This window comes from Erinaceus europaeus, chromosome 8, assembly GCF_950295315.1.
Source record: "Erinaceus europaeus chromosome 8, mEriEur2.1, whole genome shotgun sequence".
Classification (NCBI taxonomy): domain Eukaryota; kingdom Metazoa; phylum Chordata; class Mammalia; order Eulipotyphla; family Erinaceidae; genus Erinaceus; species Erinaceus europaeus.
This window is the reverse complement of record NC_080169.1, coordinates 87,064,496-87,352,853: the sequence shown is the minus strand read 5'-3', so window position 1 is coordinate 87,352,853 and position 288,358 is coordinate 87,064,496. Positions and strand designations below refer to the sequence as shown.

General features: G+C 38.1%; 1 protein-coding gene and 1 pseudogene across 3 annotated transcripts; both read left to right on the top strand.

The window, feature by feature from the left end:
• The first annotated feature begins 75,813 nt into the window (after positions 1-75,813).
• Positions 75,814-261,974, top strand: CTTNBP2 (cortactin binding protein 2). Of its 3 annotated transcripts, none has more exons than XM_060196481.1 (23): positions 75,821-76,007; positions 93,115-93,222; positions 155,373-155,597; positions 175,942-177,598; positions 184,375-184,578; positions 186,302-186,401; positions 187,565-187,715; positions 191,559-191,813; positions 207,290-207,407; positions 216,802-217,077; positions 218,723-218,818; positions 220,952-221,031; positions 224,739-224,825; positions 224,908-225,007; positions 238,196-238,348; positions 238,528-238,715; positions 245,019-245,197; positions 248,157-248,362; positions 248,555-248,740; positions 252,378-252,441; positions 253,351-253,477; positions 254,509-254,610; positions 260,516-261,974. In XM_060196481.1, exons 1-23 carry the CDS (start codon positions 75,927-75,929, stop codon positions 260,735-260,737), a joined length of 4,965 nt encoding a protein of 1,654 aa, XP_060052464.1. In that variant the 5' UTR covers positions 75,821-75,926; the 3' UTR covers positions 260,738-261,974. The 3 variants fall into 3 exon arrangements, with proteins under 3 accessions (XP_060052465.1, XP_060052464.1, XP_060052463.1); XM_060196480.1 differs by having other exon boundaries at positions 75,822-76,007; positions 252,375-252,441; XM_060196482.1 differs by lacking the exons at positions 245,019-245,197; positions 248,157-248,362; positions 248,555-248,740; ... (2 more) ...; positions 254,509-254,610; positions 260,516-261,974 and adding an exon at positions 242,132-243,404 and having other exon boundaries at positions 75,814-76,007.
• Positions 261,975-269,915: 7,941 nt separating this feature from the next.
• Positions 269,916-272,764, top strand: LOC103115660 (mitochondrial-processing peptidase subunit alpha-like; annotated as a pseudogene).
• The last annotated feature ends 15,594 nt before the right edge of the window (positions 272,765-288,358 follow it).

Here is a 288,358-nt window from a genome sequence, read left to right as displayed (position 1 = left end):
TAAAGTGAAACATACCAAGGTGGTACTGGTTGCATTGATTAGGTTGGGATCAGCAGATGTCATATCAGTTGGTATGAATTGAGAGAAGAATGAAGGAAATTGAACACCACCGTAGAGGTTCCAGGACTCCCAGAAGTATGGGCATTATAGAGAAAGGGGGAGGTTCCTGCTGTCTTAGGGTTTAAGAAGGCAATAGATAGTGACTATTATAACTAAATTGTTTGGCAGTTAACATTGAAAATCTCATTGTTAAAACTTGAAATATTAATGTATTGTTCCCCTGGCATAATAATGATATATAAAACTATAAGGTAGTAAGAGTACAGGTTAACATTACTCTCACCATCCAAGGACTATTCTTCACCCCGACCCCTAAGGTGAGCCTGAAAGCCCCCCTTGTGTCAGAGTCCCTCACTTAGGTGCAATACACCAAAACTCAGTTCAAGTACTACATTGTGTTTCCCCTTTCTGTTCTTATTTCTCAGCTTCTGTGAGAATTTTCTATGAGTGAGATCAGCCCATATTCATCTTTCTCTTTCTAGCTTATCTCACTTAACATGATTCCTTCAAGCTCCAACCAAGAAGAAGCAAAGAAGTTTAATTCATTATACCTAGTAGCTAAGTAATATCCCACTGTGTATATATACCACAAATTTCTTAGCCACTTGTCTGTGGTTGGGCACCTAGATTGCTTCCAGGTTTTCACTGCCTAATAGTTTACACATACTTTCACATAAAGAAGTTTTGAAAAGAACAAGAAAGGAACTGTTCCTACTTTATAAATGAGACTCAAAGATAAAGGAGTTTATAATAAAACATATTTATAAATATTAGAGAAGGGATCACACTACTAGCATTCTTATATGGGGTCCCACTTTTTGTTATGTGTCTTTCCTGAAACAGCAGGGAGAGAGAGAAAGACAAACAGAGAGAGAGATAGAGGGAAAGAGATAGATACATAGAAAGATGATGGCTGTTGAACTAGCCCTGTACAAATGTCTTCAAGGCTCAGTATAAACATCAACGTATCACAACAAAACTTACCAGGCAGAGAAGGGTTCAAATCTTCATGCCCCAAATAATTACTGGACAACTACTATGTATTTAGTACTGGTTTGTGGATTAGGATAGAATAAAATAAGTTTGATAAGGTTCTAGTTTCTCTGGAGCTAATTTAGGTATTAAGGGAATGAGAAGCATTGAACATTTTAGCAGCTTGAGTTTAGGCTTGTTTGCATTTAACATGTATTGCTTATCCATCACTTTCTACATTAATGGGCTATTTTTTTTTTTAGATGAAAGATCTCTTCTCTGGCTATTATATCCTAGAGGGCATGGGCAGTAGGTACCACTTACCTGGTAATATGTGTACTATCATGAGTAAAGATTAGGGACCGAGTTCCAGGCCTCCTAGTTCTCCAAGACTCAGCTCAGAAGTCAGCTCACCATTCTCAGTTAGCACTCCCTCCTCTAGGTTGTCATATCCCTTTCTATATAAAACAGTTCTCATTTTTTTCTGGTGTAACAAGTATGTGCAATGATTTCTTTCCATTTCCTTGTCTTTGTACCCAGTAGACAAGGATTTTCTTAACAGAAGGGACCATGACTGGTTGATTAGTTGCTTCTTTCTATGTTATGTGCCTTGGAGATAACGGATACATGGACTCAATTACTATAATATTGTCAGCCACAACAGTAACAGCAGCAGAAGGTAGAATGTCAATGATGTGCCAGGCACTGTGCTAAATAAGTTAACTTCAAATAGTTCTTTGAGTTATACACTTTATTGTTATGTTGTTTTCTTTTTTTTTATATTTTTTTTATTTTTTTTTATTTATTTATTCCCTTTTGTTGCCCTTGTTGTCTTATTGTTGTAGTTATTATTGTTGTTGTCATCGTTGTTGGATAGGACAGAGAGAAATGGAGAGAGGAGGGGAAGACAGAGAGGAGGAGAGAAAGACACCTGCAGACCTGCTTCACCGCCTGTGAAGCGACTCCCCTGCAGGTGGGGAACCGGGGTTCGAACCGGGATCCTTATGCCAGTCCTTGTGCTTTGCGCCACCTGCGCTTAACCCGCTGCGCTACAGCCCGACTCCCCGTTATGTTGTTTTCTCAAGTAGGAAACTAAAACCTACAGAGGCTACATGGTGTACCCCAAATAAGGAAAGTAGTATGGGAACAATATCATATTAAGGATTTAACTAGTTTTCTTTGATTATAACAAACAATAGTTTACTATTATACTCCCCTTAAAACATCAAGTATTCATAAGACAAAAGAATCTGTTCAATTTTTTTCCAACTATAGGAATATTTATTATTATCATCATAGCAGCAAAATCTGGTTACGTAGTAACTGAATAATGTTTATATGTTTAAAACCAAAGGGTGTAAATGATACACATGAAGAAACTGTGATATGTATTTCCTAGAGAAACTACTGAAAGACTTATACTTTATTTTCTGTTGTACACATATTTTCTCCAGTTTCAGGGTTATTAGAAGGAAATGAGGTGAGGGATTTGGGGACAGTCAAGAGTCATAAAAATGAAAAATTTCAAGTGTTTTCATCATACAATACTACTGTCTTTCCACAGCATACTATGTCTGTGATTACACAGCTAGAAATTACTAAATCTCACATAATCATCACATACATAATAATTCATCCCCATAGTTATCAGAGAGAAGTCAAATAAAAAATCTTTACATGTGCGACTGGCAAGATATCTCACTTAAATAGTGGGCTTGTTTTGTCATTGGCACAACCAAGGGCAATGCATTAAGGGAAGCATTGGTGCTGTGCTGTCTTTCTATCTTTGTCTCTCTCTTCCTGTATGAAAAAGTTGGCCTGGAACAGTGAAGGTCCAGTGACAACTGAAAAAAATATATATATTTTGACAACTTACTCAATTTGACTGTTCTCCAAAATATATTTGTTTATTGATTTTTCACCAAAGAATAAATACTAAATCTAATATCTCAATTAGTATTGGTTTATGGTACTATGACATCATCAAATTTATCTATAAGACTTGGGTGACTTCTAGATCTTTAGTCCATACTCCCAGAGGGATAAAGAATAGGGAGCCTTCCAGTGGAGAGGATATGGATCGCTGGTGGTGGGAACTGTACCTCTCCTATCCCACAATCTTACTGATCATTATTAAATCATTAATAAAAATAAATTATAAAACAAAATAATGGGTAACTGACATACTGAAGACACCATGAAAAGATAGAACACTGCTGCTTTTCTTTTTATTATTATATTTTTCTTTATTGGGGGATTAATTTTTTACAGTCGACAGTAAATACAATACTTTGTACATGCATAACATTTCTCAGTTTTCCATACAACAGTACAACCCCCACTAGGTCCTCTGCCATCCTGTTCCAGGACCTGAACTCTTGCTTTTCTTTTTTTAACAGAATCTTCCTGGCAATACCACCCCCTCCTTTTTGCCAGTAAGCTTATCTTTCTTAATACAGAGGAAAGGAATAAAAAAGATCTTGACTGCCATCTCAAGGGTTATTTAGCCAACTGGTATTCATGATACCAATTGCATTCATTTTGAAAAGTTTATTTTTGTCACCTTACATAAATGAACTTTTAAAATCCAGTAAGTTATAAGCTTGGCTAGCTTAACAAGTTATGCTTTTGAATCTTGATATTTTTAAAAGCATTCATATTATTGAACTAGAAATTTAGCATTAATAAATAATAGTCTGGGTCTCTGTCTCTCAGCAGGTAAAAAGACTGGCAACACAAGACACAAACAAATCCACTGCTCTGTCTCTTGTCTACCTCCAAAGTAGTAAGGCAGACCTTATCAAAGCAAAGTTTAATAGAAGAGGGTTTGCTGAACCCTTTCCTCAAATCTTCATTTAAGAAACACCTCTGTCCTGTTTTCCAGTTTTTTTTTAAAGAGACATAAGAACTATATCTCAAGGACTATGACTAGTCTGATATCATAGTCTTCTGGGAATGGTTGTAAAATTTCTGTGCTGCTAACTATCCCCTGCTTGTTTACTTTTCTGAATCAGAGAAATATCCTTAAAATTGGGTGGGAAGCATAAGGCAAGTGGAGGACTATAGGTGAACCTCCAAGACATAACATATTGTAATAGCTAGTATGATGGTGTGAAAGAAATATGTAGCAATCCTTAAGGCAGGCCACCAGGAAGAATAGGGTGGAATCACTTCTTAGTGGTTGATTTCTTCTTACTCAGAGAAACCTGAGTTTTGCTCCCAGGCAACTGACTGAGTAGGGTTCTCTTAGATTTCTCCTTTAAAGTCCACTGATTATACATGTTACCCACATGTACTCTATAAAATTCTACAAATTTGCTCCTAGATTAGTATTGGGTTGAATAACAGTACTATAGCACAACCAAGTTGACATATACACTGACATTCACAGTCCATTCCCTGTCAATGTGGTAGCCATACACATCTACTTAATCTCCAAATAAAAGCAAGAGGAAAATAATACTTCCACCTAACGTGATACAATTATAACATGTACATCTAAAGTTTTGATAAGTCTCCCATGAAAGAACCCACAAAGCCCTAGAAAATATTCAGTCTTCTTGTTATACTGTAACTTAAGGACTGGGTTGTAAAATTAATATATTAATATATTTTGTGTTAAATGATAGGAGAGGAAAGAAAACTAAAATATTTACTTATCTGTAGGTGATAGATAAATGTCCTCTAAATGGTTCTGTTTCTCTGGCATTACCCTGCCTGATATAGATTTTGGTAGCAAGAGCAGAGACCTACTATAATAAATACAAATCATGGAAATGGTTCTGGAATTGGACAATGAGTTGGAAGCAGGAATAAGTTTCAAGTATGTGGCAGAAAAATCCTAGATCACCTTGAGAAGACAATAGTTGTAAAAATATTCATGTCAAATATGCTGATTGGTAAGGCATAGAAGGAAGTGTGGAGCATTATAAGGAAAGTTTCTACTGTCTGAAAGAATGCATATATCATCATGAGTATAATATTGGTAGACCTAAGAATATTAAAGCCACGCCACTGAGAGTTAGAAGAAAATCAAAGGACAAAAATCCTTATACAGTAGCATCAACTACAAATCTAATTTGTATTTTAATATTAAATACTTTGTACATACTGAACTTAGATATTAAGGCAAGAAGAGCTCTAAAACATCAAGATATTGTCTACAGTAAGTACCAATTTACACTGAGAATAGGAACATCTTAAGCAACAGTATGTTAGAAAGGCTGTAAAAGTATGTTAAAGAAAGCTGGCTTCTTTACATTATCTAGAATATTTAAGAGGACTACTAGCATCATATAGTCATGGTATTGAATGTTACTGATGCACCCCCCTCCCACCCTGTGGATTCACATAAACAACCGTTATCCTTCACATTAACTCTGCCATAGCAGCAGAGTTTCTGTTCTCTATCTTAGTCTGAAAAGATTCAAAGTTTTACTTAGATCTCAGTCAATTTTTCCAGGAAGGATTTTGCAGTGACAGTAATTGGCAACGTTCTGGAAAAAGTAGGGTCTGTTGCTCATCAGAGTTTTCTGGGATTCTGACATGTTCTCCTTCTGTAAAACAGTCACTGACTGTTTCCTAGAAAATGCTACTGTTCCATAACAGTTTATTTTTTGATTCAGATATTCCACACATTCATTACAAGTTAGGATCACAGTATTTTATTATTTAATATTCAGTTACCAAATCATTGCATTTAACCTCCTGATCATTTATTAAGCTACCAGATCAATGCATTACTCTTCCTGACTACTTTTGAGCAAAGGAACAAAAATGAAGTATGAATCAAAGGATGATTAAAGAATTGATTATTACACAAACATTATTTTTATATTCCTGACATTCTGAGATGTTTGAGTAGTTATAGAATAGGTACAAAAGTCACAAATTAAGCATTGTTTATTAAAGTATAAAGACTCATAGTACCTCTACAAATTGTCATTTTTTATTACTCCTTGGGATTGGTAGTATGTATTGATTGTTATTGGTGTCTTTGTTTTTACCTCCCAGTATATCATTTTCTCTTCTGGCTACAGTAGTTTCTTTTCCTTTTCTTTTTTTCTTCTTTTGATTTCAGTGTCACTCATTGAGAGAATTTTGAGGTACAATATTCTTGTTGTCACAAGGGTGCATCTTCCAAAAATAGGTGTTAGCACATCCCAACCTACACCAAACTATTATTCCGTCCCTTTTCTTTTGGAAAACTCTCTCTTCCCTTTATTTTATTTTTATTAGAGGGGTTAAGAGTTTATAGTAAGTACAATTGTTGGTACATGTGTAAAATCTCAGTTTTCTGTAAATCTTTCTCTTCCATAGCCTAGGTCCTCCTACAACATCATGCACCAGGATCTGAACAATCCCCCTCCCCACTAGCTACCACCTTCGCCACTTGCCCCTCAGAGCCATTTACTTTGGTGCAGTACACCAAACTGAGTCCAAGTTCTACTTTATGTTTTCCCTTTCTGTTCTTATTGTGCAACTTCTTTCCATGAGTGAGATCATTTCATATTCATCTTTCTTTTTCTGGCTTGTCTCACTTACCATGATTCCTTCAAGCTCCAACCAAGATGTGGTAAAGAGCGTGAATTCATCATTCTTAATAGCTGAGTACTATTCCATCATGTATGTATACCACAACTATCTTAGCCACTCATTGGTTGTTGGAAAACTAGGTAGTTTCCAGGTTTTAGTAATCACAAATTCTGCTTTTATGATCATAGGTAAGCACAGATCTCTTTGGATAGATGTGTTTTTTTCCTTAGGCTATATCCCAGGAGAAGAATTGTCAGGTCATAGGATAAATCTATTTCTAGTCTTCTGAGAATTCTCCAGACTACTCTCCATAGAAGTTGGACCAATTTTCCATCAAAAATAAAATTCCCTGAACAAAAGAAAGAAACATAATTTATGACATTAAAGATAGTTATAAGTTCAAAATTTATTCAATGAAACTGGGGGTTTGAAATGTATCATTTATTGCTTGCCTCTTCAGGGTGTGTTCTGTAGTGTGCCAGGAGTGTGCGTGTGTGTGTGTGTGTGTGTGTGTGTGTGTGTGTGTGTGTGTGTGTGTGTGTGTGTGTAAAAAATATTTATGAGCCTTCTGACTTCATTTCAATGAAATTTCTTTGTATGTATTTCTGCAAGATGGTGGGTCTATCTATATACACTGAGTTTTGAGTTTCATAAGACTTGGCAGGTTGGGTAAAAAATGAAAAAAAAAATCTTGCAATCTTCAACAAGTTCCTGCAAGAGGAAATAAAATATAGTCTATGTGGAACAATCTAAATGTGGACCACAAGTGGAGACCCAGAATAGTTGTATAAAAAGATATCAATTTAACTTTGGCATGCTCTGGTTCAGGAGATACCTCACTGCATAGAAATACAGGAAACACCAATTAGATAGAGAAGTCAGATACCCCAAGATTTCACAAAGTGTTTCCAGCTGACCAGATTCATTCTCTTTTCTCCAGGTTACAAAGGATACTGGGAGCACCTAGGACAGCAGCACATTCAATTCAGCCCTTTTAATGCAACCCACTCTGCAAAGAGTTAAACCAAAACAAGAGACACTAAGATGAGGCCTAGGAGGTAATACCCCTAAAGAGTTACCAACAAGTTAAAATTGTAGGAGGAAGGAGATTCATATTCAACTATCCCAGGTGGCAACATTACTAGATTTAGTTATTAGCAAGTGTCATTAATAAACAGACAATTTAAAGAGAATTCTGTTGTCACCACTACTACCTCTAATTGTACACTCAGGCTACACACATGCATAGGCACATGCACATACACACACATCTAGATAAATAAAATCCAAAAATGCTTACTGCCTAGTACAATTTCATATACTTTCTGTCATCACCCAGGGGAATGCACTGCATAGAAGTATAAGTCCTGTGATTCCAAGCTATCCATTAAGATATGCCCCCACTAGGGAAAGAGAGAGATATGCTGGGATTATGGATCGACCTGCCAATGCCCATGTTCAGTGGGGAAGCAATTACAGAAGCCAGACATTCCACCTTCTGCACCTCATAATGTTCTTGGGTCCATACTCCCAGAGGGATAAAGAATAGGAAATCTATCAAGGGAGGGCATTGGATACGGAGTTCTGGTGGTGGGAAATGTATGGAGTTGTATCCCCCTTATCCTATGGTCTTGTCATTATTTCCATTTTATATTTTAAAAAAGATATGGTTCTCTTCACCAGGGCTCCTTTACAGTGAACTGTATCTCTTGACTAAATTATTTCCACTGATGTATAAAAGAAAATGATGCCTTCCTTTTCCAATCATAGCTCTTGAAAACCTCTTATGTGCCCAAGTTCTTGCTCTTACACTTTTCTAGATTACAGACACAGAAAAGACCACTAGGACAACTTCAGAAAATGTGGTAAAGTTGGCAAAACTGGATTCTTCCTAGAATATTAAGTAAACAAGATATAAACTAGCTTAGAGTCTTCATAGGTTTATACAGTAGAAAAAAATCCTCCCAAATGTTCCTGAGATACTTCCAAATAGTATAAACCCATTTAGAACACTGAGAAAATTATATCTTTCCAATAAAGAGCTGTCAGACCAGTCAAAGTGCCTTAACTAGTAAATCACAAGTAAAGTCTCCCAACAGATGTAACCAGTTTCCCTATCCAAGGCAAGGATAATACGTTGCATGCTGCTCCCCTGCCACTTATTTCCATACAACATTTTTTTTATTTTACAACTTTGGGAGTGGTTTTTTTCATAAAGATATAGAAAGTGATAGAGGGAGAAACAGGTGCAGTGTTGTGCGGTGATTCAAACCTGGTCTGTACACATGGAAAGATGTGCATCCTACCTGGTCAACTATTTCTCTAACCTCAACAATCTTTATTAAACAAAAGCTGTCTTCTAATTGTATATTGTTTCATCTAGTTATATATTGGATATACTGAGGGTGAGTAAATTTCTCATATGGAATATAATAGTGGGCATCACAAGAAGCTATGTCAAATCAAAGTCTAACTGAGAAGGCTGAGCTTTGAGCAGGTATCATGAACTCAGATATAGCTACAGTAACTGAACATAGATGTGGGCTGTGTCCCACTGGGCAGAACTTGCAAATATGTGAAAATGTAGTTGGGGCTGTTGCTATAAATTAGAAGTTGGAATTTGGAGGATTATTTATAACTGTGGGTTAGCAAAACACTGAAGTATACAGAATCAAAGATTAGCAGCACAATTCTGTTGAAGATCTACAAGAAAATTTATATACTTTCATCATTAGGAAACTATATTGTGGAAACCATAAAAGGTGTAATCAATGTTGAAGATAAAAAATGGACCTTTTGAGGGCTAGAGTATGTTGTATTACTACTATTTATCCCACTAATTGGTAAATTAGTAACAAATAAAATAAAAGATGGATCTACACTGCTCTTCCCAAGCTAGTCTTTTCAAGGTATGAAGATATATTTGGTCAATACACTATTACTAAATATCTGAGGGACTATTGGAGGTATCAATCCCATTATGTTTATTGACATTGCTTCTCCTTTGGTTTTATATTGAAATTTTTAAGAAAAAATGAAAAATATTTATTATTACAATTTAAGAGTTTTTTTGCTGCAGAAATATCAAAGACTGTAAAAGAAAACATCCACCTTAAATAGTTATTAAGCCAGAGACTTACAAATCATGTTTTAAACATGAATTCTAATAAAAAATAAACCTTTCCAATGTTTGAAGTAAAGCCAGCAACTTTCTCTAATTTGTTTTTTAACATCAAAGGAAGTTTCCGAATATCTAATTGTACTTTTTTCAAGCTTTTAAGGTCTTGAATTCAATTACTATGATTGTTGACCCAAGAAGCTCCTCTTTTTGAAAGTATTAATCTAGATAATATTTATCTGGTCAAGTATTGCCAAGACTCCTACTGAATGAATGCTTAAGGAACCATAGGACAAGAAAGGCAATGTAGACAAAATCAATGTCAATAAAAACCTCAACTGTTAACCCATTGTTCTGTTTCCTAAACTTGTTATTCCCAGACTCTTATAGATGCAAATCTGCTTGGCCATCTTATATTCAAAATGGTAGAGGAGGAAAAGAAAACTGAATAATAACTTTCATTCTACCTCATACTTGGAACAAGTAAGCCTCTGTGAGTCTGCTGATACAGGTTCAAGTCTCCATTTCCAATTTGTAGAGAGGAAGCTTCATAAGTGGTGAAACAGTACTGTAGGTTGGTCTCTCTCTCTCTCTCTCTTTCTCTCTCTCTCTCTCTCCATTCCTCCCTACCTCTCCCCTTCCCTCCCAATTTCTCTCTGTCTCTATGTATAAATAAATAAAAAATTAAAAATAATATTCTGCTCCTTTACATATATAGTTGTTGAAAAATTGATGTGATAATATAAATTGTCTAACACAGACCTACTACTCAATAAATACCAAACTTACTAAATAGTTAACTTGTGTATACTAGTATACAGTTAATGTTTCTAGATGAATTAAAATATCAAGGTGGTGATATGTTTCCCAGCATGCTTTCTTGAATGCTAAGGAAATAAAAGAGTTTATTGAATTTGGATCCTTTGTTTGTTATTAACCAATGGTTGAATGGTGAGAAGATGCTGTAATGTAGGTCTATGCATGTCCAGTAATTTATGAGGTTGGCAATACTGCACTTGTATGAGTTTGGAATATTGCATAATAAAAATAAATTACAGAGAGTTGGGCGGTAGCTCACAGGGTTAGGAGCACACAGTACAAAACATAAAGACAGTTCAAGGATCCTGTTTTGTGCCCCCCAGCTCCCCACCTGCGGGGGGGGGGGGGGGTCGCTTCACAAGCAGTGAAGCAAGTCTGCAGGTGTCTTTCTCTTCCCCTCTTTATCTTCTCTTCCTCTCTCAATTTCTTTCTGTCTTAGCCAACAGCAACAGCAGCTACAACAATAATAGCAACAACAATAATGGAAAAAAAATTACATTGAAGTAGACTATAGATTATCACTAAAAGTGTTTTACTTCTAAACTTAGTCTTAGAATGTTTCAATAATAAATGTTTTATTATCTTCAACTTGAATTCTTTAATACCCATGTTTAAGTATACTGAACATTTCCCATGGCTATTGATGGGAAGAAAGAGTGTTCTAGCTTGTTGGTGGTGAGTGTCCATTTTCATTGCTTTCCCCTTTCTTTTTTTTTCCCCTCCAGGGTTATTGCTGGGCTCGGTGCCTGCACCATGAATCCACCGCTCCTGGAGGCCATTTTTCCCCCCTTTTGTTGCCCTTGTTGTAGCTTCGTTGTGGTTATTATTATTGCCCTTATTGACGCAATTCGTTGTTGGATAGGACAGAGAGAAATGGAGAGAGGCGGGGAAGACAGAGAGGGGGAGAGAAAGATAGACACCTGCAGACCTGCTTCACCACCTGTGCAGCGACTCCCCTGCAGGTGGGGAGCCGGGGCTCGAACCGGGATCCTTACGCCGGTCCCTGCGCTTTGCGCCACGTGCGCTTAACCCGCTGCGCCCCCGCTCGACCCCCTGCTTTCCCCTTTCAAACGTCCATTTAGTGTTAGGAGAACTTCTTCAAACTGCTAAAACCCTTTTCTGGTAAATAACACCATAAAATCACTCTCCCTGCACTTCTTCCTATGATATGTTGTAGATTTATAGGAGCGGTGCTGTAATGGGAGACAGTGGTAGCCCTGGTTACTACCAACTAAAGTGTCTTTTTGCCTTGTGACTGTCTAAGATCATAGAATCCTGGAGGCCATTTTCCCCCCTTTTGTTGCCCTTGTTGTAGCCTCGTTGTGGTTATTATTATTACCATTGTTGATGTTATTCGTTGTTGGATAGGACAGAGAGAAATGTAGAGAGGAGGGGAAGACAGAGAGGGGGAGAGAAAGATAGACACCTGCAGACCTGCTTCACCGCCTGTGAAGCGACTCCCCTGCAGGTGGGGAGCCGGGATCCTTATGAAGGTCCTTGTGCTTTGCTCTTAACCCACTGCGCCACCACCCAACCCACGCTTACTTTCTTTTATATGCAAAGTTTTGAATAAGAATTGTATTTAAGTTTTCAGAAACAATTCTGAAAGTTATTTCCTTTAAGCAAAGTGTTGCCTAATGTAATATATGATTTTTTTTTCTATAAACTAGAACTTCTATTTATCATGATGATGCCAATATATGGATGGGTATATATTTTATATTTTCAAAACAATCTTCATTATATATTAATTCTATGGATTGCCTATGAAAATGCTAAAATATTTTGGGTTTCTAGATATAATGTATATATTTACATAATAGATGAATATCCATCTTTGTCTTGTACATGGCCTGTGTCAGTGTACACATAGATAATCTCCTAAATACTCATATAAGACTATAAGTTGATAAAGATTGAAGTGTTGATTCTGGGAGCCACATTTAAATGGTAATGATTATAATGGAAATTTTTAGTATGTGGTAATTTTGTTCAGAAAAGTTTCTCTTTCTAATATTAATTTATGGGGAAGTTGACTCCTAAAGGATTATTCACCTCAAAATTACTCATTACTCTCTTGGTGAGTAAGCCAATTTTAGAACTTTAGAACATGACCTAGTCTCCAGAATAAAACAACAAGAATAGAACAGAAAGGTTGGAAACAATAGCATGCAGCCAAAACAACCTAGAAAGCATGAAGATACAGAGTAAAAATCCAAATAATTTGCTAACGTTAAAACTCCTTCAAATGATTTTCTCAGCAATGCAAAATTTACTTCCTAACCAATCAAATGGGAAAAAAGAAAAACCTGAGAGACCTTTGTGAAGTTTAATATTAAGGAAGCAAATGTGATTTGACAAAGAACCCAAAGTTCCCTGTGCACCCACTGATTGAGATGAAAAGAAGGTGTTGCTTGAGGCCAATAAGAACTGAATTGTTGGGCAAGAAGATTATGTCCCTGGAGCTAAAGTACAGAGGCAATTAGCAAACATCACATGGAAGGAGTGGGGAATTAATGTAAGACACTTTACTCTGCTCTTTTGTTAGTGCCTCCCATTGGCTGAACTCAACAGGAAATCAGATAATAGAAATGCAGAATTTGGACTGTGGAGGAGATGTTAAATTGAATAACAAGAATAGCACTTCCAAATACATCATCCTGTCACCTATATAGCTCTTTCACTACCTCCAAGTAGTGAATTTAGCTTCATTCCCCCAGCCCCTTCTCTCTCTGTACTTGTTTCTCCTTCAACACTGAATTTCTTTCCACTTTATTGTTGGGAGGGATAACTATTTACAACATAGTTGTTCACACATAGGCATAGCATCTCATCTCCCCCATGATAGGTATCCGCAAAACACTCTTGACCCTAACCTTGATCCCTTTCCAACATCATACAACAGGAGCCCAGAGTCTCACCATCCCATCTTTTGCCCTACTTCCTCACAGTCCTTTATTTTGGTGCAATATACCACATCCAGTTCAAGTTTCTCTTTGTGTTTTTCCTTACTGTCCTTACTTCTCAAGTTTTACATATGGACTGGATTGTTTGGTATTTGTCCTTTTCACTGTGGATTTTTAATTTGGGAGGCAAGCAATTGGAAACATCTACCTCCAGAACTGAGGCATAGATAAAGTAAACAAGATTCCATAAATTTCTGTTGTACCTGACCAAGTTGTGGTATATATACACAATGGAATACTACTCAGTTATTAAAAATGGTAATTTCACCATTTTCAGCCCATCTTGGATAGAGCTTGAATAAATCATGTTAAGTGAAATAAATCAGAAACAGAAGGATGGATATGGGATGATCTTCACAGGCAGAAGTTGAAAAACAAGATCAGAAGAGAAAACACTAAGCAGAACCTGGACTAGAGTTGGTGTATTGCACCAAAGTAAAAGACTCTGGGGTGGGTTGGGGGGTGGGGGGGGTAATCTTGGAAAAGGATGACAGAGGACCTAGTGGGGGTTGTATTGTTATGTAGAAAACTGAGAAACGTTATAAATGTACAAAGTATTGTACTTACTGTTGAATGTAAAGCATTAATCCCCCAATAAAGGGAAAAAAATTCTGTTGTACATCAAAATTTCTTCTTCTGAAATATTAGTCATGGGGAAAAAAAAAGAAAAAGGAAATTATAGCTTGATTTTCTCTCTCTGCTTCTACGTTTTATATACTACACAGAAGACATACCTTTTCTCTCCCCTGCCCTCCAAAAATTTCCTATGCAAATATCAAGTGCACACCATAGGCTTACTTACAAATTAATTCTTTTAGATTTGTTTATTGCCTTTTACATTTGTATTTAGCTATTCATGTGTTAGATAGAGACAAAGAGAAACTGAGATGGAAAGGGGATACACACACACACGCACAGAGAGAGAGGCATGTGCAACAGTCCTCCACCACTCATAAATTTTTAGGCCCTGCAAAAAAAAGTCACAGGTTGGGACCTATGACTTGAACCCAGGTGTATGTGTATGATAACATGTTTGCTCAGCCAAGTGTGCCATCACCAGATCCCTGTTTACTATCATGAAATAGTGATACCAGAGTACTGCTCAGTTCTGGCATACAGTGGGACCATAGATTAAATTTAAGACCTCTGGGCCCTCAGGCAGGCAAGTCTGGCATACTGCCTCTGCACTTCTCCCTGACTCCCATACAAATTATTTTTAATTATAATAAAAAATCACATTTTATTTTAAATATCAGAGAGACTAAAAGGAAAAACCAATGGGTAATTAATTATTTGAAGAAATTTGTATAGACTTTAGGACTGATGACTTGAAAAACTATCTTTCATCTTGTTTTGGGACCAGTGTTAGAAATGAACATCCAGCTTCCCTTCATATTTTGAGTGAAACTGACATAAGCACCTTGAATCAAAAGAATTCAAGAAGCAGAAGCAGCACATCATCCAAAACTTCTTTTGCCAATATTTGTTGAGGCTTGGCCCAGGTATGCCTGGGCCAAGCCTCCATCCAGCTGTACTTTATTCAGATGCCTAGGGAGGACTTGTACACTCACTGTAAAATGACAAAATGGAGCTCACAATTCAAAAACTGTTTCCACAGTTTTTGTTATGTTACTACCATGCCCCACACTCATCTGAAAATAATAGACCTTTCCATTTTTTCAAATAGAGATAAATTAAGGTGTGTGTGTGTGTGTGTGTGTGCGTGTGTGTGTGTATCTAATGTTTGCAGTGGAAAAATTGCAAGGTATCAGTTTGGACAGAGAAGCTGGCATAGCCAGCTTTGCCTGTTGGTTGCAGTGATTTATAGCACTTTTGCTTGGAATTACTATATTTGAATCTGAATCTAAATTTTCTCAGCTAAGATCACAATTTCAAATTGTATGAACATGGTTCCATAGCTGTCAAAAGCAGCTCTAATCCTTCACAGTTTGATTCCACAATTGTCAGGCAGCCTGCTTCTGAGTTTAAATAGATCACCTCCCTCTGAACTCATAAAATCTAGTTAAACTGTGGGGTTATAGAGATGTAGCACCAAAAATAATCTTAACAGAACTAAAATTCTATCCATCTCCTATAAGATATATCTACAACCTTCCAACCACCAAAATGTTTTCACAATGAAAGGAATGTATCTGGGCATTTGAATGCAGGAGTCAATAAATTATGATCCACTGCTTGTCTATGGAATACTTAGCCATTTACATAGTATATTTATTCATCAGCTTATCACCTGTGGTGGCTTTCACATTAATATAGCACAGTTGAGTCCATGCAACAGGAACTGAAAATTATCTTCAATGTCCAAAAGATTAACCATGTTGTCCTTCAAAATATCTACCTGTGCTGTATTACTGGAAAATTCCCTATTTTTCTGACTTGCATTTTACTTCTCTAGTATTTTAATTATTTTATTTTAATGAAAGAGAGAGAGAGAGGGAGAGAATGAGAACCCTGGCTTATGGTTATGCTGGGGATTGAAACTAGGATCTCAGAGCCTAGGGCATGAGAGTCTTTGCATAACCATATGCTGTGTCCCCAGCTCACATTTTATTTCTCAATAACATAATCAAAATATAGAAAATTGCCTTCCTTTTACTTACTCTGAAACCTTTAACCCCTCTGAGGCAGTTACCACAAGGTAGATTCAGCATCACTGACTATATACATTTGTCTATTTCACAAAACATAAGAAAGGTGACATAACATATAAAGGCTTTATATCTTTTTTTTTTTTTTTTTTTTTTTTTTTTTTTTTTTTAATTTTTAATTTAAGAAAGGATTAGTGAACAAAAGCATAAGGTAGGAGGGGTACAACTCCACACAATTCCCACCACCCAATCCCCATAACCCACCCTCTCCCATGATAGCCTTCCCATTCTCTAGCCCTCTGGGAGCATGGACCCAGGGTCGTTGAGGGTTGCAGAAGGTAGAGGGTCTGGCTTCTGTAATTGCTTCCCCGCTGAACATGGGCGTTGACTGGTCGGTCCATACTTTATATCTTTACACTTCTTTCAGCCACCAGGTTCCAGATGCTAACATGATGCCAACCTGATTTCCCTGGGCAGACGACCCTACCAATATGTCCTGGAACCCCGCTTCCCCAGAGCCCTGCCCCACTAGGGAAAGAGAGAGACAGGCTGAGAGTGTGGATCGACCTGCCAGCACCCGTGTTCAGTTGGGAAGCAATTTCAGAAGCCAGACCTTCTACCTTCTGTACCCCATAATGACCCTGGGTCCATGCTCCCAGAGGGATAAAGAATAGGTAAGTTATCAGGGGAGGGGATGGGATATAGAGTTCTGGTGGTGGGAATTGTGTGGAGTTGTACCCCTACTATCCTATGGTTTTTGTTAGTGTTTTTTTTTCATAAATAAAAATTTAAAAAAAGAAAGGTGACATAATTTTTGTCATGCAGTATAGGAAGTGGCACAAAAGAAGCTGAAGTTGTTGTGCACATCAAAAATTTCAGTCATGTTTTGTAGGAGGTGAACTTCAAGTGGTTACAGACAAGAATTTTTAAAATTTGATTTAATTTAATTTTAATTTCAAGGACGGCAGGAGAGGATATGTGCGTGTGTGTACATTATATATATAATTTGTTTTTATTTAAATGGCAGAGAGAAAGAGAGAGAAAGAGCCAGAGCATGAGAGTGAGAGAGCCAGACAGAGACAGACCTGGTTTTTACTACATAAATCAGGAAGTGTTCTGTCAATGAATTCTTGTTAACTTAAGTCCTTGTATTTCCTGCTATAGTAAAAGGGATTGATTTCTTCTTTTAGTTTAGAGTTTTCATAGAGGAATGCTACTGATTTTTCTATACTGGTTTTGTAGCCTGCCAGTTTACTATACTCATCAATAGTTTCTAGAGGTTTTCCGTTGTATTCCTTGGGATTTTTTATATATATATAATTTCATCACCTGCAAACAGCAACAGCTTAATATTTTTTTAAATTTCTTTATTGGGGAATTAATGTTTTACATTCTCCAGTAAATACAATAGTTTGTACATACATTAACATTTCTCAGTTTTCCATAAAACAATACAACCTCCACTAGGGCCTCTGTCATCCTTCTTGGACCTGTATTATACCCCACCCACTCACCCCAGAGTCTTTTACTTTGGTGCAATATGCCAATTCAAGCTCAGGTTCTACTTGTGTTTTCTCTTCTGATCTTGTTTTTTAACTTCTGCCTGAGAGTGAGATCGTCCCGTATTCATCCTTCTGTTTCTGACTTATTTCACTTAACATGAATTTTTCAAGGTCCATCCAGGATCAGCTGAAAATGGTGAAGTCATCATTTTTTATAGCTGAGTAGTATATATATACCACAACTTGCTCAGCCACTCATCTGTTGTTGGACACCTGGGTTGCTTCCAGGTTTTGGCTATTACAAATTGTGCTGCTAAGAATATATGTGTACACAGATCTTTTTGGATGGGTATGTTGGGTTCCTTAGGATATATCCCCAGGAGAGGAATTGCAGGATCATAGGGTAGGACCGTTTCTAGCCTTCTGAGAGTTCTCCAAATTGTTCTCCACAGAGGCTGGACCAACTGACATTCATACCAGTAGTGCAGGAGGGTTCCATTGACCCCACAACCTCTCCAGCATTTATTGCTGTTACCTTTTCTGATGTATGACGTTCTCAGAGGAGTAAAGTGATATCTCATTATTGTCTTGATTTGCATTTCTCTGACAAAGACATGAAACATTTTTTCATGTGTTTCTTGGCCTTTTGGATTTCTTCTATGGTGAGTATTCTATCCATGTCCTCCCCCCATTTTTTGGATGGGGCCCTTTGTTTTCTTGTTCTTGAATTTGGTAAGCTCTTTATATATTTTGGTTATTAGCCTCTTGTCTCATGTATGGCATGTGAAGATCGTCTCCCATTCTGTGAGAGGGCTCTTGGTTTGGGTAGTGGTTTCTTTTGCTGTGCAGAAGCTTTTTAATTTGATGTAGTCCCATCGGTTTGTGCTTGCCTTAGTCTTCTTTGTAACTGGTCTCATTTCATTGAAGATGTCTTTTAAATGTATACGGAAAAGAGTTCTGCCAATATTGTCTTATCAGTTTCTGATAGTTTCTTATCAGTTTCTGATAGTTTCTGGTCTAACATCCAAGTCCTTGATTCACTTGGAATTTACTTTTGTATTTGGTGAAATATAGTGTTTCAGTTTCATTCTTTTGCATCTTTTCACCCATTTTTTCCAACACCATTTGTTGAAGAGATTCTGCTTTCCCCATTTAAAAGTCTGATACATAGGTGTGGGAGCTTATTTCTGGGCTTTCAATTCTATTCCACTGGTCACTGTGTCTATTCATGTTCTAGTACCAAGCAATTTTGATGACAATGGCCCTATAATACAATTTGAGATCTGGGAGTGTGATGCCTCCGGTTCTGTTCTTTCTTCTCAAGATTGTTTTGGCAAATCTAGGTCATTTCTGATTCCAGATAAACATTTATCGCATTTGTTTTATTCTCCTAAAAAATGTGGCTGGGATCTTGATGTGGATAGCATTAAATATATACATGGCTCTGAGTAATATATTCATTTTGATTATGTTAATTCTTTTTTTAATATTTTATTTATCTTCCCTTTTGTTGCACTATTTTATTGTTGTAGTTATCATTGTTATTGATGTCGTCATTGTTGGATAGGACAGAGAGAAATGGAGAGAGGAGAGGAAGACAGAGAGGGAAAGAGAGAGACACCTGCAGACCTGCTTCACTGCAAGTGAAGTGACTCCCCTGCAGGTGGGGAGCTGGGGGTTCAAACCGGGATCCTTAAACAGGTCATTGTGCTTTGCACCACGTGTGCTTAACTCACTGTGCTACTGTCCGACTCCCTGATGACGTTAATTCTTCCAACCCATGAACATGGAATATCTTTCCACTTCTTTGTGACTTTTTAAATTTCCTTGATTAGTGCCTCATAATTTTCAGTATACAACTCTTTCACTTCTTTGGTTAGGTTTATTCCTAGATATTTTATTGTTTTAGTTGCTATAGTAAAAGGAATTGATTTCTGGATTTCAAATTCTAACATAGAATTTTGCATAGAGGAATGCCACTGCTTTTGAATGTTAATTTTGTAGCCTAACACCTTACTGTATTGCCTGATAATTTCCAAAAGCTTCTTGCTGGATTCCTTATGTTTTTCTATGTATACTGTCATGTCATCTGTAAATAGGAATAGTTTGACTTCTTCTCTTCCAATCTGTATGCCTTTAATTCCTTCTCCTGACTGATTGCTATGGCAAGAACTTCCAACACTATGTTGAATAATAATGGTGAGAGTGGGCAGCCCTGTCTAGCACATTATCTGAGGGGAAATGCTTCCAGTTTTTCACCAGTGAGTATGATGTTGGCTGTATGTTTGCTATATACAGACTCCACTCTCTTGAGGAATTGTCTATCTATTCCCATTTTTTGTAGTGTTTTGATCAAAAGGGATGTTGTATTTTGTCAAAGGCTTTCTCTGCATCTATTTTTATGACCATGTGGTTTTTGGTCTTGCTTGTATTGATGTGGTAGATCACATTGATTGATTTACATATATTTATGTAACCAACCTTGCATCCTTGGGATAAACCCCAGTTGGTCATGATGAACAATCTTTTTAAAAATTTTTTAAAAATATTTATTCACTTTTGTTGCCCTTGTTGTTATATTGTTGTAGTTATTGTTGTCATCGTTGTTGGATAGGAAAGAGAGAAATGGAGAGAGGAGGGGAAGATAGAGAGGGGAGAGAAAGATAGACACCTGCAGACCTGCTTCCCTGCCTGTGAATTGACTCCCCTGCAGGTGGGAAGCCAGGGGCTCGAACCAGGATACTCAAGCCTGTCCTTGCACTTTGTGCCACCTGCGCTTAACCCACTGTGCTACTGCCAGGCTCCCGATGAACAATATTTTAATGTACTGATGTATCCAGTTGGTTCGAATTTTGTTCAATATTTTAGCATCTATGTTCATCAGAGATATTGGTCTGTAGTTTTCTTTTTTGGTTGTGTCCCTGTCTGCTTTTGATACCAAAGTGATGTTGGCTTTATAGAACCTGGAAGGGAGTATTCCAGTGTCTTCAGTCTTCTGGAAGACTTTTAAAAGTAGAGGTATTAGTTCTTCTGTGAAGGTTTTGTAGAATTCATTTGTAAAACCATCTGGTCCAGGACTTTTGTTCTTGGGAAGGTTTTTGATAACTGTTTCAATTTCATTAGGTGTGACGGTCCTGTTCTTGTTATCTGGTTCCTCTTTACTTAATTTTGGGAGTTTGTAGGTATCTAGGAAATCATCCATTACTTCCAGGTATCTCTAGTTTGGTGGCATAGTTGTTCATAGAAGTTTCACATGATATGCTGAATTTCTGCAGTGTCTATTGTGATATCTTCTCTTTCACTTATGATCAATTTATTTGGGTCTTCTCCCCTTTTTGTTTTCTGAGTCTGGCTAAAGATTTGTCGATTTTGATCACTCTTTTGAAGAACCAACATTTACTTTTGTTGATCTTTTGTATGTTTTTCTTATTTTGAATGTTATATATTTCTGCTCTAACTTTAGTTATTTCTGTCCTTCTGGTTGCTTTAGGGTTCCTTGTTCTTCTTCTTCTAGGTCTTTAAGATGTGCAATCAAGCTGTTCATTTGTGCTTTTTCTTGTTTCCTAATGTGTGCTTGTATGGCTATGAGCTTCCCTCTCAGTACTGCCTTAGCTGTGTCCCAAATATTTTGATAGCTGTTTCATCCTTTTCTTTGAACTCTCGAAACATTTTGATTTCTTCCTTGATTTCCTCATTGACCCAGTAGTTGTGAAGTAGTGTACTGTTGAGCTTCCACATTTTGGGACTATTACTAATCTTTTGTTGATTGTTAAGTGCTAGTTTAATTCCAAAGTGGTCTGAGAAGATGCTTGGGATGATTTCAATGCTCTTGATTTTGCTTATGCTATCTTTGTGGCCTAACATATGGTCTATCCTTAAGAATGACCCATGTGGACTTGAGTAGAATGTGTATTCCAGTTTCTTGGGGTGAATGACTATGGAAATGTCCAATATTTCTAGTGTATCTATCTCCTCATTTAGCTTCCTTATTTCTTGATTTTCTGACAGGCAAGATTTTTGAGTATGTACCATACGCTAACTGATTGTACCACTGGAGCTTCTCAGACAAGATTTTTTAGTCCCGGCATCTGGGTTTTTAAGAAAACTCAGGTTACTAGACAGTTAACACATTTTAGTTCGGGGGCCAGATGCTGGGACAGCCTGAAGGTGCTTCTTCCCGAGCTAGTGCTCTCTGGGTTGGAGAGAACTCAACTGGAGCCGATCTAGGCTGCTGCGTGGGAGAGGGATCAGGAACTTGTGCCACACTAACTTCACAGGAGATACACTCTGGAACTCTCGGAGCCGGAAAGCAATTACCAAGTGTCTTTAATCAGAAGAGCAGCTGTATTTATACTCTCCAAGTAGGGTGGAAACAGGATGTGACATAAAGAGGGTGGAGCGAAAAGTGACTGGTGGAAGATCAGGGTGTGACAAGGAGAGGGGGTGGAACAGGTGAGAATTCTACCACTGAACCACCAATGCCCTGGAGGGAAGGTGGTGCTTTATATAAATGTAAAAGTGATTAATGTAAATAGACCGCAGCTTTGAGTGGGATCAAACTAATCTCATACAGACATACTGGTGTTTAAACCGGGGGGAGCTGGCATACTATCCAATAGTTTGGGGTACTGCTCATTTACATGCAAATATAGGTACTGTTTATTTACATGCAAATATTTTATCTTCATTTCTACTAGATAGAAATATAATCATGCTCTATCAGACTTGACATGCATCTAGAATTTAATATATGATGTGTGTCTACACAGAATAGAGATAGAAAGTTCAAGCAAACAGCAACAACAAAAAAACCTGTCACTATATAGCTTCAAAACTCTTGACTGTTTTATTAATGCACTCATTTATTCAGTCAAGACCTACTATGTTCTAGGTACTTACATGTGATACAAAACATGGATGGAAACATACAACCTTGCCTCCATTATATCCTAATGGACAGGCAAACAGTAAGGTTCAGTATGGTTATGTTGAAATAAGACCTAATTGTATTAGAAGCAGGAGTATACAGGTGGGGGAAAAGATAAGATTAACTGAATCTTGAGAAATGAACAAATAAATGTGCAAGAAAGGGAACAACATGCCTCAAATTTGCCATTTTGTAAGTATGTGGAGAAATGAAAAAATGTGGTTCAGTACACCTAGAATATAAAATACTAAGTGGAGAACAGGAAGATAGCTCAGGCAAATAGAGTTCATCATGTATGTGTGTGGAGGTATAACCCCCATACCATATTATGACAAAACTGTGCAGAGTTCTGGTTCTCTCTCTTTCTTTACCTAACTTCTCTCATTCTTCTATTTTTTTTCTCTCTCTCATGCTAAATCAGTTTTTTTAAAAAATGTAAAATACATAGGTAAGAATGGTCAAAAGTACAAGGTGAAGTGAAGGCTGGAGAGGGTCTTGCATATTTCATATTTTATCAAAGGCAATCAGAATTCACTACAGAATTTTGAACTGTAGAACACTTGTGCTGGGATAGCTTGAGGGTGCTTCTTCCCAAGCAAGTGCTCTCTGGGTTGGAGAGAACTCAACTGGAGCCAACCTAGGCTGCTATGTGGGAGAGGGATCAGGAACTCATGTAGGTCTAACTCATGTAGGTCGCAGGAGAGAGACTCTGGGACTCTCGGAGCCAGAAGGCAATCCCATGTGTGTTTAATCAGAAGAGCAGCTGTATTTATACTCGCCAAGTAGGGTGGAAATAGAATGTGACGTAGAGAGGGTGGAGCAAAAAGAGAGTACAAACTAGTGGTGGAAAACAGGGTTTGACTAGGAGAGGGGGCGGAGCAAAAAGAGAGTGTGAACCAGTGGGGATTAAACCAATGCCCTGTAGGCAGGGTGGTTCCCAGGTAACAGTGATTATGTAAATAGACCACAGTGTTAAGCAGGGGGGAGCCGGTGTACTGCCCAACACACTTGAAATACTATCTCAACAGTTTTGTGATAGTGAAGTTACACTAAAATAGCCTCTCTGAGTTGAGGAAGGAAGCAGATGTGTTCTCTCTGGAGTTTATATATACTCCTCCTGCCACACAAGATCCATCATAACCTTGTCAGTGCATGACAAACTTGCCTTTGAGAAATGGGCTGCCCTTTAATAAACTGTGTTGTTCAATGTGTGTGTGGATACTCAGATCACACAGGAGACAAGGTATTTCATGTGCAGCTAAGTGAGCCACATAACTTCTTAAAAAAAAAAAAATGCTTGGGAATCTGGTTTCTCAGATCTGTTGATGTTGTTCCAACCAGATCAGCACTGGGCTTAGTCTGGGAGCAGACATGTTAAAGTTGCAGAGTTAGGACAGAGTAATAAACAGGCAGGGCTTCTGCTGTGTCAGATATAGGAAATTTCAAGCCCCTGAATCAAGTTTGAATCAATATTGAAGGGACAGTAGCATGTTCTAGAAGGAGGACAATAGAAGGAGCAGACCTAGGGGTTATAGAGATTAGGAAGAGAACATATGCTTTAGCTGAAATCAAGGGACTGAGAGACCAACCGTCTTCACTCTTCATTCAGCAGCTACCATAAAACAATTAAACAAAGCTTTTTGCCTGGTACCAAGTAAATATAAATGCTTATGACATAGCTTCTAGCCTAAAGAATACAAACAATTTGTACAATAAAAAATTTTAAGTACCAATTTACTTATTTGCTCACCATATTATATAACAGTTTAGTTTAAATATCAAACTGATAAAAACAGATTTTTTTCATATTAAATTAACTACTACAGGTACTTTTAAATATTCTTTATCAGTTTAATGTTTCTGTTAACTCTTACCAGTATACTGGTTGATGCCTTCTACTAATCATTTTTTAAAATAATTCACATGCATAATGGAATCTGCTTTTATCTTAAATCAACATGAATATTTTCTATAAAAACCACTTAGCATGTATGTTATTTGTGGAAATTTAAAAACATAAAAGAGAATCAACAAATTGAAACCTATTTGACTACTTCAAGACAGGAACAAGAAAGTAAATTACCAAACTAAATGAAGATTGTACATTTCTTTTTAGCATTATTATTACTTTTATTTTTTATTGCCACTAGGATTAATGCTTGAGCTCAATGAAAGCTTATGAATATCTCACTCCCAGTAGCTAAAAAATATTGTATTTATTTATTTATCTGGTAGAGACAGAGAAACATGGAGGAGAAGATAGAGAGGGAAAGAGACAGAGCCCTACTTTACTACTCATGAAGTTTTCCCCCTGAAGGGGATTAGGGGCTTGAACCCAGGTCCTTGCACACTGTAATGTGTGCACTTAACCAGATGTGCCACTGCCTGGACCTTGATTTTTCATATATATTTTTTTTCATAGAACGAAGAAATTGAGAAGAGAGGGGAAGTTAGATAGATGATAATATGATAGATTGATTATAAATAGATGATAGGGAGATTCCTGTATGCCTGCTTAACCTCTCATTAAGCATCTCCCCTGCAAGTGAAGAGCATGGGCTCAAACCAGGAGGATCCTTGTGCATGGCCACTGCCTGCCCACACTCCATTTCTTTTTTAAATGTACTAAGTTAGATTTTTAAAAATTGAATTCAAAAGTAAGATGAGAAAATAAACTTCCCCAGACAATAAGACACTGTTCCAAGCAATATAAGAATCAAATGTATAGACCAGTTCTGTATTTTTTAAAGGCAGATATAATGTTTTTTTTTTCAGGGTAAGAAATGTGGAAGCAACTAAAATAGCAAGAGATTCCCTAGTGCCAAGAAATCTAATTTCCATCTATGTTTCTGAAAGCCTGGTCATGAAAACAGAAGAAAATACATAAAAGGTCTTCACTGTTTCTGACTATTTTGTACTGCTGCAATAAATCATATTATTAAGATGTGTCTCTTACTGATGCTCTGACAATTTGAGCATGTAGAGAAAATCACTCTAATTAATGGAAAAACTCAGAAACCCACAATAACACTAATGGTAAAGATGCAGGTGCATATGTCTCTGTCTTCTCGCAGTTGTATCACATTAAAAGGAAAAAGTGAAAAATAATCAATTAGAACTACGTGCAACATTTTAATTCTTATCAAAGGTCACTCAATCAATTTACAGTGACATCTTACTTGCTAGATTATCTGGGTGTGTTTCTATTGAGTCAAACAACTTTCTGTCTTTTTTTCATTCAACCAAGTGAATTGAATGAATAACTGCATTTCCCTTTTATTTTTACATATGAGTATTTTCTTTTCCTCTAAATTTTTGGGGTCTATATATACTATTTTTCTATGTATGGCATAGTATACACATATGTTAAGATATAGATATAGATCCCTAGGCTTTACCACTCCAGACTAAGGTTTTATTTCTTTACTTTATTTTTTCCACATTTTGTTGGGGAAGGGGGTTGGAAATGGCTTACAGTATAGTTGTTGACACATGGGTACAATTCTCACCTTCTGGTGACAGATGTCTGCAAAACACTATGCACTTATATTCCACTACACACCAAAACTGTTTTCCCCTCCTCCCCAGAGTCCTTTGCTTTGAAGTAATATACCACACTGAGTCCAAGTTTCACATTCTGCTTTCCCTTTTTGTATATATATAATTTTTAATTATTTTATTATAAATGAGTAGCATTGTCTTTTTTTTTAACCATTTATAGGGAGCTGGAATTAATGGTTTACGGTACAGTTGGTTTCTTACCTCTCCATGACAGAGTAAACCAAATTCTCAAATAACTTGGTTATAACAATAACCATCTATTGCATTCTTAAACTAGTAAGACAGCAGGAAACTTCCCCATTCTCTATAAAACCCATATTCTCCCAATCCTGGCTGGGGCATGGTCGTTTTTTTCATGCTTTTTTATATCCATACCATTTGATACTGCATCTGATGATTTTAACCAAATCAATGCAACCAGTACCACCTTGACATGTTTTACTTCAGACGGTGTCCAGAGACACCAGGTACAGCATATGAACCCTTCAGCTCCATTACTTTGCTACCAAGTTGCAGATGCTACCAGCACACCAACCTGAATTTCCTGGGCAGACAACCTCACCAATGTATCCTGGAATGTGTTCTAGAGCCCTACCCCACTAGAAAAGACAGAAACAGATTGGGAGTATGGATCAACCTGCCAATGCCCATGTCCAGAAGCAATTACAGGAGCCAAACTTTCCACCTTCTATACCCCATACTAATCTTGGGTCCATACTCCCAGAGGCATAAAGAATAGGAAAGCTTCCAATGGAGGGGATGGGATGTGGAACTCTGGTGGTAAGAGTTGTGTGGAATTGTACTCCTTTTATCTTATGGTCTTATCAATCATTACTAAATCAATTTAAAAAAGAAGGGAAAAAGAAGAGTGGAAATGAAAGAAAGGCAATAAGAGAAAGGCCATACCCACAGAGCAGCAATGTTAACAAAAATCAGAAGTGAACTTTAACATTAATACCCGCAGGTATCACTATACAGCACCCTACCCAGTAAACTATTTCTCCAGTCCCAACCAGTTAGTTTTTTTGTAACAATAACTATTATTTGAATTTGAACACCAATTCTTGACATGATAATCCAAATTTTCTTTGAGAAGAGGTTACTATATTTAAAAAGAAGCCCCCAAAATGAAGAATTAAGTCATCACATTAATTTTGTTTTTTCTCATGATTTATAATGACATATTACTGTTTTGTAGTCTTTCATAATTTACAAACTAATCCCTCTTGCGTGTTTTCAGTCATGCCACAAAATTCCCCCCCCCCCCAAAAAAAAAACCTTTGTTGAACCAATTTTCCTTATGTGAACATTAAGGTATGTGAGCTTCCTACAATCACAGAATTAATTGAAAAACTTAAACTCAAATCTCTTGTTTCCCAACCTCATTCCCAGGTCTTTTTCCCTCCCAGCAGAGTTGATTCCACTGAATGAGGTAGCAAGATAGTAAATCAGATTAGCCACAGATCACATAAAACTTTGAAGTCAGCTTCCACTTTAGAGATCCTCAGAGTCTAAAAATTGAGACACTATACCTATCACTGTATCTTTGAATATCACTAAATCTCGAGATTCTGCAACAAGGTCTCTTTCCACTTTCACACGTGGAGATTTACCTCACCATTGCGAAGTTTTCCTGCTCCAGTGTGCAAGCTCACCATGGAAGCTGTGAGGCAAACTTTTCCGGAGGGGACAGTTCTCACACCCTATCCACACTTGTCCAAATTGTTTGAGTCTGTTCTTTGTTGACAGTTCTGGTTTAGAAACCACTGACCAACAGCAGGCTGGAGTCTGGCCAAGAGAGACTTGAGAGGTCAAACATCACTATGCAAGTGACTGTACCTTTTTCTGCATAGAGCTTCCAAATGTGTTAAGGAATGTGGAGGAGGCAGGGATGGCAGGAATGTGTGGGAAGCACGAAGCTGCAGAGCCAGGAACTGTGACATGGATCACATTAAGGGGGACGCTTTATGAGTTCTACAATTCTGTGCAGTGAATTGTTTCTGCAAGCTCTCAAAAAATGCAGTTCTCTCCAGTATTGCTGACTCCCAGCCTGATGACAAAAGCAAAAAACAGCCACAGGGCTCCATTTTTTCTTTAATGTATATCATTTAACTTTTGCAATTTGACTACTGTAAGTAGACTGCCATAAAGGAATTTTCAAAGACATGAGTGGGAGCTGTGAATACTGGAAACTGAAGAATCAACTCACACATTTTAACAGTTCTATTCTAAACAACCAAGAAGGTGTTTGGAAAGGAACACATAGCTCCGCTTCTAAATTGCCCAATTTTCTATAAACATTTAATTTTATTAATAGTCCACATGGCTGGACTGTTCCAGCAACAATTCCAACCATACAGGGCTTGATTCTCTCCCAGTATGCACTGTACTCACTAAGCACAGGAGTCAGGGAAAATGGAGAGAATAAAAAGCTTTAGTGATTAAGAATCTCCAGAAACCTTTTATCATTTCAGGAGCTCCTCAGCAACACAAACACCTGCAAAATCATTCAAAGATTCCTTTTCTTTAGCCAGGGAGAAAGGCAAAATCTTTGAGCTAGAGAAAAATAACTAATGAATAATATATTTAAAAAACTTTCAGTAACCAGTACTTTTCTAAAGAGAGAGAGAGACAGTAGAAGAAGAAGGAAGAGGAGGAGGAGAAGGAGGAGGAGGAGGAGGAGGAGGTGGAGGAGAAGGAGAAGAAGAAGAGAGAGAACATGCAGACATGCACCAGAGAAACTTAACTATTATAGAAACCACCTTGGATGATTTTCGGTTAATACAGAATATCTTCTGATAGCCCAAACCCCGTTTTCCTGTTTTGAAAGTTCATAATAATCTGAATCTCTCACTTCCTGACAGCAAGATACATTTATAACTCTGTATTACCATTTTACAAATAGTAAATTTAAAGGATAAAATAGTTACCTGGCTTAGTTTGAGTTACTACTATGCAATCACAACCCTTAGTTTTGTTGTCACTTGGGATTTTGTAGGAGGGCGGTTATTTGGACATTTCAGCTTCTGAGTCACAACTAAGGTATGACTCAACAGGACATGGATGTTTTCTCCACATCAGTGGATCTTCTCACTCTTCTAAGGCAGAAACATCAGCTCCAGCTCAGTGCTGGCTTTTCAGATTTCAGAATGTGATGAGGTAGTGAGAGTAAAGTTCAGGAATCAGAGTCCAGGATTTGGTTTGAGCATGATAGAAGTTGTGTAACTTGACTTTTCCAAGCCATAATTCCTTTCTTCCTTGTTTGTTTATGTGATGAGAGCAGAGCATCCTTTAGTTCTGGCATGTGTGGTGCTGGGAACAAGCCTGGAACTGTACTCATGTAAATTTTGTGCTCTATTGCTGAGCTCTTAGCTCTAGCCTTGGTTCCTTAACCTGGAAAATTAGGCACATGAGAACAGCTGCATTATCTAGTCATTGTGACCACTAATGTCATTTTCCTTGTGGTCCTAACTTCATCCACCAGACCACCATAACTACCTCACCCACTTATCTGCTGCTCCTCTGATCTTTTCTTTTCATTTTTTGTTTATTAACATGAGAAAGTTATCACAGCATCACTCTAGCACATGGGATGATAAAACTTAATATAGGACCTCATGTTTTTAATCCTACCATTCAAGACAATTTGCCATCTCTGGGACTACAACCTCTTGATTTTTTTTTCTTCTTCTTTTGTACCTCTCTCACTGAACTCTAAGCAGACTGGGCTTCTTGCTAGCCCATAATCACAGAAGTCAACTCCCCTCACAAGGTTCTGGCATTTGTTCCTCTCAGAATCTAAACTTTTCTTCCCTTGGTATCTATATGTTTTCCAGCACTTCTGTTGGGGCCCATACCTCAGCATCATCTTATCAAAGAGCCCTACTATTTAAGTCAATATTAAATTACTAATAAAATTTAAAAAATAGTGATGAATTGCTATACTAGCAATAGGAAAGTAATGAACACTGTCACACTCATTGTTTATCCCTCTGTCTCAACATCCAGTAGTTCTACTCTGTTTGCTTTGCTTAATTTCTTTCAAGGGACTTGTCACTCTATCCAACATAGGATTGTCTATTTTTGTCTTGTTTTACCAGGATATAACTTTTATAGAGATAGGTCTTTGTTTTATTCACTATTTTTTATCTTGGTTTGAGAAGGGTCTAGTGTATAGTTAAGCAGTCAATAAATGTTTCTTGAATAGATTTAAAAGTCTAGCATAAAATAAACCTTCCTGGTGACAGTTGGAAATTGCTAATATGCCAATGTAGAACTTCTAAATAATGAGATACTTGTCATAGACGTTTCTGATGTCCCTGACATGGCTTTCCTGTGCTCTAGAGTTGGCAGATTAAGCAGCCATGCCTATTGATCCTAGTGTGCCATGCAAGTATTATCACATTTCAGGTGTAGCAAAATTAAAAGGAATGTTATATGCCAATTTAGAAGACATTATCAGCTATTCTGCAAAAATCAGAGTTTTGCTGTGTTTTTTTTTTTGTTTGTTTATTTTTTGTATTTTGTTAGTTTGCTATTAGGGTTATCACTGGGGCTTATTGTCTACAAGGTGAATCTACTACTTCTGGCATCCCCTGCTTCCTCTTTCTCTTTTTATTTGATGGGACAAGGGAAAATTGAGAGGGGAATTTTTCAGTTTCAACTAACACTTTAAACTAGACTATCATACCTCTGTAATCTCATCATGGAACACATACTTCTCAATTTGCAAAGCCCTCTCTTTCACCTATGTTTACAAACTCCATTTCAAAGAAGGTCCCTGTCACCAAATATGGATTTTCTTACTTGATATTTTTTTTAATTTCTTCCAGTGCCAGAAGATTATTGTTCATTAGCCATTTAATTTGTTCAAGTCTTACTACTATCACTGGAAACTCTGCATGCCAGTTAATCAGGACTGTTCATTCCTGGAATTTGCTGAGTCTATGCTGATAGTGAGTATGCTGTTGCATAAATAGGGCTCATGAGATGCAAGCCACTTAGTGTTAGCCTCGTATTTTGATTTTCTTATTCATTTATAGATCTATTAACTCAATAAATAAAAATTTATTAAGCTCCTATCACACTATGGGTCCAGGGAATAAGTAGAAAACATGATACATACCATTTATACCCCTAATGAATTACATATTCTATAAAAAAGTAAGATACTGATAAATGGATAATAAACATTGTTGACTCTACAAAGTAGAAAACCAAGATTCTAGATAAGATATGATCTATTTCACACCCAACAACTGTTTAATAAGCTATTATGTATAAAGAACATTTGTTAGGTGCTGGGAATTCAACAATGACTAAGACAGCAATGGACCTAAGCTGAGGGTGAGAGTATCTTGCAAATACCTACTATAGAGAGATGAGATATTGTACCCTTCTGTCAAAAGCTGTATTGTAAACCATTAAACCTTCAATAAAATGATAAAAAATAATGCCAGCAATGTCCTTGACATGGTAGATATTATAAAACAGTAGGAAGAAGAGAAGCAACAAATAAAGAAATAAATTATAAAAAAGAAAGGAGAATGAAGGAAATGATAAGTAGTAGTTTTTAGAAAGTCATTCTGGGAGATTATATCTGATTTGATCGCTTATAGAACCAGTCTCTCTTATCAGACATCTTGGAAAGCAACTTTAGGAGCAGGGGGAATATTTAGAGATGTGCTCAAATCTTCAAATTGGTTTGCAGTGCCATTGCCATCATTCCTTTTATGACAGGCCTGTGCAAATTGGAAATGTTATTCATGTTCCCATTAATTCCCTCCAGGAATTTGATGAGTTTTATTATTCCCACACAGTTATCCCATTATCTCATGGCAATTCACCTTCTTAAATTTTTTTAAAAAAATCAACAGCTAACAGGCAAGTTAATTCTGAGTGGAAATAAAATTTAAATCAAGTAATATGAGGAAGGGCCTTAAATGAAATCTAAAATGTTAATCTATTGGCAACCTTTTAGCCTAGCCAATTTTTTCTCATGCTCATCTGGGAATATTACTGAAAGTACAGAGTCATTGGTAAAAGAGTTTTATGTTGAGTGAGCAGTGAGTGAATTAAAGGTTGCTCAAAGAATGTATATTTAGAAGCATGTATTTTAGTGCAAGACTAGGGGCTAGATAACAAGAAACTGGAATGAGAACATTTTGCTTTCTGTAGCTTTTCTCCATCATGAATGTACTTTGTACCTTATACATCTGGATAGTAAAATTTAACCCTTAAAATTCAAGTTAGATCTTATCACTTTTATTCCCTTTTCCGAGTGGTGCCTTCCCAGCCAAATTAAGATTAATGACACCCCTTACATAATTATATTATAACCTTCTTCACACATGTATTTTTGTTCTATCTTGAGTTATAACTATTTGATTATGTGTTTCCGTGAACCCGTAATCTTCATGATATTCAACCCTATATCCAAAATGATTGCTCAGTTTTCCCCAAAGTTTTCTGCTGACAAGAATTACCAAAGAGTAGGGACTGGGAGGTGGCTCACTGGTAGAATTGATAGGGCTCACACATTGCCAGATCTAAAAACCCACCTTTCAGGCCCTGGCTACAACTTCAAAATACCTGCAGGAAGGATGCTTCCTGAGCAGTGGGGCAGTGCTGCAGTGTCTCTTCTCTATTTCTCTCTCCTTTTCTATCTCTCTGTCTCTCACCCACTGCCTAAGAAGAAAAAAAAAAAGGAGTTGTGGATCTGTGCAGACACTGAGCACCATCTATAACAGTGGTAGCAAAGGAGTGGGAGGTGAATGGGGAGGGCAGATTGGGGAGAACCAGGGAGTATGTGTTAAATTAATCTAGATGACCTGGACTCTCCCTGGAAATTCTGATTCAGTAGTTTTGGGTTAGAACCTAGGTATCTATTGTGCTAATAAACATTCCAGGTGATTCTTACCATCAAACAACAAATACTGGCCCAGCAAATAGTAACACTGAGAAAATCTAATTGAGTAAATTGAAAATCTGCTAACAGAACTTTATCTTCTCCTTTAAGATCAGATAAGCATTAAATAGGTATCTATTCCAAAAATATTTGTCAGATTTGGCTCCTGAATTTGTTGAAATTGGGAAAAGGCAAACAAGATGAATCAGTCCACTTTCTTGGAGTGAGTTAAGAAATGAATAAACTGAAAATTACTGCAGACGCTGAAGCTATCACTTGTTCAAAACTTCACACACTAAGAAGTGGTTTGAAATCTGGGCATATTTACCCCCCAGAAAACAGTTGAAAATATTTGATAGTTACAACTGGACGGCTACTTTTAGCAGCTAGAGAGAGTAGAAATCAGCTAGAGACATTGCTAAATATCCTGTAGTGCTCAGTTGAGTCTCTTCCACAAGGAGTTATCTGTTCCTAAATGGCATGAGTATTAAAATAAAAAATTCCTGGATTCATCTGGGAGCCCTAAAATACTCTAATATTTAGGTCATTATTCAGTCAATTATCTCTGGATCTTGGAGTATAGGATCCAGCCATTAGTGTTTTATTATTGTTTTTATAGTTATCTTTGGGGTTTCACCACTCCAGTCGAATTTTACAAATAAAATAGAGAGACAGGAAGAGGGAGAGATACCATAATGCAGAAGTTTCTCCCAGTACCATGGGGCATAGGATTTAAACCTGGATCACACATGAGTGATCTGCCCAGTAAGCTGTCATATTGGCCCAACATTAGCATTTTGAAACTCTTTCTGTGACCTGATATGAAAATAAGACTGAGAAACACTGTAGGGATATAGGACGATGGAAACTTAATTGGATTCAGGCATATAGGTTTAAGTCGAAAGTTTACCACCTATTTATTTGGAAAGTAAACAAAGTACGTCACAGTTTCTGTTTCTTCATTTGTAAAATAAGAATAACACCTACATCAGAAAGTTATTATAGAGATTAAAGAGATAATGCATGCAGCAGTGCCCTGTAACTAAATATACAAAAGTAAGCTGTCATTACTGCTACCTGTTTGGGCAACAATCCAAGAGGCAGAGCAGAGTAACTTACTTAACAGCACAGATACATGCTTATATGCAAATTAATTCTTGTACTTTTGCCTAAAATATGGTCCACATATGTGAAAGTAAGACAATGCATATGCTTGACTAATTTTTTTTTATAGTGAACAGTCTTCTTCCACTCTTTCTATTTGTTCTTTTTGATGTGACTGAATTTAGATAAGGTTTTTTATTTAAAGCAAACACTATGTTGTTTGAAATAATATGGCTTGACCTGCATTTCAAGAACAATCTACCAATATGAAGACACCACCAAGCTGGAATTCAGAGCAGAGAGACTACCGAAGCACTGAGACCCCATTTTTAGGTCACCCTCCTCCTTCATGTTTAAAAAGAATAAGTTACATCTCTGTTTTGAAGCATTATAATTCAACATTGAAAAAAACACTCCAGTATCATGTTACTTTGGAGTGTGGCCCATAGACCAGTAACCAAACCACCTAGGCAATTATTAGATATACCAAAATGAATTACAGAAAAATTCCTGTTGAATCAATATTTTACTAAGCTCTCAGGTGATTTGTAGGGACATTAAGGGGATAAAAGATTTACTATATTCTTGCCAGGGAAATTAGATAACTCAGTACTACCAACCATTAAGCATGCATTATTCCTTTGTGAATTCATGTCTATCTCAATCCCTTGCACATCTCAAAAGGAGTCAGACTTCCAGTGACATGTATAGGGATGCTCTAAGTTAAATTTCACATCCTCGCCATCTCTAGATTTTTAGCAACCTATATAGTTTATTAAGGAATGACTTTAGAGTTTCCAGCATAAGTTTTTCCAAAAGATGATCATTATTTATTTTGGCTATCCAGTAATTTAAAACCTATTCTTTGTTTTCATTATCCTGAGAAATAGTTTATCCAGCAACAGAGGGGTTAATTCATGTGCTGCTAAACCAGTTTCTTTTGTGCTGAGAAAGCTAGCTTAGCTGGCTTATCCTTCTTGCTGAGAGAAGCAGTTAATCAGTGTATAAAGAACTGTGATTGATGTGGCATAACATCAAAAGGTACATGGTTTATTTCTCAATTCAAGAGCCTTCTCTCTGAGTAGCAGGCCAAGAGTGGTGCTCTATGAATGTCACATCTTCTCATTCTCTCTATGGTCTGCCTGGTTCTTTTAATGTCAAATCATTTGTACCCTATTACTTACTATAGCTTCTTCTCCTTCAGATTCTCAGCATCCTCTTAAGAGCCTGTTTGTATTAAGGAGGAGCCTGTTCTAAGATGGCATTGATATCCAAAACTTATATTTAATGAGCTAAGGGTTTCTTTTTGTTAACTATTTCACACACCTCCAAATGTCCCTGTTTTGCAATCATATGGATTATTTTCATAAATTACTTATTCAAATCTATACCTAAGAAATAAGAATAAATATTATAATATGAGGTAGTTTCACAGACAGAAGCAAAGATGAAAATATGTCAGTAGGAAAACAATAAGCCCTAAAGAAGTGCAGGGAGGAAAATAAAATCTACATTGAAAACAATAAGTGCTGAAAATTAGACTAGAGCTTTTTAAAATGTCAATTTGGGGGAGGCTGGAGAAGAGTTTAAAAAGCAACTGTTCCAAGTACTTGAGTGATTTAAGGAATCATTACACAGCTTAAATCCTAGTAAGGAATCTTAAACTCATATTTTTACAAAGTATCAGTAAGATGCCCGCTAATGAATTTAGAGTCCTTACAGTTAATGTAAACAAAGCAATCAGCATCTGAATCACCTGAAAATAATTTTTATCATGTGAAAATACACTGAATTTTAAAATAATTGCCTTTATCTCACTAACAACATTAAATGTATTCAATTTATATTAAAATGTAAACTTAAAGTTACAAAAGAATGTGTTTGTCTTAAGAGCTTAGATTCATCATTGCAAAATCACAACATAATTTTTACTTAATTTTTTTACTTATAAAAAGGAAAAATTGACAAAAGCATAGGATAAGAGGGGTACAACTCCATACAGTTCCCACCACCAGATCTCCATATCCCATCCCCTCCCCTTATAGTTTTCCTATTCTTTAACCCTCTGGGAGTATGGACCCAGGGTCATTGTGGGATGCAGAAGGTGGAAGGTCTGGCTTCTGTAATTGCTTCCCCCGCTGAACATGGGCGTTGACAGGTTGATCATACTCCAGCCAACCTCTCTCTTTCCCTAGTAGGGCAGGGTTTGGGGGGAATTGGAACTCAAGGACCTATTGGTGGAGTTGTCTATCTAGGGAAGTCTGGTCAACATCATGGTAGCAACTGGAACCTGGTGGTTGAAAAGAGAGTTAACATACAAAGCCAAAAAATTGTTGAACAATCATGAACCTAAAGGCTGGAATAGTGTAGATGAAGAGTTGGGGGGTGTCTCCGTTTTGTAGAAAGTTAGTGGGCATATTTTAGTTATATTCCAAAGGACCTGTGGCTATACGAGTTTTTCTTCTTCTTCTTCTTCTTCTTCTTCTTCTTCTTCTTCTTCTTCTTCTTCTTCTTCTTCTTCTTCTTTTTTTTTTTTTTTTCCCTGAGCCTGAAATCTGATATGCTGGTGGATCCAAGTTATTGTCTGGGGAAATGATATCACAGCCAGAAAAGGAACAGAAAGCTGGATCAGGGAAAAAAGGTGCTCCCAAATATGGGAAAGGGGTATAAATATTGTTGACAGTAAACCCCATCAATTTGATTTGGTCGGGGGCACATATTCAGCTTAGGAGCCTATGTGACTTCTGCATCCCTGTAGATCTGAGCTCACATTCTGTGGTCATGAGTAGGAACATACCAAGCTGCCTCAATATCAACCCATCCTCCTGAGCTATAGCATAGAGTATGTTGTCCATCCTTCCTTCAGAGTATGGAACATTCTCTACCTTTGTTGATCCAAGTTCAGGGCAAGAGCAAGCTCCTAGGGGGGCCCACAAAGGGGCCTATTTTGTTATTCCTGTTAGAGATGACCAGTAACAATGGAGAGGGGGATTTATTCGAGGTCTAGGCCCATCATGTCTGTTTGGGAATCTCAGGACTCCCCAAACAGGGCCCCAGCTGATGTGGTGGCCTAATAGTGACTCAAGAGTCATCATAAAAGTATGCCAGTCTCTTGCCCTTATTCAGCTTTTGCAGTCTTTCCTTTGCTAAGGTTAGTTTTGTAGTGCATAAGAGAACTGTAATAGGAAGTAGGTGAGGAGGGTATCTAAGTTTAATTAGATACTATTTCATTAGGAACTTTATACTGACTCACTGCAGACTATTGTGTACTTTTGCTTTCAGGTATCTACTTTGCCCTAATTTATGGATACCATTGAACATATGCTCTATCTTGTTGTTTTCGACGGGTTATGTTGTTTTCGCCAGGCTGGCTTCACGGGCGGGTAACAGATGACCAGGGACTCATGGTTGAGCTGTAGGCAGTATCTCTTTATTCATGCAGGACGCAGCACAATCTAAGCCGAGCTAAGCTAAACTCAAGGTACAGTACTCTAAAACTCACAATGCTGTCTTTATATATACTTCCCAAGTAGGGTGGAAACAGAATGTGACATAGAGAGGGTGGAGAGAAAAGTGACTGGTGAAAATCAGAGTGTGACAAAGAGGGGGCAGATTAGGTGAGAATCCTATCACTGAACCACAAATGCCCTGGAGGGAGGGTGGAACTTGTTAACAGTGGTAATGTAAATAAAATAGTGTTAAGCAGGGGGGATTTAAACCAAATGAAACAGAAGGGGTCTCATGCATACCAACAATTCCCCCTTTCTTTTTAACTAATGGCCATTGCGGGGTGAACAGAAACGTATATCATACAGGCATTTTCAAAAGAACTGGCATAAGACATGGAAAACAAAATAGGCAAGCAGCAATAACCAGTGTGATGCTAAGGGGAGCTTTTCTTGCCTCAAAGGGCAAGGCCTAGCAGGCGAAAGGGCATTTCTTGCCTCTGGGAACACTTCATGCCTCTGGGGGCATCTCTTGCCTCAAAGGGTGTTTCCTGCCTCTGTGGGCATCTCTTGCCTCTTGGGGTTCTTCATGCCTCTGTGGGCATAACGTAATAAGGAGGGGGAGTTTTCTGCCTCTGGGGAAGAGCCTGCAGGCGAGGGGACATGGTCTATAAAGTCTCAAGGCAATTGGCTGAAGTTAGTCTTCGAGAAACACAGCAGCGTGTACCAGTAAGTCTGATGGAGGTGTCAGTCCAAAGTAGCTGACCACAGAAGAAAATGCCAAGGGATGAAACGCTGTACGTCTGTCTTGATGGGGAATGTCGGCCACCAGAATTCTGCTTTTCTGTAGAGAGTGAGCTTTGGAGTCTGTGAATCTGTTTCTTCAGGTCGTGCCAGGTCTCATCATTGGTTTCCGGGGGCGATGTCAGAGAACCGGATCCAAATGGATTTCCAGGAATTCCATTTGAGTAGATACTTTTTCATGTGAAGACTTTGACAGCTGAAATTCACTTACTTGTCAAACAAAACTTGTAGCAGATTAGAAGTTTACTATAATTGATAACTCCATTATAATTGGAAGTCCTTTCTAGTATTATTTTAAGGTTGCTTAAACAGTTTAAACTCAATAAAATGTGGAAAGGTAAACAGAAGAACCACGGTTAAAAGCCTCAGGCATGAGAATAATTAACATAATCATTGCACTATCTGCCCCACCCATAACTCATACAGTTTTCAGGATTAAATGTCAAGATTCATGTCAAGACGTAAAAGAGAAATCAAAGGAGGGAAAAAACTTTTTGGATTGTTTCTGGATATCTCTAGAAATCATGGCTGCGTCCAGCATTTTTTTTTAAGTCAATGTCAAACAAAAATTCAGTCATTCAAATCATTCTCTTATGAAACGCAACTTGAACCAGATTATCAAGATCTCACAATGTAGGATTAAGAATCCCCGGAGGACGTCCTAGTCCAAAAAGGTCCTCGAAATTCCATTTAGGGTGCTTCTGACTGTTCCTGCTGGATTGCGTCAGGCACCCATTTTTAAAAGCGTCTTCCCATTGAAGAAAGAATCCAATCAGGAGAGTAGAACTAACCACGTGTCTCCATACTTGGGAACTGCCAGGGTACTCGAGAATGTTCTTCAAATTAGAGTAGTCCTTCTCCATGGGAAACATTCGAGAAGAAGTCCAGAAAGTCCCAGGGGAAATCCCCATGCATGTCCCAAGGTCTACGATCACGGTCATAAAGAACGAAATTATGGCCTGGAGTGAAATGTAGTCCTTTTCCTCGGGAAACATGAGAGAGGGAATCCAGAAAGTCCAAGGAGAAATCTCCGTGCATCTCCCAAGCTCTATGATCCCGGTCATAAGAAACCAAAGTTCCCAGTGAGGGAACCAAAGTGTGGCCCAGAGTAAAATGTTCCAGAGACAGAGAAACTGTCTCATAATGAAACAGTAGAGGCTTTGGCAAACCTCTTTGTAAGTAAAAGAGAAGACCATAGTGCATAGGTAGGCAAAGTCTTCACTTATCTGGGAGTTGTGTGGTCTGGTCCCACGTTGTGGCGCCATATGTTGTTTTCGCTGGGCTAGGTTGTTTTTGCTGGGCTGGCTTGACGGATGGGTAACAGATGACCAGGGACTCATGGTTGAGCTGTAGGCAGTATCTCTTTATTCATGCAGGACGCAGCACAATCTAAGACGAGCTAAGTTAAACTCAAAGTACAGTACTCTAAAACTCAAAATGCTGTCTTTATATATACTTCCCAAGTAGGGTGGAAACAGGATGTGACATAGAGAGGGTGGAGAGAAAAGTGACTGGTGAAAATCAGAGTGTGACAAAGAGGGGGCAGATTAGGTGAGAATCCTATCACTGAACCACAAATGCCCTGGAGGGAGGGTGGAACTTGTTAACAGTGGTTATGTAAATAAAATAGTGTTAAGCAGGGGGGATTTAAACCAAATGAAACAGAAGGGGTCTCATGCATACCAACACTATCTCACAGGATCTAGTCTATATCTAGGTTTTGGGACTTTGTTAGGAAGTGAACTGCCTGGAATGGAATTAGAGAATACTATGAAAGGACAAGTCTTATAGGAGTAATGAGGGTGAAGGGTTGACATTCCACACCTGATGCCTCTAGACACAGTCTGAAGTGAAGCATGCTGAGGTGGTTCTCCTTGTGTTGATTAGGTTGGGATCAGCAGATGCAATATCATTTGATATGAATTGGGAGATGCATGCAGGAAAGTGAGCCCCGCCCTAGAGGTTCTAGGACTGTGGGAAATATAGGCTCTATAGAGGAAGTGGGAGGTTTCTGCTGTCTTAGGGTTAAGAGGACAATAGATATTTATTGCTATAATCACTTTATTTGGCAATTCGGTTAATTTCCTTAAAGTTACAAAAGAATGTGTTTGATTTAAGATCTTAGATTCATCACTGTAAAATCACAACAACATGATTTTTTTCTTTTTTATTTAAGAAAGGATTAATTAACAAAACCATAGGGTAGGAGGGGTACAACTCCACACAATTCCCACCACCCAATCTCCATATCCCACCCCCTCCCCTGATAGCTTTCCCATTCTCTTACCTCTGGGAGCATGGACCCAGGGTCATTGTGGGTTGCAGAAGGTAGAAGGTCTGGCTTCTGTAATTGCTTCCCCGCTGAACATGGGCATTGACTGGTTGGTCCATACTCCCAGTCTGCCTCTCTCTTTCCCTAGTAGGGTGGGTTTCTGGGGAAGCTGAGCTCCAGGACACATTGGTGGGGGTCTTCAGTGCAGGGAAGCCTGGCCGGCATCCTGATGACATCTGGAACCTGGTGACTGAAAAGAGAGTTAACATACGAAGCCAAACAAATTGTTGAGCACCCATAGGCCCAAAGGTTGGAATAGTGGAGAGAAAGTGTTAGGGGGATACTCACTGCAAACTCTAGTGTACTTCTGCTTTCAGGTATATATTTTGCAGTAGTTTACGGATACGTGTGAACATATGCTCTCTCTCACAGAAACTGGTGTATATCTAGGTTTTGGGACTTTGTTAGAAAGTGAACCACCTGAGATGAAATTAGAGTATACTATGAAAGGAAAGGTCTCACCTGAGTAATGAAGCTGAAGGGTTGTCATTCCACACGTGAAGTCTCTGGACACAGTCTGAAGTGAAGCATGTTGAGGTGGCAATCGTTGCATTGGTTAGGTTGTGATCAGCAGATGCAATATTATTTGATATGGATTGGGAGAGGCATACGGGAAAGTGGGCACTATCAAAGGGTTCCAGGAGGGGGAAGTAGAGGCTCTATAGTGGAGATGTGAGGTTGCTGGTGTCTTAGGTTTCAAAAAGACAATCAATAGTTAATGTTATCATCACATTATTTGGTAATTGGGTTAACTTTGAAAAGTCCTTTTGTTAGGGTTTTCTGTACAGTAACCAGTATCTTCTATATAGCTGTGCTATTGGTTGCTTCTGATCTACTTGGTCTAGGCTTTTGAGATAGTCTGCATATCACTTACACAGCCGATATTAAAAAGATTCATTTTGTGTTTTGAAAAACTTCTAGACATACAATTAATTTCCCCCCCTTATATTAATTAACTACTGATTTATATGACTACAATTCACTAGGAATGGATATAAACACCATTCCCACCACCAAAAGACTGTGGCCCATCCCTCCCACCCACTCCCACCTCCCACTGGCCCAGGAAGCTGCAGGTCTACCCCTCACCACAGGGTTTTTACTTTGGTGCCCTACTTACAATTTGGTCAGGTCCTGCTTTTAGTTTCCCTTTCAGATATCCTTAGTTAACTTCTGTTGATGAGTGGGATCATCCCATACTCATCTTTATCTTTCTGACTTAGCTCACTTAACATAATTCCTTCTAGCTCTGTCCGAGATGGGTCAGAGAAGGTGGGTTCATTGTTCTTGATAGCCGCATAGTATTCCATTGTGTATATATACCACAGCTTTTTCAGCCACTCATCTGGTGTTGGGCACCTGGGTTTCTTCCAGGTTTTAGCTATTATGAATTGTGCTGCTATGAACATAGGAGTACACACCTCTTTTTGGTTGGGTGTTATGGAGTCCTTTGGGTATAAGCCCAGGAGAGGAATTACTGGATCATATGGAAGGTCCATGTCTAGCCTTGTGAGAGTTTTCCAGACTGCTCTCCACAGAGGCTGTACCAATTTACATTCCCACCAGCAATGTAAAAGGGTTCCTCTGTCCCCACAACCTCTCCAGCATTTGTTGCTGCTGTCCTTTTTGATGTATGCCATTCTTACAGGAGTGAGGTGGTATCTTAGTGTTGTCTTGGATCGACCTTCTCGTGGTGCATCCCGTGAGTACCCATTTATTGGGGAAACTGACGATCCTTCCTAGCTGACTGAATCCACATGGATCCCAGTCACTTTCAAAGCCATCAACAAGCAGCTCCTGAAAGCTTTCAACCTGACGCTGTTGACTGGCTCCGGAAGAAGGGCAAACGCTAGTAGAAGAAGTGTTGTCTTAAGTTGCATTTCTCTGACAATCAGTGACCTAGAGAAGTTTTTCATATGTTTGTTAGCCTTTTGGATCTCCTCAGAGGTGAATGTTTTGTTCATATCCTCTGCCCATTTTTGGATGGGGTCATTTGCTTTTTTGTTGCTAAGTTTGCTGAGCTCTTTATATATTTTGGTGATTAGTTTCTTGTCTGATGTCTGGCATGTGAAGATCTTCTCCCATTCTGTGAGGGGTCTCTTTGTTTGTTTAATAGTTTCTTTGGATGTGCAGAAGCTTTTCAATTTGATGTAGTCCCATTGGTTTGTTTCTGCTTTAGTCTTCCTTGCAATTGGGTTTGATTCATCAAAGATGTCCTTGAGGTGTAGGTGGGAAAGTGTTTTACCAACGTTTTCCTCTAAGTATTTGATTGTTTCTGATCTAACATCCAGGTCTTTGATCCATTTGGAGTTGATTTTTGTTTCTGGTGAGATAAAGTGGTTCAATTTCATTCTTCTGCATGTTATAACCCAGTTTTCCCAGCATCATTTATTGAAGAGAGCCTCCTTTTTCCATTTAATCCTTTGGGCCCCCTTATCAAAGATTAGATGTCCATAGGTGTGGGGATTTATTTCTGGGCTTTCAATTCTGTTCCACTGGTCTGTGTGCCTATTTTTGTTCCAGTACCATGCTATTTTGATGATGATGGCTTTATAATATAGTTTAAGGTCTGGAAGTGTGATGCCTCCTTTTCTGTTTCTTTTCCTCAAGATGGTTTTGGCAGTTCTAGGTGTTTTCAGGTTCCAGACTTTAGTGTTTGTTCTATTCTCTTAAAGAAGCTTGGTGGAACTTTGATGGGTATTGCATTAAATTTGTATATGGCTCTGGGGAGAATATTCATTTTGATGATATTTATTCTTCCAATCCATGAGCATGGGATATCTTTCCATTTCTTGGTATCAGTTTCCATTTCCTTGAGTAGCGACTCATAGTTTTAGCATACAAGTCTTTCACTTCTTTAGTCAACTTTATTCCTAGGTATTTGATTGATTTTGCTGAAACAGTAAATGGGAGTGATTTCTGGATGTCTTCTTCTTCAGATTTAGTGTTTGCATAAAGAAATGCCACTGATTTTTGTACATTGATTTTGTAGCCTGATACCTTGCTATATTGCCTAGTAACTTCCAGTAGTTTTCTGCTGGATTCTTTGGGTTTTTCTATGTATACTATCATATCATCTGCAAATAGTGAGAGCTTGACTTCTTCCCTTCCAATCTGTATTCCTTTGATTTCTTTCTTTTGCCTGATTGCTATGGCAAGAACTTCCAATACTATGTTGAAGAGTAATGGTGACAGTGGACAGCCCTGTCTAGTCCCTGATCTGAGGGGGAATGCTTTCAGCTTCTGTCCATTGAGTATGATGTTGGCTGTAGGTTTGCTATATATATAGACTCCACTATCTTGAGGAATTTCCTATCTATTCCCATTTTTTTGTAGAGTTTTGAGCACGAATGGGTGTTGGATTTTGTCAAAGGCTTTCTCTGCATCTATTGAGATAATTATTTGGTTTTTGGCTCTGCTTTTATTGATGTGGTGAATGACATTGATTGACTTACAGATGTTGAACCAGCCTTGCAATCACAACAACATGATTTTTTAAAAACAATCATTAACAACCTTTTTAAGGTCATCTGAAACATATTTACTAAATAATTGAATAAAAACTGTATTTTTTTCTCTAGGCTACCTATATTTTAGCTAAAAGAGTCCTTTTTTGTGGGAGATACTAAAAGATAATGTTGATTCCATCATGAACTTTAAGTATCTTATGAGGAAAGTAGCAAGTGATGTAGAGCAGTTTAGTTTCTTTAAGAAACAAGATATTGGGGGTGGCAGATGGCTCACCTGGCATCACACACACACACACACACACACACACACATTGCCATGTGCAGACTGCAAGTGGAGTCCCAGTTCACCACATGGGAGTGTCTCCATTTCAGGAGTGTTATGGCATTCTTGCTTGTCTATTCCCCTCCGCCTTCTCTCCCCCCCCCCCATCCCCTCCTTCTGGTTGCTGGAGCTCAGTGCCAGCACTAGAAATCCACTGCTCCTCATGGCCATTTTTACTTTTTTTTTCTTTCCATTTTTTTGTAGGATAGGACAGAATGAAATTGAGAGGGAGGGGGAGACCGAGAGGGACAAGGAAAGACAGACACCTGCAGACCTGCTTCATTGCTTGTGAAACATCCCCCCCCCGAAGATGGAGAGTGGGGGCTCAAACTCTGGTCCTTGCATGGTTCCTTGCATTTAGTACAATGTATGCTTAACTGAGTGTGCCACTGCCCATCTCCTCTCTGTCTGTCTATCCCTCTCTATCTCTCTGTCTCACCCACTGTAAAAGAAAGGAAGAAAGAAAGAAGGGAGGGAGGAAGAGAGGGAAGAAGAAAAAAAGGAAGGAAGGAAGGAAGGAAGAAGGAAGGAGGGAAGAAGGAAGGAAGTAGGGGAGGTGTTGTTTTCGAAGGGTTATGTTGTTTTCGCCAGGCTGGCTTCACGGGCGGGTAACAGACGACCAGGGACTCATGGTTGGGTTGTATGCAGTATCTCTTTATTCATGCAGGACGCAGCACAATCTAAGACGAGCTAAGCTAAACTCAAGGTAAAGTACTCTAAAACTCACAATGCTGTCTTTATATATACTTGCCAAGTAGGGTGGAAACAGGATGTGACATAGAGAGGGTGGAGAGAAAAGTGACTGGTAAAAATCAGAGTGTGACAAGGAGGGGGCAGATTAGGCAGGAATCCTATCACTGAACTACAAATGCCCTGGAGGGAGGGTGGAACTTGTTAACAGTAAATAGAATGAAGTGGTTATGTAAATAGAATAGTGTTAAGCAGGGGGGATTTAAACCAAATGAAACAGAAGGGGTCTCATGCATACCAACAGGGAGGAAGGAAGGAAAGAAGGAAGGAAGGAGAAAGGAAGGACGAAAAGAAAGAGGAAAGGTAGGAAGGAAAGAAATGTGTTTGTGTTTGTGAAAACTTATGTTCAGAGAAAGGAAAGATCACTGCGATTTGGAGTTTCAAAATATGCCTTTAAAATAGTGAAGGAGATAGGTTTTAAAACTGAAATAAAAAGGGCCAGATGGTAGAACACTCAGTTGATCATTATCATGCACAAGGACCTGTTCAAGCCCCCAAACCCCACCTGTAGGAAGGAAGCTTTACTAGTGATGAAGCAGTGCCTTAGTTTGAGCTGCTGTATCAAATTACAAATGACTGGGTGTTCTTTAAGATTATTTTTCACAGTTCTGGAGACTGGAAGTCAACTGTGAGGTTGTCAATTGTGAGGTTCATCTTCCTGGTTTTCAGAGGTCTATCTTGTGTCTTTGCATGGTAAAAGAGAATTAACTCTTTGACCTTTTCTTGTATAGACATCAATTCTATTGATGAGGGTTCTACTACAAATACAAGTATCTTCACATTGGGAATAAGTTTTCAGGACAAGAAGGACACAAACATGGAATTCATGGAAACATATGGTATAAATTTGAAAGTCATAGTATTCAGATGAAAATTACATAGATTAGGGTTGGGCAGTTCACACTTGGTTGAATGCACGAATTACCATGTAGAGGGAATCAGGTTCAAGCCCATGGTCTCTCTCTCTATTACCTCCCCCACCTCAATTTTTTCTCTATCATATCAAAATTAAACAAAGGTAGGTAGAAAGAAAGAAAGAAAGAAAGAAAGAAAGAAAGAAAGAAGGAAAGAAAGAGAGAGAGAGAAATAAAGGAATAAAGAAAGAAAGAAGAGGACAAAGGGAAAAAAATGCTGCCAGGATTATTCACTGTGCAGGCACTGAGCCTTAGAGATGATCCTAGTGATAATAAAAATTAAAAAAAAAAAACCTGAAGAAAATTACATAGGTTAAAAATGCAATGAAGCATTCCTTAGGATTCAAAAGCCAAAAATATTTTGAGTTGCTTTTTACATTTTTGCTATGGTCTCCATTCCCCTGGTATAGTAGTCAGCATTCAGGTAACTTTTTTCTATAAAGATCCAGAGAATAGATTTTTCAGCTCTGCAAGCTATACAACTTTTCTTTCGGCTGCTCAGTTCAGATATTATAGAGCAAAAGCAATCATACATAGTCCCTAAATTAATGGAATGTAGCTGTGTTCCAATAATAATCTATTTACAGAAAGATGTGGCAGGCTAGATTTAGGCTGAAAGCTGTAGTTTGACATTCCCTGACTTAGATCATTGGAAAGTGATCTTTAATGTGGAAAGGGGCCATGAAGTAAATGAAATTAGTTTGATTATTTACATAATATAAATGCACATGAATATCAACTCTACTGTTTATAGTATAAATAGGCTATGTATTTTCTTTGATTTTTGGACATTAATGGATAGATAAAATAAATTCTATTTAGAAACAGTATTTTTTTTCAACAAGTGATCTTAAACCTTAAGGGTTCATTCAACTTACTTTTTACTGGCGATTTAATAGTGATTTCCAAAATTATAAGATAATAGGTGTATAATGCCATGCCATTCCCACCGTCATAGTTCTGGAGCTATATCCCCTCCAGTAGGAACTGCCATAGTTCTCCCAGGCCATAGATATGGGTTGAATAGATATAGACATAGATATGATAAGAATATAGATATAGATATAAACTTTCCTTATTTTTATTTACTTCTATGGCCCTACCTTCACTTCATTTATAAGTCACACCTACTACTACTTCCAGGTGTCCTTTCTTTATCCTCTTCCCTCTCAGATCAGAGAAACAACATCTGACTTCCTCAGGTGTTTCCCAAATTTTTTTCCCTCTCAGGAATGATACAAAAATAAAGATTCTCGGTCAAAAACAGTATGGGTGCCAGTGGAATTGGGATTCATATCCCTCTGGTCATTTTCACCTGACATTTCTTCCACGCTGGAAGTATAGACCAAAATTATTTTATGGGTGCAAAAGGAAAGAGTTTCTCACTTCTGCAATTGCTTCTCCATTGGACATGGGCATCGGCTGGTTGAACCGTACCCGAAACCTGTCTTTATCTACCCCGAATAAGGTAGAGATTTGGAGAGGTAAGATCCTGTGACAAGATGGTAAGGTCATTTGCCTATGGAGGTCAAGATAGAATTGTAAGTAGCATCTGCAACTTGGTGGCTCAAAAGCAATAAGACATAAAGTAGGACAAAATGTTTAATAAACAGGAACCAAAGAGTAGGCATAGATCAAATGAGAATCATGATCTTTGAGTGGAAAGATGTTCATTTTAGATATGTTCCTAAGTGCACATGACATTAGTAATTTTTGCATGAGCTTGTTATGGAGGTACATTAGCTAATATGGAGGTGCACTAAAAATATTGTCTGAGATGATGATGTCAGAGTACAGAATAGAACTTGAAAACTGGGTTAGGGCAGAGAGTGACTCCCAAATCTGAAAAAAAAAATGTATAAATACAATTACATGTTTACCACATCAATCTGACAAATATATATTCATATTTACTCATTTATTTTTTATATTTTTATTTATAAAAAGAAAACACTGACAAAACCATAGGATGAGAGGAATACAATACCACAATATTTCTACCATCAGAACTCCATATCTCTTCCCCTCCCCTATTCTTTATCCCTCTGGGAGTATGGACCCAGGGTCATTATGGGGTGCAGAAGGTGGAAGGTCTGGCTTCTGTAATTGCTTCCCCGCTGAACGTGGGTGATGACAGGTCAATGCATACTCCCAGCCTGTCTCTCTCTTTCCCTAGTGGGGCAGGTCTCTGGGGAAGTGGGGCTCCAGGACACATTGGTGGGGTTGTCTGTCCAAGGAAGTCTGGTTGGCATCATGTTAACATCTAGAACCTGGTGGCTGAAAAAAGAGTTAACATATAAAGCCAAACAAGTTATTGAATAATAGTGAACCTAAAGGCTGGAAAAATTCATATGAAGAGTTGGGGGTGGTCTCCATTTTCTAGATAGTAGTCCTATTTTAGTTCTATTCCAAAGAGCCCATGACTACACTAGATTTTTTTGTTGTTGATGTTGATTGTTTGTTTGTTTGTTTGTTTCCTGATCCTGACATCTGTTTCCAGGTGGATCTAAATTATTTTCTGGGGAGATGGTGTCATGGCTGTAAAATGACTAGAAAGTTGGATCAGGGAGGAGAGTAGCTCCCAAATAAAAGAAAGGTGTAACATATTATCAAGTGCAAACCCTGTCGATTTGATGTCATTTGGGGCCCATATTCAGCTTAGGAGTCTATGTGGCCTCTGCATCCCTGTAGATCTGAGCTCACATTCTGTGGTCATGAGTAGGAACATTCCAAGCTGCCCCAATTTCAGGACCCATCTTCCTCAGGTGGAACATAGTGTATGTTGTCCAGCCTCCCATCAGAATATGGAACATTCTCTACCATTGTTGATCCACATTGAGGGCAAGGTCCTATGGGGGCCCAGAAAGGGGTCTGTTGTATTGTTCCTGATAGAGATGACCAGTAGCAATGGAGAAAAGGATCTATTTGAGATCTAGGCCCATCATGTCTGTTTGGGAACCTCAACTCCCCGACTAGGGCCCCAGCTGATGGGGTGGCCTGATAGTGACTAAAGAGTCATTGTTAAAGTATGCCAGTCTCTTGCCCTTATTCAACTTTTGTAGTCCTTACTTTGATAAGGTTAGCTTGGAGTGAGTGAGGGAAGTATAATAAGAAGTAGGTAAGGAGAGTATCTAAGTCTAAGTAGACACTTCCATTATGAACTCTATGGTGTCCTTTTAGGTCTTTCTACTTGCTTGCTGCATATACTGACTCACTGCAGGCTACTGTGCACTTTTGCTTTCAAGTATGTATTTTGCCCTAATTTATGGATACATATGAACATATGCCCTATCTCATGGGACCTGGTCTATATCTAGGTTTTTCGACTTTCTTAGGAAGTGAGCCACCTGGAATGGAATTAGAGAATCCTATGAAAGGAAAGGTCTCACCCGAGTAATGAGGCTAAAGGGTTACATTCCACACCTAAAGTCTCCAGATACAGTATGAAGTGAAACATGCTGAGGTGGTACTCCTTGCATTGATTAGGTTGGGATCAGCAGATGCAATATCATTTGGTATGAATTGAGAGAGGCATGCAGGAAAGTGAGCCCTAGAGGTTACAGGACTGGGGGAAATATAGGCTCTATAGAGGAAGTGGGAGGTTTCTGCTGTCTTCGGGTTTAAGAAGGCAATAGATAGTTATTGCTGCAATAAATTATTTGGCAATTGGGTTAAATTTGAAAATCCCTTTGCGAGGATTTGCTGTACCATACATATATACATATTTAATACAGGACCCTTTATAACCTCTGAGTCCCTGACAGTCTGAGCTCATAGTCCATGGACACAGCTGGGGGCATTCTAGGCTGTACTCATTATAAGCCCAATCTTCCTTGAGTGGCAGAGTAGGATAACTCAACCTCCCTTCAGAGTTTGGGGCGGTCCTCATCAGTGCTATTTATAGCAAGGGTAGGGTTCTTGAGAGGACCGACCACAAAAGAGATAATGATGATATTCCTAATGGAAGTAACCAGTGATTGTAAAGAGAGAGACTCTTAGAGGTTGAGGCCTGTAGTATACATGGGAGAATCCAAGGAGTCCTGACTAAGACCCTAGGTGATAAGGTGGCCTTGTATTGGCCAAAATAACCATTATTATGTGAGCCAGTCTCTTGCCCTTTTTCAATTTTTATAGTCCCTTCTTTGTCTGACAAGATTATACTTTTCTCCTAGTTTCAACTTACTTTCAACTTCTAAAATTGTATTATTTGTGAAATTTTTGTGCAATCTAAGACTGTGGTTTTCCCATTCAGTCAGCTCATTATCCTTGGGTAACGAATATCTCAAAATATCATAAACTGCATTTATTATTAATAAAAGCCTTTAATTCAAATTTTAATTATACCTTATTTAAAAAATTCTACTATTTAAATATGGAATTAGTTTATTCCTTTTTAGTATTTAATTCTTTTTAATATTTTATTTATTTATATTAATGAGCAAGAGCTAGATACCAGAACACTGTTCGGCACTAGTTTATGATGGTGCTGGGGACTGAACCTCAGTGCCTCAGGCATGGAATTCCTTTTTTAAAAATTTCTTTTAGTTATCTTTATTTATTTATTGGCTAAATACAGCCAGAAATTGAGAGGGAAGGGGTAAAACAGAGGGATAGAAACACCTGCAACACTGCTTCGCCACTTGTGAAGCTTTCCCCCTACAGGTGGGGACAGCGGGGCTTGAACAGGGTCCTTACACATTGTAATATGTGTGCTCAACCAGGTGTGCCACCGCCGAGCCATGGAATTCCTTTGCATAACCATTATGCTATTTCCTAGCCCATTAGTGTCTGTTTATGTATTGTTAGGATAAGGTTAGGTGATGTTGTCCACATTTCACTAGCTTCATCTGTCTTAACACAATGAGGTTTTAATCTCACTTTGATCAACTCGTGGAGGCATTCCTCAACCAGACAGTGATTCAAGGATCCACTTTGTAGCCATGTGGATTTGTTGACCTCTAATCCTTTTAGTAAGAGATGGGAGTGATACAGTCATTTTCTATATAATAACCTGGAAGTTATATTTTTGTTTACATCCAAATAGACAGAACTGCTCACTTGACTATAAATTCAACTATATGATAGGTTGGAAAATGTCATCTCCCTGTGTAATCAAATGAGTATACAGTATACATAACAATGTCTTTGTAACACTCTATTTTATTATTATTATTAACCAGAGCCCTGATCTGATGAGGTTTATTGTGGCACAGGGGATTGAACCTGGGGCTTTGGAGCCTCAGGCATGAGAGTCTGTTTGTATAACCATTATGCTATCTACTCCCACTGAACACTAAATTTTTTGTAAAATTGAAAAGCCAGTATATAGTCACTTGGTTGAGGTTTGTGAGAGATGGTTAGGTCTTCTCTTCAAAAGAACATGAATAGAACAACCATTCAGTAAAAAATTCTTTAAATAAATTATATCTATGACCAACTGTGGCCAGTAGTTTTGTATTCTTTAGGTCAGTTCCTTGTAGTGCTTGCTAATCCTCCAGCAGAGACCCTCAGACTCTCTTCCTCCTTTCCTTATTTAGGCAACAGGGAGATTGTGAGCTCTGAAGCCCAGCCCAGGGGTGGAGGAGACAGTTCTGCATCAGGTATAAAAGATGGAAAAAGGCTGAGGAGGGCATGCTGCTGCCTGACAGCCACTGTTGGCAGCACACCCTTTTGCAAAAGAATAAATGCCTTGCTTCAACTCCTTATGTTTTGCCTTGACAAGTAATTTTAATTGGACATCATTTACACCATGTTTAAGATTTACGTAGGCCATAAATAACCAACATAACCGCACATAACCTTATTAAGTGTCAAGGATATTACCTACATTTGTTCCCAAATTTAGATAGTTGTGCTATAATACCTTAATGAATCAACAACAAATTTAGTTGAGAATTAAGGAACCTACACTGTAGAAAAACAACAAGTCTGTTCAGCTATCATATTACTGTCAACCTCAAATGCAATATGATGGAGTAATGGTATTTATCCTAGTTCATTCCCTAAAATGGACATGGTGATAATACTTAGAATAGCCTTTATTCTGGGTTATTGTTTTATTTCTTTGTTTCTTTATTCTTTTCTCTTTTTTTTTTTTTTTTTACCAGAGCCCTACTCAGCTCTAGCTTATGGTGCTATGGGGGATTGAACCTGGGGTTTCAGAGCCAGAGTCTCTTTGCATAACCATTATACTATCTACCCCTGCCTGCTACTACTTTCTTTTAACCATCCATTTCATTTAATCCAGTGGGAAGTCTCACACCGTTAATGTTGCCACTAATCTACATTGTGGTGATGTTTCCTGAGATGAGAGCCTATACTGACTGCTATGTGATGGATAGCTTTGGTTTTGAACATCTGAGATCACTTTAAATATGGAATCTTTGTCAGCAGGGGTGCTAAGAATGCTTTCCTCTAATGAACTCTGTAAAATTGGCTGCCTGCAATGTGTATGACTCCAGAAGTAGCAGAACGTTACCATAATCTGTTCTTTCTCATCTGAGCCTTGTCACTCTGTAAATTTACCTTGGGTTTTCTGCCAGGATTGGAGCTATATTCAGCTACATAAGCACAGTGATTTTCACCGAGGTGGCATGGTTTTCTGTTTGAGGCAGTGAAAATTAGAGTCTGGTACTCTGGAAAATACGCAGGAGGTATTTGGAGAATGGGGAAAAAACACACACAATTAGCATAATCATGCAATTTTAAATCTTAAAAAATGATTTTATGATTAAAGCTATTGAAAGTACATCTCAAACACTTGACTCCAGAATATATGCAAAATTTTGTTGAATTTTAGCAGGGTTGAGAAGATGCATTTCTGAATCAACAGGGAACTGGATTTAACATATGTGAAAACATTTGTTAAAAGATGCATTGGGGGAGGTGGGGCTAGGGAGCAACAGCCTCTCTGTTTCTCTCCTCTCCTTTTCTGGGGCAACTAGGAATACCAAAGGAGACCACCTGGAACCACAACAAGACAGGACTAGAACGACTTCAGGAACCCACTAAATCACTGGTGAGTACAAATACTTGTGGCTTATGGACAGAGAGGAGCCTAGGGAGAGATTAAGTGGCTGGTAACAGTCCAGCAGTTTACGAGTTGAGACACCACAACAAGAAGACACTGAAGGGGTGAGAGGACTCCCCTAAGACTCACCAAATGCAACTGTGAGTATCCATTGCTTCTGCCCTCAGAATCTGCAGCAGCAGGGAGGGAGGCCCAGTGCTGACAACAGGGGACAGAGAACTAACCAGGAAACTCAGGAGAAGATCTATACCTCCTTGGCCTAGTGGTGGGGCTGTGAGAGTCTTTTTGCATAACCACTGGATTATCTCTGCCCCACCCTGTTTTGGTCAGGAGTGAGAGATTCAGCTAAGAAGCCTCCTTATAGTTTAAAAGCCCTCAGGCTCCCACAGACTACAGGGAAAAAAAGAACAAAAGAGGCTTTTAAGACACTGAGCTCCAACTCAGGGATCAAAATACTATTGAAACAACTGTAAACTTCCACAACTCTGAACCCTTTAATTATCTTACTTAAACACAAATCAATCCAGGCAAGAGTGATCAGTAATTTGAAAAGTACTGAGAGAGGGACCTCATAACATAGTACATAAAATTGTTAAACCAACTAGAAGAAATATTGGAGAAATGAACCAGGACAAGAGTCCAGTTAAAAGCCCCTCAAAGGTTGAAGCACAAAATAATGAAGTCAACACCCAAACACTAGTTAAGGAGATAATCAAAGGAGTGAGTAAAGAGTTTGTAAGAATTGTCATCAGAAATGCAGAAACAACAGATGAGGTTCTGGAAGAAAACACTAATTATCTCAAGGTTATTAGAGAGCTGAAAGCTGAAATAGCTGAGCTAAGACCACAACTAGCTGAACAAGCTAAAACAGTATCAGAACAGGATAACAAAATAGATGAACTCCAGAAAAAAGTAGAGGGGAGAGAATAGAATAAATGAGGCTGAAGACACAATTTGCAAGATTGAGGATGAATTAAAGACAGTTGAAAAAGAAGTAAGAGATCTCAAGAAGAGATTAAAAGAGTCTGAAAACAACAGAGACCTATGGGATGACTTCAAAAGAAATATTAAATGTATTATTGGCTTACCAGAGGAAGAAAGAGAGGGAGGACATTCATCAGGACATAATAGCTGAAAACTTCTCTAGTCTAGACAACATCAGAGACATAAAGGTTCAAGAAGCCCAGAGGGTCCCAAACAGAATTAACCCAGACTTAAAGACACCAAGACACATCATATTTAGAATGGAAAGGAAGAAGAATAAAGAAAGTATGCTGAAGGCTGCAAGAGAAAAACAAAGAGTCACCTACAGAGGAAAACCCATAAGATTAGCAGCAGACTTCCCATACAGACAACACAGGACAGAAGAGAATGGCAAGACATCTATGGAGTGCTCAATGAGAAAGGCTTTGAACCAAGACTATTGTATCCTGCTAGACTGTCATTCAGACTAGATAGAGGCATAAAAATCTTCTCAGACAAGCAACAGTTGAAAGAATCAACTATCACCAAGCCTGCCCTGAAAGAAGTTCTGAAAGGTCTCTTATAAACAGTCAGACCACCATAAATATGACATCTATCAGAACACTTTAAAACTCTACAAGAATGGCGTTAAAATATCTTCAATTTTTGATATCAATAAATGTCAATGGCCTAAATTCACCTATTAAAAGACACAGAGTAGGAAAATGGATCAGAAAACACAATGCAACAATATGCTGTCTGCAGGAAACCCACCTAACTCAACAAGACAAACACGGACTCAAAGTAAAAAGATGGAAAGCTATCATAGAAGACAATGGCCCACAAAAAAAGGCAGGAACAACTATTCTCATATCTGATAACATAGACTTTAAATTAAATAAAATTAAAAAGATAAGGATGGACACTACTTAACGCTCAGTGGATCAGTCAGTCAAGAGGACTTAACAATTATTAACATGTATGCACCCAATGAAAAGCCATATAAATACATCAAAGAGCTACTGAATAAGGTACAGAGCAATATATTAGCAGCAACATAGTCATAGTAGGGGACTTGAACACTCCACACTCTCAACTTGACAGATCATTCAGGCAGAAAACCAATAAAGAAATGAGGGAACTAAATGACAAGATAGATAAACTAGAACTTTTGGACATTTTCAGAGTCATTCATCCCAAGAAACTGGAATACACATTCTACTCAAGTCCACCTGGGTTATTCTTAAGGACAGACCATATGTTAGGCCACAAAGACAGCATCAGCAAATTCAAGAGCATTGAAATCATCCCAAGCTTCTTCTGAGACCACAGTGAATTAAACTAACACTTAACAATCAACAAAATATTAGTAAGAGTCCCAAAATGTGGAAGCTCAATAGTATACTCGACCAGAAACTATCAGATACTTAAAGGAAAATATTGGCAGAACTCTTTTCCACACACATTTTAAAGACATCTTCAATGAAACGAATCCAATTACAAAGAAGACTAAAGCAAACATAAACCGATGGGACTACATCAAATTATAAAGCTTCTGCACTGTAAAAGAAACCACTATCCAAACCAAGAGACCCCTCACAGAATGGGAGAGCTTTACACGCCATACATCAGACAGGAGGCTAATAACCAAAATATATAAAGAGCTTGCCAAACTCAACAACAAGAAAACAAAGGACCCCATCCAAAAATGGGGGGAGGACATAGACAGAATACTCACCATAGAAGAGATCCAAATACCCAAGAAACACATGAAAAAATGCTCCAAGTCTTTGTCAGAGAAATGCAAATAAAGACAACAATGAGATACCACTTCAGTTCTGTGAGAATGCCATATGTCAGAAAAGGTAGCAGCAGAAAATGCTGGAGAGGTTGTGGGGTCAAAGGAACTCTCCTGCACTGCTGGAATGAATGTCAATTGGTCCAGCCTCTGTGGAGAACAATCTGGATAACTCTCAGAAGGCTATAAATGGACCTACCCTTTGATCCCAATTCCTCGGGATATATCCTAAGGAACCCAACATACCCATCCAAAAGGATCTGTGTACACATATGTTCTTGGCAAGCACAATTTGTAATAGCCAAAACCTGGAAGCAACCCAGGTGTCCAACAACGGATGAGTGGCTGAGCAAGTTGTGGTATGTATATACAATGTAATACTACTCAGCTATAAAAATGATGACTTCACCATATTCAGCAGATCTTGGATGGACCTTGAAAAATTCATGTTAAGTGCAATAAGTCAGAAACAGAAGGATGAATATGGGATGATCTCACTCTCAGGCAGAAGTTGAAAAACAAGATCAGAAGAGAAAACACAAGTAGAACTGGAATTAGTGTATTGCACCAAAGTAAAAGACTCTGGGTGGCTGGAGGGGAGAATACAGGTCCAAAAATGATTACAGAGGACATAGTGGGGTTGTATTGTTTTATGGAAAACTGAGAAATGTTATGCATGTACAAACTATTGTATTTACTGCTGAATGTAAAACATTAATTCCCTAATAATGAAATTAAAAAAAATAAAAATAAAAAGGCGCTGACAACGCAACGATTGCCACCTCAACATGCTTCACCTCAGACTGTGTCCAGAGACTTCACGTGTGGAATGACAACCCTTCAGCTTCATTACTCGGGTGAGACCTTTCCTTTTATAGTAAACTCTAACTTCATCTCAGGTAGTTCACTTTCTAACAAAGTCCCATAACCTAGATATACACCAGTTTCTGTGAGAGAGAGCTTATGTTCACACGTATCCATAAACTACTGCAAAATATATACCTGAAAGTAGAAGTACACTAGAGTTTGCAGTGAGTACCTCCCTAACACTTCCTCTCCACTATTCCAAGCGTGGGATCCATGATTGCTCAACAAATTGTTTGGCTTCATATGTTAACTCTCTTTTCAATCACCAGGTTCCAGATGCCACCAGGATGCTGGCCAGGCTTCCCTGGATTGAAGACCCCACCAATGTGTCCTGGAGCTCAGCTTCCCCAGAGACACACCTTACTAGGGAAAGAGAGAGGCAGACTGGGAGTATGGACTGACCAGTCAACGCCCATGTTCAGTGGGGAAGCAATTACAGAAACCAGACCTTCTACCTTCTGCAACCCTCAACGACCCTGGGTCCATGCTCCCAGAGGGATAGAGAATGGGAAAGCTATCATGGGAGGGGGTGGGTTATGGAGATTGGGTGGTGGGAATTGTGTGGAGTTGTACCCCTCCTACCTTATGTTTTTGTTCATTAATCCTTTCTTAAATAAAATTTTTTTTTAAAAAAGGCGCTGGGCGCATTTTTTTTTTTTTTATGAATCAAAAAGCTGAGAATAGATCTACCACTGTGCAGTAAAAAGAAAATTGTGACATGATTGGGAGATTTGAGGGCAAGAAGGTAAAGAGGTAAGAATTCAGAGCAGCAGGAAGGGAATAACATCAGGGATTTAAAATACCTCTAGGAAATCCTTAGATATTTAAAGAAGTGCACTTAACATACCAGATTTTATGATGTGACAGGTCTTGTTACTTTATTTGAATCTAAAAAAAGGGGGGGTTAGCACAGTTGTAATCTCTAGACTTGTATTTGTTTGAAGGGTTAACCTGTGAATTCCTCTATAGCTAAAACCACAAGCCTGTCTGGAAATTGGTTGCATCTATAAATTTAGAGGATCAACTATAGCCTAGCCAAGCTGTTTTCATTTTAAGAAGTGTATTACTTAATGAGAAATTTTCACATACAAATACAATCCAACAATTAGCTGATAGCTCATGAACAATCATCAAATATTTTTAAATTTTTGATTATTGACTTAATAATGATTAACAAGATTGTTAGATAACAGGGATACAACTCCAGACAATTACAGCCACCAGAGTTCTGTGCCCCATCTTTTTCTTTTATTATTATTTTATTTATAAAAAGGAAACATTGACAAAACCATAGGATAAGAGGGTTGCAGCTCTTCACAATTCCCACCACCAGAACTCCATATCCCATCCCCTCCCTTGATAGCTTTCCTATTCTTTATCCCTCTGGTATGGACCCAAGGTCATTGTGGGATGAAGAAGGTGGAAGGTCTGGGTTCTGTAATTGCTTCCCCACTTAACATGGGCATTGACAGGATGATCCATACTCCCAGCCTGACTCTCTCTTTCCCTAGTGGTGTGGGGTTCTAGAGAATTGGAGCTCCAGGACACATTGGTGGGGTTGTCCGTCCAGGGAAGTCTGGTCGGCATCATGCTAGCATCTGGAACCTGGTGGCTGAAAAGAGAGTTAACATATAAAGCCAAAAAAAAAAAAATGTTGAACAATCATGAACCTAAAGGCTGGAATAGTGCAGATGAATAGTTTGGGGGGGGGTCTCCATTTTATATATAGCTAGTAGGCATATTTTAGTTTTATTCCAAAGGGCCTATGGCTATACCAGTTTTTTTTTTCATTGTTTTTTTTATTCCCCCTGAGCCTGATATGCAGGTAGATCTAAATTATTGTCTGGGAAGATGATGTCATGGCTGGAAAAAGGAACAGAAAGAAGCTGGATCAGGGAAAAGAGGTGCTCCCTAATATGGGAAACGTATATAAATATTGTTGACTGTAAACCCCATCATTTTTATGTCATCTGGGGCCCATATTCAGCTTAGGAGCCTATGTGACCTCTGCATCCCTGTAGATCTGAGCTCACATTCTGTGGTCATGAGTAGGAACATTCCAAGCTGCCCCAATTTCTGGACCCATCTTCCTCAGGTGTAGCATAGAGTATGTTGTCCATCCTCCCTTTGGAGGATGGAACTTTCTCTACTGTTGTTGATCCAAGTTGAGGGCAAGGTCCTATGGGGGCCCACAAAGGGGTATATTTTATTGTTCCTGATAGAGATGACTGGTAACAATGGAGAGAGGGATTTATTTGAGGTCTAGGCCCATCATGTTTGTTTGAGACTCTCAGGAATCCCCCAATAGGGCCCCGGCTTGTAGGGAAATTGTGAGGATGTGGCAGAGCCTGGCAGGGCTTGACCTGAGGGTTGTGTCTATCCTGATAGTCTCTCTCTCTCTCTCTCTCTCTCTCTCTCTCTCTCTCTACTGAGAGACTGAGTGAGGGGGACAGGGGAACACCAAAGGGTTGCTTTGTCTTATCAGACTCCCTGCCTCACAAAGCACCCTGCATTTTTCTGCCTCCAGGTGCACGACATTCCTTAAAACATTAAGCCAACTGCCCCTGCTCCACCCTGCATTCCTTTATACTATGGCCCGCCCTTTTATTATCTATATATCAATCTTCTGCCTTGTCTTACAAATGACTAAAGGTCTCCTTCCTAATTCCCCACAGGGTATTATTAATGCTACCAGTTAAACCCCTAACAACAGTTGCTAAGGAAGTCCCTACTTTTTTCACCTTTCTCTACCCCTTTCCTAACCATGTATGGTATTGTCAAGCCAATTCCATTTCTGACCTGTCTCTTCCCTTTTCTGGCCTGGGGAAGCACGCGGGCAGACCTGGAGGCTAACTCAAGCCATTAAGATCTGCACCATGTGGCTTAACCAGGTGTGCTATGGTCCAACTCTGGGGTATTCTGATGAATAAAGATTTGAATGGCTTCACAGCCACGAGCTTGGTTCCTGGGTCATCTCTCCATATGTCACTAGCCCGACACCAGCTGATGGAGTGGCCTGATAGTGACTAAAGAGTCATCATTAAAGTTATTCCAGTCTCTTACCCTTATTCAACTTTTGCAGTCCTTGCTTTGATAAGGTTAGCTTTGGAGTGAGTTAGGGAAGTGTAATAGAAAGTAAGTGAGGAGGGTATCTAAGTCTAAGTTCTTTGGAAATGTCCCTATTCTTTATCCCTCTGGGAGTATGAACAAAAATTCTTTATGGGATGCAGAAGGTGGTAGATCTGGCTTCTGTAATTGCTTCTCCACTGGCCAGGGGCTCTGACAAGTTGATCCATACTCTCAGCCTGTTTCTATCACTCCCTATTGGGGTAGGACTATAGAAAGGTGAGGTTCCAGGACACACTGGTGAGATCTTCCCATCAATTCTTACAGTGATCAAAACATTGTAACTAAATTCTTCAAGTGTTGCAAAAACAGTATTAGTATTCCTGTTTTTTAAAGATTTTTACCATCTACCTAGCAAGACAAGAAATAATTGTTAATAATGCAAAAATACATATATCAAAAAGGTTTATAAAATAGAACTTTCAGGAAAGCATCTATAACTGCTCTCACATTACATGCAGAGTTGAGTCATTGCAAAAGAGACCCACTAGTCCTGAAATATGTACTGATTGGTACTGTATAGAAAAAGTATGCCAACATTTATAATAATCACATAATGTCACCAAGCCAAGAAAAAAAAAAGATTAGATTCCAGGAATACAGAACAAGTGCAGTTGAGATAAGATGTTCTTCAAAAGGTACAGGCAACTGAGTCCTTGAGAGAAAAGAGGGAAGCAAGGAAACCTTAGTTTCTATTGAACAAAGATGACTGGTAATAGAGAACTTTTATAATTAGTAAAAGAAGAAAACTGCTAAATGTGGCTGTATGTTGTTTATATCATACCAGTGCCATGCTAGTCATCAAAATTATTAACATAGAAGAATCTAATGCTTTCATAAACTCTTCATAATACTGTTCTAAAATTAATGTTGACTAAAAATTCAACACCACGATCTTCTGAAAAATAAAACAATAATGTTGCATACTTCTAATAAATGAAAGTCTGATTCATTCTAAGGAAAATTAGAGGTGCATTGGGAAAGCATAATGGTTATGCAAAGAAACTCACATGCCTGAGGCAGCAAAGTCCCAGTTTCATTCCTCTTCTCTCCCCATAAACCAGAGCTGAGCAGTGTTCTAGTAAAACAAATAAAGAAAGAATTACAAGGGCAACTAAGATAAACAGATTAAATTTTGAATTAAAAATGTACATACATATTTTATTTTGATTGAGATTTCTATTACTGTCTTTATCTCATTGATGTATTCTCTTAACTATCATAATTTTAACAAGTGATGATATCTGAAGATAAATGTTAATTGCTAGTATTTCAGAGCATATTTTCCATTCTGTCAAATGTTGCTACTTCAGTAAAAGTGAAGTTTATTTTAATATTTTAAAAATAATTTCCAGGGCCTCTGAGCCCCTTTAGATGCTGTGGGTTCACTTATTATAGGCTATTTACCCAAGTCTGCCTTCCTCAAACTATGATTCGTGTTCCAGAATTTTCTTCCCTCTTCTTTGTGTCCAAATTCAAGTGTATTTTCTTGAATTTGCTTAGTATCTTGTGTCTCGAGCTCCTTGACAACTAGAAAAAAAAGGGTTAGTATAACTTTTAGTAATCATTTAGTTAAAACAACTCAAATCTTATAATACAGTACTAAAATGTGGACGATTAATTTACTCCTAAATTTCTGCTCTTGGTAGCATACTAGACCTAGAAGATACAAGGATGGATGTTAGGTTGGGAGCTGACCACTTTCTTCTACAATATACTCCCAAAAGTTGGACTTGGGAAATCTTTGAATAAATTCCTGGACCTCTTTTTAAAACTGCAGTTACTTAACCTCCCCCAAAATGGCTTTTTCAGTGGGAACACATGAAGGGGCCACCTGGAAACACATGTTTAGCATGCTCCCATTTTTTTCTGTACGTTTTCTGTACTAGGGAAGATGATTCCTAATTCAAAATGTCCTACATTCAGAACACTGGCAGCCAGACCAAATTTGACTTAAAGATATATTTTAAATTTGGGAAATTTTATATAAACATTTGGCATCTTCCTCCTCCTGAAATATTGGCAACTCTGTCATTTCTGGATTGGTATTTGATTTCAGTTCAAGGAATTCCCTCCTCTTAGTTGGGTTGCAACTTGGTTCAAGTTCCCTTTTATTTCTGATTGTCTTACGTACATGGTCGCTCTTATTCATACAGCCTACATATCATCCTTGCATTTATTTAATGTAATGACCTGTGCATTAGATTCAAGTGGACAATCACCTATATTTGTAAGACTCTTTTAATGCTACCATGACTTTATCTATGTCCTCAGTAATGACAGCCTGAGACTTATGCACACCCCCTGGAAGATTTTAGGAAGTGGAAGTTTTAGGTTCTAGAGCAGAAAGTAGTCAAGCCTTTTGAGGCAGGTGGCCTCTTTCAGTCATCAGACTGGTATACATGTGACTTAGATTGTTGAACAGAAGTAGCAGGAAACGATCAAAATCACCTCAGTTCTTTCTAAATGTGGCATTTCTATAGCAATTGTCACCATGGTATCTTGATGTGTTCTGACAGGGGAAATTTTACTTATAAAAATGTGATAATGAGGGAAAGAGAGATTCTTCCCATGCTTTAAATCCAGAGGCATTTCCTTAATAAAGAACTCAGAATTACATGTATATATAGAGGGCAAATGTTCCAACATGGTCTACCCATTTCCAAGGCTGGTGATGTGTTTTAAGGATGTAGCTGAAGCTCTCTAATTGAAACACACAATGAATTCTAGAATACGAGAACTAGAAGGTGCTTCAAGGTCATAGTCTTTTTTTCAGCAGGTGAGGCACTTATACATATTAATACTATTTAATTCTTACAACAACTGTCATAGTGAAGTACTGAAATAAGCATCCCCATTTTATAGCAACAAAAGATAGTCACTGATGATCAGTCAGGTGCTTTAGATTGAACAGGGATTATACTTAAATCCATTGTATTTTAAGCTACGAGAAAAATACCTTTACATCTTATTCTGTTTTCGTGATTTTTCTGTAAAGCACAGGATTGCCATTCACATGGACCACCAGATAAGTGGGGCCCTTTATCCTCTATAACTTTACAGTGTAGAAAAACAATGAGTACATTGGTTGGAAAATGTTTAGATATCAAGTTCAATGCAGACATAGATTAAACAAGCCACAAGCTTTGCATAATCAGTCATAGACTAGTTTCAAGTTCTCTTTTTTTCTCAAGACTCATTAATATATATTCAAAATCAAGTGAATAGGATGACATATAACCCTCCCAAATCAGTATTGTTTCTATTATTACAGACAAAATGCTCATTACAAGCCTTGAGATTACATGTAACAAGCCCAAGTATTAGAACACTTGGTCTGAAAAAAAAGCACTGCACTCTGCATTGCAGATTAATCTGTTTTACCCTAGAGATGAGCTGTTTGATATGAAAGTCATCTGTGGGAGAGTAGAGGAAGAATGAGTTCACCCAGAAAAGGTGCTACATAGTTTTCTAAGGCTGACATAGCAAAGTCCCAATGAGGTGACTTATAACAAAGTATCACAGTAAAGTGATTTAAGCCAGGGAAATTTATTTTCTCACTTTTTAAAAAATATTTTTATTTACTTATTATTGAGGAGAGACAAATAGAAATTGAAAGGAGAAAAGATAGGGAGGGAAAGAGACAGAGAGACACCTGCAGCCCTGCTTCACTTCTTATGAAGATTTCCCCTTGCAGGTGGAGACTTGGCTTGAACCTGGTTCCTTGTACACTGTAATGTATGTGCTTAACCCCCTGGCCTATTTTATCACTGTTTTGGAGGGTGGGTTAGGGTGTTGAGAGGTTGGTTCTTTCTAAGATCTCTCTTCACGGTTTCTATATGGACATCTTACATAAATTGTCTTCTTTCTCTGTGTCTGTGTTCTGATTTCCTAATGAGGACATCAGCCATACTGGATTAGGGTCCACCCTAGTGATCCCATTTTACCTAAAATACCTCTGGAAAATCTATCTTTCAGTACAATCACATTGTGAGACACTGATATGGGTGTTAGAACTTGGTCATATTAATTTTGCAGTAGACACAATTCTGCCCATAGCAGATGTCTACATCGATTTTTCTCAGGATTTATGAATCATTAGCATAGATTTTGAAGGTGGATAGTAAAATATCATCAGGACTTAGACATGATCTTGAGGTTTTTTTTCCTAACTTTTTAAGTGAAATTAATTATATTACATATGCTGCAATGTTTACAAAGCAAGTAACAAGATTATGGGAATCAAAAGTACAGAGTGACATAAAATAGGGCAGGCAAACATTTCAGTCATTTGCAACAACATACTGTATCTCAAAGAGAATCAACTTGAGTCTAGTGATATCAGATCTTCTCAAATCTTAAGAGATTGGAATGCAAAATTTGTATGTAATTTCCACATTTTATTTTTTGCCATCAAGGTTATTTTGGGGGCTCATGCCTGCATCATGCTACTATTACTGGCAACCACTAACCTTTTATTTTTCCTTCTCCTTCTCCTTTTACTTTCCTTCCTTCCTTCCTTCCTTCCTTCCTTCTTTCCTTTCTACCTTCCTTTCTTTCTTTCTTTCTTTCTTTCTTTCTTTCTTTCTTTCTTTCTTTCTTTCTTTTTCTTCCTTTTTCCCATAGAATTCAGATACAGAGAGAGCAGAAGAGAAAGACATAAAGGAGGGATACCTTCAAGCACTGCTTCCAAGTGCCCCTGCAGATGGAAACCAGGGACTTAAATCCAGACCCTCATGCATGGTGACATGTGCCATCTGCCAAGGGAGACACCCTCTGGCCCCTACAATTTTCAGTTGCTGACAATTTGTTCCTTAAAAAAAAAAAAAAACATTGTTAGAGTCAAACAAAACATGTCTGCCTACTGGATTATCGTGATTTGTAATAGGTTGAGTTTGGATCTAATAAAAAAAAATAAATCAGGGTTTGTAGTCCAAGGTTGATATAAGCTCAAGTGATACTTATGAATCAATTCCATGTATTACTTAACTAAAATTTATTTCCTCATTTAATAAAGAAGAATGCCTTCAATGTAACAAAATCAGAGTTTCCAACTTATATGATCCATCCCATATTTTTTATTTTATTGGTGATTTTTAAAAATATATATTTATTTGTTTTTTTATTAGAGAGACAGAGAAAGAGATTGACCAGAGCACTGTTCAGCTCTGGTTTATGGTGGTGAGGGGGATTAAACCTGGGACTTTGGAGCCAGTACAGTCTTTTTGCATAAACATTATGCTCTCTCCCACCCATTTTGTTAGTGATTTTATGACGATTGACAAGATTGTAAGATAACAGGGGTACAATTCCATACAATTCACACCACCAGAGTTCAATATCCCCTCCTCTCCATTGGAAGATTTCCTATTCTTTAATACCTCTGGGAGTATGAACCAAAGATTTTTATGGGATACAGAAGGGGGGAGGTCTGGCATCTGTAATTGCTTCTCCACTGGACATGGGTGTTGACAGGCCAATTCATATTCCCTGTCTGTTTCTGTCTTTTTCTAGTAGGGTAGGGCTCTGGGGAGGTGGAGTTCCAGGACACATTGGGGAGGTTGCGCAGTGGAGTCAGGTTGGCGTCCTGTTAGCATCTGCACCTTGCTGGCTGAAAAGCATTAAGATATAAAGCAGAACAAATTGTTTAATAATCAGGAACCTAAAGGTAAGGATATAGCAGATGAGATTTGTACATACCATATTTTTCCATTTAGACTTTCATAAGTCACTTATAGAGACTTTTCAGTATTTAATCTTGGAATGTTGGGCACATCATTTTAAATTATGCAGAGAGACTTGATAAAACTATTGTGTAATTGTACAGCCATTTTGCTGAATAAAAATAATATTTTTTCCTGAAATTCCATGAGTATTAAAGGGGACTGGTAATTTCTTTAAAATTCATTTATTTGTGAGCGAAGAGGAACCAGAGCACCACTCTAGCACTTGAATGCTATCTGCTAGATGATTCACCTCCCATGCCACTGAGTGGTCATTCTTTAGTAGGTGTTTGCATGAAAATAGTAAAGTAATTAAACTTGTCAGAAATTTATTAGCAACCCAGGCACTGCTCTGTGTACTTTAAATATAGTAATGGATCAAATTCTCTCAACAGCCCTGTAAATCAAGAGCTGTTATGATTTCCATTTAATTGATGAAATAACTGAGAGAATCACTTGCCCAAGATCACAGAAAAATAAATTCTCAATCCAGGCAAGATCAGCAAGGTAGCTTATTTGGATAGTACCTTTACTTTACCGTGATCATGACTCAGGTTCAAGTCTGGGCCGTGCTACACTGTAGAAAGTTTCAGTGCTGTGGTATCTTTCTCTCTGTCTGTGTCTTTCTGTTTGAAATAACCTGTCCTAAAGTAGTGAACCCACAATGATGAGAGGGAGAGGGGGAGGGGGTGGGGGAGGGGGAGGGGGGGAGGGAGACGGAGAGGGAGAGGAGAGGGAGAGGGAGATTTCCATTATATAACCGGACTCTTAACCACTACTCCACAGTGCATGATAGGGGTGGGAATGCTTATGTTGTCTCCTCAATGACTAAAATTGTGTAAAAAAAAATTTCATTTTAACAAGCATGAAATTTTCAAATTATCTTTATAATGTGAGGTGATAGAAATTGGGCCAGGAGCCTTAACCCTGCAGCACATGTGGTTTCCCTGCTGTATCACCTCTTTGGCTGCTAGAAAAAGTCTTAAACTAGGGAATAGAATTTCATTGGAAGATTGTAAGAATTGTCTACACTTGTATTTTCATGTTCTTTCATTGATGTATATAATATTTACTTTAACTGTGAATTATGAATCTTAGACCACAAAAGACTTGGTAATATATGAAACTTTTTCACAATAGAAATTCCAGAAATTTTAAAATATCGATACAGTTTATAATAAGGATCATAAAATATCATTTTCATTCATGAAAATTTTAGAATCACAGTAATTATAGGTCTGCACTATGCTGTGTTAACTACTTTGCAAATCAAACACATTTATCACTACATTATAAATTTACTTTCTACGTGGAGAATTTTCATCTTGGGATTTGAGTGCCATTGGTTTCCTTTATGATCTTATATTTTATTTGATGCTTTTAAAATTATTTTATGAAAAATAATTCATAGGATTCAGCACAATGCCAGATGGGTGCAGCTATTAAGAACAATGAACCCACCTTCTCTGACCCATCTTGGACAGAGCTAGAAGGAATTATTTTAAGTAAGCTAAGTCAGAAATATAAAGATGAGTATGAGATGATCCCACTCATAAAAAGAAGTTGAGAAAGAAGAACAGAAAGGGAAACTAAAAGCAGGATTTGACTAACTCTGGAGGAGGGCAGCAAAGTAAAAACCCTGGGGTGAGGGTGAGGGTGGACATTTGGCTTCCTGGGGTGGCAGGGAGGGGGTGGGGGTTGGGATGGGACACAGTCTTTTGATGGTGAGAATGGTGTTTATGTGCACTTCTATTAATTTGTAGTCATATAAATCACTATTTAATCAATATGAGAGGGGAAAAATTTATTGTATGTCTCAAGCTTTTTAAAGCACAGAGTCTTTTTTTTTCTTATTTAAGAAAAGATAAATTAACAAAACCATAGGGTAGGAGGGGTACAACTCCACACAATTCCCACCACCCAATCTCCATATCCCACCCCCTCCCCTGATAGCTTTCCCACTCTCTATCCCTCTGGGAGCATGGACCCAGGGTCATTGTGGGTTGTAGAAGGTGGAAGGTCTGGCTTCTGTAATTGCTTCCCCACTGAACATGGGTGTTGACTGGTTGGTCCATACTCCCACAGACTGAGTCTTTTTAATACAGAGGCTGAGTCTTTGATATGTTGACTCTCTCAAAAGCCTAGACCACGGAGAACAGAAGCAACCGGTGGCATAGCTATATACAAATAATGTCAAAGGACATAAATTATGGTGACGTTGTATACAGCCAATCCTAACAAAAGGATTTTTCAAAATTAACCCAATTACCAAATAATGTGATTATAGCAATAACTCTCTATTGTCTTCTTAATCCTACAACATCAGGATCCTCCCATTTCCTCTATAGAGTCTATATTTCCCCCAGTCCTGGAAACTCTAAGGTGAAGTTCACTTTTCTGCATGCTTCTCTCTATTTATACCAAATGATATTGTATCTGCTGATCCTAACCTAATCAATGCAAGGAGTACCACCTCAGCATGCTTCACTTCAGACTGTGTCCAGAGACTTCAGGTTTGGAATGTCAACCCTTCAGCCTCATTACTCTCGTGAGACCTTTCCTTTCCTAGTATTCTCTAATTCCATTCCAGGCAGTTCACTTCCTAACAAAGTCCCAAAACCTAGATATAGACCAGGTCCTGAGATTCCCAAACAGGCATGATGGGCCCAGACTTCAAATAAATCCCTCTCTCCATTGTTTCTGGTCACCTCTATCAGAAAAAACAAAATAGACCCCTTTGTGGGCCCCCTTAGGACCTTGCCCTTGCCCTGAACTTGGATCAACAAAGGTAGAGAATGTTCTATCCTCCAAAGGGACAATGGACAACATACTCTATGATATAGCTGAGGAAGATGGGTTGATACTGGGGCAGCTTGGAATATTCCTACTCATGAGCACAGAATGTGAGCTCAGATCTATAGGGATGCAGAGGTCTAATAGGCTGAATATGTGCCCCAGACCAAATCAAATTGATGGGGTTTGCAGTCAACAATATTTATACCCCTTTCCCATATTAGGGAGCTACTCTCTTCCCTGAACCAGTTTTCTGCTCCTTTTCCGGAGGTGATATCATCTCCCAGACAGTAACTTGGATCCACCTGCATATCAGATTTCAAGCTCAGGGAAAAAAGAAAAAAATACTAGTATAGCCACAGGCCCTTTGGAATGTAACTAAAATATGCCTACTAGCTACCTACAAAATGGAAGGCCCACCAACTCTTCATCTGCACGATTCCAGCCTTTATTTAGGTCCATGATTGTTCAACAATTTCTTTGACTTTGTATGTAACTCTCTTTTCACTAGCTTCCAGATGCTACCATGATGTCAACCAGACTTCCCTGGACAGACAACCCCACCAATGTGTCCTGCAGCTCTGTTTTCCCAGAGCCCCACCCTACTAGGGAAAGAGAGAGGCAGGCTGGGAGTATGCATCGACCAGTCAATGCCCATGTTCAGTGGGGAAACAATTACAGAAGTCAGACCTTCCACCTTCTGCATCCCACAATGACCTTGGCTCCATGCTCCCAGAGGGATAAAGAATAGGAAAGCTATCAGGGGAGTGAATGGGATAAGGAGATCTGGTGGTGGGAATTGTGTGGAGTTGTACCTCTTTTATCCTATGGTTTTGTCAATGTTTCCTTTTTATAAATAAAAAAAGAAAAAGAAAGAAAAATCTATACCAGACTACTTATTTATTTATTTCAGACATTGGGCTGAATGCTAGTCTGGACATGTAAAGAATGAAACCTCAAGAAAGGCAACAGAAAACAGCAGTGGGAGGCAGGCAAGACAACTCATTCGGGAGTGACATCATTTTCCTCAAAAAATAATGGCAACACAAATGTTTTTATACCATAAATACAATTAAGTCTTTATGTCCAGTGCTGATAGTTTAATTTATAAAGTATATTTTACTTTGTACTTATTGGTTAATTGAATGCTTTCTGCATCATATTTATTTATTTATTTTACCAGAGCATTGCTCAGTTATGACTTATGGTGGTGCAGAGGGTTGAACCTGGGACTTTGGAGCCTAAGGCAGGAGGGTCTCTTTGCACAACCATTATTCTATCTACCCCTAACCCTTATTCTGCAGTATATTTATAACATTTCCCTCCTCCTCCTAATATTGTCACCCTATTTTCAGGTGACTTTTAATGAGTGCAACCAATTGAAACAAATTGAAAAATGGTTTGGACAGTGGTCTTGGAGGTGGCATAGTGGATAAAGCACTGGCCTCTTAAACAAGGGTCCTAAGTTTAATTCCCAGCAGGGCATATAACAGAGTGATGTACTGGTGCCCTCTCTTTTCTTTCTCCTCTCCTCTCCTCTCCTCTCCTCTCCTCTCCTCTTCTCTCCTCTCCTCTCTCTCTTTAACTATATAAATAAGTAAGTAAATACTATTTTTAAAATGTTATGGATAACAAACTGTCATCATCAAATGAGATGTGGGGCAGTTTCAGGTGGAAAACAAAGTTTTTGTCTAAAACATGTCAAAAGTATTTAAAACTATTAATTTGGTAGATAACTAATGATTATGACTTCCTACGAAAATTAATTGTATGTTTTTCAAAATTTACATTACAAAACTAAGCATTTCTAGTTTTACTCTTGTTTTTTATATCATAATTAAATCATCAATGAATCAATTAAATTTAAAGGCATCATCTTTACAATCATTACTTCTTCCAGTCCTACATTTCCTTTTTTCCCCCTGGAGAGTACTGCTCAGTTCTGGCTTATGGTGGTGATAGGAACTGAACCTGGGGCCTTGTAGTCTCAGGCATGAAACTCTTGCATCACCATTGTGTTGTCACCTCAGCCTCACATTTGTTTTTGAATTGATATATTCCCTAATGAAAAGAAAATCAGGATTGATTTTTAAAGCTCGTTTTGTGCAGAGAAGAGGATCTGATCTCACAGTCTATTTATAAAGTTTTTAAACTTTCTAAGAAAAATAAAGCTCACTATAATTAATGCCTAATGTTATAAACACCCCTCCTTTGGTGGTTGCCTAGTAACTACATACTGCAGACTTGTGGGGTTGCTGAATAAATGGAAATTCATATTCATTTTTAATTCAGGTGGATGAGGGTTGCAGTGGACCAAATCCCTTTGTTGAAATTTGTTTTTTCATAATGATTTTGCACTAAAACTTCCTTCCACACTAAAAGTTATCTTTATATATGACTTCTGCAGTTAAGAATCTCAATCAGTAAGTACTGGTTTAAATTAAAAAAAAAATTCAGTAAAACTGAACCAACATTGCAGCATTGTTCTGTATTAGGCTTGGTTTCTGTTCTTAGAGTGAGTAGACTGAAGAATACTTTTCTTACTGTGTCTTCAATAAAGTTTTCTATTTGAACATTGCTGTACAACTGAAGGACCATATGCAGTTTCCAACTAGAGGTGGTATTAAGAAGGGCTGGGAGTGATTATAACGATATTATTTATGTTTGGCATTGGCTCACTTCCTACCTAGAAGATTTAATTTCCTAATTATGTTTTGCTCCAGTTTAAATAAAATTAACTTGCACTCACTTGGCACATGCTAACTGCATTTGGTGGGAGAGGCCTTCCAACCTGATAGGTTGTTGACAAGAGTGGCTAACTAGATTAGGATTAAATTTACTGAGTGAATTCCACAAAGAGACAAAAAACATGTAGATAATGACATGCTGACTATGAGGGAACACAGCTAGGCCATATGAAAACTCTTTTCTGGCAACATTTCGGTTTAAAACACATGTGACAGATACAGGATACTCAAAACTCATCTGTGCTCTTTGTTAGAATTCTTGATGTCAGGACTTGAGGCTTTCTATGTTGCTCACCATAGTGTAGACAGGGATAAGTATGGTCTGGACTGTTTAAATTGTATAAGTATAACCTTGTGGATACAGTCAGAAATTATTTACTACTCAGTAATTTTGTCATTTGGCAATAGGAAGACATGATAACATATGGTTTGGTCTTTGGAGTTAACAAAAATGTTGCCATTTGAATAAAATACAAACTTCTCTTCTTCCACAGAGGGAAACTGCTTAAAGATATGTGCATGTTCCTTTACCTTTTCACTTGGAAGAAACATTCTGTTGCATCATTATACATAACTCTCTGGGATATTGGTTTAGTGGGTCAGAGAACGTGACTGGCTAGACCAAGGCCATGGTTAAATCTGACAATTACTTGGTTCCCCAGTCACTGTCAATATTCATAGCAACCCATTTCACTGGTCTTAAAGGAGAATGCAACCGGGCCTCAGGAGGACAGGGCTGTCTGAGAGGATCTTGGGGTGAGAAAGTGACCTGAGACTGATAAATTTGGTTGACTATAACTCCAATAATTACTATGTTAAAACACATAGACAGATGCAGATCATTTGGGCAAAACAATGAATAGTTGACAAAGCTGAGCCCTTTTATCCTGGCCTGACTCTTATTGGCCCTGCCCTCCAGATAAGAGTTTGTAAATCCTCTGCCTTCTTCTTTCTCTTTAAGCCATACTTATATCTATTCCTACTTCCTTAAGTATCCTTTCCTCCTCCCTTTCAGCGATAAAGGCAACAACAGAAGTTCTGAGTATCAGGCAGTCTTGGTTTAACTGAGGTTCAGTGTCCGTTGGCCCTAATCTTCCCCTCAAATTCCCCCCTCTGGAATTATGGACCAAGATTATTTCAGAGGTGAAGAAGGAAGAAGTTCTTACTTCTATAACCACTAGAGATGGACACTGTCCAAGCAACCTATACACACAGGCCTGTCTCTAATCTTTCCCTAGTAGGTCAAAGCTCTGGAGAAGTGAGGTTCCTGGACATGTTGGTTTATGGTCATCTTTCCAGGGAAGCATAATATAATATCTTTTAGAACAGCCCAGGTGGTGTAAATAGAAGGGTCTCATCTTTTTACTAGCTGAATAATATTCTTATATGCTTCTATACTGCATTGTCTTTATCCTGCTGGGAAATTATGCTGATGCAGTCACATCTGCCATATTTTCCCCTCAGGCTACTAGTTCCCTCGAGAGTTGGGACATTCTCGGAGAGCCTGTTCAGCCATGTTATGCCCGCAGGACATTGTCTATATGCAATATCTGGAGTGCTTTGGTCACTCCTCCCCCCTCCCATTCTCACGAGAGTTATTATCCTATCCTGGAGTGCTATGGTTACTCCTCCCCCTTCCCATTCTCAAGAAAGCTACTCCTATAAAAGCCTTTCTTCTTCCGCACCTCATTCTCTTGCCAGCACTTCACTCCGGTGTTCAGACGCAGGAAAGGTTACTGTGTGAGGTGGCCATTTTCGCTACCTCCACGTGGCCCAACCTGCTTCTCTAGCACCCAACTCTGAGGTGCCAGCGCAAATAAAGATTTGTGTTTCCTCTTCGCTCCGGACCCCCTCTCTCTTCTCCGCGGCCCTCGCACAACAACATCTGGCTCAACAACATTATCCAGTCATTTGTGAATATACACTCGTTGTTTCCAGGTCTTGGCTATTGTAATTAATACTGCAATAAACAGGAGGACTGAGTCTATCTCTTCCAATTAGTATTTTTGTAATCTTTGGTTAATGATCCAGATAAGGGATAATTGGATCCTTCCATTTTAATGCTGAAAGAAATTTATGGCTTAGGAATCATCATCTGGACAGAGAGGGGACTTAGAGGTGGAGCACTTGCCTTGTATGTGTGTGGTCCTGGCTTCCATCCAAAGCACTAGCACCACATCAAAACAGCAAGTGCAAAAACAAAGAGTGTCATGAATGGTGGAGTGGTGCTCTGGCCTCTTGCTATTTTTTCTTTCATAAAAAAGGAAATTATCATTCTTTTTAGTTACTGGGATATTCTTTTTCCTTCTTATTCTTCCACCTCTCTTGCTTCCATCTATCTTTCAGAAATTTTCAGTCTAGCCCTGGGATTTCTTTTTTAAATTTATTCCAGGGTTTAGTAAAGCTTCAGAAGATTTAATTTCTGGAGCCATTAAGTCACTACCCTTTCAGAGACCTATTTGGTTTGACTCTAATAGAGCCTGTCTGTGCAAAGAAAGACTTTTAGAAAGAGTTAATTTGCAATCACAACAGAGACTAATTCTCAGGAGAGAATTTAAATCAGCAAGGGTCCTCCAGGTGGGGAAGCAGCCTTGGGCTAGGCCACTAGTTAGAGTTAACTCCTAGAGTGCTGCTTCCAGGCAGAAAGGGGAATATTCTCTCATCCTTTAGCAGTGGCAGCCATAAATCAGAATACAAAATGCTGTTTATTTTCCTTCTAAAGCTCTAGATGTGGGAGTTTAGAGAATGTGGAGATGAGAGGGAAGAAACCACACAGGAATTGAGTCCTTTATGGTGCAATTTTGTTTTGATTGTATTTAGGCAAATAGAATGGGAGCTATTTCTTTCTAATAATTATTTGCTTTAATTGAGCTGTGTATATAAAATTAAGAGGACTTGCTTCCTAGAGATATTGTCCTATTCCTAGTTCTGAACTCTCAAGTGAAGCTTATTGTTTGTTCTTTTCAAGAAAAGTCAGTTAATTTTTGGTTAGCAATTCAACATCAGTGTCAAGGAAATTCATTGCCTGTGATGTGTGAAAAGCACTTTGAATAGAACAAGGAATGCTTTTGATTCCAATCTAAAGGTTTTCACTATCAGTTCAGCATCTAAGTTTACTGTCAAATGCCTTTCATCCATTTAACAAGGAGTTTAGTAAGTCTAATGTTGAGCAATGCCAAAGAGAATATTTGATAAGCAAAAGTAGTGTCATGAACAGCAGTGGAAACCACAGATGTGAGAATATCTAAGTAAAGTCCAAGAAAAAAAAAAAAAGAGCACATCTGTGTTTATTGAGAAAACTGGAGGTGATTTCTAAATCATTGACCTTAACCCCAGGGTTTCAGGTGAAAATTCTTTTTCGATGTAGACTTCATTGGGGATGGGCCTTTTAAAAACATACTAATTTATTGATCTGGTTGTGCTTTCAAAGTTTTTTCAGAAATTACTTTCTCAGCTCTGATTAATGTCACATTTAGATTCAGTTTTGAAAGTGAAGCAGTTAAATGACCAAAAATCTCTCATTATCTGTCAGCAAAGAGCAAGAGAGGGAGAGGGAGAGAGAAAGGACTTAGCATTTTGATCTCTAAACTTTCAGACTGCACATTCTACTCATTCATCCTGTAAGTTCTGGATTTGGTAGGGTTTGATTTTACATCTTCAAGGCACAGCTTGAATACTTGAATGCCACCATTTGATTCTGTGCTTTCAACATATTTTTGGGATCTGGTGATTTGGGAAGAAGGCCGATACCATATGGTCTTGACAAGGTGATAGATTTTCACATCATGGGAATTGGCAGGATAGGGTAGGAGCTGAATCAGATGTGGGAGGAGAAAAGAGTTTGGACCTCATTCATCTCATGAAATGTCTTCTGAGATCTATAATTCCCATACCATCGATGTTAAGTGTGTGTGTGTGTGTGTGTGTGTGTGTGTGTGCGCGCGCGCGCACACACACACACACACACACACGCACACACGGGTGCGCACACACATCTGTGTCTCCACGGGGATAATCCTTAACCTTTTAAATTCTCTTAAAACTAGACAGCTTCCTTTTTAAGAGCAATGGTAATTGCATTTCTTGGTCAGCACTTCAGATTGTATTTCAGACCTGGGGCCAAAGAACAAAAAAGGGCTGCTCAACTTTTCTTGAAAAAGAGAATGTATATATAGAAACATATGGGCAGAGTGGCTTAGTACAACCTAAGAAAAGGTTATGAGGACACATTTAACCTGGAGTTGATGTACCAAACAGAGGATAAATCAAAGTCAGATATAGACACCAGAAGGGTAATACGCCCTAGCAGAATTTTTGCAAAAACAGAAACAAAAGAGAAAAGGAAAAAAGGTTGGCTTATGTGATTATGGTGGGTTATAGAGGGCTGAAGTGAACTATTTTTTCCCCTAGATTTTACAAAGTCTTCAGATTCTGGAGCCTTGACATTTGATCTGTGCAGTGCACCCTCAGCTCCGTGGGGTGGCCTTGCGGAGGGAATCTCTTTTCTTCCACCTCCTGGGCACCGCTTCCTTGGCACCTCAACCTGCTCAGTCCTTGCTGCTAGTTGGACCGCTGGGCGGGGATCCGCGGCGGCGCCCCGGCGCTCTGCGGGTTAAAGCGGAGGGGGGCGGCGCAGAGGGGCGGAGGCCTGGTTGCGAGCGCGGCGTCTCCCACCAGCGCGGGTTAAGCACCGCCCGCGCCGAGAGGGCTGGACCCGAGCTGCGGCTCCGAGCTCGCATTCGGATCCGCTAGTGCAGGAAGATGGCGACAGACGGCGCGAGCTGCGAGCCCGATTTCTCGCGCTCCCCGGAGGACGCGGCGGGGGCCACGGCGGAGCCGGCGGTAACCGAGACCCCGGGTGGGCGCGGGGAGAGTGTAGACTCAGATTGGGGTCCCGGCTGCAAGAAGAAGAAAAAAAAATACCTGTGCCGCCGGGGTGTTCCGCATACCCGGGCTCCTCTGTGGTGCTTGTTCCCTTCTTGGGGTGTTCTTGCTTGGAGGACACCCTTAAGGCTGGATGCCGGATGGAGGGGGGCAAGGCTGGCGTCGGGCTGTGGAGCCCCCCTGTGTCAGCCCGGCTCAGAGGGGAGCACCCCGCGTCACCTGGTTCTTGGGGCTCTTTGCCGGCGTCCGCTGCGCTGGCTGCGCCCATTCCCTCGGGTGCAGTAGGTTTGGACCAGGGGCCAGGGCTGAGGTGCGCTTTCTGGTGAACTTGACCTCCCCCCGTCCCCTCTCGCTCCCCATTGTTCACTTCTGGCTGCGCAACGAGGTTGTGGACATTCGCAGTGGGGGGGGGGGGGTTTGCCTGCCTCTTCTCTGCGGACCCCGGGGAAGAAGCGAGGGAGGCGGGTGATTGAGGAGCAGGTGTGGAGATGCCCATTTTGTGTGTGTTCCTGCCAGAGGCTCCTTAGGAAAGGCCCAAATGCCCAGCTGTGGGCGCTACTGCTGCTGCCTCCCAGCTCTGGTGTTTTGGGTCCCCATCTGCCTGCCACCTCGTCACTCGATGAGTGATGGCTGTTGGAAGCGCCAGAGGTTGCCCTCCATTCCCGAGGCCATGCCCTGGCGAGGTGGAGGTCCCGCACCTGGTATCCACACATTGTTTTCTGTTGCGCTGGGGTCCAGGAGTGGACTAAGCTGCCTTCCATTGTCTTTGGTCTCGGCCACTTGAACTCCCTGAATATCCCGGTGCATGGAGATTTCACTGATTGTTTCCACTTGTGGGGCGATCTGGACCCACGTTTATTTCCTGGATGGAAACATTTGCACGGTTAGGGAAGCTGCCTTGCAGGAGCTGCAGCCCTCTGCAAAGAAAGGCAGCTTCTCCCACCCCTGGCGCGAGCCTACTGCTCCCTCGGGATTGCGGGAGGGATGGAGTGAAAGGAGCAGGACATCCCTCCTCCCTCACTTGACCAGGGCTGGCAGGGGCTGTGCAGGAGCAACGGAAGACAGATGCAGCCGTTAAGAGCCAGGGAAAAATGTTTTAATCTCCATTCTTCACTGTTTGGAGGCAGGGCTTTCAGGAGACAGAGCGGAGAGGGAGAGAGAGAAGATATGGAGGAAGCTACTAAAGTTGAGCTTTAGAAGAAAAACCAGGAGAGAGAAGGAAAGGAGGTAAAGGGCTGCCGATTTTTTTTTTTCTCACTGTAAAATTGACGTGTTTTTTTTTTTTCCTCCTTTAAATTAGAAACTTTTAGGAAAATACATCATTAATTCTTTGCAAGAAGAAAGATGAGCTTTCTTGAAATTTCGAATAAAACTTGCCCACCCGTCATACAGTGAACTCCCTATGAGGTATGAAGGCACTGCCTTTCAGGGAAGTTGAAATAACTGTGGTGCCTTCCTCTAAAGATTTGAAGGGAGGGGGTGAGTGAGATGAAGAAGAGCTGTGTATGTGTGTAGACTTAGAATGAGCTTCTTTCCACTGCTCTTTATTTTAATCACCTGAGAAAAACAAAAGCGAATACCTGATTTGTGGTATTTGACCTATAGTTTAATTCCCTTAGATAGTAAACAGAATATCTGACAGTAGGTAAATTTTTATGCTAAAACGAGCATTGTTTCCTTTGCACTATTTAAAATTTCCAAGAAATTTTTTTGCAAGTGGGAATTTGATCACTTCACCTTGGTTAATGGGAATCGGCTTCCATAACTCATGAAAGTGAACCTCCTTTATTTTTTCTATAGAGTCTGGCATATAAAAAGATGCAATGAGGATATTTAAGATAAATTTTAAACCTGACTTTTTAATAACAATTAGATTATTTTTATATAGTAAACTAGGCATTCTCACATAAGGTAGGCTTTTCTCATCATTTACCTAAAGGGTTTTTTTTTTTTTAAAGAAAAATTGGGTTGAGGAATTGTGACATTGTAAGTGTACTTACCTAATATTAAAAATCAAAGACATTTATATACACTTCTAGATTTTTGGCAACTGCTGGCATATACTTTTTTCCCCCTAATTTAGTTAGCAGTTTTTTTTTCATTAAAAAGATCTGCTTTCAGAATTGGTTTATGTATTATGGATATTTGGATGTACATTTGGCAGAAGTGAGCCAAATGAAGGCTCCAAAGCAGAGGGCTATTTTTGAAAGTGAGTGTTTTCACTAAGTTTTGACTATTTAGATTGTTGCTTAGAAACAAGTTTAATTTATAGTTTTCAGCTTAGTATGATGTTCAGTGAGTGTTTCAAATTTAGTTTGTGATCCTTATTCTTAGCAGTTTAAATCCTGAAAGCATTTCAAGTGTAAAGCTGGATAAGAAGAACTATAGTATTCAAAAGGATCATATTAATAGTCTTGCTGTGAACTGTGCTGAATACCTGGGTTATTTTCAATGCTTTAGCCAAATGTGTTGACTTTTATGGGCTATATTGTTGTTTCTGTTTTGAAAATAATAAGGGATGAGGCAGTATGGAAAACAATTTTTATTTGATTTGATTTGATTGTCACTGAAGGACATAGGAGGGAAGGGAAAATGGAGATCTTTTTGGAGCCATGCTTGGGAAGCCAATCAACAATCTTGTAATTCTGGACCTTCTTGGAGTAGCTAAAATGTAAAATGTAGATAGAAACTGTGATATCATGGCAACAATGACTGGAAAAACCTTGGAAAATGATTTTGTTAAAAATGGACAGCATTGGTGTTAAAAAAAAATTAACTAACGGCATCTCTTTTTTTTTTTTTTTTGTCTCCAGATGACAAAATTGAATGTACATGCAGTGAAAAAAGCCTTAGCCAACCTACCTGTCCTTTAATTAAAAAAAAAAAATCTACAAAATGGGAGTTATATGACAGTTACTGAATATTGAATGTTTTGCCTCATAATTTTAAAGTTGGAAATAATTTAGATTTAATACACATTACCACACCTCCCTAATTAAAGGCATCATGAGTAACATCTTTACAACACTGAGATAATACATTCTAATGGTAAAACCACACCAACAGGAGCAATTTTTTTTTTTCAGACACCTATCATGAGAAGTTGTTACCCATGTGTTGATAATTGTACTATAAACTATTAGCCCTCCAAATAAATGATAAAAAGAAACCACACCAACAAGTCAAGTTAGGGACTAAGAGACAGAAGAAACTTGCATTTGGACTCTGAGGAGGGATTTCATGAAGGAGATTTCTAGTGAAGGGTTTGGAAACATACCACACAGAAAGATGGCCTTTGACCTGGATCTTGAAATGCAAGAAGGGTATGGACAGGATGACTGCAGGAAACTGTGTTCAAGGAAACTGCTCTCAATTCCTTGAGAGGTAGCCTGTGACATCTCTGAGGGACTTTCAAAAGTGAAAATAAGAGATTTCACTTTCACTCTTCACAAGGTGCTTTAAAAATTAGCTTAGAACTTAAGGAAATAGATTTAAATATAATCCTAAAACTTAATATAACTGCTTTCAGTGTAATGATTTTGTTTGTTTTTTTTAAAGAAAGAACAAGTTATTTTTTTTCTGTTGGCACCCCCCCTGTTTTTTTTTTTTCTTCAAGCTATTGTTGGTATGACTGTTAAATCTGTTTCTCACAGGAACAGTTTTGTTGAGAGGAAAACATTTCTCCTGTCTCGGTGAATCCATGCCTAGGCTGGATTGTCAGCTGCTTTTATATCTTATATTCTGAGTAGCTTTTATGAAGTGAGAAAAATGTTTTGTAGACTTAGTACTTAGCCATTTGCAAATATCTGCTGTTGATCATGCAAACAACAAGGCTATGAGTGAGAGAATCTCCTTTCTTCAAAAACAGATGTTTGAGTTTTTGTTTGTGAAAAAAGCAAAGATTATTTATCACAAGGTCAAGCACATGGTACCTGTTTGACCACTATTTATTGAATGAAGAAAATGAATATTTGGGAATGGTTAGTAACATACTTGATTGAGTGCATATTACCATGTGATTGAGTGCATGTTACCGTGTTCAAGGATCCTGGTCCCCATCTGCAAGAATGGTGAAGCAGTGCTGCAGGTGTCTCTTTCTCTCTCTGTTTATTTCCTCCCTTCCTAAAGTCTCCACTCAATAAATAAATAAAATAATCTTTTAAAAATAGAAAATGAATACTCGCCAAGAATCTGTGTCTTAATACTTAATATTGATTAGCTAATTTGAAATATTAGTTTGTGTATTACCATATTGGAATGAAAATAATGGAGTGTGATTTGTAATAATTAACATAAAAAACATTTTAGATTTTATTTCAGAATATTGATCCTGATTCTTTTCATTTCCATTTTCAGAGTGCCCTTTGACAAGCTGTTTTTCTTAATGTTATTTAAGATACTTAGCAGATTAAAAAAATCTTAATTGAATTTCCAACACAGTTGTTTTTCACTTTAGATCATTTTGCTCTTCAGAAGAATGATTAAAGTTGAGAATGTGTTGGTGGAATGATAACTGCACTCCCATTTAGCCTAAAAGTTTCCAATAATAAGGTCAAGGCCAAATTACCCATTGGGATGTTGAAGGGATAATAAAAGGGGTCAAGAATAAAAGCAGGGAAGTTTAGAAACAGGGAAAGAGAATAAAAGAAAAGATTGGGCAGGAATAAAGTTAGAGAAGACTCTAGAAGAGTATACAAATGTTCAGAAATGTGGGAATAGAGGTCAACTTAATTTATGGCATAATTTTTAAGACATATTTTATATGAGAGAATATGTGTGTCAGGGGGGAGGGGAGAGGGAAAAGCCAGAGCATTGCTTTGATAATACACAGCATCAGGGATTGAACTGGCAAACGCTAGAAGAACAAGAGGGATTGAACTAGGAGCCTCAGACTTGAGTTCTGCAGCCTATCAGCTATTTCCTTTGCCATTAGAATTCAACTTTGTATGTGCTTAGGGAGAACAGACAGCCTCTCTCCCTTCCTCAAACACACACTTTGCCACCTAAACACATCTGAATATTTTAGGAGACTCTATTGGAATGATTCGGTTGTGTACATCTCTATTGGAATGCCTCTGGAAAACTTACATAAGGTGGAAAAGACAAATTGTCTTTTGTCTTTGATGACTAGTTAAAGAAGTGAACATTTATGAAAAGGATGTTATCTAATGAGTTCTAAAAAAATTAGTTCAATGTGTTATGACTAACATACAGAAATGACAAGCATATTATTAATACTCTGCATAGTAAGTCATTCATGTAGAAATTCTGATTTTAGAACAAAATTCTCACTAGGAATAAATTGTTAGTAAACAATCAACTATGTTGAGGGAAACTTTAAAAGTTATAATTTTTTAAATTTTATTGTTATAACAGTAGATAAGTATGACCAAGTTAATTATGCTGTGTGGAGTGGATAAGTTTATCCCCCCCCCCCCCCCAACCTGGGCTTCACACATTTGCAGGTTGGCCACTCTGTGCCATTTTTTTTTTCATTCAGATAGAGATAGAGGGTATAGGAAGACACCACAGCTCCAGAGCTTCCTTTGTAGACATAGCACCTCCCATGTGGTGACAGGGCTCAAATCTGGTTCATACACATGGCAATGCAGGTACCTCACTTACTGAGCCATCTCTCTGGCCTTGGGATGAATACTTTCATAAATGATTTATCTGGTTTCTCTAGTTCCTTGGAAAGGCAACAAAAATAATTCCAAAGACCTGAGTTCTTCTATAGGCAACTCTGCATCTGTAGGAAAATCATTTATTCATTCAGGTCTCAGACTCTTCACTTAAAAGTCAGCATGCTGACATTTACCACCTACAGATAATGGGGATGATATTCCTCAATGCATTATAAGTTTCTTTAAGGACAGTTACTGGATCTGGATGCCAGCTTGCATATGGAGATAATCTGTGTATAGAGCTGATGTAACATTGAAAAGCTGAGCTAGTATAGAAATAAACATTGATTTGAGATGTGGTCCTTTTTCCTTTTTTCCCACATAGGAAGTAGAAATTGAGAGGACATCTGAAGGGAGGAAAAGAGAGGTAGCTGCACTTAACTACCAGAGATAGCCACCCCTACCTGACCTCTTTCCTGATTTTCATTCCATTTCTCTCATTATTAAAAATTCATTGCATATAATAATTCCTTCCTGACACTTTGCTTGTCAGAAACTAATTTTTATCTCCTCCTAGAACACTTGGTGTTGGTTGGTTGTCTTTTATAAAAGATCCTAGGTCCTATGATTGTGTTGAAGTACATGACCATGGAAAAGTGATTCCATGATCTCAGCATTTTGCTTAATTTTTTTTCCAGAAAGATGCCTCACCTGGTAGAGAGTACATGCTACCTTGTATGGGGGTCTGGCTTGGAACCCAAGGTCAACACATGAGCGTTCCTGCAAGGGAGATGTTTCATAAACAGTTGTGCAGTGCTGTAGTTTCTCTGCCACCTAGAGCCTCTCCCTCTCCTTCCCTTTTCTTTGTCTACCCCCCCACACACACACACACACCGACACTTTTTGAGGAAAGAGAAAAAAATGCCCATTAGGAATAGTGGAGTTGTGTAGGCACAGATTCCCAGCTATAACCCTCGTGACAGATAAAGAAAAAAAAAAGCATTTATGTGCTTAGAGAGAATGAACCAAGAGCATCATTCTGGCATATGTGTTGCTTGAAACCCCTTTCATGCAAGTCCTGTATTTGTACATTGAACCAGTCCCTTGGATTGCCAGTCTATTATTTTATAGGCACACACTAAACTGTCTTGACTTAAATTACTTTAAATGGTTTTAGTGGGCTATTACATTATATCTAAGACTGGTTTATCTTCTATTTGTCATTTATACCCTTTATGTTTTCATAGTGAATGAAAAATGTTTTTTATGCCAAAAAATGGAGGGGGCAAAGATGGTAGGTAAATTGTAAACATGCCATACTTTTGCTGTACTGAAACATCTAGTAAGGGTGAGAAAATAGCAAAAATAAAAAAGCAAGACTAATATAAGACACTTAGCAATATGGCAAGGTATGATTAATTATCAAATAGAGAAACATAACAATATTTTAAGACTAATCTGAGAGGATGAGTGATTTCTGAAATTTGCAAATATGTGTGACAACAGAATTTGAGATATGTCCTGAAGATAAATTTTAGATGAATTATTGGAGAAAGACTGGAATAAGTACTGGCAAGAGTGTGGTTTAAAAAAATAAATAAAGGGGGGCCAACTGTTCCATCACTGGTAGGAATATAAATTGGTCCACCCTCTGTGAAAAACAAACTGGCAATTCCTCAAAATATTAAAACTGGACCTACCAGAGGATATGGTAATTCCTCTCAGAGATCTCTTCAAAGTACTCAAAAGCACCCATCTGAAGAGATCTATGCATGCCTATATTCATTGCAGCACTATTTATAATGTGGGTAGCATCCCAAATGTTTGACGACAGGTGAGTTGTTAAAGACATTATGGTACATAAATACACACAATAGAATAGTACTCAGATAAGTAATGACAACATATTCTTTTGTTACAATTTGGATGGAATTTGAAGACATCACATTGAGATAGAGCCAGAAGGAAACAGGAAAATAACACTTGACATGTCTCATAGGTCTTAGCAAACAACAAAATGGGAAATACTTTATTTAGCTTGATAACGTTCAGAAGCTAGAAGGACTTTAAAGGAGGGAAGCAGGAGAGAACTGAAAAAGGGTTTGGAGATTCAATCTACTGTAGTAGAAGAGGAGGTTAAGTTAGTGGAAGTTCTGACATATCATGAAATATGTGAAATTATACTATGACAACAGTGTTTAAATCAATTATTTCCCCAAATAAAGAGATCTATTAAGAAATATTTTTATACTTGAAATTTCAAGAGTAGTTTCATTACTTTTCCCAAATGTAAAGTCTTTCTTATTCATTCTTAAAGCACAAATCATTCTTACATAGACAGTGGTAGATGTATTATTAATTACTGGCACACAATGTTATGCTGGGAGGAAAATATAACTCTAACTTTTGAGCAAAGAGCTAAATTAGTTTTCCTCAAATATTACTCAAAGGCTTCAGAGAATGACCTAAATATCCTCAACTCAGTAATAAAGTTACTCTGATGGCATTTGAAATTAGGACATTTGGGGGCTAGATAAAATTTTAAAAGTCACTTACTAAACAATCTCATTTTTATTACTGACACACCAGAGATCCGAAGGAATGAAGAACACCCAGATGCCCCATTTCCAGGTGCCCCACCTCCCTCCTGTGTGATAACCTTAGTGATCAAGTATAGGCACAAGTCCAGGATTTTTAAAACTGGAGTAGATGCAGTTGGTGGTGAGCCAGGGAATGTATCTGGTCATTGAATTCATATCAGATATTTGTGAAGAACTGAAGGGGCTATCTTTGCCATTGGTGCTTACAACATCTCCTAAAAGCTTTTTGCTAATCCCAAATGTACTGACTCCATTAATTCTTAGAGGGTATTGGTAGAGGTTTTCTGCCCCATTCATTTCTAACTACATTTAAGTCCCCACAAAAATCTACATGTTTAGGGATGGGAGATAACTAACCCAATAGAACACATATTTCACCCTGCACTAGAACTCAGGTTTGAATCCTTGGCACCACATAAGGGTACTGTACATGCCAAGAGGTGTTCTGTGAGTGGTGCTCTGGTTCATCACCTCCTTTACATGTCTCTCTTACTCTTGGCCTAAAACTAAGAGGGAAAAAAAAGTCTACTAGAAGCAGTAGAATGACAAAAGATTTTAGGCATGTGGGAGGAGATTGGGGTTCATTGATGATCTATGTTCAATCCTGGAAATTTAAGATGAGTTATTTCAGCTAGTTTCTATTTTTGTCTTCTCCATGCTTCAATTAAGCCTGTTTGGTAAAATGCCTAAAAATTGCCTTCATAACTTATATTTTCCCCCTAAGTAATCTGGTACTGTTGAAGACAACTGTGTTGAACAATAAAAATTTAGGGTTGGTTTTCCTCTTTCTCACACACACACACAAACACACACACACTCTCTCCTCTCTCCCTCTCTCTCTCGAAAATATTATGTTTTTATTGATTTAATAATGATCAACAAGTCCCTTGGATAAGTGGGGTACAGTTCCACACAGTTCCCACCACCAGATTTCCATATTCCATCTCCTCCATTGGAAGTTTTCCTATTCTTTTTTAAAATATTTATTTATTTTCCCTTTTGTTGCCCTTGTTGTTTTTTATTGTTGTAGTTATTACTGTTGTTGTTGATGTTGTTGTTAGATAGGAAATAGAGAAATAGGAGGGGAAGACAGAGGGGGAGAGAAAGATAGACACCTGCAGACCTGCTTCACTGCCCATGAAGAGACTCCACTGCAAGTGGGGATTTAGGGGCTCGAACTGGGATCCTTACTCTGGCCCTTATACTTTGCACCATGTGCACCTAACCCGCTGCACTACTGCCTGACTCCTGGAAGCTTTCTTATTCTTCATCCCTCTGGGAGAGTATGGACCAAAGATCTTTATGGGGTGCAGAAGATGGAAGGTCTGACTTCTCCATTGAACATGGATACTGGCAGGTTGGTTCATTCTCCCAGCCTGCTTTTATCTTTCCCTAGTAGGGCAGGGCTCTGGAGAGATGGATTTCCAGGATGCATTGGTGAGGTCATCTACCCAGGGAAGTCAGGTTGACATCATGGTAGCATCAACAACTTGGTGGCTGAAAAGCATTAAGATATAAAGCAGAACAAATTGTTTAATAATTAGGAACCTAAAGATAAGAATATAACAGATGAAATTTAGGATCTCCATTCTGGAAAAAGCTAGGAGGTCTATGTTAGGTATATTCCAAGGGGCCTATGACTTTACTAATTTTTAACTGAGGCTGACAGCTAACATGCAGGTGGGGTAAAGATATTGTATGTGGAGATGGTGTCAGAGTTGGGAATAGGACTAGAAAGCTTAATCAGGGAAGAGAGTAGCTCCCAAATATGGGAAAAGTATATAAATACTATTAGCTGTAAGCCACATTGATCTGACCTAAGGACCATAGATGTTCATGTTGAGTATAGGACCTTGTGTAATTGTTGGTATGAGCTTACATTCCATGGTCACAGCTAGGAACATTCTAGGCTACACTCATTTCAGGACCAGTCTTCCTTGAGTGGCAGAGTAGGTTGACCCAGCCTCCCTTCGGAGAGTGGGGCAGTCCCTACCATTGTTGTTCCACATTGAGGGCAAGGTCCTGTAGAGGCCCAAAGAAGAATTTATGATGTTCTACTAATGGTTTCATGGTTGTATACTTACCTACAGTCATCAATTTGTCTACATAAAGTATGTATAATATTTTGTGTAAAATCATTTGCAGTTTGTAGAAATAAAACATTTATTTTGCTCTTAATCTAAGATACTTTTTCTGTAAGTGCCTACATATCATTATGTGGGTTAGGTCAGCAATGTCAGTTCTTATGAATCAGTGATAGTTTTACTGGGATTTTTACTTATGAATTCTTCCCTTACATGAAAAAATCAAAATATTTGATTTTATTTGTAAAATGTCTCTAGCATGTTTTCATATATTTTCCTTTATTCCGTTTTGCCAGGATAGGGGATGGAAGCACCAAGCATTGATGAATGACAAATTGAAAATATTATAGTACTTTTAAAAATATATTATAGTATTTTCAGTATCATTTTTTGAGAGAGAGAGAGTGAAAGAGACCACAACACCAGAACTTCCTTCAATTCAGTGGGGACTGACTTTGAAACTAGGTCCTGGCAAAGCAGCACACTATGCAAGTGAGCTGTAATATTTCACTAACTCAGTTTTTTTTATTATGGAAGGCCATTAAGTAGTGTTTTTAGAGAGGAAGGCTGGATCAAAGGTGTAGAGGAAAGGCAGGCAAATACGCAGTACATATTTAAAATAATGTGTTTGGGCCATGCATGTAGTTGAACACACACATTATCATGTTCAAGGACCTGGGTTAAGTCCCTGGACACCATCTGCAGGGAGAAAGCTTCACTAGTGGTGAGGCAGGGCTGCAAGTGTTTCCCATTCTGTCTTTTTCTCTCAGTTTCTCTGTCCTATCACATAGAAAGTGAAAAACAAAAACAAAAAAAAAGGTCTACCATGGGGCCTGTGCAGGCACTGAGCCCCACCCAGTGAGAACCCTATTGGCAAAATAAATGAATAGTTAATGATGATGCACTGTGAGTTCAAAAACCATCTGTATAATGCAGTTTATGGCTTAGCAAGAACTCTTGTAGCAGTATTTTTTTATCTTAATGAATTTCCTTTTTTATTGATGGTGATCTATTAAAAAAATATGTGTTGGTTATAGGTCACATGTTGTGATGTCAGTAATGATGGAACTGGGGCAAGCTCTCCTGACTCTAATGTGAATCAGATCTTGGCAATGTCGTTCATAATTTATTAGTTTTCAAAATGGAGTGCTTTGCTTATAAAGCTTCAAGGAAACAAGGGCAATAAAATATACAATTAATTTAAACCTTTAGAACAACCAGCAGCAGCATTAATAAAACACTAGCCTCTGAAGCAAATAAGAATGGAAGCTTATGCTCCCATCTCAGTGGGAAAAGCCAGGATTAAAAAGTCAATCATAATCAATAAATTGAGTTCATTGGATGTGGGCTGGTGAATTTTCAAAGAAATTGACTCTTAGCCAATATCCCAGTTTTCCCTGAATAAACATTTGGTTACTCTCAACTTTAATAATAATCACCTACCTTTACATAGTACTTATTTCATCTATATGTTCTTGTTTAATATTCACAAGAACTTCATAGGGTAGATGTTAGAATTTTTCTTATATAGATGAGAAATTGGATATTGTAAAAAGCTATCAGCATGCTTTCCTAAGTGAAGCTCTTCAATATTAGCAAGAATTTGTTAGGCCAGTTTACCACCCCACCTCAGACAATAATACATCAGCAACTCCAGGTCTGCAAGGCAGTAGTTTAGCTCAACAACTTCTCCAGGTGACTTTTATACATGTGTGAATTTGATAACAATTGGGTTATAAGATATTAAAGTGACAGCACTATAATGAAGGAGCAGAATTAGAGCCTTGATACAGTTGGCCCTTGGAGTTTGAAATGCCAATTCCAGAAGTCAAGCATCGGAGTATTACTTGAAGTGGGCATTTCACATCTGCAGCTCTACATCTGTGGACTTAGCCAACTATCATAATATTTTCTTGAATTCTTGAAACATGAATGTGGAACTCAATAGTAGGGGGGAAAAAGCATGTATCAGTGGACCCATGTGCTTCAAACCCTATTTCAAGGGCTAATTGTATATTGCAGTTTATTATTCATAGCAAACAACTAAGTTAAATTGTAAAATACAACTTTCATGAATTTTTCATCATTTTGACCTAGTATAGATATGAGGGAGAGTGGGGCTAGAACCAATTTTTCTTGCAGGGAAGGGCGATCCCTCCATATATAATAAGCAACTCTCTGGATCCTGCTTGGCTATCCTACAGTTCACTTCTGACCCTGTCTACCTAGAGGTAGCACTAGATCCCACTGGCTAAGGGTATTAAGATAGTCTTTTTACCAGACTCTTCCAGTCTCTCCACATGTTCACCAGTCTCCTGCCCTATTGGGTTTTTATGACAGCTTCATTATATAGGGCTAACTGATTGAATCATTGGGCATTGGAGGTGGAATCTATATTGAGTATGGGACTGAGAGTCCCAATTCTCTAATCACATGATTATTTCTCCTGACAGCTAGCTCCTTAGATTTGGTCCAGGAAGAAAGCCAAATATATATTTATTATAAATCATGTTATCAAAGTTTTCTGTTATCTTTTTATCTTTAGCCTCTTCTTTTCTTTCTTTTTTTATTTATAAAAAGGAAACGTTGACAAAACCATACGATAAGAGGGGTACAACTCCACACAATCCCCACCACCAGATCTCTGTATCTCATCCACTCCCCTGATAGTTTTCCTATTCTTTAACCTTCTGGGAGTATGGACCCAAGGTCATTGTGGGATACAGCAGGTGGAAGGTCTGGCTTCTGTAATTGCTTCCCCCGCTGAACATGGAGCTTGACAGGTTGATCCATGCCTCTCTCTTTCCCTAGTGGGATGGGGCTCTGGGGAAGCGGAGCTCCAGGACACATTGGTGGGGTTGTCTGTCCAGGGAAGTCTGGTTAGCATCATGGTAGCATCTGGAGCCTGGTGGCTGAAAAGATAGTTAACATAAAAAGCCAAACAAATTGTTGAACAGTCATGAACTTAAAGGCTAGAATAGTGTAGATGAAGAGTTGGGGGTTCTCCATTTTGTAGAAAGTTAGTGGGCATATTTTAGTTATATTCCAAAGGGCCTGTGGCTATACTTTTTTTTTCCCTGAGCCTGAAATCTGATATGCAGGTGGATCCAAGTTATAGTCTAGGGAGGTGATGTCATGGCTGGAAAAGGAACAGAAAGTTGGATCAGGGAAGAGAGTAGCTCCCTAATATGGGAAAGGGGTATAAACCTCTAGGGTGTGACTCAATTGCCTGCATGCTTCTCTCACTTTATACCAAATGATATTACATCCACCAATCCCAACCTAATAATCAACACAATGAGTACCACCTCAGCATGCTTCACTTCAGACAGTGTCCAGAGACATCAGGCATGGAATGTCTTCAGCCTCATTATTCGGGTGAGACCTTTCCTTTCATAGTATTCTGTAATTCCATTCCAGGCAGTTCACTTCCTAACAAAGTCCCAAAACCTAGATATAGACCAACTCCTGTGAGATAGAGCATATGTTCACATGTATCCATAAATTAGGGCAAAATAGATACCTGAAAGCAAAAGTACATAATAGTCTGCAGTGAGTCAGTATAAAGTTACTAATGAAATAGTATCTAGTTAGACTTAGATACCCTCCTCACCTACTTCCTTTTATAGTTCTCTCACTCACTCTAAAGCTAACCTTAGCAAAGGAAGGACTACAAAAGCTGAAAAAGGGCAAAAGACTGGCATACTTTAATGATGACTCTTGAGTCACTATCAGGCCACCCTATCAGCAGGGGCCCTATTCAGGGAGTCCTGAGATTCCTAAACAGACATGATGGGCCTAGACCTCGAATAAATCCCTCTCTCCATTGTTACTGGTCATCTCTATCAGGAACTACACAATAGACCCTTTTGTGGGCCCCCCTAGGAATTTGCCCTTGCCCTGGATTTGGATCAACAAAGGTAGAGAATGTACCATCCTCCAAAGGGAGGATGGACAACATACTCTATGCTATAGCTGAGGAAGATGGGATGCTATTGGGGCAGCTTGGAATGTTCCTATTCATGACCACAGAATGTGAGCTCAGATACAGGGATGCAGAGGTCACATAGGCTCCTAAACTGAATATAGGCCCCAGACCAAATTAAATCGATGAGGTTTACAGTCTTCTTTTCTTTTTAATCTATATTCTTATAAATTTGGTTTTTACATTTTATTAGTGATTTACAAGATTATGAGATAATAGGGGTATAGCTCCACACCATTTCTACCACTAATGTTCTGTGCCCTACTTCCCTAAGGAGAGCTACCATAATCTCAGAAGGTATCCCTTATTTTTCCAGATAGCTACTGTACTTAACAAATATACTGTACTTAACATAACTATAATAGTAAGATCCTCTTAAATATATATAGCTAGTTCTGGTCTCTCTCTCTTTGGACTATTGTTATTTCCTTCCAGTAAGTTTCTTTGGTACTAAAAAGTGACTGGTTCTGGTTATAGCTGTTTAAATACTCCTGGAATCATCTGTGGACTCTGCTATGTTTATTTTTGTATCATCAACAGACTAGTATGGGGTTAGATGGATAGTACTAAACTAGTTCTCATTAGCTGATTGGTAGAACGCACTATTTTCATCTTTAAAATATTATCACTGGACTGATGAAATGGTGCTAACAAGTCATCATACTCAGTTAATACTTGAACAATTTCCTGGTTGGGTAATTGGGACTCATTTATTTGACTTCTTTGAGTTGTGGTTTCTCAATTGAAAAGCAGAGATGATCCTATCTTACAGATTAGATTTGGTTCTTTGAGAATACTTGGGAAACCATTGGATGCAATGCTAATGTGAAGTAATGGTCTGGAATGTTCTGGGGAATGGTTTCTGAGGTTGGATGTTCTGGAACATTTGGGGATAAATGTGCAATTCTCTCCTCTGATGGTAACTAGATTTGTCAAATGACTGTCTCCACAGAGAACAGCAGCAAAAGGGCATATGATGCTGAGGGAGCTTAAATTATGACTCATCCATATCTACTGTGAATACATTAACAGTCTTTTAACTTTATCCGCAAGGTGATTTTTAGAAGACCTGCTTGTAAAAGTTAATGTGAAGAAAAAAAAATTCAATGTTAGACACAAAATAGAGGCAAAATAATTAGTCAGTATGGAAGTGGGTTTTATAATGTGAGCTTGGATGAAGTAACCAAGGAAGGAATGTAGGGGAGAAGATAGGGGACTGAGAGAATTATGGGTGCAAATTATGACCCCCCCAAGGTTCTAATACACATGTTTCCTGCTGTATTGGAGTCCCTAGAAGACTCACTTATTGCAATCTCACCTCCCTGCTATCATCTAAAATCACAGAAGCTGTTGAACAGAAAGAAAGCTTTTGTACAGAAAACAACCTATAAGTTAAGAAGCTAGTCTGGCCAGCACTGACTATAGAGAAAACTTAAGAAAGGGGTATCAAAGGAGAATCTGGATTTATACTGAGGAGAGATAATGCAGTAGCAGTTTATACATACTTAGGGATTTTCCAGGAGAAGCCATGCATGGCTTCATAATGTTAGGTACAAGTACTTGAGAACCATTCAGTGGCACTACATAATCCTGTTTTGTCCATATGGATAACATTCTTAGAGTCATGTTTTATGACTCCAGTGATAATATGCTAATAAAGTGATAGATCTAAATGGTTCCATTGTATATCTCTGCTGACCAGCAAGGGCTCTGGAATCTTTATCAGTACAAAGATATCTGTAAGGTCACATCATTAAAGTGATAAACCTCAGTCAATATTTTTATACCTTTATTCTAGAGTTTATCTCAGTTTTGTCAGTCAGGAAAGGGGTGTACATAGTTTTGATTCTTTGATTGAATTATCAAGGCTGATTGATAGAATGACTAACAGGGGCGTGCATAAGGAAGTAGTTGATAACTATATAGCAGAAGTTCTAGACTCTTCTGACCATCAAATTAGATGATTAAATGTGTGTGATAACCAGGACTTCTAAAAAGCCCATATGCCTGTACATTGTGCACAAGTGTGTGTGTGTGTGTGTGTGTGTGTGTGTGTGTGTGTGTGTACACACCAAGTAGAAAGCATTTTGTTCCAGAGGGGCAGCTGCTACTTGACTCAGCAAGTTACTGCTTTATGGGAATATGAATCTACAGTTACCCAGTCATCTGAATATTTGAAGGGAAGCCAATAATCTGGAATTGTTGGTGACATCTTCAGAGTTTTTAATAGCGGTTGAATTAAAATAAAATATTTTGGGTCTAAGGAACCCACATCTGCTGGCCAGATTTAACTATTGGCTGCCAGTTGGTGGCCTTTACTGCAGAGTGTTCTATAAACATGACCTGTTATTATTGGATGTCCTGGGTTTTATAACAACTTTCCAGGAGCCTTTACATTTGGGTCTCTTCTATGAAGACATTCCTGCTTTCCTTGTTACCCTTAAAACTCCTCCCCACCATACCCCGGCCTTTTTTTTTTTTTTTTTTTAACTCCAGGGACTTTAAATTTGTGTGGTGAAATATGAAGAAATTCTGAATCCAGGTGTGCAGGAAGACTGGGGAAATAAAGCTCCTCAAAAGGGAGAATTGGGAAATTGATATTAGTGGTTCTTGTCTCTCCTGAAAAATCAGGGCAGAGATTGCCTGCTATTGTATAAGACCACATTATCTCTTGGGTTTGTGGAGTAACAGGAATAAAAATGATCCATTGCATACCTTTTGAATGGATGTATTATTTCCATCTTTTTTCATTATTTTAAACTTGTTTTACAGAAAAAAGAGTTTGATGTGGACACCCTTAGTAAATCAGAACTCCGAATGCTCCTCAGTGTTATGGAAGGGGAACTGGAGGCCAGAGACCTTGTCATCGAAGCCCTGCGGGTAAGAACCTTCTAGAACCAAGTTCTATTGCTGTGCCATTTTCTTTCTTCAAAGGGAAAATGGCAGAATTTATTTTAAATTTTGGAGTTACCAAGATTTAACATCATGTTCTCCTCACCTCAAGTACCAACTTTTATTACACAGAGATAGGATAGTCACTGAAATCATGAAGCTAAACTGTTTAATATGAGAAACTCAAAATTAAACTATACTGATTCTGAAACCCTTTAATGTTTTACATGTTTATTTTTTTAGAGACAAATTTTAAAAAAATGGTAATTTGGTATTGTGTATGTATTGAATAAAGAAAAGATAAAAGGTTTACTTGTAAAAGGTATTTGCTGATAAGTTTTTTCTTCCTATATAAGTTGTAAATGACTTCTTATTTTCACAGACTCATGAGTTAGACTCTAAATGTTTATATGTACACATATATTTACATTTATTCAAATAATTTATCTGATCTTACAGTAATCTTTGAAATTTTTATAACTTGTGAATAATTACTTTCTAACATATTACTTAAATTTCTTAATAAGTAAACTGTTTTTAAGTTTAATATCTTACTAATGTACAGTTTTCTCATTGGTTTTTCTCAGTCTTGCACTTGTTTTGCTTTATGAGCCAAATTTTAGTTTTTTAAAAAGTTTTTTTTTTTTTTTAATTTTCGTACGAAAAAGAATCAGAAAAGCCAAAGTATCGGTTCTGGGTTTATTTTGGTACTTACAGTTGAACCCAAGTGTTCTGGACCTCAGTCATGCAAATCTCTTGAGCTACCCCCTACACATTTTTTTCTCTTTAATATTTTTTTTATTTCATTTTTTACTGAGTAGAGATGGCCATAAATCAAGAGGAAGGAGGAGTGATAGAGAGGGAGAGAGACAGAGAGACATCTGCAGCCCTGCTCCACCACTCGGACAGCTTTCCCCCTGCAGGTGGGGACCGGGGGCTCAAACCTAGGTCCCTGCATTATTTAATACTTTATGTGTGATCAGATGTTTTCTGGTTCTTGGTCATTTGAACATAAGGGATATATTTACTATATGGAATGCATGTAAATTTATTTTTTCTACTTTTTGAGGTAACCTTGGATTTTAAGATGTTAAATTTTTTTAGAAGTACAATTTCATCTCTTCAAAATGTTATTACACCACACTCACCCTCAAACTACCAGTAATCTCCCCACCAAATTCCACTGGACCTCTTTTACCCTTGTAGCTCAGTTCTTCCCTTAGCCCTTTCCAGTAGTTTCAGTTCCGCAGTCAATCCAAAAAGGTTTGTCTACATTCTTTTTTCATCAATATTTCCTCAGAATTTTTGTTTGAGAGTTTAATATGTGCAAATATACAGGATTTCAAAAATCACTACCCCATGGGAACTTAAAATGTTGAGGGAAGAGTAACAGGTGGCTTGTCAAATAGAAGGGATAAGGTGACTGTGCTGCGAACTTACAGTTAGTTATGTGGAGAAATGGTGAAGTTCCTGGACTTCAATACATTTTCACAAACTGAAGGTGGGGATAATGATTATTCCTCAGTGAGAAGAGATTGATTTCTCCAGAGAAATGCAAGTATAGTTATGTCATCTGTAAGCAAATATTGAATAGAAAGTGTTCGTTTTTGAATGACAACTTTACTAAAGAGATGTTTGCAGAGGGAAATGCAGATGTTTGGGTAGGAAATGCATTCATTTTAGTCCACATTTGAGACAATTGCACTTTTGGTCATTGTGTATTTTCTTTTTTTGGTTTTCAGAAAAAAAATTATTCAGGGGGTTAATGCTTTACAGTATAGTAATTGACATATGCATACAATTACATTATGTACCAGGCCCCCAAAGTTTTCTTCTTTTTCCTCCCTCCATCCTCAGAGTCTTTTGCTTTGATGCAATACACTGTGTCCTATACATGTTTCACTTTGTGCTCTCCAACATTTGTGGTTTCTGTCCTTTTATTTTTTTTCCTCCAGGGTTATTGTTGCAGCTTGGTGCTTGCACTACAAATCCACTGCTCCTGGAGGCTGTTTTTTTTCCCTTTTGTTGCCCTTGTTGTTTATTGTTGTCATTATTATTGCTGTTATTGCTGTCGTCATTGTTGGATAGGACAGAGAGAAATCAAGAGAGGACAGGAAGACAGAGGGGGAGAGAAAGACAGACACCTGCAGACCTGCTTCACCGCCCCCTCCCCCCCGGGCAGGTGAGGAGTCAGGGCTCCAACAGGGATTCTTAAGCCAGTTCTTGTGCTTTGTGCCATGTGTGCTTAACCTGTTGTGCTACTACCTGGCCCCCGTTTCTGTCCTTTTCAATGAATGACATTATCACAGGTGTCAAGTGGTATCATTTTTGTCTTTATTTGCATTTCTGTGATGATTCAGTGACTTTGAGCACCCTCTCATAGATCTGTTGGCATTCTGGATCTCTTCCACATTCTGGCCTCATTTTCTGATAGGGTTGCTTTTTTTAAATGTATTTTGGTTATTAGTCCTTTGAAGTTTGTTGTGTAAAGGTCTTCTCTATGCTGCAGGGTGTCTTTCTTTTTGGGTGATGGTAATATATTTTCTTTAATGAACTTTTCTGAAAGAAAAGCAGAGGCATTGTATCACAAGCATGTGTGATCCTCAGCCCAAGGAGGTGACAAGGGCACGGTCTTGTGTGAGGACAGTAGTATAGCCTATTGGGAGGAGATGGATATGAGGTTTCTGGTCAACCTTCTGTATTTCTATGTCCCTCTGTACTAACTTGTAGAAGGCATCAGTGCAGAAACAATTCCTAATGCTCACACGTTTTTCTTGTCAGACTGTGTATTTTTATGGAAAGTATTACTTTAGCAGCTACACTCATTGCTCTATTTCACTGCAATATTTTCAAACAGTAGAGGCAAAGACTTGTTAATCATTAGGGCTAGCCAAATTGAAGGTTTATTCACATGATCAAGGAATGTTGGAATTATACCAAGCTTGACATAGTATTATTATTCTGTGGTTTACATTCTTATCAGATCCAATGATTCATCTTCATAAAATATTTTGCCTACTCTTACTTTCCTAAAATGAAATATATGGATAAATGCATATATAAGTATATTATAATCAAAATTATTAATGCATTGGTATAATTGAGATAAAAGATAATCATAAAGTAACTATACAACCCTATATATTCCAATATGTAACTGCTCAGTTGTGAGTATAATAAAGACATAAGAGTGTACTTGACCAGGGGGGCTGGGCAGTAGCTCACTGGGTTAAGCACACATAGTACGAAGTGCAAGGACCCATGCAAGGATCCGGGTTCCAGCCCCAGGCTTGAAAATGGTGAAGCAGGTCTGCAGATGTCTTTTTCTCCCTTTCTCTATCTTCCTCGCCTCTCTCAATTACCTCTGTCCCATCCAGTAAAATGGAAAAAATGGCCTCCAGGAGCAGTGGATTCTTAGTGCAGGCAGTGAGTCCCAATGATAACCCTGGAGGAAAAAAAATAACATCAACATGAATGTAATTCTGATCCCAGAATTGTTGACTTAGAAGCATTGTGCAGATTTGTCATGGCTGAGGTGATTTTTCTGAAGTGGTGAATGAGAATGGAAGTTGGCAAAATTCCAATAAAAATGCATTTACATGGAAGTTGAATCATGGAAAATTCAGTATGATTAAAAACTTACAGGATCTTGTTTGTATGTAAAAATAAATTATTCTTTAGGCTGAAACTATATTACTAAAGTTTCCAATGAGAAAGACAGAGGGAAAGATACTTGAAATTTGTGGGGAACTTGAGATAGTTCCTGGATGTGCAACAAACCCTTAGTTCTGCCCCCAAAATGCCAATCACATTGCAGAATATAAATGTTTTACTTGCCCTCCCTCCAAAATCTGGGAGTACTAGCCCCTTGAAGAACAACTGAATATAAATACACTTCTTTGTTTATAGGTTTAAGTCCAAATAAACTAAAAGGAAGCCCAACATAGTTGTGATTTATTTCTGGTTTCAAATGTGACATCTATGGACTTGATATATTTGTAAGTTAGTAAAGACTCTCATGAGTCATTAAGTATTAAAATGAGTACTTATGTAGTTAAATTATTGTGTTTTTAAGAATAAAGGATATTGATATTTCTATATACTAACAGATGTTAAATTATCCACTATTGTTCACCAATTGATTATATCATCGGGGTCATTCGTAGAGATTAGTCAGACTAGTGATATATTTACTTAGCTTCAGATGTATCATTTACTTGCTCTTTCACTTAATAAAGTATAATTTACTGGCTAATATCCCCAAAAGAAATTGCAAAGGAGACATTTTGTAAAACTTATACTCCTAAAAAATTTATTTATTGATTTAATAATGTTTGACAAAACCATAGGATAAGAGGGGGTATGATTCCACACAATTCTCACCACCAGAGTTCTGCATCCCCTCCCTTCCATTGGAAGCTTTCCTATTCTTCATTCTCTGGGAGCATGGACCCAGGATCATTATGGGGTGCAGAAGGTGGAAGGTCTGGCTTCTGTAATTACTTCTCTGCTGGATATGGGTGTTGGCAGGCTTATCCGTACTCCCAGTCTGTTTCTCTCTTTCCCAAGTGGGGCAGGGTTCTGGAGAGGTGGGTTTCCAGGACAAATTGATGAGGTTGCCGGTCCAAAAAAGTCAGGTTGGCATCATGATAGCATCTGTAACTTGGTGGTTGAAATACATTAAGATATAAAGCAGGAAAAAATGTTTAATAATCAGGAACCTAAAGGTAAGAATATAGCAGATGGTAGTCAGGTGGTAGTGCAGCAGGTTAAGCGTACCTGGTGTGAAGTGCAAGGACCAGCATAAGGATCCCAGTTTGAGCCACTGGCTCCCACCTGTAGGGGAGTCACTTCACAGGCAGTGAAGCAGGTCTGCAGGTGTCTTTCTCTCCCCCTCTGCCTTCCCCTCCTCTCTCCATTTCTTTCTGTCCTATGTAATAATGACATCATTAACAACAACAGTAATAACTACAACAATAAAAAAAAAAAAAACAAGAGTGGGGAGTAGGGCAGTAGCGCAACGGGTTAAGCGCAAGGAGTGGCATAAGGAACCCGGTTTGAGCCCCCGGCTCCCTACCAGAGGGGAGTCACTTCACAGGCGGTGAAGCAGGTCTGCAGGTGTCTGTCTTTCTCTCCCCTTCTCTGTCTTCCCCTCCTCCATTTCTCTCTGTCCTATCCAACAATGACGGCATCAATAACAACAATAATAATGACTACAACAGTAAAACAACAAGGGCAACTGAAGGAGATAAATTTTTTTCAAAAAGGGCAACAAAAGGGAAATAAATAAATAAATAAATAAAAGAATATAGCAAATGAGATTTGAGATTTTCATTTTGGATAAAGCTAGGAAGTCTATTTTAGCTGTATTCCAATGGGCCCATGACTTTAATTTTTGCCTGAGCCTGACAGCTAACTTGCAGGTGTGCTAAAGGTATTGTCTGGAGAGATGGTGTCAGAGTTGGAAACAGGAATAGAAAGCTGAATCAGGGAAGAAAATAGCTCCCAAATATGGGTAAAGTATATAAACCGTTATCTGTAAACCCCATCAATCTGATCTGGGGCTCATATTCAGCATAGTATCCTATGTAACCTCTGCATCCCAATATGCCTGAGCTTGCTTTCCATGGTCAAAACTAGGAACATTCTAGGCTGCACTCACTTCAGGACCAGTCTTCCTTGAGTGGCAGATTATATTGACCCAGCCTCCCTTTGAAGAGTGAGGCAGTCCCTACCATTGTTGTTCCACATTAAGGGCAAGGTCCTCCAGAGGCCCACAGGAGGGTGTAGAACTTATTCTTAACTTAAAGTTAAAATCTATTCAACCAGAAGACAGTATGCTGCTATTCAACTGGGATAAAAGTATATTTTTGGTTTAAAAAAAGTCAGAATTAATATTTTTATTAATTCAGTAAACATGCCAACTTAATTATTGTGATTTTTTTTTTTTAGGTATAATGTCTTAAAGATAGGGTAGAAAGTGTTTGTTTTGTTTTGTTTTTTATAGAAAGTGTTCTTGATGTAATTTTAAGGCTGGTTTTCTTAGCGTCAGCACGTTTAATATAGAGAGCTGCATTGTTGTAGAGGTAGATAGTATAATGGTTATGCAAAGAGATTCTCATGCCTGAGGCTCCAAAGTCCCAGGTTCAATTCCCTGCAACACCAGAGCTGATCAGTGCCCTGGTTAAAAAAAAAATGCTTAGAGAGCTGAATAGTTGTTACCTTGTGCATTATATGATGCTCAGCAGCATCCCTGGCATATGTCTACTCAATAGATGCCAAAATCACCTCCCAGCTGTGACAGCCCCAGAGTTCTCTTTACAGGGTGTATAGAATTATTCCCACTTGAGAAACACTACTGTAAATACGGGTCAAGGAAATAAATGCCACTTTGAAAGTGGTATTTACTAAAGTAAAAGTGAGACTTAATAATTAAAATGCATTTCAAAATATACTGATTTGGGGGGTTGGGGAGATAACGTAGTGATTATGCAAAAGGCTTTCATGTCTCAAGCTCTAAGGTCTCATGTTCTGTCTCTAGCACCACCATAACCCCAAGCTAAGTAGTATTCTGGTGTCTTTGTCTCTTTCTGTGTATCTTTCTCTCATAAAAATGAGTGTAATTATTTACAAAACAAAATATTTAAAAAGACACAATGGTTTTTTTATGATATTTTCTCTCAAAGTTAAAGCTAAATCTGAAAATATCCATTTTAAGAAATTCCATAACTTGGGGCCGGGAGGTAGCTCAGCAGGTTAAGTGCACATGGCATGAAACGCAAGGACTGGCATAAGGATCCTGATTCGAGCCTCTGGCTCCCCATCTGTAGTGGTGAAATGGTGAAGCAGGTCTGCAGGTGTCTTTCTCTCCCCCCTCTGTCTTCCCCTCCTCTCTTGATTTCTCTCTGTTCTATCCTAATGACAATGATAATAACAACAAGGATAGGCAACAAGAAGGGAAAAAATAGCCTCCTGGAGGAGTGGATTCGTAGTGTAGGCACTGAGCCCCAGTGATAACTCTGGGTCCATGCTCCCAGAGGGTTAAAGAGTAGGAAAGCTATCAGGGGAGGGAATTGTGTGGAATTGTACCCCTCTTATCTTATGGTCTTGTCAGTGTTTCCATTTTATAAATAAAAATAAAAAAAAGAAATTCTGTGACTCTTTCAAAGCATGCCATGTGTTACCTTCTTCTTCTTCTAGCGTTTGCCATGTGTTACCTAAGATTGTATTAAAACATCTCAGGGTCTCAGGCAGGACTCAAAATGCTTTATTCTCCATGTTAAAACATTTATGGTTACATGACTCAGTCCATAAAACCAAGGTAGTCAATTTGAGTAAAATAAAGGCATTAAATAGAATAATGTATCAACTTTTGTTCTATAAATAGCTAGTGGTATACTGTAGGGTACTAATACATCTTGTCTGCTGAGTAATGAGAAAAATCTGTTTTCAGCTAAATAAAACATGCAGCTTTTTGTATTTCAAAATGCTGTGATTGCAGGCAATTGATTGACCAGTTTGTACCTTTTTGTGTGCTATTCATTTGAATTAATGAATGAATTTGCTGAGCAGAGCTGAATTCATGAAAACATGAACTATTTAACTTCCTTCCCTGTCTGCTGAAATAATGTCTTTGTTCCACGTTTAGAAAAAGGCAGAAGACAGTTGACCAGATGTATTGTTCCTGCAAACAAAATCAGTTTTCATAAAATACAAGTACCTGGTGATATATAAATAAGAATATATGCTGTGCAGTAGGACAAACACATGAATTTCGTTTCTTAAGTTCTGAGACACTTTATTTTCCCTAACGAACAAATGTTCACTTCACTTAATGGAGACTAAAAAAGTTAGAATGCTAGCAAAAGTATGCTTTTTATAAGTGAGTAAACGAAAGCCATGATGCCTTGAAACCAGTGTTTAATCATTACCATTTGCAACCCATTTGATAAGCAATTGAAGCCACTTAAGCAACATTTTCTTGCTGATTATTATCAAGTTACTAGAATATGTGTGAGGAGAAAGGCTTTTCCAGCTTAATAATAGACCATTTAATCCCCACTAGCAGTGGAATAGATTCAAGGTAACAAAGGGATAAAGCCAAGGACGTATTTTTCTTACTTTGAAGGTTATAATAATATGAGGACTCGGTTCAAGCAGCAATTCCTTTTTAGAATTAATTCCTTGTGATCTGAAAATGTAGAGTGATCAGTTGTGGTGTAGTGATAACAATTTAACCACTTCATCTTAACACTTGATAGCTTAATTAAAAGTCATGGGTTCTTCTAGGAATGTTCTTGGTAACATTTATGGTTAATTTATTTTTTATTTTATTTAATTAATTTTAATATTACAAAATTACATGTCAACAGGGGTATAATTCTACACCTTTCCTACCTCCAGGTTCTGATTCCCCAGTCTCTCCACTGCAATCCACCACAGTTCCCCTAAGGTTGTAGACATGTGCCAACCATTATCTCTACATCTATCAGTCCACATTTATACATAGTTTCCCCCCCCACCCCATTTTTTTCTGATTCAATCCTCTCTTTCCCCCCAAGCCACTTATGACAACTAACTACCTCCCTATGCCCTTCTCCTTTTTGTTCTGTCTTTCTGGGTGCTGATGGAACTGGAGTTCAGAGCCCTCTTATCTTCATCCTGTCACTTCTCCCCTACTGGGAGTATGGGAGTATAGATCAAGGTTGTTTATGGGGAGCAGAAGGTAGGAGTTCTGACTTCTGTAGCTGATTCTCTGCTGAGCATGGGCATCGACAGGTCAACCCCTAGCCTGCCTCTATCCCTAATGGACCAGAACTCTTCATCTTGATTGTAAAAGGAAAGAAAGCTCTAAAGCAGGACTTTAAAAATTCTACTTTTTCTTTAGTTATGATTATTTGGGGAGGGAAGTTAGTAGATTTTTATTTTGTACCTTTCCAACTTTTTATGTTAAATGTTAATGGTTTTTAAGAAATAAAATAAAGCCAGTTGGGATGCCAAAGAAAGAAATGAGGGCATGCATGTATGAGGCTCCAGGTTCAATGCCTTTGCAACATATGCAAAAGTTATGTTCTAGTTTGTCTGTCTCATAAAAGTAAGTAAATTAATTACTTAAAAATGATAAGAAAATACAATAAGAAAGGGAAGGTTTTACACTAAATTTGAAATGATACTTAAGTAGGGTGGAAGAAAAAAATCTGGCTGGGAAGATAGCATAATGGTAATGCAAAAGACCTTCACATCAAAGGCTTTGAGCTCCCAGGTTCAGTTCCCTGCACCACCATAAGGCAGAGTTGAGAAGTGCTTTGAGAGGACCCACACCTCCCTGTATTCAGCAGATGTTGAGGTCTTCAGGTATGTTCTGGATTTCCTGTACTTTGAGGACAGTATACAAACACATAATTTATTTGCTGTGCATTTTAGAAGCCACACCCCAAGTGCAAATTACAATTAGGGAAGAAGAGAATGAGATAGACTACTACATTGGATCAGGAAAAATTTCTCTTAAGTGATACTCCATGAGACTTCAGGGAAGGATATTATAAACCCAGTGGGAGGATGTGTTCAGTCAAATGGAGCTACATACCTAAAGGTGCTCTAAGAGGAAGGAACTTGACCCGTTATAGAACAGCAGGAAATCAGAGAGCTAGGAAGAATAACATGTCAGCAGGTACAGAGCTAGGCTAGGGCCTGAGGTGCTCTCTGAAGGGAAGGCCATTGTTTAATTTCATACTACATCAGGTGTGTATCGATTGCAGTATTATCCTTGAGAATACCTATGATTTGATTTGCTTTTCCTAAAATGTCACTCTAACGGCACATTTACATTGCATATTTTGCACTAAAAGTTTAAATTTACTAAATGTAAATACTTTAAATCTCCAGTTCCAAGAAAAGAAATTACAGAGATCACCATAACGGTTAAGGCAGACAAAAATTTGTAAGAACACCAGTGTAGAAGCAGAATGTTAGCAGTGATGGACTACAAAATGTGCATATCTCAGAAGCTTATAATTACTACCCATTAAGAAGGCATGGGGCTACTTCCTCATTATTTTTGTTTCTTTGTGGTTAATAGTGTGGTTCAAATTGCTAAGATGCACTGATTATGCTTTTTAGTTAACATATTGAGCACTTAAAACAAGGTTATTGAAAATTCTCTACTAGACAATTTTTGAAAGCAGAATTCTCCATTTTTATGATTTATTCTTTTCTAATCTTACTCATCCGTTCAGTTTTAAGTGAATTTTGCTAGTAAAAGTCTTCTTGCAGAGCTTGATTACTATAGATTTCCAAAGCATTTCTGTTAACTTTTTAAATATAGTACTGGGTATAATAGATGATTGCTCCATATAGTGTTAAAAATAACTAGAAAGGATTCAAAATACATTTTAATGGTGCCTGAATTTGTTCTGCTCTAATATGCTTGCTGGCCTATTTTAAGCAAACCATTGCAGGACTTATTTTTACAAATAGCATTCTATAAACATAAAAAGCTAGAGCTGACCAACCCTGAACTCTGATCATGAAATTCTTCTGTGGAAAAAAACCACAGGCCAGGCAGTGGTGCATCTGGTTAAGTGCTCACATTACAGTGCACAAGGACCCGTGTTCAATCCCCTGGTGCCCACCTGCAAGGGGAATGCTTTATGAGTGGTGAAGCAGGGCTACAGGCATATCTCTCTCTCCCTCTCTATCTCCCCTCCCCTCCCAGTTTTACTCTTTCTATCCCATAATAAATACTTAACAGTAAGAAAAAAATCTTGTTAAAAACCCTTAAAAAAAAAGAAAAGAAAAAGAAAAGACAGTGCGCAGAGATCTTTTATCAAATTGAGTTGGATGTCCTAAAGGAAGTAGGTTTTAATGGTTAAAATGTTACAGACAGTTAACTAACTCACAGGAAATTACCTATAAAGTCTACCAGACATGGTTTTGTGCATTCAAATCTGAGCAATATTTTTAACTGTTTAGGCTGAGCCTCATCATTCTGCTATTAATGGGATGAACTAATGTCACATATCTCTGACTTTAATAATGCAGAGCCATAGATCATGGTCAGGCTTATAGTGGGTATAACAAGTATTTACATTTGAATCAAAATCTGTTATGGTAGAAAGAGTTCCCCTTGAAAATTCAACTTGCATTTTGAAATCTCTCAGACAACTTGGTCACCTGCTTCCTGTCTCATAAAGTAGGTGTTTCCTTTTACTCTTCAGGGAAGAGCTTAACAGTTTTCAAATCTGAGATAGCAGATGAAAACTAAAACTAATTTACCCAATTTATCCTCACAAACTTAGTGGGCTAATAAGCAGTGATGTAAAACCAGATGGGCATTTTGGGTAGTCAGACACAGGCTGGAATGAGCTAATGTCAGACATTTTTGTGGGATCTGTGGTTCCATCAAGTAGTTGTGAAAGTATTAAAAAATTACCATGCTAAATGATGTCCAGACAAAATTTTTCAAAAACAATACTAGCCCCTCAGAGAGAACTTAGAGATTTTAGAGCATTTTTAGGTGCATTGAAAATAGTATATGTATTGTCAGTCATTTTAAAAAGTGACATTTTTAGCATAAATATATAATCTGAATGAAATTAGATCTATGAATTCTCTATTTTTTTTTTTTGATAAAGTGAGAAAACAGAGGAAAGATAGAAGAGATACTTGTATCACTGCTCCAACGTCTGTCCTGCTGGTGCATACCTGAGGATTGAACCCAGATCCTTGCACATAGTTACATGTAACCTCTACCTGGTGAGCCACCACCTGGCCCCAGATCTATAAATTGTAAGCATTAGCTTACCGATATGTTCTTTGTCTTTTTTTCCTACCTTCGGTAAAAATTTTATATTATGGAAAGTCTTTGCATTCTGGTTACATTATTTTTATTGTGTATGAATCTGTTTGCATCCATCTCTTTTCATATAACCTTTCAAGAGAAGAAAGTGGTGGCCCCACCCTCTTAAATGAAGACACTTGACTTCCTATAGTTTCCTCCCTTCCTCGCCCCCCTCATGATTATAGCTTAGGCAGTAAATAAATCAAAATTACAAAGGACAGTTCCTTTTGGCACATGACTTGAAGGCTTCCTGAGGTTTACTGTTATTTCCAGCAAAGTCAGATTGAAGCTAGACATGAAAATGGAGTGGGATGTAATATTACTACATGTCAGGCACCTCATATGTGTTATCTTCTGCCATCTCCAAAATCCCCTGAGATAAGTGACAGTGCCCCATTTTAGGAATGAATAATCAAGCTCAGAGAATAAATGAGCCATTTTCTGCCTGGCCTCTAAACTTGCCTCTTATCACATCTGTACCTCGAAGACAAGGCTAATGCAATTATGCGTTTCTTAGAGCTAGAGGTTGTCATTCATAAATTGTTTATTTTACTTTAGATGCTCTCAATGCCTGGAACATTTCCTACACACCTGTAATCAGTTGTAAATATCACAGGCCACATAGACATTGAAGCTATACAGTAATGACTTATTAGTATTAATCGTTTGCTGCTTTCTCCTTATTGAGATAATTAGAAACAAGTAAATCCTTCAAGACTTCTGAGATCTTATTGAATGGTGATTATGATAACGTATGAAAGCATAACTAACTTCTTAATGTTTTCTTTTTCCACTAATTATCATGCCAAGTACAGAAAAGCTCCTATTTTTCTATTAGGACATTCTCATCTTTAGGATGAGAACATGGAGCATGTGTGCATCTACTTGATCCAAGTTTATTCTTAGGAAATGATGGAGATTTGTGAAACAGACAGTAGCTAAGGAACTGTTTATTTTTAAAGTATTTTATTTTGCCAGAGCACTGCTCAATTTTCTTGTGTTAGTGAGGACTGAACCTGGGACCTCAGTGCCTCAGGCATGAAATTCATTTGCATAAGCACTATGTTATCTCCCCTGCCTGGAAGTACTGTTTCTATCTCCACAGTTTCCCCACATTTCTTTTAAAAATCTGTTTCTTGTAGGTACTGATTCCCTTGAGTTCTGTAATCCTATTAATTCAGTATTCCTAATAATTAATGTAATGAAATGCAAGTATATCATTGGCCTTACTAGAGAATTCAGGTTTCCTGTTAGAAAATCTAAAGCAACCAAATCAGTTGTAAGATTTTGCTATATGAAAAATTTTGAAGTGATATTGCATTATGTTATATAAATATTAGGGGTGCCTATCATTAGATTGTGTTTCTGTGTTTTTTTTTTTTTTTTTTTTTCCTCCAGGGTTATTGCTGGGCTTGGTGCCTGCACCATGAATCCACCGCTCCTGGAGGCCATTTTTCCCCCTTTTTGTTGCCCTAGTTGTTGCAGCCTCGTTGAGGTTATTATTGCCATTGTTGACGTTGCTTTGTTGTTGGATAGGACAGAGAGAAATGGAGAGAGGAGGGGAAGACAGAGAGAGAGGGGAGAGAAAGATAGACACCTGCAGACCTGCTTCACCGCCCGTGAAGCGACTCCCCTGCAGGTGGGGAGCCGGGGGCTTGAACCGGGATCCTTACGCCGGTCCCTGCGCTTTGCGCCACGTGCGCTTAACCCACTGCGCCACCGCCCAACTCCCAAGGGGTGCCTATCATTAGAAAACCAAATCTGTATATAATAATCTCACAAGTGAAAATCCATTTCTGTCCTTCACCTACAGTTGACCCCTTTTATTTTATTTACTCACATTCACCCCACTTGTAACCACTAATTACTGCTGTAGTCTTGGGTGGGGGGTGGTGGCATGCATGGGAGAAAGCATACATAGTCACATGCAAGGATCTGGGTTCAGGCTCCTGGCCCCCGCCTCATTTTCTCTCTCTTTTATTTTTTATCCCTTTCTGTATCTCACCATTTATAAAAGGAAAAGTAAGGAAAAACTATTGATAGTGGATAGTTGCGTGGAGTCGTCTTGCAGGCATGTCTTGCAGAGGTTGCATTGGTGGAAATAGAAAAAGCAAATAAAAAATTGCTCTAGTATAAAGGTTTATTATTTTTATTTTGGTTATTATTATTATTTTTGTTTTTATGTATACCCTTCTGTTTGCCCTTCTCACTTTGATTTATTTAATTAAATGTAAAATCCTCTAGGTCCATCTATGTTATTTAAAATGGTAGTTTCCACCATTTTTGTGTGTGTGTGAATTATATTCTGTATATGTAAATGTAAATATTTAAATATATGTAGATGGAAATAATGTATCTGCATATTCTTGATCCAGCTATATGTTGATAGGCAGTTGGGTGGTTTCCATCTCTCATCTATAATAATGTAAATAATGCTAGAGTAAAAGTGTGTGTGTTTATGGAGGTCATATATCTCTTCTAGTTAATCTGTTTGTTTATTTTTTGACTAAATATCTGAAAGTGAGATATCTGGATTATATAGCATTTCTGTTTTCATTTTTTTTTTTAGGAAACTCCATACTGCTTCCTATAATAACTATACCAATTTATAATCCCATTACAATGGTTTTCTTTGCTTCCTCTTTGACAGTTTGTTTTTATATTTTGGATAATATCCACTCTCATAGTTATGAGGTATGTCTCATTGTTTGGCTTTCATTTTCCTAGTAGTGAGTGATTATGAACATCTTTTCATGTGTTTGCTTGTGGGTTTGGTTTTCTGTATATCTTTGATTGAAAAATGTTCATTTAGACCCTCTGTTCGTTTTTAATTTTCTCTGTTGTTGAGTATATGATTTTTAAAATACAATTTTATACTAACCCCTTTTCAGATAATATGATTATTTTTATTTTACAAGAGTACTGCTCAGCTCTGGTTTATAGATACCGAACCTTGCACAACTAGTAATTAATTCTTTCATGGATATTCTGGAAAGTACAGTTGTCTTTGTTCTGGAGGACTTAACAAATTAATGAGACTTCACTAATATAATTGAGAAGAAACCTCTCATCTCTGTTTGGCTTTGTTGATGGTCCTTTGTATTTGAGGGCTATTTGGGGAATATAAGAAGTAAGTTTAGTTTGGAAGGATGATGGGCTTGAAAATTAGTGGAAGAACTTTAGAAGTTCTTTTTTATCAATTGTTTTATTGGAGTGGGGGGGTTATGGTTTACAGTATAGTTTGCACATGGGAAAATTTCCTTTTTCTTTTCTCTTCTCTTCTTTCCTTTTCTTTAATACCAGAGCATTGCTTAGCTCTTGTTCATGCATGTGCTGGGAACTGAACCTGGAATGTTGGAGTCTCAGGCTTGAGAGTCTCTTTGCATAACTATTATGCTCTCTACCGTGGCACTCATGGGTAACATTTCTCATCTTGCTATTATAGGTGTCTGTGAAACACTCTCACCTAAAACTTAGGTCCTTAGCATGATGGTGGAAAGGGAACTTTAGAAATCTACAATGGCAATTGTAATGATGTTAAATTATTAATTCGTTTGACTTTCAAATAGCTGAAAATTGAGAGCCACTCACTGTAGACTAGAGTTTGAAAGGAAGTGATAAAAAACAGTATTTAAGGGAAATAGCTAATCATGCTTGGAAATAGATTGTCAGAAAAAGGGAGAGAAGGAATCTAAGAAAGCTATTACAATTGACATTTATTAATGTATAGGTTCTAGAAAACGTATTTCTGGGTGATAGCTTAAAATATAGGTGATATGTTGTTAGGGGAGTAATGAAAGGGCTTGAATAAATGGAGAGGAGATTGTGAATAAAAATAACTCCTGCAGCATGTGTGCCTTATTGTCTGACTTGTGACAGCAACTAGTTATTTGTAAAGCAATTTCAATGTCAGGGTATAAACTTTTTTTATAAAGAAAAATGTTATTATGCCCTGTGTGAATTCATACTTAAGTAATCCAGGTTTCAGTGCTGGTTCTCCCAGTATCCTCCTTGGTGTTAGTCGTTCATCAGTCATCCAGCAAACAACCCGTGTTTTTATTTATTTTTTATTTTTTTATCATGTCAAGTGTTTTGGTCACTGGAAAGAGAACAAACCAGAGAGTCTTTGTACATATGGGATTTATTGTCTAGGAAAGGACACTAGCCATGATTCAATATTTGTGATAAGTGAAGCAAAGGAAAAGTACTGGTATTATGTAACATAACTTCTATTTTTCTAAGATCCACTATGGAAGGCTGTGTAAAAATAATCAAAATAAGAATATTAATAGTGAGGTAAAATAATATAAATTATATTTGATAAAGAGATATTCACCATGTTTCTCTACTTTGTTACCTACTTACATGAATGTTCAGTAGATTTTGTGCAACTCCCTATAATTTTTTAGGGGGCTGGGGGGTGCAGGAAGTACCAGCTGCCTTGCCCAGCCTTCTCTTTCTTCAATGCAGATCATGGCCTCAATGGATTTCTTTTTCAAAGTGATATTATTTTGTCCTACTTAGCATTCATTGGGTTATTTAAGATGATGAATCAGTACAGCTATTCGTACTACTGACTGTATAGAGTTTTATTTTTAAACTTCATTCATATTTATGAAATCTTTAATTCCTTGGGGTTTTTGCCATGACTCTGGTGGTAATCATGTAGGTGAGAACTAAGGTTGCATTTTTCTTGCACTAAAACAAATTCTTTCCTAGAGAACCCACAAAAAGGGACTCTTCTGGGAGGACTCTCTACTTGGAACTGTTATCCCCTCAGATAGAAAAGAAAGGATACAAAGATAATAACCTGTCATCCCAACACATAGCTTTGTCATCACAACAACATTGCTAGGTTGTGATGGTTGTAAACAATAGTTATTTTGCTCACAAATCTGTAATTTTGTTTGAGAATGATGGCAATGGCTATCTGCACTTCATGTGACCATGGGGGTAGTGAAGGCATTGGAGCATCTACTGTGAGTTGGGGTTTGGGATCCTCTCCCTGGACTCCTTGGGCTTCCTGGTCCCAAAGTGAAACCATCAGTGAGCATCTTAAGAGATAGGAAATGGCATCTGCCAGTGAGTAGTGTCTGGGTCACAAAGTAACTTTATGTGATATTCTATTCATAATACAGTCATAGAGCACACATTCAAAGAGAAGAGACATTAAATTTGAGCATCTAGGCAAACTGTCAGAATTTGTGGGTAGTGTTTTAAAATTTCTAGAAAACTGCTACCAGTGTTTACTACCTTATTTGGCAGAGGAGTTTTTTAGCACTGAGTGTCGATGATCACATTTATTACTTACTGGCTTCCCTTGAAGGAGGTATTATCTCACATTAGTGCTCATAATTAAGTAATATATTCTGTCATACAGCAAACACCTATAGAACCAAATATTGGACCTAGGCCTCGCTTATTACAAGTCTCTCTCTCTTTCTCTCTGGCTAGAGATCAAACTCAGGATATGTGAAGCATGGCTTCTCACACAGAGTATCATTCCCAGCACCAAAGGCATTTTCTTACCATTTGCTTACAAATCTCATGAGAGAGTGAGAGATGGGAAGTAGTTTCTTGTTGAATGTCCTGTCCCAAGTGACCTTCAGCGTGGGTAAACCTAGGAGAGGGAGTGAGGACAAGGACAAGAGGGAGAGGGAATGAGGACAAGAGATGGAAGAGAGAAATGAGACAAGACAGGATTCTGATCAAGTCTGTTTATTAGCACAAAAGGTGCTGTTTTTAAGGTCGGGGTAAGGGGGAGGTTAGCAGTTGGGGACAATTGGTTGATGTGGCATGTTGTCATGGTGATTAGCCGTTATCTGGAAGGTCCTGGGTGATTCATAGGGAGGTGGGCAAGTTACCTGACTTACGAGAAATGGTACAGTGGTGACAAACAGAAACTTTTCTTTGTCAAGACTCTAGTTAGGAAACAAAGTTATCTTTTAAACAAGGCCTTCTGTGAACAATGGCTATGTGACCATGCCAATAGCAACCTTGAGGGCACATGTGGCTCCCCACATGTCCCCCTTCCTTATATATATATATATAAAAGGATACATGTCTTGATGTTTGGCGGACTTTATTTTGTGGCAGGGTGGGCTGTGCCTGTCTTAGGTTGGGGATCAGCCTTCCGTCTTACCCGTCATCGGAACACCTGGTCGTTTTTTGCCCAGTAGTACCAGGTGCCCTGTCTTAGGTTGACTGGATAGCGCTAGTTTCCCCTTTACCTGTCATTGGCTAGCCAGCCCTCTACATGGTGGACGTCCTGACGGAGGGGGACAAATCCTCCTCAGCAACTCCATTTTCTGCCACGTGTATTATAGTAACGGACAGAGTTCTACTGAAGAATTGTGGATGGCTTCCAGAAGTCTTTTGAAGAAAATACACTGCTGACTAGAGCAGTGAACAGTGGATTTAAATCTGGAAGATAAGAATGTGCACAGGATTGGTGTGTTTTCAAGGCACAGTGAGGAAGTAATTGGGGCTGGAGTCTAGGCACATGTACCTATGGAGTGAGAGGCTAGACCAGTTCCTTGAAGGAGATTATGAATGCCAGCTGGAAGTACTTGTGTGCCTAATGTGATAGGCAGGTCAGAGTCCTTGACAGTGTTTTAATTAGGAAAATGGAGTGGCCTTACTCAAATGTTTTTATAGTGTGGTTTCCAGACTAGCAGCTTCCCCCTCACCTGGAAAGGTGATAGAAATATAAATAATCAGATTCTCTCTCCAAACTATCTGGAGTGGAAGAAGTTTTCCTGTGGTTTGATGAACCCTCTAGATAATTCTTACCTTCTCAAATTTAAGAACCTTGGATCTCAAAGGCATGAGGATATAGGGATAGACACCAGATGCAGAGCAATTGTATTTTATGTAACATAACATCTGGGTGCTCTTAAAATCCTTGGAACTAGTTAAAATCTCTAAAGTCTGTAAAGACTTTTCTGCTTGGTTGATGGCTGATGCTGGCGTAAGTTGTGAAGAGATTTTGATAATAAGAAATCAGCCAATAACTAGTCTCAGGACAGCATCTCCAAAAGCTGTCTTCAGGTGACTCTATATGACACAGTCCAGACGTATCTCAGATATACTCATCTACCCATGGAAACAACACTACAAGGAATCTTTTTGAATTATCAGATTAAAATAGAGCATAAATTATTAAGACATCGGGACTTTGTGTAAATGCTGATTTTCTATAACAACAGACATGTTTTTTTCACTTTTTAAAAAATTCACTTATATTCCAGATCTACAAAGGATTTGTGGTGGTTTATAAAAGCAAAAACATAAAAAGAAAACCAGAACTATATGAAAATCAATGTTAGTGACTAAATCAGAACTATATATTTATAAGATGCCTTTCTTCTAAAGGTATTTTATTGAGATCCAGCACAAAAAACAAAGCTGAACCTCTGAGTTGAAGCAAAGGTTGAGACTCTAAGCATCTTGAGAAGGAAAATAGAATAAAACAGAAAAAGTTACAAGATTTGTGTTATTTCTAAGGACACAAAAAACAGAAATACTTTTCTTATAGGGAAGACTTCCAGCACCAAATTTTTGTGCTTTTTTCAAAACACACATAATTGGGTAATGTGGTCTGGCATTGTTCTCAACAATATTCACATAAAATGTGACAACTGGATATAAATGAGTGTTTTTGCAAACCACACATTACCTGTGACCTCTGTGAGAGAGTGCAGGTTGCTAAAGTGGAATAGCTGAGGTGGAAATGCAGGGGTAGAGAAGTGAAGGGTGGGCAAGATGGAGGTGGGGAGGGACAACACTGCATAGTTTTCTGACGAACTATAGTGAGTCAAGCATTCTTTCTTTCTTTCTTTTTTTAAGGAGTGCTTTTATTTAAATTTATTTTTTATTTAAGAAAGGATAAATTAACAAAACCATAGGGTAGGAGGGGTACAACTCCTCACAATTCCCACCACCCAATCTCCATATCCCATCCCCTCCCCTGATAGCTTTCCCATTCTCTATCCCTCTGGGAGCATGGAACAAGGGTCATTGTGGGTTGCAGAAGGTGGAAGGTCTGGCTTCTGTAATTGCTTCCCCGCTGAACATGGGTGTTGACTGGTCGATCCATACTCCCAGTCTGCCTCTCTCTTTCCCTAGTATGGTGGGTCTCTGGGGAAGCAGAGCTCCAGGGCACATTGGTGGGGTCTTCAGTCCAGGGAAACCTGGCCGGCATCCTGATGGCATCTGGAATTTGGTGATTGAAAAGAGAGTTAACATATGAAGCCAAACAAATTGTTGAGCAATCATGGACCCAAAGGTTGGAATAGTGGAGAGGAACTGTTAGGGGGGTATTCACTGCAACCTCTAGTGTACTTCTGCTTTCAGGTATGTATTTTGCACTAGTTTATGGATACGTGTGAACATATGCTCTCTCTCACAAAACCTGGTCTATATCTAGGTTTTGGGACTTTGTTAGAAAGTGAACCACCTGGGATGGAATTAGAGAATACTATGAAAGGAAAGGTCTCACCTGAGTAATGAAGCTGAAGGGTTGTCATTCCACACCTCAAGTCTCTGGACACAGTCGGAGCTGAAGCATGTTGAGGTGGCAATAGTTGGGTTGGTTAGGTTGTGATCGGCAGATGCAATATTATTTGATATGGATTGGGAGAGGCATATGGGAAAGTGGGCCCTATCCTAAGGTTCCAGGACTGGGGGAAATATAGGCTCTATAGTGGAGATGTGAGGTCCCTGCTGTCTTAGGATTCAAAAAGACAATGGATAGTTAATGTTATCATCACATTATTTGGTAATTGGGTTAACTTTGAAAAGTCCTTTTGTTAGGGTTTGCTGTATAGTACCAGTATCTTGTATGTAGCTGTGCTATTGGATGTTTCTGACCTACTTGGTCTAGGCTTTTGAGAGAGTCTGCATATCAAATACACAGCCTATATATTAAAAAGACTCAGTCTGTGTTTTAAAAACTTCGAGACATACAATTAATTTTCCCCCTCTCATATTAATTAACTAGTGATTTGTATGACTACACTTTACTAGGAGTGTACATAAACACCATTCCCACCACCAAAAGTTTATGTCCAATCCCACGCACCCACCCCCACCCCCCAGCAGCCCAGGAAGCTGCATGTCTACCCCTCAACACAGGGTTTTTACTTTGGTGCCCTACTTTCAACTTAGTCAGATCCTGCTTTTAGTTTCCCCTTCAGATCTTCTTACTCAACTTCTGTTGATGAGTGGGATCATCCCATACTCATCTTTATCTTTCTGACTTAGCTCACTTAACATAATTCCTTCTAGCTCTGTCCAAGATGGGTCAGAGAAGGTGGGTTCATTGTTCTTGATAGCTGCATAGTATTCCATTGTGTATATATACCACAGCTTTTTCAGCCACTCATCTGTTGTTGGGCACCTGGGTTGCACCTGGGTTGTTAGCTATTATGAATTGTGCTGCTATGAACATAGGAGTACACACCTCTTTTTGGCTGGGTGTTATGGAGTCCTTGGGGTATAACCCCAGGAGAGGAATTACTGGATCATATGGAAGGTCCATGTCTAGCCTTGTGAGAGTTTTCCAGACTGCTCTCCACAGAGGCTGTACCAATTTACATTCCCACCAGCAATGTAAAAGGGTTCCTCTGTCCCCACAACCTCTCCAGCATTTGTTTCTGCTGTCCTTTTTGATGTATGCCATTCTTATAGGAGTGAGGTGGTATCTTAGTGTTGTCTTAATTTGCATTTCTCTGACAATCAGTGACCTAGAGCAGATTTTCATATGTTTGTTAGCCTTTTGGATCTCCTCTGAGGTGAATGTTTTGTTCATATCCTCTGCCCATTTTTGGATGGGGTCATTTGCTTTTTTTGTTGCTAAGTTTGCTGAGCTCTTTATATATTTTGGTGATTAGTTTCTTGTCTGATGTATGGCATGTGAAGATCTTCTCCCATTCTGTGAGGGATCTCTTTGTTTAATAGTTTCTTTGGCTGTGCAGAAGCTTTTCATTTTGATGTAGTCCCATTGGTTTGTTTCTGCTTTAGTCTTCCTTGCAATTGGGTTTGATTCATCAAAGATGTCCTTGAGGTGTAGGTGGGAAAGTGTTTTACCAATGTTTTCCTCTAAGTATTTGATTGCTTCTGGTCTGACATCCAGGTCTTTGATCCATTTTGGAGTTGATTTTTGTTTCTGGTGACATAAAGTGGTTCAATTTCATTCTTCTGCATGTTACAACCCAGTTGTCCCAGCACCACTTATTGAAGAGAACCTCCTTCTTCCATTTAATCCTTTGGGCCACCTTATCAAAGATTAGATGTCCATAGTGTGGGGATTTATTTCTGGGCTTTCAATTCTGTTCCACTGGTCTGTGTGCCTATTTTTGTTCCAGTACCATGCTGTTTTGATGATGATGGCTTTATAATATAGTTTAAGGTCTGGGAGTGTGATGCCTCCATTTCTGTTTCTTTTCCTCAGGATGGTTTTGGCAATTCTAGGTGTTTTCAGGTTCCAGATAAATGATTGTAGTGTTTGTTCTATTTTCTTAAAGAAGCTTGGTGGAACTTTGATGGGTATTGCATTAAATTTGTTTATGGCTCTGGGAAGAATATTCATTTTGATGATATTTATTCTTATAGTCCATGAGCATGGGATATCTTTCCATTTCTTGGTATCAGTTTCTATTTCCTTGAGTAGTGACACATAGTTTTAAGTATACAAGTCTTTCACTTCTTTGGTCAACTTTATCCCTAGGTATTTGATTGATTTTGCTGAAGCAGTAAATGGGAGTGATTTCTGGATGTCTTCTTCTTCAGATTTAGTGTTTGCATAAAGAAATGCCACTGATTTTTGTACATTGATTTTGTAGCCTGATACCTTGCTATATTGCCTAATAACTTCCAGTAGTTTTCTGCTGGATTCTTGAGGTTTTTCTATGTATACTATCATATCATCTGCAAATAGTGAGAGCTTGACTTCTTCCCTTCCAATCTGTATTCCTTTGATTTCTTTCTCTTGCCTGATTGCTATGGCAAGAACTTCCAATACTATGTTGAAGTGTAATGGTGACAGTGGACAGCCCTGTCTAGTCCCTGATCTGAGGGAGAATGCTTTCAGCTTCTGTCCATTGAGTATGATGTTGGCTGTAGCTTTGCTATATATAGACTCCTCTATCTTGAGTAATTTCCCATCTATTCCCATTTTTTGTGGACTTTTGAGCATGAATGGGTGTTGGATTTTGTCAAAGGCTTTCTCTGCATCTATTGAGATAATCATGTGGTTTTTGGCTTTGCTTTTATTGATGTGGTGAATGACATTGATTGACTTACGGATGTTGAACCAGCCTTGCATTCCTGGGATGAATCCAGGATTGTGATGAACAATCTTTTTGATATGTTGCTGTATCTGGTTGGCCAAGATCTTGTTTAATATTTTGGCATCTATGTTCATCAGAGATATTGGTCTGTAGTTTTCCTTTTTTGTTCTGTCCCTATCAGCTTTTGTTATCAGGGTGATGTTGGCTTCATAGAAGGTGGAAGGGAGTATTCCTGGTTCTTCAATCTTATGGAAAAGCTGCAGAAATATGGGTACTAACTGTTTCCTGAAAGTTTTGTAGAATTCATTTGTGAAGCCATCTGGTCCAGGACTTTTGTTGTTGGGGAGGTTCCTAATAACGGTTTCTTTGTCTGTGATTGGTGCATTTAGATTTTGTAGTTCTTGTTGTTTCAGTTTTGGAAGGGCATATGCTTCTAGGAATTGTTCCATTTTTTCCAGATTCTCTAGCTTGGTGGCGTATAGTTCTTTATAGAAGTTTCGCAGGATTCTCTGCATTTCTGTGTTGTCTGTTGTGATATCTCCTGCATCGTTTACAATTCTATGAATTTGAGTCTTCTCTCTTTTTTGTTTGATGAGTCTGGCTAGGGGTTTGTCAATTTTGTTTAATCTTTCAAAGAACCAATATTTGGCTTCATTGATCTTTTGTATGGTTCTTTTATTTTCGATGTTGTTTATTTCTGCTCTAATTTTAGTGATTTCTGTCCTTCTGGTTGCTTTAGGGTTCCATTGTTACTCTTCCTCTAAGTCCTTGAAGACTGCAGTAAGGTCGTTAATTTGAGCTTTTTCTTTTGTTTAATATGCGTTTGTATGGCTATAAGTTTCCCTCTCAATACTGCTTTAGCTGTGTCCCAAATATTTTGATAGGTTGTGTCTTCATTTTTATTTGTTTCCAGGAACATTTGAATTTCCTGCTTGAGTGACTCTCTGATCCAGTGTTTTTTAACGAGTATGTTGTTTAGTTTCTAAATTCTGTGTCTTTTAATAATTTTCTGTTTGTTGTTGAATGTTAGTTTTACTCCACTGTGGTCTGAGAAGATACTTGGGATGATTTCAATGCTCTTGAATTTATTGATGCTGTCTTGTGGCCTAACATGTGGTCTATCCTTGAGTATGTGCTATGTGCATTTGAAAAGAATGTTTTTTCCAGGTTTTTGGGGTGGAGGACTCTGAAAATATCCAAGAGGTCTACTCTGTCAGTCTCTTCATTTAATTCTCTTGTATCTTTGTTGATTCCCTGTTTTGTTTCTCTATCTAAGTGTGAGAGTGGGGCATTAAAGTCTCCCACTATTATTGTATTACTATTGATGTATTTTTGAAAATCTTTCAGTAGGTGCTTGATGTATTTAGATGGTCCCCCATTGGGTGCATAGATGTTAATCATTGTTAAGTCTTCTTGGCTGATTGATCCTCTAATAATTATGTAATGTCCTTGCCTATCTTTTATTACTTTATTTAATTTAAAATCTATTGTGTCTGAGATGAGAATGGCTGTTCCTGCCTTTTTTTGTGGTCCGTTAGTCTGTATGATAGTTTTCCATCCTTTCACTTTAAGTCTGTGTTTATCTTGTTGTGACAGGTGGGATTATTGCAAGCAGCATATGGTTGGGTTATGTTTTCTGATCCATCCCCCCTCTGTGCCTTTTGATGGGTGAGTTTAAGCCATTGACATTTATTGTTTTCATGGATTTAATGTATTGTAGTGCCATTTTCAACAAATTTTTGTTTGCTCTGATATATTGCATGTATTATAGTGATGTTCTTGTTTATAAGAGGTCTTTTAGAACCTCTTTCAGGGCTGGTTTGGTGATGGTTGCCTCCTTTAACTGTTGTTTGTCTAATAAGTTTTTGATCCCTCCATCTAATTTGAATGAAAGTCTAGCAGGATATATTATCCTTGGTTGAAACCCTTTTTCATTCAGGGCTCTATAGATATCTTGCCATTCTCTTCTGGCTTTTTTAAGACACCCAGTCCCCTAGCAATGGAAAATACACTAAGAGTTAATTCTGGCCAACCTGAAGGATAGGGGTAAAGGGTTATGCGTTTATCTTGTATTGATAATAAAATAGAACAGAGTAAAAAACCCTGTTCTGTCTTCAGCTTGGATGGCTTCTGATTGCCTCAGGCTTACTGAGCAGAGGCAGCTGATTGGCTACTTAGAAAAAAAAAGGCCAAAGTTTTCAGAAGGGAATAGAATTGGAATGAATGGTACCCCCTGGTGGGACAGGATTCTTGGTAAAGAATAAGCTTGGCAGGGGAGCCTGCTAGGAGAAGAGCTCTTGTCCCCAGGGACTGGTTATGTGGGGGTGGGGGGTTGTGTGTGTGGGGGGTGCGCTTGGGAATAATAATTTAAAAGAAAAAAAATTTTTCCCTTTTCATTTTACTCTATTTTCTACCCCATATTGAGTTATAGTCACCTCCTTGGTGTTACTGCTAGGACCCCTTATTGACTGGCCTACTAAAGGCAAAAAATCCATATCCTTTCCAGTAGATATGGTTGGAGCTCAAGCCACTAGCAACTTCTCATTCCTCCATCTTCTGGAATCCCCCCAGGCAACCATCTGCCAATATGATCTCACATCATTTGCTAATGTTCCCTGTTTAATCAATTTATATACATATTTTCCAGATTGAACAAGCATGTTATTTATATTCAAATGTGACTAGACAAAGCAGTAAAAAAAAAACTGAACAAGGGACAAGAGGTATCAACCAGTTATTTTGCCACTTTCAAAAGAAAATGGGAGTTGCTATCAAATTGTGATGTCTAATACTTGTTCTAAGAATATGTCATGACTGTAACACAAATATAGTGGTCCGGGAGGTGATGCAGTGGCTAGAGCACTGGACTCTCAAGCATGAGGTCCTGAGTTCAATTCCTGGCAGTACATGTACCAGAATGATGTCTGGTTCGTTCTCTCTCTCCTCCTATCTTTCTCACTAAAAAATAAATAAAATCTTAAACAAAATTTTTTTCACTTCAGTTCACCTCAGAGCATATCTGCTTTTCACATGTTTTGTTCTGAACTTTTCAACACCTTTTATTATTTACTTTCTCAGTTTGTACCATTTTATTTTCTGGAATACCTCAAAAGATTTAAAATATTATAGTACCTTTGTAATTTGTTATTGTTCCCGCTAAAGAGTTGTACACTCATTTTTATAGGAACTTTTTGCTACTTTATATAGTGATTTTTTTTCTTAATGTTTACTAGTGGTTTACATGATTATAAGATTTTAGGGGTAGAATTCTATACGACACCCTACACCAAAGTTCTGTGCCTCTTCCTCCCAACACCCACTATAGTTATCATAGAGTCTTAGAGATAATTTTATTATTACCTTTAAAAAATAAGTTCATGTATTTCAGTTCTCTGTATTCCACATGAGTGAAACTATTAGGTGGTTGTCTTTCATGTCCTTTATTTCATTAATAAGAACAGTCACTTTGTTTCAAAGGGCACAACACAAAACATCTTTCTTAAATTACAGAACAGTATTCCAGAGTTGCAACTATCCAAGCAAAAACTTTGGTTTTACATTCACTACCATTTCCCTCCACAGTAAATTAGACTACCACTGCAACTGAAACATTTTTAAAGTAGTGAAACAATTTTAAACTGCACAAGTACCTTTTTAAGAAAAAAAAAATCAGTGTTCAAGAAGCTTGCTTCTGTGTTTTTGTTACATATATATTTATTGTCTCTAGACTTTCACTGCTTTGGTTTAACTTATTCAGATAGAAAGAGAAAGAAAAAAAATTAAATCTATCATAACCTTACTTCTCTACTACAGTGGTAATAGGCACATTACTCAACACAATTTTATATTCTCTATTTTTAACTATTGAAAATAACTTCACTGTTTCTAGGAACTATATATTATAGATTTCTTTTGTTTTTCCCTTTCTGCCTCCAGGGTTATCACTGTGGCTCATTGATGGCACTATAAATCCACTGCTCCTGGCAAACTTTTTTTTTCTATTTTTTATTGGATAAGACAGAGAGAAATTGAGAGGGGGAGTGAGAGATAGAGAGGGAGAAAGAAAGATAGACACTGCACACCTGATTCACAGCTTCTGAAGTGATCCCTTCCTGGTGGGGAGCTGAGGCCTAGAACCTGGATCATTGCACATGTGCTTATACTTCGTACTATGTGTGCTTAACCAGGTGTGCTACCACCCGGCCCCCTATCATAGATTTCTTGACCATACTGTCAATATATTTTTGTAGTCAGTGAGCTAACACCTGATATTCCTTTATACTCTCCTATCTGCTGGTTTTCTATAAGCTGTGAACAGGGGTGATATTCAAAATACTTAATAGCAGAAACCACTTAGGCACCAATGAATCAAACAGTGCCTATGTAGTCACAACAGATGCCATCCATTGCACCAGCTTGGTGCTTACTAGCCCATAAAATGACTTCCTATGAGGGTTTGGGTGCTTACAAACCTGATAGAGAGTACATGCTACAATGTGCAAGGCTCCACGTTTAAGGCCCTGGTCTCCCTACCTACAGGGGGGGAAGTTTCATGAGGCGTGAAGCATGTCTGAAAGTGTGTCTCTTTCTCTTTTCCATCTCTATCTTCCGTGTATCTCTCAGATTCTCTGTCTATATCTGAAAAATGAATAAATAACATTTAGTAATTTTAAAGAGCCTTTCTATGAATTTATTTTAGAAATATTTTTGGCTTGGAAAACCTCCCAAGGACATGCACAGTTAACAAATGAATTTTATACTAAAAATCTTTGTCACCTTAAAGTATGTTGGTATCATTTATTATAATTTCAAGATAACTTATTTATATAGAACAAAACTTATAAATTAGTGATCACAGCTTTAAATACTATAATTTACAAGGCATTCTAAGTTTTGCTATATAAAATAATATGTACCTTTTCCCAAGTATTAAAGCAATAACTTTTTCCAGAATATCTGAGAATTCAAAAGGAAAACTTTTAATTATTCAGAAGTAACCATTTATGCTTTAATGAGCATAAATGATATATACATCATATCTTTGAATAAATAGCATTTTGTTATAACAGTAGGAATGAAAATAAGACAAAACTCAGTTGGACATTGGAACAAAACAATGCTATTTTTAAGCCTGGTATTGTTATACTGCTAACCTGCTGCTTTGTTTTTAAAGTTTTAGTTTTCAGAGAGTTATATGGGGCAGTAGATAGGCCATCAGGTAGAATTTATATCTTACCATATGGTTGTGCCACTAACAGAGTTCCAAAAATAGTCATTCTTAATATCGATAGTATTTTCTTTTTTCACTCTCTGTTGAGTTAACTGGCTTTGGAAATATAATCTCCGTTCAAATGCAATGAATATATTCTTTAAAATAAATTAACAGAGAGTCGGGTGGCAACACAGCGGGTTAAGCGCACGTGGCGCAAAGCACAAGGACCTGCATAAGGATCCCGGTTTGAGCCCCTGGCTCCTCACCTGCCGGGGAGTCACTTCACAGGCAGTGAAGCAAGTGTGCAGGTGTCTATCTTTCTCTCCCCCTCTTTGTCTTCCCCTCCTCTCTCCATTTCTCTGTCATATCCAACAATGACATCTACAACAATAAAACAACAAGGGCAACAAAAGGGAATAAATAAAATTAAATAAAATTTTTAAAAAGATAAAAAAAGAAAAAAGTGATATTTTTAAAAATAATGATAATAAAAATAAAAATAAAATAAAATAAATTAACAAATAGTTTAATTTAATTTTAATTTAATATAGGTTTCAAATTATAATAAACAGCGGTAGATATAACACACGTAAACCAATGGTCTTTGAGTTTTCAATTTTTAAGAGTAGAAAGTGGCCCTGAGATGAAAAACTTGGAGAACTAGTAAACAGATAATTTGGCTGTTAAGATACAGCTTTATTTTATTCATTTGTGTCTCACTACCTAGACCAGTTCTTCCTTCCTCCAGAACCTGTGCCAAGCAGTCTCTTTTGACTATCTGGGGTTTGCCCTCACAATTCAGGTTTCCTGCTAGAACAGTTTTCCCCAAGGATGATGGAAATAATTGTCCTCAGGGGGAGATGGAGATGTTTTTCCAAAGAGATGCTACCAAACTCTCTGCAGCTGTAGCCAACTAACTCTGTACTTTGAGTATGTCCTTTCCCAGGCATGTGTACTTAGGTGGTATGCTATGTGTTAATAGTTCACATGTGTGGGAAGAACGTTGGAAGAGGCAGGGAAAAAAAAAACACTTTTTTTTTCCTTTTTTAACAATTGTAATGCTCCTGTTCCTGGCTCCAATTTGACACTGGGTATGCTGACGGGAAATGGAAATATCTCCTCCCCTTGATTATTATTCTTCAGAAAGACCAGATGTTGTTGCTGAGTATTCTTTTCTAATAAAAGGTGAGCTTTTTTTTTTTTTGTTGTTCTTCCCTTCTAGTCTCTTTCTGGACAAGAAATGTTTCCAAAGTCCTTGGGTTCCCTAAAGCTGGGATGCTTAGTTATGATTTGTATCTTTCAGTCTTCAAATATGTTCTAAATATTTATGGATTCATGAAGAGTTCTAATAAGTGTATACGTACACACATTATAATTTATATATACATATATTCAATATGTCTATCACCAAGGATTGACTGCTCTGAGCTGAATTTTTACTTTTTCAGATAAAGAGAGAAAGATAGAAACTTAACACAGCACTGAAATTTCATTGCTGTAGGGACCAATCTTGAACAAGGGACATGCGCATGACAAAATAGGTGCACTATCCAAGTCAGCAGTTTTGCCAGCCTTGCTTACTGGTTTTCTAACTTTTGCAGGATTGAATCAGAGTTAAAAAAAAAAAACTTACCAGTAGTTTACTGGAAAGCAATTTGAGATATCACTTTAGTACTTCATGGTAATCTGATTTTACTTGATAATCTTGTATTTCACCATAATAATTGTAATCTTAGAATAGTTAATGTTCATAAAATATTTGATGCAATGCATACTACAATAAAATTATAAAATAACATCATTATATTGTATATAATGTATTACATATAATATGTTACATACAATTAATGTTATTATAAAATTATAAAATAAAAATTATTTTATGTAAGCATTAAGAGTTACTCTGTAAGGACCTGATAATGGTGTTTTAGATAGCAAAGTTGAGGGGCTAGGAGGGAAAACAATGAGGGTTAGGAGCTCTGGGTATGTGATGAGGGCAAAGAACCTAGATTGGAGGAGAGAGTGTTTTGCAGACAGCTATTATCAGGGAGATAAGGGGTAATACTGATGGGGGCTGGGGGGGGGTAGCACAGGGGTTAAGTACACATGGCACAAAGCACAAGGACTGGGTAAGGATCCTGGTTCCCCACCTGCAGTGAGCTTGCCTCCCTCCTCTCTCAATTTCTCTCTGTCCTATCCAGTGGCAACAAAGGCAGTAAAATGGGGGGTAGGGTGATCTCCAGGAGCAGTGGAGCACTGAACCACTAACCATCTCCAAACCCTCTAAAGGGGAAAAAATATAATGATGCATAATGTCATAAGTATACTGAAGTATTTCTTTTAAAATCAATTTTAGGAGAGGGAAAGAGAGAGAGAGAAAGATGTGCCAAGACTCTGACCCTGGCATATGCAGGGCCAGGAAGAGAATTAAGGGCTTCAGGTTTGCAGAAGTATATAATCTACCCAGTAATCCACCTCCTCAACCACTAAATTTTCTTTATTATAATCCCTGTAGTTATTACTAGACTATTTCACTGCTGTATTATTATAAAGGCAGTTTTGTGGTCTCAGTTCAGGGATTAGAGACTAAATCTGGATTTCACCTTTATTAGCTATGTGATATTGGGAAATGTTCCCCATTCATTAAATCTAAATTTAAACTTTGACAAATTGGGGATAAATAACTATCTTAATGTGTATGGTATAATTTAAGGCTATATGTATAAATTCTAATAGTAGTATATAACAGTTAACTAGTCCATATAATATACTAGGAAGGGAGATAGGGAAGGGGGGGAACAAACTAAAACTAATTATTAATTGTGACAAGATTCTTTACTAAGAAATAGTTTAGGTTCTAATTTTAGCTAGAGTGCTTAGTGAATACCTTAAATATTAATATATTTCTCTGAGAAATGACCATGAGCTCGTGTGCATTATATTTTGGAGGAATATTTAAAAGGCTCCCATTTGGAATATTTATATACATTATTAAACAAAACTGGAAAACACTTTAAAGAAATGAAGTAGTTCTAATTAATAAATGGTACAGTGATTCCTAGCTGAGATATAAATGCTCATTATTAAAACATATATACAGGGAGTAAGGCGGTAGCACAGCAGGTTAAGTGCACTTGGTGCGAAGCACAAGGACCAGTGGAAAGATCCCGGTTGGAGCCCCTGGCTCCCCACCTGCATGGGAGTCACTTCACAGGCAGTGAAGCAGGTCTGTAGGTGTTTATCTTTCTCTCCCCCTCTCTGTCTTCCCTTCCTCTCTCGATTTCTTTCTGGCCTACCCAACAACGATGACATCAGTAACAACAACAATAATAACTACAACAACAATAAAAAAAAAAGGCAAATTTTGCTGCTATGAACATAGGTATCACAGATCTCTTTGGGTGGGTGTGGTTTTCCTTAGGCTATATCCTTAGGAGAGGAATTGCTAGGTCATATGGGAATGTCTGTTTCTCTAACCTTCTGATAGTTCTCCAGACTTCTCTCCACAGGGGGGTCGATCAATGTTAATTAAAATAATGGCATACAGAGCACTGGGCAGTGGTACATTTGGCAGAGCACATGTCACTGTATGTGAGGATCAGGGTTCAGGGATCCAGCTCCCCACCTGCAGAGAGAAGCTTCATATGTGGTGGTGCAATAATGCAGCATCTCTCTTTCTCTCTCCATTCCCTACCACATTCCTTATTTGTCTATATCTCTATAGGTGAGAGAGAGAGAGAGAGAGGGGGGGGGGGAGCTTATTTGGAGGTTCTAGCAGGGGAGCTGCTCACCTATCTTGGTGAGATGAGAAGTTGCACCCATGTGTCAACAACTGTACTGGAAACCATTAACCTCTCAATAAAAAACACAAAGTAGATGGAGTAATCCATACAATAGAATAGTATTCAGTACTAAAATGAGTGAGCTTTTAAAACATGCTCAAGATATGAAGGAATATTAAATACATATTACTAAATAAATGAAGTCAATTTGAAAAGATTGTATTCCATATAAGTCCAATTATATAACATTCTTCTTTTATAGTATTTCATTTATTTTCTTTTTAGTGAGAGAGAGTTACAGAGGGAAAGATACTGAGAAAGACCAGAGCACTGATCAGCTCTAGTTTATGGTGATGCTGGGGATTAAAACTGGGGGCTCAGTATTCTGCATAACCACTATGCTTTCTGTACAGTCCTGAAGTTCTTGAAAATACAAAGCAATCAAAATTCAATTGTTGTGGTTGGTGCAGGAAGGGAATAAGGGATGAATAGCCATAGCTAGAGATTTTTAGCACAGGAAGTATTCAATTCTTTTTTTTTCCTCCAGGGTTGTTGCTGGGCTCGGTGCCTGTACCATGAATCCACCGCTCCTGGAGGCCATTTTTCCCCCTTTTGTTGCCCTTGTTGTAGCCTCGTTGTGGTTATTATTATTGCCATTGTTGATGTTGTTCGTTATTGGATAGGACAGAGAGAAATGGAGAGAGGAGGGGAAGACAGAGAAGGGGAGAGAAAGATAGACACCTGCAGACTTGCTTCACCACCTGTGAAGCGACTCCCCTGCAGGTCGGGAGCCGGGGGCTTGAACCGGGATCCTTACGTCGGTCCTTGCGCTTTGCTCCACATGCGTTTAACCCACTGCCCCACCGCTCGACCCCCATGAGACCAATTCTGTAGGATGCACAAGACCAAAAGCAAAGCTTCAGGTAAAGTTTGGTGGATAATGTGTCAATGTAGATGGTCAGCTGTAATATAAATACAGCTTTCAAGGGTCGGGTGGTGCCACACCAGGTTAAGCACATATAGTAGGAAGCACAAAGACCTTCTCAAGGACCCCGATTAAAGATTAAAGCCCCCCACACCCCACTTGCAGGTGTCTGTCTTTCTCCCTCTTTATTTCCCCACCTTTCTCAATTTCTCTCTGTCCTATCCAATAAGAAAAAAAGGTCACCAAGAACAGTGGATTTGTAGTGCAGGAACTAAGCCCCTGAGATAACCTTGGAAACAAACAAACAAAACAAACAAAAAAGGCGGGGGGGGGGGGGGGGGGAACAAATACAGCACTCTAGTGAGGGTTGGTGAGAAGAAGCAAAATTATAAATGCTTAAGGCCAGGGGAAATATTTGTACTTTATAATCAGTGTTGTTGTGAACCTCTAATTTTTAATGTCTTTTTAAATTATGTTTTAAATTTTGTAATCCAAGTATGTTGCTTATGTTTAAGAGTAGAAGTAATAGGAGGAAGTAAAAAAGTCTGTTTTGGTAGCCAGTCTTCCAGCCCAGATTTATATTGTGTAGTTTATACATGCAGTATAAATGATCCTGGTTGCTGAGAGCATGAGACCTGAACAGTAACTATGTCATTAAACATGCTATGCATTGTGTGTTAATTATTACCTTTAGCTTTACTCCAATCCTATGGCATATATATTATTATCTCTATTTTACACATGAGAAAGCAAGGCTTGGAAAAGTTAGCAACTTGACAGAGATGACAGTGTTAGAGAATTTTAGGAACAATTCAAATTTAGGCCGTGGTGACCAGAACATCTGTTTTGGGTTGACTTATGTGGCTTTGCAATGCTAGAGTCTTCAGTATCTTTCCAGACCCTCTAGCATTAAGCAGGGAAAGTCTTTTGAGTTATTGTGCCTATCTTTCAAGTGGACAAGATATACTAACAATTCCATGAAGTCCTTAGGCCTTAGAAGAAAATCGCACCGACAAGCATTTCATGTGCAATTTCAGCAGTCCCCTGTGGGAGGGTTTTAAGTATTCCTCCTTGCTTGGCAGCTGACCTGCTTAGGTTTAGAATTCCTCCTATGTACATGAACATTGTAAGCTGTTTTCTTCCTCGTTGATGCTGGCAGTTATCCGAAAAGAGGAGGAGAACTGAAATATTATAGCATTATTTTGATGCAGGAGGCACCTTCAAATAAACAAGTAAAACGTTGTGTAGCTTTTGAAACAGCAGAATTATTTTGTTTTGAGAAGCTAGTACCTTCCATGTGAATCAGAGAGATTATCTGCATATGCCTGTTGTTGTATTCAGAATGAAATAGAACAAATGATATCATTTGTAAGTCAGAGGTGAAGGATAAACACTTGATGTCTTCATTCATAAGACAAAATTAAGATACAGAGAAAGAAAGGAAAATCACAAGGTGCTATTTAGACTAGTCATGGCTTATTTATGTAGAGACAGGGACACTGATGGAGAAGGTCAAAAGGAACTGAGGGAATATGGGGGATCCAGAGTACTACATGGAAGAAGACTTTAGCTAGTAGTGGGAGTGGTAAGAAGATACCTCCTATAGGAAGATGAGAAACTATATTCCTAAGACAACAAATGTTTTTTAAATCAGTATTTCCACCAAATGATATGGAAAAGAAAAAAAGACATAAAACTAACCAGTTCTTGAAAACAGTTGAATTGAATGTTATAAATGAGTTATCTCCAAATGTTAAGATGGAAAATATTTATGATTGTCACTTTAAAAAGTCATACTTGTTCATTTCAAATATTCATGCTTTATAATTTATTAAATATAATGACAGAGGCAGATTGACTTTTTCTCATTCAACATACATATTATCTCAAATTCTAACATCTTAACACTGAAATTTTAATGTCTTTTTTAGGGAAGAAAAGAATGACCACTCTTTTTCCCTAATGGTAGTGAATCATTAAAGAATCTTGGGGGCCAGGTGGTAGCGCACTTGGTTGAGTGCACATGTTATAATGCATAAGGACCTGGGTTCAAGCCCCCGGTCCCTACCTCCAGGGGGAAAGTTTCATAAGTGGTGAAGAGCAGATCTGCAGGTATCTCTCTGTTTCTCTCCCTCTCAATCTAGCCCTCCCCTCTTAATTTCTAGCTGTCTCTATCCAATAAATAAATATAGTAAAATTTTTTTTAAAAAGCATAACTTCTCAAATCAGAATCAGATGTTTTTCTCTGTTACTATGGAGATACTGTGTTGTAAATGCTAATACTTTTAGCCAAACATGACTATAAAATATATGATATTTGAAAATATATTCCAAGATCAGTTTAGCTGACTGGTTCAGCCTACATTTTTAATAGTTTAGGTATGATTAATAGTAAGCTGTGTATATGGTCATTACTGACTAACTCATTTTTTTCAGTTACAAATTCTTAATCTGAGAGTTTTGTTTCAAAGCAGTAAAGTTGGTCATTAGTATTATTCATTGATAACACTATTGACATATATTTAAATTAATTCATTAAAAGTCTATTCATTATTTGTTGTATACTTGGCTCAGTGCTGATAATAAACACAGCCTAGCCTTTGAAGAGAGATGGACTTTCAGGCAAGTGATAATTATTTTTTAAATTTTAGTAGTGAATTAATATTGATTTACAAAATTATGATAACAGGTATAATTTCACACTGTTCCCACCACCAGAGATCACCCCATTCCCTCCATTGAAGATACACTAGTTCTCTCAAGACTGCAACTATGGGTTGACTATTATTTCTATAACTGTCTGTATTTCTATATACTTACCCATATTTTTTTCTACAGCACTGTCTTCTCATCCTTTCTAAGTAACATCTATACCTGTTACTACTTCTGTTTGTCCTTACTTTTTTTCCTCTTCTCTCTCTGGGTCCTGATGGAGTTGGAGTTCAAAGCCCTCTGGTCATCTTCTCCTATTATTTCTCCCCCTCTTAGAATATGGATCAGAATTCTTTATGGGTTTCAGAAGTTAGGAGTTCTAGCTCCTGTAATTGCTTCTCTGCTGGACATGGACATTAGCAAGTCGATCCATAACCCCATAGGCAAATAATTATTTCTATGGTGAAATGCCAGTTGTTCATACAAAAGACATACACAAAGTACAGTAGTTACATAAAGAGAAGGTCTTTGGTGTGGGAAAGTCAGAAAAGGATATACTGGGTCTCATGAAAGCAATAAAACTGGATCTCATGGGAAAGCAGTTTTACCAATTATCCACAAAGATGAGTTAGCAGGATGAACTCAGGATGCTGTAGTTCACACTTGAAGTTTATTGTAAAGTGCATTCAAGGATTGTTTTGACCCCCATGGCAAGATATGGAGACCAAGAAATGACTGTCTGTCGGGCTAGCGTCGTGCACGAGAGAGATGCACCAGGGACTAAGCTCCTGGTGGCAAAGCAATACAAATCTTTATTCATTTGAGCGCCCCAGAGACGGGGGGTAGCACACCTGGTTAAGACATGTGGCACCAACCACAGTGGCTGGCGTCAGCCTCTCGGTCTGCACACCTGCCCTTCCCCAGGTCAGAACATGGAAGAGACAAAACAGAAATGGAAGTGGCTTGACAATACCATACATGGTTAGGAAAGGGGTAGAGAAAGGCAAAGAGGGCCAGGAATGGTATGGACCTCCCTAGCAATTGCTGCTAGGGGTTCAACTGGCAGGATAAGCAATACCCTGCAGGGAATTAGGAAGGAGACCTTTAGTCATTTGTAAGACAAAGCAGAAGATTGGTATGTAGAAAATAAATGGACAGGGCATAATATCAGGGAATGCAGGGTGGAGCAGGCTTAATGTTTTTTTTTTAAGGAATGCCAGGCTCTGGTGGGAAGATGCAGGATGTTTTTGTGGGGGAGGGAAGACTTACATGGCCACCAACCTTTTGAGGTTCATGTGTCCCCCTTTCTGCTCAACCCCTCTGTAGAGAGAGAGACTTAACTTAGCAGGATGGATTTACCTCTCAGGTCAGACCCTGCCAGGCTCCACCACATCCCCACAACCTCTCTACAACTGTCAGAAAGGGAGAAAAGTGTCTTATCTAAGATTCTAGTTGCCCTTCTCACTGAGAACTCCACCTTATTCAGGAGGTCTTAAGGTGCATAAGCAAAGTAATCATAGATAATAATATCTTTTAAAATTAATTAATTAATTAATTAATTCCCTTTTGTTGCCCTTGTTTTATTATTGTAGTTATTATTGTTGTTGATGTTGTCAATGTTGGATAGGACAGAGAGAACTGGAGAGAGGAGGGGAAAGACAGAGAGGGGAGAAAAAGACACCTGCAGACCTGCTTCACTGCCTGTGAAGCGACCCCCCTGCAGATGGGGAGCTGGGGGCTTGGACTGGGATCTTTATGCTGGTCCTTGCGCTTTGCGCCACCTGTGCTTAACCCGCTGTGCTACTGCCTGACTCCCAGATCATAATACCTTAACAGCCCTTTCTGCAAAAATCTTCAGTATATTTCTCCTTTAACATACTCAAGTCCTAGTCAAGGACCTCATCATGACAGCTTCTTCCACATCCTTCAGTGCATATCTCTCTCCCGAACTACTTTTATCTCTAGCCAATGTATAATTTCTGGTTGTTCCAATGCTTCTACTATTTCAAACCATGATGTTTCTCAGTACTGGAGACTTGGGCTTATCTAGATTCTGCTACCTGTGCACCCTCTGGAGGTCAGTCAGTGCTTGCCAAGACACACAATAGCATCTTTTAGGTTAATATATATTTGAAATAGCCAAAGTCAGTGTCCAAGAAGCTGAGACTCCTACATACCTCAGGTTTGAGTAAACATTAGTTGGAAGGAGGTATATCCTCCCATGTCAAGTCCTGGTTTCTCAGTGAACAATTCAAACATTCTCAGTGCTGCCAGGCATTCCTTATCTTCCCTCATAATACTCAATTTTGCTTTCCTCTTATTCTTAATTGAATGCTTTCTATTCTAATAGTCTCTAAATTTGGTTTCATACCCTGATATCCTTTTCTGAGAAATTGTTTCTTTGCCCTCTGCTAAGGTTATTACTCCTACTGAAATCTTACTCTACCTATACTTCCTTTTTCATCTTTAAATTGCTACAAATAATATGAAATGACCAAAATTACTTCTTCTACACCTCAAGTTCAGCTGCCTTCTAAATAACATATCTTTTATGTTTGAAACAAACCCATATAACTCAAGAAATATCAAATGAATTCTTCACCTTCTCCACCACTGTTATTCTACCTTGAGGTTAATGTCCTGTAGAGGCCCGCAAGAATGTTTATGATATCGCTCCTGATGGAGATGACCAGTCATAGTAGAGAAAGGGATCTGTTAGAGGTCTAGGCACTAAGATACTTTTATGTATGATATTATTCCAAGTGTTCAAAGTTAAAATGCTAGGATAACTAATATATATCCCACCCACAGTTAGAATTAAAACTTACCTTACCCAAAGGTTCATTTGCTTTAAAAATAAAATAAGAAAACACTATATTTGGAAAGATCATTAGCCATCCATTGGGATTTGTTGATAATTCTTTGGGTTCATCACAAAAAGGTTGTTCAAATAAAAAATTCTGTTGAATTACTATTGACCAGGTGAAATAAACAAAAGAAGTCATTACATTTTCAACTAACCCAGACGGAGAAATGTTTGTTTTCTCCAGAGTTAAATAGGTAAGGAAGAGAGGTGTCATTCTACTAAGAAAGTTGTCAGCTGGTTCCATATATGTAAGTAAATCACTGTAATTCACCACATCAATAAAAGCAAAACCAAAAACCACATGATCATCTCAATAGATGCAGAGAAAGCCTTTGACAAAATCCAACACCCATTCATGCTCAAAACTCTACAAAAATAGGAGTAGATGGGAAATTCCTCAAGATAGTGGAGTCCATATACAGCAAACCTACAACCAATATCATACTCAACAAACAGAAGCTCAAAGCATTCCCCTTCAGATTGGGGACTAGATAGGGCTGTCCATTATCACCATTACTCTTCAACGTAGTATTAGAAGTTCTTGCCATAGCAATCATGCGAAAGAAAGAAATCTAAGGAATACAGATGAGAAGGGAAGAAGTCAAGCTATCGTTATTTGCAGATGATATGATAGTATACATAGAAAAACCTAAAGAATCCAGCAGAAAGCTACTGGAAGTTATTAGGCAATATAGCAAGGTGTCAGGCTACAAAATCAATGCGCAAAAATTAGTGGCATTTCTTTATGCAAACACTAAATCTGAAGAAGAAGATATCCAGAAATCACTCCCATTCACTGTTGCAGCAAAATCAATAAAATACCTAGGAATAAAGCTGACCAAAGAAGTCAAAGACCTGTTTACTGAAAACTATGAGTCACTATTCAAAGAAATAGAAAATAATACTAAGAAATGGAGAGACATCCCATGCTCATGGATTGCAAGTATTAATATCATCAAAATGAATATTCTCCCTAAAGCCATATACAAATTTAATGCAATAACCATCAAAGTTCCACCAACCTTCTTTAAGAGAATAGAACAAAAATTACAGTCACTTATCTGGAACAAGAAAACACCTAGAATTGCCAAAACCATCTTGAGGAAAAGAAACAGAAATGGAGGCTTCACACTCCCAGTTCTCAAACTCTACTATAAGGCCATCATCATCAAAACAGCCTGGTACTGGAACAAAAATAGGTACACAGACCAGTGGAACAGAATTGAAAGCCCAGAACTAAATCCCCACACCTATGGACATCTAATCTTTGATAAGGGGGCCCAAAATATTAAATGTAGAAAGGAGGCTCTCTTCAATAAATGGTGCTGGGAAAACTGGGTTGAAACATACAAAAAAAAGTTGTCATAATTAAGGAAGACCAGTTAACTACTGCAGAAAATTACCAGTCATGTTGTGACTCTAATGCCATCTTGGCTCCCTTTAAACACTGAGTTCGTTCTGATACCATTATTCCTTCCAATGAATGTATATTTCTTTATTCTCATTTTCAAACTACTTCCAGCTTGAACTGCCAGATATGATGTTCAGATGTGTCTCTAGTCTTCTCTCTCAGACATGAACTAAATATTATATTAATTTGAGGGTAGATATTTTAGTGGAGCTCTTGATACTTCAAAGCATTAATTTCTAGTTTCACAAATTCACCGAAAAAGAAAAGAAAAACATTTCTGAAAGATGATCTTTTTGAATTGCAATATTTCAGCTCTTATTCTCTCTGGCATAAAGCGTATTGCTTGTCATGCACTCCATGTGTTGTGTGTATGCCAAAAAAAAAAAAAAATCTATGGTAGGGTCATTTTGACATTGAAACAGTGATAAATTGTTTCATGACTTATTCTGTTTCTCAAATAATTATTTTGAAATTAGGCTTTTTTCTTTGAATCAGTTTTTTTTGTCATTTTAATAAATACTTTGTTGATACTGTTATTTCATATAATGGAGCTGGAATTGTTTCTATGGATGCTAGGTTTAATCTCAAGTATAGGTTATCCTCTTCCTTTCAAACACATCTGCAAGTATCTATGTACCTGGCACAATATTTAAAAATAGACTACAAAGACAAATAGTCTATGCATTCACTGGAAAGCACAATATTGTTTTAGAGGGATTTTCTAAGCATATGACAATACAAGACCAGTTCAGATAGTTATCAGGTAGTCTTATGTGTACTCTAATAATTTCTCTTTTATAAATTCTGATGTGCAGGTAGAACCGTTGGTTTGAGTGTGGGGCTAATGTGACTACAAACTGTGGATATGGTTGCTGTTTAGGGCATTAACTAGCACAGAGGAAGTTAGATTCTTCCTGAATTCCACCCCCTCCTTTTTTTTTTTTTTCTCTTCTTGATTTAACAATGATTGACAAGATTGTGGCATAAGAAGGGTAAAATTCCGTACAATTCAATTCCACCACCAGAGTTTTATGTCCCCTCCCTTCAATGAGAAGTTTCCCTATTCTTTATCCCTCTAGGAGTACATACCAAAGATCTTTATGGGGAGTAGAAGGTGGAAGGCCTGGCTTCTGTAATTGCTTCTCTGCTGTACATGAGAGTTGGGTAGGGCTCTGGAGAGGAGAGGTTCTGGGTCGCATTGGTGAGGTCATCTGACCAGGAAGTCAGGTTGGCGTCCGGTTAGCATCTGAAACTTGGTGGCTGAAAAGCATCAAAATATAAAGGAGAACAATTTGTTTAATAATCAAGAACCTAAAGGTAAGAGTATAACAGATGAGACTTGGGGCCTTCATGTTGGAAGAAGCTAGGAAGTCTGTTAGGTATGTTCCAAGGGCTCATGACTTTATTCATTTTTGCCTGAGCCCAACAGTTAATATGCAGCTGGGCTAAGAGTATTGTTTGGAAAGATGGTGTCAGAGTTGAGAATAGGACTGGAAAGCTGGATCAGGGCAGAGAGAAGCTCCCAAGTATGGGGAGAGTATATAAATACCATTAACTATAAACCCTATCAATCTGACCTAGGGCCCAGGCCAATTCATATTTTGTACAGGAGCCTATGTAACCTCTACATCCCTGTCAATCTGAGCTCTCTTTCCATAGTTACAGCATGGAGCATTCTAGGTTCACTCATTTCAAGATCAGTCTTCCATGAGTGACAGAGTATGTTGACCCAGCCTCCCTTCAGAGAGTGGGACAATTTCTATCACTGTTGTTCTATATTGAGGGAAATGTCCTGTAGAGGACCACAAGAGGGTTTATGGTGTTGTTCCTGATGACCAGTGATGGTGAAGAGCGGGATCTGTTAAAGGTCTAGGCCCTTCATATCTACATGGGAATCCCAGGATTCCCTGACTAGGGCCCCAGATGATTGGGTGGCCTCATAGTGACCAAAAGGGCTATCATTAAAGTGTTCCAGTCTCTTGACCTTATCTAGCTTTTGTAGTCCTTACTTTATCTAACAAGGGTTGCCTTAGAGTGATTGAGGGAATTCTGCTAGCTAGTCAGAGGGGGAGATAGTCCATAAAAGGAATGGGTGAATCAGTCTGTGTGAATGCCCCACTGCTAGTTCTGTTGCTTTGAAGAATATGTGTATTTTGAGTAGTTGCATGCCATCATCATCTTTATTATACATGGAGACACTTGGATAAAAAGGAAATAATTACCTTTGAAATGAATTGTGGTTTGTCAACTCTGGCTAAGGGACTTAGGCTATAGGTATTAATTTCTACTTAAACACTTCAAAGATCAGAGCTTTAAGAACTGATGTGTATTTAACACAGGGTAAGGATCTTAGTCCCATCCTGATTAACTTTGTTAGTTTATCATACTTGTGAGATTATATATATATGACAGAAACAGATACATTTAGTAGTTGCTCCAGGACAGAGAGTGTGGGGAAAGTAGGGTCCTCATCTCCTTCCTGCAGTGAATTCCACTGACCATTATAACAATAATGGTGCCATCCAGTTAGAGACCACTGAGACATACAAACTTGCATTCCACTCTCAGTGAGAAAGTGGGTGATATATCTTGAAGAGAAAATGGATTCTTACAAAATATACTTAAAAATATAGTTTGTGTTTTGCCATGTGTGCAACCCAGATTTGAATCCTTCCCCCACTACATTGGAAGATGCTTCAGTGCTGTAATCCCTTTGGCTTTCTCTCTATGCCTATTTCTCTCTCTATCTGGAAAAAGTCATTCTGGAGTGGTGAATCCACAAGAATGATGAAAATTATACATACATACATTCATATATGTTTTAGGTTTACTCTTTTCATAAATTGATCACAGCCAGTCATAAGTCAAGTTGGAGCCTCTGGAAATGATTACTATTTGTCTTGGCCTACATTCCTGTAGATGAGATACCACATTTTACTGGTGTATAACGTTTAGCACAAGTCTGGGGTTTTCTGTAATTTATTTTCTACTATCAGCTATATAAGATACACTACGTACTTGTCATTCTTATCACATTGCTCAGTAGAATAAAGATAACAAGGAAAACTGATTGTCGGAGAATTATGGCCTATGTACTGATGTTGCTTGATGAATTCTCATTGAGTAAATGTGATCTTAAAAAAATAAACCCTCGCAGAAACATTTGTTGAACACTTTCTATCAATGCAAACCAATGATAACAGGCCTGTGATAAATCACATATTTAATTTTATATGTGTAACCAGCCAACCCACCACACTTGACAAAAAAGCATTTTTTATAGTTGTTTTTGAATCACATTTGAGCGTTCATGAATGTAAATGGGTTCTTATCCTCTTCCTGAAAGTGTCATTTGTAGTCCCGAGATCTGCCTCACCCTTGTACAAAATCAGCACTTTTGTCACCATTGCCTAGACCCCAGTAGAAGCACTGAGGTAAGAATCATTAGATGTGCCTGATCCCTGGTTTGCACCTCTTCCGCCTCTCTGAGTGGTCTGTATCATTGCAAGCATAGGATGTAGACACCTTCCGAGGACTCAGCTTTCTTCCATTGTTGTTCTCTAATATTTGTAGTGATCCTTTTCTGGCAGCTGTAGCTTTTCTGGTACTTATAGATTTTTCAATGATTGGGAAGTATTTAATACTGGTAAAATTACCAGCCAGTTTGAATAAACACTGCTTTCAATCCCATGCCATTCCTTTCCCCCTGATTGCTGTTGATACAGAATGAGTCATCTTCAGCTGGTAGAAGGTGAAAATGTTTTCCAGATGTTCTGCAGTTCTAGTGATTGCTGAGTTACTCCTCAGCGGCCAAGGCTGATTCCATAGGGAGTAAGGAGGGGGTGCAGTGCTAAGTGCAAAACCAGTTCTTCATTCTCTCCTTATGTCCAGGGAATTTTATTTTTAACAAAATCAGCTTATGTTTCCTATAGCTATAAAAGGCACTGTATTTTAAATTTTTAATCACAATCTCTGCATACAGAAAAATAGCAGAAATTATCTGTTATTACCCCCAGTAGACAAGACATTATATCTATTTCTTTGTTTTTCATTGTGTGTGTGTGTTTGTGTCTGAAGATGCATATGATAACACTGTTCCCACACCCACTGCTTTTTTTCACATTCTTTTCTTTAGTCACAAATAAGTAGGAATTTCCAGGATTACCATATTGGCAAAATGTATTATTCCCAAAATACCAAGACATTTCAAGGAAGCTACCTTGGTACTCTCTTGAGAGGCTTATTGATTTATTTATTTTGATATCTGTTTATATGTTCTTTTTAGGTAGGATATTTAACTGTGTTTTTCCACTTTATGAGTCAAGTCTTAGATGGTATAAATACATCAGTAAAGACAAATTAGAAAATGCTTCTGTGCAGCCATGATGATGCCAATAACATGTGAGGTGGAAGAAAACTTGTTTGGGAATTTTCAGAACAGCATTATGACCTAGCAAACATGAGGTAGTACCTCCCAAATGCCTCTAAAGTGATAAACTAAAAGATTTAAGTGGGTAAAAACTCACAAGATATAAAAAAGTATCGTCAATGTTTAAATAATAGCTATTTAACACATTTGCCATAGTCTAGATAACCAGATGAATGCCTCTTATGTATTATCTCATTATTAATCTTTTGAAACAATAAAATCCTCCTCTTCCTCCTCCTCCTCCTCCTCCTCCTCCTCCTCCTCCTCCGGTAACTGGCGAAGATCCAGGGGAGAATTCAAGGAGCTCAACTTCCAACATTGAGAAGCAAGTGTTTGGCAAATGGAGTGTAAAGATATTCAAGATTTAAGCTACCTGCCTGTGTATAATAAACATCAGATCTGGGTTGACACCTATTAGTTCAGAGTAAATAGAGGTGGGGAGTGGTGGTCATAAGGCTTAGGAAAGATTTTTGCTGCAGAGTCAAAGAAGATAATACTTAAAATGCAAAGAAACAATCTAAATCTGACAAAATTATTATGTACATTTTAGAAAGTAATTTTTAGATAGCATCTGCTTTGTGTCGGAGGCTTGAAAGAAACATAGGCTTTGAAGTGAGACTAAATAGTGGGTAAGCCAGACTGTGATGGAAATAACTGGATGTAAAGCTGGCAAGAGGGAAACACAGAGCAGCCCATTGATCTAGAAGTTGAATTTCCGAGAAGAGGGAGTCCTGGGCCTTACCTTTCCTACCTACACAAACCAGGACAAACCCCTTTTCCTCCCAGTGATAGAGTTTTCTTGTCTCTCCTGTGAGAACAGTGCCTACATTAAATGGTTATGGAAATTTATAAATGAATGTTAAAAATTGAAGTAAGGAAATAAAGAGCTCTCGTTGTAGATATTATGCATATGAAAAATCTCAGGGATTTCTTGTAAACAACTACTTGAACAAATGCATAAATTTATGAAGTCTAGATTAGAATTTAAAAATTCACACTATAAAAATGAAATTCATGATGATCTTCAGAAATTCCGCTTGAATCCACAGGAAGGCATTAAAGTGATAAAGTAGAGATAAGGATTTATGTAGAAGATAAAGAGTGAAAATCTGTCAGGAAAAAAAATACTAATGTTCCAGAAAGGAATCTGAACAAATGGGGGTGGATATTACAGCCAGCCAACAAAGAGTAGAATTTTAGATAAAAACGAATGTGGCAGGGAAATATTAGCGAAACCAAGAATAACCTTAAGTGTTATTTATTAATTTTAAGTTAGAAAAATATTGATTTAATGCTGCAGAAAAACAGACAATTCACCTGAAAGGGAGAAGAATCCTTCTGACTTTGATCTTGCTTCTGCATGATACCAAATGAGGAAATGACAGAAAAATATTTAAATGTAATGTAAAATATAAATATTTAGTGTGGTGAAAGGCATTATATAGGGCCATTCTCAAACCAACAAATATACTTGGTTTCCATCCAAAAACTGATTTAAAAACAAATTACCTAAATATTTACATAGTTGAAAAGAAACATGTACATATGGAGATAATGGTAGACAATATGAATATCAGCAAGAAACTGGGGGTTCATTTCTGTGGCTGGGGTTTCAGAGTACGGTTGTCCCTTGCCACATCGTGCTTCCACTTCCATGGCTTCACTTTGTTATGATTTTTTCAAGTATTTTCGTTAAAAAGTTGATGGAAACATTGAAAATTTGACAGCATGCACTTGGTTGTCTGAGCCAATTATACACCCTATATTACAATTAAAATTACTGTACATATGGGCTGTAGGCCTATGTATTTGAGCACCCTCACAAATCCTTCAATGCCAGGTGCAGTCGCTCCACCACTCCTCATGCATGTTTGAAACCAGGTGTGATGAAACCAAACCAATCACAGTGAGTTTCTCTCATGCACACACCTACATCTCTAAGTATCAGAAGTATCTTTGCTCTTGTGTTTGCAGTCTCTGAGAACCTTTATCTAAGCTCCACAGTGGCTCCTAAGCATGCTGCTTCTTCTAAGCCTTCTGATGATGAAACTAATTAATGGAAGAAGATATTTACCATCCAGGAGAAGGTGAAACTCTTGGATATGATCAAAGATGACAAGAAAATCATGGAGGTTGCCCACCATTACGACTTGAATGAGTCTATCATTCTCTCCATCTATAAAGATGAAAAGAATATCAGTGCAATGGCTACTGTCTCTTTCAACAAGGAAGCAAAGCTAAGGGGGAGGGGTTATTTCATGTCTAGAGGGCTCTGATAATGTTTAAAAAAAGTATTTAGAAGGTTGTAGACAGGTTTTCTATGCTATAACTATGAAAATATTTGCTTTATAAAGAATCCTACTTCACAGAAATTCAGTTATTGTGGTAGAGTCTGGAACTGATTAACAGTTAAAAGGAGAGAGGACTGTATTTAGAATCACTAAGCAGGCTGGGTGGTGGCACACTGTGTAGAGTATACATTTTACAATTCAAAAGGACCCAGGTTCAAGCCACTGCTCCCCACCTGCAGGGGGAAGCTTCATAAGCAGTGAAACAGTGAACAGGGTTCTCTCTCATTCTCAGTCTCTTCCTTCCCTCTTGATTTCTCTATGTATCTATTCAGTAAATAAATTAAATATATATGAATATGCACATATATTCACTATTAATTTCCTCATTAAGTACTTGGTCAAAACTTCATGAAGCATTATGCAGATCATTCTGAGGAGCAGTCAAGATAGAAAACAAATGCTTTAGCAGTTTTAGTCAAGATAAAATAGGCAGATAATTAGGAAGGTTGAGGAAAGAATTCTTTTATTCTTAAATTTACCCTAACTGACTTGAAAATATAAGACTTTTCTAAGCTACAAATGCAAATTTTAATGTTTATCAAAGAGAACTAGAACATTTCTGGCATATGTAGTACTGAACTTCAGCCTTGGACATCATGCAAGTCCTGTGCTCTACTGCCGTGACACCTCCTTGGTTGTCAAAACCTACGTTTTTATAAACAAATGAACAAAGATATTTTCAGTGTTAAGATTTCATTTTATAAAAAAAATCCTTTTCTCAAATTCATCTTTAACTAACTCCAATCAAAATCATAATTCTTTTGTTTTAGAAGCTAATAAGACACATCTGAATTTTAAATAGAAGAATAAGCTGCCATCATAGCAAAGTAATTTTCACAACTGAGGAGTGTGAAAAAACCTTGTCCTGCTGACTGACAGTATTTAATAATGCATATTAAATTATTCTCACTGACTATGAATAAAAAGATTAAAACAATTCAAAACAGACTTAAAAGGATTATAGAGAGAATATAATTCATAATGATAAGTGGGGAAATTCACTACAAATATAATTCCTTTTGTTACTGGAAATAGTCCCAATAACTGAGGCAAAATTTAAATGACCTAAATGAAGGAATAGACCATTTAATAATCATAGGTCATTTTAATGCCATTCTTTATAAACTAGACAAAGTCAGTAAAACCAGAGAAAGTACAAGTGACACTGTCATTAACCTTGATTAACTGACATTTGTAGGGTACTTTATTCAACAACTAAAAAAATGTGATAAAGTCACAAAGATAAGCCATATATTATATTAAACAAGTCTTAATTTAAATGTATCATATAGAACATATCCATTGACCCTAAAGAAATAAAACAATCAGTGTAATAAACTATTATGGACAATTCCAAGTATCTGTGAATTTGGGAAACTAAATCTTTTTATTTCATGTGTCATTGTCAACATGGTAAGAAATTTGAAAATAATTTAAACTAATAAAGGAAAATATACATCAGCATTCTTGAAATACAGCTACAGTAGTACTTTGCAGGGGGAGTTTAGAGATTCAAATGCTTATGATTCTGGAAAAAATCATAAAAATCAAGGACCTAAGGATCTACTTTAATAAACTCTAAAGAGGAAAGAAAGTAAAAAAAATAAAAGTAGCTAGAAAAAAGAAGGAGCTGGTTGGCACCACAGCCAGTTGAGCACATGTTACCATGGATAAGAACCTGGGATTGAGCCCTTGGTCCCACCTGCAGAGATAAAGGCTTATGAGCAGTAAAAAAAAATGTCTCTCTTCCTTTCTTTTTCTTCCTTGTCTCACAGATTTTCTCTGTGTTATCAAATAACAAAGAAAAAAAGTTTCTAGGACCAATGGATTCATTGTACAGGTACCAAACCCCAGCAAAAACCCGGGTAACAATAAAAGTAAATACATAATATATAAATAAAGGAAAATAAAGAAAGGAAAATTGTGTTATTATACCATCAGTCACTGAAATACTAAATGAGAGTAAAATGAAGCCTCCCACTTAAAAAAAAAAATCAGGTCATTGAATGAAAAGGTTAACTATCTAGAAAGAAAAGAACAAAATGAAATCATTATCAAATATAGAAAAAAGAATTGTCATTACAGATATAACAACTACTGAAAATATAGCAACTAAGTATCATTAACAGCATCATTATGGATGAAAAAGGCAAATTTATTTGTTTTACTTTTATTTATTTCCCTTTTTGTTGCCCTTGTTTTATTATTATTATTAATGTTGTAGTTATTGTTAGATAGGACAGAGAGAAATGGAGAGAGGAGGGGAAGACAGAGAGGGGGATAGATACCTGCAGACTTGCTTCACTGCTTGTGAAGCGACTTCCCTGCAGGTGGGGAGCCCAGGGCTCAAATCTGTACCCTTAAGCCGGTCCTTGCACTTCACGCTACCTGCACTTAACCTGCTGCGCTACCGCCGGACTCCCGACCAATTTCTTTTTTGAAAAACCACACTTAGGGAGTTGGGCGGTAGCGCAGCGGGTTAAGCGCAGGTGGGGCAAATCTCAAGGACTGTAGTAAAGATCCCAGTTCAACCCTCGGCTCCCCACCTGCAGGGGAGTCGCTTCACAAGCGGTGAAGCAGGTCTGCAGGTGTCTTTCTCTCCCCTTCTCCTCTCTCCATTTCTCTCTGTCCTATACAACAACAATGACAGTAGTAACAACAATAACAATAGCCACAACAATAAACATGGGCAACAAAAGGAAATATATATATTTAAAAAAAAAACACGTTTAAATTGATACAAGAGGAAAATCATTCCAATAGCCTTATATCTAATTTAAAAAATGGAGTTGAATTAATTATCGAAAACATTTACCAAAAGATAACTCTAGGATTGTATGGTTTCAAAGTCAAATTCTATCAAACAAGGAAAAACCAAAACAGTTACTGAAGCTCTGAGGCCCCATCTTTAATCCTAGGTACCACCATAAACTAGAACTGAGAAGTGCCCTGGAAAATAAAAGACTGCATTTTTATAAGCTCATAGAAAAATCACAAATGGAAATTAAAAAACAAAATTGCAGAAACAGCCACCTGTAACACCTAGAAATGAACCTAACAAAGGATTCCGAATATAGCTTCTATACTGAAAATTTCTAAAAAAAAAAAAAAAAAAAAAGAGGGACTGTAAGGAATCTACCACCATACCCAATGCAAATAGGTGGCTTTTGTAAAATAGAAATTCTAAAACTTGTATGGAATTGCAAAGGCCCTAGAACAATAGCAATTTTTGAAAAGATAATATTTGGGCAACTTATGCTGATTTCAAGACTTTGCGTAAAGCAATAAAGCATTTACATATTAGTCCATACTTAGTTACTTTTCTGACAAGCTATAAAAGAGATTCAGTGGGGCCGGGGTTGGCAAGAGAGTTCACCTGTGAGAGTGCCTATTGTGCTATACCCATGACATAGATTCTAACTACATGAGATTGCTACCCTGGGGGAAATTTTGGTAATGTCAGGTCTCTCATTCTGACTTTCTCTCTATGCAAAAGTTATCTTTGAGCAGTGAAATTGCACATACATAAAAGCTCAGCAACAGCAAGAAGAAAAAAAATTTAATAAGGGAAAATGGACATTTTCAAGGAGTGACTGAAAATTGGATATGCAGTGAAAAAGTGAATGTCAACCTCCCCCACCACATGTACATTATACAGAAATGCTGCCTCAAAATGGACTATGAACTTGAATGTGATGCTTAAATATATACAATTTATAGGAAAAAAATCTAAACAACTTAGATTAGGTTAAATTTTCTTCAATAAAATATAAAGCTTAAAAAGTGGTTAGATTGGATTTCATCAAAACTCAAGTTACTCTTTTCACTAGGAATGCAAATTAAACTAAAGTGAACTACTACTACAAAGCTATTAGATGAACTAATGTGTCCTGGAGCCCCACCTCCCCAGATCCCTGCCCCACTAGGGAAAGAGAGAGACAGACTGGGAGTATGGATCCACCTGCCAAGGCCCATGTTCAGCAGGGAAGCAGTGACAGAAGCCAGACCTTCCACCTTCTGCACCCCATGGTGACCCTGGGTCCATACTCCCAGACAGATAAAAAACAGCAAAACTTACAATGGAAGGGATGGGATGTAGAACTCTAGTGGTGGGAATTGTGTGGAATTGTACCCTTCTTATCCTATAGTCTTATTGATCATTATTAAATAAAAAAAATGTGAGTAATTACAAATAGAAATCCTTGCCAGAGTGATAATCTGTTTCCCTTTCTTTCATTGACAAGTAAATCCTTTAAAGGTTAAAACTTAGTAGGGGTGCCTTTATGTCTTTCAAATAATCAAAGATTAGATGAATGATAATCTTCAGAGTAGACAAATGTATAAGCAAATATTCAATCGTTTTTTAGAGATAGAGACAGAAAGGGGAAGAGAGAGAAAGATACTAAAAGAAACTAGCACCAAAGCTTCCTTCAGTAGAAAGGCGGTCAGAATTGCAGCTAGTCATTTAGTCCAGTTGAGAGTATACATTGATAAAATCTGAAGACGAATTCAGTACTAGACTTCAAAAGTATACAAGTATAATTTTTCCTTTAATCTAGTAATAATACCTCTATGGACTTACTCTAATAATTATGGCTCAGAGAAAACAACTGAAAGCAAATTAAATGACATATACTGTGAGATTTTAAAGTATTTTGGATGTGTTTATGGAGTCATATTAAAATATTAGTGTAGATTGTTGAAATGAGAACTACCTGACCAATTAAATGGGGAAGACCACTTAAAACACACTCCTTTTATCTGGTTTCAACACCTGGTTTGGAAAAATAGTTTGTAGAATACAAGGCAGGAGGTCAGACAGTGATGCACCTCATTGATCACACATGTTACAATATACAAGGACAAAGGTTCAAGCCTCCAGTCCCCACCTGCAGGAGGGAAGCTTCCCATTTGGTAAAGCTGTGCTGCAGCTCTGTCTTCCCCTTCTCAATTTCTGTCTTTATCCATTAAGTAAATAAAATATTTAGAAAAGAAAAAAATGCAAGGTAATGTCATGATGACTACCTTCTAATTATTGAATTGTTAATATTCTTTTTAACTGTATTTAAAAAAGTGTTGAGCTTTTTTAATGCAGTCATGAGGAATGACTTGAGGACCTCACACATGCATGATTCATTGCACAACTTTTCAGGTCCAACTTGCTGTTGTTTGTTTATATTACAGGGGTAGAGGAAAGATACCTTAGCAACCTTCTATTGTCTCTGGAACTCCCCCTTGTTCTGTCCCTGGTGCTTCCAGTGGTACTGGGGCTCAAACCCAGGCCCTCATACATGATAAAATGCATGCTCTACTTGGTGATCTCAGTCCCACCCTGTGTTGATTCAAATAAAATAATTAGAATATGTTCAGATATTTGGATAAGGATTTTTGTTATTTTGTTTTTATTAGTGTTTAATAATGGCTTCTACTTCATGAAACTTAAATTACTTGGTCTTTTGATGTGAAAAGTATATAGAAGAAAATTGACTAATCCTGCTAGTAGAAACCAATACTTCTGTCATCCTGAAATAAGTATCTTGTATGTGTGTGGGCTCTCACTTAGTAGTTATTTAAGAAACAGAGACAGAAAAAGCATGGTTTTAATTGTCTAGTAGAAGCAGAGATAGAGCTCATTATAGCAACTGAGCGCCCAGGGCACAGATGGCAGGTAGATTCATCTTTGTTGTAGTTCTGATTGATGGGCAGTGGCTCCCTGAAGAGATGTATTAAGGAAGACTGAAAAGCCATATTTGGATTCACCTTTAAGTGTACTGATAAGTTAATGACTGTCCTGAGCAGGAGAGCAGGACAGTGTGGCACTGTGTGCCATTCTTGACCTAGTTAGAGGATAAAGACAATCTTACTTTCTTATCCCAGCACAGGCTAATCTGATAGCTGGCTCTGAAGAGCACTGATGGATGTGTGCAAGGTACTAAGTGGCATGTAAAGTCTTGGCAAAGGGTTGGGAGAACTCAAGATGGTGATGACTTCTGACTTAAGAACCCTAGGAAGTCAAGCCCTGTCACGGATTCTGTTACACATTTTGTGAGCGAAAACTGGTGTTTATTGATGTATGGCTTCCATACATTAAACTCAGAAATCAAATCAACTTAGTCTTGAAATGTGATTCAGAGTGTACATTAAAAATGCTCCTGGTGTGACCCTTTCTGCTCATCCAGAGATATGTCCATGAATACATAGGAAATGGGAGGTGGCAGAAAGTTTGGTGAATGTGAGTAGGAGGGAAGAGGAAGATCTAGAGAAAATTTGTCTCTAATGTATGCACAAAACGAATTATTCATACTTCTTGGCATCAAATTCATAATCTAAGAAGGATTTATTTCTAGGTAGTCAATTTTAAAGTATCTTTGTGTTCATTGAAAAATAATGACCATCCTTCTCCAAAATGATTGTTCACTTTTATGCTTATCTTCCACTCAGTATAGGCCACTCATTTATTGTGAGTGTATGTGTATCACCGCTTATTTCAGGTTTTCGATTAACTCTTACTTACCGTGGAGATTTTTTTTCCATTAGAATTCTTAATTTTAGCTTTATTAATCTTGTTCTACAGAGATTTAAAGCTGAATAGGTACATTTTTTTATGTTGCCTGTTTACTAATGTTTCTATATCCTCCACCACTCCTCTTGATTTTGTTTATTTATTTATTACCAGAGCACTGCAGAGGTTTAAAAATTTAGAAGTTCATGACCTTAATTTTGATACTCCTACTCTCTTCTCCATCCCTTTTCCTCTCCCTCAGTTTGATTAAATTATATTACTATATAATTAGTAATGACAAAAGTACATATAAGACATGTATAAAATTTTATTTGTTATGAATATTTAGTTATTTTATTGTTAAGTCTCTTTTCCTTATACTGATTCAAATAGTGTTGTAAGTTAACACATTTTTAAAAATCATTTTCAACATGTGAAAACAGTGTAGTCTTAATTCTTTTTCATTGCTTAAAAGTATAGGCTTTGGAATAAAATGACAGCTCCTATTAAATTTACATTAAGAGGATACATTTTTAATTTTCAAGAAAAAATATTTTGTTTTAATGAGAGATGGAGAGAGATCTGGAGAGAGACCAGAACACTGCAGGGGCCTGAACCTGGAACTTCAGAGACTTAGGCATGAAAGGGCGTTTGGATATCCATTATGATTTTCCCCACACCAATGGAGAACCTTTCTAATCCCCAATCAACTATATGTAAATATTAATTATAATATATAATGGCTATCTCTTGAAAGTTATTGCTGAGGCTTGGTGCTGGCACTAGGAATCCACCACTCCCAGCGGCCATTTTTTTCTTTTTCTTTTTTCTGATTAGATAAGACAGAGAGAAATTGAGAGGGTATAGACAGATAGATAGATAAGGAAAGATAAATACCTGCAGACCTGCTTCACCACTCATGAAACAGACCCCCTGCAGGTGGGGAGGGGGGCTCAAATCCAGATCTTTGCACATAGTAATATGTGTGCTTAACCAGGTAGGAGAAAATGTATTCAAAATATTTAGCAGTAAGTAATAAACTCAGTAAAAGTTCTCTTTATTATTTATTTAAATGCTATTTTATTAGGGAAATAATCATTGTCCTGTGTATATAATTTCTCATCCTTCTGTGATAATGTGTCTGCACACCAGTCCTACAAGCACTTAAGATTCTTCAGTACAATTGTGCATTCAAGCCCTAATACTTTCCCCCTCCCTTCTCTCCCCCCATTCTGAACCCTGCTGCAACAGGCCACATCTAGTGAAGTCCCGTGTTTTGCCGTTCCCTCCTTTAAAAAGAAAATCCGCCTATAAGTGATACCATCTGGTATTCCTCTTGCACCTTCTGACTGATCATTTCTTTAAGTTTCTTTCGTAATGAAGTAAAGGAGTTGTAAGTTTTGGGGAAAGTTATCATATTTTTCTGTGCTAAGATGTGTCATGACTTTTCCAACAACCAAATAAATATATATTTGTTTATATGTATATATACAGTTGTGATATATATGTGTGTCACAATTCTCTTGTGCATTTTGTTGGGGAATTAATGATTTACAGCAAATACAGTTGTTGATATATGTGTAAAATTTCTCAACTTTTTTATTTATTCTTTTTTATTTATTTTTATTTTATTTATTTATTTTCCCTTTTGCTGCCCTTGTTTTTCATTGTTGTAGTTATCGTTGTTATTGATGTCATCATTGTTGGATAGGACAGAGAGAAATGGAGAGAGGAGGGGAAGACAGAAAGGGGGAGAGAAAGACAGACACCTGCAGACCTGTTTCACTACCTGTGAAGCGAGCCCCCCCTGCAGATGAAGAGCCAGGGACTCGAACCAGGATCCTTCCACCAGTCCTTCCGTTTTGCACCACATGTGCTTAACCTGCCCAACTCCCAAAATTTCTCAACATTTATGCAAGACACTGTCACCCCCAGCCTCACTCCATCTCCACCATCACACAGACCAGAAAGTCCCCCCCATGCATTCTCCACACCCTCCCCCCAGATTTCTTTACTTTCCCTTTGTAATTACATATCAGGACCAATCTAGTTCCACTGATACTACTAAAGAGTGAAAGCCAAAGGTAAGAATGATATCAAATGGACATGTGTTTATTTACTGCTGATGATTTTCTCAAAAATGTTTTATAAAGTCTAAATTCAGCTGCAATTTTATCTCTATATAAACATAGTTAGGTTTACGAGTTTCTTTCTGAGTCTGTTTTTATAATTATAGTTAGTCTGTGTCTTCATAGTGACTCATTTCCGTGAAGTTTTATTCCCAAGTAGTTCTGATGCATACACCAAAAACTTATCTACTCATTTGGCTCTTTTCCTTCCTTCCTTCCTTCCTTCCTTCCTTCCTTCCTTCCTTTCTTTCTTTTTTAAATTTTTTTATTTTTGGAGGGAGGCAGGCTTCAAATCATTTTTATTTTTTGTACTTCGTCTCCTTGATAACTAAAGCTTGTAGGCATTGGGCTCTATTGATCATTCTTTCAGAAAGAAATGCATTAAAAATAAGCATTGTGTTATAAAGCAAGATTTCTCAAGAATGATAAACATTTTACAAGATTACTTAAAGGAATAAACATTAATAGTTGAAAAGTGAAGAATATTCCAGGCTTTCTAATGACTGGGACATGTATTCAGTTATGCTAAACTCTGAACTTTATGAAATAAGCAAAAGGAAAGGAGGTGGCTGTGTGGGTTGGTGGTTGTTAGGCAGCGAGCAGAAGCTTCCAGCCAGCAAACATCACATAATTAAACGCATATGGAAGCAGGGTGCTTATGAATATAGGTATGTGGTGAGATGCTTTTTGTAGAGAAGTGACTGAGAAGGTATCCATATTTGAAAGGCCCTGGCATCTTTGCAGTAAGCATATGTATTCTAAGTTTAGGGTGTAATCAGTACATGAGCTGACCAGATTATATAGTTTATTGGGATAGTCCTCCCAATGATTCCTTAATTTTCCTTCAGTACAGATATCAACAGTCATCATTTTCTCTAGAATTACTTCTGTGTAGAAGAGTGGACATAGTTTTAATTTCTTATATAGGTTCCCTACAAGATCATCCCCTTATAAAAACATTTACCCTTCTCCAGTTGGGAAACCTGGTCTGAGATCTTTCTTTTGAAGGCTCTGGGTTACACAGTCTGTTTTCTCAAGATGTCTATCCATTCAACAAGTGTGCATCACATGTATGTCCTGTGATAGACTGAAAGGATATCAGTCAATCAAAAGAATCCCCACTTGAAAGATGCTCAAAGCAAAATGTTTAGGTGATAACCTTCCCTCTAAGACTCAATTGATAGAACTCTTCTCATCAATCTGAGATTACAGAATAGGTGTGCTCCTTTCCTGACCAGATCTACCTGTTGAATTTCATTTGGTGAAATACTGTAATTTTCTTAAATCTTAAAAAAAAAAAAAGGCCCATTCCTTTAGTTAGAGCATACTACTTCTAGTTTGACAAGAGTCTTTCTTCCATTCCACATTGATAAATAGCATGCCAACTATACAAGTTAATGTTGATTACCTAGCCCCTCCAGTCATTTGAGTGTGTCACTTCTGTTAGGTGTCTTGCTGGTAAGGTAGACTTGAAATTTCCAAGTCACTGAAAGTTCCTTGATTGGTAATTGGACCTACTTATTTTCCCTCTTCTTAACTGGGAAGAAGCCCTCTTGGGATAAAGTACTTTGATATAAAAATAATTTATTCTTCTCTGATACCAAGGAAGTCAGTGAATGTATTTTAATGCTAAATATAAACCTATTAAAATGGCTAGTTATTAGATACATCATGAATGCACTGAAATATTTTTGTAGCTTCTCTTTCATATTATATTACTTAACCTGTATCTTTTGAGCACACAGTGAAGACAAACAGATCTTGATAATCTTGGAAAAAAGCTGTAGAGTAAAGCACATGTTAAGTCTTAAAATTATTTGTAGAAACTGCATTTAAGAGGATGGTAAGGATATTAAAATGGATGTATATAATATGGAAACTCTATAATCAGAAATTTATGTCAGTTTAATGTTACTATTACTTGTAGTCTTTAATAATCACTTTCCTGAGGTTTTCATGTGTTAGGAACTTGAAAAAGATCTCTTGATTTGTTGTCCAAATTTCATTTATAGAGTAGACTGCTTTATTTCCTATGAAAATTTCTGTTTGGAAAATAAAATACATTAGAGTCATAATTGCTTTATTAGCACCAAAATACAGAGCCATGAATTCTAGCCTCACTTGAATCTAATGCAGCTTACACTTCATCATAAAAGAGTAAATGTTAGTCTGTATTTGCAAAGAAAACCAGTTGGCAATTTTATGTTTATGAACCTATACACACATAATTTTTCAGTATTAACAGCAGAAAAATAGTTTTCCCATATTTAAGTGTCAATGTAGGCTTTAAAGCTGCTAATTTCAGGACCATCAAAATTGCTCAACTGTACAATGCACTTGCCATGCTTATGAACCCAGCTCAAACCTAGCCCTTACTGCCTTGAAGGAAGCTCCATTGCTGTGGTGTCTTTTTCCCATTTTGTCTCCCTGCCTGTTTATCTCAGAAAAAAGGTCAGCCCAAAATGATGAAAAATGGAATGAAAGAAAATCAAAAGCTACTAGTTTTAAGAAACAAAAGATAAACACAAAGTTGTTTAACTAGTAAAAGGAAGTATTAAATGTTTCAGAACATAAAGACTATTTAAAATGGAAATAAATCTATGGTACATATTAAAATCTAACATCATTTAAAAATCAGTTTAATCCATTTCTCAAGACCTTTAATCTCATTTTTATAGGCTACCTGGTTAGAAAGGACTTGAGTTAGTGTCACAGTATTGTATGTAATAAAATATATGAAAAGGGTCAGTAGACATCAGATAATTATACTGCATTATTAAAGTACTAAGTTTTAGCAGGGCACCTATAATGTTAAATATTTGTTACTTAAGTGAGGTTCCAGATACTAAATTTTCATAAGTAGGATTTATTGTTTACTTTTGACTTTTATATGACTACTCTCCATATAAGGTATAAAAGAATTTCATTACTAGATATTAAATACTGTAGTATTTTTCTATGTTATCACTCCTTTCTCATTCACTTGCTCCCTCCTTCATCTTAAGTCAAGGGAAAAAAAAAGATTTAAAGGAGAATACTTAATAACTTAATAGAAGTGGGGCTGAAAAGCAGGCATTCTGTGGAAGTGACTGAAAGGTTGATGGCAGAACTCATCTTGCACTCCTTGTTTTGTTTAGGTAGAGATTCATGAATGTTTTCTGTAGATTCTGTGGGACCACAGGCAATCAAATAATGAGAATGATAGACATCCAGAGCCCTTTCAGTAGGCAAAGATAGGGACTTAATTAGTAGAAACTGGACTCTAGATACTACATAGGTTGGTATCCAGCACTAGTTCATGGGTGCTACCTGTGAAGTGACAAAGTGTCATGTTCTTAGAAAGACCTCATGCTTGATTAAATAGTGTGTGTTGCTGTCATCTTGAAATTCACAATTTTTTAATGAAGAGTCCCACACAGTCTGTCCTAAATTTATGACCTACATAGAGGAAACATTTATTATAAATGGAAGGGCCCTACCAGTGGGAGCAAAAGGAGTGATCCTTTAAAGTTCCCATCCATTTTGTGGGGAAGGAGATTTTAAACATTCATCATACTCTGTTGGAAAAAACAATCCACTAGTAAGCCATGAGGCAGAATGTTTCTGTTCTACTCATTTCTTTTTTTAAATTAAATTAAATTTAATTTATTTATTTCGCTCTTTGTTGCCCTTGTTGTCTTTTTTATTGTTGTTGTACTTATTATTGTTGTTATTGATGTTGTCATTGTTAGATAGGACAGAGAAAAATGGAGAGAGGAGGGGAAGACAGAGGGGGAGAGAAAGATAGACACATGCAGACCTGCTTCACTGCCTGTGGAGTAACTCCTCTACAGGTGGGGAGGCGGAGTAACCGGGATCTTTACTTTGCGCCAAGTATGCTTAACCCGCTATGCTACCGCCAGACTCCCCACTCATTTCTGTCTTCATTTTAACATTCGTCCATTTCAGCTCAAGAGAGGATGAACACTTCTCTGAAAGAGTATGGATAAGATTTAGATATAAGGGGCTAGGTGGGATCTCAGCCAGTAGAGCATGTAAATTAGCAGATGTAAGAACCTGGGTTCAAGCCACCCAGTCCTCGTCTACACAGGGAAAACTTTACAAGAAGTGAGCTAATGCTGCAAGTGTCTCTTCTCTCACTCTCCTGACCTCACACTATCCCCCCCCCCTCCATATATATATTTAAGTCATAAGCAACAGTGGAGCTGTGCAGGAACTGAGCCTCATCAATAACCCTGGTGGCAAAAAAAAAAAAGAGATGATAGCAGATGACCTTATTCTTAAGTAGAACTTAAGGAACAAAAGGAAAAATACAGGATGAAATGTACATTAGTTAAGGTCTATCACAGCTGACCCAAATATTCTAAAGGGGATAGGCTGGAGGAAACTAAAGGAGTTTGGAGACTCAGTACATTGTGGTAGAGGAGGATGCCATTTGGGTGATGGGTAGCAAGCAGTTGGATACACATGGAACAAACAAATTGTCATCTTCTCCAGTCAAGTTAATAGTAAAGAACTGATCACAATTCTTTCTTAAGTGGTGCAAATTAATCCATATATAGCAGATTCTAACTGGGGAAAGGAAACGCTGGAAATTCTAGCCACCAAATTAAGACTCTTGGGATTTAAATTTAGAGTAATTATAGGACTTACATTAAATACAAGTAATTACAAAAAAAACTATGAAACTGTCGAAAGTTTTTTTGCAGGGGTGGAGGATTATTACATTGAAGAATATTAAAAGAAAAGTGAAAGACCAAATGAAATTACTTTTCTCTCTCAAGTGATACTTGTTCAATGTATTTCTTACATGGTAATCCTTTGAAAACTAGCTTTAAATTTAACAATGAAACTGAATTTTTTTTGAAAATTAATTTTCTTAATCTAATTTGGTAATGGGGGGAAGACTTTTTGTGATAGTACTTCTATTATCCAGATGTTATATTGCTAGTAGTGATCTAAAAATGGAAAAGTTTAGTTGTTCAATACAGTTGGATTCAAAGTGAGGAAATATGTTTATTAACCTTTTAGAAAGAATGTTTAAAATTTTGGACAATAAGAATTTATTACTAAGTAATTTAGTTTTTTTCCATTGGCAGTGCCATAGAATTATTTGTTCTGTTATGTTCCAAATGACCTCAGCTAGGAAAATGTTACTATTTTTTAATATATTTCTACTACCATTTTTCATTTTATGCAAAGACTGTTGTAGGCTAATTATAGAAAATTGCATTTAGTGCCATGTGGGTGTGCAATTAACTTTGATGCTGATGGACTGACGTTTAGAGTAAATGAGGTTATGTTCTTCCCTAGGATTCTGTGAACTATATTTTAATGCCCTTCAACTATGAGGCTATCCTTACATTTTTCTTAAATTTCTCGCATTTATAGTTGTTTGGGAATTGATCCAACTTTACTTGTAAATGTGATTTTTCACTTAAAATTGTGGATGTTCAGGAGTCGGGCGGTAGCACAGCGGGTTAAGTGCAGTTGGTGCGAAGTGCAAGGACTGGTGTAAGGATCCCAGTTTGAGACCCTGGCTCCCCGCCTGCAGGGGAGTTGCTTCACAAGCAGTGAAGCAGGTCTTCAGGTGTTTGTTTTTCTTTCCCCCTCTCTGTCTTCCCTTCCTCTCTTCATTTCTCTCTGTTATATCCAACAATGACAACATCAATAACAACAATAATGACTACAACAATAAAACAACATGGGCAACAAAAGGGAATAAATAAATTAAAAATTTTTTTTAAATTGTGGTTGTGCTTTCTTTTAAAAAATCATATAAATTCTTGGTGGTGATACTAAACATATAGGAGACTTATATGTTGTATGACTTGCTGGGCTAGAGTCACGGGAGAGAGACCAGGAACTCGTGGTGGCATGGTAATACAATTCTTTATTCAAGTGGGAGCCCCAGAGTTGGGTGTGAGCACAGAGGGTTAAGCCAGGTGGTGCCAAACCGCAATGGCTGGCGTCAGCCTTCCCCTGCATGCCTGCCCTCCTCTAGGTTGGGACATGGAAGAGAGGAGAGAGAGAAACCAGAAACAGAAGTGGCTTTATAGGATAAAACCACAAGTGGCAAGTCAGAAATGGAAATGTCTATGAAAGGGGGTGGAGAAAGGCAAAAGCATGCTGGGAAGGTAGAAGCTTCCTTAGCAACTGTTGGAATGGTTTTAACTGGTGGGATTATGTTACCTTGCAGGCAGGGTGGGTCTTGAGGTAGAAAGAAGATAGATCAGGCAAAACCATGATTATGTAAATAGGCCATAGTGTCAGCAATGGAGGATGGAGCAGGGGGGCTGCCCAACAATGGCTTACCTTGATAATTATGCTACTAAATGTAAATTTTGTTGACATAGAGATAATTTTACTTACTAAAATTTACTTGTTTTTTAGTTTTTTAATTTAAAAAGACTACACCTAAAAATTAATATCTTTGAGGAAGTGAGCATATAGGAAAACTGTATTTTCATCATTTGTAATTTGAAAGACCATGCTCTTAAAGAAAGATTTGAAAGTAGTCCAAATGGTTTGCCCTGTGCAATTTCAGTGATTGGAGATCATATTGGCCACTGGGGTCATATTGGGGTCAACTGGCAGTGGCCTCTCACTCTCTGCTGGAGGGCATATGTAAGCCATTACTCACAGCAGTTTTGAATGCTATTTGGAAAAGTAATCACAAAATTTTCTTATAAATATCTGTAGTATATTTTTATTTCTTTTATCAATACATTACTCTGATTTTTTTCTAGGCTCGAAGGAAGGAGGTATTTATCCAGGAACGGTATGGGAGATTTAACTTAAATGACCCATTCTTGGCACTGCAGAGAGACTATGAAGCAGGTGCTGGTGACAAAGAGAAGAAGCCAGTTTGCACCAATCCACTCTCAATCCTTGAAGCAGTCATGGCACACTGTCGAAAAATGCAAGAAAGGATGTCCACACAGCTGGCTGCTGCTGAGAGCAGACAAAAGAAGGTACTGAGATTTTCAAACTATCACTTTCCTCCTAATACAGTGTAAAATAAAGAAACCATCTCTGAGGTTGTTATTCTTTAATATTGCATTTTCAAAAAGGGCTTGGATAATTACTTTGTAATTCCAAATGATTACAGATTCCAGTGACCCTTCTCAAATGTAACTTGAAATAAAAATAATGTAAAGGGTGTATGACAAAGTAATTGTTTCCCCTACAGAAGTTGTCTTTAAAATATGCACATTTTCCTTTCCTTGTCCTATAAGCCATGAAATAAGTGAGTTGGGTAAGACTGCAATTAAATAGTGACACCCACAACTTACTTTAGCTTCTGCTTCAGATATTTCTTTGTATTTTTTACAGTTAAAAGTTGATATTTTATTTATAACTGTCACTCTAGACAGTGAAAATAGCATGAGCAAAATGGAGTGAAATCTTGCATGGTATATGAAATTGCAAAGTGTGTCATCTTGGAGTCCTGGTTAGTGTCAAACTCGCCTCTGGGGTCTGGTGGCTGTGTCTGCTGCAGACCTGTAGGCTCCTGCTCACATGGGTTTGATTTAAACCAACCTCCTTTCCCTGCCCCCTCCTCTGCCAACACACGCACATTCATTGCACGTGAGGACATGCTTCAAAGAGTGCTAACTCTGATAAAACACACACACACATATATACTGCAATCAGCCATATGGAAATAGAAGTTTAAATTTGTCTTTCTGATAAGCTGCCAAGACAAATGAGGGAGCCAGAAAAGATAATGCTATCTTAGTATGATTTGAGTTGAAATAGTTCCTTCTCTACTATTAAAGCATTAAAAATTTTCTTCTGTTTGTTCTTTATGTAAAACATATAACTCACTTTTAGTATCTGGTTTACAATTGACATGACACTATACTGTATTGATAGTATTGTCATTTAATCTGTGTTTTGCCTGTAATTATATCTTTGCATTAACATATGTGAATGTGTTAACACCAATGTTCTACTCTACTGTATATGTTGAGACAAAAGCAGACCTTTTCCTCAGCATGCCATATTATAGAAAATTTGGAAGGCTGGGTAAAATAATAGAGATAAATATAAGGCTTTCTTCCATGAATGTGAGGCAAAATCAGTTTACTCTTGACTGTGTGAGCCCTCTACATAGCCCTCCAGACAACCACTAAAGTCTCTGGAGATTTTAAAAAATCCCAACAAACCACATAAGCAAAAGCCAATGTATTTTAGTTGATGTCACTAAAACTCATTTGTATTTCTTGGATGAGATACATGTCAATTTTGTTCTTAACATGTTAAATGAGCTGGTTTGTAAGGAAGTACTTCTGCTGGGTTGGCAAAATTTAAGAGATAACTTGTTTACATTGTAGTGTTCACTTAATATATAAAAAACTTGGTTACCAAAATTTTTACTTCAGCTTTGATTTTTATTTGTCATTTTGCTAATAGAAGCAGAAAATAAGGAACCACATTTATAGTTGAATCAAAGATTTTATTATCTAGCTGATTTTTTAATCAACTTACATCCTGTCTGTTTCTGAATGACTGGGTCAGTTCCAGCCTGGCTAGGAGTGAAAGGAAATTGTTTCTGTCTTATGGGTCCAGAGAGACTAATATAAAATGAGTCAGTGATCTTTCTCCCATGTATAATGTGGCTACAGGAGGCCTTTTTGGTCAGATTCATTAGTTGTATCGTCACAGAGAAGGGGTTTTTTGATAGGAATGTCTATCCGTTGTTTATAAAAGAACATTTTATCTCAGTAGTCTGTAACATGTAAGAAGAGTTTATACTCTGATCTTTTATAGGGACATATTTTGTATCAGCTGATAAAATCAGAAATACAAGTCATCTCTTTTAGCCACAAAATTATCTTGCACCTTTAGTCCTAAAAGTAAGTATTTTAGCCAAACACCTTCAGTTCTTATAGAACAGTTTGTGGCTTTGCAAATCTAAAAGCAAGAAGAAAAAACAAATCCATTATTTTCATTAAGTCCTGTTCTTTAAATCTTTGCCAGATCAAAAGTCAGGGAAAGCAAAGGCTTCATTACCTGTAATTCAAGCACTTATTATTTGACATTAGGCATTACTCTTCGATAGCTTTGAGACGTTTGGCCTGAAGGCTGCTCTAGCTGGCTTCTCAAAGAGAGAGGAGAAGGTCCATGCTCATTCATGCATTTATTTGGTCCTGCTGAGCCTACTAATAGGAGGGTTAACTGTTTGATAATTTGTATGCCAGGAAAATTTGGGCAAGAGTCAATTTGGCAAATGGACTACTCTATAAAACCACGTTGAAAAAGCTAGTGAGTAATCATCATGGGGAACGTGGCTTTTGGTAATCTACTCCCCTGTTTAGAGTCAGTAACCTAGGTTAGAATATTTGGGGTTTTGTATTATTTACCTTGTGCATCATCTATTAATAGAGTTTATAATCTAATTTATTTCCAGTCATATTATTACCCTTTGTAAAGTAGGGTTTCTAGCCCTGAAATAGCAAAGACCTAATAAGCAGAGGGTTTAAAAATAAAAAGGCAAAATGATAACTAGGAAATTCAGAAAGGAGCAATTTTTTTCATCAAGGAAAATATTAAAAGTAGCTCTGTGTATTAGATATATGTTATTATTATTGAGGATTCCTAGACACATAAAATAGCCTACCAAATAGGAATACAGCTTTCAGATAGTAGGGAACTGTATACCTTTTTAAAGTATAATGAGGTCAGATTCATGACAGTAGATGTCTCAGAATTTGTACTTTCAAGCAGGTAAAGCCTCTATTCATTAAACAGAAAGAGCATTTATTGGTTGCATTACAACATGATAGCAGTGACCAACACAACTAGAGAACTAATGAGGCTGGGCGGTGATGCATATGATTGAGCACACAGTATTAAAAAATACAGGGACCCTGATTGAAGCCCCCAGTCCCCTATTGCAGTGGGAAAGCTTTGAGAGCAGTGAGGCAGTGCTGCAGGTCTCTTTTCTCTTTCAGTCTCTACCTAGTAAATAAGTAAAGAAACAAAATATTCTAAAAAGAAATGATTTAAAAAACAAACAACTAGAGAACCAGCTCTTTCCAGCCAGCATCACAAGCCAATTACAGATCTAGTCTGCAGCAGGTGACATTGTAACTGCTGGCACTAGCACCGTTACTGCCTTCACTGGGGTCTTAAATGGTTGCTCCTCTGGACTTTCTGTGTTGCATCACTTATTTCCTATTTGATGCATCTGTTCTGTCAAATTTAAGTTACATGCCTTCTCTAACTACAGGGAGGACAGAAAAAGTAACTATTGCACTGTTTTAATTTTTAAGGGGAAGAAATAAATGGTGGGGAATTCTTCTAACATAAGGAATTTGAGATACCATACTATTGGAAGAAAAAAAAGGGGGGGCAGAAGATTCATTTGATTTCCTTGTGTGCCTTTTATTTTTTTTGCAAATGGTTATATTTATTCCCTGCCATTTGCATCAGTGTTCTTTACTTCATTATATAATGGTTTTGTTTTCAAGACTTCCATTTTACAGTAACATGGTAGATAACCATCTAAGATACCACTGTGAGGGAGAATATTTAGGACATGAATGTTTTGAACTCAATCCTGAGTCATTTTTGTATAATTCAGTGTTTCAAAATTTCAAATTTTTGACTGCCAGGAGCATTGCACAATGGGTGTAAAGGATGAGGTAGAGACTGAGGATTATGGCTGTAAGCAGAGATTCAAAGAAGATTGCCCTTGGTCTAAACTATGGTTTGTCTTATCTAAAAGACATTTGGCCAAAAGAAAGAGACAGATGAGAACTGCAGAACCCAAAGTGCTGGCTACAGTCCCTTTGGAAGTAGGTTACTTTCAGTGTGTCTTATGTGTTTGTTTACTAGGATTAGGAAGGTAGATGGGGTGACCAGCCAAAGAATTCAACGATGCAACAAATGTTAAAAAAAATTGAGGAACAATGAGAAATAACACGTAAATGTCTTGAGTAGTTTGTATTTGTGATTAACATACTCTATGCTTTCTCACTTTACAAATGACTGCAATTACTTTTCTCTCTCTTTCCCACTTTGAATTAGAACTCGTTGCCTTTACATTGCTCCTTTGTTCCCATCTACATGGTTTTCACTTTCATTCTGTAGAAACATTTGGTATCTTCATTCACGGCTTCCAGTCTGGGTGCTATTCTTGGAGCAGCCACCCACTCGCTCACTATCAGTGAAGCTGTGTTAGTCTTTCTAAGCTCATCCACATAATCCACTGCTTTTTGAAAAATGGTTTGGTAATGCTACTCAGTGCAAAATGATCCCTCACTCACTATTTGAATATGCTTGTGAGCAGATATAAACTGGGCTACAGTGTAACAAATCAATTGGATCTCTGAGTATAGGAAACTCTCCCCTCTAGTATAGGTCCTTTTCTACTACACTTATGCACCAGAAACCCAGAGATTCTCCATCCCTATCCGACCTTCTCCAGTTTTCTGCTTTGATGTAATATATCACATCTAGTCCAAGTGTTAAATTCTACCTATGAGTAGGATTATTCAGTTCTCATCCTTTCTTTCCGGCTTATCTCACTCAACATGATTCCTTTTGAGTTTCATCAAAGATGTAGCAAAGAAGATGATGTCATCATTTTTAAAACTGCGTAGTATTCCTATATACCACCGTGTTTTTTTTTAATTTTTTATTTTTATTTAAGAAAAGATTAATTAACAAAACCATAGGGTAGGAGGGGTACAACTCCACACAATTCCCACCACCCAATCTCCATATACCACCCCCTCCCCTGATAGCTTTCCCATTCTCTATCCCTCTGGGAGCATGGACCCAGGGTCGTTGAGGGTTGCAGAAGGTAGAAGGTCTGGCTTCTGTAATTGCTTCCCCGCTGAACATGGGCGTTGACTGGTCGATCCATGCTCCCAGCCTCTCTCTTTCCCTAGTAGGGTGGGGCTCTGGGGAAGCTGAGCTCCAGGACACATTGGTGGGGTCTTCAATCCAGGAAAGCCTGGCTAGCATCCTGATGGCATCTGGAACCTGGTGATTGAAAAGAGAGTTAACATACAAAGCCAAACAAATTGTTGAGCAATCATGGACCCAAAGCTTGGAATAGTGGAGAGGAAGTGTTAGGGAGGTACTCACTGCAAACTCCGGTGTACTTCTGCTTTCAGGTATATATTTTGCAGTAGTTTATGGATACGTGTGAACATAAGCTCTCTCTCACAGAAACTGGTGTATATCTAGGTTATGGGACTTTGTTAGAAAGTGAACCACCTGAGATGAAATTAGAGTGTACTATAAAAGGAAAGGTCTCACCCGAGTAATGAAGCTGAAGGGTTGTCATTCCACACGTGAAGTGTCTGGACACAGTCTGAGGTGAAGCATGTTGAGGTGGCAATTGTTGCATTGGTTAGGTTGTGGTCAGCGGATGCAATATTATTTGATATGGATTGGGAGAGGCTTACGGGAAAGTGGGCCCTATCCAAGGGTTCCAGGACTGGGGAAGTAGGGGCTCTCTAGTGGAGATGTGAGGTTCCTGCTGTCTTAGGGTTCAAAAAGACAATCGATAGTTAATGTTATCATCACATTATTTTATACCACCGTTTTCTTAGCCACTCATCTGTCTTTGTGATATGTGCGCTTAACCGGTTGCCCCACTGGCTGGCCCTGTCATCTGTCTTTGTGTGCCTTAGTTGCCTTCAAGTTTGGGCTACTACAAATTTGTTGCTATGAACATATGTATTCATAGGTCTCTTTGGATATGTCTCTGTTTCCTTTGCATATTTCTATATTACATCATGAGTTTATAATGCTCTTCAAGCCTTTGATGTCAATATAAAGTCAGAGTACATTATCTTCCTGTCTCTTTTTAAAACTAACTTCATTATTCTTTAATACATTTATTCATTAACTCAAGCCTACAACACTTCTAATAGCTTTCTTCATGAATTAGTCTTGCCTGTGTACTACAACTTCAGGTAAATGATGTCCCTAGACAAAAATAAATCGTAAATGCAGGGACTGTGTTTCAACTTTTTTGATGTTATATATTATTTGTAATTTAACAGTGTTTTTACAAAATGATAAGATTTCAGCAGTATTGTTGTACCAAAAAGCCCTATTCTCCTATGGATATACCCAAAGGACATGAAAACACTCATCTGAGGACTGGGAAATAGCTTACTTAGATAATGCATTGCTTTGCCATGTGCTTGACTTAGGGTCAAGTCCCACCCCACTGCATCAGCGAAGCTTTGGTGCTGTAGTGTTTGTGTCTCTTTTTGCCTCTCTCTTATCTCTTTCATTGAGATTATTTCAAATTGCTTCATGGTACTGTAGACCACATTTCTTTTTAATTTTCCCCAAGTATTCCTTTGCTAACTACAGGTTCTCAGTTTGTTCACCATATGTTGACATTTACTTGTGATCTTGCCTTACTGATTCAATAAGTCAGGCAGGGTTTTTTGTTTATTTTGTATATAATATATAAAATTTCCTAGGTAGACAAGCACATAATCTATGAGGGGGGGAAAAACTTTCCACTTTACTCATTCCTTTTCAGACTGTCTCCCTGCCTCCTTTCATGCCAAACTTTCTTTATCCACTCTGACACTACACTCACTAGACTTCCTAGCACAATGTTGAATAGAAGCAGTGAGTAGCTCTCAATGCCTTTTCCTTTTCTTGAAGAGAAAACAGTCTGTTTATCATCGTAAGTGTGATATTACTTGATGTCATTTATCTCATTGAGGATTCATTCATTGAGAGGTTTTTAATCATAAGTTTGTTATAAATTTTCCAAAATGGTTCATATTCATCTTTTGATGTGGTTGTGGTTTGTCTCTGTATTCCTTATTATGATAAATTACTTGAATTGACTTTCAAATATTAAACCAATTTAGATTCGTGCAGTAAACCTCAGTGAATCACTTCTTATTACTCTTCTTTTAATTTTTAATTTATTTTTTATTTAAGAAAGGATAAATTAACAAAACCATCAGGAGGGGTACAACTCCACACAATTCCTGCCACCCAATCTCCATAACCCATCCCCTCCCCTGATAGCTTTCCCATTCTCTCTCCCTCTGGGAGCATGGACCCAGGGTCATTGTGGGTTGCAGAAGGTCTGGCTTCTGTAATTGCTTCCCCTCTGAACATGAACGTTGACTGGTCAGTCCATACTCCCAGTCTGCCTCTCTCTTTCTCTACTAAGGTGGGTCTCTGGGGAAGCTGAGCTCCAGGACACATTGGTGGGGTCTTCAGTCCAGGGAAGCCTGGCCAGCATCCTGGTGGCATCTGGAACCTGGTGATTGAAAAGAGAGTTAACATATGAAGCCAAACAATTTGTTGAGCAATCATGGATCCCAAGCTTGGAATAGTGGAGAGGAAGTGTTAGGGAGGTACTCACTGCAAACTCTAGGGTACTTCTGCTTTCAGGTATATATTTTGCAGTAATTTATGGATACGTGTGCACATAAGCTCTCTCTCACAGAAACTGGTGTATATCTAGGTTATGGGACTTTGTTAGAAAGTGAACTACCTGAGATGAAATTAAAGTGTACTATAAAAGGAAAGGTCTCACCCGAGTAATTAAGCTGAAGGGTTGTCATTCCACACGTGAAGTGTCTGGACACAGTATGAGCTGAAACATGTTGAGGTGGCAATCGTTGCATTGGTTAGGTTGCGTTCTGCAGATGCAATATTATTTGGTATGGATTGGGAGAGGCATGTGGGAAAGTGGGCCCTATCCAAGGGTTCCAGGACTGGGGGAAGTAGAGGCTGTATAGTGGAGATGTGAGGTTCCTGCTGTCTTAGGGTTCAAAAAGACAATCAATGTCATCATCACATTATTTGTTAATTGGGTTAACTTTGAAAAGTCCCTTTGTTATGGATTGCTGTACAGTATCCAGTATCTTGTATATAGCTGTGCTATTGGATGCTTCTAATCTACTTGGTCTAGGCTTTTGAGAGAGTCAGCATATCAAATACATAGCCTATATATTAAAAAGATTCAGTTTGTCTTTTAAGAAACTTTGAGACATACAATTGATTTTCCCCCTCTCATATTAATTAACTAGTGATTTATATGACTACATTTTACTAGGAGTGTACATAAACACCGTTCCCACCACCAAAAGACTGTGACCCATCCCTCCCACCCACTCCTACCACCCACTGGCCCAGGAAGCTACATGTCTACCCCTCACCACAGGGTTTTTACTTTGGTGTCCTAATTACAATTTGGTCAAGTCCTGCTTTTAGTTTCCCCTTCAGATCTTCTTGCTCAACTTCTGTTGATTAGTGGGATCATCCCATACTCATCTTTATCTTTCTGACTTAGTTCACTTAACATAATTCCTTCTAGCTCTGTCCAAGATGGGTCAGAGAAGGTGGGTTTATTTTTCTTGATAGCTGCATAGTATTCCATTGTGTATATATACCACAGCTTTCTCAGCCACTCATCTGTTGTTGGGCACCTGGGTTGCTTCCAGGTTTAGCTATTATGAATTGTGCTGTTATGAACATAGGAGTACACACCTCTTTTTGGTTGGGTGTTATGGAGTCCTTGGGGCATAGTCCCAGGAGACGAATTACTGGATCATATGGACTATGGATCATAGTCCATGTCTAGCCTTCTGAGAGTTTTCCAGACTGCTCTTCACAGATGCTGGACCAATTTACATTCCCACCAGCAATGTAAAAGGGTTCCTCTGTCCCCACAACCTCTCCAGCATTTGTTGCTGCTGTCATTTTTTTAAATTTTATTTAAGAAAGGATTAGTTAACAAAACCATAAGGTAGGAAGGGTATAACTCCACACAATCCCACCACCCAATCACCATATACCACCCCCTCCCCTGATAGGTTTCCCATTCTCTATCCCTCTGGGAGCATGGACCCAGGGTCATTGAGGGTTGCAGAAGGTAGAAGGTCTGGCTTCTGTAATTGCTTCCCCGCTGAACATGGGCGTTGACTGGTCAGTCCATACTCCCAGTCTGCCTCTCTCTTTCCCTAGTAGGGTGTGTCTTTGGGGAAGCTGAGCTCCAGGACACATTGGTGGGGTCTTCAATCCAGGGAAGCCTGGCCAGCATCCTGGTGGCATCTGGAACCTGGTGATTGAAAAGAGAGTTAACATACGAGGCCAAACAAATTCTTGAGCAATCATGGGCCCAAAGCTTGGAATAGTGGAGAGGAAGTGTTAGGGAGGTACTCACTGCAAACTCTAGTGTACTTCTGCCTTCAGGTATATATTTTGCAGTAGTCTATGGATACAAGTGAACATAAGCTCCCTCCCACAGAAACTGGCGTATATCTAGGTTATGGGACCCCGCTACAAAGTAAACCACCTAAGATGAAACCAGAGTGTACCATAAAAGGAAAGGTCTCACCCAAGCAATGAAGCTGAAGGGCCGTCACTCCACACGTGAAGTCTCTGGACACAGTCTGAGGTGAAGCATGTTGAGGTGGCAATCGTTGCGTTGGTTAGGTTGTGATCGGCAGATGCAATATTATTTGGTATGAATTGGGAGAGGCATACGGGAAAGTGGGACCTATCCAAGGGTTCCAGGACTGGGGGAAGTAGGGGCTCTATAGTGGAGATGTGAGGTTCCTGCTGTCTTAGGGTTCAAAAAGACAATCAATAGTTAATGTTATCATCACATTATTTGGTAATTGGGTTAACTTTGAAAAGTCCTTTTGTTATGGTTTGCTGTACAGTATCCAGTATCTTGTATATAGCTGTGCTATTAGATGCTTCTAATCTACTTGGTCTAGGCTTTTGAGAGAGTCCGCATATCAAATACACAGCCTATATATCAAAAAGATTCAGTTTGTGTTTTGAAAAACTTTGAGACATACAATTGATTTTTCCCCTCTCATATTGATTATTAACTACTGATTTATATGTCTACATGTTGCTAGGAGTGTATATAAACACCATTCCCACCACCAAAAGACTGTGACCCATCACTCCCACCCATTCCTACCCCCCATTGTCCCAGGAAGCTGCATGTCTACCCCTCACCACAAGGTTTTTACTTTGGTGCCCTACTTAGCTGCTGTCCTGTTTGATGTATGCCATTCTTACAGGAGTGAGGTGGTATCTTAGTGTTGTCTTAATTTGCATTTCTCTGACAATCAGTGACCTAGAGCAGTTTTTCATATGTTTGTTAGCCTTTTGGATCTCCTCTGAGGTGAATGTTTTGTTCATATCCTCTGCCCATTTTTGGATCGGGCCATTTGCTTTTTTGGTGCTAAGTTTGCTGAGCTCTTTATATATTTTGGTGATTAGTTTCTTGTCTGATGTATGGCATGTAAAGATCTTCTCCCATTCTGTGAGGGGTCTCTTTGTTTGTGTGATAGTTTCTTTGGATGTGCAGAAGCTTTTCAATTTGATGTAGTCCCATTGGTTTGTTTCTGCTTTAGTCTTCCTTGCAATTGGGTTTGATTCATCAAAGATGTCCTTGAGGTATAGGTGTGAAACTGTTTTACCAATGTTTTCCTCTAAGTATTTGATTGTTTCTGTCTGACATCTAGGTCTTTGATCCATTTGGAGTTGATTTTTGTTTCTGGTGACATAAAGTGGTTCAATTTCATTCTTCTGCATGTTACAACCCAGTTTTGCAAGCACCATTTATTGAAGATAGCTTCCTTTTTCCATTTAATCCTATGGGCCACCTTATCAAAGATTAGATGTCCATAGGTGTGGGAATTTATTTCTGGGCTTTCAATTCTGTTCCACTGGTCTGTGTGCCTATTTTTGTTCCAGTACCATGCTGTTTTGATATTGATGGCTTTATAATATAGTTTAAGGTCTGGGAGTGTGATGTCTCCTTCTCTGTTTCTTTTCCTCAAGATGGTTTTGGCAATTCTAGATGTTTTCAGGTTCCAGATAAATGACTTTAGTGTTTGTTCTATTCTCCTAAAGAAGCTTGGTGGAACTTTGATGGGTATTGCATAAAATTTGTATATGGCTGTGGGGAGAATATTCATTTTGATGATATTTATTCTTCCAATCCATGAGCATGGGATATCTTTCCATTTCTTGGTATCAGTTTCTATTCCTTGAGTAGCAAATCATAGTTTTCAGTATACAAGTCTTTCACTTCTTTGGTCAACTTTATCCCTAGGTATTTGATTGATTTTGCTGAAGCAGTAAATGGAAGTGATTTCTGGATGTCTTCTTCTTCAGATTTAGTGTTTGCATAAAGAAATGCCACTGATTTTTGTACATTGATTTTGTAGCCTGATACCTTGCTATATTGCCTAATAACTTCCAGTAGTTTTCTGCTGGATTCTTGAGGTTTTTCTATGTATACTATCATATCATCTGCAAATAGTGAGAGCTTGACTTCTTCCCTTCCAATCTGTATCCCTTTGATTTCTTTCTCTTGCCTGATTGCTATGGCAAGAACTTCCAATACTATGTTGAAGAGTAACGGTGACAGTGGACAGCCCTGTCTAGTCCCCGATCGGAGGGGGAATGCTTTCAGCTCCTGTCCATTGAGTATGATGTTGGCTGTAGGTTTGCTATATATAGACTCCACGATCTTGAGTAATTTCCCATCTATTCCCATTTTTTGTGGACTTTTGAGCATGAATGGGTGTTGGATTTTGTCAAAGGCTTTCTCTGCATCTATTGAGATAATCATGTGGTTTTTGGCTTTGCTTTTATTGATGTGGTGAATGACATTGATTGACTTACGGATGTTGAACCAGCCTTGCATTCCTGGGATGAATCCCACTTGGTCATGATGAACAATCTTTTTGATGTGTTGCTGTATCCGGTTGGCCAAGATCTTGTTTAATATTTTGGCATCTATGTTCATCAGAGATATTGGTCTGTAGTTTTCCTTTTTTGTTCTGTCCCTATCAGCTTTTGGTATCAGGGTGATGTTGGCTTCATAGAAGGTGGAAGGGAGTATTCCTGGTTCTTCAATCTTATGGAAAAGCTTCAGAAGTATGGGTACTAACTGTTTGTAGAAAGTTTTGTAGAATTCGTTTGTGAAGCCATCTGGTCCAGGACTTTTGTTGTTGGGGGAGGTTCTTAATAACGGTTTCAATTTCTTTGTCTGTTATTGGTGCATTTAGATTTTTTTAAATTTTTTATTTAAGAAAGGATTAGTGAACAAAAACATAAGGTAGGAGGGGTACAACTCCACACAATTCCCACCACCCAATCCCCATAACCCACCCCCTCCCATGGTAGCTATCCCATTCTCTAGCCCTCTGGGAGCATGGACCCAGGGTCATTGAGGGTTGCAGAAGGTAGAAGGTCTGGCTTCTGTAATTGCTTCCCTGCTGAACATGGGTGTTGACTGGTTGGTCCATACTCCCAGTCTACCTCTCTCTTTCCCTAGTAAGGTGTGTCTCTGGGGAAGCTGAGCTCCAGGACACATTGGTGGGGTCTTCAATCCAGGGAAGCCTGGCCAGCATCCTGGTGGCATCTGGAACCTGGTGATTGAAAAGAGAGTTAACATATGAAGCCAAACAATTTGTTGAGCAATCATGGATCCCAAGCTTGGAATAGTGGAGAGGAAGTGTTAGGGAGGTACTCACTGCAAACTCTAGGGTACTTCTGCTTTCAGGTATATATTTTGCAGTAGTTTATGGATACGTGTGCACATAAGCTCTCTCTCACAGAAACTGGTGTATATCTAGGTTATGGGACTTTGTTAGAAAGTGAACTACCTGAGATGAAATTAGAATGTACTATAAAAGGAAAGGTCTCACCCGAGTAATGAAGCTGAAGGGTTGTCATTCCACAAGTGAAGTCTCTGGATACAGTCTGAGGTGAAGCATGTTGAGGTGGCAATCGTTGCTTTGGTTAGGTTGTGATCGGCGGATGCAATATTATTTGGTTTGGATTGGGAGATGCATACAGGAAAGTGGGCCCTATCCAAGGGTTCCAGGACTGGGGGAAGTAGGGGCTCTCTAGTGGAGATGTGAGGTTCCTGCTGTCTTAGGGTTCAAAAAGACAATCTATAGTTAATATTATCATCACATTATTTGTTAATTGGGTTAACTTTGAAAAGTCCCTTTGTTATGGTTTGCTGTACAGTACCCAGCATCTTGTATGTAGCTGTGCTATTGGACGCTTCTGACCTACTTGGTCTAGGCTTTTGAGAGAGTCCGCATATCAAATACATAGCCTATATATTAAAAAGATTCAGTTTGTCTTTTGAGAAACTTTGAGACATACAATTGATTCCCCCCTCTCATATTAATTAACTACTGATTTATATGTCTACATTTTGCTAGAAGTGTACATAAACACCATTCCCACCACCAAAGGACGGTGACCCATCCCTCCCGCCCACTCCCAACCCCCACTGGCCCAGGAAGCTACCTGTCTACCCCTCACCACTGGGTTTTTACTTTGGTGCCCTACTTACAATTTGATCAGGTCCTGCTTTTAGTTTCCCATTCAGATCTTCTTAGTCAGCTTCTGTTGATGAGTGGGATCATCCCATACTCATCTTTATCTTTCTGACTTAGTTCACTTAACATAATTCCTTCTAGCTCTGTCCAAGATGGGTCAGAGAAGGTGAGTTCATTGTTCTTGATAGCTGCATAGTATTCCATTATGTATATATACCACAGCTTTCTCAGCCACTCATCTGTTGTTGGGCACCTGGGTTGCTTCCAGGTTTTAGCTATTATGAATTGTGCTGCTATGAACATAGGAGTACACACCTCTTTTTGGTTGGGTGTTATGGAGTCCTTGGGGTATAACCCCAGGAGAGGAATTACTGGGTCATATGGAAGGTCCATGTCTAGCCTTGTGAGAGTTTTCCAGACTGCTCTCCACAGAGGCTGTACCAATTTACATTCCCACCAGCAATGTAAAAGGGTTCCTCTGTCCCCACATCCTCTCCAGCATTTGTTGCTGCTGTCCTTTTTGATGTATGCCATTCTTACAGGAGTGAGGTGGTATCTTAGTGTTGTCTTAATTTGCATTTCTCTGACGATTAGTGACCTAGAGCAGTTTTTCATATGTTTGTTAGCCTTTTGGATCTCCTCTGTGGTGAATGTTTTGTTCATTTCCTCAGCCCATTTTTGGATGGGGTCATTTGCTTTTTTGGTGCTAAGTTTGCTGAGCTCTTTATATATTTTGGTGATTAGTTTCTTGTCTGATGTCTGGCATGTGAAGATCCTCTCCCATTCTGTGAGGGGTCTCTCTGTTTAATAGTTTCTTTGGATGTGCAGAAGCTTTTCAATTTGATGTAGTCCCATTGGTTTGTTTCTGCTTTAGTTTCCCTTGCAATTGGGTTTGATTCATCAAAGATGTCCTTGAGGTGTAGGTGGGAAAGTGTTTTACCAATGTTTTCCTTTAAGTATTTTATTGTTTCTGGTCTGACATCTAGGTCTTTGATCCATTTGGAGTTGATTTTTGTTTCTGGTGACATAAAGTGGTTCAATTTCATTCTTCTGCATGTTACAACCCAGTTTTCCCAGCACCATTTATTGAAGAGAGCCTCCTTTTTCCATTTAATCCTTTGGGCCCCCTTATCAAAGATTAGATGCCCATAGGAGTTGGGATTTACTTCTGGACTTTCAATTCTGTTCCACTGGTCTGTGTGCCTATTTTTGTTCCAGTACCATGCTGTTTTGATGATGATGGCTTTATAATATAGTTTAAGGTCTGGGAGTGTGATGCCTCCATTTCTGTTTCTTTTCCTTAAGATGGTTTTGGCAATTCTAGGTGTTTTCAGGTTCCAGATAAATGATTGTAGTGTTTGTTCTATTCTCTTAAAGAAGCTTGGTGGAACTTTGATGGGTATTGCATTAAATTTGTATATGGCTGTGGGGAGAATATTCATTTTGATGATATTTATTCTTCCAATCCATGAGCATGGGATATCTTTCCATTTCTTGGTATCAGTTTCTATTCCTTGAGTAGTGACTCATAGTTTTCAGTATACAAGTCTTTCACTTCTTTGGTCAACTTTATTCCTAGGTATTTGATTGATTTTGCTGAAACAGTAAATGGGAGTGATTTCTGGATGTCTTCTTCTTCAGATTTAGTGTTTGCATAAAGAAATGCCACTGATTTTTGTACATTGATTTTGTAGCCTGATACCTTGCTATATTGCCTAATAACTTCCAGTAATTTTCTACTGGATTCTTTAGGTCTTTCTATGTATACTATTATATCATCTGCAAATAGTGAGAGCTTGACTTCTTCCCTTCCAATCTGTATCCCTTTGATTTCTTTCTCTTGCCTGATTGCTATGGCAAGAACTTCCAATACTATGTTGAAGAGTAACGGTGACAGTGGACAGCCCTGTCTAGTCCCCGATCTGAGGGGGAATGGTTTCAGCTCCTGTCCATTGAGTATGATGTTGGCTGTAGGTTTGCTATATATAGACTCCACGATCTTGAGTAATTTCCCATCTATTCCCATTTTTTGTGGACTTTTGAGCATGAATGGGTGTTGGATTTTGTCAAAGGCTTTCTCTGCATCTATTGAGATAATCATGTGGTTTTTGGCTTTGCTTTTATTGATGTGGTGAATGACATTGATTGACTTACGGATGTTGAACCAGCCTTGCATTCCTGGTATGAATCCCACTTGGTCATGATGAATAATCTTTTTGATGTGTTGCTGTATCCAGTTGGCCAAGATCTTGTTTAATATTTTGGCATCTATGTTCATCAGAGATATTGGTCTGTAGTTTTCCTTTTTTGTTCTGTCCCTATCAGCTTTTGGTATCAGGGTGATGTTGGCTTCATAAAAGGTGGAAGGGAGTATTCCTGTTTCTTCTATCTTATGGAATAGCTTAAGAAATATGGGTATTAACTGTTTCCTGAAAGTTTTGTAGAATTCGTTTGTGAAGTCCTCTGGTCCAGGACTTTTGTTGTTGAGGAGATTCTTCATAACGGTTTCAATTTCTTTGTCTGTGATTGGTGCATTTAGATTTTGTAGTTCTTCTTGGTTCAGTTTTGGAAGTGCATAGGTTTCTAGGAATTGTTCCATTTCTTCCAGATTCTCTAGCTTGGTGTCATATAGTTCTTTATAGAAGTTTCGCAGGATTCTCTGGATTTCTGTGGTGTCAGTTGTGATATCTCCTGCATCTTTTACAATTCTATTAATTTGAGTCTTCTCTCTTTTTTGTTTGGTGAGTCTGGCTAGGGGTTTGTCAATTTTGTTTAATCTTTCAAAGAACCAACATTTGGCTTCATTGATCTTTTGTATGGTTCTTTTATTTTTGATGTTGTTTATTTCTGCTCTAACTTTAGTGATTTCTGTCCTCCTGGTTGCTTTAGGGTTCCTTTGTTCCTCTTCCTCTAAGTCCTTGAGGTGTGCAGTAAGGTCCTTCATTTGAGCTTCTTCTTGGTGATTAATATGTGATTGTATGGCTATAAGTTTCTCTCTCAATACTGCTTAGTTGTGTCCCAAATATTTTGATAGGTTGTGTCTTCATTTTCATTTGTTTCCAGGAACTTTTGAATTTCCTGTTTGAGTGAATCTCTTACCCAATGGTTCCTAAGGAGTATGTTTTTTAGTTTCCAAATTCTGTGTCTTTTAATAATTTTCTGTTTGTTGTTAAATGTTAGTTATACTCCACTGTGGTCTGAGAAGATACTTGGGATGATTTCGATGTTCTTGAATTTATTGATGCTGTCTTTGTGGCCTAACATGTGGTCTATCCTTTTGTATGTGTTATGTGGATTTGAAAAGAATGTGTTTTCCAGTTTTTTAGGGTGAAGGACTCTGAAAATGTCCAAGAGGTCTATTCTCTCAATCTCTTCATTCAGTTCTCTTGTATCTTTGTTGGTTCTCTGACTTGTTGATCTTTCTAAGTGTGAGAGTGGGGTATTAAAGTCTCCCACTATTATTGTATTACTATTGATGTATTTTTGAAATTCTTTCAGTAAGTGCTTGACATATTTAGATGGTCCCTCACTGGGTGCATAGATGTTAATAATTGTTAAGTCTTCTTGGCTGATTGATCCTCTAATCATTATGTAATGTCCTTGCCTATCTTTATTACTTTATTTAATTTAAAATCTGTCGTGTCTGAGATGAGAATGGCTGTTCCTGTCCTTTTTTGTGGACCATTAGCCTGTATGATAGTTTTCCATCCTTTCACTTTATGTCAGTGTTTATCTTGTTGTGACAGGTGGGATTATTGCAAGCAGCATATGGTTGGGTTATGTTTTCGGATCCATCCCACCACTCTGTGCCTTTTGATGGGTGAGTTTAAGCCATTGACGTTTATTGATATTATGGATTTAATGTATTGTAGTACCATTGTTCAAAAAAAAATTTTTTTTTGTTTGCTCTGATATATTGCAAGTATTATAGTGATGTTCTTGTTTATAAGAGGTCTTTAAGAACCTCTTTCAGGGCCGGTTTGGTGATGGTTGCCTCCCTTAACTTTTGTTTGTCTAAGAAGGTTCTTATCCCTCCATCTAGTTTGAATGAAAGTCTAGCAGTATATATTATCCTTGGTTGAAACCCTTTTTCATTCAGGGCTCGATAGATATCTTGCCATACTCTTCTGTCTTTTAGAGTTTGAGTGCAGAAGTCTGCAGATAATCTTATGGGTTTTCCCTTGTATGTGACTTTTTGTTTCTCTCTTGCAGCCTTTAGGATCCATTCTTTATCCTTAACTTCTTCTCATTGTGACTATGATGTATCTTGGTGTCTTCAGGTCTGGGTTGATTCTGTTTGGTACTCTCTGGGCCTCTTGAATCTTGATGTCCTTTCTGTTATTCAGGTCTGGGAAGTTTTCTTCATGAATTTTAAAAATTTATTTAATTTACATTTTGGTTCTAGGCTTTCTATTTAATCCAATTGATATTTCCATTCCTATCCTCAGGCTCCTTGAACCTGTATAACAAGTGCTTTGTGCTTGAGCTTCTGCTGTCAGTATAACTACAAATAACCTTATAATTCTCAATTTGATTCCTTCTAGATTCATCTACATTGCAGCAAAGGAATATATGTCTTTATTTGTTATGGTCCTTTGAAAAGCTCTATAAGGGAAATCTCACCCACTGTTATTGTCTACTTTTTTTTTTTATTTAAGAAAGGAGACATTAACAAAACCATAGGGTAGGAGGGGTACAACTCCACACAATTCCCACCACCCCAATCTCCATATCCTATCCCCTCCCCTGATAGCTTTCCCATTCTCTCTCCCTCTGGGAGCATGGACCCAGGGTCATTGTGGGTTGCAGAAGGTGGAAGGTCTGGCTTCTGTAATTGCTTCCCCGCTGAACATGGGTGTTGACTGGTTGATCCATACTCCCAGTCTGCCTCTCTCTTTCCCTAGTAAGGTGGGGCTCTGCGGAAGCGGAGCTCCAGGACCCATTGGTGGGGTCTTCAATCCAGGGAAGTCTGATTGGCATCATGCCGGCATCTGGAACCTGGTGGCTGAAAAGAGAGTTAACATCCAAAGCCAAACAAATTCTTGAACAATCATGGACCTAAAGGCTGGAATAGTGCAGATGAAGTGTTGAGGGGGGATACTCTCTGCAGACTTTTGTGTACTTCTGCTTTCAGGTATATATTTTCTAATGGAGGAGCTTGTTCCATTTTTGTTTCTACTACATTCATAAGTGTCCTTTCATCCTTGCTGGTGGTGAATGGACTTTACTTAAGCACTTTCCAATGTTTGATTCATGATGCTCATCTGACTTATAAAAGCATTGATCTTCATGCTTAATATGATTGATTTAATATAATTTAGATATTTGTTTCTAAATATGTTTTCGGAGGGAAAAGAAGTGTCCTAATATTTTTAAATAATACACATAGCTATTGTTACTAATCAAAACTTAAAACATTTGAATGCAAAACGCAAGGTGTATTAATTTTATATAAACTGCTTCATTTAATTGTATAAATTAATCATTATTTCTTTTTCTGACTCAAACTGATTTTTAGAGTAAGAACTTAGCAACACATAGCTAGAAAATTGGACTTCAGTTTTATCTCTTGCTCTGTCAAGCACAAAACTTTGTGAATCAGAATTTTCATAAATTTCTTAATATAAACATTTTTTAGTTTAGGCATCTCTTTGTATACTGATGAGAAGCGAGTGGGAGGTTTAATTCATATAAAAATCAGCATGCAGATATACTAGGTCTTGGAGGTGATTGAAGGTAATTAATTGTTGAATAACATCTGACCTTTAGCTGATGGAAGCCTTTTTCCTAAATTGAAGGCAAGGACATCTGGATTAGTGTGGCTATAACAAGGCTTAAAATAGGAGAAGGGTTGTTGAAGGAGTGAATTAGTGCATGTTAGAAAACCCTGTTCAGAGACACAGACATTTTGAAAACCTCTTGTTCTATCTTTGTCAACTAGAGAAAAAAAACTTATTTGAAAAGTACATTTTTTTGGAGCCTGTGGCATGGGGTGCAGACAGGACCATTTAGTGAAGGAAAAAAGAAAATGTCCCTTTTCCCAGGCAAATAGAAGCCTTGGGCCTAGACAGGTGATTTTCTGAGTTAGGCAGGACTGAATTTTGGCCTTCACTCGCCCATCAAGTGATGACCACTGTGCAGTTAGTACATAGCTGGATTGAAGTAGAGTGGGTCAAATAGATTTGAGTTCACTAATATTGATTATAGTTGTAAGATAATCCTTTAGCTCTCTAGTCTTCAAAGCAGTTTTGGATATTTTATGATTGTCACAGTGGCCAATTATAAGATACTCTAAAAAGCTAAAAAAATAAATAAATGGGGAGTCGGGCAGTAAAGCGCAAGGTCCAGCATAAGGATCTCCATTTGAGCCCACAGCTCCCCACCTGCAGGGGAGTCGCTTCACAAGTGGTGAAGCAGGTCTGCAGGTGTCTGTCTTTCTATTCTCCTCTGTCTTTCCCTCCTCTCTCCATTTCTCTCTGTCCTATCCATTTCTCTCTGTCCTATCCAACAACGATGACAACAAGGGCAACAAAATTAAGTAAGTAACATAGTTAGCTAGTTTGGGGACTTATTTTAATTGAAATATCCTGTTTTCTACAATTTTATTATATTACACCACAGATTACTTAATTTTCAAGTATTAGATCGTTTGTAAATCACATCATTCACAGAGCACTATTTTCACCAAAACAAACCCTTATAAACTGTGTGCTATGATTTGAAGCATCCAATTACTATTCTTTCCTATGGTTAACTCTAATAGATTTTTAAAAATTGCCTATTAAAGTACCTTTCATGCTTTTCATAAAGCCATTTACACCTATTTCCCTACTCTAAGACTGAGCCTTTAAAATCTCTGTAATATTACTGAACATTTTGGAACACAAACCCTGTCAATAAAATTCACAGAAAACTGCACTTCCCTGTCTTAATGAATTCTCTGCATATTAATTAGGGTTGTCCTGTGAATGTCTTTCAGCTGGAGATGGAGAAGCTTCAACTGCAAGCCCTTGAGCAGGAGCACAAGAAACTGAGTGCTTGCTTGGATGAGGAGCGCAACAAAAACAAGCATGTGGTCCTGATGCTGGTTAAGGAATGTAAACAACTCTCAGGCAAAGTCATAGAGGAGGCCCAGAAGCTAGAAGAAGTAATGACCAAGCTGGAAGAGGAGAAGAAAAAAACAACTGCACTAGAAGAGGAACTCTCAGCGGAGAAGCAGAGAAGCACCGAAATGGAGGCTCAGATGGAAAAACAGCTGTCTGAGTTTGACACAGAAAGGGAGCAGCTTCGTGCCAAGCTGCACCGAGAAGAAGCCCACACCGCTGACCTCAAAGAGGAGATAGACAAGATGAAGAAAATGATTGAGCAGCTGAAAAGAGGAAGTGACAGCAAGCCAGGCCTCTCTCTCCCCCGGAAGACAAAAGATAGGCGTTTGATTTCTGTATCTGTGGGGACAGAAGTATCAGTGGCAAAGTCTGTTGCTTGCCAGACAGACTCAGCAACAGAAAGTATTGAGCCTGTGAAGAAATTACCGTTGACTGTCCCTGCAAAGCCTTCCACGGGGAGCCCCTTAGTTTCTGCAAGTACAAAAGGGAATGTGTGCACCAATGCCACGCTGGTCAGGCCAGGTATTGACAGACAGGCTTCCCATGGTGACTTGACTATCTCCTCTGTGCCAGCTGCCCCAACTCCAAGTGCAAGCAGAACTGAGGAAAATGGACCAAGCACTGGCTCAGCACCAGACCCAACAAGTAGCACACCACCACTTCCCAATAATGCTGCCCCTCCCACTGTGCAAACACCAGGCACAGCTGCCCAGAGTTATTCACAAGCTCCACCTGTGCACAGTTTGCATTCACCTTGTGCCAATGTGTCTTTGCATCCAGGTCTAAACCCTCGAATCCAAGCAGCGAGATTTAGATTTCAGGGCAATGCTAATGACCCAGACCAAAACGGAAATACTAGCCAAAGTCCTCCATCAAGAGATGTGTCTCCTACAAGTCGTGACAACCTAGTGGCCAAACAGCTAGCTCGGAATACTGTGACCCAAGCACTATCAAGATTCACAAGCCCTCAAGCAGGAGTGCCCCCAAGACCTGGAGCAGCCCCCACAGGGGATGTCGGTAGCCACACTCCAGTCAGTCGGACCAGTTTAAAGACTCCTGGTGTATCACGAGTTGACAGAGGAAACCCTCCTCCTATCCCTCCCAAAAAGCCAGGCCTCTCCCAAACTCCTTCTCCCCCACACCCACAACTCAAGGTTATCATGGATAGCAGCAGGGCTGCCAGTGCAGGGGCCAAAGTTGATAACAAAACTGTGGCTGTACCTCCCTCCAGTTTGCCACAAGGGAACAGGGTAATAAGTGAGGAGAATCTCCTTAAATCATCTTCCCCTCAGCTGCCACCAAAACCATCCATAGATTTAACTGTGGCACCTGCAGGCTGTGCCGTTTCAGCCCTGGCCACATCTCAGGTGGGTGCCTGGCCTGCTGAATCCCCTGGACTGAACCAACCTGCATGTTCAGAAAGTTCCCTTGTCATTTCCAACACCATTGCCTTTTGCTCTTCCATAAACCCTGTTAGTGCCTCATCCTGTAGAACAGGTGCCTCAGTCAGCCTCCTGGTAACAGCATCAGGTAAAGGGTTTGAAATATTTTGTACATTTTCTTTTTCTTAAGAATGTGGCCTATCTGCTCACTTGCCTTAATTTCCTTCACATTGCATTGACACATTTAAAAATTTTAGTCTATACTTTCCTCCCTATTTCTTTTTATCTTTTATTATTTTACTTTAAAAGGCTCTGGGGTATGGTGATTCATCTTGCTATATGAATTGCAGTTTTGGTATGCTTTCCTCTTTTAGAATAACCTGCAATCGTGATATGAAGCCCTACAAGACCATTAATTTAGAGAGGTTTAAGCATTTCCATGGGAAGAAAAAAAATCTCCCTTCTTATTAAATATTTATCTTGCCAGACTTCCACATTAGTAGGGTACCACCAGGCAGTATGTATTCAGCTCTATCCCTTCTGAGATGACATCTAAAAAGATGCTTTTAAGGATGCTATTACCATGAAAGTCTCTCTTGAATTGTCAGATTGATTAGATGTGTTATATAATTGGTGTATTAAGAGCTCCGGCATCAGTTGGTTGTTTATATGTGTTTCAGCCTTAAAAATAGGGTGTATAATTATAAGTCTGTATTTTAAGTTTAGTTTATTTCAGAAATGGCTTATTCTTTTTAGAGCTGTTGTCTTCTAACACTTGAGCACAGATGGATAATATAGCATGTGGGATATATTAGAAAAGGTTTCTAATATAGATGTGGTTTAAAGTTCTTTTCAAACTTTGTAAAAGTCCCTCTTACTGAGGGAATCTTAGTAGTTAGCAGAGGCTATTGATACTAATGACAGAAAACTTTTTAAGAATTAAAGGAAGATTTGAGTAGTGTTATATTTAAAACGTGGCAGGGAAGAGTGAAAATTAGAAAAGCAGGTGGTGCTGAACTTGCTAATTATCAGGTAATGAGAGCAGTAAATGGACTTATTTAGTAGTTATGAGCAATCTCCTGGAAATTAGGCTTCTTGTGTCTGTTGGTTTGATGGGGGAGGCTGGTCAGGGGTATTGGAAACAGCATGGATTCAGGGCACTCATCTGATTTGGAGGCATGTACAGCTGTGTGTTTTGGGTAGTTTTAAGCAAGTTTTCTCACCTGTTATATGGAACTCATGATACTTATATGGGAGAGGGTAGCTATTAAGATTAAATATCACAAGTGGCATAAAGAACACGCTGTTGTACTAATAGCAGCAGGAATTAAGAATAAATAGAAGTAAAATCACTGCTCCAGTGATATTGATTAATAAATTTTTGAAAATTCACTTAAAAGCTGATTTCAATACTCCTTTGAATGTATTCAGCATTCTATATTTCTTTTTTAAAAATATTTATGTATTCCCTTCTGTTGCCCTTGTTGTTTTATTGTTGTAGTTGTTATTGATGTCATTGTTGTTGGATAGGACAGAGAGAAATGGAGAGAGGAGAGGAAGACAGAGAGGGGGAGAGAAAGATAGACACCTGCAGACCTGCTTCACCACCTGTGAAGGTAGGGAGCCGGGGGCTCAAACCGGGATCCTTATGCCAGTCCTTGAGTTTTGCACCATATGTGCTTAACCCGCTGCGCTACCACATTCTATCTCATAGACTAAAGTGATATTGATGATTTCTCATGAGTTAAATCTGCTCTGGTGGAGGGAATCAGAGAATATGCAGTAAGGTCTGAAGGCACTTACAAAAATAAAAGTTCTAAATATGTTAGAGCAGTGAATAATGCTCTGATACTAATATATAAACTATAAGACTGACATCACATTTTGGTCTGTGTAAATTTGTTATTATTTCTGAAATACTAAGTCCTCTTTGCTTTTGATATCTTGATGCTTTACAAGTTGTTGGCTTCATTGTTACTATGGTCCAAGGTCCAGGTGCAAAATGTGTTTTGACTTCACTGGAAAAGCTTTAAAACCAGGATCCATGACTAAGAAGCACGTTTTTGTTACCATGATTTTAAGTTCTAAAGAATCAACTCAGAAAATTCCCACTCATTTAAACATTCACCAAAAATGACCTGCCTAGAAGTCAGTGGGGTTTTGTATGAAAGAACCATAACCTTTTGCCTGCATCTGACAGAGTATGAGCAGCAAAACCAAAATATAGCAACCACTGAAAAATGACAGAAATGGATCCTTATTTTGCTTTCTGATTTTGTGTGTTGACTGAAGTAGTCTCAGAATTGCAGGATTATCTTTATTGAGAAAACAAGTCATTTGATTCTAAGATGTGGTTTACAGAGGAAAATGAAGGCAATGATGGTGATTAGCCATTCAAGTAAGTGTTTATTGAGCAACTAATCTGTTTGGAGAATGGAAATGCTTTGAGAGTCGCATAATGTAGGTATGTAGCTCAACCATGGGTGTAAAATAGCCTAAGCTTTCCAAATTAGATAGAAGATTCTTCCCATTTAGATCTTATTTTTGCAACTATGTTCATTGCAACTAGGGAGCAGTAGCACTCCTTCAGTTCTGCTTCTTAAAGCTGTTTGAACTGGTGAACACATGGCCTCTCCAGATCATGGGCTCACTGAAAGGTATAATCTTCCTTTATTATTATTTTCTTTTTAATAGTTTTTTTTGCAGTACAGAAGCTTTCTAGTTTGATGTATCTCATTATTTATTATCAAATAGTATTAAAAAATCAAAACCAGTGCTAGTGCATTGCAGTCTGCACATAAGTGTCACCCTAAAGAACAAATTCCCTCTGTGACGTTCGCTTTTCCATTTAAAAATAAAAGCATTGAACCAGAAAAAAAGTTCCAAAGCAGAAATTTATTAAACTTGACTGTTGAATTTTTTCAAATAACAGTTCACTCACCTGCCCCTTTAGAGAAAACTAGAGCCCATGATTTTCAAATCTGTAATTCTGTATTTCGTGTTACCTTAGATTTAAGACAAGCAATGATGATTAAGTTAAAGTACCTAGAACATTGGAATGACCAAAGATACCATTTTAATGATTTGTGTTGTAAATTGCCTTAAGTAGGAACTTTTTTTAGCCCAAATGTTAAATTTCTTTAGTAATATTTTATCTTAATGAGAGAGAAATACCAAAGCACTGCTCAGTTCAGGCATATATTGGTACTGAGCCTGGTACCTTGGAGCCTCTGGTATGAAAGTCTTTTGCATAATAATTATGATGTCTCGCCAGCCCCAAATCTCAAATTTATTTTTTAAATAAAAAAATTATCTTTATCTTTACTTATTGCACAGTGGCAGCCAGAAATTAAGAGGGAAGGAGGGATAGAGAGGGAAAGAGACAGAGAGACATCTGCAGCCCTGCTTCACCACTGGCAAAGCTTTCCCCGTGCAGGTGGAGACCTGGGGCTCAAACCCAGGTCCTTGTGCATCATAACATGTGCACTCAACCAAGTGCACCACCACCTGGCCCCCCAAATCTCAAATTTCTAAGTAATATTTTAAATTCTGAAAGAATGAGATTCCCTTGTACTTATTGGATCTGTCAAATGAACATTTCAATGTTGAACAACTGCCTAAATCAGAAACCACCCCAGGCAACTGAATTTCCATACCCTTGAAAATTTTTTTCTGTTGTTTTTGTTTCATTTGTTTCATTTTGATTTTATTTAATTTGGTTCAGACTTTTTTCCTTAGTTAAGCCTCAATTTTTAAAAATATCCTCTATATATGATTGGATTATAGCTAAATCAGAAAAAGGGATTGATCTGAGCTATGACATTAACCTTCTCCACCCTCTGAAGCTGATGCCAGAAGCTGTTCTCAGCTCCTTGTCCCTCTGCCATTGCATGGTCTGTCTGTACCCTTTGTCACTGCATGCTCTGCAAAACACTCACACCTTTTCTAATGTTTGCATATGATACTGTAAAGCTGAACGCTCTTTTCCTAACATCATTAGATTAGATGTATGCCTGCAGGTTTGTTCTTATATTACTTATCTATTACTTAACCAGTTAACTAAATATTATCATATATATATCACTGCTGGAAATATCAGATGAACAGTAAAGTCTTACAGTGAGGCAGTAGTTTATCTTTTCTTAAATTTAGAGTGGGCTTGATTGAAATAACTTAAGCTTGTCTGCTAGAGAAAATTTGAAATGGAAATAGTAAACTTTAATAATACTTGTTATTTATAAAACATTCATTTTATAGAAGATTAAAAACGCATTGTAATCCTCTAAAACAATATACTTTATGTAATTTTGTATAACAGAGAGAAAACTACAAGGACATTAAGTGACTTAAATACTGAGAAAGTATTTGGATAAACATTTTTTTCTTTCAGACAGCCAAGTACTAAATACAAAGTGCCCTAGGAAAGTATATACCAAGTTTAATATATTCATTTAAATCAGCTAAATATAATTATTTTGGGTTGTCTGAAAAGTTATGACACATTTTTGCATAGAAAAACATAAAGAAGCACATTTTTAGACAGCTCAATATTAAGTCCTTAAAAATCTTAAGTTGTAGGGAAAAAAATGAATGTAAAGTCTGAAAAGATAGATAACAGTTCAATATATACATGTTAATATTCCTTTTTTATTAAGAAGGAAAATAAGACATGTGTCTAAAACTGGACTTACTAGTAACAGGGTAGAGAGAGAGAGAAACAGCATCACTTTGACATATATGATGCTGGGGATTGAACTTGGGACTTGCTTGTCAGCCTAATGCTTTATCCACTGTGCTACCTTCCCGTATACATTTATTGATATTCTTTAAAAAGATATCAATAAGCAGGACCTCATGGATGAGATGGAGGGAGATGAGGACAGGGTAAAAAAAAAAAAATATATATATATATATATATATATATATATATATACATATATATATATATAGAGAGAGAGAGAGAGAGAGAGTGTGTGTGTGTGAGAGAGAGAGAGAGAGAGTGTGTGTGTGTGTATGTGAGAGAGAGAGAGAGAGAGAGAGAGAGGGTAAGGGGGAGGAAGGGTGGCAAGCAAAGTGGGGAGGAGAAAGAGAGGGGGAGGGCGAAGGAGAAAGAAGAAATTCAGGGCCTGAACCACATTTCCTATTTCACAGAGGACCACAGTGCCTTGCTTTCTTATTGCCTTTGTGTTTGCTTTGTAGTTAAGGTATCTTACCTTGGTATTTAAACTTTCTCTGTTTATCATCTGTTTCTAATAAGTACTGATTTAATTTTTGTGGGCTTGTTTTTGTTTGTTTGTTTTTAAGAAAATACAAAAGGTAAAATGTACCAGAGAGGAGCCTTCTTGTAAGTATGAAGTAAAAATACTATTTTTTTCTAAGAAGAGCTAATGAATACCAATAGGGAAATATAAAATTTTGATAAATAATTGATTGTATAGAATTTGAGTTTTGTATGTTATTGCAGTTTAATGGGCTAAGATATCAATTATTCATAGACCCAAATAATTGCTTATGAAGATGCAATACCCAGCTTTTAATAAGCAGCTCAGCTTCATGTATACAAAGAATTTTAGAAATACTTAGAAATTTTTTGCTATGTACCTACAATATGTATTTATTATTGATTATTGTAAGGATAATAATTTAAGAGTCAATCATAATAATTTTCATATATATTTCATATGATGTCCATATATTTAGAATATACTGTTATCAGTATATTCTATATATATTATATTTTTAGAATATAAAAGATTTATTTATTGTGTCTTTCTACAGAGGCTATTACCAGATATATCTAGAAAGTGTACTATGTAGAGTGAAAATATGCACATAAGCATTTCAGTACTACCTTGGGGTATTCAGATCTCCATAATGAGAAATATGCTTTATTTTAAAAGTTATTTGTATTTAATCCTGGAATACGCAATATATATATATCACATTAATATTTAATATATCACATTTTGTTATTTAATATATCACATTAAATAAACATTTTTTTACTTTAATGTTTTTACAGCCTTTTGATCAAGGAAGAATTCAGAAAATTTTCCATGTTATTTGCAGCCGACTTCACACACTTAACAGATTCTCTTCTAAAACTGCTAAATACTGATGAGAAATATCTAACTATGATAATTCTTGTGGCTTTTGTTTAAACTATATGGGAGAATGTCTTGTTCAGTTGGCTGAGTTTCTGGCACACATATTGTGAAGTCTTCAAAATTGTGTATTAAACACTTGTGCTGAAATAGTCTACATCCAATTATAGATATTATACTTACATTAACTTTTAATTCTAAATAGTAGTTGTCTCCCCATTATTTCTATTTCCAAATAAGCAAATTCAAGGAACATAAAAAGGTACATTGACCATATTTGGTAAAATAATTTAAGTATCTTGGAAACTTAATTGAAAAAAGAAAAGTTCAATTTCTTAAAATCATTTCTATCTTATTCCTAAAGACTATAGTTTATCACTTCAGCTTACACTGAAATTGAGAAAATTTGTATACAAGCTAAGAATTCTAGTTTTGAATTTGAGAAATTTGAAATTTAGAAGAGGAAATGACCATCTTAGTTTTTCTAAAACCAGTCACCATCTACGGCCATACCACCCTGAGCACGCCCGATCTCGTCTAAAACCAGTCACCGTTTAATACTTAAGTGTGTAAGACTGATGATTAAAGATTATTTATTAGCATGTATGTTAATTCAATTAGCAACAGACAAAAGATTTAGAATAACATACAGATTTGTGCTAGGAAAATATTAACAGATTGATGTTAGAAACCATGTGGTTGCAATAATCCTCAAGGGATGTGTGTCCATATGTCTGTGTGTATAATTCAGAAAGGAATGGGTAATATTTGTCTCTTCTCCTTGCTCCTGCTGTCTAACTAAAGTCACTTTAACCCACAGGCTGGTCACCCTCCCTAACCCCTTTGCTAATGAGTGGTGGTCCTGCCCCCCTGGCTGGCAGGCCCACCCTTCTTCAGCAAGCTGCTGCCCAGGGAAATGTCACTTTATTATCAATGCTGCTTAATGAAGAAGGACTGGATATTAATTACTCCTGTGAAGATGGCCATTCTGCCTTGTATTCTGCTGCTAAGAATGGACATACAGGTAAAGATTATATCTTACATCATTTATAAATAGTAACCATTGTTATGAACAAAAGAAATTATTTTGGTTTCAGTTTTTATAGATGTTACTGGGTAATTTTTTAAATTTTATTATTTTATTTTAATTTATTTATTCCCTTTTGTTGTCCTTGTTGTTTTATTGTTGTACTTATTCTTATTGTCGTTGTTGGATAGGACAGATAGAAATGGAGAGAGGAGGGGAAGACAGAGAGGGGGAGAGAAAGATAGAGACCTGCAGACCTGTTTCACTGCTTGTGAAGCAATTCCCCTGCGGGTATGGAGCTGGGGGCTTGAACTGGGATCCTTATGTCAGTCCTTGAGCTTTGCGCCACGTGCGTTTAACCTGCTGTGCTACCACCCAACTCCCACTGGGTAATTTTTTTACATTAATGATTTTCAAAGTATTAAAAGGTCCACAGTTTAAGATTCTATAGGTATGACATTTTACTCTAGCTAGCTCTTTCAGTATTGTATTATGCACAGTGAAATATATTGTACCTGTAGAAATGTAATGTCTTATTAACTGTAAAGAACATCTTGAAATACAGGCCTGTATCTGTGATCATTTTGGCCACAGCAAAACAGTCCTAATTTGTCTTGTAAAAATACCCAATGTACAAACTATTGTACTTACTATTGAATGTAAAACATTAATTCCCCAAGTAAAAAAAATTTTAAAAAATACCCAATATATGTGAATGTCAAAAATTTTATTACCCTGAGGGAAAATAGCTAGTTAAGAAAGGCTGCAGGTCTAAAATTGTTCTGTACTTGGAACAATTTATGGTTATTTGGATTTTTAAAGAGAACTGAGAAATACAACTATAAATAATACATTGATGAAGTAGAGGAAATAGTCTTCTTCCTTAAAATGCAAATCATGTAGTCAAATATACCAAAACATATGGTAGTACAGAAAAATTTACTTCAAATGCAGTCAAGTAGCATTACATATATAAGTCCCATGAGTGATGATTAATTCAGATAGTGTGGTTCCTATGGAAGTTTTTAGAGCTTCACTTTGAGTGAACTAAATGGAACATTCTGGTGAACTACGAAGATAGCTCATTAGTTTTATAATACTTTGGAATTGTTTCCTTCAAAAGCACTGTGAAATTTTACTTTAATACAGAGAACCTAAATCTAGTAGATAACATAAGGAGCTTGAGTTTTAGTTAATAACTTATGCCACAGTCAACTGAGTTTTTGAGTTCTCCTTTATCCTTTCTCACTGAGGTGTGGGTTGAGTACCCCATGAAAGCATTTTGAAGATTAAATAAAATATCATAAAACAAGAATTTAGCAATTTAAATGCAAAAAATGTCATCTGAATTTGATAAATGGATTTAGTTCTTCATAACATTATTTTTAGGGATAGGCTGGTACAAAAACCTAGTAAAGCATTTTCTCACATATGTACTCCTTTCACTTGTGAGTAGCATTTCTACTACACACACACACACACACACACACACACACACACACACAGTCTTGGTGAGTCTTGGGAAATTATAATTCTCAGAAAAAGGATCTTCTTTCTCTATAAACTAGTCCATGGAGTCTCACAGTCATGATAAAATTGTGAAATGAACTAGCCATAGTAGAGGTCCTTTGGGTTTAATATCTACCTAGAACTTGTGTTGAATTTGGCTCATTATAACTCTAAGTGGGGCATTGAAATGGCTTTCTATTAAAATCCATAGACTGTGTGAGATTGCTGCTGAATGCAGAAGCCCAAGTTAATGCTGCTGATAAAAATGGCTTCACACCCTTGTGTGCTGCAGCTGCTCAGGGACATTTCAAGTAAGTGATGCATTTTCATTCTTTTTTAAAATGCCCCATGGAGGGATCCTCTTTATAATTTGCACATACATCTTAGTTCTGGCTGAAAGTACACAATATAGAAATCCATTTGCAAATAACTTTAGCTAAATATATTTGGGGATTTAAATGCAAAGTAAAATCAAGAGTTTGCTCTCTCAATAATATTGATAGTTCAGAAGTCTAATATGAAGGAAGAAGAGAACTCACTGTGACCACACCTTCTTCTGTTTTGTACAAATTCTAAAATATTTTTAAAAATCAGTAATAGGGGCCAGGTGGTGGCGCACCTGGTTAAGTGCTCACATCACAGTGCACAAGGACCCAGGTTCAAGCCACTGGTCCCCACCTGCAGGAGGAAAGCTTCATGAGTGGTGAAGCAGAGCTGCAGGTGTCTCTTTGTCTCTCTCCCTCTCTATGTCTCCCTTCTCTCTCAATTACTTCACCTCTTGTGAAGCTTCCGTCCTACAGGTGGGACTAGGGCTAGTATTCTTCTCTAATACTTTCTCCTCCTATCCCCCCGTTTTTCTTTCTTTCCAAGGAAATTGGCTTCTGCTTAGCTCTGTCATTATAAACTAGTTCCTTTCAGAAAACAAAATAGCCTCTGCCCCCATTCTTCCTAAAGAAGCCCTTTTCTCTCTCCTTGCTGCCTTATATAGTGGAAGCACATGGTACCCTGCTATCTGAGCTATTTATAATTTTTTTCAAGTACAACCTTAGAATGACTCAGCAGCCTGACTCTTTTTCAAGGTTCAAGCTATTTCTAGTCACAAATAGTATATACGTCAAGCATAGTGAAACCATCCATCCTAATAAGCTAAACATCTTCCAAGGACACCAGGATTAGAAGTTGGTTATAGAAAATTGTCTTAAGCCAAGTTTTAGCATTTAATTAAAGCTATTGCTTTAAGTTTTCATTGGAATAATTATATTTGTGATTTAAATAGATCTTCCAACCCTGCTAAAAGTCCACATAATAAGAACCACAGTAATCTATACACATATGTGCATATGAACATGTGTAATTGATTCATAATATGGTACAGACATGTTACAGCATTATATTCTACATTTTTAAAATCTGGATCAGTTGAAACTTGAGAATTAACCATGTCTTCTGTAATTAACCATGATCTTGTACTTAGGTGTGTAGAACTATTAATTGCAAATGATGCTAATATTAATCATGCTGCTGATGGAGGACAGACACCTCTATACCTGGCCTGTAAAAACGGGAATAACGAATGTATTAAACTCTTGTTGGGAGCTGGATCTGACCGAAGTGTAAAAACCAGAGTGAGTACAAGATTATTAGTTTTCATCATAAAACTTACAATATTTCTGGACACTCCTTAACTTTAGAAAAAAGCTTAGAAAAAGCAAAAGGCATTATAATAATGGTTGCTTTGTTTTCAGGCTATTAAATGTGGATAGTACCTGTCCACCACTGTTTGTCTCTGCTAAATAAAAGCACTGTCAATTTGTCCAAGTAAACTTTTAATCTCTGAACCTCAGATAGTTCATTTATAAAAGAAGAGGAAGAGAGAGAGAGGTGGATAAAAGGAAAACAACTATCTGTGTCCTGACTACTTGCAGAATTAGCAGAGACAGTAGACTCTAGGTTGTTATTGCTCCAATTATACAGCATCTCACAGAGTTCTGGGTCACTTTTTAACTCAAAATTTGACACACAGTACTGTGAAAATCCACTATGGAACCTGATTTATTGAGTTATTGACTCCACCCCACACCATTCTGATATCACCTATACACAATGGCAGGTGATGTCAAACTGGTAGAATTTAGAGTCTGGCTCACAGAAGTGAGCTTGAACAGTACTTCTGACACAGCCATGTGTGCATTTGAAGTAAAAAATTTCAACTAACACATTCCCACCTAAATTTGTTTTTTATTATCATAGTGTGATACAAAGAAGTGTAGACATTTTAACTTTCAAAGGTTATCTACATCTCGAATCTTTTAAAAAAGTTTTTTTTTTATTTTCCCTTTTGTTGCCCTTCTTTTTTTGTTTATTGTTGCTGTAATTATTGCTGTTATTGATGTCATCGTTGTTGGATAGGACAGAGAGAAATGGATAAAGAAGGGGAAGACAGGGAGAGAAAGACCGACACCTGCAGACCTGCTTCACCGCTTGTGAAGCGACCCCCCCCCACCCAGATGGGAAACCGGGGGCTTGAACTGGGATCCTTACACTGGTCCTTGCGCTTTGTGCCACATGTGCTTAACCCGCTGCGCTACTGCTGGACTCCCAAATCTCTTTTATTAATTGAAAATTTCCTATTCCATGCATTGATTTCACAGAAAACATCCTTAAGATTTCCTAGGATACAAAAGTGTGTTATCTAATTTATATGTCATGCATAGATACTAGACTTTCACAAAAGACAATCAACAATTAATGGTATAACCAATGATATCAAATAGCCTATGTGTAAACATTTTATATTGAATTCTTTTACTAGAGTTTTTAAAAATTTTTGTTTTATGGAAATCATTGCTATATTTCTTTCTAATATTATATATTTTATCCAAGAAATATGTGGTGCTGCACATATTTACTTTAAAATTTTAAATTATGTGAAAAAAAATGAATTCTATATCACCAACCTGAAGGAAAAATGAGTGTGACATTAAAATTTAAACCATAATCCTATAAGATAGTCTTCACAGAAATTCAGCCTGTTGAGCTAGTTAACAGTGTGAACATTGCTAGATGTATGTAGGTTCCTCTAGTGTGACAGGGACAAGATTTAGGCTAGGGTCAAATGCATGATAAAGCAGGCTCACTCTCCAGGTGAGTTGTTTTATTTATTTTTCCTTTCCCTTTTTTTCCCCAAATAATGTATGTCTGTATTTTGGAACCTATGTACATCTAACAGTATTCTTCAGTTCATCAACAATTACCTTTTCCTTACTAGCTAGTGTTTTTTCTTCTAGAATCAGTAGCATGGAAATTTAGGATCACTAGAGTTAGAACTCTGTCCTACAAGTAAAACTGTCTTATAGTAGCAGTGATTTAAGTTCAGTATTAAACATTATACTTGAAGATAGAATTTTAAGTATCTTTGTACTAATGCTAATGTTTTGTATGATTAAATTAAAATTTAGGAGTCCTTTACAAAAATCTTGCTCATGGTTCTGAGCAGTACCTGATTACTCCAAATGGTTAACTATTAAATATTTGTTTGAACACTAGAAATAGATTTACCCTAAGATGCAGCAACATCTTTCCTCAGGACTTATCCAAAGGGAACAAAAATACCTACCCAAGGAGATCTATGTCCATAACAGTACAAGTTTTAATAGCTTAAACTTGCAGCCCAGATGGCCAATGATAAATGTGTGCCTAAGAAAGATTTGCTATATATACACAATGGGATACTACTCAGCTGTTTAAAATGACGAAGTCATCCCTTTTGCCTCATCTTGGGTGATACTTGAAAGCATTAGTTAAAAGATATAAGCCAAAAAGAGGAGGAAAATACTGGTTGATCTCACTCATTGGTGAAACTTAATAGGGACAGAAAGGGAAAACACAAAGTAAAACGTGGGCTGAGTATCATATATGACACCAAAGCAAAGGAAGAGAAGAGAAAGAGCAGAAAGAGCTCTGGGGTCCTGATGACTAGTGGAAAAGGACCCAAGTTGGGGATGAGACTGTTTTGCAGATACATTTCACAGGGAGGTGAGAGGAATTGTACCCAAATGTCAACAATTATACTGTAAAACTTTAATCTTCCCAGTAAATTACTTTTTATTATTATTAGTTTTATTATTTACTTTTCCTTTTGTTGCCCTTGTTTTTTTTTCATTTATTCCCTTTTATTGCCCTTGTTGCTTTATTGTTGTAGTTATCATTATTGTTGATGCTGTCTTTGTTGGATAGGACAGAAAGAAATAGAGAGAGGAGGGGAAGACAGAGAGAGGAAGAGAAAGATATAGATACCTGAAGACCTGCTTCGCCACCTGTGGAGCGACTCCTAATCAGGTGGGGAGCTGGGGCCCCTAACCAGGATCATGAGGACAGTCCTTGCACTTTGTGCCACATGTGCTTAACCCACTGCGCTACCGCCGATTCACTGTTTGTTTTTTATTGTTTTTTTTTTTTTTATTGTTGTTGTTGGATAGGATAGAGAGAAATGGAGAGAGGAGGGGCAGACAGAGAAGGGGAGAGAAAGAGAGACATCTCAGACCTTCTTCACCACCCGTGAAGCAATTCCCCTGCAGGTGGGGAGCCAGGGCTCGAACTGGGATCCTTAACCAGTTCTTGGGTTTTGCACCATGGGCAGTTAACCGGCTGCGCTTCTGCCTGACTCCCGTAAAATTACTTTTAAAAAGGACTTGTTGGAAAATTATGGACCTAAAGGCTGGAATAGTGCAGGTGAAGTGTTGGGGGGTCCTCCATTTGTAGATAGCTAGGAGGCATATTTTGTCCAACAGTTTGTTTGGCTTTATATATTAACTCTCTTTTCAGCTACCAGGTTCCAGATGCTAGGAGGATGCAGCCAGACTTCCCTGGACAGACAGTCACACCAATGTGCCTTGGAGCTCCGCTTCCCCGGAGCTCTTCCCCAACTAGGGAAAGAGAGAGACAGGCTGAGAGTATGGATCGACCTGCCAACGCCCATGTTCAGTGGGGAAGCAATTACAGAAGCCGGACCTTCAACCTTCTGCATTCTACAATGATCTTGGGTCCATACTCCCAGAGGGCTTAAGAGTAGGAAAGCTGTCAGGGGAGGGAATGGTATATGGAGGTCTGGTGGTGGGAATTGTGTGAAGCTGTTACCCTTCTCTTATCCTATGGTTTTGTCAATGTTTCCTTTTTATAAATAAAAAATTTTTAAAAGGACTTGTTAAATAAAAATGTATTACATAATACTAAGTGGGTAAAAAAAGAAACTTTTACAAAACAGTAAACTTGAATCATAATAATGGGAAATGCAGTAGTTTACAGAGGTTAGAGAAGTCAATTTAGCTCTTAAGTGGTATTTAGTGCTGACTTTTCCCAGCTCAGTGATCCATGCCCAAGAACATGTAAAGGTGAACTTTAAGTAACAGTCTTTGTTCACATCAGTAATGCTATAATCAACCCTTTACCCCTGGTCATTTTCTTTTCAGGATGGCTGGACACCAGTTCATGCAGCTGTGGACACTGGAAATGTGGACAACCTCAAACTTCTGATGTACTATGAAGCACCAATTCCTGGAAACTCTTTCAATGAGGAGAAACTCGAATCAAACATCATTGACTTGGATCAAGTGGAAGAGAGTCCTGAAGGCATATCCAAGCCTGTTGTTCCTGCAGACCTCATTAATCATGCTGACAGAGAAGGCTGGACTGCTGCCCATATTGCTGCTTCAAAAGGTTTTAAGGTGTGTGGTAGCAGCTGGCATCATTACTCAGTTATGATTTGATGAATGGCAAACTTGTCTGCTATTGACTGTGTATTTTTAGCTGAATATTGGAAACTGAGTGATATCATTGAAAGAGACAATTAGCTCCTAATAAATACTGATTTAGTTTCCTATCCAGCAGGTATTTATGTTCAGATGCACATGAGACCTTTCATAAAAAGCATGTATTAATTCCTTCATGTTAAGTGAGATAAGCTGGAAAGAGAAGAATATGGGATGATCTCACACGGGGACAGAAATAGAGAAATAAGAAAAGAAAGGGAAAACAACAAAGTAGAACTTGGACTGCATTTCATGTATTGCACCACAGCAAAGGACTCTGGGGGAAGCAGGGAGGCTTTTAGATCCTGGTGCATGATGGTAAAGAAGAACTTAGGCTGGAGAGTGCTCTGCAGAAAACTGAGAAAATTTACACATGTATCAAAAACTATATTTACTGTAAACCATTAATTCCTCAACAATATAGAATATGTATTGAGCTTATAAACAATTGTGGAAGTTATGTTAGACATTTTATCTCATCCTATATCAGGAGAAAGGTTTTGGTATTAATTTGGTCTTCAATACCACAGCCATGCTGCTTATTAGGGGAAGTGGCAATATTCAAAGCATGCTCTCTGCTCTGGCCTCACTTACACTTTACCAGTGTTGTCTTATTGTTATGTAAGAGATTTCACTCATCATCTGTAGTAGAAAAAGAGTCTTACTAAGAAAATAATACACAGCAATAGGCCATTCACTCTGGTTGCTTTACCTACTTCAATCACTTAAGCAATAATGTGTGTTGACAATATCAAGCTGTAAGGATGCTCCTGAGTGTGGGTACCAAGTATACTAACATTTGTAGGCATCATTTATGCTATTAGGTAATTCCTAGTCTAATGGAAATGGTGCAAAATGCAGGTCCAGTGTAGCGTAAGAGAAGTACAAAGAAATTAAAACAAGGGTAATAGATATATGTCTAGGAACATATAAAATGCAAAATTACAGAATGGAGTGAGTGAATGCATATATTTAACAGAGCAGTTTCAGGGACTGTCACTTAGCAATGGCTTATTCAGGAAGAGCAAGAAATGACTTCGGTGTGCTGCACCGGGTTATGCACACATAGTACAAAGCTCAAGGACCTGCGGAAGGATCCAAGTTCAGGCCCCCAGCTGCCCACCTGCAGGGGGGTCATTTTACAAGCCATGAAGCTGTCCTGCAGGTGTATTTCCCTCTCTATTTTCCCCTCCTCTTTCAATTTCTCTCTGTCCCATCAAATAAAATGGAAAAAATGCCCACCAGGAGCAGCGGGTTTGTAGTGCCAGCACTGAGCCCTAATGATAACCCTGGAGGCAAAAATGAATAAAATGAGAAGAAATGACTTTGGACCTTGGAGAATGGGCTAAATGGCCAGTTATCATTAGAAACGGAAGTGGTTCAGATACAAAGATCAATAGAACAGAGACTGGGAGTTAGAATTAGGTCCCTTAGCTCCAACTAAGCCAATGAAAAACAGTGAGAAATAAAAATCAAATGGGAGTTTCATAGGATGGCATGGGCCATCAGTGACATCTTAAGAAATCAAAATTTTATTTACTAGTGACAGTAAAGCTATCAAGAGATTTTTCATCAAGGATCAAAATAGTCAGCTCTGTAGTTTCAGTTGGTTAATTTAGCAATTACCTTGAGATGATTGGAAATAGGAAAACAAGTAGTGGCAATGAGAGATGGAAAATATGGTAGAAGTGGAGGAAATAATGAGAAATATTACAGCGAAAGGATGTTTAATGATCGAAGGAAAGTTAGGGGAAATGAGGAAGCTAAATAGTATCCTATTTATAATGGAAGGAAAAGACATAGAAAAAATAAAAAAGAGGTGTCATTGTGATTAAGGAGATAGGATATGGGTTTAGACATGCAAGATTTCAATGTTATACTAAGTTCACCCAGATGGAACTCTCTGGGAGTAGCTTGGAATTTGCATTTGGAGCTTCTAGTTGGGCAATATCCTGTTATTGTTCTTTAAAGCAGAAGTTGTTCATTTTGAACTCTGGCTTTAAAAAGAGTAAGAGAAAGGTATGATTTCATTCATTGTGGAAGTATTGTTTGATAGTAGCAATGTTCTCCCATTTTATCTTTTGATGAATAAAGAAAACCTGCAGAGTTGGCTTTCTGTCAATTAGATTAATAGTAATGTCTTAATTTGAATGTAATACAACATATCTGACCTATAAGTTTAAGAGATGTCAAGGAAATGTGTGAAAAGTTTGAAATTAAAAACATACAGTTAGTGGCTAGAGAAATATGTCAGCCTGTTAAGAGCACCATTTTCTAAGTCTGGGGCCCCAGATGCCAGAGGTTCACTCTCTCTCTCTCTCATTTTTTAATTGATAGCAACTTCACTTATCACTGTGGTCAGCACTTGCATGACAAATTCAACACTCACAGCAGGCACTTCCCTTTTTGTTTTTATTTCTTCATTTGATAGGACAGAGAATTTGAGAGGGGAGGGGATAAGGTCAGCGACAGATACCTGCAGTACTTACTTCACCCTTGTGAAGCTTCCCTCCTGCAGGTGGGGGATGGGGGCTTTAACTTAGATTTTTTCACATGGTAGTGTGAATGTTTAACTGAGTGTTCCACTGCCAACCCCACCAGGTTCAATCTATACTAGAGTTGAGCATAGCTCTGATCTCCTATGTATAAGTAAATATTTTTAGAAAATAAAATACACAGATAATCTCAAACAGTGATTATCATTTCATGAAAAAATATGTCAGAGGAATAGTTGGTGACCTATGTTTACCCCTAAAAGAAAATATTTTATTAAAGTACAAAAATAAAGTATTCTGGGTATGCACTCAGACTAAAGGAACAAGAAAACAAAACAAAACAAACGTGAGCATCACTGACTAAGCTTAAAGCTAGGCAGAGAGAACTCACTCTCACTCCCTAGGGAGGGCAGGGCTCTTGAAGCATTGCTTGATTCTTTAGTTATGAACTTTTAATAAAGTAATATATGCATATGTAATTATCTTTTTTTTTTGACAGAAACAGCCAGTAATAGAGAGGAAGAAGGACATAGAGAGATACCTGCAGCACTGCTTCATCACTTGGAAAGCTTTTCTCTTTTCAGATGTGGACTGGGGGGCTTGAACTGGGTCCTTGCACACTGTAACATGTGCACTCAACCAGGTGCACCATCACCCACCCCCTAGTTCTGAACTCTTTATTAATATCAGTGATATATATATATATATATATATATATATATATATATATATATATATATATATATAATATATATATACACACACACACACACAAAGTTGGGGTTGTCATTAATTCTTAGGCCCCTGGCAAATATGGATCCTCTGTCATTGTTGAGTAAAGGGAAATCTAGCCTTTTTCTTACATATGATTCCTCCTATATTCTCCTTCTTTAAGACATAGATGATGACTTTTGAACAAGTAAAAAAGATATCTTTTTAAATGGGCATGACTGACAGTATTCACATTCTGTTAAGTAAAATAATTCTTTTTTCTTGCCCTGCATTGATTACTTAATCTGCTAGTCTAACATTCTCATTTTATTATTTGGACATTTAAACCCTGGAGGGATTAATAGATTGAAGTTGGGACTGAAGCCCAGATTGTCTGATTTCATTGTTCTTTGTATTATGTGATGCAATCTTGCACCATAGTGAAGGTAGTGAAAGTTATTTTTTTGCATCATTTATCTAATAAAACCTTTGTATCATGTTTGAGATAGTTCTCAGGAAGGACAATCCATTTACAACTAAATTATTAACACTAGCTGCCTATAAAAGAAAAAAAAAGAATAACAATTTAAATGACAGTTCTGAGTTAATTACTGTGTGGATAAAAAGACTCTACACTGACCACAGTAGACCCCAGTAGGCCCCGAAAAACAGTTTTTAAAATTGTAGCAGCAAATATATGTACAGTCTACATAAGGCAGTAGTGTTGTTGCCTAAGAAGATGCCTTTAGTTTTATTTCCATTTGCTTTCTTTTGTCTGCTATAGACACAATGAATTGGAGAATTTCAGAGCTCAGTGGATTATAGTTCTTCCAGTCCTCAACTATTTCATGTTGCAGATGAATAAAACTATGTCTTGGGAAATAGAGCACCTAATTCCCTGAGATCAATTTAACAGATCATATTCTTACATCAGTTTTTTTTTTTCCATTTTAGTGCTTGTTCTTTTTTTTTTCCCCCATTGGTTAAACAATTTGTGTAAATTGATAATGTTTGGTGATAAAAGTACCTATCTCCAGCGTAGAGCTGACCTGAGACTACTCCAGAAAGAAACAATAATTGAGGGTAAATATTTGCTTTCATCATTTAGTGATAATAAAATTAAGCATTTCGTTGTGAAACTATGTTCTGTCATGAGATCTTTAGCATGTCAAGTTTTTGCATCAAAAACATTTAAGGAGCTTGCATTTAAAGATCACTATATGAAATTCTCATACAGAGATTTTTCATTTGGGGTACTTTTTGACTTGCAGAAGTAGATTTTAATTTATATATTGTCAAAGCCAGTAGATTTTTGTCACTCATGCTCTTAGTTCTTTGATTTATTTAACATGTTGGCCATTTGATGTATGCTTTTCCCTTGGTGTCCAGAATTCATGCCCCTTTCATACTTCCCTTCCAAATTGCACTGTGGGGGTGGGTGGGGACTTAATCTTTGCTTTTCTGATTTTTATCTTTTGTGCTTTCATCCTAAGTAATTCCCAGTCTCCATATTCAACTGCCTATTATTTAAGAGCTTAGTCAGTCTTTGAGCTTTAACTCTGGCTTCTGTAGTTACTAGTCCCAAACCCAAATATCTACAGCTTTGTTGTAGTTTGTTTTTGCTTTTCTGTCTACTGGACACTCATTCCCAGCACCCTAGAAGTCTGTCTCCAAGCAGGTTCTTTGTTCTCTCCTCAGGCAGTGGTCCTTCTGTCACTGTCTTTAAGCCGTTCTTACATCATGCTAGGTAGCCTGATGCTTTGCTAGCTTTCTTTTTTCTTGCGTCCAGGGTTATTGTTGGGGCTTGGTGCCTGCACTATAAATCCACTATTCCTGGAGGCTATTTTTCCCATTTTGTTGCCTTTGTTCCCTTGTTGTAGTATTTATTGTTATTGTTGTTGGTTGGATAGGATAGAGAGAAATCGAGAGAGGAGGGGAAGACAGAGGGGGAGAGAAAGATAGACACATGCAGACCTGTGAATTGACTGCCTGTGAAGCGACTCCCCTGCAGGTGGGGAACTGGGGCTCAAACTGCCATCCTTAAGTTGGCCCTTCACATCGCACCACGTGTGCTTAACCCATAGCGCTACTGCCTGACCCCTGCTTTGTTAGCTTTTGTCTAAGTGAATGTCCAGTGTTAGCTCTTACATGCAATCTTTCATCCCAGTTCACTAGAAGAACTGATTGCGGTGTGGATGTCAAGTACAGAGACATTCATAAGGCCCCAATATTTAGATCCCTTCTAAGTCCAAGCTACAAAGAAATGGGATGAAGTGAGTCATGAAATATTTTCTTCCCATTTAGAGTTGAGTAGTTACCAAGGAGAAGAGAAGGACATATACCTAAGGTGTGGGGCCAACTCGTTTTAGATCAGGGTTGATGATAAATAGCAATCTGTTCTTTAAAATATTTTTAAGTGCTTTTGATTCGCTAAGATTATTTATTTCCCATACTTATCAGATCATTTGTTTAATGTCAGGCTAAACTAACTATATATCAACAAAAGGAAGTTTTCTATTCTTTTTTTTTAATATTTATTTCAGAATGCTCAGGACAGAGCATTACATTCTTAATAACTTGGGTGGTACTGACTACCGGACATGATTCTAAAAGATGATAACATAAATTTAGCCAGCCAGAGTCAGGCTCTGCCCTAGCTAAGGAAAGAACTTTTTTGTATTTTCCAATAAAATCTTTTGTGATCTGCATTTTAACCTTTGTTTTCTCTTCTCATTGTGTGCTTTCTCCCTTCAATGATCTTAAGTATCCCTGGAATGTAATCTGTACAGATTCCAAAATCTTATTTATATCTACCTGCTTCTTTTTAATTGTTTATATTTATTTTTCCTTTTGTTGCCCTTGTTGTTTTTTTATTTTATTTATTCCCTTTTGTTGCCCTTGTCATTTTTTATTGTTGTTGTAGTTATTATTATTGTTGTTATTGATGTTGCTATTGTTAGATAGGATAGAGAGAAATCGAGAGAGGAGGGGGAGAGAAAGATAGATACCTGCAGACCTGCTTCACCAACTGTGAAGAGACTCCCTTGCAGGTGGGGAGCTGGGAATCAAACCGGGATCCTTATGCTGGTCCTTGAGCTTCGTGCCATGTGCACTTAACCCACTGCTCTACTGCTTGAATCCCCCCCAACCCCCCCCCCCACACACACACATCTGCTTCTTAAACCAACCCGGGCAGTTCCTGTCTAGAAGGATCTCACTTCACAGGAAATCTCACTTTGATAACTAGAGGAACAAACTCCCCATTCTGGCCAGTTCAATCTTTATGTCTGTCTGTCACCCCAGTGTGACTATTAACAATATTTCTTTTTACTCTTAAAAGTGTTCCAGTTATTTGTTTATTTATTTATTATTTACTTATTTATTGCCTCCAGGGTTATCACTGGGCCTCAGTGCCAGCACCAAAAATCCACTGCTCCTGGAGGCCATTCTTCCCATTTTTTGCCTTGTTGTTGCCCTTGTTTTGGTTGTTATTGTTGCTGTAGCTATTGTTGCTTTGGATAAGACAGAGAGAAATTGAGAGAGGAGGGGAAAACACCTGCAGATCTATTTCACTGCCTGCAAAGCGACCCCCCTGCAGATTGGGAGCTGGGGACTTGAACTGGCATCCTTATGCCGGTCCTTGCACTTTCCGCCATGTGTGCCCAGCCCCCTCCAGTTATTCTTTTATGTTCCACTTTAGACAGTTATATAGTAATCTAGTTGAGGACCATAGTTCTTTATGCTTCTGCTGGATAGCTTGGCATGGTTACCTCCTTGAGCTCAAATATCTTCTCCCTCTCTTAATCCAGTAACAGTTCCTGATGTTTGTGTTTGCTTGCTCTAGCTTCCTAACCTAGTAAATTTCAAAGATAGAAGAAACTCTATAACATGAATTTTGGGTGTGTTCTTCCTCCATATCTCCAGGCTCCTGTCTCTGGAGAGTCTTCATCATCCACTGTCTGGAGTTGTGCAGGGCCCGGCTAGTGTCTTTTCATAGACAGTTTCTTCACTGACCTGAGATTGACCTGAGATTGACCTTTCTAACTGGGGAGCTTGACCATATAATTTATCCCTTACTGACTTTCAGGGCTAAGTGCTAGGCCCTTATCATGACAGCTAAGTGACATCCTGATCTGGACACGAGTCCTGTCTGCTTTCCTAATGCAGTCTGTGCTTTAACCATGTGTTGTTCTGCTGTGCACACATCTGGTATTCTCTCTCTCTCTCTCTCTCTCTCCTTTCTCTCTCTTTCTGCTGTCCACATTCCCAGAGATGGCCTCTTCTGTTCTGATCCCTGCCTAGAAAAGCTCTTAGCTTAGTTTCCATATGTTACATGTTCCCAGGGCATCTCTCTACACTTCATTCAAAGAGTTTGCTTTTTTTATTTTTTATTTTACTTATAAAAAGGAAACACTGACAAAAACCATTGATAAAAGGGGTACAACTCCACACAATTTCCACCACCAGAACTCCATATCTCATCCCCTCCACTGATAGCTTTCCTATTCTTTAACCTTCTGGGAGTATGGACCCAAGGTCATTGTGAGATGCAGAAGGTGAAAGGTCTAGCTTCTGTTATTGCTTCCACACTGAACATGTGCGTTGACAGGCCAATCCATAGTCCCAACTTGACTCTCTCTTTCCCTAGTGGAGCAGGATTCTGGGGAATTGGAGTTCCAGGACACATTGGTGGGATTGTCTGTCCAGGGAAGTCTGGTTGGCATCATGTTAATATCTAGAACGTGGTGGCTAAAAAGAGATGTAACATATAAATCCAAACAAATTGTTGACTAATCATGAACCTAAAGGCTAGAATAGTGAAGATGAAGAGTTGGGGGAGGATCTCCATTTTGTAGACAGCTAACAGGCATATTTTAGTTATATTCCAAAGGGCCTGTGGCTATACTAGTTTTTTTTTTTCCTGAGCCTGAAATCTGATATGCAAGTGGATCCAAGTTATTGTCTGGGGAGATGGTATCGTAGCTGGAAAATGGACCAGAAAACTGGATTAAGGAAGTGAGTAGCTCCCAAATACCGGAAAGCTATATAAATATTGTTGACTGTAAACCTCATCAAATTGATGTGATCTGGGGCCCCATATTTAGGTTAGGAGCCTATATGACCTCTGCATCACATTCTGTGGTCATGAATAGGAATGTTCCAAACTGCCCCAATATCAGGACCCATCTTCCTAAGGTGTAGCATAGATTATGTTGTCCATCCTCCGAAGGGAGGATGGAACATTCTCTATTGTTGTTGATCCACATTGAGGGCAACGTCCTATGGGGGCCCACAAAGGGGTCTATTGAAATGACTGGTAACAATGAAGAGAGGGATTTATTTGAGGTCTAGGCCTATCTTGTCTGTTTGGGAATCTCAGGACTCCCTGAATAGGGCCCCAGCTGATGGGGTGGCCTGATAGTGACTAAAGAGTCATAGTTAAAGTCCTTGCTTTGATAAGGTTAGCTTTGGAGTGAGTGAAGGAAGTGTAATAGGAAGTAGGTGAGGACGGTATCTCAGTGTCTAAGTAGATACTATTCCATTATGAACTTTATACCAACTCACTGCAAACTATTATGTACTTTTGCTTTCAGATTTATATTTTGCCCTAATTATGGATACATGTGAACCTATGCTCTATCTCATGGGACCTGTTCTATATCTAGGTTTTGGGATTTTGTTAGGAAGTGAACCACCTTAATGGAATTAGAGAATACTATGAAAGGGAAGGTCTTACCCGAGTAATGAGGCTGAAGGATTGGCATTCCATGTCTGACATCTCTGGATCTGAAGTGAAGCATGCTGAGGTGATACTCATTGTGTTAATTAGGTTGGTATTATCAGATGCAATATCATTTCGTATGAATTGGGAGAGGCATGCAGGAAAGTGATCCCCACCCTAGAGGTTCCAGGACTGGGCAAATATAGGATCTATAGAGGAAGCGGGAGGTTCCTTTTTTCTTAGAGTTTAAGAAGGCAGTAGATAATTATTGCAGTAATCACATTATTTGGCAATTGGGTTAACTTTAAAATATCCCTTTGTTAGGATTTGCTGTATCATACACAACATCACCATAATTTATGTTGTTTGACATTATTAGTATATAGCTGTGCCACCAGTTGCTTTTGTTCTCTCTGATCTAAGATTTTAAGAGAGTCAGCATATCAAAAACTCAGCCTATGATCTGCACATTGAAAAGTTTAAGACACTGAATCAATTTTCCCCTCTCATATTAATTAAATCACAATTTATATGACTACAAATTAATAGGAGTGTACATATGCACCATTCCCACCACCAATAAATAGACTGTGTGGCATCCCATCCTCCCTGCCTCCCCCATGAAGCCAAACATCCACCCTCATGCTCAACCCAGGGTTTTTACTTCAGTGCCCTATTCCAAATTCAGTCAAATACTACTTGGAGTTTCCCTTTCCGTTCTTCTCTCTTAACTTCTGTTTATGACTGGGATCATCTCATACTCGTCTTTATCTTTCTGACTTAGCTCACTTAAAATAATTCCTTCTAGCTCCATCCAAGATGGGTCAGAGAAGGTGGGTTCATTGTTCTTAATAGCTGCATAGTATTCCATTGTGTATATATACCACAGCTTTCTCAGCCACTCATCTGTTGTTGGGCACCTGGGTTGCTTCCAGGTCTTAGCTGTTATGAATTGTGCTACTATAAACATAGGTGTACACTTATCTTTTTGGTTGTGTGTTATAGAGTTCTTGGGGTATATCCCTAGGAGAGGAATTACTGGGTCATATGGAAGGTCCATATGCAGCCTTGTGAGAGTTCTCCAGACTTCTCTCCACAGAGATTGGACCAGTTTACATTCCCAGCAGCAATGCAGAAGTGCTCCTGTGTCCCCACAGCATTTGTTGCTGCTGTCCTTTTTGATGGATGCCATTCTCACAGGGGTGAGGTGGTATCTCAATATTGCCTATATTTGCATTTCTCTGACAATCGGTGACCTGGAGGAAGTTTTCATGTGTTTGTTAGCCTTTTGGATCTCTTCTGTAGTGAATGTTCTATTCATATCCTTTGCCTATTTTTGGATGGGGTCATTTGCTTTTTTGTTGCTAAGTTTGCTGAGCTCTTTATATATTTTGGTGATTAGCCTCTTGTCTGATGTATGGCATGTGAAGGTCTTCTCCCATTCTGTGAGGGGTCTCCTTGTTTGTGTGATAGTTTCTTTGGCTGTGCAGAAGCTTTTCAATTTGATGTAGTCCCATTGGTTTGTTTCTGCTTTAGTCTTCCTCGAAGTTGAGTTTGTATCATCAGATGTCCTTGAGGTTTTGGTGGGAAAGTGTTCCACCAGTGTTTCCTCTATTTGATAGGTATTTGATAGTTTCTGGTCTAATATCCAGGTCCTAGATCCATTTGGAGTTGATCTTTTGTTTCTGGTGAGATAAAGTGGTTCAGTTTTGTTCTCCTGCATATTTCAACCCAGTTTTTCCAAGCACCATTTATTGAAGAGAGCTTCCTTTCTCCATTTAATACTTTGTCAAAGATTACATTTTCCAAACATTCTTGTTACTTCACATGTAGTTCTAGCCATCTTCATGTTTTTACCCTATATTCATATATGTGCCTTCTTTCCCTTCCCTTCCATTTCTTTCCCTTTTCTCCCCTCCCTTCCTTCTTTCCTTCCTCTTTCTTATATATTGAGTAACAGACCAGCCAGAACACTACTCAGCTCTGGCATATGGTGGTGCCAGGAATGATATCGGAAAAGGCAGATATGCAAATGCATTGCCTTAGGGCTGTGCTGTCTCCCCTGCTCTAAATCTACTACTTGCTTACACCATTATTTTAAGATCCTCCACCATACCTGTTTTTCAGATCAGTGGGCACACCCACACTCAAAGTTGTCTGTAGCCACATGTGCTGAACCTTGCCTGTATGCTTGCAAACTACTTTCATTTGTGTACTCTCTACTCATCCTCATAGGCTCAGCTGCCATGTTTGACTTTGACATTATACCCAGCTCTTTGGCCTTGGTCTCTCTACGTATGCATCCTGACCTGGATACCTTGCTTCAAACTTTAAGTGAGCACAACAGAATTTTCTTTAGCCCTCATACATCTTTTCTGCTTTTCCTCCATAGCACCTGATCCCTTAGAGTTTTATAGTTCCCTCAGAGTTGTATATTCCAAAAATAAAGACTGCATTCTCTAATCTCCATTGTAACTAACTATAGCTACCTACCCATGTTTAGGTGTGTAAGAGATGAGTGACAGTGAAAACTAAAACCTAAACCACTATTTTGTTAAATCTCTAGTATAGCAGATGCATCTGTGTTGTAATTAATAGAACTCTGAATTCAACTCACTCTTCTGGATTCTTACTCCATATCACTTGAAGAGTACACCCTGCTCAGTTTGGGCCCTTGGGAGTCCATTTCCAGGAGCATTAACTAGCATCATTGTAATTGTCCTCATCACACAGTTCTACCCATCCAGGAAATAACTTAGATTTTCATGTCTGCCTTCTGCCCTCCTCTCTAATGGCCCTCTTTTTCCTGTATACATTTGCTCCACCTTTAACTCTTTACTAGATTTTACTTTAACTCTTTACTATATTTCTTCCCTGAGATAGGGAACTGTTATTTTATCTATCATCTCACTCTCAGCACCAACTAAGATGTGAGATTTAAATGAGCTCTACATAATCCTGTAGTCTTGGAACTGTGCCTGGAACTTAGTATGTGCTCAAATAGTTGTTGAAGTTGTTGTTAAGTTTCAGTTGGCTTAAGTCTTCATCTTTGTATTCCCTATGGGCACCAGCAAAGCTCTGTAGAATTCACACTTGCAGCAGCGTTTGAATATGCCTTATCCCACTATTCTCCTGGGAATCTACATTACATGCTTCCTTAAGGAGAAGTCACTGATGATGTGACACTGACCTACCTGAGTGTTATAAAAATTAGATATAATCTACTTTGAAGGTCATAAATAAAATAATCTTGCAGACTTCTATTGCATATTTTCTCACTTGTTTATACTTTGAAATAACAGCCTCTGTAGTTATATTGAGACCAGTGAAAAACTAATATTTACTTGATAACTAATATTTTACTACTTACCTGGATATTTGATTGTAATAACCACAGCAACTAATCAATATTGAGTTTTTCATGTCCTCATAACATGAGAGTTTTTATTCATCATATTTTAACTACATAATATCTCTATAAAGTATAGGAATTTTAAATAAATAAATGAAGTAAAACAGAAAAAATGTTGTACAACTTGGTAAATATATATATATATATATTTGCAGGATTAGACTCCAGGTCTCGTTGACCTTTTCTCATTTTTGTTGTAGCTAGTAATATGTAATAGATACTTTTATATAACCACATTGGGAATTCATGGTTTCATGCTTAGATTACATTCTATGTAGTCTTTTGAGTAGAGTTAATTTATAAATCAACTTTTCTGAGTTTATCATTAGCCATCTTATGTATTTGATGGTTTTGTGCTAATTAGTACAGTTTGCTAAGTACTGTTTATATTTGATTTTGTTTTCAGTTATCTTAATTATTTCTATTTTTAATTGAATTTTATTGAAGTAGCATTCATTACATAAACTGCAGGTATGCATCACTATAAATTAACATCTGTTCACCACTATTAAGTGATTTCTTAAGTTTGAACTTGTATAATTGTTAGAGGAGATCCTTTCATCTTGAGTAGATGCATTGAGAATCCAGTGTTTTGTTGTAGACAGATGGTTTATTTGGGAGTCTTCTTTAGTTTCTTTGTTCTATTGGTCTCTAGAGCTAGTCTTCCATATCCTCACCCTACTCTCACCTCACTCACCAACTTACCCTCCCCTCCACCACCACTCTCAGCCAAAAAAGAGTCTGAATATCAACTCTCCCCTAAAACTGGGATTGCTTCCTGTTCAATTTTTACTTAATTGGTGGTTTCTTCTTATTATTTGTTTGTCTTTCTGACCCTTAAGGATTTCTTGTGTACTAATAGTTGCATTTTAATATTTTGGCGAGATGATATGGAAATTGGCATAGCAACTGTGAATTCACTCTTTTGCAGTACATACTGACATAGAACATAAACACACACACACACATATACACATATATACAAGTTCAGTTCTACTATATTTGTTCAACCGAAATTTATCCATGGTGACTTAGAAGATAGCTCAGCTGATAGCTCAGACTTGCCAGAACTTAAATGTACTTGAATGTTCATAGAAGAATTAAAATATCTATCAGAAAGATAAGTAAATTAAAGCATATTCATTTGATGGAATACCAAATCATTTATTTTTCAAACAGAATGACTATCCCTACCACATAAATATGCTATATAAATATCATGAAAAATAAAAGAATCCAAATAGAAAATATACCTGTAATGTTATTCCATCTATATAATTGTGTAAACAGACAGAATCCATCTCTGACATTAGAAATTAAAATTAATTCCCAGGCAGACTGGGAGTATGAATCGACTAGTCAATGCCCATGTTCAGCAGGGAAGCAATTACAGAAGCCAGACCTTCCACCCTCTGCAACCCACAATGACCCTGGATCCATACTCCCAGAGAGATAGAGAATGGGAAGGCTATCCGGGGAGGGGATGGGATATGGAGATCGGGTTTTTTGAATTGTGCAGAACTGTACCCCTCTTATTCTATGGTTTTGTTAATGTCTCCTTTCTTAAAAAAAAAGAATCTTTTAAGTTTGAAAAAAAAAAGAAATTAAAACTATAGATACTCTGGGGAAGCATGATTGAAGACTTCTAAATTGCTGCTTGCACAAGATCTTCACCATGTGATGATTTGCAAAGCAACACACTTTTATTTGTGAACTACATTGTGACTGTTGTGCTTCAGTTTTTAAAAAATATTTAGATAACTAGTGTAAAGTGTTTTTTGTCAGAGATTAGAGAGTTTTTTCAAGCTGCCTGGTTTGCTTTGTTGTCAGAAGCAGAAATCATCCCATAGAGAAAGAGTGTGTTAACGTGTATGTTTCTAGGAAGTAATGGGAAAGATATTGCTTGTTACGGTTGTTAGTTAATTTCCATGGTTTCTGGTATATTCAATTTTGTTCTTATGTGTGAGGCAAATCAGTAAACAAATCATGAAGTAGTGAAAGTTGTTACAACAGGGTTTCTTTGTAAATATCCCAATGTGACATTCTGCAATAAAATTATTCATTAGGGAGTGTTTACATATATGTTGTCTTCTGCTTTGATTTGTAATTCTTGAGGTCTTAAGAATTCTGTCCATAAATTACTGATTTTTAATGAAAATTTCCTAAAGCTGCATAAAAAAAAGGAAAAGCATATGACTTCCTTGGGCATACAACCTAACCAATATGTCCTAGAACCACACCTCTCCAGAGCTCAGCCCCACGAGGGAAAGACAGAAACAGGGTTGGGTATGGATCAACCTGCCAACGTCCATGTCCAGTGGAGAAGCAATTACAGAAGCCAGATTTTCCACCTTCCACACCCTATAATGATACTAGTTCCATACTCCCAGGGGGATAAAGAATAGGAAAGCTTCCAGTGGAGGGGGCAGGATGTGAAACTCTCGTTGTGGGAATTGTGTGGAATTGTACCCCTGTAATCCTACCATCCTGTCAATCATTATTAAATTAAAAAGAAATCTTAACTTCAATATCTGTTGAAAATGTATTAGTAAAATCTCAGTGAAGATGGTATTCATATTTACAAACAAAAGTAACATAAATTTTTATATATAAATTTGTGTTCTTCAGAATGTTAAAACTAGAACCTTGCACTTCATAAAGTTGTCTAGTAGACAGCAGAGGATCCAATTATAGCAAAAATCTTTTTGTTTTACATTGCTAAATTATCATAAAATATTGTCTGTGAAAAATTGACTTCTTTCCTCGTTTTACCCTGTAAACTGATTAGTAAGCTACTTTTTTCTCTTGAAACCTAAGAGACTGTTAAGTGGAATGATGTTTTGATACTATGACTCACAATTTCATGAAGTACTCTGCTTTTCATGTCAAGATATTTTTTAGAGCAATCTGTGTACTTGTGTTTGTGGAATCAAAACAAGTTTTCTAGCTGTGAATTCCTGATTGGTTTGCTACAGGAAACTCACAAGTCACTTCCTTTGGCTGGTTCACTCAAATTTATGCATCTGACATAATGTGTCTCTTGTCTTGACAGAACTGCCTAGAAATCTTGTGTAGACACAGAGGACTTGAGCCAGAAAGGAGAGATAAGTGTAGTCGGACTGCTCATGATGTTGCCACTGATGACTGCAAACATTTGCTGGAGAATCTGCGTAAGTGTCGTTCCCAAATTAGTTTCTCATTCTTCATTCACAATGAGGGGGATCTCTAGGACAGTGGGGATAATATTACTGGAATAGTTGTTTCTCATTTTCTTATTAGTCTTTTTTTGAATTATAAGTGTAAATTAGAAAAAAAATTATATTGTTATAAATGTTGTCAGTTTTTTTTCCATGTATAATTTTCTTTTTCACCAAGTTAGCTATTAACATTCAAATAATGCTGGATCTTCCTTGTATTTTACTGATCTTGGCAGTATTGAACTTATTATTGTTCTTTTCTTCATCAGAAATCATGGCGAGTAGTTTATCATAAACCTAGAAAGGTTGATTACTCAACATGGTCATTTACTTTGCTATGAAGATGATTGATAATTTTAGGGCTGTCTTTCAGTTTTATAAGTATATACTCCTCAGTACATTTTATTCTTTATTTTCTCTATGGAAATCTGGGGTTTTGAAATTGGATTGCTTCACTAGTCCTGGGCCAGCTTTTTATATTCAACCAGATGGAGGGACATCACAGCACCAGAGCTTCCCTTAGTGCTGCAGTATTCTCATGTGGTACCAGAACTTGAACCTGAGCCACATACATGGCAAGACTCATGCCTCTCCTCAGCATATTTTATGAAAGGTTTACTGTGGCTTTATGACTATGGAGTCCTAGATCATAAAAAATGCAATGAGCTCTCATGGAGATTAGTCAGCCAATTAGCCAGTTATATCAGTAATTCTACTTTAGCTTTTATCCTAACATTAAGAGGCATTATAAAGATACCTTAATATATGGTAAACATGGTAATATGTGCTATTGAGAAGATTAAGGGAGGTTGGTATCTGATACTTGGTTTCAGTTTTTTTAATATTAAAAAATAGCCTCACTGATAGACATTTAAGTAAACACTTGGAGTTGAGAAGAGCAGTTTAATTTTTTTATTTTACAAACTGACATGTCAACAGGGGTTTAAATCCACACCATTCCTACCACCAGAGTTCTGAATCTTTGATCTCCCCACTGCAAGCCACCACAGTTCCCCTGAGGTTGTAGACATGGGCCAACCATCATTTCTACAACTATCTATCTATATTTATACATAATTGCCCCCTTTTTCTTTCTGATCCAATCCTCTCTTTCCCTCCAAGCCACTCATGACAATATTACAAACCTCTATATGCCCCTCTCCTTTTTCTTCCCCCCCTGCTGGGAATATGGATCAAGGTTTTTTTGGGGGTGCAGAAGGTAGGAGTTCTGGCTTCTGTAATTGCTTCTCCACTGGACATAAGCATCAGCAGGTCAATCCATATCCCCAGCTTGTTTCTGTCTCTTCCTAGTGGGCCAGACCTCTGGAGATGTGAGGTTCCAGGACACATTGGTGAGGTCATCTGCCCAAAGAAGTCAGGATGGAATCATGGTAGCATCTGTAACTTGATGTCTAGAATGTGACAGGACTTAAGTTGAGACATATAGGTTAATAAATAGAAACCAAAAGGTAGGAATAGAGCAGATGATATTAGGGATTTTAAGGTTGAAGAAAGCTAGAAGATCCATTTTAGGCAAGTTCCTGGGGACACACAACTATGGTAGTTTTGCTTGAGTCTGAAAGTTACCCTGAACTTAGATAAGAATATCGTCTAAGAGAATGGTGTCAGAGTAGAGAAAAGAGCAAAAGAGTTGGATTAGGGCAGAGAGTAGCTCTCATTATTGAAAAAAAATTCTGTGGATAAAATTAACTATTTACCAGGTGGTGGCGCACCTGGTTGAGCTCACATGTTACAGTGCACAAGAACCCAGGTATGAGCCCCCGTTCCCCACCTGCAGGGGGAAAGCTTCACAAGTGGTGAAGCATTGCTGCAGGTGTCTGTCTCTCTCCCTCTCTATCACCCCCTTCCCTCTCAATTTCTGACTGTCTCTATCCAACAAATAAATAAAAGATTTAAAATATTAAAAATTAACTATTTACCTTCACCCACCTGACCCAGGGCCAATATATATGTGTATATATACAGATATATATACACATATATATACAGATATATATACACATATATATCTATATATATATACACACATATATATTTAGCACCAAAACCTGTGTAACATCTAAGTCTGAGCTTGCAGCTCATGGTCCCAGATAGGAACAATGCAGGCTGCACTTATTTCAGGACCAGTCTTTTTCGAGTGGCAGGGGCTGTCCCTACTGCTGCTGCTTTATAGTAAGGGCAAGGTCCTAGGAGGGCCCACAAGATGCCATGCCTGATGGAAGTGACCAGTGGTGGTGGAGAGTGGGATCCATTAGAGGTCTAAACCTATGGTATGTGTGTGGGAATCCAAGGATTCCCTAAATAGGACCCCAGATGATGAAGTGTGATACTGACCAAAAGGGCCATTATTATGTGGGCCAGTCTCTTGCCCTAATTCAACATTTATAGTTCTCTCTTTATCTGATGATCTTGGGCTTTCTCCTAGTTGTTTAAACATTGAATATTATTTGTTGAACCTAAACATAGTTAGGGTTTTGGGATCTGTCTTCTTTGGACCTTTCTGCTAGGCTGCCCACTTAATTTGGTCTAAGTCTAATCAATTAAAGAATTTATGATGCCTTTTTTAGGCACTTCAGCTATTACTGAGCACTTTAACATTGAGTTATATAATTTCCTCTGGCATACGGATACATGTACACCTGTACGCAATACCCTGAACTCTAGTCTATACCTGGTATCTGTTACTTAGTTAAATGATGTGCAATCTAAAGTGGATGTACGTAGTCCCATGTGTTAGGAAAGATCTCACCAGATTTGGAGAGTTGCAAGGTTGGCATCTCAGGCTTGTTATCTCTGGTTACAGTCCACAGTAGGAATTCAGTAGCAGCATGTTGTGGGGTGACTGCAGAATACTGTGCCCCAGTATGGTTCCGTAGCCCCCGTGTCCACTTGGTTGATTCCAAATTATATTCCTCCATGAGGATAATTTCTGGAACCATCCGTTCCACCCTGGATCCATGGCTGCCAGTTCTTAGCAACATCGCCCCGCCAGATATTCGTCGGGATGCGGCATCATCTAAGTTCATTTCCCACGTCTACGCTCGACCGGACCTGCTAATATACGCAGATATCTTCGCCCACCCTGTCCAACGCTTGACGTCTCGTCACCCAATCTGGTCCCCTACGCCTACACTGAACTTCTCTGTTCCAGACTCTTGGAAACAGAGTTGGCAGTCAGCTGAGGTAAAGAACAAACACCTCATCACAGACCCCTGCAAGCATCAACCCGGCTTTGACCTAGCACGTTATGATTGGGCCCTCCTCAATTGCTATCGAACAGGCCATGGCCGGTGCGCCGCTATGTTCCATCGCTGGGGAGCCAGAGACGACCCGAACTGCCCCTGCGGCTACAGACAGACTATGACCCACATAGTCAACGACTGCCACCTCTCCAGATTCAAAGGAGGTCTCGAAACTTTACATCAGGCTCAACCTGACGCTGTTGACTGGCTACGGAAGAAGGGCAAACGCTAGAAGAAGAAGTGGGGTGACAGCACCAGTAGTGATTTGGTTGAAGTCGACAGAGGTGGTGTGGTGGTAAGGAATCATAAAGAAGAAATATCAAGCTGTATTGAGCATAGTTCTAGAGGTACCAGGACTAGGAGAAATGAGGATCTTAAAGAGAATGCAGGGAGTGTCTTATAGTCTTAGAAATAGCTTAGAATATCAATAATTAATTATTATTATTATAATCATGTTAGTTGGGTAGTTTGCTTTCTATGATAATCCAATGGTTAGAATTTATATTAATATACTCGACTTCACTATGCTTTGTACCCTTTTAATGGTATCTGAACCTCTTTGTATTTTAGATACTTACAGGGCCAAATGGTCATGATCTGTCTGGCCTAAAGTTGTAGTTGATTTAGATGTTTAAAGAGTTATATTTACTAATACATTTTTAGAGCTCTTTGAACAGTGTAATCCCATTATCAGAGTTTGATCATCTTGCAGATTTAAGATATTGAATGCTTAGGCTAAAGAAAATATTTTGCTTAAGGCTATGGTTTAGGCAGTTAGAGAACTTGAGATATTAAATTTATCCCCCCCTGACATGTCATATTAATAGTGATTTATGAGAATATAAATCAATAGGATTAAAATTTCCCACCTTTCCCACCACCAAAAGTCTGTGCCCTCCCCCATCCTTTTTAGGTAACTATTACAGTTTTACAATCTAACTATGGGTTATGTTGTGTCTGGTTGTTTATTTTAAGTATGTATTTTTAAGTAAGTATTTTAAGTATGTGTGTTCAGTACTCTAAATTCCACAGATAAGTGGAACCATCCCGTGTCTTTCCTTTACCTTTTGCCTGAAGTGCGGTTTTATAGATACCTAGGTAAGTTTTCCAGACAGAACATCAAGCAGAAAGGCCCTGAGTAGTGGTACCCTTAATGTGTCTATGGAACTTGAAGAAGTGCAGAGTGAATGGGTTAGAATGAGAAAGAAAAGAGAAATAGGAAAACAGGCCAGAGAAGGTGAGTGGGTGGTTCTGGTCTTGTTAAGATTTACAGGCCACTATAATGACTTAAGGTGGTTTTTCATTATGTAAGTATAAGAATAACAGAACTTAAGACATATTTTAAGAGTTCGTTGTTTTTTGTTTTTGTTTTTTTAACTAGAACACTGCTTAGCTCTAGCTTACAGTGGTATAGGGATTAAGCCAGAGACTTTGGAGCCTCGGACATGAGAGTCTCTTTATATAACCATTATGCTATCTACCTCTGCCCTCCTTGGCTATTTTGTTAAGAATAGATTGTGATATCTGGAACCTGGTGACTGAAAAGAGAATTAACATACGAAGCCAAACAAATTGTTGAGCAATCATGGACCCAAAGCTTGGAATAGTGGAGAGGAAGTGTTAGGGGTACTCACTGCAAACTCTAGTGTACTTCTGCTTTCAGGTATATATTTTGCAGTAGTTTACGGATACGTGTGAACATATGCTCTCTCTCACAGAACCTGGTCTATATCTAGGTTATAGATATAGACTTTGGGACTTTGTTAGAAAGTGAACCACCTGAGATAGAATTAGAGTATGCCGGCCAGGCTTCCCTAGACTGAAGACCCCACCAATGTGTCCTGGAGCTCCGCTTCCCCAGAGACCCACCCTACTAGGGAAAGAGAGAGGCAGACTGGCAGTATGGACTGACCAGTCAACGCCCATGTTCAGCGGGGAAGCAATTACAGAAGCCAGACCTTCTACCTTCTGCAACCCTCAATGACCCTGGCTCCATGCTCCCAGAGGGTTAGAGAATGGGAAAGCTATCAGGGGAGGGGGTGGGATATGGAGACTGGGTGGTGGGAATTGTGTGGAATTGTACCCCTCCTACCCTATGGTTTTGTTAATTAATCCTTTCTTAAATAAAAAAGAAAAAAAAGAATAGATTGTGAAATGATTAAGTAGATTCAGGAACATGTGTGAGTCCATCAATGTAGTATTCCAGATAAGAGATAGTAATGGTGACTCAGTTAAATAGCATTGCAGATAAAGAATTGAGAAGTGATTGGCTTCTGCAAGTAACTGAAGGTAGAGCCAGTGGAAATTCCTGATGGAGTGAGTGTGATAGAGGCAAGAGAGGGGACTGGATTCATGGATAACTCCAAGATACTTAGCCTGAACAACTGACAGCTGACAGGATAGAATTGCCAACATCTCTCCAGGGGAAGGCTATGGGTGAAGTAGATTTTGGCATATGATAATTAGGAGTTCATTTTTGAGTGTATGAATCTGAGAAGCCTGTTAAGATATCCATGCAGAAGTGTCAACTCAGCAGGCACTGGAGAAGAGCATGAGCTGAATATATAAATCAGAGTCAGCAGTCTGTAGTCATAGGACTAGATGAGATCACTGTGGAAATTAACACAGGAAAAAGTAAGAGAAATGAGCCTTGCAACACTTATCATTAAGAAATCTGGGCACTTTGCACATGATATTCCTTTGCATGCCTGGAGTGGTAGGTTAAAATTCAAATGAATATGTATGTACATACCTATATATTTCCTCCTCAGTGATTATCAGTAGTGTTAGACACAATTTGATTGCCAGAAAAAAAATAAGGCTCTGTCAATTCTTTAATTAATTAATTAACTTTGGCTAGAGATAGAAATTGAGAGGGAAGGGGAAGATAGAAAGAGAGTGAGAGACACCTGGAGCCCTGTTTGACCATTTGCTTGAACCCTGGTCCTTGCTCACTCTAATGTGTGCACTCAGCCATGTGCACTACTGCCTGGCCCCAAGGACTGTCAGTTCTTCAAGGGAAAGCATGGATATAATTCTCAGACTTGATTTTATAATATTCATGAGGGATGAAGATGGAGGAGTACTACTAAAAAAGGTATCCAGTAACTAATAAAAAGGCTGAACTAATATATACATGGAAATGGAGAGACCAGCAGTGGAACATTTGAGTGTGACCAGTGAGGTATGACAGAATTCAGTAGAATTTTATAAGACAGCAGAGAGTGATGAGTTGTGTCAGAAGCTGTTGATTAGTAGGATAAAAGCTAAGGATTAACAAAAATATTTTTAAATTTTACTAGTTTACTTAATGCAAAGAGCTTAAGGAGTTCTTACAACATACATTTTGAACATTAAGCTATATTTAAAACATACAGAGAAATTCTTTGATCACCTTCTAGTGGTCTTTATTTCAATGTAGTTCTGCTGCGTGAAGTTTCATATATTGTTTGAATAGGCTATCTTTAATGTTTTATTTATGATTTCTAGTTTTGAGGCCTTTGATATGTTTGTGAAGCAAAGTGTGGTATCTACCTAGAGATCATTATATATATTTTTTATTTTATGTAGTTCTGTCATCCACATTTCATCAACTGGCTTTTTCTTTTTTTTTAATTATTTATTTATAAAAAGGAAACATTGACAAAACCATAGTATAAAAGGAGTACAGCTTCGCACAATTCCCACTACTAGACCTCCATATACCATCCCCTCCAATGATAGCTTTCCTATTCTTTAACTCTCTGGGAGTATGGACCCAAGATCATTGTGGGATGCAGAATGTTGAAGGTCTGGCTTCTGTAATTGCTTCCCTGCTGAAATGGGCGTTGACAGGTCGATCCATACTCCCAGCCTGTCTCTCTCTTTTCCTAGTGGGGAAGGGCTCGGGAAGTGGAGCTCCAAGGCACATTGGTGCAATTGTCTGTCCAGGGAAGTCTGGTTGCATCCTGCTAGCATCTGGAACAGAGACTCGAGGACACACGGCTGGGCCGGGAAGCTGTATTTCTTTATTCACGAATGGGCAAATCACCACACCATGTGCTTTTCTCCATCATCTTCTGGGCGGGTAACAGGGCGGGTAACAGAGACTAGGGGACACACGGCTGGGCTGAGAAGCTGTATATCTTTATTCACGAATGGGCAAATCACCACACCATGTGCTTTTCTCCATCATCCTCTCTCCGCTGCTGCTGCTGGAACTCTGCTCGTCCTTAGCATAGGGGGCAGGGAGAAAGCGGGTTGCGAAACTAGCAAGGGGCAAACCAATTCTTCTCAGAGGTCGGGGGGGAAGGGAACATACCAACAATCCTTCTAGATCTGAGCTCACATTCTGTGGTCATGAATAGGAACATTCCATGCTGCCCCAGTATTGACCCATCTTACTCAGGTGTATCATAGAGTATGTTGTCCATCCTCCCTTCAGAGAATGGAACATTCTCTACCATTGTTGATCCAGGTTGAGGGCAAGGTCCCATGGGGGCCCACAAGGGGGTATGGGTCTATGTTGTTGTTCCTGATAGAAATGAGCAGTAACAATGGAGAGAGGTATTTATTTGAGTTGTAGGCCCATCAAGTCTGTTTGAGAATCTCAGGACTCCCCGTTTAGGGCCCCAGCTGGTGGAATGGCCTGATAATGACTAAAGAGTCATCGTTAAAGTATAAACTGGCTTTTTGTTAACTCCTGTATATAGTATCGCTACAGTGTTAATTTGATTCTTATAGGAGTAGTAGCTCACATTTCAGTTTATAGACTAATTTTCTAATTATAGTAACTTTTGCAACAGACATAGAAGATTTGGGAATAAACACAAGCGACTTTTTGCAAGTGTAAAATCAGTTCCTGAGACTAGAAGTAGCTGGGGATCTGTCCTTGTTGGTGGGGCCTTAGTTAGTTGGCACCAGAGATTGGAAAGGTATTTTTAGAAAGCTTCTACTGTAGACTAGAAGAAAGCTCACATAGTAGAGAACACATGCTACTGTGGGGGAGACTTTGAGTTAGCCCTGGAGCTATATGGAAGCTTCCATCAGTGACAGCAGTAGAGTCTTGGGGATAATGGAGTGACTCTGTGGTGGCTCACTTCCTTGATTCTCCTTCTTCCCCACCCCCTCCTTGTATTTGTTTCTCTTTACTCCCTCTCTATCAAAAAATTTTTGATAAAGAAAAATTGGACTAAGGTGTCTGCCCAGTGATCTCAAGCATATGTAAGGCCCTGGAATTAACTCTTGAGCACAAATTAGTTAATTTATTTTTTTCTACTTCACTGCTTATCATTTAGAAAACATTTACTAGTGCCTATCATGTAGCAATAGTGTACTAAATCCATTTCAAACATGATTTATGCTGAAAGCTCAATATATACTCCTTAGATTTATACAAGAAGAAATTGAGATATAAAGAAATATAGGCAATTTAACATGTATACACATCTAATAGAAGATAGCTATGAACCAGAGGTACACATCTCTGGTTGAAAAAAAAAAAAAAGACAGCTTTATCCATCACAGTATCTATAAAGTGAGAAGAAATGGTGGGTGATAGATACAGAAACTTCAGAGCCAAAGAGGACTCCAGTTTTCTCAATTTTTTTGTGTAAAACACTTGAATATTCATGAAGGGAGAATATCAATGAAGTATAAAAGGTCAAAGATACAAGAAAAGATAAGTTAACAACATGGTTCCAAAAAAGCTGAGATTTGGAAACCATAGTTTATTCCAGAATAAGTATATCCAACTAATGCTATTTATGGTCTGTTGTTTTTTCTGCTGCTGCTGCTGCTACAAAACAAGGGCTTTCCAGATCCAAACGAACATTTCATGGCATTTCTCATTTCCAGAATAGAGACAGAAGGAGAAAGGGAAAGGTACCCTAGTAGTGAAACTTGCCCTAAAATGCTCAGGGCTAGGCTAGAACCTGGGTCACATGCATGACAAGCTAAGCACAATCCAAACGATCTGTCTTGCCACCCCAACTAATGTTATTTAAAGAAACATAATATCTTCTCTTTGATTTGTCTCTAAAATGTTCATTCCTGCTTATTTTTGTATAGCTTTGCTATTTGAATCAGGATTTTTAAAAATTCTAATTCTTTTATTTTTCCAACAGATGCTCTTAAGATACCCTTACGGATTTCAGTAGCTGAGATTCAACCAGGCAACCATGGTTCTGATGACTTTGAATGTGAGAACATAATATGTACTTTAAATATTCGCAAACAGACATCATGGGATGACTTTTCAAAAGCAGTGAGCCAAGCGCTGATAAATCATTTCCAAGCAATCTCTTCTGATGGATGGTGGACCCTGGAGGATATGACGTTTAATAACACTGCTGATTCCAGCATTGGCCTTGGTGCAAGCAGTGTGCAATCCATCATGCTAGGTATCAGCAATCCTATAGTGGGGAGAAAGCTACATTTCTGGTTTTGTTAATGTGTATGGGCTTTGTAACCTGATACTTAGTTCATTAAACACATTCAGTACTTGCTTGTGGCAGCTGTCAGTGCTGAAAATCTTGAGTATTCACAGTGCAGCCATTACATAATGCTGCCTGTTAGTATAAAAATGCTTTTATGCCTCAAATAATGCTATAAGAGTAAAGAGCATGAAAGCCCTTGATGAGACTTTGTTATTATACTTGCTATTCAAGGTAAGTGCAAGGCAATAACTACACTGCTGCTACGTGTTGATAGCAAGTTCTGAATGCTGCTCTGCATTTGTCCTTGGGCTGGGCCTAGGTTGCTGTACTAGCTTAACACCATGAAGACCAGAGTTGAAAGAAGAACTTTAATGCATAGCTTTAACAGTATAACTTAAAAGTTTCTAGATTTATTGACTTTCAAGTTCTACCTGCAGTTGTCTATATAGCCCATGGACCAGCCATCCCCTAACCCTGATAAAAACAGTTCTAATGTTTGATAACCTGAACTACCTGAACTAGATTAAAGAATCCTAGAGAGTTATAAAGAGTAAAGAACCCACAGATGGCCTATGTATCTGTGTTGGGGAAATACAGAGTAGGTATTTAAGAACTGATGCATGAAATGAAGAGGAGGAAATAAATACCCCTAATCCTTCTCTAGAGAAGGGAAATGGGTCCCTTTCTGAGCAGTAGTGAATAGGAACATAGACTGTGAGAAAACTGGATTTATTTTGAACAGCTAAAATTACCTGGAGTTTTTTGGAATCTAAGAGTTTCCTGGAAAGGGATGTAGGGACCATTTCATTAAGGGACTGGTTATCTCTTGCAAAGTTCTTACATTTTATGAAGCCAGAACTAGAATAATCACAATTTAGACTCACCTTGGCTTTTAAAAACCTAACTCTTAATATAGTTAACAAACTGTCTAGTCTTCAGGTTTCTTTGTCAGTTCCAACTAAGGATAGCTTTGGAGAAATCTCTAGTTTAAATATCTCTCTCTTTATAATTTACCAAAATTGTGTCAGGTTAACTCTTGTGATCCCCTTTAATTGTGAGGTCAAACCATGTGAGACCCTTTACGTCTTCTGTATATATGCCTTTGACAATCTAAGCTCTGAGTTCCTTGGTGCTCTTACAGTAGGAATAGTTTACTGGCCCTTATAAGAAGAATTACTGTCTTCAGTGGAATTAAAGGAATCATGTCTGTTAAGTCTTATAGGATAAAAAGAAAGGGACAAATGCCAGATGATCACACTCATAGATGGAACTTAAGAAAATAGAGACAAAGAGGGGGAACAGAGTAAAACTTGGACTGGGTTTAGTGTATTTCACCAAAGCAAGGGACTCTGGAGAAGGAAGGGAAAGAAAGGTGAGGAAAAGGACTTGTGGCCCTAGTGTATGAGGGTAGAAAAGGGCCCAAGCTGGGAGTGAAAGTGTTTTGCCGCTATGTATCATAGGGAGATGAGAAATTGTGTCCATATATATCAGCGACCGTACTTACTGTAAAGCATTAACCCCCAAATACAGGTAATTTGGAAAAGTAATTTTAGAAGGAAGAGATTACTGGTACACCTCTCCTGACCTTTTGTTCCTGATTTTGAACTAGGAAATGTGCCATGGTCAACAGGTCAAAACTTCACCCTGTTCCCGTGGGAGTTTATGAGGAAGAATAAAGCAGAACAGGTCACTGTGATTTTGTCAGGTAAAGACAGTTTTTTTTCAAACAATTACAATGTTGACATAATTTCATGACTGTTTCTCCCAACTTATCATTTTTTTAATGTAGTACCCATAATGAACTCAGTGCCTTCTGCATATGCAATACCAATGAACTGCCTTCCAACCCAGATTTTTGCTCTTTTTTAAAAACTTTATTCATTCATTTTTTCTCTTCTGTTGCCCTTGTTGTTTATCATCATTATTGTGGTTATTATTGTTATTGCTGTCTTTGTTGTTGGATATGACAGAGAGAAATGGAGAGAGGAGGGAAAGACAGAGAGGGGGAGAGAAAGATAGATACCTACAGACCTGTTTCACTGCTTGTGAAGGGAACCCCCTGCATGTGGGGAGCCAGGGGCTGGAACTGGGATCCTGATGCTGGTCCATGCACTTTCCGCCTTGTGTGCTAACCTGCTGCGCCACTGCTTGGCTCTCTGCTCTGTCTTTTTAAGAGAGAGAGAGACCACAGTGCCATTTAAGCACAACCTTGTAATTTCCTGTGTGGTGTTAGGAATTAAACCTAGGTCCTGAAATTTGGGTTCTCTTCTTGTACTTTTCCCAAGCCCCCCCCCCCCCTTTTTTTAAGGTTAGCATGGTGTGGAAGCAGTACACACTCAGTAAAGTAAAAATTGTATTTTTGAATTTTGATCTTTTCCAGGATAGTGATCTGTGATTAGATCTTCTGGCAATGTTGAACAGTGGCAGTGAGCTGCAGCTTTCAGTCAGTGTACAATTATGGGGGGGGGGGGGAGGATAAGTGATCCTCTCTAGCAGCTAGTCAGTGAATTATATCAACTCTTCAACATTTTTTTGGTAAAAATAGAACTTGTGCTAGATGATTTTACCTTAGTGTAAGCTAATGTAAGTGTTCAGAACATGATTAAAATTAAGCTGTAGTGTTTGGTAAGCTAGAAATAATGAATCCATTTTCAGCTTACACTGTTTTCAACTTAAAATGGGTTTTTGACGCATAACCCTATCCTAAACTGAGGATAATCTATATTCTTAAATGTGCTTGTGCTTATCTTGTGTCTTATAACCATGAACATGTGACTCCCACATCTAAGTAATGATATGGTTGAAATATTTGCTTAAAGAGGCAACAAAGGCCATGCTTCAGACATCTTTTGGAGATGTCTACCATGATCATTTATTCCTGAAATTCTGAGTGCATCTCTAAGCCCCAAAAGTCGGGCTGACATACTAAGTGAGAGACCATGATTGACAAGAAATAAGTTGGCATCCTAAGGGCAAGAGGAAGTCACTGGGGAAGCCAAGCACAGTGGTAGGCTACGCTCTTGTCAGATCTGTCTGTTGAAGTTAGAAAACATGTTATATCTTTTTTTTTCTTTTATGCCTCCAGGGTTATCATTGGGGCTCGGTGCCTGCACTGTGAATCCACTGCCCTTAGAGTCTATTTTTTTCCCATTTTGTTGTCCTTGTTGTTTATCATCGTTGTTAGTATTGTTATTGATGTCGTTATTGTTAGATATGACAGAGAGAAATTGAGAGAGGAGGGAAAGACAGAGGGGGAAAGAAAGATAGACACCTGAAGACCTGTTTCACTGCTTACAAAGTGATCCCCTCCTTGCAGGTGGGGAGCCTGGTGCTCAGACCCAGATCCTTGTGCAGGTCCTTCGCTTTATGCCATATGTGCTTAAGCTTAACCCACTGCGTGCTACTGCCCCCCCCCTTAATTTTTTTAACTTCTTTATTGGAGCATTAATGGTTTCCTGTTGCATTCTTTTTTTCAATTGTTTTTATTTATTTATTTATTGGATAGAGACGGTAATCAAGAGGAGGGGGGGAGCCAGCTTACTGGGGGCTGAGAAGTGATGCACCCAGTAAAACACATATGTTACAATGCACAAGTAAAACACATATGTTACAATGCACAATATACCCATATTCAAGATCCCAGTCACCAACCTATAGAGGAAGCTTCACAAGCAGTGAAGTAATGCTTAGGTGCCTGCCTCTCTCTCTCTCCCTCTCTCTCTCTTTTTCTCCCCTTCCCCTCCTCCCTCTTCCTTTCTCTTATTTACCTTTCAGTTTCTTATCTTTATCACCCCCAATTATTTTTTGAGTCAATTATAGTTCCGTGTATGTATTTTAGGTCCTCAAGAAGGCTGTCTTAGCAGTGTGAGTTACACATCTATGATCCCTCTTCAGATGCTACAGAACTACCTCAGGCTGGTAGGTACATGCTGCCAAGTGGAGTCTTAGGAGCAGTGGATTCAAATAGCCCCCACAAAGGGGAGCAAGAAAGAAATAGAAAGTGGGGAGGGAGTAGAGAAGGATAAGGAGAGGAGGGGGAAGAAAAGAGAGAAGGGAAAGGAGAAGAGAAAGGAGGAAGGGGGAAGAAAGTAGAGTGGAGAGAGGAGAGTGCCACAGGTCTGAGAACACATGACAGGTACCACATTGACTTTAGTGGAGATCATAGTCCTCTGATATTTCATTCTGCAGAAAAACACGGTGGGGGGTGGTGTGGGTGGGGCATAAAGGGATGAGTGGACCTTTGTTGAGGTCACTGGCTCCATTCAATCCAGAATTCATTTGTCTCACAAAGCACTAATTGACATGTGGTCAGAGCTTCCTGAATAGGCTATGAAACCATGAGACTAAACCTGATTGATCTGTACCCATTGTAATAATAACGGCAGTGGCCCTTTACTAATAAACAAAAACGTCACATTATAAATGTGAACTTAGGAGATAATTCTGATGGCAAATGTCTGTTGAAAATTGCATTTGAGTTTCATTTTCAAAAGGCTATTTTTTTTTAATTAAAATATCTACTTTGGCTTCCAAAATTTATCATTAGAGCCCCCTGCTGGAAATATGGAGAATATATTATTTTATACTTCAAAGCTATTTGGAAAAATGAAATACACTAATGCTAGAACAGACATACATTTTCTTATCATAGGTTTGTACATTTACATCTGTCTCAGATTCCCAATAATTGTTTCTGTTGACCTACTAAATGATAGCAAGCCAGATCACTTGATGAGACAGAACAAACCCCCTTCAACAAAAAAATTAAGGCTGGGAGGTAGCACAATTCTGTTACAGCACCAACTTGCATGTCTGATATCCCCGAGACTACAGGTTCAGTCCCCATCACCACCTTATGCCAGAGCTAACTGTTCTCTTTCCCTCCCTCCTACCTCCCCACTCTTCTCCACTCTTACTCTTTGTCATAATGAGTAACTCTTTAAAAAGAGAAACTTACTAATAGAATGGACTCATTAGAATACATGAATGATTTAGAAGTGCTCACATATTTTTCCCCTTTTTTCACTTACATAGTTTTATTATTTGCATTTTACTTTATTCCAGAAAGGATATTGAAGGCTATATGAATACAAAATGCTTATAGCTAGTGGATGGCCTATCTACTTCTCATTTTTAAAATGAATGTTTTCTGTTTGCATTTTGTAATAACCTACAATGTGAGAACAAATTGAGGTGTTGAAATTGAAGATAACTTATCTGCAAAGTTGGATATCTTGCTGTTACATGATTTCAGAATCAATCTTAAGAAAGTGTAGGTAACTTGACAGGGTAGCTATAATAAACAGAACACTCTTGTTTTCAAAAGTGAGACAAGATTAAAAAGCAATTCTAGTTAAAAGTCTTAGGGGCAAAATACTCAGTAAATCTTGAAAATGTATATTGTGTTTCATTGGCATGAAACAAGCCAGTCCTTGTAAGAGAATTTCTTCCCAGTAAATCGTGGCTGTTTAGGATTAATCTGAAGAACTAAATCTTCTGGTGTAAAATTGCACCTGATTACTTGTACCTAATATAGAATTTCCCACTCTGGTACTTTTGAAAAGTGACATACCTGTACAGAAGTAGAGAAAAATATAATTGAATTTTCAAAGAATCTAGAAAACATTTCTATTTCCTTGAGGGATGAGATTATTAAACTTACCTTATTTGAGACCTACTTGGAATTAGGTGAAAAATATCTTAATCTTTTTGTCATTGTCTGAAAAAAATTTAAAGCAATATTTTCATTGGTAAAAAATGTCAGATACATATTTTCTTCCTGCACAGCCCCTGTGTTTTGTACAAATGTCCTTTGTCACCTCCTGTTAATAGAGGTCCTTCCTCTATTAAATTCAGAAATTTAATAAAGGAAGTTCAGAAATTAAAGCCCTGAGCATGAATTTGACAGGCAGTAGAGATATTCTGCTGCATTTGGGAAGTTTATCATATAAATAGTTCTTATAGACAGATGATGGTTGTTATTTTGTCATCATTAGGACTTCACCATTGAACAGTGATTTTTTTCAGCTATAGGAAGAGAGGAAAAGACATTGCAGTACCAAAACTTACTTCCAATATGGGGGTGGATTTCATCCTTGATCATACACATGGAAAAATAGACACACTATCCAAGGGAGCTATTTTGCTGGCCCCTTTTGCTTATCTTCATGACAGAGAGACAGACCAGAGCACTGTTTGACTCTGTTATACTATAGTGGTAATGCTAAGGATTAGTCTTACTCCCTCTCAGTCCTCTAGTATGCAAGTCTGGTGTACTACAGCTGCCTATATCTCCAAACTCTGAAGGGAGATTTTATTTTTTATTCTTGCAAAGTAAATAATCAGTCTCTATCCAGAATTTTCTGTAAAACTGATAAAGACAGAGTCTTGAATCAAGAACTTTATGGTCACCAAGCTGTCTTACATAAAAAGTCAATATAAAGTCATCTAGTATATAACAACCATAAAATATTATATTCATATATCTTTTATTAAATGGTACACAAAGAGAGGGGCTGACTGATAGCACACCTAGTAGAGCACACAGTTTACCATGCATGAGGACCTGGGTTCAAGCCCCTGGCCACCACATAGGAGCACTAGGCAAAGAGGAATCTACACAAACGAAGTGCTATGGTGTTTCACCTCTCTCCTCACTGTCACCTTCTAATTGAAAAACAGAAAAAGAGTCCTTCAGGAACAGTAACAGTGAAATCAATCAGGTGTGAAACCCTGGCATAAAAAATATACACATACATCAACTTTAATAGAGAGAAAAAAAAAAAGAAAGAAACACACAAAGATTTCCATAGTTGGGAGTCGGCCGGTAGTGCAGCGGGTTAAGCGCACAGGGCTCAAAGCACAGGGACCAATTTAAGGATCCCAGTTTGAGCCCCCGGCTACCCACCTGCAGGGGAAGACCTGTGAAGCAGGTCTGCAGGTGTCTGTCTCTCCCCTTCTCTGTCTTCCCCTCCTCTCTCCATTTCTCTCTGTCCTAACAATGATGACATCAATAACAACAACAACAATAATAACTACAACAACAATAAAAAACAAGGGCAACAAAAAGGAAAATAAGTAAATAAATAAATAATAAAAGATGTCCATAGTTGTAGTTCTGAGTGCTGAGACTGTCATTGATTTTTATTCTGCTTTTTTATTGCTTTGTATTTTTAAGCTTTTCTTCAATGAAGTATATTACTCTTTTAACCATTAAAAGTAAATTAAGCACTGAGAAAAGTTAAAAATCATCTGCAAAGGATCATAAGGAAATAAGCCAGAACAGCTGCAGTAAACAAAATACGTTAGGAACTGTACTTCCCAGGAAGCATCGTGAAGCTCACTATTAAAAAGGGGGGGAGTATACATAAAATGCCTCAAAATACATGTAAACACTACACTACACAAAACATAAAATATTATATTAATAGAGAAATGCTGATTTTCCTGTGTTTCCAGTTAAATAAAAGACAATAGATGTCTGGTAAATAAATCTAACCCCTACAGCTTTATTTTTAATCCTTTCAAAGGCTGAGGACAGGGAAAAAGGGAACTTCACACTTGTCTATAACATTTCTTTCCTCTTAGCGTTTTTTACCTGATGGCTTTTCTTGGTTCATTAATAGGTTGAACAGTATCAAAATGTCATTTTCCACGGCCCAGAAGGAAGCCTGCAAGATTACATAGCACATCAGCTCGCTCTCTGCATGAAGGTATTGATTGCTTGCCTCCCCTCTCCTTCTCTCTCAACATTCTGTGGTGTGTTGAACTAACGGCTCTGTTTCCTGATCACAGCACAGACAAATAGCTGCAGGATTCACCTGTGAAATTGTGAGAGCTCAGGTCCATGCTGGTTTCTCCAAGGAGCAACTGGTAGACCTGTTCATCAGTAGCGGTAAGATTATTTCAGCAAACTGAATTATAATCACACAGTGTACTCAGTGATTTAAGGAAATGAATTTTGTTACTTGGGGATAAATATAAGTGAAATTTGCAACTATTCAGAAGCTCTGAGATGGAAATTGAGATTATGGAAATTTGAAGAAAATATTTCTATACCTAATACTGATCTGTTATATTTCCAAAATTATTCCTTCACTTCCCATATTTTATTTATTAATACTTACTTATTATATGCATACTATATAAAGCACACCAGGTTGTCGTGCAAATTCAGTCTACCCTAGTGGGACTGCATCATATGTCACTCATGCAGTTGAGAATTATACCATGACAATATAAAGCAGACATAATTCAGTTAATTTTATTATGCATAGCATCTCTTTCACCAGTGTATACCTTATTGCTATGAGATACTTTCTCTAGCATGTCCTTGGTATGCCATTGTCTGACACTTTATCAAACATGTTTCATACACTGAGGATATTCCATTTTAGTGATGAGGAAATAGATATAACTAGATGTATTAACTAGCCACAGCTATACAGTGGCAGTACCAGGATTTTAAATGTTTCTTAGCATAACATTTTCATGAATTCTGTTTTTTAAATAATCTTTTTATTTTATTTTATTTTTATTATCTTTATTTATTTATTGAATAGAAACAGCAGAGCAGAACTCCACCCCAACCTGTCTGGCTCCATATCCTGCCCTTAATCACTGCCTGCCATCAATACTCAAAAAAATCACCTTGTGGGGGGCCAGGTGGTGGCTCACGCATAAGAGTGTGCACATTACAGTACACAAGGATTCAGGTTTAAGCCCCTACACCTCACCTGCAGGGGAGGAAACATCACAACTGGTGGAGTGGTGCAAGTGTCTCTCCTCTCTATTTCTGTTTCTCAACTTATATACAAAAAGAAAAGTTTTTTGTTTTTTGTTTAAAGTAATGGTCACTGGAAGCAGTGGAATTGTTCAGGCATTGAGTCCCAACAACAACCCTGGTGCCAAAAAAAAAAAAAAGATTATATTTTATTTATGAAAAAACTCGCATGTACAAACTTTCTATTAAACCCCTTAGTTACAGAACAAAGTATCCTTATTTTTCAACTTTTGATCCTGATCTTGTTTCATCACAAAGTGATAAGTCATAATACTTCGTTCAGGTAGTAAACAACTACAGACAGACTGAGTTCTCAAAAACTTAGAGCACTACAACACTGAAAAGTAGTGGTAATGAAGTAGTGAACACAATAGAGATATCTGACTCAACATTACTAAATCTGTGGGGCTTCTTTTCCCAATTTTTAAGATGCACATCTATTGATCCCTATTACTTGGAACTCCATGGTTTTGTAGGGTTGAAAACCTAAAAGTTCACTAATACCACCAAGCCACATACATGTGGGGCCTAAGAAGCATGCTGGCTAAACTGTGGGGAGATGGCAGGGAAAAAGGGGAAGCTATTCTCCATCTCCAAGAGGATGGCAGCTTTGGTTTGTCATCTTGTGAAATTGTTAAGTATTTCCATTTTTATATTCAGACATAAAGAGAGAGAGGGGCCCGGTGCACGCATTACTCCTGTTCCATTCCTGTAGGGGGGATGCTTCATGAGCGGTGAAACAGGTCTTTCAGTGTGTCTCTTTTTCTCTCCCTTTCTGTCCCCCCCCCCATTTTCCTTCTTATTAAATAAAACATAAAGGAAAAAAAAAGGAAAAGGTGGGCACCGGGAGCAGTGGTTTTATCAGTACAGGCATTGAGCACCAATGATAAACCTGGGGGGAGTAATAAAAATAGTATTTAAAAAAAAAAGGAGAAGAAACACGGGGAAGAGAAGAATAGAGAGCACAACACTGGAGAGTTTTCCAAGGCCATAACATCTCCATATTATCTAGGGGTGCATATGGCAAGGTATGCCTTCCACCTAGTGAGCTATCTCTCTCAACACCACTCCATTTCTCTGTAGTTCCAGGGACTGGAACCTAAGACCTCATGCATATAAGACACATTCAGTGATACTGAGTCACCACTACCCACACCCCTCAATTTTTAAAGAATTGCAACCCCTAAAGAGACCTCCCAACTTTTCCACAGCCAGCTCTGGCCTTACCTCGCCAAATCAATCTCTGTGCCTTTATCATCCATCCCACTTTGGTTACCCTTTTCCTGTATCTCAGCCACATTCCTAATAACATATGGATACCACATAACAGACTCTGTGAAAGATGTATAACATACAGTACTGATTAAAATAAGATATGGCCCCTGCCATTCTGAAAACTAAAGAAACAGCCCCTGTGAAACTGCTGAAAGGACACCTCAAATGAAACCTTCTCTGGTTCCTGCAGACATGCCTTCTCCCTTTCATAAGCAGCAGTAGCCAGTGTCTATTCCTCTGTGCCTCACCTAACTATAGGTCAAGACAGTGAAGGTATTTTTTGGGGTTTTGCTCATAGGCACACTGTATTGTGAGTTTCTTGCAATCTAGCGAAGTACTTTATTCTTGGATTTTGCTTTGCAATCCCTGGACTCTACTACTGAGCAAGATCTTTGGCCTGTGTTTTGCTTTGTGTACACTGACTATTTAGTGCATGGGTGGATCCTTTGATACAGGGAACTAGCATAAGCAAATGGAAAGGGGATGCTAGTCATACTTAGGTGTCAAGAAGTAGAAGAACTTGCATTCAGTGGAGGTAGTAGGAAGAATAGAGAATACAAGAGTTGGTAAAGGAGTTTATGACTGGGCAAAAAGGTAGAGTGGTTTGCATTTTTAATTATTCTGATATTTTTTTCACTTTATTGGTATCTTAATAGTTTACAGTCATCTACTTTGTGACATCTTAGAAGGACCGCAGAGGTTTCGTGTTGATTGAGATAATTTATCGGGGGAAAGGTAGATACTAAATGATCTCACTCATGGCTGGAAATTAAGAAGCTAGAACAGTAAGGGAAAACATACTGTTCAACTTAGACTGGGTATCATGTATTGTACCAAAGCAAAAAACTCTGGGGAAAGAGGGAAAGGGATGGGATAAAGGAGCACCTGTGATCTTAGGACATGATTTGCCTTTTTAAATGAGCTTAAAACAGTAGCAGAAGGGGAAATCATTCTGTTTTCTTGTGTAGGAAATCAGGTATGGTTTTCTTTTCTTAAATTTTATTGAGGAGGGTTAATGAATTACATCTGTTTTCACATGCTTATAGTTTCCCTGTTCTGCATAACAGGTGTCTGCTGTACACTATTATCCCCCCCACCAGGGGCTGCAAACCCTCTCTCTCTTCAGAGCTCCTATTCCTTTCCCTCCCCAGAATCCTTTGCTTTGTTGCAATACCTCTCCCCAGTCCAAGTTTCTTCCCATGTTCTCCTCTTCCTAACTCTACAAGTTCCACATACATGTGGAGTTATCTCGTATTCATTCTTCTTCTCTTGACCTATCCCACTCAACAGTTTTTCTTCTGTTACCAGCAAAGGTGAGGCAAAGATTGAGATTTAAGAGGCTCTGTTGTACTGTCTAGGCCTTTGATGTTTGGCCTTGGTTTACTCACATTGTCCTTTATGTCCTCCATTTTCCTATATAGAGGGTGCTTTTGTTGCTTTCCTTGAGTTTCCATTTATATTCTTTTTTAATATTTCTTTTTTATATTTATTTATTTATTTTCCCTTTTGTTGCCCTTGTTGTTTTCACTTGGAGTTAGAGTTCCTTTACTTCTTTTCTTGTAGTACTCCTTTCAATAGTTCTTGCAGGACAGAATTGTAGGTGGTAAATTCCTTCAGTTTCTATATCTTTGGGAAGCTTTTGATTTCTCCTTCATACTTGAAGGATAATTTGACAGGATATAGTACACATGGTTGATAATTATTATCTCTTCATATGGGAAAATGCTATTCCCTTCCCTTCTTGCTTCTCAGGTTTGTGTTGAGAAATCTGATGATAGCCTGTTGGTTCTACCTCTTTATGTTAGTTTCTTCCTTTCCTTTGCAACTTGCAATATTTCTTCCTTGTCCTTACTTTTGGACAGTGTTACTGTGATATTTCTTGGGGTTGTTTGTTTAGGGTTCAGTAACTTTGGCTTCCTTTCAGCTTCTAGTATATCTACTTTTTTTCATTACAAACTGCTTTGCTCTCTAAGAGTGTATGGTTTGACCTATAGTTTTACTATTCTATCTTCAAGCTGATTTACTTTGGATACAAGACATCTCAAATAGGCTCTCATCCTCTCAAGGCTATCATTTAATTCCTGTATTTTTTCTTGGGGCTGTTGTGATTTTTTTTTTAATTTTTATTTATAAAAAGGAAACACTGACAGAAACCATAGGATAAGAGGGGTACAACTCCACACAATTCCCACCACCAGAACTCCGTATCTCATCCCCTCCTGATAGCTTTTTTAGTCTTATCTCTCTGGAAGTATGGGGTGCAGAAGGTGGAAGGTCTGGCTTCTATAATTGCTTCCCCGCTGAACATGGGTGTTGACAGGTCAATCCATACTCCCAGCCTGTCTCTCTAGTTCCCTAGTGGGGTGGGGCTCTGGGGAAGCTGGGCTCCAGGACACTGGTGGAGTCGTCTGCCCAGGGAAATCCAATTGGCAACATGCTAGCATCTGGAACCTGGTGGCTGAAAAAACAGCTAACATATAGAACCAAAAAAATTGTTGACTAATCCTGAACCTAAAGGCTGGAATAGTTCAGATGAAGAGTTGGGGGGGGGGGGTCTCTGTTTTGTAGACAGTTAGTAGGTAGGCCTTTGATGAGATTGCTTAATTTGATGGTTGGAGTTATGGTTGGAGTCCTGAATGACCTTCATAATAAGCTTTCTGAAATCCCATTCAGACATGTTTTCATAATTCTTATAGAGATAAATAATTTTTTTCATTTTTGGGGGGGGTTTGGTTTCTTTTGTTCAACCAGCAGGTAGTGGTGTGGTTGTGTTTTTGTGGTGGCATGGCAGGGAAAGAGCATTTTCCCTGTTAACTCAGGTTTGGTTGAGGTAAACTCTCAGTGGCTGGTGGGTGATTCATATGGTTTTAAACTGCATGTTTGAGAGTCCCGTGCTTTATTCACTGCACCACTCCAGGCCCACATAGAGTTTTCCAAGGCTTCTTTTTCCCACTGCTGTTCTGAGTTGTTATCCCAGGCTCACAGGTTCTTGTTAAGCCTGCCTTTTCCACACTGCACTGTGGCCTCTGACCACTCTATTGCACTCCCCAGAGCTGCTGCCCCTCACTCAAGAAATCAAAATGGTTCCCCAAACTGGGGCTGTATCTTGGGAATTGAGCTGCTTCTGCACCACAGAGTGGCTACCACTTTGCACTCCTCTATTCCTAAGCACCTGATCCTCAGGTGTAGGCTGTGCTGTGAGATTCTGGGTGTTGTCTTTTTAAAATTCTTTTTGTCTTTTTATCCTGGGAGTGGTCTTTCAGATTCTGTTACTCTTTGGCCACGCTCCTGGAAATCCTTCCCGTATCATCTTCTTTCTTTCTTTTCCTTCCTCCCTTTCTTTTTAAAAATACTTTATTAATTTATTTTTAAGGACAGAGAGATAGATACATACAGAGAGCTATCAGAACACTACTCAGCACTGGTTTATAGTGGTGCTGAGGATTGAACCTGGAACTTTAGAGCCTCTGGTGTGAAAGTCTTTTGCATAACTATTATACTATCTCCCCAGCCTGTGTATCATTTGCAAATGCAGCACTACCCTACCACTTGTGAAGCCTTCCTGACCCTTGCTTGTGGGGACCAAGGACTTGAACCTGGGCCCTTGCACATGATAATGTGTGTACTCAAGTAGGTGCACCACTGCATGGCTCCACTCCTGGTTTTTAAATGTTATTTTGTCTAAAGAACAAAACTTAAATTACTTGGGATAGTTAAGGGTTAGAATATTTGATTTTTCTTTTCCTCTGAGCATAGAACATAGATTTATTTGTTCCCTTCTCTACTCTGTAGAACAAAGTTGGCAGAAAACAGAGAATTAAGAAGTATGTGCACAAGGGGATGGGTGGTAGTACATCCATTAGAGTGCACATGTTATCATGCATAAGGACCCAAATTTAAGCCCCCAATCGCCACCTGCAGAGACAAACTTCACAAGCTGTGGAGTAGTACTGCACATGTCTCTCTTCCCTGTCTCTGTCTCTCCTGTGCCTCTCTCTTTCTCACCCTTTATCAAAATAAATACATCTTTAAAACATAAGTGTATGAGCTAAAAAATTAAAAGGAAGAATGGCAAATACATGTTAAGTAACCTGCATTTATGAATCTAACACCGAACATTTCCCTGGAGATTAAATACCAGTGAATAGAAGGGGAAAGAAAGCTCTTTAAAAATGACATTAACACTTAAGTTAGCAAGATTTATCTTGTGTTTATTTTAAAAATAACATCTACCTTCTGTTTGCTTTTCATGAGAGACGGTTATGTCACATGCCTTTACTTGGTAAGGAGGGTGTGAACTTGCGTTGAAATTGGGTCAAATTTTGCCTCAATGTAAGGTGTAAAGGTGAGTTTGAAAGAAAGTATGTTTTAAAATTAGATGTGGTATTAAGTAGTATAAGTAAATATATACTAGGTATATATATATATATATTTTTTTTAATTTTTTATTTAAGAAAGGATTAGTGAACAAAAGCATAAGGTAGGAGGGGTATAACTCCACACAATTCCCAACACCCAATCCCCATAACCCACCCCCTCCCCTGATAGCTTTCCCATTCTCTATCCCTCTGGGAGCATGGACCCAGGGTCGTTGAGGGATGCAGAAGGTAGAAGGTCTGGCTTCTGTAATTGCTTCCCCGCTGAACATGGGCGTTGACTGGTCGGTCCATACCCCCAGTCTGCCTCTCTCTTTCCCTAGTAGGGTGTGACTCTGGGGAAGCTGAGCTCCAGGACACATTGGTGGGGTCTTCAATCCAGGGAAGCCTAGCCAGCATCCTGGTGGCATCTGGAACCTGGTGATTGAAAACAGAGTTAACATATGAAGCCAAACAATTTGTTGAGCAATCATGGATCTCAAGCTTGGAATAGTGGAGAGGAAGTGTTAGGGAGGTACTCACTGCAAACTCTAGTGTAGTCCTGCTTTCAGGTATATATTTTGCAGTAGTTTATGGATACGTGTGCACATAAGCTCTCTCTCACAGAAACTGGTGTATATCTAGGTTATGGGACTTTGTTAGAAAGTGAACTACCTGAGATGAAATTAGAGTGTACTATTAAAGGAAAGGTCTCACCCGAGTAATGAAGCTGAAGGGTTGTCATTCCACACGTGAAGTCTCTGGATACATTCTGAGGTGAAGCAGGTATATATTTTAAAGTAATATATTGAAGTCCTAAGAGAAATTTCCTTTTTAACAGTAATAAAGATAAAAATTGAGGAAATGAGATTGACAGTATTGAGGGCTAAACTTTTCACCAAAGAAAGCCAGTTTATTTTATCCTCTATTGACACCTCCTAGAAGAACAAGATTTAAAAAAAAAAGTCTTTGCACATTACAACATGTGTTCTCTACTGAGTGAGTAAACCCTCCTCCCCCAACCCTCCCCCAACACTGATTTATTTCATGAGCCCGGTTTTATCTAGAATTTTGCTGTTTAGTTTATCCTGGAAATTTTTTGCATTAATTTGTTTAAGTATTATATTAAAATAATAACTTATTGTTGATTGAGTTTCCTTGATGTTGCTTTAAATTCTGTTTCAATCTTTTGGGCAGGATATTCATTGTATTATTGGGTTAAGGACTTTCTTCTGCAAGTGAGATCAAAGAGGGCCTGAGGGGAATCTAGAACATTTGGGAAAGTACCTGTGTTCTTAACACTGATGATGGTGGCAGAATATTGCCATCATTATGTAAAAATTCACAATTATTCACTATGTTAAAAAATAGAATGGGATGGGGGTAGATAGCATAATGGATATGCAAAGAGAAAGAGACTTTCATGCTTGAGGCTCCAAAGTCCCAGGTTCAATCCCCTGCAGCACCATAAGCCAAAGCTGATCAGTGCTGTGGTTAAAAATAAATAGTTTCCCAGGAGATGGCATAACAGATATAGTGTCCTATTTGCAAACCTGAAGCTCTACTCGAGTTTAACCCTGGCATTACATATGAAAAAAAAGAAAGAAAGAAAGAAAGAAAGAAAGAAAGAAAGAAAGAAAGAAAGAAAGGTAATTGAAACCCAAGCAAATTTTAGTGAACAGCAACTCTATTCTCTTTTTGACTAGGGCACAAGCAGTCTATAAAATGTAGAGTTAAGCAGATCATTAGCAGTACATCCCCTACTGGTAGACCAAGAAAATGAGTTTGTTGTGTCTTTCCAGGAAACTTCTATTAAAAAAAAAAAATTACCTCGGGGGTCAGCTGGTAGCACAGCTGGTTAAGCGCACGTGGCACAAAGCGCAAGGACCAACTTAATGATCCCAGTGTGAGCCCCTACCTCCCCACCTGCAGGGGAGTCACTTCACAGGCCCTGAAGCAGGTCTGCAGGTGTCTTTCTCTCCCCTTCTCTGTCTTCCCCTCCTCTCTCCATTTCTCTCTGTCTTATCCAACAGCAAATGACAACAACAATAATAACCACAATAAGGCTACAACAACAAGGACAACAAAAGGGGGGAAAATGGCCTTCAGTAGCAGTGGATTCATTGCTGGGGCACTGAGCCCCAGCAATAACCCTGGAGGCAAAATATATATATATCTTTGAATCCTGCTTTAACATTCCCATCTTCCTGTTCCCTCACCTCAAAGGAGTATCTTGCATAATAAAGATATGAAGCCTGAAACATAACTCATTCTCACTTCTTCCATCCCCATAATGCTCTGTCCCATGATGTCTGTGTCTCCATTATCTGAACAACTTCATTAGGGACTTGAGAGGTATCCAATCTTTCTTATCCATCCCTGTCTTGATCCAGTCAACCATTAGCCTTAGTAATTTGCTGTCAATATATTATTTTGTTCTTTGCCTTAACCCTGGATGATGCTCCCATTTCTTTTTTCATTCATTTTAGTGATAAGAACATTTTTAGGTATATTTTCTTATTTCTCTTCCCTTCTATCATTTCATTCTTTCAAAATAAGATTCCCAATGCAAGAATCCAATACTATTAATCCCTCTCCTTAAAGACTTGCATTGATTCTCAAAGCTGTAATTTCACATTCCTGACATTCTTCATCTTTCACATACCATGTGTGGCTAGGTCTCTGGCTTCTTTATCAGTAAGCCCAATTGATGTTTCAGGCTCAGTACAGATCAATAAATCAGAGTCTCTGGGTTGAATCTGAAGTGATTATATATAACATCTGGCCAAGGACAAAGATTTCTCCTGCCCACATCTGTGGCCCCTCGATCCCATGCCACTGTGACTATATCCCAGCCCCCAACCAATCTTGACCTATCAGCTTTTGGACTTCCGTCATGTTGACCATGCAGCTACACTCACCTTGACTGATACCCCTGTCTCTTCTAGAACTAAGTCAGTGCCCTTTATTCTTCTGTGTATGCTGTTTCTTTAGCCTAAAAATCCTTCTGACATGTTCATATTTTAAGATCCCATTTTTCCAAATAGATCCCATTTGGATTGCCATACACCTCCTACAAACAAGAGTGCTTAACATAAAACATCCATTGATGGAGTATTAGATAAAAGTTTGGTTGTTTTTGATCAAAGTAACATGGTTTACAACATTATCTGTCTCAGGTGTACAGCATTATAAATCAAAATCTACAATAGATGACCTTATGCTCACCAGCAAGTCCAGTTTCTGTCCACCACCATCCAATTGGCCCCTTTTACTCAGACCCTCTACTAACCACTATTTTGTTCAGACAGTGTAAAAGGGTTTTTCTTATTGTTATTGTTGTTTTGTTTTCTTTGTCCTTTAGTCTTTTCATTAGGTTTCTTTTTTCCCATCTTCCATACCTGAGTGACATCTCACCCTGTCTTTCTTTACCTAATTTCACTAAGCACAATGCCCTTTAGCTTCATCATGTTTTTTGCAAGTGACAAAATTTCACCTGTTTTTAATATCTTAATAACATTGCTTTTTAATTTTTATCAGTGATTTAATAATGATTAACAAGACTATAAGATAACGGGGGCACAATTCTACACAGTTCCAACCACCAGAGCTCCATGTCCCATCATCTTCACTGGAAGTTTCTCTATTCTTTATCCCTCTGTGAGTATGGACCAACATTCTTTATGAGGTGCAGAAGAAGGTAGAAGGTCTAGGTTCTATAATTGCTTATCTGCTAGACATGGGCCTTGGCAGATCAACCTGTATCCCCAGGATGTTTCTATCTTTGCCTAGTGGGGTAGGGCTCTGAAAGGTGAGGTTTCAAGACACATTGGTGAGGTTGTCTTTCTGGGGAGTTCAGAATGGCATTATGGTAGCGTCTGCAACTTGGTGGCTGAAAGGCAGTAAGATATAAAGCAATAAATAGAAACCCAAAGGTTGGAATAGAGCAAAATGAAACTAGGGGTCTTCGTATGGAAAGAAGCTAGGGAGTCTATTTTTGGTATGTTCCATGTGGGCCATGACTTTAGTAATTTTTGCCTAAGCCCAAAATCTAGCATGTGGTTGGACTAAAAATACTGTCTGGGAAGATGGTGTCAGAGTTGAGAATAGGACTAAAAACTTGGGTAGGGCAGAGAGTAGTTCTCAAATATGAGAAAAATATATGATTACCATTAATTGTTTACACCATCCATTTGACCTAAGTTCATATTCATATTTAGCACAAGAGCCTGTGTGACCTCTGAGTCCCAGTCAACCTCAGTTCATGGTCCATGAGCTAGGAACATTCTAGGCTGCACTCATTTTAGAACTAGTCTTCCTCCAATGGCATAGTAGGTAGACCCAGCCTCCCTTCAGAAAGTGGGACAGTCCCTACCATTGCTGCTGTACAGTGAGGGCGAGGTCCTGAAGGGGCCCACAGAGGGCTTATAAATGGTGGTGGAACAAGGGGTCTATTAAAGGTCTAGGCCCATCATATCTATGTGGGAATCCTTGGGATTCCCTGACTGTATTCCCAGATGATGGGGTAGCCTGGTAATGACCAAAAAAGACTATCATTAAAGATATGTATAGATAGATAGATAGATAGCTAGATAGATAGCTAGATAGATAGATAGATAGATACCAGTCTCTTGCCCTTATCTAGCTTTTGCACTCTTTATCTGATGAAGTTAGACTTAAAGTGACTGAGAGAAGTGAAGTAGGGGGTGGATATATATGTACCACATATTCTTTATTCTGATTTCTTTTTGTAGATAAACATTTGCTGAGATTTAGTTACATGTTCCTGCAGATATTCTAGCTGTACACAACAGGTTCAGAATTATTGGCACTAGCCATATACTTAGCACAAATCAAAAAGAAAGTAAAGAAAAAAGAAAGCTAGTGACAGAGTCATTAGATATATAAAATTGAATGTATAAGCCATTAAATTCAGTCTGCTCTTTTTCAGTGGGTAGAAAGTATTTATCATCATGGTTTGAACTGTAGAGTTACATACTTGAGTAACACTTCTGAACTTTGGAACCCTGAGAGTATAGACATTTAGTGCTTTTTACTAAGTAGATGTGTTAAAGGGATAAAACTAATGAGACATGGTTATTTCTGGTCCTCTACTTTGTGAAGCTTCAGAGTACCCAGAATCGCTTTTTCACTTTCAGAAGAGATTCATTGACAGTATTTGTGGAGTTCTCTTGAAGGTGAAAGAAAGTGTGTTGTGTCTATAGCAACAAGTAGGAAAAAGAAAAAGAAAAAGACTAGCATAAGTATTTGTGAGAAGTGGAATTTTTAACAAAATTACTCTCAAGTAGTTTGAATTAATCTCTCATTTTTCAAAATTAATACCACTAAGGCCAGGACATCTTAAGATCTTCTGAAGTTAAAAGCTTATTTTAATTTGTATTAATTTATTTATATTTGGCAGGGGTGAGGAATATGTGGCCTGTGGCCCATGGACAGCCTGAGCAATCACTTGGTTTGCCTCAGCAACCATAGGTGGGGCTCAGAATTTGATAAATTTAGCTTTTTTTCATAGAAAAATTAAGTCCTAACCTTTAAGCTTCTAATTTTGTACGGCCTGTGATAAATGTCATAAATATCCAGGTGGCCTTTGAAAAAAAATCAAGGTTCCCCACCCCTTGTATATGGGGTGCACTATGTTTTACCTGCAGTGTTAACATTTAAGGAGTTAGTAGATTCCAGGCAATGTCTTAAGTATATTTTGTACACTAATGTATTCATTTCTTATATATAATAATCTTGCATTTACTTGTTGCTGTTCATTTTGGGCTTATATGGGGTGCAAATCTTTCTATCTTTATTGAAGAGATACCTAAATAAGGTTTAGACTTCGTAGATTTTTTTCTTTCCTTACAATTATTTCTGAAGCAAACTGACTTCTCAAATCACTACAGCCTGACATCTACAAAATTAAAATTATCAGTTTAGTTTTCTGAGATCTGATCTCCATAATTCTATAGTCATTTCCCATATGTTTAAAGGTGCTTTATGAAATTTTAACTTGACACTAGGAAAATATGTGCATAAAGAACATACTGCAAGTATTTATATATCAGTGGATAGTTTATGCTCAAATAACCACTTATCCACAGATCAGGACAAACATTAGAATATTCCCAGCTTCTAAAATCCTACTTATACCCCTTTCCATGCTTACAAACTCTTCTTTCTAGAGGTACCCACTAGCCTATCTTTTGTGATAATTGTTTTTTTGATATCTTGATATTGTACCACCTGTGCAAGCATTTCTAATTTATACAATCAATATTGCTTGTGTTTGAACTTAGCGAGAGGAAATCATATTGTATGGCTTTTGTGATTTGCTTCTTAGTATATTATTTGGAAGTCTTTCATGCTATTGCTTGCAAGTGTCCTCTGTTCACTTTTACTATTTATATGAATATTTTCCTATTAACTCATGTATTCTGTCAGACATTTGAGCTAATTCCATTTGCGATGTTAGGGAACTAGTGTTGGATTAGTATGTGTGTATATCTTCAATTGTCTGAATAATGCCAGACTGTTACCCAGGGCTCTTAAAAGAACATTCTCATGGTGTCACATCAAAACACAGACATTTTTGTTTTACAGATTCATCCAGGTTTCTGTAAAAGTTCTCATCACTAAATTTTCATTTTTTTTTTTACTACAGCATGCTTGATTCCAGTGAAGCAGTCTCCTGTCAACAAGAAAATCATCATCATTTTAGAGAATTTGGAAAAATCCTCATTGTCAGAGTTACTGGGAGATTTTTTGACACCTTTGGAAAACCGCAGCACTGAGACTCCCTATACTTTGCAGAAAGGTAAAGCTAGAGGAGAGACCATGCTGAGAACAAGCTTCTTCTGTGGGATCATCCCATCCATTCATTTCCCCATAGTATGCAATGAACTCCATGTTCTTCTTCTGTCTCATTTGCATTTGTCCCATAATGTAAATCATGGGATTGCTAAGGTTGGACTATTTACTTTTGGTGTATTTTAGGAAATGGGATGTCCGAGTGTTACTACTTTCATGAGAACTGCTTTCTGATGGGAACCATTGCCAAGGCCTGTCTCCAGGGCTCCGACTTGCTGGTGCAGCAGCATTTCCGCTGGGTTCAGTTAAGGTGGGATGGCGAGCCCATGCAGGGTTTGTTGCAGAGGTTCCTACGAAGGAAAGTTGTGAACAAGGTAAACCAACTATTGATTGCCAGTTGCTGGGAGAAGGACCTTTAGTGTTAGGGACTGTGGACATGAATCTGTGCACCATGGCTTGGTGTAAAGACAATGTTTGCATGTTCAAACAATAGAGGGGCTGAAGTATGTAAAGCACATAACCATTTCAGGACTATATTTAAAGTACAAAGAAGGAAATAGGTTTTATTACTGTAAACCAGTTTCTCTGAAGTTGCTCACAAAGTTCTAAATACAGTAGAAAATTAGATGAAGAAATGAATTATAATTCTTTTTGTTTCATTCTTTTTAGATAGATACAGGAGACAGAGAAAGAGAGAGAGAGAGAGAGAGAGAGAGACCACAGCACCTTCCTTCAGTACTGTAGAGGTTGGGCTCAAGCCTTGGCTACATACATAGCAAAGCAGCATACTATCCAAGTAACCTATTTCCCCAGCTCTTGGTTAAGCTTTTTAAGGAGAAATTACTATTTCTCCTTGCAGTAACCCCAGGTCCTCCAAATTAGTAGGAGGTTCTTGCCTCCAATAGTATATAAATAACTATGAGACTACTATAAAATCAACAACCATATTCACTGAAAAATAGGACTTTTATTGCCCGGATTTAGAGAAACTGAACAGCAGTCAGGAAGAATACTTGTCTGCAAGTGTATATATTTCCCTCCCACTCTCTATCTTACCCTTTCTTCTCAGTTTCCTCTTTGTCCTATCCAATAAAATGGAATAAAAATGGCGGCCAGGAGTAGTGGACTTGTAGTGCTGGCACCAAGCCCCAGCAATGTTATTTCGGAGCAATAATAATAATAGTAATTCAGTGATTTTTTTTTTAGAATAATTAAACTGTATTCTTACAATAACAGAATTATTATCAAGGACATTACTGTTAACTATTCTTAAATTTGGCCAGTAGTTAAGTACCAGGATATATATGAAATAACAGAACTTGATTTACCAAGATATTATCATTGCTCCACATTTGGAGGGCAGTATTATTGTATCGGCAGTTTTTCTAAGCTACAAATAGCACAATAAGCCTCTGCTACTGTTTCTCAGAATAAGGGTTTTTCTCCCTTTAACCAAATGTCTGAGGTGGGTGTTGTTGATGCCTGCTCAGCACTTCCACGATGTCCAGATACCTGAGTCTGGGAGAAACTTTAACTCCCTTTAATATTGTATAAAATAGGGAGTTGGGCGATAGTGCAGCGGGTTAAGTGCACGTGGTATGAAGCAAAAGGACTGGTGTAAGGATCCCGGTTTGAGCCCCCGGCTCCCCACCTGCATGGGAGTTGCTTCACAAGCAGTGAAGCAGGTCTGCAGGTGTCTCTCTCTCCCCCTTTCTCCATTTCTTTCTTTCCTATATTTGTGTGTGTGTGTGTGTGTGTGTGTGTGTGTGTGTGTGTGTGTGTGTGTGTGTGTAAGAAAATATGCAGGGCTTCAGGCATCCACTCACACACATACATATTTAAAGGCAAGAAGCAAGTTGTTTCAGGGCACAGAGAGCTTCAGCATCTTTATTATTTTATTTATTTTTATTTTTTAGACAGAGAGAAATCTATAGGGAAGGGGAAATAAAGCAGGAGATAGATACCTGCAGCACTTCACCACTCATGAAGATTTCCCCCTACAGGTAGGGACTGGGGGCTTGAACCCAGCCAGGCCCTTGAGCATTATAACATGTGCCACAACCAGGTGTATTGAAGAACCACCAGGTTCACCTTGTCCAGAAGGAGATCATCTTTTTTTCCAAAAAAGCTCTCCAAAGCATAAAAATTCCCCTTAGTGTTTCATTAACTAGAAATCACGCCCTTTATCCCAAACCTTGGCTAAACTTTCATCCCAAAATTGAAGTTTTCCACCAAGCAACAACAAAATTCAGTGTCTATAGTGTTAAATTATGTGAACATGCATATTTGTGGGTATAGGACCAGTGGAGGAATAAGGGAGTACAGCTTTGTTGAGAGTGGCTTTGATAGTTCAGTGAATATGGTGCCTGCCATTGGTGATTTGAATTGGTCAGAAATTCATTCAGAGAAACAAAGCTATGCTAACATTAATTGGTTGGTCATAAGTAGATGCTTTTGAATAAACACAGCCATTACACAACATGAGTCAGTGGCAAGAAAGGTGAAGTACTATCACAGAACTATAGCTTTTCAAATTACTGATACTACCATTAACCCTATTATGAGAATTATTTAAATCTCAGTGCCAGAATACTTAAGTAAATGTGTACAAATGATCAGTATTTAAATATTTTTAAAAGAACAATTTAAGGGAGTCAGGCGGTAGAGCAGCAGGCTAAGCACAAGCAGATCTGCAGGTATCTGTCTTTCTATCCCCCTCTCTGTCTTCCCCTCCTCTCTCCATTTCTCTCTGTCCTATCCAACAACGATGACATCAGTAATAGCAACAATAGTAACTACAACAACAATAAAAAACAACAAGGGCAACAAAAAGGAAAAAAAAAAAAATATATATATATATATAACATTTTTTTTTTTTGTCTCCAGGGTTATTGCCGGGGCTCGGTGCCTGCACCACAAATCCACTGCTCCTGGAGGCCATTTTTTCCCCTTTGTTACCCTTTTTGTTTTACCATTGTTGTTGTTATTATTATCCTTGTTATTGATGTCGTTGTTGTTGGATAGGACAGAGAGAAATGGAGAGAGGAGGGAAGACTGAGAAGGGAAGAGAAAGACAGACACCTGCAGACCTGTTTCACCGCCCATAAAGCGACTTCCCTGCAGGTGGGGTGCCAGGGCTGGAACCGGGATCCTTATGCCAGTCCCTGTGCTTTGTGCCATGTGCGCTTAACCCACTGCGCTACTGCCCGACCCCCAGAACAATTTTAGTTTACAATAAAAGAAGATGGATGGCTAGAAAGGTAGCTTAGAAGGTAGAGCTCAAAACTTGTGTCCATGAAATTTGGTTTTAGTCCCCACACAGCATATGCCTGAGTAGTGTCCCAGTCTTATTCTCATTCAATTTTTAAATTTTTAAAATATTTATTTATTTATTCCATTTTTGTTACCCTTGTTTTATTGTTGTTGTTATTGATGTCATTGTTGTTAGATAGGACAGAGAGAAATGGAGAGAGGAGGGGAAGGGGCGGGGAAGATAGACACCTGCAGACCTGCTTCATCGCTTGTGAAGCAACTCCCCTACAGATAGGGAGCCTGGGGCTCGAACTGGGTTCCTTATGTTGGTCCTGCACTTAACCCACTGTGCTACCGCCCAACTCCCCACTCTCATTCTTACTCTTTCTCTCTCGTAAATATTATTAATTTATTGATAAAACAAAAAATATCAACAAGACCATAGGATAAGAGAGGTACAATTCCAAGCAGTTCCCACTACCAGAATTCCATATCCCATCCCCTCCCTTGAAATTTTTCCAATCTTTATCCCTCTGAGACCATGGACCCAGGATCATTATGGAGTGCAGAAGGTGAGAAGGTGGAAGGTCTGGCTTCTGTAATTGCTTCTCCAATGAACATGGGCATTGCTATGTAATCCACATTCCCAGCCTGTTTCTATCTTTCTCCAGTGGAGTAGGGCTCTGGAGAGTTGGGGCTCCAGGACACACTGGTGAGGTCCTCTGTCCAGAGAAGTCAGGTTGGTGTCATGGCAGCATCTGCAACGTGGTGGCTGAAAAAGCATTAAAAAATAAATTTTTTTTTAAATATTATTATTAAATATTATTATTTTTTAAAATTAAAATGATAATAATAGCAATCTTTTCAAAATACTAAAAGTGAGAGGGAAATACAGAAATTTCTCATGTTCCCCTGCTTCCCCCCATGGTCACCATCATTTACCGGACAAGTGCTTTTATTTTTACCAAAAATGAATCTACATTTACCTAAAGTCCATAGTTTACCTAGGGGAAAATATTAAATACTTCACAACTGCACATCACATCACCCTCATGCAAGGCCCACTATAGTCTCTAGAATATAAACAAGTCTATATGTGGCACTAATATCAGGCAAAATGCACCTCTTCCCCCACCCCATCCAGCTCTCTGCTACACATAGTTTGGAAAGGATTGAGTTCACATTTGTGTAAAGAAAGTTTATAGCTTCAAGCTCTACTTTTCTCTCCATTGCATTTGAGGAAGAGGTATGTAGGCTGTGCAGTGAATAGGAAGGGGGAAATTGAGTAATGCCCATTTACCAAGAATCACTTAAAGTAAGCTAATAAGAAAATATTCCTGGGTGAATGTACAATAGAAGTGCAAAACATCAGAAATCCAGTAAGGACAGAAAAGAACCAAAAGTTTAGAGGGCATTTAAAAGCACACTGGAATTTGATTACAATTTCTTTTGTTAATATGTATTTATTTATTTATTATCAGATAAAGACAGAGAGAAATTGAGTGAAGAGAGAGAGGTAGTGAGGGAGAGAGACAGAGAGACACCTGCAGACTTGCTTCACCACTTGTGAAGCTTTCCCCTTGCAGGTGGGGAGCAGGGGCTTGAACCTAGGTCCTTGTGCACTGTAATGTGTACACTCAACCAGGTGCACCACTGCCTGGCCCCAATTATAATTTCTTATTCTAGATCCTTCCCCAATAGAAGAGAACAGTAAAATACCAAACTACCTGTTAGTATTTAATAAAACTAATTGCACTTTTATTAGTAGGAAATAACTATTATTGTATCATCATTATTTCTAATCATTATTTGTAATATATAATCTTAGTCTTCCTGGAAGAATATCTGACACAGTAAGAAAAATACAATGACTGTTCCTCTCTTGAAGAAAGGGAACATTATAACAGATTCCCAAAGCCGCATGTAATAATGATACCACTTGAACAGAGCTGTGAGTAACATTAACTGTTCTTTTATTTTTGTGAGGCAGATTATGTCCCTTCATGTAGGACATGCAAACATTCCAGTTCTCCTGAGTCTTAATATCACAGTTACTTGGTAAACCATGGATTTATGTGTCTCCTTTCTTTATAGAGTTAATTACTATATCTGACTTATAATAGTTAATACATTTTGGTCTTTGTGTGAACCTTCTATACTGCCTAGTCTTAATTTAATAAAGTGTATTATAAAAAGAGTAAGTTCCCATTAACAGTGTGTGTTACACGGTATTTTAATTTGTGCATTGAAAAAAAATTGCAAACAGTGGGACTTGGGATGTGTCTCCCAATAAAGTGCAGTAGAGGCTGCATTTGTGCAGCCCTGCATTGCATCCCAAGCACCACTTAAAATGACAAAGTGGAGCTCTGGTCTCTGTCTCCCTCTCTTATACACACTTACAAACTATAAAAAGTACATAGAATTTTTAACTTTCAAGCAAATTTATTGATTCTTACAGAACTCTGAACATTTTGATAAAGTTAACATATAGCTCAGACTTTTCATATGTAGAAATTAAAATTGATACAAGATGAACATTTAGATATATTTCTTATCTAAAATATTTAAATAGTTAATAATGGTTATTTCACTAGTTCAAATACCTACTTTGCACTTCACTATTTGCAGGGCCCTGTGAGGCAATATATATATATATAAATGTTTTCTTCTAGAACAGGCTTTTTCACCTATTTCTCAAATTTTAAGTATACTTTTAAAAATATTTATTTCCTTTTTGTTTCCCTTGTTATTATTGTTGTTGTTATTGATGTCATCATTGTTGGATAGAACAGAGAAAAATGGAGAGAGGAGGGGAAGACAGAGAGGGGGAGAGAAAGACAGACACCTGCAGACATGCTTCACTGCCTGTGAAGCAACTTCCCTGCAGGCGGGGAGCCTGGGGCTTGAACCAGAATCCTTATGCCGGCCCTTGCACTTTGCACCATGTGCACTTAACCCACTGAATATCTTTATTTTTTATTTGATAGAGACAACCATAAATTGAGAAGGAATGGGGAGACAGAGACAGAGAGAGACAGAGAGACACCTGCAGCTCTGCTTTACCACTCGCAAAGCTTTCCCTCTGAGGGGGGTGGGAGGGGCTGGAGGCTCGAACCCTAGTCCTTGAACACTGTAACATGTGCTGTCAGCCAGGTGTGCCACTGCCTGGCTCCCCTACTTCTCTGTTGTGTCTGAGCTACTCTTTTTCATGTACTAAGCTTTAGTTAGGTCTGGGTAATATGCTAGTGCACACAAATAAGGCCGTAGGAGCTATCTTTCCCTCAGACATCCCAAGGGAACGAAAGTCATATCCAGATACATTGTTATACATTTATATATTCATATATTTTTAAGATATTTAAAAACCAAATGTTAAGAAGCATTGTTCTCAACCAAGCCCCTGCGTTCTACTTCATTGTCTCTAGTTCAGAGGTCAGCTGCCCTCTCCCTGTGACCCTGTGTGCAAGACGGTCGACTGGGCCCTGGCTGTCTGGTGCCAGCTCAACTCCTGTCTAGCTCGTTTGGGTACACCTGAAGCACTTCTTGGGCCAAAATATTTCCTGTCTTGTCCTGTAGTCCCAGGACATGCTCAAGCAACAGTGAAGTAAGTGTAGTTTCTCTTTATTTGTCTGTCTAGAGTCGATCTTTGGCCAATGTGGGATGTTTTAGTAGAAGGAGGCTCAAGGGGCTCAGTTGTGTCACTGTTTTGTCACCAGCAAGAATGAGAGCCCTGTGTTACTGTCCAAGTCAACCATGATTCATCTGCTGGAACGCTTCTAAGGAAACAGTGAACTATAGAGCAGTTCTGTCCTTTTTCAGAATTCTAAAAGTCAAACGCAACTTGTTAATGCAGTATCTCCTAGGAAGAGTTCATGTGAGAGATTCTGTCAAGTTTATTGTTAAAGCCAAAGCCACAAAACAAATCCTGCATTCTGTTGATGAATTGAGAAGTTATGTTTCTTATTAATGAGACATATATACCCATTCTGTCTTCCTTTGTAAAAGCTTATGTGAACAGATATATAAACAAGGTGAGTGAGAGCGAAAAATCAGGAGAAAATTGAAAGAAAGGAAAAAATTGTCATCATCTACTAATAAAAATTTTAGCATATGAATATATAAACAGTCTAGCTTAGGAAGTGTATGATTAACTGTTTCCTGGCATTCAGGACAGAAATCCATTATGGAAAGCAATGGATGTGAATAATATTATCTTCTCTATTAAGAGATGAGCTGTCATTTTAATAATAGCTAGGTGAGAGAAGTGCTATACTAATATATACATAGTACTTTCTAACAAAAAACAGAAATACTTATTTTTTTTCCATCAGCATAATTAAATGTATACCATTTATATCCAGTCTTAAGATTCCTTTTTTTTTTTTTTTTAAGTAACAGGGCTTTACCTCTCTGAGACAACTTAACTTTTTTTCCTTAGCTAGCAAGTAAGAGAGGGGAGGAAACCACAATAATAAAGCTTCCTCGAATAATTCTGATGCCAAATTTGCCCTTGGGTCTTGCACATGGCAAAGCAGGCACACTATCTAAGTGAGCTACCTTATTGATCCCAGAGTTTCAAGATTCCTTGGAGCCAGTTTTGGCCTTTCCTCTCTGATACCTTCATGGTCAGGAACTGAAACCTCTTGATTTTTACCTTATTTGCAATTAAGGTTGCCTGGTACACATTGACAGTACTGCATCAGAGACTTCAGACGGAGCTTCACCCATAAGTTCTGTGGTGTGATATATAGCCACTCAGGGGATGCTGATTTGAAATCACAACTGCACAACTCCAGGCTAGGGAGTCTCACCATTTTCTAAAGAAGCTGGCAAATCTGCCCACCCTTTGCTGTGGAAGGAGACATTACTTTTATTATCCTAGACAGATTAGTTGCCTTTTCCTTTAGAACTATTAGCTCTAAAACTGTTGCATTTTTTTCTTGAAAAGGTAGTTCAGTATAAAAGTTGACACAGGGGAGTCAGACAGTAGTGCAGTGGGTTAAGCGCATGTGGCACAAAACTCAAAGACCGGTGTAAGGATCCTGGTTTAAGCCCCCGGCTCCCCACCTGCAGGGGAGTCGCTTCACAGGCAGTGAAGCAGGTCTGTAGGTGTCTGTCTTTCTCTCCCCCTCTCTGTCTTCCCCTCCTGTCTCCATTTCTCTCTGTGCTATCCAACAACGATGACATCAATAACAACAATAATAACTACAACAATAAAAAAACAAGGGCAACAAAAGGGAATAAATAAAATTTAAAAAAAGAAAAGTTGACACAGAATGAAAAATGTGCAGAGATGCCACAGAGAACTGTCTTCCAGCAGCCATCAGCATAACGGATTTATTTCACCAAAACTCATCATTCCTACACCTTTAAAACCTTTAAGAATTATTATGTAAGTTTAAATTGTGTTGCCAAATTCCATATTGTTTCATAAATCCCCTACTATAGCTATCTTTAATTGTAAAGCAGTACATATTAATAGAAAACTTCACAACATTAATACTTAATGCCTGGATGATAATTTTAATTGAACACCTTATGCCAATATATAATATATTTGAAAGCTTTTCTCTTCAGTGAGATAAGGGTTTAGTTGCCTTTGACCATGAGAACTTTTGTTTGTTTGTGTAGCCAGAGTACAGCTTAACTCTATTTTATGGTAGTGCCAGGAACTGAACCTGGGGCATTGGATCCTCAGGCTTAAAAATCTTTTGCATAAGTATTATTCTGTCTTCTCTCCCAGGCCCATAGTAGTTGCTTTGATGTGCTGCAACAATTATAATATTTTTGAACAAGCTTTAATTAGCATTGAGGGCTCCTAGCCTGGACCAAAGCCCCACATCAGTTCCTACAGAGAGTTCACTCAAAGAAATGACTGGCTAACCCCACACTTTTCTCTGCAGAACTAAGCTACTTGCAAGACATTTAGCCTGGCCTTGGAGCAGACAAATTTAGTCTTTCAGTGACTGTAAGTTGTACTACAATTATAGCCATACTAAGATATTTTATTTCTTGGGAAGGTGAGATAGCATAATGGTTATGCAAACAGTCTTTCATGTCTGAGGTTCCAAGATCCCGGGTTCAATCCCCAGCACCACCATAAGCCAGAGTTGAGCAGTGCTCTGGTTAAAAATAAAAATTTCTCTGTCTAAAGAAATATGAGAAACAAGTCCACACCATTTAGACAAATGTTTAGGAATTCTTTTTCTAGACTTCATCCATCTACAAATTCCTTTTCCTTCTCATCTATTTGTACATTGATTCATTCACCATACAAATAAGCATGGATTGTGCTTGCAAGGATTTTATAAAAGGAGAGAGAAATTAAAAAGTCAGCTTCATTTGAAATATACTATATACTAATATATATATATATATCAGAAACAAAGTCAATACACTTAAGTAGTAGGTACTTTACTTCATTCAGAGCTACCTGGGAAAGATAATATATCTGTAGGGAAAAAAAAAAGTCTTTTTATGTGGCCTTCAGGCCTGTGCTGTGTAAAGTTGTTTATGATTTGTGAGACCTGGTTCCTTCTGTGAATCCATCCTTCTTTTACAAGGTGGATGTCTCATCTGTGGAATGCCATTATTGCACCCAGAGTTCAAGAAGCAATCTTGTCAAGAGCCTCTGTGAAAAGACAACATAGCCTTGGGCAGACAACAGCTAAAAAACACCCCAGCCAAGGACAACAGGCTATAGTGAAAGCTGCTCTCAGCATCTTGCTGAATAAAGCTGTTCTGCACGGTTGCCCTCTCCAGAGAGCAGGTATGTGGGCTCATCCTGGGAGGAGAGGAAATTCACAGACCTTCCAGAATACATGTTTGAGACTGGTTCTTTTTTTTTCTTTCTTTCTTTATAGCTAGAGAAATTAATCAGAGATGTTGTAATTGCTTGACTCCTGAAACCTGCAAGATAATTGCTTTCCTCTTGACAAAATGCGACTTTGTTTTGTTTCAGAGCTAGACCAACATACAGCTGACTTCAAAGGTGGAAGTTTCCCTTTATCCATGGTTTCAAGTTACAACAGTTGTAGCAGGAAGAAAGCAGAGAGTGGTGCCTGGAGAAAGGTCAGCACCAGTCCTCGCAAGAAATCTGGCCGGTTCTCCTCTCCAGTCTGGAATAAGCCGGACTTGAGTGAGGAAGGTAAGGAGAAAATGGGCACACTGCCAAAAAGTACCTGCACACTTAGGGTCTGGTTTACAGTGTGAATGTGCTTTTCTTTTTCTTTCACACTCAAGGAAACAAACAAACAAATAAAAACCATTTCTGAGTATTTCAATGCATATTTCACAGGATAAACAAAGTATGTGGTAAATATGACCCTTACCTGAAAAAATAACCATTTGTAGAGTTCTGAGTCAGTTTTGTTTTTTACCATGTTAACCATCATTTGAGTATATTATAAATAGATTTTTATGAGGTCTGCGATTTGTGTAATATAGTTGTACTTTGGCATACTCCTATACGTCATACCTAAGACAGCCTTAATAAGGTTTATATAATATATATACATATATATGTGTGTGTGTGTGTATGTGTATATATATATATATATATATATATGTTTTGTGCTAACTTCTGTTACAAGCACTTGAAATAGAGCAGTAAAAACAGTAAAAATCCGGGAGTCGGGCTGTAGTGCAGTGGGTTACGCGCAGGTGGCGCAAAGCACAAGGACCGGCATAAGGATCCCGGTTCGAACCCTGGCTCCCCACCTGCAGGGGAGTCGCTTCACAGGCGGTGAAGCAGGTCTGCAGGTGTCTATCTTTCTCCCCTCCTCTCTGTCTTCCCCTCCTCTCTCCATTTCTCTCTGTCCTATCCAACAACGACAACAACAATAATAACTACAACAATAAAACAACAAGGGCAACAAAAGGGAATAAATTAAATAAAAAATAATTAAATAAATAATTAAAAAAAAAAACAGTAAAAATCCCTGCCTTCAAAGAGTTTGCATTCTAATAAATCATTACAGAATCTATGTAAGGGGATATCATATAGAAAAAGAAATGTACTGGGTTTTTATAGTTTTTTATTTTTTGTACATCAACACCATTCCCACTACCAAAGGACTATGTCCTGTCCTCCATACAGGGTTTTTATAGCAGAGAAGACAACACACTTAACCATAGTGTGTTATGTTATACTTACTTATTTTGCTTGGATGATAGGATAGTAAGCAGTTTTACAAACTATGAATGTTTTCCTTAAAGCAATTTACATTTGAGTAAGAGTGGAAAGATGTTATGATGCCTTATACATATATATATATATATATATATATATATATATATTTAAATATATATATATTTCTGAATATATATATTATTCAGGGACCTACCCCAACATATTATGTCTCTTATAATTTTATACCAACTTTATAGCAGTGGGGCTGTTAAATAAGACAATATGTTTTCTAAAATCTTTCATCTTAAAACAAAAAAAATGCTTTGGCCATTAAGATACCTTCATTCTGAAGGTAGGATTTTATATAATGTCTTTAACCATATCAGATACAGGCTAGCATTTTTTAATTACTCCAAGTAATCTTAATAAATTGTGACTACTTTTTTGGAAAATATTTAAAATTACCCCCAAAGTAGTTGTAGTTAAAATACACAATATTTATATGCATTTATTCAGGAGTGGATCATGGGTGGAAAGAGCAATGGCCTTTTTAACAGGTAGAATAAATGACAAATTAAAATGCTTTCTTATTACTCAGAAAACACAAAAAAGTCTCCTGGTGTAGAGAAAAAGGTAAAATGAGTTAGAGAGAAAGCAAAACAGAGGGTTAAATTTCTAATAAAAAAGCTAAAGGAGCTATTATGTTACTCTTTAAGTTTGCAAAAATAGAGAACTCTGTACTCAGTATTTTTCTTCAAACACTGGAGTTAGAAAACTCTACACATTTGCCTCATAGGGATGCACCTGGGTGTTTCTGTGCTCCTGAAGACTGCCCAGAATTAGTGAGAAATTAACAGTAATAGGACCGATCTTCCAGCGTGACTGCTTTTTAAAGATGAAATGAGAGTCACTATGCAGTGAGTGTACTGTTGTGTTACATATTTATCATAGAATACATTGTTATCACAAAAGCTTACCATTATTTCTCAAAATTAAATGTTTGACTCAGGAAATGAAGCCACTATATTTCATCTTTTTCCCCTTACTCTACCACACCCCAGCCCACATAGATGATTTTCTGTTAGCAAGGCTTCCACCACTTGCTCTTTCTCTAATAGTTTGCAAAAGAACTCAAATATGCAAATGCAAAACTAAGATTTTGAAACCCTTGGCTACATGCTCCAAATGGCACAGGGTTCTGCAGTCTGTGGTTTTATTTCTTACAAGTTCAGCACTATTTGTTCTTTTCAACTCAAAACTCTCCAATCTCACCACATATGGAAGTAATCCATGGCCATTCCAATAACTGACACCTGTGTAGACCCTTTGCCATTTCCACATTTATTGCGATTTAATGTGGTTTATGACCAGCTTGTTTTTCACCTGAATAATTACACAAACAATACATACTCTAGAATCAGTAAAATGTGAATTTAAGGCAATTTACTGAAGAGCCTAACTTAGAAAACTGTTATGGGGGGCTGGTGGTAGTGCACCCATTAAGTACACTCATTACCATGCTTGAGAGTCTAGCTGCCACTCCCCACCAGTAAGAGGAACTCTTTGGGAGCAGTGAAGTAGGTCTGAAGGTGACTCTCTTTCTCTCTCCATTTCTATCTCCCCTTCCCCTTCTCAATTTCTATCTAATTAAAGAATAAAATAAAAACAGAAAATGGATGCCAGGAATAGTGGCATGGAACCCCAGCAATAACCCTGGTGGCAAAAGAAGACAGAGTGAATGAAAGAAAGAAAACTATTATAAAAAATAAAAAGCTGAAATAGGAATTATAGGCCCTAAGTAGCCCATGTGGTAGAGAACATACATGCTTAAAGATCCGGTTTGAGCCTTAGCCACAACATTAGGAAAATCTTCACAAGTTGGGGGGAGCTTCTGGAATTGTGGAGCAATGTTTGTCTTCCTCTCTCTCACCTTTTATCTTAGCAAAGAGTCCACCACCGGGAGCAGAGGCATCATGCAGGCCGTGAGCCTAAGGAATACACTGATGCTGTCCACTACCACTAAAAAAAAAAGTTCCCCACTATTTTAACTTAAAAATTATCTAGCACATCTAATGTTACAGTCTTTGAAAAGTAAAAGCTTATTTGAAAGACTAAAATAGTATGCAACTAACTGTAGTTTATGTGACTTTAGCATAAATCACATCTAATTCTGCAAAGTAAACTTCATGAGTCAGAGGACAGCAAAATAGCTGAGGTGAATAGTGTTCCTGCTTTACTGTGTATAAATCAAGCCTAAAAGCTGGCCGCATTGCATTGGAGGAAGTGTGTCTGTGCTGTGGTGTCTCTCCCAGCCCCATCTCTATCTGGAAAGGTAGACCTAGAGTGGTGATGAAGCACTCCTCCTATCATCAAAAATTTCATGGGCTAGTGGTTAAATGATGAACCAGTAGTTGCTTTAAAAAAAAGTCATTGATAGTTCTCTTAATAATATAATAGTAAAATCATCTTTTCATGTGTTCTAAACTGCTTTACAGTTCCAGTGTTTAGGTCTCTCAGTGTCTTTATTAGGTTAGCTCTAAAAACAGTATGAAAGTGCAACAGAGTCTTATTTTAACTATAGAGTTGAAGATGCACAGGAACAATCCTTCGTTCTGTGAAAAATTATTATCTTTTTTTTTTTTTAAAAAAGCAGGTATCAAAAATAAGGCCATATCACAGTTGAATTATAATGGGAGTGCTCTACTGGCAAAGCAAAAGTAAGTGCCCCTGCAAGATGTAACTCTATCAACAATATATGTTTTAATTGCTTTGAAAGCTGGTGTACTCTTTATCAAATTTGAAACAATAAAAATAAAAACTGACAGCAGTCATTCAAGTGAGTAAGCCTGTATTACTTAAATGCAAATGAAAGTGATAATTTGATTGAATATATTGTTCCTAGGTAATTATTGATGATAAATTAAAAAATGGTTTGGTTCACCATAAATTAAAAAATGATTATGCCTTTCACAAGTAGGTTGCTATTTATTTTAGTTTAGTAACAGAAATGTTACTTGGCAGGTAACATTAAGGACCCTACTTCAGGCTCTCAGGACTGTAGCACACCACAACATGTCTTTCTGCCAGGCCCATTGCTAGTTCCTGTTTATACAATAGTCTGTGTAATTTTCCTAATAACTGTGATGTAGGAATACTTTATTACTGAAAAAGGAACTGAGTTCAAAGGAAATCAAATTGGGCCTATGACCATATTGCCAGCAGTTTTAGAGGCAAGTCTGAAATTCATATTTTCTCCGTTGTATCACATTGCCCCCTATATCACACTGTTTTGGCTTTATCTTCTCTTAGAGGCAGAACATGGAAAAGTAAGGAAACTAGAGTGTTTTAAGCCCAAGATAAGTTCTTTGTGAACTTTCTCCCCTTAGTATTTTGAATGAAAGTCATCAAAATCCCATAGGAATTTTTTTTTTAACTTACATTCTAGTTTCTTGGGATATGGAAGGTGTTTGTTGTATTACATGGCATTAATGAACTCCTCTAAAGGGTAGTAGATATGCTTCTTCCCTACACTGTTTCTCAGAAAAAAAAAAAAAAGGAACAATTTTTATATTGGGAATTATATTTGTGTTCTCACTAGAAAAACTACTTTCTGGACTTTGTATTAGGTCTTTAGAGAATGATCTGTCATTGACATTGGACCAAAGACTCTCTCTGGGTTCAGATGATGAAACAGATCTTGTCAAGGAACTTCAGAATATGTGCTCCAGCAAATCTGAATCTGATATAAGTAAGGTAAGCCATACCAATGTGCAAAGACATTGAATAGCTTTGTCTAGCAGCAGAGAGCTAGCTTAGAGCCATATCATAATACTCATTCCCCAAAAGAAATCCCTTTTTGAATAGCTGAATAGTATAGTTAATTCTCAAATCAAAACATCCTTTACCCTGCCTAGAAAAATTCTTCCAAAATATCATTTATAAGATAAAGGGACTCTGTTTAGTACAGGTCACTTTTCCAAACTCTTCTGAAACACATAAAGTTGCGTAATAAATCCGTATCAGTGGTGACACACCTGGTTAAGCACACACATTACAGATCCATACCAACACACTCAGTAGAAGTCTCATTTTAAGTTTTCTTATGATTTTTTTCTCCTCTTCATACATCCCTCTTATTGCGCTAATAGCAACAACTTTCCTTACAAATAAAACAAAGTAATTGGCCTGTATAGTGAAGATAGTCATAATCTCTAAGCCGTGAAATATGAAACTTAAATTTGGAAATCACTGACCTAAAATCTCAAAGAAAGCATGAAATAGATCAAGTTCAGCCTGTTTTGGCAGGCTGATATCTGCAGCAAGTTTAATCAAACTTCCTTTATAAATGCCTTTTACTTGAAAGGAAGCATAAGAAGGTAGTTATAACGTTTACAGATTCTACTGAAAAACTCAACTATATTTGAATAGACATAAACTTTAGGACAAAGCAGAACTGACTTATCCTTGCTGGAAATGAAATGCTTATCAACTGTGAAAATGAGGTAATGGTTAAAATCTTTACAAATTTTGTATGCTTTTCTTGCCACATGATTTTTTTTCTATGTGGCTCATTTGATTGCTATTTTTATTTTAATAGACTTTCTTCCTTTAATCCCATTTCTCATGCATGTATTGTTGTTGTCATGTCTTCCAAGTGTGGAGTTTGAGGTTTGAGAGTACATTCTATAGTGCTGCTCAGGATTGGAGGAGGGAGGTAACAACTATGCTGTCAGTTTTCTATAGTTACTTTAAGCTATGACATGAAAAAAAATTTTGATTTCCAGATTGCTGATTCCAGAGATGATTTGAGGAGGCTTCATAGCTCAGGAAACAACCCTGCATTTTCAGCAACTGTTAATAACCCAAAAATGCCAGTGTCACAAAAGGTAAGTATTCTTTCTTCAAAAATGGGATAGAGGTGGTGATTCACATTGAAGTTAATCAAAGCTGTTTTAAAAAGCATAACTACATGAGGCAAAGATTCAGGATAAAGTTTTCATTAGTGCATCAAGACTATGACGATGACTACTTGATTTGACATACGCAGTCCTGGAATTGGCACAGTGATTAAAACACTGGATCCAGGAGGTCCTGAGTTCATTCCCTAGAATTACACGTGACAGTGATGCTCTGAGTATTTCTCTTATAATAAATAAAATCTTTCAAAAATTAAAAAAAAATACACAGAAAAGCATTGCTTATTTTACCTTCACCTTCCATTTGATACCTAAAATTGGATTCTAAAATTTTGACTTTTAAAAAAAGTCTCCCAGTTACTGTTTGTTTCCATTTCTTTTTGATTCATATATGCCAAGTGTATGGTGTAAATTCTGTATCCTTGGTTACTTTATTTACAGTGTATTGGTTTGAGGGTCTAGGTGATAGTGTTCTTGATAAAGCACACATATTACCATTCATGAGAACCCAGGTTCAGACCCCTGGTATCACTCTACTTATCTGGTTTAAAAGGTAATGAAAGGAATTTTTACTTCTGCATGTAAAGGATCTCTAGATTACCATTTCTAAAACAAAAAAAGGCTTACATTTTCTAAGATAAAAAACAATACTTAAAAAAAATTAGAGGGGAGAGGGCAGTGGTGCGCCCAGTTGAGTGCACACCATACCACATGCCAAGACCAGATTTGGAGACCCCACTCCTCACCTGCAGGGGGGAAGCTTCATGAGCAATGAAGCAGGTCTGCAATTGTCTGTCTCTTCCCCTCTCTACCTCTCTCTCCTCAGTTTTTCCCTGCCATGTCAAATGAAAATTAAAACTTAAAAAAGGGAAAAATTGATTACCAGGAGCTATAGATTCATAGTGCCTGTACGGAGCCCCAGTGGTAATCCTGTGGCAATAAAAATAAATATTTTGATGAAGTATAAACTATGATTACTTTTTTTCCACCAAAGCTATTGCTGGGGCTCCATGCCTGCATGATGCCACTGTTCCCAGCAGCCATTTTCCCCCTTCTTTTTCTTTGATGAGAGAGAGAGGAGGAGGAAAAGGAGAAAGAGGAAGAGGTGGAGGAGGAGGAGGAGAAAGGAGTGGGAGGATAAACACAGCACTACTCATGAACTTTTCCCAAAGTAGATGGGGACAAGAGGACTTGAACCCAGGTCCTCTGATATGAAGTGTTCTGTCTACTGAGGAAGCCATCTCCAATCCCTTTAGTTTGATTTCTTAACCTGCAGTAACATGCAGAAGGTGTAGAAGATTCTAATAGACTTCAGTGGCCTCTCAGAATAGCTTTGGTTAATAAATGCTGAGATATTCAGAATGATACTGCTGGGTAAACAGTCAATCTCTTGTCTAGTAATTGTTTTGCAAGGATGCAGATTTTATAGAGGCTTATGGTTATATGTGGGTACTTCACCAAGCCTGTCCATTGTAGGTCATACATATCCTGTGCTCATCCATTCCACCCGTGGTTACAGATCTCTGTGGAGGGGTGTGTAGGGACCATGGCCAGACTACTAGAGTATTAATCCTTCTCATCTGAGAGCCCCTGTTCTCACTGCTTCATTAGGCTCCAGTTCTGATTGGTTATAAGTATAACTATCTGAGCTATGCATATTGGGAGAAGATGGTGAGGGGCCAGGAGAGGATGATTAGTAATGGTAAAACTGAAACTCCAAATGAAAAATTATGACATGATGATCTGTGAAGAATGTCAATTTCTGGCTCATTCTTTCCTGTTTTTAAATCTAGGAACTGTTTAGAATGTACTTAAGGGAGATTGACTTAGATGGGTGACTTAGAGTCAGTATGGTGAATCCTTGTTGGAAAACATTTTGTTCAGTTACTGTCCCTGAGCTTTGACTCAGAGCACACATATATTTGGACCTCCAGGGCCTTCTTTTATTATGTCCTATAAAACTTGATAGAACACAGGGCCACATGGGTCAGGGCAGAGGAACAATGAGATACTTTCTCCAGAAGGCTAAGTCAGTTCATTATATAAAGATGTTGACTGGTAGTGGCTGTTTGTCATTGTTTAAATGTCTCATGTGTTTAAAAAAAATTTTTTTAATGGGGGAGTCAGGCACATCTGGCTAAATGCTCATGTTACAATATGTAAGGACCTAGGATTGAGCCCCTAGTCCCCACCTGCAGGGGAAAAGCTTTAAAAGTGGTAAAGCAGGTATCTTTGTCTCTTTCCCTTCCTATTACCCCCTTCCTTCTCAATTTCTGGCTGTCTCTATCCAATAGTTAATAAAGATAATTTTTTAAAAATTGAAGACGTGTCTCATGTGGACAGATATTTTTGTACCTCAGCTTCTGTCATATGTATTGGGTTGCCACATTAAGGTACTGTCCTTAAAAAAATAGTTCTGAAAGTAAGATAAGCCTTGTTTTTAAAAGGAGCTAAGAAAATGAGTCTTTGTATATCTTCCAACACGGGTGGGAATATCTGGGCTGAGATTCATATTATCTGGCCCTGCTAAGGCAACTCTAAGCAGAACTTAAAATTCAATAAATCTAGCAGCTTTTTATATTGATTTTTTAAATTTAATATAGAGAGAGAAATTGAAAGACCCCTGTAGCACTGCTTCACCACTTGTGAGCTCCCCCACACACACCTTTCAAATGGGCACAGAGGCCTTGAACCTGGGTCCTTCACATGGTAATGTGAGATCAACCAAGTGCGCCACCACCTGACCCCTTAGGTTTTTTCATAGCAACATTATGTGCTGATTTTTTCAGTTAATAATATGTGTCCCTAGAATGATGTTATAAATATAAGTAAAGCCCTTGACACAAGAAAATAACCTCCACTCCTGTTCCTGCAGACAACCGTGCGACTCTCAGCACAGGTGTCTCTTTCTCTACTCTGCCACTAAGAGCATTCAGAGGGCTGGAACTCTTCAGTGGCTAGATGTCTTTTCAGAAACTGCCAGCAGAGGGCAAAAGAACACTCACTTGGGAGCCTCTGAAAACTTGGCAGGCTCTTTTCCTTTTCTAGCCTCCTGATAAACTACCATTTCTTGGTTAGATGCCCATTTTCTTCCTTATCAAGAAGTAACTCCCTTTAGAGAAAGAACTCTTCAGTTAGTTCTCTTTGGTGACCCCAGAAGGGTGTTACAGTCATCATCAGAAAGCAAGAACGACCAAATTCTCATTTGCCATAGTGTGACTCCTTTCTGCTCCAACAGTAAAGGAATCAAACTGGGTTTATTAGCTAGGTAGCATGTTGTCCAGCTTTTCGTAAGAACTCAGGTGGTTGGTTATTGAGGGTTGTAGGAGAGAGGCATAGTCCTTTGATAGAGGAGAGTGTGCTGACTTACACATACATGTAGGTGTGAATATATGCCTGAGGTCATATAATTTGGTCATAATTTATATTTAAATCAAATAAAATGCCTTAAAGGGTTTTTTTAAATATATAAGGGACAAGGCAGTATCACACACATGTTACCATGTGCAAAGGCCCAGGTTCAAGTATCCAGTCCCCAACTACAGAAAGCAGACTTCACCAGCCATGAAGCAGGTGTCTTTCAGTTTAAACAAACAAACAAACAAAAAGTAACAAAAAGCTGTAGTGGTGTTGGATTTGTCATGAGGCACCAAGCTCCAGCACTAACCCTGGTGGCAATAAAAAATAAAGAGAAATAGTAGATACTCTTGTAGCTGTATCTTGATTTGATGTGGGTATCCCTGCCTCAGACCATTGTAATGTACTCCCTTGCTTTCATGGAATAGACCGGACATGAACACAATGCGTGTCTCTTTTTCTCCTTTGCATAATTGCGGTAAATTTCCAGAGTGAATTCAGAGGTGATAGAAAACTTATAAATAATACCAACTAGTTATTCTAATAACAGAGCATGTCTTATCAGTATTATGTATGTGTTAAACTTTCAGATGATTTAGGTCAAATTGCTGAATTTGGCTTTGCCAGACACATAACAAAGTTTCATTTTGCAATTAAAAAAATGTTATTATCTTTATTTATTAGAGACAGTCAGAAATGAAGAGAGATTACATAATAATTAAAGGATCAATCAGCCAAGAAGATATAACAATTATTAACATCTATGCACCCAATGAGGGACCATCTAAATACATCAAACACCTTCTCAAAGAACTTCAAAAATACATCAATAGTAATACAATAATAGTGGGAGACTTTAACACCCCACTCTCACACTTAGACAGATCAATGAAACACAGAATCAACAAAGAAACAAGAGAATTAAATGAAGAGATGGACAGACTAGACCTCTTGGACATTTTCAGAGCTCTTCATCCCAGAAATCAAGAGAGAAAGGGTGATAGAAAGGGAGAGAGATAGAGAGACGCCTGCAACACTGCTTCACCACTTGCAAAGCTTTCCCCTTGCAGGTGGGGACTAGGGGCTCAAACCTGGGTCCTTGCGCCATTGTAACATGTGCACTTAACCAGGTGCGCCACTACCTGGCCCTCATTTTGCAAATTTAAGACAATACCTAGGGGGTAAAGGAGAGAACATAATAGTTATGTAGAAATACTTTCAAGCCTGAAGCTCGAAAGTCCCTGGTTCAATCCCCAGCACTACTATAAACTAGAACTGAGCAGTACTCTGCTATCTCTCTCTCTCTCCTCTTTCCCTCCCTGCCCCCTGCTCTCTCTATCTCCCTCTCTCTCTCTCATTAAAGTAAAACAAAAAGACATCTAGGGAAATACAGCTAGGCGAGTTACTTTTCTTTAAAAACCTTATGTATTTTGCCTATTAAATCCTCACTTTACATTTTCAAATATTTTAATAATCACATTACTATTTGGTGGCATTATTGCTTTAACTTTAGAAGGAGCCGGACAAAAATCAATGGCATCTGCTTCAACGACATTTGGAGCAGCTCGTTTGGAAGAACTTAACAGGATACCTAGGGGAAATGCATCCTGATGGGTAACCTGTTGTTTTGACCAGCTTCTCCACTCTGGAAAAAATCATCTCTCACTGCCCAGTTCTTGCTTGCCTCATGGGAAACATGAGAGTTATGGGAAAGATGATCATGAGAATTTAGAAACTCTGGACAATATGATACTTCAGTTTCTAAGTGCAGGAGATCTTGAGCCACCTAATTAGAGGAGCCTTATACACAGGATTAAGTCATGAACGTTTCTCATTCACATCCTGTGCAAAAGCAATTATCTGTCTCGTTAAATGCTTTAAAAAAACTTCATTGAATAATCCAGTTTTTTTAATTTTTTTATTTGTTATTAGATAGAGACAGAGAAATTGAGAGAGAATGGGGAGATAGAGAAGAAGAGAGACAGAGAGATGCCTGCAGACCTGCTTCACCGCCTGAGAAGTGACTCCCTTGCAGGTGGAGAGCTAGAGGCTCGAACCAGGATCCTAACTGGTCCTTGCACTTTGTGCCACGTGCACTTAACCTGCTGCGCTACCGCCCAACTCCCAATAATCCAGTTTTTAAAGATCTTAAAGCAGAAATGTTAAGTGACACATTTAATTTCAATACCTAAGTTACTGATAGTTGGTTGGACTAGTGGAAAATGGCAGTGCTCTCAAGGCAGGACCATCATGAATATCTTGCTGCCAAGGAGATATCTGACTCCTCTGTCTCATGTTATTTTCTGGGGTCCTGAAAACAGGCAGTGGATCTTAAAGGAAAGTTTAATCATGCCACTTCCCCCCCTGGTTTTTCATTTGTTTTTCTCATGGGAACTTGTGTTTAAGGAGATTTATCTTGCATGCTTACTGAGAAACCAAGAGAATGGAGAATGAGTATTGATAATAGATACTGGTAATGGTGTCGCATGTGAACAATTGCTTTTTTTTCTCTTCTCAGGAGGTCAGTCCTCTCAGCAGCCATCAAACTACCGAGTGCAGCAACAATAAATCTAAGACCGAGTTGGGTGTTTCAAGAGTTAGATCTTTTCTTCCTGTTCCTAGAAGTAAAGTCACCCAGTGTTCCCAGAACACCAAAAGAAGCAGCAGCAGCAGTAATACAAGGCAAATAGAAATAAACAACAACTCAAAAGAAGAGATTTGGAACTTACGCAAAAAATGAAATAGAAAACCCTAACAATAGGCCTGCCTACGAATATTCTCATCCTTAACCTCTACTATATATTTTATACAGAAACCAAGGACAAAACACTGTAAATACCTTTAAATGACTAAAATGTTTTTTTTTTCTGTAATATAAAAGTATGAGTGCAGGACCACTATTCAATCTTTTGTAAAGAATGTGTTTATAGCCAACATTTTATTGTTCTGTTTTTTGTTTCAGTTTTGTAGGTTTAAAATTCCAATGTCAAGAAGTTATACAGACTTTTCAAGTAGTTTTGTAACAGAAAAATTGTAATAATTTCATCACCATGTTCAGGGGTATTGAAACAAACTCTGTGCTGTACATCTATAGCTATGTGTGTGTGAATATATATATATATATATGTACATATGTATATTTAAGAAAATCCATGAATCAAATTACATACTGAGTTAATAAAATCTGTACAACACGGCTAAGTTAACATATACTATTTTAAATGGAGATCATAATTCTATGTTTACTTGATGAGGAATGATTAGAATATGGCAATAACAAAACTCTTCTATACAGTTACTTTTTATTAAAAGCCATATTAAGTATTTTGCCTGTTAAATTCTAGTTTTACATTTAAATCTTTTAATAGGTAACATTGCTGATTGGTTGTATCCTGTATATTTATGCTTCTGAGTTTGTGTATGACTCCTGTAAAATATGAAATTATATAATGCAATAAAAGTGTTATCTTTCTTACAAAGTTTTGTACTTAAGGTAGATATAAAATAACTACATAAATTCTTTAGTAAATTAACTCAGTTAACTCTAATTCTAGTAGCACAACTGATAAAATTGATACTTGTATTTTCTAGAGCTGTTTCTTCCAAAATTAATAAAATTACCTTATACAACTCAAAGATAGTGTGACAGCAAATAAAATATTAGTGAAATAATTTTACTGTAGTTTCTATCTATAATTCTTCATAATTTATCTATGCAAGAGATATTTGTGTTCTATTTAGGAATATTTATAATACCTGTCCACTGTGTTCCACCAGATGTTCATAGGAAAACATCCTTGTATTAGAATAATCGGTTTAGATATTTAAAAAACAAAAAGCAAATGTTTAACAATTTGTAGGAGCTAGATACTCACTGGGAAAAGGTTCTTTTCATAAAAACTGAAATGTCATTTCATACCAAGATTTATTTTACTTATTCAAGTATAATAAAACACTTTCTTGACCAGAATGACTAATTCATGTATACACATGTGTATTGTTACTGACTGAACTTGATAGGAATGTTTGAAGTTATCTTTAAAAAACAAACAAACAAAAAAAAAAACCCGAAGTGGTGGAAGGTTTTCCCATCAGGAAAGAATTTAATTCCAACAGTATCTGCTTCCCCTTCCTCACCTCAGCCTGGATTAATTTCTACAAGGCAAATTTTGGTGGTATATAGCTCTAACCTCATGCACAAGCAAGTGAACAGTGAGTCGGGGGAACAAAGGACAAAATGGAAATGAAGAGAAAGACTGGAAGAAAGTCTTTGTCTTGAACACAGTAAGTTCGTTAAACTGGACCCAATTTTCTTTCACATACAAAATGCACTAATCTTGGGAACAAAAGTGAAGGTTCTTAAGATGAACATACTCAGCTTCCGGGTGGTTCTAATGTGGTTTCCCTCCTGTTTACCTACATATGCTGACTTAAGAGTAGATCAAGCTTGGTTTCCTGGTGACAAAGCAGAGTATTGACATAAGCACTTTTTCTGAAGATAAAGATTCCATGAGTGTACTCAAGGACCAGAAAAGAGAAAAGAAAGTGGGAATGCATTATTTAGATGACCATTATCTGTTAATGATATAATACACTAAGTAACTGAACCAACCATACATACAGCTTTGTCAGTAAGATACAACATATGTAGTAAATTTTAAAATGACCATTTAAATCAAAGGTTTTCAAAATACAAATAGAGACCTAGCAGTGGATCATTATATTAATTTAGTGAGCCATGACTAACATTAAAAAGAATGAAAATATCACCTTGCATCATAGTCTAAAAAGAAGCACTGCTTATGAAGCTTTTGTTTCTATCTGTAGATGGACTTACATAGTGGGTTGTGGTAAAAAGCACAACTTTATAGTGGTTCATAACCTTTTGTTTTTCTTTTTTGCACTGAGGCCTCAACACATGCATGATTCCACTGCTCCTGCTGGATTTTTTTTTCCTTTTTAATTTCTAATGGGGACAGAGGGAAAAGAGGAAAAGACAAAGAAGCACTACAGCACCACTCCACCATTCATTTGTGTGTTTTCCTTGGTGCCATTCATGTTGCTCACTCTCATGTTGTGCCAAGGGGCACAGTCCCAGGTTCTCACACTTGATAAAGTATGAGCATTCTTTCCCTGGTCACCTAAAAAACCACTGAAAATCAATATAGAATTTTGAGTGGAGCTGCGATGATTTGGGAATTATCTTAAAATAATCTTTCATACTAAGGACTCAAACTGCCACAGAGTATCTGTGTAGCCTAAAACAAGTAACTTTATCTTTTTTGATCCAGATTTCTCTAGTAAAATAGAATCTTGAGACCCCTGTAGGTTGTCAGTGAGCAACAAGCCAGGTAAAACTATAGAGTTCCTCTCTTATTCAGTGAAGCCAATATCCCACAACTTTTTTTTTTTTAATTCTAGTATCCTTCCAAGTTGAAATGAGTTCATAAATACTGCCATCTGTGTCCTACACACACATAGTCATATTTTTAAACTATTGCTATATGATGCAACTTACTGATAGAAAAACCTAACTGGAAATTAGTATCTGTGAAACAAATCATCAATTTTCATTTTCCTTTCATGTTAGCTTGAAGGTGAATTTCTTTAAAATATAAAGTTTTTATTTTTTTAAAAGAATTTATTTATTTATTCATGAGAAAGATAAGAGGTGAGAAAGAACCAGACACCACTCCGGTACATGTGCTGCCAGTGATTGAACTCAGGACATCATGATTGAGAATTCAGTGCTTTATCCACTGTGCCACCTCCTGGACCACAGTTTTTACTTCTTATTGCGTATGAAAAACAGAAAAGTAGGGAGTCAGGCGGTAGCACAGCGGGTTAAGCGCACCTGCAGGGGAGTTGCTTCACGGGCAGTGAAGCAGGTCTGCAGGTGTCTAACTTTCTCTCCCCCTCTCTGTCTTCCCCTCCTCTCTCCATTTCTCTCTGTCCTATCTAACAACAATGACATCGATAACAATAATAACTACAACAATAAAAAACAAGGGCAACAAAAGGGAAAAATAAATATTTTTAAAAAAAATTTTAAAAGTAAAAAGAAAAACAGAAAAGTATAAACTTCATACTACCAAGAAATTTTGACAATGGACAAGGTCAAATGCTCTCAAATACAATTAAGTGTTTTTACTATGGAGTGAATATCTGATGACAACTGAATTATGTTGACTAGGCCTGGCCATAGCTTAATTTAGAAACCTGAGTTTTTCTAAAGATAAAGGAGAGAGTTAAAGGGAAAATGAAAACAACCACAACACTGAAGTTTCCTTCAGTCTGGTGCAGGCTGGACTTGAACCTGGGTCATATACATGACAAAGCAGTATACTACCCAAGTGAGCTGTTTTGCCAGCCCTAGAAATCCACTTTCAGCAACTCTGTTCTACGACAGCAAAATCACTCTTTGCAGTTATGTTAAGCTTTACAAATTTTGCCCTTCTCTGCTTTGCAAACTTTTCTCAGAATACATCTCATAGGTGTCTAAGGAATATAGACAGTGATTAGATATCCTTATCATTTTGGTTTGGTTTTCACAATGAGAAATTATGTTTACTTTAGACTGACATGCATGTTCAGTGTCAATTTGAGAGAAATGTAGCAATAGATTGAGAAGAGATATGTAGAATGTATACTGCACCTACTCTGTCTTTAACACTGAAAAAAAAAATTATCACGAGGCACGAGTTAAAGCTCTGGTCACAAAGTTAAAATGACACTTAAAATATCTGGGCTAGGGCCAGAAGATACCACACTAGGTAGAGTTACCATATTAAAAAGCTCAAGGACCTGAATTCAAGTACTCACCGTTTAAACCCCCAATCCCCACCGGCAGAAGGAAAGCTTCATAAGCAGTGAATCAGTGCTGCAGGTTTCTCTGTCTCCTTCTCCCTCATCAATTTATCTTTTTATCCCAATAAATAAAATATTTTTAAAAAATTTCTGGGCTCCAGTGATCCCACTGGAAAAACTAGAAAACTGTTCATGTTCCCAGGGGAAAAAAAAAAAAAAGGAAAATCAGACATTTTGATGGTTGTTCCTGCTAAATAGCACTGAAGTTATTTCGATCATTTTCAATATTTTAAAGAAATTAAGAATATATTTTCTTCCTGAAAATATTCAGAAGTTCACATATGGCTCCAGGCTTTATTAATTCATTAAACTAATTGTGTTCTTGTGGGTAAAAAGCATGTGTCTTCTATCTTAAAAGTTGTAGTTAACTAAACATTGTGGAAATGATTTTTGCAAAATGTAAATTTAAATCACTGTTCCATACACTTTAAATTTATAATTGACATACATCATTGTGTATCTCAAGAAATTTAGAAAAGAAAAACTGTTCAATTTAACACATACAGAACATAAAAGGCATGCAATTATGTAGATAGATTTAGTCAATTATTCAATAAGATGTAGCACCCATTTAGACAAAAACTTCCAGGAGACAAGGAGGTTCATGATTAGTCAACAATTTATTTGAATTTATATGTTAACTCATTTTTCAATCACCAGGTTCCAGATGCTTGCATGATGCCAACCAGACTTCCCTACCAATATGACAGACAACCCTACCAATATGTCCTGGAGCTCTGATTCCTCAGAGCCCTGCCCCACACTAGGAAAAGAGAGAGACAGGCTGGGAGTATGGATCGACCTGTCAACGCCCATGTTCAGCGGGGAAGCAATTAAAGAAACCAAACCTTCCACCTTCTGCACCCCACAATGACCTTGGGTCCATACTCCCAGAAGATTAAAAAATAGGAAAGCTGGAGGGGGGTGGAGCCAAGATGACTACATGGAAATAGCAGCTGCCCTGAGCTCCAAACAGAAGCAGCTTACAACCTGGGATTCTCTGGATAGAGTAGGATACTGGGCTGTCTGTAGGAGGGTGAACATGGCATGGTCAGGGTGACACCAAAATAGAGTCCCATAACTCACTCTGGGGCTGACAAACAGAGTCCTAAAGGAAAACATAGGAAAGTCTTTTTGGCCTGATTATTTCTGAACTCACCTCTCTCAGCTAAGCCAGAAACAGCCCCCAGCCACTTGTAGCAGACTTCCCATTGAGTTATTTTCTTTACCAAGATTTTTGGCTCACCAGGGGTGTCATTCCAAGCCTTTTTCTCTTTGTTTTCCTCCTCTTTTTTTTTTTAAGTGGCTGGAGCTCTATTTGAGTGACAAAATACCTGACCAATCAGAGCCTCAGCCTGTCTGGGAAGTTCTACCTGGAGGTTTTTTTTTTTGGATACTTTTTATATTTGCCTATTTTTGCTCAGGCTACCTACAGCCAATTCAGAGCAGTACAAGCAGCAGACTGTTTGGATTTTTTATTCTTTTATTATTATTACTATATTATATACATGTGTCCCTTTTCCCTCCTTCTTCCTCAGGTTGACCAAAATTAATTGTTTTTTTTTTTTTTTTGTCAATTGATAGGTGACTGAGTGTCCTATCCATTGTGAGAGAAACTTATTTCTCTCCCTCTTCCTTCCACTTTCCTTTTTTCTATCCTAGCTAATTCAAAATAAATAAATAAATAAATAACTCTTTCCTTTCACTATTCCTTTTTTCTTCTTTTTCTTTTCTTCCTTCTTTTGCTTTCTGAATTCACTGATACTCATTTTGAAATTATTTTGTGGAAGAAATCTGACTTGGACTGGGCTCTGTGTGTGTCTCTCTCTCTTCTACTTCTCTTTCTCCTTTTGCTATCCCTAGAATTTACAGTGGACAGTAGATTTGCATAATTGTCTATTTTTGCTCTCCCTTTTTTCCTTTATCTCTCTTTTTCTTTTGGTTTTGGTTGCTATTTTTTCTTGGACTGGTGGTGCTGTTTTGCTATTCTTGTAATTTCTGAGGTTTCTGACTGCATTTGTGAAAGGGCTTTAGTATAGCCCTATATGGGTTTTAGTCAAAACACAACAACTGAAGAACAACAGAACAGAAAAATAAAAACCACATCAATAAAAAAAAATGCTTAAATCAAGAGCAAATAAAACCACTACCACAATGACTCAGTACAGGATCCCAGAAGAAACTCCAAATCAGTCAGAAGTAACCATAGATAAGAAAAGTATTCAAGTAATAATAAACCTAGTAATCACAGAAATGAAGACAACTATGGAGGCAAGGACTATCAGAATTAGGAAAACAACAGATCAGACCCTCAAGGAAAATACTAGTTACCTTGAGGTAATTAGAGAACTAAAAGCTGATATAGCTGAGCTTAAAGGCCAATTAGCAGAAAAAGCTAATACTAGAACTGAACTGAAAAAAGAAGCTGAGGGAAGGGAAAGCAGACTAACAGAAGCAGAAAACAGAATTAGCCAGATAGAGGATGAGCTAGAGAAAACAAGAAGAGGTAAAAGAGCTAAAAAGAGATTGAGAGACACTGAAAACAACAACAGAGACATATGGGATGATCTCAAAAGAAGTAACATTTGTATAATTGGCCTACCAGAGGAAGAAAGAGGGAGGGGGAGTAAATGTTCTAGAGGAAATAATAGAAGAAAACTTCTAGACCTAAATAACAGAAAGGACATCAAGACCCAAGAGGCCCAGAGAGTCCCAAACAGAATCAACCCAGACCTGAAGACACCAAGACACATCATAGTTACAATGAAAAGAAGTAAGGATAAAGAAAGGATCCTAAAGGCTGCAAGAGGAAAACAAAAAGGCACATACAGAGGAAAACCCTAAGACTATGAGCAGACTTCTCCGCTTAAACTCTAAAAACCAGAAGAGAATGGCAATGTATCTATCGAGCCCTGAATGAAAAAGGGTTTCAACCAAGGATAATATATCCTGCTAGATTTTCATTCAGACTAGATGGAGGGATCAAAACCTTCTCAGACAGGCAACAGTTAAAGAAGGAAACCATCACCAAACCTGCCATTAAAGAGGTTCTAAAAGACCTCTTATAAACAAGAACATCATCATACTACTTGCCATATATCAATGAAAATTAAAAAATTATTGAATAATGGCAGTACAGTACATTAAATCCATAATATCAATAAATGTCAATGGCTTAAACTCTCCCATCAAAAGGCACAGAGTGGGAGTTTGGATCATAAAACACAACCCAAGGATATGCTATGTGCAAGGATCCCACCTGACCCAACAAGACAAATATAGACTTAAAGTGAAAGGATAGAAAACTATCATACAGGTTAATGGACCACAAAAAAGGGCAGGAACAGCCATTCTCATCTCTGGCACCACAGACTTTAAATTAAATAAAGTAATAAAAGATAGGCAAGGCCATTACATAACGGTTAGAGGATCAATCAACCAAGAAGACTTAACAATTATTAACATCTATGAATCCAATCAGGGACCCTCTAAATACACCAAACACCTACTGAAAGAACTACAAAAATACATCAATCGTAATACAATAATAGTGGAAGAATAGGAAAGCTATTAGGGGAGGGGATGGGATATGGAGTTCTGGTGGTGGGAATTGTGTGGAGTTGTACCCTCTTATCCTATAGTTTTGTCAGTGTTTCCTTTTTATAAATAAAATAGAAAATAATAATAATAAAGAACAGCTTCCTCCTAATAAAAGACATCTAGGAGAAATAACCAACCCTATAATAATAGGGAAAGATAATGGCATTCCTCTAATGACAGGACAAGGCAATGACAATATTATTTTTACTAAAAATAGGTGCACACATTGAAGATGGAATAGAATATATTAAAGTAGTATTATTTTTAGATGATGTAACTATATGCATAGAAAATCTTAAATCTGTGCCAAGTGCAAGGACCAGCATAAGGATCCAGGTTCGAGTCCCCAGCTCCCCACCTACAGGGGAGTCACTTCACAAGCAGTGAAGCAGGTCTGCAGGTGTCTGTCTTTCTCTCCTCCTCTCTGTCTTACCCTCTTCTATTTTTCTCTGTCCTATCCAGCAATGATGACATCAATAACAACAACAGTAATAATTATAACAACAATAAAAAACAACAAGGAGAACAAAAGGGAAAATAAATAAGTATTAAAAAATAAAAATCTTAAATCTACAGGAGAGCTGCTAGAATTAAATGAATTTAGTTTCAGGATATAATTTCAATGTACAAAATCAAAGTCATTTATGACAGCATACACTATATGAAATAATTAAAAATATAACAAGTATAATACCTATACACCAAACAATACAAAGTACTGCTGATAGGGGCCTAGAGTTAGCTCACTGTGTCTGGTGTTTGTCTGCCTTGCAGCCCAGGTTCAAACCCCAGCACCACACTGGAGAAACAGAGCACTGGAGAAAGCTCTGGTGTTGTGATGTCTCTGTCTCTCTGAATGAAAAAGTTGGCTCATGAGTAGTGTGAGACACTGACTCTGCCAAACACACATAAATACATACACATACCTCCCTATGCATATAACTGACAAATGTGCTTATCATACTATTGGCTATAGAGATATAATATTAAATCAGTTCACAATATTCCAGCAATATTTTTATATGCAAATCAACAAGTTCTTTAGACATATCACTTTGCTTTCAGTGCAAAAGTTATTAATGTGTCAGCTTGGTCCTCTGAATGAGAAACAGAACACAGTTAAAGTCATTTGGGTTTACAGCTGAATTCCTTCTGTGGCAATGACTGAATCAGAGACTGTTCTATTTAGGAAGAGAAAATATACTGATAAAATTTTATTTGATCAGATTTGGTTTCTAGGCCTCTGTATCAAGGAGCCCAATCCATGTTCTGTCTTATTTTTCCTGAAAAATACTTCAAGGGGTGCATAAGTTCAAATATAATGTTTTTTGCTAAAATATTTTTAAAGCAAAATCAGCATGACATTGCTTTGCTGAACCTCATTGTGGTCCAGACCTTTCTAGAAGTTAATTTGCCTTCCCTTGGAATATTCAAGACTGACCTTTTGAATAATGACAGGAGCAAGTATGATATGTAGCACCTGTGTGATGCAATTTATACAGCGACATAAACTGTTCTGGCCCCACTCTTCTTCCTTTCTGAACTGTCTTATTTAAATGTGATATATTGTAGGACTTTGTGATACAGCAAATATCTACTACAGGAACTGAAGTAATAAACTCTGTTTTGACCTTAAAAAAAAAAATCTGTCATTGAGTTGTGATACTTCCCTGGATCTAGGATATTTATTTGGAACTTAGCATGATTCAACTAAAAAAAAAAAAAAATCTTGCTCCTACAATTAATCAGGTATCTTATAGAGTCTCATACTAGCATTTTCCCTTCTCAGCTAAAGAACTGGAATCTCTTAACATAGCTAGGTATCATCACAACTGGTGACTTTAATGTCAAATAATTCTGTACATTTATTGTGTTGGGTGAGTAACCATGAAAGATAAAACTTTGAACAAGTGAGTGAGGAACAGACTAGAATTTTGGTTGAGAGACATTTTAGTCAGCTAAAAATAGCTAAGTTTAGGATGTTTTGAGGGGCAAATAATGTATAAAGATTTGATATTGGGAGTCGGGCTGTAGCACAGTGGGTTAAGTGCAGGTGGCGCAAAGCACAAGGACCGGCATAAAGATCCCGGTTCGAACCCCGGCTCCCCACCTGCAGGGGAATTGCTTCACAGGCGGTGAAGCAGGTCTGCAGGTGTCTATCTTTCTCTCCTCCTCTCTGTCTTCCCCTCCTCTCTCCATTTCTCTCTGTCCTATCCAACAACAACAATAATAACTACAACAATAAAACAACAAGGGCAACAAAAGGGAATAAATAAAATAAATATTAAAAAAAAATTTTAAAAAAGATTTGATATTATCCAAAGAGAAGGTATGCTATTCCCTATCTGAAAGCAGAGGTTATTCATGTCTTATGCCCCTCCATTTATTTAACTGCCCATAAACTACTATTATAAACTAGTCCTACAATAATTTCATTAATGTTTGAAAAGAAATGACAAGTATGTGATGTGTGATGACAGTGGTGTCCAGGTCTCACCAGGAACCCCTGTTCAGTTTAAGTTTCTCTCAAGAAAAGTCTGTTAAGAACTTCCCAGTCTCATCATTATGAATACTACCACCACCACCATGACTGAACTATAAGGTTACAAGTTTTGTTTTGTTTTGTTTTGTTTTTCCTCCAGAGTTATCGTTGGGACTTCGTGCCAGTACTACAAACCCACTGCTCCTGGAGGCCATCTTTTCCATTTTTTGTAATAAAAAAAGTGGCTAAAGAAAAAAAATTGAGACATAGGAGGGTAAGATAGAGAAAGAGAGACACATGCAGACCTGATTCACTGCTTGTGAGGCAACTCCCCGCAGGTGGGGGGAGCAGAGCACTCCAACTGGAATCCTTGTATGGGTCCCTGTGCTTCATACTGTGTGATTAACCCTATGCACTTTCACCCAGCCTCCTCTCCATTTCTTTAATTTAGGGATTTAGTCCATAATTGATAGTAATAGTACTGGTAAGGCACATGCTTAGAAATGTATAGGACTCAGGTTCAAACTCTGGCAGCATATGGAAAATACTATGGCACCAAAGAAAGCCCTAGTGCTATGGTGCCCGTGCCTCTCTTAATGAATGAAAATGTGTCCCAAGAGTGATAAAATTGTGTCTACATGAGGTCCTATCTCCAGAAGGAATGAAAACAAAAAGAACTGGCACATAGAAAGCGTATGCAATCATCTAGCAAATAGTATATCCTTCTAGGTTCCTGAACACACAGTGAGTCTTGCAGTGGTCATTCCCTCTAACTACTGGCCATGCACAACTCTCAGACTCAGATTCTAGTAAACTGAGAGTCATCAATAATTACTTGTAGGTGAGAAATTTATTGCTTACCCTCAACCTCACTATCAGGTCATTAAGAAAATAAGAATCATGTCACATTTTGTTTCTTATCCAAATGCTTATCTTCTAATAAAGGATTCATTAGAAAGGAAATGTCAACCTGTTAATATAACTTTGCTTATAAAATTTTACTAGATCATGGTTATGCAAAAAGATTTTCAAGCCTGAGGCACCGAAGTACCAAAAAGTACCTCCAAGGAGCTCAGCCAGCCTTGGGAAGTGGGGACATTGTGAATGTGGACCGATCCATGGCTCAGTACACCAGGGGACTTGTCAAGCTGGAAAGAGACATGTCCCTGGTCCCACCCCATCCCCTGAGCTCACACACATCATGATAGGACTGGAGAGCTGCTCCTTTCTGGAAGAGGACTACATCCGCTACGCTTTTCTGAACATAATGATGGGAAGAGGTGGCTCCTTCTCAGCTGGCGGGTCTGACAAGGGCCTGTTTACCAGGCTGTACCTCAATGTACTCAACAGACACCACTGGATTACAATGCCACTTCCTATCACCACAGCTTTGAGGACAAAGGCCTTCTGTGCATTCATGCCAGTGCCGACCCTGGACAGGTTCGAGAAATGGTGGAAATTATTACAAAGGAGTTCATTTTGATGGGTGGAACTGTGGATATGGTAGAGCTGGAGCGAGCCAAGACTCAGCTGATGCCCAGGCTCATGATGAACCTGGAGTCCAAGCATGTTATCTTTGAAGATGTGGGAGGCAGGCATTGACCACCAGCTCCAGAAAGCTGCCTCATGAGCTGTGTGAACTCATTCACTACATGCAACCAGAAGCTATCAAGAAAGTCACCAGTAAAATGCTCCACAGAAAACCTTATGCGGCCACCCTGGGTTGACCTATCAGCCCTGCCCACTAATAAGCACATCCAGTCAGCCCTGTCCAGATTGGATGACCGTGTGCCCAGAATGTACCAGCTGTTTCAGTAGATGCTTCCAATATCCCAATAGCGTGCAGTGCTGTAGATAGAGCATGGTTTTATATAGTTTCCTTGATGTTAACTTAGTGCAGAGATTTCTTAAATTGCAAACTGCTCTTAATTGTGAGTGAAGAGAATTCATATGGCCAAGGACCTTCACACCTCATTCTTTCAGTCAAAGCTGTCCATTGGGTAGAGCAAAGTATACTACTGTCTCCACTCTGAGCTAAAAGGAGATGGAGCACAGGAAGAATGTGGAGCACCTGAAGGACACGCACAGTGCCCATCTCGGACATGACTTTCAGCATACAGAGGCACTAGGCTTCTGAGACAGTGGCCACTGAGAGCATAGACCATGCTATTCCAGCTGGAGTTCCTTGACCTCCAGCCTTGTTTCCTAAGGGGCTTGTCATCCCTCCTCTCACCCCCCACCTCACCCCCAGACTCTGCTTCCTGTAACACATCTCAGGGCAGGATGGGCACATGGCCTGATTCATGGAATGGATAAAACACAATTTTCTCCTATGGTTTTGTCAGTGTTTCCTTTTAATAAATAAAAAAATGAATAAAATATAAAAAATATAAAAAACCAACACAGTTTTTTTAATTAAAAAAAAAAGCCAGAGCTGAGCAGAGCTGTAGTCTCAGTCTTTCTCTCTCTCCTCCCTTCTCTTTTATCTCTCTCTTTAAAATTATATATATGTATACACACATATGTTTGGTTAATTCTTAGATGATCTAATAGCATCGTACATAAAAGGTTCATTGAAGGATCAGAAAATAACTCATCCAGTAGAGCACATATTTAACTATGCATCAAGAGCTGGGTTCAAGCCCCTGCCATCACATGGAAGTACCATTCACATCACCATTTCTTCTTTCTTTAACCCACATCTAGAGAGCTATTACAAAAAGCATGGATGATTTCTGTTTAGCGCTGATGAGGAATTCAAGTCCTATAAGTCCATCCACACAAAGGAACCCTTGCTTCTGTCCTACTCCAATTCCTCTGCCTCACACCGTTGTTTGACTTGTTTGTGAGCCTAACATGCTTTCCTAAAAGACCTCATGACATGATTAATCAGTCTTTTCACATCTTGTTGGTGAGTGTTCACCAGTTTTGATATCAATACCAAAATTTAGGTGAAGAGTTCCAATGTCATCTTAGAATTGTCTTTCCCTTCAACTGACATGCTAAATATTCTGCTATACATCACTTATTCTGTTAACACACATGCATTAAGTAAAATTTTCTTTTAAAGTCAATATTTACTCAATGTACTTGAAAAGCATTACTGCATCCACTAATCCTTTTTACAGTATTCATGACAGAGTAGTCATGCCAGTCATGGAAATACTGTGGCATTTATTTACTTATGTATGTATTTTGCTATAAGCCTACACCCTATTAAGTTCATACTTACCAGTCTGCCCGTTCATTGAAACATTTGCACTGCATGAAGATTAATCATTATTTTTTCTTTCTCATACTTTCCTTGACAAATATAGTTTAATTTGGGCTGTGAATAATGTCCACTTGCCTAGTATATTTGCATTCATGACATTTACTAGCCTTGCTATTTGCATGGTCTGCCAGACATAACTCTAAGGTGCAGTGTGCAACTGTACCCCTCTAATCTTAACTTGTAATCTACTATTAAGTTACTAGTAAAAATCATATTTATAAATAAAAAGTGAAACACTAGTGAAACAAACAAAAAAAGTCTTAAGATCTTCTCTTTGAGCTCACTCATTTTTTCCTAACTCAATTCTATAGTTAATTTCTGATGATCATTCCTTTGTTTTTCTGCATATCAGAATGGCAAATTATACTAACAAATTGATTTCCTTTCATTTTTCTAATTGATAACTGCTATTTCCAAGAATTCATTGGTTTCCTACAAGCATCACAGGGTTGATATAAACAATGAAATTACTGGAAGCAATGTAAGCACAGTTTTTTTCTTTTAAAAAATAAAGTTTTATCTAACTTAACATGCTTCCTTTAAATTCCATTCAAGATAAGGTGAAAAAGGTGACTATTTTTAATAGCTGAGTAGTATTTCATCATATATATATATATAATAACTTTCTTAGCTACTCATCAGTTGTTAGACACCTACGTTGATTTGAGGTTTGCATTATTACAAATTGTGCTTCTATGAACAGAGATATACCCAGACATTTTTGGATGGGTGTGTTTGTGTCCTTAGGATATATCTTCAAGAGAGAAATTGCCAGGTAAAAGCATAGAAGGATAAATGTGTAATGATCTCACTGTTGAGCGAAACTTAAGAAACGAGAAGAATAAAGGGGAAACACAAAGTAAAACTGGGTCTGGTCTGGTGTATTGCACCAAAACAAAGGACTCTGGGGAAAGAGGACAAGGAGAGGGTTGGGGAGACAGGGGATGAGGGCTTTCAGGTCTTGGTACTTGACAAGGGAAAAGGACCTAATTGGACTTGAGAGTGTTTTATAGACTGCTATCATGGTAAGATGAGAAATTGTACCAATGTGCCAAAATCTATACTGTAAACTATTAACCTCCAAAATTTAAAAAAAAGATAAAATTTAAAACTCCTAAATGTCCTAGAGAGTTAAAATAATTAGTATGAAGCTTAAACTCTTTTAATCAATATTCAGAATCGAAAATATCTGAAGACTCAAAGTAGAGCTACATCTTCTGTAGAGTACACAGCTATTTCTTGAAAAAACTGTTCTGATTTTATCAAATAAAAATCTAACTTAATCATCTGTAATACAAAAGCCTATCCAATTCATCACTGAATTAGAATTTCAGACAAACAACTATCTGAGGATGTCTTATGCAAGTCTGTAATTTTGCAGAATAGTGAACCCAGGCTTACCCTAATTAAGTTACTTGCTTAAAGCAATAAAACTACTTAGTGGTAAATTAGACTAAAGTCCAGATTTTATGACTCACTGAGCAGCACTCTTATCATGATACTTGTTTTCTTTTCAATATACTTATTTATTTTCCCTTTTGTTGCCCTTGTTGTTTTTTCATTTTTGTTGTAATTGATGTCATCATTGTTGGATAGGGCAGAAAGAAATGGAGAGAGGAGGGGAAGACAGAGAGGGGGAGAGAAAGATAGACACCTGCAGACCTGCTTCACCGCCTGTGAAGCGACTCCTCTGCAGGTGGGGAGCTGAACTTTGCACTACCTGCACTTAACCCACTGCACTACTGCCCGACTCCCTTGATTCTTGGTTTTATCTGCCCAAATTCATTCCTTTTAACCACATCTTCTGGTAACATACCTGGTTTTTCTTCGGAAGCAGTTCTTTTCCTTCTCTGTCAAGTGTACCAGGCAAAGCTGACTCTATTCCCAAGTACAAGAGTTGGCAAGAGACAGGCCAGTCTAGGCAAATCAGAACCAAAGATACTTAACTCTAGAACTATGATTCAAGTTCAAATGGAGTCAAAATAAAACCAAACCAATATATATATATTCTCTAGTCATAATGCAATTATATTTTCCTTTTGGATGGTATGGCTTAATTATTTTGTTGTTAGTGGGCTTCACCACACTAGGCTGCCTTTTCCAGAGAGAGAGAGAGAATGACACCCAGCCCAGACTATTTATTTATTGATTACGTGCTGTGAAGCCCTGACATGAGTGAGCCTGGGTCTTGTGTATGACAAAGCCAAGCACATTATCCAAGTGACTGATCTTATTATACTTTTTTTACTTCAATATACTAATAAAGTCTTAGAAAAGTATACTTTGTTATATGCCACGATCTTGAAGAAAATGATTTAATTAAGAATTCTAGACAAGTAAGAGTGCAAAGAGTATGGCTCAGTGTTTCCTTTTTTCCCATGATAGGATTGAAGTGAGAAAATTCAAGCCTGAAAATATACTCAAGAACTTTTTTTTAAGAAAAAAATTCTTATCTATCACTCAACATTTTTAAAGGAAAACAAATGTGTAGGGACAAAGTGATTTAATAATTTTATTAGGAGTGGTGGTTATAGAGCAATTAGGCAGTGATATTAAAAGATAGTTGGAATTTGTCTTGTATTTACATAATGGAAATATTTTCAAAGTAGCTTTGAATTTATAACTCTATAAATACATAGTAAAACCCATTTTATATGACCCACTTGATATGAATTTATGATTCTATAAATACATATTAAAATCCATGATATTCTAGTCATATACTATCTCAATTTATTACCCAAAAAAAAACTAATAAAAAGCTGAAATCTAAGATTATATTGTGTCTTTAGTTAGTGTAGACCATTGCTTGCCTTCTTCATATGACAATGACAAGAAGTTTTCTGTAAAAATAGGTCATTCAGTCTTGATTATAAAAGAGAAAATCAAGCTGAATTGGTAATGCTACAACTATAAATGTCTTGTTTGGCAGCTGTGGTAATGAGAAGGTTGTGTGAGATAGCCATGTAAGGAGGGCTAGATTATTCTTGCTGGATCAAAAAAATGCATTGATTTATTTTGATGTTTCTCTGGGACAAAAGATAGACAATGCTAGATGATTATCTACCATGGTCAGCTGTCAGAAATATATAAGTAAAGTTTCTCTGGGATCATGGAAATACCATATTTCTACCACATATTGTGGGTTTATTAGTTAATATATAATAATAATAAAGCATTACTATATATACTTTATTATTCTGTAATCTCTGGAAACAATGTTTGGAGGCATAGAACATTATAACATGTGAAGATCTATAACTTAAGCTTTCATTACACTCTTTTTTTTAAGCTTCTTTCAACTTGCTTTGGGGCTTTATTTGTTATTTCTCTTGTCTCTCCCTACTCCTTTCCTGTGGGTCCTACACGTTTTTTTTTTTTTTGTACATGCATAACATTTCCCAGTTTGTCATATAACAATACAACCCTCACTAGGTCTGCTGTCATCCTTTTTGGACCTGTATTCTCCCCCCCCCCCCCCGCCCCCAGCAACCACAGAGTCTTTTACTTTGGTGCAATATGCCAATTCCAGTTCAGGTTCTACTTGAGTTTCCTTTTCTGATCTTGTTTTTCAACTTGTACCTGAGAGTGAGATCATCTCATATTTATCCTTCTGTTTCTGACTTTGTTCACTTAACATGAATTTTTCAAGGTCCATCCAAAATCAGCTGAAAATGGTGAAGTCACCATTTTTAAAAGCTGAGTAGTATTCCATTGTGTATATATACCACAACTTGCTCAGCCACTCATCTGTTGTTGGACACCTGGGCTGCTTCCAGGTTTTGGCTATTACAAATTGTGCTGCCAAGAACATATGTGTACACAGATCTTTTTTGGGTGGGTATGTGGGGGTTCCTTAGGATATATCCCCAGGAGAGGAATTGCAGGTTCATAGGGTAGGTCCATTTCTAGCCTTCTGAGAGTTCTCCAGACTGTTCTCCACAGAGGATGGACCAATTAATATTCTCACCAGCAGTGCAGGAGGGTTCCTTTGAGCCCACAACCTCTCCAACATTTGCTGCTGTTACCTTTTCTGATGTATGACATTCTCACAGGAATGAAGTGGTATCTCATTGTTGTCTTTATTTGCATTTCTCTGACAATCAATGACTTGGAGCATTTTCTCATGTGTTTCTCAGCCTTTTGGATCTCTTCTATGGTGAGTATTCTGTCCATATCCTCTCCCCATTTTTGGATGGGGTTATTTGTTTTCTTGTTGTTGAGTTTAGCAAGCTCTTTATATATTTTTGTTATTAGCCTCTTGTCTGATGTATAGCATATAAAGATCTTATCCCATTCTGTCAGGGGTCTCTTGTTTTGTGTAGTAGTTTCTTTCACTGTGCAGAAGCTTTTTAATTTGATGTTGCACTATGGGCTTATACTTGCCTTAGTCTTCTTTGTCATTGGATACATTTCATTGAAGATGCCTTTAAAATTTATGCAGAAAAGAGTTCTGCCAATATTTTCATCTAAGTATCTGACAGTTTCTGGTCTAACATCCTAGTCCTTGATCCACTTGGAATTCACTTTTTATTTGGTGAAATATCACTATATTCATTTTTCTGCATGTTTCAACCCATTTTTTCCAAAACCATTTGTTGAAGAGATTCTGATTTTCCCCTTTAATAGTCTGGGCACCTTTGTCAAAGATTAGATGTCCATAGGTGTGGGGGCTTACTTCTGGGCTCTCAGTTCTATTCCACTGGTCAGTGTGTCTATTCATATTCTAGTACCAAGCAGTTTGATTACAATGGCCCTATAATACAATTTGAGATCTGGGAGTTTGATGCCTTTAGTTCTGTTCTTTCTTCTCAAGATTGTTTTGGCAATTATAGGTCTTTTCTGGTTCATGATAAACATTTGTAGCATTTGTTATATTCTCCTAAAAATGTGGTTGGGATCTTGATGGGGATAGCATTAAATCTGTATATGGCTCTGGGTAGTATATTCATTTTGATGATGTCCTCCAACCCATGAACATGGAATATCTTTCCACTTTGTGTCTATTTCTATTTCCTTAAGTAGTGACTCATAATTTTCAGCATACAAGTCTTTCACTTCTTTGGTTAGGTTTATTACTAAATATTTTATTGTTTTTGTTGCTATAGTAAAAGGAATTGGTTTCTAGATTTCAATTTCTTCTAACTTTGTGTTCACATAGAGGAATGCCACTGACTTTTGAATGTTAATTTTGTAGCTTGACACTTTACTGTATTGCCTGATGATTTCCAAAAGCTTCTTGCTGGATTCCTTAGGTTTTTCTATGTATGCTATCATGTTATCTGCAAATAGGGAGAGTTTGACTTCTTTTTCAGGCTAGCTTCGTGGGCGGGAGAAAGAGAAGACCAGAGACTCATGGCTGAGTGGTTCGCAGTTCAGTCTTTATTCATGTGGAATGTAGCGCAATCTAAGCTATCTCTAATCACAATCTTGTCCTTATATATCCTGAGGTGGAAGAGTCAGGTCTGAAGAGGATGTACGTAGGATGGGGGTGGGGAGAAGGAAAAAGCATGCAAAACAGTGAGGATTAAACCAATGCCCTTGAGGCAGGGCGGTGCTTAGTTAACAGTGGTTATGTAAATAGAACACAGTGTTAAGCAAGGAGGATTAAACCAATGAAACAGAAGGGGTCTTAGAAGCAGAATTTAGAAGCATACCAACACTTTTTCTTTTCCAATCTGTATCCATTTAATTCCTTGCTCCTGCCTGATTGCTATGGCAAGAACTTCCAGCACTATGTTGAATAGTAATCATGAAAGTGGGCAGCCCTGTCTAGTACCTGATCTGAGTGGAAATGCTTCCAGTTTTTCACCATTGAGTATGATGTGGGCTGTAGGTTTTCTATATATAGACTCCACTATCTTGAGGAATTTCCATCTATTCCCATTTTATGTAGTGTGTTTTGATCATACAAGGGTGTTGTATTTTTTCAAAGGATTTCTATACATCTATTGATATGACTATGTGGTTTTTGGTCTTGCTTTTATTTATGTGGTGATTTATTTTCATATATTAAACCAACCTTGCATCCCTGGGATAACCCCACTTGGTAATAATGAACAATATATTTTTTTATTTTTAATTTTTTTTATATAAGAAAGGATTAATTAACAAAACCATAGGGTAGGAGGGGTACAACTCCACACAATTCCCACCGCCCAATCTCCATATCCCACCCCCTCCCCAGTAGCTTTCCCATTCTCTATCCCTCTGGGAGCATGGACCCAGGGTCACTGAGGGTTGCAGAAGGTAGAAGGTCTGGCTTCTGTAATTGCTTCGCCGCTGAACATGGGCGTTGACTGGTCGGTCCATACTCCCACTCTGCCTCTCTCTTTCCCTAGTAGGGTGGGTCTCTGGGGAAGCTGAGCTCCAGGACACATTGGTGGGGTCTTCAATCCAGGGAAGCCTGGCTAGCATATTTTTAATATACTGCTGTATCTGGTTGGCTAGAATTTTGTTCCATATTTTAGCATCTATATTAATCAGAGATATTGGTCTGTAGTTTTCTTTTTTGGTTGTTTCCCTGTCTGCTTTCGGTAACAAAGTGATTTTGGCTTCATCGAAGCTGGAAGAGAGTATTCCAGTGTCTTCAATCTTCTGGAAGACTTTAAAAGTAGAAGTATTAGTTCTTTTTTGAAGGTTTTGTAGATCACTTGTAAAACCATCTGGACCAGGACTTTTATTTTTGGGAAGATTTTTGGGACTGTTTCAATTTCATTAACTGTGATGGGCATGGGCCTGTTCATGTTATCTACTTCCTCTTTACTTAGATTTAGAAGTTGGTAGGTATTTAGGAAATCATCCATTTCTTCCAGGTTCTCTAGTTTGGTGGCATATAGTTGTTCATAGAAACCTACATGAAGTGGGTCACTTGGTGGCGCAGTGGGTTAAGCACATGTGGTGCAAAGTGCCAGGATTGGCATAAGGATCCCGGTTCGAGCCCCCGCTCCCCACCTGCAGGGGAGTCACTTCACAGGTGGTGAAGCAGGTCTGCAGGTGTCTATCTTTCTCTCCCCCTCTCTGTCTTCCCCTCCTCTCTCCATTTTTCTCTGTCCTATCCAACAATGAACAACATCAACAATGGTAATAATAATAACCACAAGGAGGCTACAACAACAAGGGCAACAAAAGGGGGAAAAAATGGCCTCCAGGAGTGGTGGATTCATGGTGCAGGCACCAAGCCCAGCAATAATCCCGGAGGAAAAAAAAAAAGAAAGAAACCTGCATGATATGTTGAATTTTTGCAGTATCTATTATGATAGCTCCTCTTTAATTTACTATCTGATTTATTTGGGTCTTCTCCCTTTTTTTTTTTTTTTTTTTGTGAACCTGGCTAAAGGTTTGTCGATTTTGTTCACTCTTTCGAAGAACCAACATTTACTTTCATTGATCTTTTGTATGGTTTTATTTTCTGTCTGTCTCTTTCTTTCTTTCTTTCTTTCTTCCCTTTTGTTGTCCTTGTTGTTTTATTGTTGTAGTTATTGTTGTTGTTATTGATGTCATCATTGTTGGATAGGACAGAGAGAAATGGAGAGAGAAGGGGAAGACAGAGAGGGGGAGAGAAAGATAGACACCTACAGACCTGCTTCACCGCCTGTGAAGTGATTCCCCTGCAGGTGGAGAGCCTGGGGCTTATCCTGGTCCTTGTCTTCGAGCCACGTGCGCTTAACCCGCTGTGCTACCGCTGGACTCCCGGTTTTCTTATTTTCAATGTTACTGATTTCTGCCCTAATTTTAGTGATTTCTCTCCTTCTGGTTGCTTTAGGGTTCCTTTGTTTTTCTTCTAGATCTTTAAGATGTGTAATCAGGCTGTTTATTTGTGCTCTTTCTTGTTTCTTAATGTGAGCTTGTATGGTTATAAACTTCCCTATCAGTACAGCTTTAGCTGTGTCCCAAATATTCTGATAGCTTGTGTCTTCATTTTCATTGAACTCTCAAAACATTTTGATTTCTTCTTTTATTTCCACTTTGACCCAGTAGTTGTTAAGTAGTGTACTATTGAGTCTTCCTCTGTAGGTGACTCTTTGTTTTTCTCTTGCCTCTTCAGGACCTTTTCTTTATCCTTATTCCTTTCCATTATAAATATGATGTGTCTTGGTGTCTATAAATTTGGGTTAATTCTGTCTGGGACCCTCTGGGCTTCTTGAACCTTTATGTCTTTTATGTTGTCTAGACTAGAGAAGTTCTCAGCTATTATGTCCTGATGAATGCTTTCTTCCCATCTCTCTTTCTTCCTCTGATAAGCCAATACTGCATATATTATTTCTTTTGAAGTCATCCCATAAGTCTCTGTTGTTGTTTTCAGAATCTCTTAATCTCTTTTTGAGATCACTTACTTCTTTTTTAGTTGTTTCTAATTAGTCCTCAATCTTGCTAATTCTGTCTTCAGCCTCATTTATTCTATTCGTTCTCCCCTCTACTGTTTTCTGGAGTTAATCTTTTTTGTTAGCTTGTTCTGTCTGTTTTAGCTTGTTCAGCTAGTTGTGTTCTTAGCTCAGCTATTTCAGCTCTCTAATAACCTTGAGATAATGTTTTCTTCCAGAGTCTCATTTGTTGTTCTGCATTTCTGAGGACAATTCTTTCAAATCTTTACTCACTAATGTGACTATTTCCTTAACTAGTGTTTGGATGTTGACCTCATTATTTTGTGCTTCAACCTTAGGGGGGCTTTTAGCTGAACTCTTGTCCTGGTTCATTTCTTCAATATTTCTTCTTGTTGGTTTAACCATTTTATGCAGTATGTTATGAGGATCCTCTCTCAGTACTTTTCAAATTACTAATCACTCTTGACTGGATTGACTTGTGTCTAAGTAAGGTAATTAAAGAGTTCACAGTTGTAGAAATCGACAGTTGTTTCAATATTATTTTAATCCCTGAGTTGGAGAACAGTGGCTTAAAAGTCTCTTTTGTGCTTTTTCTTCCCTGTAGGCTATGGGAGCTTGAGGGCTTTTAAAATATAAATAGGCTTCTTAGCTTAATCCCTCACTCCTGACCAAGAGATAAAGCATGGAGGGGCAGAGATAATACAGTGGTTATGGAAAGAGACTCTCATAGCCCCACCACTAGGCCACTAAGTTATAGATCTACTCCTGAGTTTCCTGGTTAGTTCTCTGTCCCCTGGTGTCAGTGCATGGTCTCACCCCTGCTGCTCCAGCTTCTGAGGGCAGTAACAATGGAGACTCACAGTTTTATTTGGTGAGTATTAGGGGAGTCCTCTCCTCCCTTCAGCCTTCTTTTTGTTGGTGAAACAGACTGGAGGTGGCGTCTCAATTGGTAAACTGCTGGAATATTACCAGCCACTTAATCTCTCCCTAGGCTCCTCTCTGAGCCACACATATTTGCACTCACTGGTGATTCGGTGGGTTCCTGAAGTCTTTCCAGTCCTGTCTTGTTGGGATCCCAGATGATCTTGGTTGGTATTCCTAGTTAACCTGGGAGAGGACAGGAGAGAAACACAGCTGCTTCTGCTCTGTAGCCCAGACTTCGGAAGTCCCACTTTCATTATCTTCATGGTAAATTCCTCAAGCAGGTTTTTAACTCAAAACCCGAGAACTGGTTATTGACCTAAATTAGTTACAAAATCCTAAGTATGAAGTCAGTGAGAAGGGAAAAGATGAGAATACAGTCGTCAAAGCTTATGTTATGAAGAATTTCAAGAGTAAACTTGGCCATGCACAGTGTACTTCAAAGGTCTATAAATGGTCATTTTGAAACATTAGTCAAGGAATCTTCTTATCACACTTTATAGATGAGAACAAAAAAGTTTAAGGCCAGGATGTCACAAGTTTCTAGTCATCACTAACAGACTTAAGAGGAAGTCTAATATTATTCTATGAATTACCTACATCCATGGGTCAATCAATTATCTATGTCTTAGATATTTCCTTGCCAAGGCAGCATGGAAAATAAATGTTTGACCACATTTATTCACTTGGCACTTGCCTAGTGAAAAGGATGATTGTAAGTACTATTTAGAAAAGATTTTGAGGACTGACAGATCCTGTTTCTAGGGGATTACAGGATCAAAGATACAAGCAGTTGTTGGAATGGAACTGTGAATGGTCTCTGTGTGCAGGTTCAGCAAGTCAAAGATGCTACAAATTTTATAAGCAAAATTATAAGTAAATAAATAAGTCATAAATCAAAATAGGGGCTGCTCATCTCCCCAAAAGCCTCATAAAGTAAAACTCAAGGAAAAATAGAATTAGAAAGTGAAAACAAAAAGTTTCATAAGGGTGAGAGTATGATCTACATAAGAATTTCTACCATATCTGAGTGAGAAGAGTAAAATTCTCACAAACCCCTTTAGCTTTTCTTTTAAAATACATTTACACCTTCCTTTTTGGACATTAAGTTTCCAGCCTCTTTCCTAATGCTAGCTAGCACAGTCTATGGCCATACCACCCTGAATATGCCTGATCTCGTCCTAATGCTAGTACATTATTTATTTTTTTTTAAGTGGGCATTAAACCAGCTGCTGCTTGGGAGGAAAACTACTTCTTAATAATCCTAAAAGTAAATACTCTTAATACAAAAGGATTATTAAAAGTAAATCCACTCTATTCTTTTGACCTTGACAAAGTTTCCTAAGAGATGATTTCTCCTCTAAAAGAAATTTGATAGGGCGATATTAACAACATAAGGCAGAAATTGGGGGTCGGGCAGTGGTGCACCATGTTAAGCACACATAGTACTAAACTCAAGGACTTGTGCAAGGATCCTGGTTCAAGTCCCCGGCACCCCATTTATAATGTGGTTCCTTCACAAGTGGTGAAGCAGGTCTGCAGGTGTCTCTCCGTGTCTCTTTATCTCTATCTCCTTCTCCCCTCTCAATTTCTCTCTGTCCTAGCCAATAAAAATGAAAAATGGCCACCATGGATAGTGGATTTGTTGTGCTGAAACCAAGCACCAGCGATAACCCTGGAGTCAAAAAAAGAAAAAGAAAAGAAAAGAAATTAGAATTGAAATATCTGTCTTCAGTTTCCATCTAAATGGAAAACAAGGATTAAAATGAATGTAAAGTCACTAGCTGTGACTAGCTGTGAGGTATTTAAGCACTGGTTATGAGTAAATCTCATCATAAAAATGTGCCTTGAAGATGTTTATCATGTTGAACAAGGGTACCATGACTTATCTCATACAACTCTTTATTGATACCTTTCTCAGACACTGTGAAGTCTGCAGTAAATCAATCAAGTGTGAAGGATCTTAAATATGCTTTTATGAATGGAATCACTGTGTAGCAGTACCAACCTAGACTTTGACTTCCAGTTTATTGGCAAGTAAGAAACGCAACAAAAAAAGGAAGGAAGGAAGAAAAGAAGGAAGGAAGGAAGGAAGGAAGGAAAGAAAGAAAGAAAGAAGGAAGGAGGAAAGAAGGGAAGGAAGGAAGGAAAGAAAGGAGGAAGGAAGGAGGAAAGAAGGGAAGGAAGGAAGGAAGGAAGGAAGGAAGGAAGGAAGGAAGGAAGAAAACCTTTGTAAACACTACACCTATTTTATTTTTTATGTCATTGCCAGGGCTTCATTGCTATGAGCCAAACTTTTCAATTAGAAAGATACAAGGAGAGAGGTTAAGAGAAGGAAAGACACCAGAGCACCTAGGATCCTCCAGAGCAATATGAACTGAACTCAACCAGGGATAGGTGCACAACAAAACAGATGGACTAAGTGAGCTATCTTGTTAGTTCAATACCATGTACCAAGCACAAGTAGCTTCCTGTCCACAGAATTATCACTATAAAATAGAAAGAAATATTTTGATATGATAAGGCATTATACAAGAGTGAAAAACCTGCAAATGAACAAGAATTACAGAACTCAGTTGCATAATTTGGGCATGGAAAATAGGTGAAAGGTCTTACCAAAGTTCTGTCAATAAATGAACATAATTTACCCATTTGTGTTGATATTTATTCCATGAGACAGTAGATTTAAAAAGTGACTAAACAGTGGATTAACAATATAGGCATGAGGTGATCACCATCCAGCTCAGACCAAGAACCACTATAGGAACACTTTTTAGTGTTTAGTAAGCACTATTATACAAGATGTCAAAGATAGCCATACCATTTGATACTGCATCTGCTGAGTTCAACCAAATCAATACAACCAGTACCACCTCAACACATTTCACTTTGGATGGTGTCCAGAGACATCAGGCATGGAATGTCAACCCTTCAGATCCAGCACTCTGCCACCAAATTGCAGATGCTGCAATGATGCCAACCTGACGTCCCCGGGCAGAGGACCTCACCAATGTACCCTGAACCCCCACCTCCTCAGAGCCCTGCTCCTCTAGGGAAAAATAGAGACAGGCTGGGAGTATGGATCGACCTGCCCATGTCCATCAGAGAAACAATTACAGAAGCCAGACTGTCCACCCTCTACTCCCCACAATGACCTTGGGTCCATGCTCCCAGAGGGATAAAGAATAGGAAAGCATTCAAGGGAAGAGGATGGGATGTGGAACTCTGGTGGGGAATATTGTGTGGAATTGTACCCCTCACGTACTGTGGTCTTATCGATATTTTTTTATTTTATAAATAAGTTAATTTAAAAAAAGAAATATTGCCACGGTAATGCAGTCATCCCTTGCCACTTTCGAGGATTCACGCTATCACTCTTTTTTCAAATATGTTAATTAAAAAGTTGATGTAGATGTTTTCTTTTTTTTTTTTTAATTTTTTATTTAAGAAAGGATTAGTGAACAAAAGCATAAGGTAGGAGGGGTACAACTCCACACAATTCCCACCACCCAATCCCCATAACCCACCCTCTCCCATGATAGCCTTCCCATTCTCTAGCCCTCTGGGAGCATAGACCCAGGGTCGTTGAGGGTTGCAGAAGGTAGAGGGTCTGGCTTCTGTAATTGCTTCCCCGCTGAACATGGGCGTTGACTGGTCGGTCCATACTCCCAGTCTGCCTCTCTCTTTCCCTAGTAAGGTGTGTCCTGAGCTCCAGGACACATTGGTGGGGTCTTCAATCCAGGGAAGCCTAGCCAGCATCCTGGTGGCATCTGGAACCTGGTGATTGAAAAGAGAGTTAACATACAAAGCCAAACAATTTGTTGAGCAATCATGGATCCCAAGTTTGGAATAGTGGAGAGGAAGTGTTAGGGAGGTACTCACTGCAAACTCTAGTGTAATCCTGCTTTCAGGTATATATTTTGCAGTAGTTTATGGATACGTGTGCACATACGCTCTCTCTCACAGAAACTGGTGTATGTCTAGGTTATGGGACTTTGTTAGAAAGTGAACTACCTGAGATGAAATTAGAGTGTACTATAAAAGGAAAGGTCTCACCCGAGTAATGAAGCTGAAGGGTTGTCATTCCACACGTGAAGTCTCTGGATACACTCTGAGGTGAAGCATGTTGAGATGGCAATCGTTGCTTTGGTTAGGTTGTGATCGGCGGATGCAATATTATTTGGTATGGATTGGGAGATGCATACGGGAAAGTGAGCCCTATCCAAGGGTGCCAGGACTGGGGGAAGTAGGGGCTCTATAGTGAAGATGTGAGGTTCCTGCTGTCTTAGGGTTCAAAAAGACAATCAATAGTTAATATTATCATCACATTATTTGTTAATTGGGTTAACTTTGAAAAGTCCCTTTGTTATGGTTTGCTGGACAGTACCCAGTATCTTGTATATAGCTGTGCTATTGGAAGCTTCTAATCTACTTGGTCTAGGCTTTTGAGAGAGTCCGCATATCAAATACGTAGCCTATCTATTAAAAAGATTCAGTTTGTCTTTTGAGAACCTTTGAGACATACAATGTAGATGTTTTCTATCATCTGTATCAGGAACAACAAAATAGACACCTTTGTGGGCCCCCATGGGACCTTGCCCTCAACCTGAATCAACAATGGTAGAGAATGTTCCATCCTCCCTTTGGAGGACAACATACTCGATGATACACCTGAGGAAGATGGGTCAATACTGGGGCAGAATGGAATGTTCCTACTCATAACCACAGAATGTGAGCTCAGATCTAGAGGGATGTACAGGTCACACAGGCTCCTTAGCTAATTATGGGCCCCAGATCACATCAAATTGATGGGGTTTACAGTAATATTTATACCCCTTTCCCATAATAGGGAGCTACTCTCTACTCTGATCCAGCTTTCTGGTCCTTTTTCTA

Coding starts and splice junctions, on each gene's coding strand:
- CTTNBP2 (XM_060196480.1), top strand. CDS start 75,927: ATGGCGACAGACGGCGCGAGCTGCGAGCCCGATTTCTCGCGCTCCCCG. Junction 224,826..224,907: donor AGCTCGCTCTCTGCATGAAG/GTATTGATTGCT, acceptor TCCTGATCACAG/CACAGACAAATAGCTGCAGG. Junction 238,716..245,018: donor GAAGGAAAGTTGTGAACAAG/GTAAACCAACTA, acceptor CATTGTCTCTAG/TTCAGAGGTCAGCTGCCCTC.